Source organism: Pelodiscus sinensis, chromosome 32, assembly GCF_052426305.1.
Source record: "Pelodiscus sinensis isolate ZL-2025 chromosome 32, ASM5242630v1, whole genome shotgun sequence".
NCBI lineage: Eukaryota > Metazoa > Chordata > Testudines > Trionychidae > Pelodiscus > Pelodiscus sinensis.
Genome location: NC_143083.1, coordinates 14,949,243 through 15,220,037, shown reverse-complemented (window position 1 = coordinate 15,220,037; position 270,795 = coordinate 14,949,243). Strand labels below are relative to the sequence as shown.

At 62.4% G+C, this 270,795-nt stretch overlaps 8 protein-coding genes, 1 non-coding gene and 1 pseudogene across 24 annotated transcripts; 6 read left to right on the top strand and 4 right to left on the bottom strand.

Annotated features, from left to right (window-relative positions):
- The first annotated feature begins 7,230 nt into the window (after window positions 1–7,230).
- ARID3A (AT-rich interaction domain 3A) lies at window positions 7,231–83,693 on the top strand. Of its 3 annotated transcripts, none has more exons than XM_089775013.1 (9): window positions 7,231–7,361; window positions 20,562–21,461; window positions 28,197–28,521; window positions 65,598–65,670; window positions 70,584–70,767; window positions 72,391–72,635; window positions 73,590–73,886; window positions 74,603–74,692; window positions 75,521–83,693. In XM_089775013.1, the coding sequence occupies exons 2-9, from the start codon at window positions 21,052–21,054 to the stop codon at window positions 75,688–75,690; spliced, it is 1,794 nt and encodes a 597-aa protein (XP_089631139.1). In that variant the 5' UTR covers window positions 7,231–7,361; window positions 20,562–21,051; the 3' UTR covers window positions 75,691–83,693. The 3 variants fall into 3 exon arrangements, with proteins under 3 accessions (XP_089631139.1, XP_089631140.1, XP_075758755.2); XM_089775014.1 differs by lacking the exon at window positions 7,231–7,361 and adding an exon at window positions 7,393–7,646; XM_075902640.2 differs by lacking the exon at window positions 7,231–7,361 and adding an exon at window positions 7,825–8,215.
- Window positions 83,694–88,299: 4,606 nt separating this feature from the next.
- Window positions 88,300–103,745, top strand: WDR18 (WD repeat domain 18). The gene is made up of 10 exons (XM_075902641.2): window positions 88,300–88,534; window positions 89,953–90,063; window positions 93,603–93,736; window positions 95,613–95,754; window positions 96,579–96,722; window positions 97,535–97,599; window positions 97,705–97,829; window positions 98,718–98,884; window positions 102,165–102,233; window positions 102,633–103,745. Exons 1-10 carry the CDS (start codon window positions 88,328–88,330, stop codon window positions 102,762–102,764), a joined length of 1,296 nt encoding a protein of 431 aa, XP_075758756.2. The 5' UTR covers window positions 88,300–88,327; the 3' UTR covers window positions 102,765–103,745.
- A 2,520-nt stretch (window positions 103,746–106,265) lies between these two features.
- GRIN3B (glutamate ionotropic receptor NMDA type subunit 3B) lies at window positions 106,266–120,085 on the top strand. 2 transcript variants are annotated; one of them, XM_075902632.2, is made up of 7 exons: window positions 106,266–107,038; window positions 110,342–110,940; window positions 112,910–113,960; window positions 114,816–114,943; window positions 118,630–118,745; window positions 119,717–119,868; window positions 119,945–120,085. In XM_075902632.2, exons 1-6 carry the CDS (start codon window positions 106,610–106,612, stop codon window positions 119,824–119,826), a joined length of 2,433 nt encoding a protein of 810 aa, XP_075758747.2. In that variant the 5' UTR covers window positions 106,266–106,609; the 3' UTR covers window positions 119,827–119,868; window positions 119,945–120,085. The 2 variants fall into 2 exon arrangements, with proteins under 2 accessions (XP_075758747.2, XP_075758748.2); XM_075902633.2 differs by having other exon boundaries at window positions 106,267–107,038; window positions 114,798–114,943.
- Window positions 120,086–122,013: 1,928 nt separating this feature from the next.
- TMEM259 (transmembrane protein 259) lies at window positions 122,014–146,568 on the bottom strand. Of its 2 annotated transcripts, none has more exons than XM_075902635.2 (11): window positions 146,211–146,568; window positions 138,499–138,765; window positions 136,192–136,369; window positions 132,085–132,195; window positions 130,667–130,789; window positions 130,305–130,405; window positions 128,309–128,366; window positions 127,284–127,367; window positions 126,612–126,744; window positions 126,216–126,315; window positions 122,014–125,346 (listed from the first exon to the last, which is right to left on the bottom strand). In XM_075902635.2, the coding sequence occupies exons 1-11, from the start codon at window positions 146,445–146,447 to the stop codon at window positions 124,552–124,554; spliced, it is 2,187 nt and encodes a 728-aa protein (XP_075758750.1). In that variant the 5' UTR covers window positions 146,448–146,568; the 3' UTR covers window positions 122,014–124,551. The 2 variants fall into 2 exon arrangements, with proteins under 2 accessions (XP_075758750.1, XP_075758751.1); XM_075902636.2 differs by having other exon boundaries at window positions 136,246–136,369.
- A 986-nt stretch (window positions 146,569–147,554) lies between these two features.
- On the top strand, window positions 147,555–147,661 carry LOC112545286 (U6 spliceosomal RNA). Its single transcript, XR_003088752.1, has one exon. It is a non-coding gene; the product is annotated as a U6 spliceosomal RNA (small nuclear RNA).
- Window positions 147,662–150,290: 2,629 nt separating this feature from the next.
- Window positions 150,291–153,261, top strand: LOC142818988 (uncharacterized; annotated as a pseudogene). The gene is made up of 3 exons (XR_016348221.1): window positions 150,291–150,676; window positions 151,319–152,508; window positions 153,075–153,261. The product of XR_016348221.1 is annotated as an uncharacterized LOC142818988 (transcript).
- An 872-nt stretch (window positions 153,262–154,133) lies between these two features.
- Window positions 154,134–194,988, bottom strand: ABCA7 (ATP binding cassette subfamily A member 7). Of its 6 annotated transcripts, none has more exons than XM_075902642.2 (50): window positions 194,836–194,988; window positions 188,359–188,481; window positions 187,698–187,791; window positions 187,189–187,330; window positions 186,318–186,445; window positions 185,775–185,896; window positions 184,783–184,977; window positions 184,330–184,419; window positions 182,907–183,144; window positions 181,872–182,011; window positions 181,599–181,715; window positions 180,409–180,588; window positions 179,160–179,368; window positions 178,889–179,065; window positions 177,853–178,075; window positions 177,155–177,376; window positions 176,485–176,689; window positions 175,467–175,583; window positions 174,853–175,024; window positions 173,959–174,090; window positions 173,478–173,617; window positions 172,621–172,758; window positions 171,910–172,097; window positions 171,603–171,675; window positions 170,822–171,111; window positions 170,364–170,412; window positions 169,541–169,648; window positions 168,168–168,322; window positions 167,740–167,864; window positions 167,532–167,630; window positions 166,990–167,182; window positions 166,666–166,760; window positions 166,300–166,332; window positions 165,577–165,682; window positions 165,334–165,408; window positions 164,528–164,697; window positions 164,271–164,448; window positions 163,611–163,726; window positions 162,977–163,121; window positions 162,477–162,600; window positions 162,142–162,271; window positions 161,451–161,571; window positions 159,045–159,107; window positions 158,673–158,779; window positions 157,940–158,081; window positions 157,736–157,870; window positions 157,264–157,367; window positions 156,789–156,881; window positions 155,919–156,162; window positions 154,134–155,239 (listed from the first exon to the last, which is right to left on the bottom strand). In XM_075902642.2, exons 2-50 carry the CDS (start codon window positions 188,422–188,424, stop codon window positions 155,096–155,098), a joined length of 6,852 nt encoding a protein of 2,283 aa, XP_075758757.2. In that variant the 5' UTR covers window positions 188,425–188,481; window positions 194,836–194,988; the 3' UTR covers window positions 154,134–155,095. The 6 variants fall into 6 exon arrangements, 5 of the variants coding, with proteins under 5 accessions (XP_075758757.2, XP_075758760.2, XP_075758759.2 ...); XM_075902645.2 differs by having other exon boundaries at window positions 170,822–171,024; XM_075902644.2 differs by lacking the exon at window positions 194,836–194,988 and adding an exon at window positions 191,985–192,243.
- A 2,659-nt stretch (window positions 194,989–197,647) lies between these two features.
- On the bottom strand, window positions 197,648–212,110 carry CNN2 (calponin 2). Its single transcript, XM_075902649.2, has 7 exons — window positions 211,929–212,110; window positions 204,807–204,928; window positions 202,681–202,747; window positions 202,395–202,532; window positions 200,354–200,470; window positions 199,546–199,692; window positions 197,648–199,086 (listed from the first exon to the last, which is right to left on the bottom strand). Exons 1-7 carry the CDS (start codon window positions 211,989–211,991, stop codon window positions 198,823–198,825), a joined length of 918 nt encoding a protein of 305 aa, XP_075758764.1. The 5' UTR covers window positions 211,992–212,110; the 3' UTR covers window positions 197,648–198,822.
- Window positions 212,111–221,046: 8,936 nt separating this feature from the next.
- Window positions 221,047–261,899, top strand: ARHGAP45 (Rho GTPase activating protein 45). Of its 5 annotated transcripts, none has more exons than XM_075902655.2 (23): window positions 221,047–221,460; window positions 226,737–227,067; window positions 234,274–234,420; window positions 239,932–240,016; window positions 240,477–240,549; window positions 241,159–241,237; window positions 242,365–242,502; window positions 243,027–243,091; window positions 243,711–243,821; window positions 244,921–245,001; window positions 246,066–246,245; window positions 247,962–248,099; window positions 248,475–248,665; window positions 249,601–249,746; window positions 249,947–250,024; window positions 250,431–250,532; window positions 252,257–252,420; window positions 253,417–253,605; window positions 254,434–254,571; window positions 256,437–256,678; window positions 256,948–257,206; window positions 257,929–258,022; window positions 258,644–261,899. In XM_075902655.2, the coding sequence occupies exons 1-23, from the start codon at window positions 221,371–221,373 to the stop codon at window positions 259,075–259,077; spliced, it is 3,555 nt and encodes a 1,184-aa protein (XP_075758770.2). In that variant the 5' UTR covers window positions 221,047–221,370; the 3' UTR covers window positions 259,078–261,899. The 5 variants fall into 5 exon arrangements, with proteins under 5 accessions (XP_075758770.2, XP_075758769.2, XP_075758768.2 ...); XM_075902654.2 differs by having other exon boundaries at window positions 221,048–221,460; window positions 249,944–250,024; XM_075902653.2 differs by lacking the exon at window positions 221,047–221,460 and adding an exon at window positions 221,968–222,473 and having other exon boundaries at window positions 248,475–248,629; window positions 249,944–250,024.
- Window positions 261,900–262,722: 823 nt separating this feature from the next.
- POLR2E (RNA polymerase II, I and III subunit E) lies at window positions 262,723–269,027 on the bottom strand. 2 transcript variants are annotated; one of them, XM_075902657.2, is made up of 8 exons: window positions 268,869–269,027; window positions 267,597–267,771; window positions 266,634–266,749; window positions 265,475–265,555; window positions 265,188–265,246; window positions 264,924–265,002; window positions 263,360–263,442; window positions 262,723–262,946 (listed from the first exon to the last, which is right to left on the bottom strand). In XM_075902657.2, exons 1-7 carry the CDS (start codon window positions 268,923–268,925, stop codon window positions 263,377–263,379), a joined length of 633 nt encoding a protein of 210 aa, XP_075758772.1. In that variant the 5' UTR covers window positions 268,926–269,027; the 3' UTR covers window positions 262,723–262,946; window positions 263,360–263,376. The 2 variants fall into 2 exon arrangements, with proteins under 2 accessions (XP_075758772.1, XP_075758771.1); XM_075902656.2 differs by having other exon boundaries at window positions 262,723–263,442.
- Between the last annotated feature and the right edge of the window lie 1,768 nt (window positions 269,028–270,795).

Genomic DNA, 270,795 nt, shown 5'->3' with positions numbered 1-270,795 from the left:
GCTGGGGATGTGACCGTGTCCCCGTGTGGATGGGTGACCGGTCGGCGTGGGTTCACCGGTGGGCGTGCAGGGTTACGCGCAGCCCCCGCCCTGCTGCGGGGCGAGGCTCTGTGTACATCTCAGCAGCCACACGTTTGCCTAAATAAACCCATTTTACATCCCTAGTGTAAACCCCTTCTGCGGGGCAGATGCTTTGGCACAACCTGTATTCTAACACACAGGCGCCCCCACCCCGCTTCCTCCCGCTCCCCTCTGTTTGCCCAGCAGCCCCTTTTCCTAGCCACTCCCTGCATCAGCCTGGCTTGTAATTCTACCCTCCCGGAGAGGCCCTCAGGGCTACCATTCTGCCTAGCAGGCAGGATATAGGTACAGCCACTCTGGTTTGTTTACTACAAGCCTTGATCTGCTTTAGGGAGCGTCCCTAAAGTGAGACAATTTCTTTCCACAGCCTGGGAATACTGGCTGAGGCACGCTGGCTCCTGGGGAACCTTTAAACTGCCCCCGCCTGGGCCTGGTGCCGTTCAGCCCCCCGCCGCGGGACGGCGGCCGAGAGGCAGATTCAGGGAGCAGTGGCCGTTTGGCCTCCCCAAAGGGCCGCTCAAGTCCTAAGTCAACCAGGACCCCAAAACAGCTGGGCACAGGCTGGAGCGACGGGTTCCCGCGTCGCGGCTGCACCCTTGGGGGTGGGTTGCGGTTTGCACTCCCTTTGCTGCCCAAGAGAAGCAGACCCGGGGTGTCTCTGGCATAAGGGAAAGACCTGTGGGGAGGGGGCGGTGTTCCAAACCTCAAGGCACCAATTTAAGGTGGGGGGGACCAACAGGTGGCTTGGCCCACTGCCCCATGGAAAGTGAGCAGGGCTTTTCCCTGATCCGAGTCGAATTGTCCAGCCAGCTGAGATAAGGGGGCTGTAGCGGAGGTTTTAAATACAGGGAGACACTTTCAAGTACAACGGCTAGTACGGAAAACCTCCCACGGTCAAGTCAATTTCATCCCTAGGTCCCACAGCACTTTACCAAGTATCCTTAGCCCCAACTGGGGAAACTGAGGCACAGAGCAGTCCATGCTGACAGCAGAGTGGGGACTGGAAGCCAGGTCTCCTGACTGCCACACCCGGATCAGACCACACTGGAGTATTGACATTTTATTGCAAACCCCCCCTCACACTGCTAAGTAATTTCCAGACACTTTCCCACCCACATCACTCTCCAGGAAGAGACGGCTTCCTGCTTCCCAGCTCTTCAGTGCCTAGCGCCGGCCTCTGCAGTAAAACCGTTTGTCGCCCAGGGCCTAACACAATGGGGACCCGGGGTATGACCGGGGCTGCCGGGCACGCCAGCAATACAAATAGTTGCTGGTCCGCCCCTCCCTCAGTAACCACCTACCAGGTCCTGGTGCCCCTTTTTGTAGCGTAAGGAGTCTGGTTTTGCTGCAGGAAGCCAGGATGTTTCCAAAGGTTTGCTCTCTCTGACCCCTGAACAAAGGTGTGTGTGTGTGTGTGTGTGTGTGTGTGTGTGTGTGTGTGTGTGTGTGTGTGTGTGTGTGTGTGTTAAACTTCACAGTAGCTAATACGTGGCAATGAATCCTTGTGTGGACAAGGGCGTTGCAGCACTGACCGGCATGAACAATTAAACACCAGCTTCGTGGTTGTCTTGAGCTGCAAACGTGCGGAAAACTGCGACTGACTTGACACTGCGACTTCACTGCAAAACCAGCTGGGCTTTCCATCCGGCCAGTTCTCAGTCGGGCCTGGGCTATGCGAACGGGGAAAGTCGACGTAAGAGGCGCAGATCCCATGATGTTAATTACGTAGCTGGAGTCGACGTATCATAGAATCATAGAACCACAGAGCTGGAAGAGACCTCAGAAGGTCGTCAAGTCCAGCCCCCTGCTCTAGGCAGGACCAATCCCAGCTCGATCAACCCAGCCAGGGCTTTGCTAAGCCGAGACTTAAACACCTCTAGGGATGGAGACTCCACTACTTCTCTAGGTAACCCATCCCAGTGCTTCACCACCCTCCTAGTGAAATAGTTTTTCCTAATATCCAACCTGGACCTCTCCCACCGCAACTTGAGACCATTGCTCCTTGATCTGCATCTGTCACTACTGAGAACAGCCTCTCTCCATCCTCTTTGGAACCTCCCTTCAGGAAGTTGAAGGCTGCTATCAAATCCCCCCCCCCCCTTTCTCTTCTGCAGACTAAACAGACCCAACTCCCTCAACCTCTCCTCATAGGTCATATGCTCCATCCCCCTAATTTTGGTCGCCCTCCGCTGGCCCCTCTCCAATGTGTCCACATCCTTTTTGTGGTGGGGGGCCCAGAACTGGACACAATACTGGGCCCAGTATCTTAACTCGCGTGTCGGCGCCGTCCACCCAGCGGGAGGTCCACAGGAGCAAACGCTTCTATCTCAGAACTGGGAGGGATCTTGCAAGATCACAGAGTCCAGTCTCCTGCCTTCACAGCAGGACCAAGCACCAGCCCTGACAGGTTTGCCCCAGATCTCTAAGTGGCCCGCACAAGGGTAGAACTCCCATTAGCTTCCCTTACCCCTCGTGAGGAGCAGCAGAGCCGCGCAGTTCGAATGAGGGAGGCTTCGCTAAACCGGCTAATTTGAACCCTAGAAGATCGACTGTGGCGCACAGAGGCCGCCGTGAGGTCCCAGCGGGCACAAGGCTCGGGCGTTTTTTATCTGTAACGTCGCTAGTCGAAGTCAATCCACTCCACGTTCTGTGTTGCCCTGGGCCAAGTAGATCAAGGTGAAAACAGCAGCGCTCGTCTCTCGTGGGGTCGTGGAGAAGACGCGCCTGGTTTGGGAGTGGAGGGGTGGAACAGGCGCCGGGGTCGCAGAACCCATGGGAGAAAACACCATTTTTCCTAGTCAAGATAAAGCCAAGAACTCCACCTGCGCTCTGCCCCGTGGGGTGTTTCCCAACCGCCCTGCCCCTCCAGGTGCTGGCATTCGGAGGGTGAGAGTTTTATCAGTGAGACTTTTGAATTCTGGGGGCATCTCTTGTCTGAGCTCAGTGCCGAATGGCGCTTTGTTACCCCAGGCCTTTGGGCAGGGCATTCGCCCCAGACATGCTGGGGCCCAGATGTGGAAGTTTAGGAGCCTAAATACTTTGGTGATCTTGGCTAGCGAGATCCATTGACTTGCCCCTTGTCATGGCAATGACAGCAAAACCAGATCACAGTGGGTATGCCAGGAATTAATTTGGCAGTAGACATTCTGACACCCACTCAGCTTTAACCACTAAACCATACTGCCTCCCATATCTGGGGATTGAACCTAGGTGTCCCGATTCCTGGTTGGTTCCTTTAACCAACACTCAATGTCCCCCACCTCATTAGTCCCTTGTATTACCATAGCTCCTAGGAGCCCCAGGCATGGACCCAAGATCCTGTGGCGCTTGGTGCTGCACAAATGCAGAACAAAAAGTCCCTACCCCATGGAGCTTATGTCTAAGTGCGAGCCAAGAGCCAACAGAGAGACACAGACCAGCAGGGGAGAACAACGAAATGAGACCACGCGGACATTTTTTTCTGCCTTGCAAAGTCAATCTCACTTGAAAGTTTTCAATTCCAAAGTCCTCTGTCTAGTCCAGCGGTTCCCAAACTTTTCAGCATCACGCCCTCTTTTTGCTTTTTGAAAAACCCTCACGTCCCCCCCCCCAAACAGCAGCAAAACTTGTTGAGCGAAAAAAAAAAAAGGAACTGACAGGGGCAGCAAAACTTGATGGGGGGGGGGGAAGCTGGGTCACCTCGCACCCCCCCTGGAATTTCTCCCCCCCCCCCAGTTTGGGAACCCATGGTCTAGTCAGTGGCTTCCACTCCTGCATTGCTCTTCACAGCAGTCAACATAAGGAAAGGGGGTGTGATGTTGTGATCCAAAATCACACCTGTAATGAGGCATGCCACGATAAGGGGAACCCTCAAATGCCATGCGTCAGGGCATAAGTAGTTTGCCAGCAGGGGTCAGGAAGGAATTTGCCCTGCCCACATCCAGAATTGCACCATGGTCCAGGTCACTGCCTGCATGTCCCCCTCTAAAGTATTAGAGATACCGGCCGCTGGGAGAGAGAATTCCAGACTTGGGGGACCAATGTTATCTGACGAACAACTTCAGCTTTCAGCCGGTGGAGCTAGACGAAGGCACGCCGCCGCCTTTTTCTGATGCAGCTGGTCACTTGTGCGGCTTACATCTCCGGTGGCAATTCACAGGAGCATTGTGTGTGAGCCAACCTCTGCACCCCAGGAAATGCTCCATCTTTTCACCACGGCCTTTTGGAGGACCTATGGGGACCACAACTCTGACAGCTCCTAAAGACCTGCCAACACAAATGCCCAGCCTCTGACTAGCTGTGTCTGGCTTTTCATGCCCCCAGCCCCTCATTCCTTGCTTAGAGCCTCTGGAACTTGTGGCCTTACCCTCTCTGCGCCTCAATTTGCTCATCTGTAAAATGGGTGTGTGTAAGATATTATGTGGCTGTGTTGCAATGTGTCTGTGAGGCCTGCCTGGGGTTGGGGATGCTAAGTGCTAATTATTGAGACAAGCTGGATTCCTTTCCAGCTTAGTTTATGTGCTTGTCCTTACCTGTGCATGGCAACTTTGTTTTTATTGTAAACCATGAAATAAAATGCAAGGTGAAATAATTATACCTTGATGCATCGTTGTAATTGAGAGACCAGCATTCTCATGGCAGCTGTAATTGGGACGCACGCATACTAAACTCAACGTCACAAGTCATCAGACAATAATCCCTAACTCCTAGGCAGCACTTCCCATTTGCAGAACTCCAAAGGCAGATCAGAATTGACAGATGGGGAAACTGAGGCACAGAGCTGGGGCTGGCAGAGCCTGGACTAGATCACAGCTCTCTTGAGTCCCAGTCTAATGTCCTGAAGAACCCAGGAGTCCTGATTCCCATGCCATGCTTCGGACTCCCGGTCCATTCCGCGCACCACGCTGACTCGCTGGTGTGGGCCACGTGCCGATGAAGCACACTTAACGTGGCACACAAGTGTAAAGTGAAGTGTGCGTGTCAATGTTTGCCAATCAGAGTAGCTACGTACCATCACTCCTCCTCTTGCGTAATTAAAATCGCAACCACCAAGTTGTGTTAACAGAGAGTTGTGTACATAACACGAGCCTCTGTTTGAACCTTTCTGGGTTGGTCTTTGTAGCTTTGCAAATGGAAAGCAGGAAATAACTAGTATTTATACAAATACAATTCAGCTCCCCTGGTATTGACTAGTTCATCTGAAATGCCTTAATTTCCTGCAAAAAATCAAATTGTTACAAGGATAACATCCACAGTGGGATGCTAACAATAATCCAGAGTCTGTGGGTGCCGTGATCGTCTAGTGCTTGAGGTTGCAGCTGGGAAAAAAGTAGGATTAACTAGCTGTTTAGCAGCAACAATGTGTATGGAGCTGTACAAAATGCACCAGCGCAGTTGTGAACATTTCTCTGTAATGAACATACTTAAACCAGTGTTGTCAACTCTCAGGAGCTCCGGGAGGTGGCTACTTTGTGTCTCTGTGTTAGGGGGAAAAGTTCCTGCCCCACAAATGCGTTAAAACTACAACTGCCTGGGCCACACTAGGATTAGATCATGTCTCAGCTAATGTGTTAAAAACACACTTCTCTGGCCAACGCCAGGTGCCCCAGAGGACGTGAACAGAACAGGGAATCATCCAGTGATCCCTCCACCGTTGCCCATTCCCAGCTTCTAACAAACAGAGGCTACAGAGATGGACTTGCCCTCCATGAATTTATCTAGTTCTTCTTTGAACCCTGTTAAAGTCCTGATCTGCACAACATCCTCTGGCAAGGAGTTCCACAGGTTGACTGTGCGTTGCATAAAGAAATACTTCCTTTTGTTTGTTTTAAATCTGCTGCCTATTAATTTCATTTGGTGACCCCCTAGTTCTTATGTTATGGGAACAAGTAAATAACTTTTCCTTGTTCACTTTCTTCACACCTGTCATGATTTTATAGACCTCTATCATACCCCCCTTACTGTCCTCTTTTCTAAACTGAAAAGTCCCAGCCTTTTTAATCTCTCCATTCACATGGGATTCATCTAATGTAATAAGTTCTTAGCACTTCCTAAAACTGGGGGTAATGGAGTCATAGGTTCATGACCAGTCTACTACGTCACAAGTTAGACACTCCAAATTGGTGGGCATGTCTGAGAGCTTTTGGCTGTAACCTGTCTGTGCCTCTGTTTCCCTACCAGTGAAACGAGGACAGAGAGACCGATCTTGGTAAAGTGCTTTGAGATCCACAAATGAAAAGTGCTGTGTGTTATTATTTTCTTATCACAATGAAGCTTTTTTCATGCCCGGCCTGCTGCGTGTTCTAATTGCAGCTGCTGACTTGACTCCCCAAAATACCCTTTACTCCTGTTAGCCGAGCAGAAACGAGAAAGCTGGGCGGGAGGGTCTGTGGGATCACAAACCAGAAATACAGGGTTGTGCTAACAGAAATGACAGACTTGATAGGTTGCAGGTTTAAAACAAACCAAAGAAAGTTTTTCTTCATGCAGCACACAGTCAACCTGTGGAACTCCTCGCCAGAGGAGGTTGTGCAGACTAGAACTTTAACAGGATTCAAGAAAGAACTAGATACATTCATGGAGGTTATTAGCCAGGCTGGGCAGAGAGGGTGTCCCTGGCCTCTGTTTGTTAGAAGCTGGAAACAGGCGACAGGGGAGGGATCGCTGGATGATTCCCTGTTCTGTTCACTCCTCTGGGGCACCTGGCATTGGCTATTGTCACCAGACAGGATATTGGGCTAGATGGACCTTTGGTCTGACTCAGTCTGGCCGTTCTTATGATGAAACAAGGGTGGGGGGCATGTAGTCCAACCTGGCAAACTTTAGCTGGTCAGTTTTTCCCTGACTAACACACCCTTCTGAGTCTCCTCCAGGGAGGTGAACACTTTAAAAGTAAAAAAACAAAACAAAGAGCCCCGTCCAATCCTACTTAGGGAATGACCAGTCCAGAGCTAGATTAAACCAATACAAAGTTAGAGGCTGGGTCATTTGAGTAGCCACCATTGCAGGAAATAGAACTACTCCTGCGAGTAAAGTTCGCCCACTCGCGTTTTGAGTGTTTGCAGGGGCGGGGTTGCAGGCTGGACAAGAGTCCATCAGAAGCAAAGAAAAGACTGGACAGTATCTCTTTAAATTCCACCTTCCGGGCTCTTTTGAGACGCTCCCTACTGTGCAACCCTAACCTAAAGGCAGTTCCGCCTCAGCCCCCCTCCTCCCTTTTTTTTTTTAATTTAAAGGAGCCGCGTCCATTTCTGTTTGTGCCTGTGGACACCTCACCGACCAGCTCAGACTAGAAGAAACAGGTATTTATTTTCTAAGCAACTGCAGAGACAGGAATCTAGGGAATGTATTTCTGATGCTTTGCAGCACAATCTTTACGAGAAACTGCAACGTCTACTAAGACAGACTCTCGACTGCAGATCTCAAAGCACTTTCAAGCTCTCCCCTCCCCCCATTTCCAGGCGGGGAAACTGAGGCACGGAGTCCGGGCCAGGCCAGGCCTGCTTGCAAGTCAGGCGAGCTCCGCATGGGTTCGAATCGCTCTCAACAGCCCCGTTTTAACATGCTGCAAACAATCAGGCCAGGGGGTAAGCGGTATTTCCGGGGAGACAGGAGGGTGTGTGTGTGTGGGGGGGGGGGTTTGCAGGATCGAGCCCTTCACATTAAACAAATTCAGCGCTACAAACGTGCGATTGCAAGTGAGTTACGTGCAGTTCACACACACTGGGGAGGCGAAACAGGCTCTGGGGGGGTTAAGCTCCAGGAATCACGAAGACGAGGAGCCGCCCCCGGACTTTGCGCGTTTTCGGGGGCAGCCGGGGAAGCGGGAGATGGTCCCTAGCCGGGCAGCCCTCTCCAGGGCAGGTTTCTGATTCAGAGGTTAGGAATTTGCATCTGATTGCTATTTGTCACCCAATGATTTGCCGCTCCAGCCATGAGCACGCCTTAGGCAGGAGGGGGAGGGGGGCCAGCGCCTGCCATGAGAAATTTACCAATCAGGCCTGATCGGGGAGCATTAAAACAAACCCAATTAAAAGAGCGGCGCCGGAAAAAGAAAAAGAAGCGAGGCTCGACCCGGGCCCCTGCGGACCCGCTGCTGGGGGGCTGAAGATCTCTAGGGCGGCGATGGGGCTCCCCAGCGTCCAGACGGCCGTGGGTAAGGACCCTCCTTTCTAAGGGCCCGGCCCGTGTGGCTGGCAGCGGGGGCCGAGATCCGCCAGCTTTTTATTTTGCAGGGGGGGGGTTAAAAGCCCCTCTAAATAAAGTTGCTGGGGGGGCACAATTGGCAAGGCAGGCTCTTAGTCTGCCTGTCGATGCAACTTCTATCGACCCCCCCCTTTCGGCGCCTCTAGTGGCATGAGCCCCCCACCCCCTCTTGCATCAGGAGTCACTTCCACAGGGGCCCGTCGAGGCAGGCTGGGAGCCGCCTCTAGAGTCCAAGCTCGGGTCTGCTGGGGGGGGGGGGAGCTCTCCTGGCAGAGGGCAGGACTGCCCCCCCCTTGGGCGAGGGAGTCCGGGGGGGGGTCTCTTCTCCACCTCCCCATGCTAGAAGCTCAGCTAAAAGCCGGGGGGGGGGAGACCTGCAAACAACCCCCCCCCCCCCGCCGGTTCGATGCGGAAAGGGCTTGTGCCTTTGCAAAAGGCTCCATGTTTCTCAGCCGCCCCGGACCGGGCCACTGACCTTTGGGTGCCTGGCAAAGCGACCCCCCCCCCCAGGCCCTTGCAGGTCCCCCTGGATGAGCGACCCCCCCGTGAAACTGACCGCGCCGCGTGTGCGCGTTTCCCCCCCCGGGCGCGTCCCTGCGTGGGGATCCGGGTCTATCGGCTCTGCAGGGCCGGCTGCGAGTGAAACCCGGAGCCGGAGGGGGTGGGGGCTGGACGTGGCTGCGGCCGCCAGACCTGTAAGGAAGCCCCTAGAATCGCCTCCAGCTGGCTCCCCCCCCCCCGATTTTCCAAAACTCGGGGCGGGGGGGGGGTTACACCAGTCCTCTTGTTTGCTCTGTCGCTCTGCCTGACTTTAACCTTTGTTACTTCTGTGTGTGTGTGTGTGTGTGTGTGTGTGTCAGTCACAGTCAGTCAGTGGGGGTGTGTGTGTGTGTGTGTGTGTGTGTGTCAGTCACAGTCAGTCACTGGGCTGATTTCCAGCTGGGTAAATTGTTGCATGTGTCTTGCAAGCTGTGACTCCACTCTGCGTCCCCAATATAAAAGCTTGGGACAGCTTTGCCGGCAAAGGGAGTGTGTGAACCCGGCCACGTAACCCTCTGGTCTCCAGTTGTCTGCCCGAAAACCAGTGTGCTTGCCAGACTCCACATGCCTTGTTGGCTGTTACAGGAGCCCCTACAGACCTGCTGTGCTAGGCTCTCCATGTGCATAGCGAGGGTCCGTCCTGCCCCGAAGTGCGCTATTGAAGTGTCCACGACAGAACTGGAGGGGAAGGGGATGCTTGTCTGAGGTCAGGTTGCGGGTTTGGGACCCCCGTAGCATCCTGGACCTGTCCTGGGGCTGGACTTGTCCTCTGCACCCCTGAAGCCATGGGGCAGGTGAGAGGCTGTGAGAGATGCTTTGTGTGTCCGGGCTATAGACTGGTCTTGGTGCCTAGCAGACAGGTCCCTGGTTCCCAAGTAAGGCCCTGGGGTGTTACCATCATATAACTTACTGGCTTGGAGGCAGTAGCAATTCAAACGTTTTCCTCCTTTTTCTGCCCCCAGTTTGTTGCTTTAGTGTTGCTGTGTGCCGTTAGAACAACTGTTTGTTCCTCCCCAGAGGTGGCTGCACTCCATTGAGGGATGTAATGCTACAGTCTGAATTGTAGTCTGTAAAGTGATTTAGGGCCCTGAGGGATAAAAGTTGCTGTGATTGAGTAGGAATAGTTTTATATTTAAGGTTCTACCTGCATCTTTGTTTCATAGCCTCTAATTTCTGTGGTTTGGCTGTTCTTGCACCCTGTCGCAATGTTTCTTTCACCAAATCTGAGTAGGTGCATTTTTCCGGTGAGCTCGGATGATTTGTACGGCATGCTAATGTTAGTTTGGAATATGTTCTGCTAGATATCCGCCCCTCCCCCTTTGTATTTTCAACCAGAAACCTTGAGAATCTGAGAGGAAACTTGCCAAGGCTTGTAAGCGTGTGTGCGCAAAACGAATCACGGGTCGGTACGTGCCTACGTCAGAACTTGGACCAAAAGGTTCTGAGTGTGGCCTCGTGGCTAGGGCAGGATCAGAGAGTGAACTCCTGGTTACCGCTCCCAGCTTTGCTAGTCGTTCGCTGTGTGAGTAAGGAGTTCGCGTCTCTCTGGGCCTCAATGTCCACATCTGTGAAATGGCCACAAGAGCCCTTCAGTGAGGCGGGGGTACAATTTAAGGGGAGCCTGTGGGCCTGGGATCATCTCTTGTGCATTCGCCATTTGTTGTGTGGCTCTGCTCCATGACCCTGCCTCTCAGGCTCCACAGCAATACCCCTGGATTGTGAGCTTTCATCTTTCAGGGCCCACACTACCTCTTGTGGCTGGTGCCTGGAGCGAGCGGTGGATTTCTGACCCCCTTGGCCGCAAGGCATTCTGACCTGCCGGGAGGGCTGGACGCAAGGCTAACACCACACTCCCTTGCGTGGTGTCGGTGTGTGTGTGCGCGTCGGTGGTGTTTGCTGTTCCTCTTGCGGCTCCCTTCTCGGGGGGGCGGGGGTGCGGCTGGATTTATGTTTTAAACGTAGCTTCTAGTCCTGCCGGCCACACACGTAAAACACGACCTCTAAAGGTTGGGAAAAATCAGGAGGCCCCAACCCTTCTGCGAGTGTAAATCACGTGATTTTTTTTTTTTTGTGGGACCAGACTCACAAGTGTCTGGACACTTCAGGGTGACGGCCCCACGCCGGTGCAGGCAAGACCGAGCCGCTCTGGCACCCTCCCCATGCAATCGATGTGGTTGTCTTATCGCTGCTGTCTGCCTGGCTAGCTCAGCCATGCCATAGCAACCAACCCTCTGGAAGGGAGGAAATGGCTTCTCTTGCTCGAACGCGTGGGAAGATCAGAAGGGGAGGGGAGCGGACACAATGGGCAAAAACCTACAGCAGAAAACAAAAATGCAACGGCGCCCGTCTGTGCTCGGGAAGAACCTGCCACGCTCTGGAAGGAACGTCCCTCGGCCCCGATGCTGCGTGGCTCGCGCCCTGCTTCACAAAGATCAGGGCAAATTTTTCCCCCTGTTCTGATCCCCCCCCCATTGAATTTTTGACCCTGGGCAGTTGTACTTGTGAAACAACCGCCCCCCCTTGCTGACTGATTGTTCCTTAAATGGGTTGGAGGTAAACAGAAGCCGGTTGTCCAGCAGCAGGTCGCTACAGCCCGTGTGTTGTGCCGTGTGGCTAGGCAGCATGTCCATCCTCTTGCAAAACCCAACGGCCGGCTCGGGCTTATTTTTAGCTGCGTTCAACTGACACCGTCTCTCAATTTTTGCCGAGCACCTGCTCACACGGCGAGCCGGGGGGTTAGCAGCTGAGTGCCAGCGTGCTGCCGTCAAGCACAGCAGACTTCTGTGGCTATTTTTAAAAGGAGTAGCAGCCCCTGAGCCCCAGGCCCCAGCGTGCCAGGTGCCGTACAGACACGGCGTAGGAGTCTCTGAAAAGCAGGCAGTCCACATGGGTGGGGGGGAAGGGGTTTACCCAAAATCAGAGTGGATCAGTGGCTGATCGCCCCAGTTCCTGCCCACTAGACAAATTCTGTCCCGCTCTAGTGTTGCCGGTTTTGCTTGGACATATTCCTGGCGGTTCCATCCTATGGCACAATCCTGAATCCCAGGAGACGGCCGAAGGGTTAGCAGACCTAAGACTGGCCTTTAATTCAAGGCCCCTTCTCCCTTGCAGTGTGATGTGGCGTTCAAGATCCATTAAAGGGATCTGTTCTGGCAGGGTTCAGGAGGGAACCCCTTTACCTAGCAGATGTTTGACTCGACATCCATCGTGCGCGCGCGTGTGCGTGTGTATGCGCCTTCTAACTTTTTTCCATCCATGTGCGCATAAATGTATTCTGCACCGAGGCATGCGCACGGCGAATAGAAACGCACAACCTCACTGTGGGCGCTCTGCCAACCAGCTGGGTGGCTCTGGAACCCCCCTCGTGCGCTTGTGAGGCTGTTCAGAGTAGCAGTGTTCCCTGTGAGCTTACGCAAGTTGTCGCTAGTAAACCCCTGGGTGCACCCCACGGGGGGAGAGGATCGGCCGTGTCTCTTCCCGGCTCCCCCAGGCCCTGATTCCCAGTGACTCGCTCCCTGTTTCCCAAGTGGGAGATCAAGGAAAAGTGCCCCTTGTTCTGGCTCTTAAATCGACGTCCCAATCCGGCCCTGCTGGGGTCACGTCTGCCCCCCGCTTTGCGCACAATGGGCACCCTCTTCAAGAACCAAGCATGCGAATTGTATTGAGGGCTGGCGGTTACACATTGTGCCTGGCGGAGCCTCTCTGGAAAGCAATCTCGCCCTGCGTCCGTTCATCCAGCCCACAACAACAAACTTTCGCACCGGCTTCCTGAGCCCTCCTGCTGGCTTTCGGTCGCGCGCTGAGCAACGTGACTTGCACCCGGTCCGTTTGCAGAGGAATATCATGGAAACGGGGGCGAGAGAGCACTTGATGTAGGCACCGCAAAAATACCTCCCCTCTTCCAAAGGGTATTTGGAGCGTGCCGCTGCGTTAGCTTTATTCCACGCCGCTGGATTGCCCCTCACTTTGGTCACTCGCTGTGCAACTTCTTAATACAAGGTCCTGGGTTAAACAAAGCTGATCTCACAAAAGAGCGTTCCAGTTGCTCTGGTTTTTGATCGGTACATTGACCAAGTCGGCAACTCATAGCAAAACTGAGCCAACCACCAAAAAAGTGACTTACAAGCTCTTGGTTACTGGAATGACTCGTGTTCCAGTTGTGATCTGTCTCTCTATGAATGAAGCTCACCTCCCTTTTCTTGTAAACCGAAAGGGTGGGGGAACCAGCAGAGGCTTCTGAGCCTTGTTTACCCCGGGGATATTTTTTTTTCCCCCAAAGATTTCCTGCCCTTGCAATCACCCCTTCCACCTCCATTAGTAACTGTAATGCTTCGAGGTCTGGCCTGAGATTGGGGCCCCACTGGGCTAGGTATTATACAAGCAGATAAGAGACCGTCCCTGCCCAAAGCTCTCATATGAATAGACCGGACAGAGAAAATGCAGGAGTAGTAACAGGCAAGCAATCAAGTGACTTGCCCAAGGTGATCCAGTAGGTCAGTGGCAGAGATGGGAGTAAGAATTCAGCTTTCCTCACTCCTGCTTCTATTGCCCTGTCCTCCAGACCACCGCGGGAGCCAGTGTTGCTGGTGTTCAGGCTGGCATGCCTCCTGTCCCTGCTGTGGCCAGGGTTCAAGAAGGTGGCAGATGGTCCTGGACATGTCTACACCAGAACTCCCCAGGCTACAGTTTTACCAGTCTCTGGGCTTCTCTCTGCTTACGGGGAGACCCACGCTGCAGAGCGCCAGGTTTCAAATGAGCAGCTTTAGTGAAGACCTGCTAAGTCGAGCACTGAGCTTGCCCCTGTGGGCTCCAGGACACCACGAGATTGCGGGCAGTGAAGCCACAGGAAGAGTTGCTCCTGCTGCGGGGTGGGGGGTGCTGCAGAAATTCGACCTAGTGTACGTTGACTCCAGCGACGCTGCTCACGTACCTGGGGCTGCGTCTCCCAGGTCGACTTTCTCCGAAGTGCAGACCTGGCTTTAGCACGGGCAGGCGAGCGACGGAACTAGCGCGCGTGGCTGCGGTCGCGCTTACAGCTGTCCTTTTCTGCAGGGGCCAGCTTCAAAATCGGCGGCACCGGGCATAAACCGATCAGTAAGTAGTTGGGTCCCTGATTTAATAGTACCCCCCAAACCCCATGCACCCCCAAGCCCCGTGCACCCTCGTTAAGGGGGCACCAGCGAGTAGATTTGTGTGTGTCCAAATGCAGCCTTTGGCTTGTGGAAATCAGGCAATTTGCCTTTTTTTAATAAAGTCTGGGGAAAGGGGCCCCCAAATTTTCCTGCTTCAGGTGCCCTGGGGCAAGCCCCACTTCCGCTTGAGCAGCACAATGGCTGTGACGCAGCCTGGATGTGCCCAGACGCTGCTGTGGCTTGTGGGTGCTGTGGCCTTAGCCAGGCATGGGGGGTTGGCGTTCGGACAGTCGAGGCCGTGGGGTAGAAGATTGCAGCCGTCAGTGGATCAGCAGGGGGGTGCAGGGCTAGCTGGCCGCTCGGCTTGTGCGTCTAGCTCTGCCCAGAACTTGGTTTTGACGTGGGGATTGGACCTGGCTTCCCGTCTTCTGTGCCCAGCAGAGTTGTGCAGGGCTCTGCCATTTGCCTTGTGACCCTGGGCAAGTCACTTAACCTGTGGGGTCCTTCCCTGCCCCCTGTCTGTCTGGACTCTTCACGCCTTAGAGCAGGCTCTCTTCCCCTGTGTGTACAGCACCTAGCACAGCAGGGCCCTCAAAGTACCCCAATACCAGGGGGAAGCCAGGCAAGTTAAACAGGATTCCTGTCCAACATACGGGTGTCAGGACCATTGGGTGTCAGCGCCTGGGATGACGAACCATGGCGCTGTGGGTGCATCTCCTAGCCAGACCGGCCATATAGGGCGGAGTGGCGGGGGGTCCTTCCCTAGCTGCTACATGTTCTTGGTGCCAGCTGTAGCGTGTGCGAGAGACCCAGACCCTCCCTTTATCAGGATAGACTCCACCCTGCCCTCGCCTGTCGATGGATCATGTGGATCAGTCGCATGTGAGACCTGGCGGCTGTACAAACCTAAGAGCTGTGTGCGCTGGGGATGCACAACTTCCAGTGCTGGTAGATCTTGCGGCTTAGTGACTTTGCCTCTGTGCTGGGGTGGTGATTCTCAGAGCCCCTGTGCCGGCAAGACCACGGTTCTTGGCTTTTATTTGTGTCTAGGAGCCTGGGCCTACAGCGGGACTACAGTGCGCCGGGCGCTGTACAAACGGAACAAGGCCGGTCCCCTGAAGAGCCAGAGGAGGCAGCGGGTGGCGCGCGCTATATTTAAACGCCCAGACGAGACAGGCCAGGCCAAAACATGGCTTTTGGACTGATGCCACTTTTGGCTCCGAGCATGACGTAGGGTTTAAAACCCAAAACCTAGCGCAGCCCTGAATGTGGGCACTGCTGCCCTGGGAGAAGGCCCCTTGGCCCTGGTATCGCTGCTTCTCCTTCCCCATGAGAAGCCGCTGCAGCAGCATAAACCGGCCTGTTCCAGCATGGCTGAACCGCGCTGGGGTTCCTGCCGCCGTAAGGATCCGGGTTTGGTTAAAGCCACGCAGCTCTCCGGCTGCCATGCTGCCCGCTCCCCTGCCCTTTGAGGGTTGGCGGTGGAGGGAAAGCCGGCCACTGTGCCTTTTCATAGCTGACTGCCAGCCCTTTAGAAACCTGCTTTTGTCTTGTGGCTCTCTGCCGTCTGCAACGTCATCAAACGACCGTCTCCAGCCCGGGGCGGGGGCTCAAAATGCCTTCGCTGCTAAGTGCTTGCTCAGCATTCCCCTCGCACCCTTGCTGCAACCTCTCGGAACTAGTGAGACCTGTTGCCAGGGCTAACCTCTAGCAAGGGCGATTTGGGCTGAGATTGGAAATGGTTCGAGTGCCGGACCAGGCTTGCAAGGGGAGCTTGTGAAATCTCCACCCCATGAATTTTGTTCAAGAACAGGCTGGACAAACGCCTGTCGGGCGCAATGGGGGGGTTGATTTGGTTCTGCCTCCGCGCAGGGCGGCCACGCTGGATGACATCAAGGATCCTCCCAGCCTGACTCGCTTGTTGGTAGCCTCTGGGCTGTGGTGCGGCTGCCTGTGAGGGGCCGGATCTCCAAATCCATTTGCCTTGTCTCCAGCGATGAATGGCCTGGCCCCACGGCGAAAGACGGGGCTCGGGCTGTAGTCCCCACCTTGAAGTTACTGTGACACCATTAGTGCACGGGGGCTCGTGTGACCCTCGGTCCACATGCCGGGAAATTCACACTTGCGCACACACAGTCGTAGGGCACCAGAACGGGAAGGGACCTTGAGAGGTCCTGGAGTCCCATCCCCTGCCCTCCTGGCAGGACCAAGCACCATCTAGAGCAGGGCTACTCCACTCTGGAAGCCCTGGGGGCCACAATGACACTCAGCATGTGCAGAGGGCCACAACTTAGACATGCAAATCTATGCAAATCGCTTCTGTCACACTGAGGGGCATGAATCCAAAGACACAGCCCGCAGGCCCCGTTCCAGTCCGTTCTGCTGGTCCGAATCCAATGCAACATTTACCCGATTGCCACCTGTGACAGCCCTTCGAATGCGCAATGACTGTCCAGGAACGTAGCGACTAAAATGCATCTCAACAGAAGAGCGTTAATTGACTCTTTGTTTTGTTGTGGGTTGCATGTTGAGCCCTGTGGAAACCCAAACCGCACCGCGGGCCGCCGGCCGAGTCGCCCTGACCTAGACCATCCCTGAATGTCTGTCCAACCTGCTCTTAAACATCTCCAGGGATGGAGATTCCACAACCTCCCTGGGCGACTTCTTCCAGTGTTTCGCCACCCGACCAGCAGGAAGCTTTTCCTGATGTCCAACCTAAACCTCCCTGGCTGCAGTTTAAGCCCCTTGCTGCTTGTCCTGTCCTCAGAGGCCAAGGGGAACAATTTTTCTCCCTCCTCTTTGTGACACCTTTTTAGGTACTTGAAAACCGCTATCACGTCCCCTCTGTCTTCTGTTCTAAACTAAACCAGCCCAGTTCTTTCAGCCTTCCCTCCTAGCTCATGTCTTCTAGACCTTTCATCTTTCTTGTTGCTCTTCTCTGGCCCCTCTCCAGCTTCTCCACATCTTTCCTGCAACACGCAATGCTCCAGTGGAGGCCTCCTCCGAGTAGAGCGGAAGAATGACTTCTCGTGTCTTGCTCCTGTGACTAGTGTAAGTCCCACTCATAAACAATGATGTTCCCCTCCCTCGCTGATTTTTTTATCTCTGTGCAGAATAAACGTTGTGCACCAAGGTGTGTGCAAATGTGCACCACCCGGAGAAACACCTACAGCTGGGTGTGGGCGCTTGGCTAATCAGCTGGGCGGCATTTGGGTCTCTCCGGCGAGGTTGCCCCAGCGCTCGGCATCTAGGGAACACTCGAGTCCTCCCCCTGTTCCACCTGATTCCTTCGTATTTAACAGGCCAAGTGGGTCTCCACCCTCCAGCTGTGAACACGGAGGGGGGCCAAGCACGGAACGTGTGTTGTACTGTATCCACGGGGAGGGGGTGGGGCAGTGCCCCTGCCCTCCCCACCCGGAGCCGGCTCTGCCAGTACAAAGGGGCTCGTAAGGTCTCGCTTATTCCTGCCTATTGACAACCCAGACACAGCCTGGCCTTTGTACGGACGTGGCTGGGCCTGTGCCAGGAGGTTCTGCTGCTCTCCGCACGCCGGCTTTCTGCCGAGCCCCCGGCGGAGAGTCTGCAGCCTGCACTTTGCAAAGCGGAATCAGCCGCCCTGGCTTCAACGCACACGTGAGCTTGTCTGGAAAAGTCGCCCTCTGAAACGGATGCAAGTCCAGGGGCCGTCCCTTCCTCTGCGAGCCGTGGGCCCTGCTCCCCTGACCAGCGGCCCTGGTTCCGAACGAGCTGTCCCTGGGTCTCTGAGGTGCTCCGCGCTGTTCACGCCGGGGGGGGGGGGGGGGGGGGAGCGTCCTGCTGGGCTCTGGATTTCTCTGCATCTTTCCGTGTGGCTGGACCTGCTGCTGCTCCTCTCGCCCCGGTGCAAACGGGCAGGGCTAGAAATCGGTGAGGGGCGCCAGTTTCCCTCTGAAAATCCTGAATGGCTGCAAACCAGCTTGTGGCTCAGATGGGTTTTTTAAAACCGGCTCTGTGAGTTCAGCTTTCTCTTGGGGCTGACCTAAGGCAGCGCGGGTACAGGCAAGCACCCAGCGCTGATCTACGGCTAGCGTGACCGTATTTCCCAACGAGGAGGGGGCCCCACCAGCTCCCCCGAGGGGCTTGTGTTGCTGGAATCCTGTGGGGGGACCCCAAGCCCTGCCTCCTCCTGCACCGGGCTGACACCTTGGCTTTGTCCTCTGTCCTGCTTGCTCTTGATCGGGTGGCAAATGGGACAAATGTCGCTTTTGTTGAGAGTGGGGTGCAGGGCAAACACCTGCTTTTGGGGGGAGAGTCAGGACGACCGGGATGGGGCTTAAAGGCCCTGTCCTGGCCAGAACGGGGCATGTGGTCCCCCTGCTCCCAGCTGGTTGAATCCCGCTCAGTTAACCTGGCCCAGGCCTGTGGTCTCGTCCTCTTTTTCCCCCTCACCCCCACCCCACCCCCATGATTTCTACCCCTGTGGACAACTGTTGCCCCCGGTGGCTCCCCCAGACCAGAATCCGGTGCCATCCTCTTGAGCTTTGTTTACCCTTCCCTCCGGAGCTTCCCTCTGCGCCAGCAACTGTCCAGCCTGGGGTCCTAGACCTGAATGAACTCGGGTAGTGGATCAACCAGTTACAGGTTAATGCTATAGACTCCATGCATTTCCCCGCCCCAGGGAATCTTGTAGCCAGCTGGCCGGCTCAGTCCTGGCTTGTGTTGTGTCCAGGACCTACCCCCGCTGCAGCTCTGTATTTAAAGTGTATTAGGAGCCAGGCAGCCCGGCTCGCGTTGGGTCTAGGAGCTCAGACTTTCCTCCTGCCCCTGGACAGGAGCGCGGGGCCCACGGGGGGGGGGGGGGGGGCTGTGTTTTTAAACGTGGACCAGCTCCCGCCTGGGCTCCCCCCGCACCGCTGCCTCTGATACAGGGGCAGCAGCGTAGAGTGGCGGGGGTTCCTCGGGAGCGGGGCTGGCGCGCACTGGCTGCTGGTCCTGCCCCCAGGGACTGTAGAATAGTTGAGTAACCGCTAAGAATTCACGCGGCTACTCGACTGTTCAGTTAACCGATATTGAACATCCTTAGTGCGAACCAGCTTAGACGTTGCAGTCTCCTGATGCGCCTCAGTTTGCTTGCCGGCTGCTAGCTGAGCTGGTGGCAGCATGGCCTAGTGGATAGGGCAGTGGGCTGGGAAGCAGGAGATGTGCCCTCTGCTCCCAGATCTGCGCTACGTGACTCTGCATGTGTCACTTCCCGAGTGTGTTGGGACCGACTCTCTCGCTGTGTCTGTGCAGCCCCCGGGAGCCTGATCGTGGCTGGATATTACTGTGCGAAAAGCCCAGTGTTGGGAAATCTGACCGTCGAGTGTGGGCACGTTTTTAACAGAAGAGGGGAAGTGAAGGGCTCTCGTCTGCACAGCTGCTGAGCTCCACGGAGCTTCTGCTCAAGCAAAGGGCAGCTGGACGTTTCCAGCGTTTTTATTTTCCTTTAAGTGCCTGATTGTGCTGGCAAACGACATGTTGCTCTTTGGCAAAGTGGGGTGCTGTGCCCCCAAGTCAGGGGACCCCCCGGGTCATAGAACGCTGACCGGCAGTTAATGTTTTAAACGCTGTTTTACAGCCCTTGGGCGGGGGCCTGTCGATGGTCTAAGGAGCCGGGTGTAAAGTCCGTGGGAGGTTCAGGACGGGTGCTGGGCTTGCATGGCCCTGCGCCGAGACAAAACGTGTCTTTGCGTCTGAGCCGCAAACATGGCGTGTCGCTCTGTAGGGCAGGGCTGTGCGGGCGTGTGCTGGCCCCGATGTTCCCCACGTCTGGGCGCCGTCCATGCCGGCCGGCCTCAGGCGTTGGTTTTCATTGGTCCAGACTCCAAACAGCTGGCCTAGGAAAATCACTGGCTCCATTCTCTTGCCTTCGGACAAGCCGTGCTCCGCCCTGGCGGTGGTGGAGGCCGGCTGCTAGCCGGGGTCTGAGGTGCCGTGCGAAGGTCGGTTCTGCTGTCCCACCCTGCAGGGAAACTGAGGCGCCCAACGGCCACGCAGCAAACTGGTGTTGGAGGTGGAGGCAGAAGCGTGGCTGCCTGGCTCCCAGGCCAGTGCCTGACTTCCTGCCACCCAGGCAGGAATGGGGCCGCTCCTGGGGATCGACTCCTCCGTGCCGAGTTGCGCTTGTCGCCCAGCCCTGAGCCGCCATGTGGCACGGCCTGGACCCCAGAGGGTGGCCTTGCTCTGCAGGCTGGGCTGTGCCAAGAGGGGCCAGGCACCAGATGCACGAGGCCGGGGGGAGGTGGCTGGAATGCAGGCAGCGAGGAGAGGGGGCTCTGCATGGGGGGGCTCTTACAGGAGCCCCTCTTCTCCCCTCGCCCCAAGCCTGGGAGGAGCATCCAGGGTCTGGGGTGAAGGGTCACATGGGAGGGCGGGGGGGCAATTATTGATGGGTTGGTGACACCGGGGCTGCTCAGAGGTGGGTGTTCTCATGGGTGGCACCAGGCTGGTGCAGAGCAGGCCAAGGGGGAGGGACTGTCCCCCCCCTCCCCCTCCCCCCCCCCCCCCGGTCAAGCCTCCCTCTGGCCTTAATTCTGGGTCTCTGGCCACTGCGTTACCCTTCCTTCCCAGCGGCGGCACTGATGCCACTTTCTCTCCCCGCCCCAGGTCGGCACGGACCCCTGGATGACACCGAAGTGGCCAAGGACTAGAGGGACCTGGCCCCACGGCGGCTGCAGTGGCAGGGGCAGGAAGGAAGCTACAGCCCAGGCCAGGAGCGCCCGTCGCCCGAGGGACGTGGGATGTCCAGGCCCGCGCTGGCTGCCTGCTGAGCCGAGGGGCGCTGGCCCAGCGGGGTTCTGCCGGCAGAGCCTGACGCCCGGAAGAGGGGGGCTGGTGACGAGCTGCCGTTGTCGTCTTTGGGGGGCCCCGTCCCCAGGGAAACGGTCCTGCCGGCTCCTCCATGCCACGCAGCCCGCTCCTGTAACGCCTCGGGTGCACGTACCCCTCCCGGGCACTGTGAACCCGTCCTCTCGGGAGGGGGGTCCCGACACCTCGCCGGGGCACTGCCCCGCCCAGACCTGATACCCTCCTAGGGCCGTGCCGTCCAGCTCCCCCTGGCACTGTCGCCCCCCCTCCCCCGCCCGCCGGCAGAGCCATGAAGCTGCAGGCAGTGATGGAAAACCTGCAGCGGCAGCAGCGCGCGCGGCTGCAGCAGCAGGAGCAGCAAGGCGCCACCCCTCTCCTGCCAGCACCGCCGCCCCCTCCTCCGCCCTCCGCCCAGGGCCCCGCCCTCCCTGCAGGGACCTCCCCGTCGGCCCGGGGCCGCAGCCAGGACCCCGCCCCCACCGAGGAGGGGGCGGAGCTTGAGAGTGCCCGCATCCAGCGTGCCCAGATGGCCGCTTTGGCCGCCATGCGGGCGGCAGCCGCCGGACTGAGTCACTCGCCCAGCTCGGGGATGTCGGATGAGAGCCAGGCCTCGGAGGAGGAGGAAGAGCAGGGGGAAGGGGAAGATGAAGAGGATGGCGGGTACCAGCAGGAGATGGGCTCGGAGGAAGAGGAGGAGCTGTGAGTATGAGTGTCTATTGCACATTGACTCCAATTAATGCACTGGCCTGGTTCTGCCCCCTCCAGGGGCTGTGAGCCGGGTTTGAACCTGGGACCTTCACGGTGGAAAGTGGAACCCCTTTCTACTTGGGCTACGAGAGTAGGTCCCTTAGTGTTTATCAGCAGTGGGCTCTTATCTTCGGGCCCAGCCTCCGCAGGTGGCGGCGATAACACTTGGCCAACATGTTACCTTGGCTTGTCCGTGTGTGGATAACCCAGCATAAACCTCCCTTCCTAGGTAGGTAAAATAGTTTGGCTTTCTGCAGATAACCTAGGAGTGTCCTTAGGTTGCAGTTGGAGATGCTCGTGCATGTAAGAAAAAGTGCCTTAAACTGAAACTGATTTTTGCACAAATGCAAAGGGCTCCACTTAGGCAGGAACAATCAGTTCCACACATACAGAATGGGAAGCGACTGTCTGGGAAGGAGTATGGCAGAAAGGGATCTAGGGGTTATAGTGGACCAGAAGCTGAATATGAGTCAGCAGTGTGATGCTGAAAGCAAACATGATTCTGGGATGCATTAACAGGAGTGTTGTGAGCAAGACACGAGAAGTCATTCTTCCGCTCTGCTCTGTGCTAGTTAAGCCTCAATTAGTCTTGTATCCAGTTCTGGGCACCGCATTTCAAGAAAGATTTGGAGAAATTGGAGAGGGTCCAGAGAAGAGCAATGAGAATGATGAAAGGTCTAGAGAACATGAGCTATGAGGGAAGACTGAAGGAATTGGGTTTGTTTAGTTTAGAAAAGAGAAGATTGAGGGGGGGATATGAGAGCCGTTTTCAGGTATCTAAAAGGGTGTCATAAGGAGAAGGGAGAAAACTTGTTCATCTTGGCCTCTGAGGATAGGACAAGAAGCAATGGGCTTAAACTGCAGCAAGGGAGGTTTAGGTTGGACATTAGGAAAAACTTCCTGCCTGTCAGGGTGGTTAAACACTGGAATAAATTGCCCAGGGAGGTTGTGGAATCTCCATCTCTGGAGATATTTAAGAGCAGGTTAGATAAATGTCTATCAGGGATGGTCTAGACAGTATTTGGTCCTGCCATGGGGGCAGGGGACTGGACTCGATGACTCTCGAGGTCCCTTCCAGTCCTAGTGTTCTATGACTTGCCCTTAACTGAATCACTATGTGGCCGCTAAAGTCTTGTGTGACACTAAAATCACACGAGGGCTCTGCACCAGCGTCTCCCCTCTGCTGTATAAGTGCAGGCGCCGCGCCTCTCCAGCCCGTGTCTGGGGGTGGTGGCATGAGGCATGTGGAGATTAGGGGTGCCAGATGGTTTAATCAAAAATACTGAACACCTCCTCCTCACCCCTCCCCCCAAAAAAGGGGGAAAAATTCTGTGGGGGTTGGGGAGGGGAGACCAAAGTTGTTGAGAAACAAAAAAAGGAGCCAGAAAGTTAAGCAAACTTAAAAACGTGGCCCTTTAAGAGGCTTTTTCGCCCTAGCAGGCTGCCCGCGGCCTCCCTGCACCAGGCCGGACAGCTCCCCTGCGGAACCGGAAAGCACCTGGGATTTTCGCCTTCTGGCCGGGAAGAGTCAGACCGTGCCGGGCACTTGAGGTGTCTTGGTATTTTCTGAATTTCACTGGCCAGGAGGTGACAATTCTGGACAGTCCGGGTCAAGGCCGGGCACCTGGCAACCCTAGTGGCGACTGACCAGAGTGTTGCCCAAACCCGGCTCGGGCGCGTGCTCTTCGGCGCCCTTGTGGGGTCTGGGAGAGGCTCCTGTCCGGGTCGCAACCTCCTAGAATCATAGAACACGGAGCTGGCAGGGCCCTCGAGAGGCAGCGAGTCCCGGCCCGGCCCTCGCGGCGGGACCAGCCCCTAACCCATCCCTGCCTGGCAGGCGTCTGGTCTCAGTCTCTCGGGATGGGGATTCCACAGCCTCCCTGGCCACTCATTCCAGTGTTTAACCACCCGGATTTTCCTAGTGTCCAGCCTGACCCTCTCTTGCTGCGATCTAAGCCCTTTGCCTCTTGGCCTCGAGTCTGCGATCGCAGGATCCACCCTCTGCAGCGGGCGGGAACAGCCATGTTGGGGGGCCCAGCCCGGATTCCTCCCTGGGAATTGCTTTTTGGGAGAGGATCCCGTGGCCTCGGTAGAAGGGAGGCCGCGGTGGGGAGGGGAGCAGACACTTTCCTGGCTGGGTCTCTGCACTCTGCCTAGCGTGGCCGTTCCGGAGTGCGCTGGAGCACGCCGTGCTTAGCTGTGGCTTCCCGGTTGGAATTGCAGGGTGACTTGGTCCCGTCCCCTCCAGCAGCCAGTGCAGGGTCTCTGAAGCAGGCCTGTCCAGGCTTAAATTACTCCGGCAACAGGCTGTTCTGGTGCCAGGCAACCTGTCTGCTGCCACCCCATATAGGACCGGGCACTCGGGCAGCCACGGGAGCTGTCTGTCAGCAGCTGTCTGCCTTTGGAAGTGCTGGCTCGGTGGTTTTCGCCGGGGTAGCTAGAGGGCCCTTCTTCAGTGCAGACGCAGGGGCCGAGTCCAATTGAATCCGAGGAGGCATCCCCTGTGTCACAAATACATTGGAGCATTTAACATTCAAAAGTAAATATATTTAGAAAATCACATCTGAGCCCCTTCTACTGTGAGTCCAAACCCTGGGAAACAATCAGAACAGAATTCTGGGCTCTGCTTCTGCCTATGTCTCTACCTAACTTGCGATGTCGGGAGTAGAGAGGGAACCGCTGTACTGGGATGAACTGGCTACATGTGTCAACCACTGCTCTCCACAGGATGGAATTGGAATGGTTCCGATGTGTGTCACATGCCCTATACTGCAAATGAAGAGTCTCAGTTCAAGTATTCAAGTCTGTGACTTTTTGCAAGGGGGGGGTGGGGATCTACATTTGGTCTGGTGTTGCTGTGAAGTTGCAAGTGGCATACAATATGGTGCCCATCCCCAGTCTTCTGGAAGATCGCTCTTCTGGTGGCTGGGGGAGGGGGAAACAGGACTGGGAACCTGAAGTGTAAATTTGCTTTTTGTTGTGTTCTAGCTGAGGTGGTGACACCTTCCTCTGTGCGCGTCTGTTTGCTTAAGGCGAGTTCACGCCCATGGCACGAGGAGCCACCTTTCAAGTTAAACAGATGCCCAGGACTCGATTCCTTTTGTCTTGCTTTGCCTCTCTTATCTGCAAGCGGCAGTGCTGGGTGTGCTCCGGGGCCTGGCGCCCTGCATGGCCACGCTCTGCCTTTGGTACCTGTGGAACCAGACAGGAGAACGGACAGGTCTAGCTTGATCTCCGCGGGCAGCGAAAGGGGACCCGCTCACCTCCTCCTGGGGGCGCGTGTGCTCCCAAAACTCTCACGCTGGGGAGTGGGTCTCCTGATCTCTGAATCGCTCTCTGCCCAACCCGTGCCCCTTGGGCAGGACGAGAAATCCTCTAGAGGGCACCTGTAACTATGCGGGGGAAGAGCCTACTACTGCTGCTAGCTCGCTGTTCCTGTTCTAGGCCAGTCGCTTGAGCCTTTCGAGCCGACTGGCCGGCTCCGGTCCCCGGTGGCTGTCCGTGCCCGCTCGCTGGCCGGCCCCTCGCTGGTGTGGGCTGACTTGGCTGGACTCTTGACTTCCAACTGACGGCGTCGTGGGCTGCCCCCCGTCTGGCACCAGCCTTCCCGGGGGCCATGCTGCTCAGCACAGGCTTGCAGACCTCTCCGACCCCTCGCTGGCGCAGAGCCAGGCCGGCTCCACTCCCCTTCCCGAGGCTGAGCTGATCAATTGACGCCGTAACAAATGGCTAATCCTTCCCGTTGGTGGCTTAGAACCTCCCCTGCCGGCCGCTTGGACACGCCCGCTCCGGCTGGGCTGAGGGAAGCTGCTGCGAGTTGGTCTGATCCTCTGGGCTGGATCCGGGGTGGTGGAGCCTGGTACCCGGCCAGCGAGGGGCAGGTGGGGGGAGGGGGTCTTGCTTCTGCAGCTCTGTGGTCCTGGCTCTGTCTGCGGACGGGCAGCCCCCGCGACCTGCTGAAATATGCCCTTCCCGGCCCTGGCTCTGAGCGAATCTTTCCCCTCCCGCTCGGGGGGATGGAGCTTAAGCAGGATCGGGAGCTAACCAACCCTCTGCCCTGCCCGCCCCACCAACCCTGTATGTGGGGCGGCCGCAATTCCCACGTTCTCCTTCCTACGGAGACTCTAATCTCCTTTGGGTAGCTGTGTGGGCCCAGCGATGGTTCTAGCTGCCCTGTGTTTCCAGGCCCAGCACAGAGTCCTGGCTCTGGTCTGGCACCCGGAGACTCCCCCCACACGTGTGCAAGCTCACACTCGCTGGACCCCGTCCTGGTCCGCACTCAGGTGAGATGAGATCTGGTGCCAGGGCCGTGGGGATAGAGCACGGGGCCTGCTGCCCTTATTACACAGAGGGGTTCTCGCCAGTATTCCCTATAAGCTGAGCTCTAGGGCAGCCACTCGGGAGGGATTGAGGTGCTGCCCAGCTGATTTGCAGAGCGCCTGCAGCATGGGCTGCTATTGGTGGTGCACATCCACACTAGCCTTGGTGCACTGAGCAAAATTTATTCCGCATGGATAAAGAAACAAAATTAGAACATGGGTCCTCTCCTTAGCGGAGCAGGAAGGATGCCTCCCTGACCAAGCTGAAACTCTGCTCAGGCTCCTCAGGGGATGCTAAACCAGCCCGCTGCTAAAACCAGCCCCCTCGCTCAGGGGTGAGGGGTTGGCATGACCGCGTAGGCAGCACCAGGCCGCTGGAGGGGGTCGCCTGCCAGCTCTGGGGAAGTGGGCTCGCTCCAGGGTCTGGGCAAGCCCCCCCCCCGCTCCTGCCCCTCCCTGCCCTGTCTGTCTGGGCGTTCCCTGGCGTCCCCACCCTGCCAGTGGGTCCCTGGAGAACCAGCCCCGCTGGCTGGCTGGCTGGCTGGCTGGCTTCTCCAGTCCAGGAGAGACGCGCCTCCTAGCCGGCAGCGACCGGTCTTGGAGCCAGACTTGTCAGCACTAAGGGGAAGCTTTCAAACTGGACCTAAAACTGGTTCAGCTAAGCTGGCTGGTGTCCACCTGGAGACCGGTCCCCCCTCCCCCTTCCCTGCCGACCCCCGGAGATGTGGCTGGTGAAAACGGGCGCTTGGCCGCGGCTCGCGGAGGATGCGCCGCTGTCCCAGGGAGGGTGGGTCCCCATGATGCACGCGAAGCAGGATCTGATGCGGTTCCCGTGCAGTTAGTGTGAGGGCAGGTGCTGCTGACGGGTCTGGGAATAGCGCAGCAGCGACTCTGCCTTCCGCGGGGGTCTGGGAATTGCGCCGTGACCCCCTTTCTCTGAGGAGGGCTTGGGCAGCAGCCCTTTGGGAACGTTTTGTGCTAAGGCTGCTCCCCTCCCTTGGGCCGGTCCTGGCTCCTGGGGGAAGTGGGCTCGGAGTCTGGCTAGAACTGCCTCCCCTCCAGTTCATGCAGGGAATCTGGAAAATGTTCCATGCCCCCGCTATGTAGCCTGGGGACTAGATCCCTTGTTCTGGCAGGCAGGCGCGTTCCTGGCGGTTTGCACGGCCGTAGCACAGAGAGGCCTCGGCCGAGGTCCGGGCGCTGTACCAACGCCTAGCGAGAGGCAGCCCGAACCCCTTTCGGAGGCAGCGACTGGGTCGGCGGGCAGCCCTGCTTCGGAGACCCTGCCAGCGGGTGTGGGTGCGCTGTGGCGTTTGGAACAGCTGCTGGGCTTGTGGATCCATGAGATTTAGATTCGCCCGCCCGGAAGTCCCGCTTACCGCCTGTCTCGGGCTCCCCTGTGTCGCGCCAGGGTGGCAAGCGAGCCGGAGATCAACTCCGACTCTTCTCTATGCCCAGCTCTTGTGCAGCCAAAAGTGGGTGCTGGGTGGCGTCTGAATGGAGAGGCAGCGGGCCCCACTGGTTAGAGCACCTGTTGCTGTGTGGCTTGCCACCTAGCCGGGAGGAGTCTGCCCCAGGCTGGGGGTTACAGGCTTGGTCGGAAGCCGTGGGGAAGCGTCTCGTCAGCCTGTGATGGATGGTGGCCAGGCTGCAGTGGGAAGGGGGTGGGAGCTGCCTGTCCAGTGACCTCTTCACCCGGCAGCATGTTGCCGGCCAGATGGAGGGTGCTAATGCTCCAGATGGTGCTGGAGAAAGGGTGATACCCGTGTTCCTAGGAAGCCACACGTGGGATTTAGGCACCCAGCGGCCGTTGAAATCCATGGAGGGTCGGAGGCGAAGTATCTTTGAGGCTCTGGGCCCCAGCGGCGCAGCGAGGAGCAGGGTGTGAGAACCGAGGCAGGGCTGAGCCAGCCTAGGTCAGAGCAAGAGTCCATCTAGGCCTGCAGCAGCAGCTGGAGGGGCCCTGCACTCGGTGGTTCTGGGGCCGCGTCAGGGAAAGGATTCCTGCTGAAACCTGGGAGGAGGAGGGTTAACATGCCCTGGAGTCCTCGGACTGCAGCGTCCAACCCCCGCCCAAACTGCCACCCTCAACTCTTGCTGGGGATCTAGTGGGCATGAGTTCCGCAGGCCAAGGGTGGGTTCTGTGGTCCGAGCCTTTCCTCTCCCTGCTATGAGTTTGCCCCCTTTTTGGTTGTATCGAGTGTCCCTCTCTAATAATCTGGGACTGGACTGAGTCCGGTGGTGCAGGCTGGGCCGTGCAATGGGGCACGGTGACTCAGGTGGCATCTCCGTTGGCATGTGGATTTTTAGCCGCTCCAAATACTACATTGACTGTTCTCTCCCCCCCTTATTTTCTCTAAAACTCCAGGAAGCGCAAATGGGATGAAGAGGACTTTGAGGAGGACATGGAGGAGGAGGAGGAAGAGGAGGAGGAGGAGGAGGAGGAGGATTACGAAGAGGATGAAGAAATGGGGGAGGACGAAGGACTGGGCTCGGCAGAAGCGGTGAGAGCTGGTCCGGGATCTCTGCTGCTCCACAAGCCGCAGGTCCCCCCGCCGTACCGAGGCGACCCGCAGCGGCTGCCTGGCGGCCAGGAGCGGCTGTCGTCCGGCTTGAGCCACCAGGGGCATTTGCAGCTACCGCAGCAGACTCCGGACCACGGCGACTGGACGTACGAGGAGCAGTTCAAGCAGGTAGGTGCCCGGGAGGCGCCCGTCCCTTTAACTGACTTGCTGACCCGGAGTTTATAAGCCAGTTACTTTTAATGCTGCATCTCTAGCACTTAATCCCCGGCGGGACCTTGAGCAGGGTCAAGCGTCCCGCTGCCCTGGCAGGCCGGAGATGCCAAGGTGGCTGCATGCCTGGCTAAGCCCAGGAGCTGTTCCCGCCAAGCGCCTGGGCCGTGTTTGGGATGGCTGGCGTCGTGCGGGAGCTTTGGAAGGGCGGCAGGCGGGTCTGACGCGGCGTGTGAATGAAGGCTCCGGGAGAGAGCCCGGAGCGCCCGGACCCTTCTAGTGGCTTAGATGGATTTTAATATTTTGGGCGCCCGAGCGCTTGGCAGGTTCCTGGCGCTGTCTCTAGTTCCATGCTGCCAGCCTTGGGCTCAGAGCTTGTCCTTGGAGCCACCCAGGCCAGCTGGGTGCCAAGCCCAAGAACTAGGCACCCCGGAGCCATGGGCCTGTCCTTCTCAGCTGGGCTAACGGGCGCGTTTGGTGCGGCTCAGTGCAGGCTGGCCGGGGCAGCTGGGTGCCCGCGTCTTCCCACCAAATGGTTCTTGCGTCACTAACGCTGCAGCTTTTTTGACTTCGTGTGTCTGCTCGGCTGGGGGCCCTATCGCAGCTCTGCCGCGTGTCTGTGTTGGCCTCCGGCCGGGCAGTGCCCTCTCCCTGGCATGCTGCTTTCGCAGGCAGACCGGCTCTGCTGGCGTCGTTTTGCAGAGCTCTGTGAAGGTGGGGATCCCGGCGACTTATCCATTTGGCCTGGATTTAAGCATGTGACTTCACCATGTGCCTAGTGGTAAGGGCAGGCTGTTCAGCCGGGCACTTGGACGGGCACCTTGCAACGCTGCCCAGTTGCGCCCCTCCTAGCTAGGGCAGCCCTCTGGGTTTCTGCTTGGCAGCAGGGATGTGACGGGCAGACGGGGGGGGGGGGGGGGGCGGGGGGGCTGGTCTTGCCTGCTGCCATCTCCCCGGTTAACCGCTCAGCCGGCACTTACAGCCCCACTTCTCCTGGGGGCCAATGCGGCTGGAAACTGAACTCCGAGTCCCAGAGCAGAGCCCGGCGTCCGCTGAGCCGCAGCGCGGTGGATTGGCAGGGCGCTGCGGCAGGGACCGTAGGCACTCGGTGGCCGGAGCCGCACCCTCCCTCCCGCGTCTGCCTGGCGGCTAAATGCGCTTTCTCCTGGCTTTCACGCTGAACAGCCGTCTTGCCCCCTCTTCCTCCTTGGCCGAGCCTGGCTCTGGGGTCGCAAGGCCCCCCCGCCCTAAGCCTTGGGCTACCGGAGGAAATGCTTCCAGCCGGGCTCCCAGGCCCCGGGGAGGTTCCTTTGATCTAGGTGGCGAAGGCCCATCTGAGTTCAGAGCCGGGGGAGGGGATGCGCCAGGAACAGTAGCGGCAGATGGAAGCCAGATGGATGGGGGGGGGGGAGGCTGGTGCTGCTTTTGGGGTGAGTGATTGGCTGTGCCCGGAGCGTGCCGGGGGCGTCTGGCTCCGGCCCGGGAACGCGCGGGCGGGGAGAAAGTGTTGGCTGGCAGGATCCAGGAGCCCCTTGTCTGCTGCCGTGAGGCTGCCTGGCCACTTTCCCACTCAAGCACCTGGCGGCCAGGCCGGTCTCTGTCATCTCCCCCCTCGGCCCGGTCGCCGTCTCCTCCCTGCCTGGCCCAGCGCCTTGGCGCAGCCCGTCTTCTCTCTCCACTACGGTCACTTCTGTGTAGTTAGCGCTTAGGGAAAATCCTCCGAGACTGGCTCGAGCGTCTGCCTTGCTTCCCTCCTCCTGCCCTGGCCGGCCTCTTCCTGCTTAGCTTTGCACCAGCCCCTCACGGCGCCCACGTGAGGCCTGGGCCCCCCTGCGCCGGGTGCTGCACGTGCACAGAAGCTGAGTTTGGCCCCGAAGAGTTTGCAATTCAGAAAGAGGAGAGGCCGGTCCGGTCCGCGGGAGGAAGTGACTTGTCTGAAGGGTCGCACCAGGGGTCAGGGGCCATGCTGGGATCAAAAGCCCTCTGTTCTCCCGAGTCGCCCACCCCGCACGGCCTGGCTGGCCGCGTGGCTACGTGCGGCTGCCGTTCGAAACGCTCGCGCTCCAAAACTCTGCTGATCCTTCCCCATCTCTAACATGCATGTGGCTTGGCTGGTTTTTTTTTTTTTTTTTTTTTTTTTTCTTAAATCTTCCTGTGTTGTCTCAAGCTCTTATTTACACCTTCCTCCGGCTGATCTGTATCTTCTTCATGTGGCTTTTTTTGTACTTCCTGTAAATAGGGAGCGGGGGCGGAATCTTTTTATCTGTGAAAAAGCTTTTAAATCCCGCACTTGTGATCTTCCTGTTTTTGTCAGCCGCTTGCTGTCATCACACAACCCCGCGCACTGCGGGTGCTTGGGACAGCAGGATCGCGAAGCCGGGGCGCCTCTCTCCCCTCTCGGCGTGGGGCAGTAAAGCTCATTTTAAACGGCTGCTGACCGACGTGGCAGGTTGCTACCTGGCGAGGGTGTTGGCAGCGGTTTGTTCACAGCTTGAAAGTTTGTGGTTGTTCGCTTGACACTCGGCGGGGCCGGAGAAATCTGTGTGGCTCTGCTCCCAGCCGGCGCTTGCGAGCCCTGCCAGCGCGTGTGGCTTTGTTTTAACCCAAGTCCTGTAACGTTGGGCCGAGATCCAGCTCCGGGAGTCATGTGATTTGCGGGAGCATCTCGCTTTGGTTTTCAGTAGTGTGTGGTGTCGTGGTGGGTTTTTTTTTTAAAGTGCATTTGTGGCAGTAAACGAACTCTGGCAGATGTGACTGTGAAAGACCTCGCAAGCAGAAGGCCCCTGTCTTGAACCTCACGGCAGGTTGCTGGGGGTTGGTTTTGGGGGGGAGGGGAGAGGGCAGCTGACTCAGCTGGGGCAATGCCACTGCTGGTGTATCAAAGCGGCTTGGGACCGATGTGTAGATGGGCAAGACAGCTGCAAGGGCTGGTCTAGTCAGCAGTGGTGAAAACCAGACCCAGGGAGCTGAGGCAGGGGTCTTTAAGACTCCCCAAGGGAGTTAGGCACTTGATTCCCTTGGGCTCATTTGAGCGTCTCCGCTGGCCCTGCATTCCTCTCCGGGCTGGGCACGAGCGCTCTGTTCCGGGCTGGACGTGCCTGGCAGAAGCCCACAGCCGCGGAGGGGCAGCGCTCCAGCCCTGCCCGGTTTGGGGAAAGCCTTTCCCCCCGGCCGAGCATGTGGGAACGCAAGCGCGTCAGCGCCTGGCCCTCCGCCAGGGGTGTCTCCGCGCGGCGCTTGGCCTGTGGCGCCACTTGGCCGCCCTCCAGCGCAGGCTTTTTGAACCGGCTCCAGCCCCAGCTGCCGGGGAGCAGCGCCGGTCTCTGGGAAGGAGCAGCAGGAATGTAAACACTGGCTGCTGGCAGGGCCTGGAGGGCTGCAGGGGCAGGCCCGGGGGGTCCTAGCAGCGGCTACTCGATGGCTTCCTTGCCCCCGCTCTCCACTCGCCGGGGGGGTCCCCACCGCAGATCTAAGATGCATCGAAACCAATCCTGGCACGACCGCTTCTTTCTGGCGCTCGCGTCCTCGCCGGGAGCCCCGCTGGCGAATCGCAGCCGTGCCGGGGAACCCGCCCGGAACAAAACGCCAGCCCCTGCCCCGGAGAGACCGACGCCCCCGGCTCCGGAGGGGGCGCGGCCCCTTCCCCACGGGGCGGGCGGCTCACGAGACCGATGCCCGCTCTTGGCGGCAGGGAGGCCGGGGCCGCGGCGATTCCTAGAACGTGAGCCGGGCTGGGAGGCAGCCCCCGGCCAGCAGGCACCGCGAGAGCGTCTCTTCCCCGCCGGGCCCGGCCCCTGCGGCGTCTCTGCACGGCCCGAAGGCTGGGAGTGATCCGGCTGGTCCGCCGCGTGCTTCGGCTGGCGCCAGCCCAGGACAGAGAATTCCTCCATCGTCCCCTGGCGCACGCGGGGCCTTTCCCTAGCGCCCGTCCGACTCCCCTCCTGCCCTGTTCTCCGGAGCACGGTGGGGGGGCAGAGGGGCACCGTGGCGGGGGTCCTGGCAGAAGCAGTGGCCCAAGAGGGCTGCATCGGCTTTCCCCTGCCGTGCAAGACTCCAGCACTTCTGCTCTCGGCTCCCGAGGCCTCTGGGGGAGGGGGGAGCTGCGCGCGGTCTGGAGGGGGACCCAGGGAGCCCGGGCTGGCTCATGGCTCAGGACCTGGTGCACCCGAGCTCCCTTTGACAGGCAGGAAGCCAGCAGGGGAGGGGAGGGCTCAAACGCAAGGAGCTGCCTTCTCCCCGCAGGCCCCTCCCCTGCGTCTCTGGGCGGGGACCGGGGGAGCACCCCATGGACGGAGGGTGGTTTTCGGACTCTCCAGGGACTGCGGGGGCGTTCCCTGGGGGGAGGGGGAATCGAGTCCTGCCCTGGAGGAGGGAGGCTGCGTGCGTGGGGCGGCTCACTCTGCCCTAGAGGGCCAGCTGCTGTCTCTGCTGTGGGGCACTGGCTCACTGCCCCCCCGCGTTGCCCAAGGGCCGGCTGAGCCGGGTGTCAGGTTGCCACGAGGGTCGTCTTGCCCGCCTGGGGAGGGAGCGCTGCCCTGCAAGTCCCGTGGCCAGGGAGGGGGAGGCTTGTGGCTCCTCAAACAGCTGGAGGATGGGGGGGGGGGCAGGGTCATCCCTGGCACCCAGTCCTGGCTCTGGGCTCGAGCCAGGGTGACGCCGGGAGCTGGCGCGTGGCGGCTCCCCTCTGCAGAGCCCGCCGAGGGGCGTCCGAAGGTGACCGCCTGGCCGGGGAGGGACGAAAGGGGGCTCTGCTCCCCCGCAGGGTCGGGCGCCCGGCCTTTGTCCCGGCTTGTCAGGGGAAGGTGCAGGGGTGAGTCACGAGGCAGTTGCGGAGGGTGGAGGACACCCTGCAGCAGCCCCGACGGGCTCCCAGGTGTTCTAAGGACGTTCTCCCCCCGATCCGCATGCTGGAGGGGATGGGGCTGGAGGGGGGGCTGGTGAGCAGGGTGAGCTCGCACCCAGCTCCTGGGCCTGTCCAGGGCCCAGCCGCATCGCGCTCTGGGCCCACGGCTGTTCGCGGGAGTGACGCGGGCAGCCAAGGCCTGGTCCGCACCTGGAAGATGCCGCGGTCCCTGCCTTGCACAGGGGGTGAGAAATGCTCGTCCCGGCTGCAGCTGCAGCCGCCTGCTCGGGGAGGTGGATTCGGGCCAGTGATGGGCAGGGGGGTCCTGTTGCTGTCGCTAGTCTGGGCTCTGCCGTGGGACGCCCCGTGGCATCACTGTGCCAAGGTGGTGTCCTGCTGGGCGAGCAGAACCCGCCGCGGGAACCCCCGCTCGTGGGGAGCTGCGTCACGGGGGAGGGGCGCCGGGCCGCTCGCCCGCGGGAAGGGCTTTTCGCACCCCGAGCCACGGAAGCGCTGACGCGTTCAGCTGCAGGGCGACCGTCTCCCCGGCCGTGCGACGGCTCTCGCCCCGCCCCCGCCCCTCTGCTCCTCGGCCAGCTACGGCGGCACAGAGCTGCCTGCAGGCTCAGAGCTTCCTGCGGGGAGCTCCCCATGGGAACCACAGCGGCCGTGTCCAGGTCCTGCCAGGGCTGCGCTGGCCCCAGGCTCAGGAGACCCCCCCCGCCCGCCCCCTCGCCTCCCCCAAACAATGTCAAAATATTGAAGCAAACCCTCCCGCCCTTCCCCTCCTGCTGGTGTCAGGCCCTTGTGCAATTCCCTCGGCCTCGCACCGGTTTCCACCGGGGGTTAAAAAGCACGGAAGGAGGCTCAAGGCCGGCTGGCTGTGCTGCTGCCTCGGCGCACGCGGGCCCAGGACAAAGCGCCTTGGTGCCACGCTGCAGTTCTGCCACGTTGCTGGTGCAATAACTCGCTGCGCTTGGGAGGGGTGTCATTTTTTCACCCTCCCTCCCGTGCGAGAATGTGCTGGGTAGACACCTCTGCCCGTGTCGACTCGTCCTGGTGAAGCCGTGACCTCAGCGGAGGCGGTGGTGGCCTCGCAGGGGTGTTGCTTTCAACGCGCCTCACGGCGAGGCCTCTGCGCCTTCCATGCAGTAAAACCTTTTTCTGTTTCCCCTCGGCCTGTTGCTGATCGGCTGCTGGCAAACCTTGGGAGGTGAATTGCAGGAGCACGTTAAACTCCACTCCGCTTGTTCCACCCTCCTCGGGCCGGGCGCTGTTCAAAGGGCAGGGAGCAGCTGGCTGTGCGCTCCTTGCGGGTGCAGACTTGGACTGGCGTACATTTTTATAGCTGAGCGATGACGTCCCCAGAACGGGGCGGCGAGAGTCCAGGTCGTCTCGCTCCACAACCTGCCGCAGGGTATCGCTCCTGCACGGTGGTAACTGTCCTGCCCTTGCAGGGTCGACAGTGCGTGCCCCGAGACGTGTGGATGTGCCACCAGCGGAAACCGATGCTGTGGGCGCTCTGCCTACACATCTGGGTGGCACATGACTGTCTCCTGAGCACCCGCCCCAGGGTCCAGCTGGCAGGGCACAGGCGGGATCAGACAGTTGCCAAAACCTGGATCTGATCCTGCAGCCAGCGGCCAAATGTGGCTCCTAAGTCTCTGCAGGATGGGGGGCCCTGCTGTGCGGGGCAGAGCCTCTGGCTGCCGGAGTTTGTCCCCTGGCCGAGACCACCCGAGGGCAGGCGGGTGAATGGTGTCACGGGGCAGAGCTGAGCCCTGTCCAAGGTCCTGCCCTGCTGATTGGGGTGGGGTGGCACAAGGGCGTTTGTCCCAGGACCTGCTCCCAGGGCTCTTGGGGGGCCAGTGGGGCGTGCTCCTGGTGGCTCTGAGGGTGGCCCCACCCCTTCTGGGAGCAAGGTATTCCCTGCCCAGCAGCCGGGCTGGTCTGTCGGCCCCTTTGGTTGCTGGCAGTAGAGCTGGGGTAGCTGGCTGCTGCGCTCTGGCTCGCGTCCCCCTGCCTCTGAGCAGGCGAAGTGCTGTTGGACTGTGGCGTGGACACACACACACACACACACACACACACACACACACACACACACACACACACACACACACACACCCCCCCATCCCAGGGTTCCAAGGCATCGCTAACCCGCCAGAGGGGCTGGAGCAGCGTCTCTCGTTTTGCTTTGGGCCGTTCCTCCCGCTCTGCGCCTGGACAAACCAGAGCCGGGTGGGCGAAGTGGGGAAACGTGGGTCTCTGCCTACCTCCGGGGCGTGGGATTTAACGGGCAGTGAGTATCGGGCGTCTGCTTCCTTTGACTTCCAGCGGAAACCCCCTTCCCGCACGCCTGGGAGTCCTGGTTTTGGGATGGACTAACTTAGCAAGCTGCTAGTTTCCAGTGGAAAGCAATGGGCGTTAGGCACCGAAGGGGAACAGAAGCAATGAGGGGTTTGGAACGGGTCCTATATGAAGATTAAAAAGACTTGGACTTTACAGCTTAGAAAAGAGGCTAAGGAGGGATCTGATCAAGGTCTACAAAATCATGAGTGGGGTGGAAAAAGTGAATAAAGAAGAGTTATTTATTTATTCCCACACTATAAGAACTAGGGCTCACCCAATGAAATGAACAGGCAGCAGGTTTACAACAAACCAAAGGCAGTTTTTCTTCACCCAGCACACAGTCAACCTGTGGAACTCCTCGCCAGAGGATGTGAAGACAAGGACTTTAACAGGGTTCAAAAAAGAGCTAGATAGGTTCCTGGAGGTTAGGTCCATCATTGGCTAGTAGCCAGGCTGGGTAGGAACGGTGTCCCTGGCCTCTGTTTGTCTGGAAATGGATGCCAGGGGAGAGCATGTGTTATGTCACTCCCTCTGGGGCACCTGGCCTTGGCCATTGGGCTGGATGGACCTTTGGTCTGAGCCAGGCTGGTCGCTCTGATGTTTTAGGGTCTGGGCATAAATGTCTATTGACCTCACTCCCTTCTGGGTGCTGCCAATCTGCCCCCCAGGTCTGGTTGCCTGTGAATTGTAGGTTTCCTTCCCCCTCAGTTGGGCATTGTGATAGCGGTGGAGCGGGGCTCTCCCTGTGCCTGGCTGGGAGGGGAGGCCGAAGGTTGAAGGCAGCCCTCGCCGTTTTGTTTGTTCACCTCCCGGCCCAGCAGCAAAATGTCTGCACAGCCCGAGCGGGTGGGGGGAGAGCTCTGGTCAAAGGCGGTTCCTTAAGCCAGCAGGAAAAACCAGTCCCATGGAGCCGCCGTGCAGGCTACCCTGAGCACGGGGGTATTCAACAGGCAGGGGCCTTCGCCCTGGGCGCAGCCGGGCGGGCTCTGTCCGTTGGCGTGTTGAAACAAGCGGGCTATCGTGGCGCCCGGGTGTGCAGTGGGTGGGGGTGCTATAGCTTGGGGGGGGGGACCGGGCCGAGGGTTATAAAAGTTCCCCCAGGACCTTAAAATCGACACCCTCCGTGACGCTGGCAGCCAGGCTGGCCCCGTCCTTTCGCTGCTGCAGGCCGCTTGCAGCAGAAGGAAGAAGCCAGCGCCTGGCTGCCGTGTTTCTTGACGGGTTAGTCCGTCTCTGCCGCGGTCCGTCAGAGCCCTAATTAACGATGCCTCACAAACGGGAGTGGTGGCAGGGAAGGCAAAGAACTCCTGGCTGTGCTTTACAGCTGGTGAAACTGAGGCACGGGGGCTGGGGGGGGGGGGGAGTGACTTGCTCACCCAGGGAGTTGCTCTGGGAGAATCCGGAATAGAATCCGGGTCTCTGGTCTCCGCTGTCGCCCCCAACCCGTGGCTGGAGGAGGAGGTTTCGGGATAGTTCCCAAGCTGTCCGTGACCTGAGCCCTGGGTGCCCGAGGGAAGCCAAGTGCAGATCGGGCAAGACCACGCTTGGGGGGCCGGAGGGCAGGGCTGGGATTGAATTCGTGGGACAGGCTCATGCCAGCAGCCCCGGCTTCCTTCCACCCCTTCTTTGCGAGCGGCTGTCCCTCTGGCGTAGGGCGGCGCCTGTGTAACCGGGGAGCGTGGGCGGCTGCTTTCTCCTCCGGGATCCGGCAGGACTTGCTCCCAGCCCTAAGAGCCAGAGGTGAGGTCCAGGGCCTGCCCCACACCCAGAGCAGGAGCGCCTCCGCGCACTCTCCCTTGGGGGCGCAGCACCGCGCTTGCACCCCCCGTCAGTCAGCATCTTAACTGTCCGAGGCCACACCTGCTGGTGAGGGCCCCCGGCGCGGCGCAGCCTGCGGGTTAACACACAGAAATTCCACGGGCTGCTCACGCGCGCTGGAGGGTCGCACCTCTGACCTTTCTGTTCCGGATTCGCGCTCTCACCACAATTCACTAAGATCAGGAGAACTCAACTCAGTGAGTTTGCAGCGTTTCCTGTCGCTGCCCCTTCTGGAGTTTCCTGTGCGCTAATGCGAGAGGCAGCTGCTCTCCGGATTGCTCACGCTGTCCCGTAATTCAGCCGGTGGGAGCCCCGAGTTGATTCATCCTTCAAACGGGAGGCGCAGGCCCAGACCGCCTGCCATAGGGCATTCCCCACCCCCTCGCTTGCCCTCCAGGGAACCAGGCGTAAGACGCGCTGCTGGGGGCATTGCATGGGCACGTTCAGCGCCTGGCTAGGGATCTGGTGCACGTGCCTGCAGATGCCAGGCTGCCTAGTGGTCACAGCCTGGTTCTAACCTTTGGAGAATTGGAGTCTGTTTCGCTGTCGCATAGTCGCCCCTCCCCGTGCAGGCCCCGTCTCTGTACATCAGCCAGGCTAATGCGTCGCGACGGGCGTCGGCTTCACGTGCACGGGAGGAAACCTTTCTGGTGTCGGGGGGGGGCGCGCGCAAGTGAGACGCAAAATAAAATGGAGAAACCCCTCGCTGCTGTGACTCCCTCTGCTCAGGGTGCCGGCATCCCCCCGGCTCCAGGCTCGGCTAGAAATGTGGGGTTCAGTGTGCAGGAGGGGACTGCCGGGGGCAGGCAATGGGGGTGCAGTGTATTTGGGGCACAGGTGGCTCCACCCGGCCATGCATTTGCAGGCACTGCCCCCACTGCTCCTATTGGCTGTGACTCCCAGCCAATGGGAGCGACAGAGGGGGAGCCTGCCCTTCCCCCAGCTGGGCAGAGCTGCTCCCTGCTACCCCCCCCCCAGGCAGGACTGGCCACGCAGGGGCTTTAGCGCCCACGGCGGGGAGCTGGCCTTGCGCTCCCGGCACATGGGGGGAGGCTCCAAGACTCGGAGACTTGCACTGCCAGCGTTGGTTTGCCCCGCTATGGGGGGAAGCTCTGAGCCTCGTGGGCCAAATCAAGGCAAGCAGGGGCCAGATCTGGCCAATCCCCCCCCCCCCCCATTCATGGAGCTCTTTGAAATCGCCCTCTCGAAAGGCCCCGAGCGATTCCTGTCAGACTCGTGGGGCTCCAAGAGACGGGAGGGGGCCGGGCTGCGAGGCGTCGGGGGTCATTCCCTCGGCAGTGTGGCCTTTGCTCTGCCCTGCAAATGTGGGCAACTTTTGCATCCCCCCTTCCCCTCGTCCATTCGCCATTCCCGGTTTGAGGAGAGCAGGCCGGGACGCCTTCCAAGCAGCCTGGGCGCCAGAGCAGTGGGGTGACTTTGGAAAACCAGCCCCCTTTAAGAGGTCCCGAGTCTGTTGGGAAACTTCAACTTTCCCTTTCCCTCGGCAGAGCTTTTCCCCTCCCAGAAATTGTGCTGGTTTTTTAAAATCCGCCCACGGCAATAGGAAAACAAGGCAACTTTGCAGCTTCTCGTGTGCCCTGCAAGGCTCTACCCAGCGGCGTTATTCCGGAATAACGGAGCGCGTCTACACTGCAAGCCGCTATTTGGGAATACTGGCGAGCCGGAGGACTTCACTCCGACTCCTGGAACCCCCGTTTCCCGAGGCGCGTGGGAAGTCGAAGGAAGAGCGTTCCTCCTGCCGTGCGGCGCGTGCCGACAGCCGAGCTGAGCTATTTCCACTTCCGCTACACAACTGCCAGAGCTGAAGTTGTCGCTTAATTCGACTCTTGCGCTGCAGTGTAGACGTGCCCTGTGCGGGGGAGGGGGAGTCGGGGGTTGGAAACCAATTTCTCTACCATCCTGCCCCTGTCTCCAGCTTGGGTGGCTAGCAAGTAGGAAAAACAAGCCATTCCCGTCTGCGCTGTCTCCTCGCCGAGGGCTAATCTCTGCAGAGATGGGGCAAGAGCCGGTCCAGGAAAGTGCAGGTTTTGCAAACGCGGCGACCTCGCAAATCTGGAAAACTGATGTTTTGCTTTGGCTGGGCCGTGCGGCAGGCGAATCGCCTCTGGGGAGCCGGTCGTTTCAGGCAGACCCACACGAGACCCCCGCCTGCAATCAAAACGGGCCCCTCCCTCCTCTTCCCCCTCCCTTTGTGCTTCTTCCGCCCTTGTGCAGGGATCCAGAGTCGCTTGCCCTTAGGGGCAGGTGCTGTAAATAGTTTCATGCTGTTCACATGACTCAGCCGGCAATTAAAGCTGAAAAGGGGGAAATGCAGGAGGGTCTGAGGAGGTGGAGGAAGTGGTGTTTTTCTCCTTCAAAGGGGCCCTGTGAATAGAGCGTTTTCTCTTTTGATTGCTCCTCAGGATATGGCTCTGGGTTGGATGTTGCTTTTGTCAGGGAGGCTTCGCTACTGGTTTATGCTGCGGGAAAATCCCTGAGTGGGGGGAGAAGTAGAGCGGAGGAGACGGGGGGAGCAGGCTTGTGAAAACGCTCTTTGGGGGGAGTCTCGCAGCAGCCCGGTGCTGTCGGGTTCTCCCGCCGTGGTACTTGCCGGTTCGGTTTGGTTTCTACAGCTCCGGCTCCCCGAGTCCCACGCGAAGGTGTAAGAATCACCGTTTGGGGGGGTTTGCTTAAAAAAAGAAAGTTCTGTTTCTACCCATTTTTTACACAGGGCAAAACATAAAACCCAAGTGGCCCCTTCAAGCTCCAAATGCCGAAGGCAGTGAAGGAAAACCTGCGCTGAGACGAGATTTTGAAAAGAACAATTTAAACCCAAAAAAGTCACGAGTGGTTTAAATCCAGGGCTTTGAAGGCGAGAGACGGTCGGTCGGTCGGTCTGTCTCCAGGGTTACGACCCATCTCCTCAGGCTTCCTGTGTGAACGCAGGCGAGTGACTCAGCGCCTTTGGGCCAGGCCTGCCGAGATATTTGGGTGCCTGCACCCTTGGAAAGCGCTCGTAAGGAGTGCGGGGCCTAGCGTGTTCGCAGGGTGTAGGGCATTTCTCAGCCCTTTCCAGGCCTAGCAAGGGTAAAATACGAGGGAGGTTTTGCAGATTCAGACTAACACGGCTACCCCGTCAGACACGATTGTCCTGCATGCGCTGCCCTGTCCTCTGGTCAGGGGTCGGCCTCCAGCTCGGCCTGGCCTCGCTCGGGTCTGCACGCTGCCTGTCAGTGTGTGCTTTCTCCGGGGTTCTCATCAGTGCGAGCTCTTCGATTCCCGGGAATCCTGGAGCCTGATTTCCCACGGCCCCATCCTCCTCGCTTCCTGGGGCCTGAAACCCTTCCTCTATCTAGCCGCCATCTCGTCTCTCCTGCCTCCTGCTGGCGAAGTTGCTTCATGCATCTGCTTCTGGCTAGGCCAGGGAGCACGACTGGTTTGCTACCCTGCCATGCTGGTATGAAACAGAATGATTTCATCGTCCCAGGATTTCATCACTGCGTGACTGACCATGCCGCCTTTCCCCTCACCCCGACTGGAACCATCTGGGCTGATCCGGCTTTCCAGGGCTGTGGGATTTTACCTGTTCTACAACGTCTCTGCTGCTGCATTTCAGCACTTGTCCTCTTGGCACGGATTGTCCATCTCAGTCGATTACGCCGCTTTGTCCACGGTAGCAAAGAGCGTTGGTTGTGTCTGTTCGGCACCATCTGCCATAAGCAAAAGAGCTTAACTCTCTAGATTCCCCGATGTCGCGCCCTCTGGCTCATCGGCCGTTCTTAGCGTCCAGCTTCTGAGCACGCTGAAAGGTGGTGGGGATTCCAGATCCCCCTTCCGACACCAGACTTGTCATTCCAGATCCCCCTTCTGACACCAGACTTGTCATTCCAGATCCCCCTTCTGACACCAGACTTGACTCGAACCAGGTGCTTAATTTCCCAGTAGGAGCCATGAAAGTCAGTCCCGGTATGTTAGCAAGCAAATGCAGAAATCTAAGGAGACGTGCTTCGTGTCATTTACCGCATGCCCACACCTGGGTCGGTGGGACCCGTGTGAGTGAATTCGATGTTTCCAAGGCTGTGGCTTTGTCAACACTACAAAGTTTTGTCCTCAAAACCTGCCTTTTGTACCCGCTGAGGTGGGACTTTTGTCAGGAAAAATGCCCATTTCTGGCGACCAAAAAACTTCCCATTCCATGAGACTTCTTTTTTTCCTTTTCCCCTCCCTTTTATTGCTGGCAAAGAGCCACTGTAGACTCTGCTTTGTCAGAGAACTGGCTTCTGCCAGCATCCCACAAGGCCTGCTCTGCTCAGTGTTTTGTGATCTCTGCTGCCCTGCACCCCTCCCCTTTCATAACTCTGGGAATGTTTGTTTGTTCTCCAAAGAGCAAATCATTGGCGTGCTCCTGTTCTACCCAGCGGCAGGCAGGCGGCTGCTGCGAGAGAGGGCGACAGACGCTGAGTTACTTTGGCACTCCTCAGCACGGAGAGCTGCTCATGAGGCCGCTCCCAGCACTCGGGGAGATGGGGGGGATCCCAAGAAGGGCAGGGATCAGCTGTGCCTTCCCACAACATGGCCCTATAGGATACCTACCCACAATGCACTGCTCAGTGTCGATGATGGTGATGACCTGTCGATGGAGGGCGCAAGTGTGAAACCCTCCGGCAACTTTGGTCGGCTTTAGGGTGTCGACATCCGTGTGGCTGGCACAGCTTGGTCATGTGGACGTACCCCTGGCTTGAGCACACCCCCACCCCACATGGCAAAGCCTGGTTTAAAGTCTCCCACCCAGGCGAATGCCTCCAGACTGCGCCAGACAGACCTTCGGACGCGCGTCCACACTGCAACGTGCCAAGGACTCGGGTTCAGCCCCAGCCCCTTAGGGTCATTGAGTCGGACAGACTCGTGTGTGGTTGGTAGGCAGGGCCGGCGTGAGGGGGATGCTCCGGGAGCCTGGTGAGGGGCAGCAGGAGTCGCCCGGATCCCGCCCATCCATAGAACGGTTGGGGTAGCTGCCGCGGAGCCAAGGGGCAGCCCCCCCAATGGACGGGACAGCCCTGGCATAGGAGGGCGCAGCCTCAAATCTGGTTTACAATGCAGTGTAGACATAGCCTTCCGGATCCCCGTCCTCCCATCCAACCCTTCCTGTTTTCCTTGCTGTCTCTTTCCCATTGAAGCACCAACCAACCCCCTATGTCTGGGTGACTTGCTGCAAAGCCAGCCTCACGGCTCCGGACAGGACCAAGGCAGGTGAGGCCGGATCTCCGGTCGGGCCCCCTTCTGCGGCTGGGAGCTGGGAGCTTTTGAGCGACAGGTGACTCCCGTCAGGTGGGTTTCGGGTCGCGGCGGGGACCGGTCAGCGAGGCCGGTCGCTGACTGAAACGCCTTGTCGCTCTAGAAGCGGCCTCGCTGGGTCCGGGCCCTGCGTTGATTGTCGTGTGTGTGGCTCTTCGGAGACGGCTTATCTGTCTCGCGCAGACTTCAAGCCGCTTCCTAATGCTCGGCCACGCTCCCGCCCCAGGGGAGGGGCGGAGGAGTGCTTTGTCTAACCAGGCCTGGGCACTCCTCCTCTGTCCGGCCCAGGCCAGTAGGCCTAGAGTGGGTTTTTGGCAGGACTTGGTGCGGTCCAGGCTAGGGCCTGCCCATCTTCCCCAGAGCTGGTCCCAAAATGGAGGCTTTTTCTTCTGGACAATTTCTGTTTCCTGCCAGAAAAGTAGGGGCTCGACTTTCCAAAATGTCTCCGGCGTTCCCTCTCTGCGGGGGAAAACGCCCCCCTTCTCCGCCGGGTCCAGACAGATCGGGCAAAAAAACATTTAAAATCAAAAACGGAGTCTGGGTCAGAAAATGGGTTAAGTTGGGAAATTCCCCCCCCCCCCACTCCGGCCCTTCCTGGGGGTTTCTGCAGCAGGGCTCTCTCCACGTGTGCGTGGCTTCGCTGCCGTGGATCCTGGGATGCCAGCCTGGCTCTAAGGCAGTGGCTTGTTCTGCGGGGGGCCGAGAGGTTACCTGGGGGGAGTTGGGGCGCTCTCTCGGCCCTGGGGCAAACGGAGGGCGCTGCCTCCCGGCGTGGCCGCAGCCGGCTGGCTCTTCTCTCTCCGAAATATTGATGGGCGCTTCCCTCCCCCGTGAGCTGACGGGGAGCGGCAGGGGCTGTTGAGAAGAAAGGGGAGCCCAGGCCTGGGCATTGGCGTGAGGGGGGGCTGGGAGGGAGCCCTAGAGCAGTGAGCGGGTTTTCCGCCTCCTTTGTCTCTTTCCTTTCCCCAAAGTACAAGAACTGTTGCTGCTTTGGCTGGAATCCGGCAGCGGCAGCTGGCCTGGGCGAGGGAGGGAGGGGGGGGGGCTGTTCTCCTGCCGCCACGTGCGTTTCGCTCTTGTCAGCATCTTCCCAGGGCAGCTGTCACACAGGGATCATGCCGATAACCCCCCCTCCCCCGCCGCCATCTGCGTCATCTTTGGGGGGGCCCTTTTTGAGCCAGCGCTTTCCGCTGCCGGCAGGAGAGCGATTGCGGCCCCGCGCCGGCCCGGCGGGCGGATAAGAGGGGGTGGAGGGAGATAAGGAGCCTAGATCCTGGGACAGGCTCTGTGCAGGCAGCCCCGACCCCCCCCCCCCAGATTCCCCCATGTCGGGACACGGGGCTCCACGCCCACCGTTTTCGAATGCGGGGGTCGTGGACCATGCGTGTCGGGTCCGTGGCGGCTGCCACGTGGCACTCGGGCTGGGCACCAGGTGGGTGACGTGCAATGAAACCGGGAGCTGGGTCAGTGCTCAGCTGCGTCCGCTTGATACCGCTCCCCGAGCCCAGCCGGGCCCCTGCTGGCACCCCAAGTTCTCCCAGCACTGGCCTCCTGGGACCAGCGGGGGGAGGAGCTGCCCCCCAACTGCAGACAGCATTACCCATAAGCCCTGGGGGGGCCCCGTAGCCCAGCAATTTCAGCTGCCCGTCTTCCCCGTCCTCCACTGAAGCTTGAGACCTGAATTTGGCCTTGGGGTGCCGCTGTCCCTCACCCCTTGCGCCTCCACTGGGCATGTGCAGCCCCTCCCAGCACGGCCCCTCCGAGAGAGCCCCCCCCACCTCTTCTGGCCACAAGCCGTAAGACGCGATGGGCTCCGGAGCTGCGCGGCGACGGCCAGCGCCTCCCCTGGCGCTAGAGGAGCGTGTCCCTGCGGCGTCTCGTTCGGGGCAGTGAGCCCGTTGTAGCCTCGCTCAGGCGTCCCCTCTTCCTCGCTTGCCAATGGCCGGCTGCCTTTCTGCCAAAGAGAATGTAGAGGTTGGCATGCACTACAGTCAAAGGAGGAAGGAAGGCCTGGGGGGGTCTGCCCCAGGCCAGAGACCCAGGTTCGGTTCCCAGCTTTGCCACCAATTCCTTGCGTGTCCTTGGTCAAGTCTCTTTGCCTCGGTTTCCTCCATGTGGAGGTCCCAGTGGAGATCAGGGCTACATTGTGCTAGGTGCTGAGCAGACGCACAGCGAGACGCAGCCCCTGCCCTGACGAGCTTAACATCTTACAAAGAGACAAGACAAAGGATTATTCCCCCCCCACCCTACTGGCCTGTTTCGCAAGGCCACCCTGGGAGCTTGTCGGAGCTGGAAATGGATCCCTTGCGTCTGCGACTCCCCAGTGAGATCGCCCTGCCTGTGGGGCCATAGCAAATCCAGGCCCTTAGCACAGCCTGCGTGTGTCCTACCTGCCCTGTGCCTCTGCCTGGGATCCAGGAGCCAAGTTGCATCATTTCTGGCTTCTGCCCCATTTCCCCTCCCTTAGCCCCCTAAACTCGCCCCTGCCTCAGCCCCCATTCAGGAAGCAGGTGCAACACACGAGTCGTCTCTGGGCCTACAGCGCTGGCGTCACATGCTGAGCCGTGGCCCGTGAAACCTGAAGCATCAGCTCTTTGGCCTGGTGCGGGGGCCGCGGCGGGATCGGCGGGGGGAGGGGTCCCACGCAGCAGTGCTGACGGGAACAAAGGTTGCTCTAAAACCAGAGCCGGCCAACCCGCCTCGGTCAGGAAACAGGAGCGTGAGCCCCGGGGCAGGGCCCTTGCGTAAGACGCCGCGGCTGCATCGTTGCTTTTCTGCCCGGAACAGCCGCTGCCACGCGGCCCTCAGCCAGCCCTGGAGATGGTGCAATTTCCTCGCTGCGCCCGGGGGGAGAGCAGGGCCTGGGCAGCGGAAGGGGGAGGGCACGTGCACGAGGGGGCCTCTGCTGCTCCTCGCGTCCAGGCCCGGTTCCTCCTCCTGCCGCCCCCCCAGGGGCCTGTTCCTCTTGCCACCCCTGCCCTCAGGGCCCATTCCTCCTGCCACCCCCCCCCCAGGGGCCTGTTCCTCTTGCCACCCCCCACCCCCCGGGGCCTGTTCCTCTTGCCACCCCTGCCCTCAGGGCCCATTCCTCCTGCCACCCCCCCCCCAGGGGCCTGTTCCTCTTGCCACCCCTCCCCCCCCGGGGCCTGTTCCTCTTGCCACCCCTGCCCTCAGGGCCCATTCCTCCTGCCACCCCCCCCCGGGGCCTGTTCCTCTTGCCACCCCTGCCCTCAGGGCCCATTCCTCTTGCCACCCCCCACCCCCCGGGGCCTGTTCCTCTTGCCACCCCTCCCCCCCCGGGGCCTGTTCCTCCTGCCACCCCTGCCCTCAGGGCCCATTCCTCCTGCCACCCCCCCCCCCAGGGGCCTGTTCCTCTTGCCACCCCCCCCCCAGGGGCCTGTTCCTCTTGCCACCCCTCCCCCCCCGGGGCCTGTTCCTCCTGCCACCCCTGCCCTCAGGGCCCATTCCTCCTGCCACCCCCCCCCCCAGGGGCCTGTTCCTCTTGCCACCCCTCCCCCCCCGGGGCCTGTTCCTCCTGCCACCCCCCCCCCAGGGGCCTGTTCCTCCTGCCACCCCTGCCCTCAGGGCCCATTCCTCCTGCCACCCCCCCCCCCCAGGGGCCTGTTCCTCTTGCCACCCCCCCCCCCAGGGGCCTGTTCCTCTTGCCACCCCCCCCCCCAGGGGCCTGTTCCTCTTGCCACCCCTCCCCCCCCGGAGCCTGTTCCTCCTGCCACCCCCCCCCCAGGGGCCTGTTCCTCTTGCCACCCCCCCCCCAGGGGCCTGTTCCCCCCCCCGGGGCCTGTTCCTCCTGCCACCCCCCCCCCCAGGGGCCTGTTCCTCTTGCCACCCCTCCCCCCCCGGGGCCTGTTCCTCTTGCCACCCCTCCCCCCCCGGGGCCTGTTCCTCTTGCCACCCCTGCCCTCAGGGCCCATTCCTCCTGCCATCCCCCCCGGACCCCGTTCCCCCAGCCACCAGTGGCACTTGCGGCCTGGAAACGGGGCAAGTGAAAGAGATGGCAGGAGAGCATCTTCCAGGGCCCCTAAAGACTCTTCCCTCTTTCTGGCGAGCGGGGCGAGGCTCCGGACCCGCTGGTGGAGCTGCTGCTGGAGAGGGCTGCGTGCGAGCCGGGAATTCGTGTTGCTGGCGCCCGTCGGGCACCGAGAGGGCCCTGTGAGGCGGAGGGTGAGGGCTGGGCCCGGTCACTGAATCGCTCCGTGCCTTGGCGCCCTGTCCGCAAAGCAGAGCGGAGTCGCCCTCCCGGCTCGCCCCTTGCAGCGGGCTGTCCGAGACCAGGACTCTGCGCACCGTGGCGGGGGCTGTTAGGCGCTACCCTGGGAGTCTGGAGCGGCACACGGTCCTGTTGGGGCCTTGGCTAACCTGCAGCCCAGCGTGGGGGAACTGGGGATGTTAAATGGCGTTTAATCGACTAATCGATTAGCCGAAGGAATTCCGGTTGACTGGTCAATAAGGGGGAAACTGCAGAGCTGCAGGGGGGTGGGCGCCCGGCCCCAGAGCTGACCCCCTGCAGCTCTGCCAGCAGGCTCCCCGTCCGTTGAAAAGGCTGAAGCGCAGCTGGGGGGCCAGGTGTGAGCCAGGCTGCGCCTCTGCCCCCCCACAGAGATAGTGCTGGGGGGGGACTGGCTTTTAAGCTGGCTCCCCCCGCCCACAGGATCCTGCTCCCCCCCCCGTTGTCTCTGCCCCCCTTTGGCCTTCTACCAGTCCCAGGGCTCCTCCCCATCCCAGGGCAGGGCGCGGGGGAAGTGCGGCCCAGGCTGCCTTCGTTTTGGGATGGAGCTGGGGGGAGGGGGGAGTCGCTTGGGAGGAAGGAGGTGCCCTCCGGAGAGCCGTGCTTGCCTCCTGTTCCAGCAGCCGCTGCCTGCGTGTGGGAAAGATCCGCCGGCTGGCGTGTGTGCCGGAGGAGGGTCACCCTGCAGCGGGCAGACCCGCCCCCACCCTTCCGCCTCCTCGCCCTCCGCTGCTAGAAAGCGGCGAGGCGCCGCCAGGCGTCGGAAGAGGCTTGCAGGGATTGTTCGCAGCCGTGACGGGCCACAGCTGGACACGTGTCAAAACCAGCTGTGGCTGCTGGACCCCGTCCAGCTCTGAGCTCTGGCTGAGGGCGCGGCGAGGCCCAGGAGCCACGTGCAAGTCGGTGGGTGGCCCGAGCGGCACGCTGCATTTCACGAACGGGGCTGGCCTGCCAGCTTTGCACATGCACATGGCCCCGGCTGCACCAGCGTGCGAGCACGAGGTGACTCACCCGCGCCAACGATGCACCACCACCGTGCGAGGCTGAGCTCTTAGGCGGGGGGAGTTTGGAACCGAGCTCACCAGGAAAGGGCCGGGCAGTGTCTTGTGCAGGATGCGGGTTGTTCTAGGCAGCCCCCAAAAGCTGTAGCCGCACGACAGGAGCAGCCTGTGAAATTAGGGGACCCCATGCCCAGCGTGGACAAACATGTAACCTCTCTGCCGTTGGTCCCCTCTCCCGTAAGCGTGGCCTCCCTGGCTCCGTGGCTAGCTACAGCCACCGGTGGTGGTGGCACAAGTGAGCTGCAAACAGACCCCCGGAGCAGCCAAGGGGGTACCCGGTGAAGCTTGGGTAGAAGCCATCCTCCGCCCGGAGGGACGCCGCTGAATGACTGTTCAGACGAGGGGCGGGTGGGCTGGGAAGCTCCTGTCCAGGCCATGCCTGCGCCCAGTGCGAGTGGTGGAGAGAACTATTCCACTGTCGCGCTTTGCGGTTAGCAGCGGGTGGGGATTTTTAACCCCCCGTCTATTCAGAGCGCTGGTGGGGGGGCGGGGAAACTCATCGTCGCACCCCTCCTTTGAGGTAGGTTTCAACCTGGATTTGACAGATGGAGAAGACAAGGCAGAAAGGTGGAGTGACTTGGCCAGGGCCAAACAGCAAATGCAGTGGCGGAGCTGGGCTAGCACCCAGTCGCTGACCCTTCCCAAGCTCCTATGCTGAGATTGCACAGCGACCCTGCAGCCTGTGGGGGAGCGGGACTTGTTCTTCCAGGCCCAGCATGCTCTGCTCCAGGCTCCTTTCCAAATCCCCGCCGCCTGCCGGGAAGCGCAGGGAGGGAGTTTACGCCACGGGCCTTCTCCAAAGCGCGTTCGCGGGGTTTCATGCCCAGTTCCTCCTGCAAATCTAGCTCTGGAGGGGTCTCCCCGGCAGCCCCCTCCCCCTCCCCCAGTCCTCACTAGCTGCTTTAGGAAACTTCGGCCTCGCGCAAGAACTACTTGGGAACGGGGCAGAAGCTGGAGAAATTTCCGAGGGAAGGGAAATCCTCGTCGTCGTCCTCGTCGTCGTCGTCTTCTCCCTGCCTCCCGCTGGCTCATGGCGCAGGCGAAACCGGGGCTAATTCATGCGGGGACTGGACGCCTTCGAGCGCCGTTCGCCCGCAGGGAGCCGCAGCCGACTGGGCCCGGTGGGGCTTGTCCCACAAGGCCAGGGGGGCCGGAGGGTGCTCAGCCGCTTGCAGGATCAGCCCCATGTACCCTGTCCCCCCGCCCCAGCCAGACGCTTTTCTCCTCCTCCCCTCTCCTGGAGCGCAGGGGAGGGCAGCGAACAAGCCGAGGACAATGGGGGTCACGGGGGTTAAACGGGAACTAATTCACCCATTGAATTGCCTGCAGGGCTGCGTGACACCCGCATTGTGAGCCAGCGGGGCCGCGCTGTCAGCCGTGGGGCCGGCGCTGGCGGCACCGGGGCAGCTGGGAACGCGCCTTCCCTCTGCGCTTCCGGTGCCTCTCGCGCCGCCCCCGGCCCCCCCAGAAACCTGCCCCCCGAGAAGGGGCTCGGCCCCGCCGGGTCGTTCCCTGCTGCCTCTCCCCCCTCGGAGATTCCCCCTCCCCGGGCGTCCCAGAGCCGCTCCTGCCATGGCCCGGGCTTGGCTGGCAGCTGGCTTGGGAAGGCTGACCGCGTGACTGGCTAGCCGGGGCAGGCTTACTGGGTACGGTTAACTGGAGGGGCTGGAGCAGCCCCCGTCCAATGCAAGCAGGGGCTGCTCTAGCTGGGGGGGGCACAGGCGGGGGGCTCTCCAGCCCGGCCCCCTTCCACCAGTTAACTGGTTATTGTGATTTGACATCCTTAGCTCTGGCCACCTGCAAGGACCCAAGCCGGACAGCAAGGGGCAGCCAGACCAAAGGTCCGTCCAGCCCCGGGTCCTGGCTGCCCACGGCGCCCAATGCCAGGGGCCCCAGAGGGAGGGAACAGAACAGGGAATCCTCAAGCGATTCCCTCCCCTGTCGCCCATTCCCAGCCCCTGGCCCACACAACCTGGGGACACCCTCCCCGCCCAGCCTGGCTCTCAGCCACCCATGGACCTGCCCGCCATGAATGTATCTAGTTCTTTGTTTGAGCCCTGTTAAAGACCTGGCCTTCACAACCTCCTCTGGCAGGGAGTTCCACAGGTTGGCTGTGTGCTGCGTGACGCGTTTCCTTCGGGATGAGGGGTGGAAGTAACTGACATTTCTTATGGGCACTGTGGGATTGCAGCCTCCGGGGGAGGCCCTCAGGGCAGGGGCTTGGAGGGGCAGTTGCGATACCGCAGCACCTGTAAGAAGTGCAAGTGTGGGATGCAGGGTGAGGGGATGGGGACATGCGGGGACAGGAGTCAGAGCAGGCCAGTGGGGGTGGCTGGCAGAATTCAGGCCCCATCCCCAGCTGGCCACGCTCTTACTGGGGCCCCACCGGCTTCCTTTCACGATGGCCTCCGCCGGTTCGGCAGAGAACACGGGCCTGGTGGGGAGAGACTGTGCAGCAGTTCGGACTCTCCTGGGGAGCAAGGGCTAGTGGTTACAGCACAAGGCTGGGAGCCAGGATGCTGGGGCTCTTTTCCCAGCACTTGCATTTCTGTGAACCCGGGTCCAAGTAATTGTCCCTCCGTGACTCAGTTTCCCCAAGTGGACAGCGAGGCGTATAACGGGTATCACGGCAACGTCACTCAAGAGCCCCTGGTGCACGGCGGCCCCTGCCCGCCCTCACGGACAGCTCCCCACGGCAGATGCTGCAGCCCGGAGTCTCTGACGCCCACGGGGATCCTGGGGTGGAAGAGCAGAGCCTCCGCCCACGGAAGGAAGGCACGCCGCACCACGTGGCTCGTTCTGGGATTCAGCGTGGCCTGCGGGATCTCGGACATCTTGTATCACTCTGCCCCTGGCCCGGCCACTGGGGCTGGTGCAGCGTGGCCTGTGGGTGGCCGGGCGCCTTGTGTCGCTCTGCCCCTGGCCCTGCCGCTGGGACTGGTGCAGCGTGGCCTGTGGGTGGCCGGGTGCCTTGTGTCGCTCTGCCCCTGGCCCTGCCGCTGGGGCTGGTGCAGCGTGGCCTGCGGGTCACCGGGCGCCTTGTGTCGCTCTGGCCCTGCCGCTGGGGCTGGCGCAGCGTGGCCTGTGGGTGGCCGGGTGCCTTGTGTCGCTCTGCCCCTGGCCCTGCCGCTGGGGCTGGTGCAGCGTGGCCTGCGGGTGGCCGGGCGCCTTGTGTTGCTTTGCCCCTGGCCCGGCCACTGGGGCTGGTGCAGCGTGGCCTGTGGGTGGCCGGGCGCCTTGTGTCGCTCTGCCCCTGGCCCTGCCGCTGGGACTGGTGCAGCGTGGCCTGTGGGTGGCCGGGTGCCTTGTGTCGCTCTGCCCCTGGCCCTGCCGCTGGGGCTGGTGCAGCGTGGCCTGCGGGTCACCGGGCGCCTTGTGTCGCTCTGGCCCTGCCGCTGGGGCTGGCGCAGCGTGGCCTGTGGGTGGCCGGGTGCCTTGTGTCGCTCTGCCCCTGGCCCTGCCGCTGGGACTGGTGCAGCGTGGCCTGTGGGTGGCCGGGCGCCTTGTGTCGCTCTGCCCCTGGCCCTGCCGCTGGGACTGGTGCAGCGTGGCCTGTGGGTGGCCGGGTGCCTTGTGTCGCTCTGCCCCTGGCCCTGCCGCTGGGGCTGGTGCAGCGTGGCCTGCGGGTGGCCGGGCGCCTTGTGTTGCTTTGCCCCTGGCCCTGCCGCTGGGGCTGGTGCAGCGTGGCCTGTGGGTGGCCGGGTGCCTTGTGTCGCTCTGGCCCTGGCCCTGCCGCTGGGGCTGGTGCAGCGTGGCCTGTGGGTGGCCGGGTGCCTTGTGTCGCTCTGGCCCTGGCCCTGCCGCTGGGGCTGGTGCAGCGTGGCCTGTGGGTGGCCGGGTGCCTTGTGTCGCTCTGCCCCTGGCCCTGCCGCTGGGGCTGGTGCAGCGTGGCCTGCGGGTGGCCGGGTGCCTTGTGTCGCTCTGCCCCTGGCCCTGCCGCTGGGACTGGCGCAGCGTGGCCTGCGGGTGGCCGGGTGCCTTGTGTCGCTCTGCCCCTGGCCCTGCCGCTGGGACTGGTGCAGCGTGGCCTGTGGGTGGCCGGGTGCCTTGTGTCGCTCTGCCCCTGGCCCTGCCGCTGGGACTGGTGCAGCGTGGCCTGTGGGTGGCCGGGTGCCTTGTGTGGCTCTGCCCCTGGCCCTGCCGCTGGGACTGGCACAGCGTGGCCTGTGGGTGGCCGGGCGCCTTGTGTGGCTCTGCCCCTGGCCCTGCCGCTGGGGCTGGTGCAGCGTGGCCTGTGGGTGGCCGGGTGCCTTGTGTCGCTCTGGCCCTGCCGCTGGGGCTGGTGCAGCGTGGCTCGGGAGAGCTGTGTGGAGGGCGCTGAAGCCACACTCCGGACCAGGCTCTCTGCCGCTCTCAGGGGGAGCAGGCCTGTGGCGTCTCCTGTTCGTGTTCCCCTGGGCTCGGGGAAGAGCTGCCGTCCGCCGTGGCCTCATGGGGACGTGGGGTCAAGGATCTTTGTCATGGGGACCTCGTGACAGGCCTGTGGAGGTTTGTGACGTGGCCCCCTTTGCCGTAACAGCAGCCGGTCGGCGGGCCCCAATGCGAGGCTCTGCCGTTCGGACGTGGGAGCGCTCTGCGTGGCAGGGGCCCTGCAGACGGGAACAGCGCCCCACAGCCGTAGCGCAGGTCGCGCCTCTCTAGTCTGGCACCCTGCGGACCTGCCTGGCGCCGCACCAGGGAATCTGCCGAACCGCGAGGCCCGCACGGGAGCGAGTGGGTGTCTCTCTCGGTTTCACCGCGGCGATACGCGGGACACGGCCCGTGGTGCTGCTCAGGAAGGTCTGACCGTGCCGACGCGCCCGCCCCCAGCCTGGGCCGACCGGCTCTTTCTAGCCCAGCGCGCGCGGCCTTGCAGCTTTCCTCGATTGGCCCCGGGAGAGAAGTAGATAAAGCATAAAGCCAGGCTTATGCGTAGCCGCGTTCCCAGCTCTGCCCCGGCTCGCTGGGCTCCGAGAAGACGTTCGGGGTAAATTCGAGCTAAATAGCAGCCCAGGACACTGAGGCTGCGTCTAGACTGCAAAGGAAAGTCGGAAAAAGATTTGCAATCCGCAGTTCGTGTTTCTCTTTCTGCTTTTCTTGCGAAAGAGGCTTCTCCGACGTGTGGCCCGTCTACACTGGGCCAAATGCTGGGGAAAAGCCTCTTTCGGAACATCCCTTCCTCCTCGTAGGACGAGCTTTACAGGGATGCCAAAAAAATGCGTCTGCTTTTCCTAATTGTTTTTCGGAAAAGCCGACGCATTCCATGGACCTCCAGTATCCCGGGAAAACTGCCGTCTGGACGTACCCCGAGAGCCAGGCCTGGGGGCTGTGAACAAACTTGACGGGACCCTGGGGAGCTTGGCCCCGCCCGTGAGAAGTAGGGATGTGAAACCGTTTAACCAACAAGTGGGATCCCGGGTCGGGGACTGCTCCAGCCCCGCCTGGCTCCTGCTCCCAGCCCGCGGACGGGGGGCTGCTCCCGGGGAGCCGGTTAACTATTTGCCAGTACGGGTGATGCTTACCGGTTAACCCGTTAACTAGTTACCTGTTCCTATCCCTAAGGAGGAGCGGAGACCCGGCGCGTGGGTGGGTCGACCTGCCTGAACCACCCCGCTGGACGCTCTGTTCTGCTGCAGTTGGACTGGACTGGACTGGAAGGACCCGTCCTGTGTCCAGCTCGGGGGCCCCGGGCGCTGTCCCAGCACAGAGCAGCCACAGGCGAGTTGAGGTTTTTAGTGCCTGGCCTTGAAGTTCTCGTGGCCGTTGGCAAGCTACTCTCCCTGTTGGCACTGGCCGTGTCGGAGCTTCCCCCGTGACCCCAGGGGGACCCGCCCTGGAGACCAGCCGCTTGCTCCTGTGTCCCCCAGGCCTGCCCAGGATCTGGGGCTGCTCCTGCGCTCACCACGAAGCCACGTTCAGGGCACCCCGCGGAGGGCGTCTTTGGTGGCCTAGTGGCTTGCCTCTCGGGCGTCTAGGCGTGAGGCCCAGGGCTCTGTCTCCTCGCCAGGCAGCGGGGCGCGATCGCTGCTCGTGGCCAGGCGCAGCCTGGAGGTGCCTTGCTAGACGGGCTCGGCCGTTCTCCTGCGGGGAGCCGGGGGTGGGCGGAGGACGTGGTGGGCGTGAGCAGCCCTGGCTTCTTTCTGCCCGCGAAGGGCAAGCAGCGCGTGGCTCCCAGCCGGCTCTTTGCAGCCGTTCCTGTCGTGGGTTATTCGGGCCCCCTCGTGGGAAGGGCCTCGCCTGCAGTCGACCGAGAGCCTTCGCTGCTGACCCTGCTGGGCCCGGAGCCCTCCCGCCAAATATTCCTCCCAGGCCTTCTCTCCCCCTCCCCCCCATTTAATGTCTTTTCCCAACAATGAATGCCCCCTTCCTCTTCCCTCGCCTTGCTTCCTGGGGCTTCCTCTTGGCCGGGCTGCCCGCGCCTGGCCCGTTCGTCCCGCGGCTGAGCCAGCCTCCTTGGCCCCGGCGTCCGCCGACCCGCCCAGCAGGGCTGTGTCTTACACGGCCCTCTAACAATAGGAGACATGGCCTCTTGACACGCGGGGGAGGCGTCCTCCCAGGCAGGTCTCTCGGCTTGCCAGCAAGCTCTACGGAGCCGCCAGCAGGGCCCGGGAGGGGCGCTCGGCTTGGTGCAGTCCGGGGTGTTTTTAGCGCTCCTGGCAGGGGAGCGTTGAACCCAGAGGGGGGAGGCGATTCTGTGGGCCAGCCCCTCGGTGATGGGTCTAGCAGCAGGTCGTGGCAGGAATTTTCCTTTTTGGTGAGGTGCCGAGGTTTTGCCCAGCTTCATCTTCTCTTCTCCGTCCCGAGGGCGAGACAATTGGCAAAGGCAGCTGGTAAGAGGGTCAGCGCCCGATGAGGGCAGCCCTCGGCCCCTCTCTGGAGTCGGGGGATGCTCAAGAGAAACTTGTTATTTCGATGGGCGAGGCCCCTCCGAGGAAGCCTCATCGCGTTTCCGAAGACAATAAGGGCTAGAGGAGAGCGCTCAAACCGACCCCGTCTCTAAGAACGGCACCGTGATTTCAGGATAACAACAGAAGCATCCACACAGCCGTTCCGCTCTTTCGAAATAACGGACGGCTGATTCCGAAATCTGTAAACCTCATTCCGCGAGGAATAGCGCCTCTTCCCGATCGCTATTTCAAAATAAGGCCTGTGTAGACGCTCCACTGCCGCGATTTCGAGCTAGCCTCTCCCCAAGGCCATTCTACGCTATTCCTAACTCGAGAGAGCACGTCTGCATTAGGGAAGCCGGCCTCAAACTCATCTGGAGGCTTCCCTGCAGTGTAGACGTGCTATTTCGAAAGAAGCGATTTCGGGATCACTATTAATAGCTTATTTGGAAATAAGCGAGCAGTGTAGACGTACCCTAAGGTTGCTTCTCTTTTCCAACCTGCGGCATCTGCCCAAACGTAACCGACAAGAGAGCGAAGGGAGAAATGAAACGCTGGTTTTGCCCAAAAAGCTGGGAACTTGCCTTTGTGTGTGTTCAGTTTGCTTTTTTTTCCTTGATTGATCACTTTAAATTGAGGGGACTTTACAAAAACGTAATTTCCTGAAAACCCAGCCTTTGGGTCTGCAAATCAGTCATTTCTTCAGCCAACTTCAGAAAGCTCCAGGGTTTGTTTAGGGTTATGTTCTGGGCGAGGGAGAAGGCCGCATTTGGACCAAAAACTGGTTTTAGTTTGAAAAATATCAGCTAGCTCCGATATATGCCTGAGCCGCGTGTTTGTTCACTGTTAATGAGCATCTTCGCGTGTGCGCGGAACAACAGGCTTTCCCGCATCTTGCAGGGCAGCGCGAAGAGGGAGTCGTGTTCCCAGCGGAAAAGCCTCTTGTAATTTTCAGAAGCAGGGATGGTGAAAGCTGGTCCCTTTGTCTGTTTCTAAAGCACATGCTGCCAAGCCCATTTTTGAAAGGACCCTGGTTTTTCTACTGGACACGTTTTTAAGCCGCTGGCCTCCAACGATCAAAGCATGATTCCATGGTGGTGATTTCGGTGGGACTCCAAGGAGGGGGGGAGGGGAGGGGGGGGGGGAGAGAGAGAGAGAGAGATACAGCTCCCGAAGTCATGTGCCTTGTGGTTCTGGGAAAAGGCTTGGAAACAAGCCCTCTGGAATGGCAGCCCTGTGGCTTTGGGGGTCAGCCTGGCCGTTCCGAAAGGCCTGTGTCTGTCCGAAGGCCCGATGGCAATGTCACGCCTGCGCGTAGCTCCAGCCCCTGGCCAGAGTCCCGGGAGCCGGCCGGCCGGGCGTCAGGGCTCCCGTGTGCGAATCAGCAGCCAAAAGGTTTGATGCAAAGATCTGTTTGGCTCCGGTGTAAAGTCCTGAAGTGGCAGCGGGTCGGCCTCAGGGGCCTGGTTACAGCAGCTTCTCGGGGCTGCTTCTCCCCCCCGCCCCCCCCCGTTTTCATTCCACGTTTTGCTTATTATTGTTGGAGCTGTTTCATTTGAACCGAGGCTCCTTTGAACTCAAACCCGAGGCGCCCCCCCCCCCCCCCCCCCAGCATTATTTGTTTCATGTGCGTTTTATTCTTTCCTCCGCAGACCCAGCTGACAAATCCCCCCCCCCCCCCCCAGAGCCTTGGCCAGGAGGCTGGGAGGGGGCGGGGCAGCTGGGAATGTGGGGGGGGGGGGAGTCTGGCGTGTGTCGGGGGGGGGGGGGCTTTCTCCTGCATTCCTAGCATTGCTCAGATGCTGCAGAATTCTGGCAAGCCCATGTAAAGTCAACGGGCTGGGATTTGGACGTAATCTGACTTGAAACGTTAATCCACTTGCCGGCTAATGGCATAAGAATGCGCACTAAGCGCCCGGGCTGGAAGTCTCCCGGGGAGGGGGAAAGGGCCGGCTGGTTTCCTAGAGGGCGAGTGGCGTTCTGCCGCGAGTTTGTTTCAACATTGCCCCTCCGCTGGCGTGCTGTCCCGTGCGTGCAGCCGCAGCTCACGCCGAGTCGCCGGCCGGTTTTAAGGAGCGTCAAGCCAGGGGGTCGCTACCTGGAGACTTTTTGGGGGGCGGTGGGGAATGGTTTAGACTGAAGCCTGAACCCACAGACTCTTGCAAAGAGAACCAGGTTGTTGCTTTCCAGGGTAGGTGGGACCAGAAACTGTGAGCGTGAGAGTAACATTCTTCTCTCCACCCCCAGTGTGAGCAGGGTTGGAACCTGGGAGTTTTCGCACCATTTCCCCAACCTGCAGGGGTGATTCGGGTAGCAGTAGTAGGCTGTTACCCTCTGGCCCCCTGTGCACTGGCAGCCCTAGAGCACAGCTTTAACAAGGGGGCAGAGCGTGGACAGAAACAGGCCCATCTGGGGAGCAAGCAGCATGCTCCACCTGCCACCAAGGGGTTTAGCTGCAGGTTCCCCTGCGCCATGTTAGTCTCGTTGCTGCTGTGTGGCAGGAGCATCACCTCGTTACGGATGATTAGGCGCCTCTGGCCCCTCTGCTCCCGCTCCACTGCTTCGCCCTTGGGAATTTCTCCATGCGGCCCCCCTGCACCTGCGCTGGGCCCAGCAGCTGTGGGTCTGAGCAGGAGGGGGGTGTCACCATGGAACAGCTCGTTCCTGTGCGGCAACTGGCAGGCCCCTACGAGAGCCCCTCTGCAGCGTGGACCAGCCCCGAGACCTGGGTTCTAATCCCAACTCTGGCCCGGTCTGGCTTTGTGAACCTCAGCAATTCTTCCCCTCCCGCCCGTTTGTCTCTCTAGTCTGGGACTGTAAGCTCCTGGAGTCCAGGTCTGGGTAGCACCTCGAATATCTCCGCTGGGCCCTCGAGGTCACACAGACAGTAGCGATATTTGTGCGTCCTGTTAGCATTAATGGGTAGCAGGTTTAAAACTAATAAAAGAAAGTTCTTCTTCACTCAGCGTGTAGTCAACCTGTGGAACTCCTTGCCAGAGGAGGCTGTGAAGGCTAGGACTATAATAGAGTTTAAAGAGAAGCTAGATAATTTCATGGAGGTTAGGTCCATAAAAGGCTATTAGCCAGGGGATACAATGGTGTCCTTGGCCTCTGTCTGTCAGAGGCTGGAGAGGGATGGCAGGAGACAAATCGCTTGATCATTGTCTTCGGTCCACCCTCTCTGGGGCACCTGGTGCTGGCCACTGTCGGCAGACAGGATACTGGGCTAGATGGACCTTTGGTCTGACCCAGTACGGCCGTTCTTATGTTCATTGCTAATTACAAACCCTACACACAGCAACCCCTCCTCGGCACTGGCTGCCTGCATGTCTAATAGAACGTTTATTATACTTGCCCAATTCCTTGCAATCGTTAATTGAATTTCCCTAACGGCTCGTTGGGTTTTTAATAGTATAAACACACGTCAGAGTTGTTTGCCCTGGAGTGTAATGCATGAACATTGGCACAAACCAAAGTTCTACTCCCGTGCACCTGTTAATTTCAGTCGTGTGGCGTAAGCAGGGCGGTTATCAGACTGAACCCTTGATGGCTAGTTTGTCAGTTTCACATATTGCTTAAACAAAAATGAATTTCGGTTCCTCAATTTTTTTAGAAAAAGGCCTGACTTTTTGTGATCAGTACTTTTAAGTTTCGTTATTCATAATGGGACAAAAAAGCGATGAATTGGGATTTCACATTTATTTTTATCTGTGCTGTTCTCTCTCTCATTTAATTTAGCTGAAAAAAATAAAAAGGTAGAGAGAAATACAGGAAATAAGGCACGAGCTGTAGAACAAGGACAGCGTCAATGCAAAGCAGTTTCTGTGGCGGGTTTTTGGAATTTGCTCTAACTTCTTGGCAGTTCTAAATCGGTCTCTGATGTGCACCTGCTTTCCCGTAATGTTGGATAAATCAGGGAGATGATCCAAAGAATTTTTTTAAGTGCTTTAGTGGGAAAAATGCAAGAACCTGCCGACGGGTGGGCACTGGAAGGTTTGTATGTCGGTCTCCCACCCCTCCCCTCACTGTATCTTCCCATGAAAGCTCTTACGTATTCTTAAGTGTAGACCAAGCCTCGTTCCTTGAAAGGGCCCAGAGCTGAGCAGCTTAGCAACACGGCTCTGCTGAGAGGTGCGTGCTGCCTGGGACGCTCCCCTGGCGTTGTGGTCTCTGGTTTCACGAGGTCGGAGTTCAGCCAGGTGCGACTGCATTAACCCTTCTGGGCGAGAGATTTTGTTCTTCGAAGCTGAAACAGATGGTGCTGCCCTTTAAGGGGCAGAGGTTCTGTGTGGGGACTGGCTGCCGCTTGGACCCTCCGCCAGTGACTTAACCGTGAGCTCTTCCCCTCTTCCCTTTCGCTCAGGAGCCTTCGGAAAGCTCCCCGAGAAGTCCGCTTCCTGCTCCTCATGCCAGCGAGGCCAAGTGGCAGCAGAGGTGCTGGGGCCGTGCCCAGCTGGGCTCCAAGGGGAGCGGCTTTGGGGCAGAGGGGGAGCGACCCCGGCCGTTCTCTCAAAGGGAGGGGTATGGAATTCAGCCTGGGTCCCCCGGACGAGCCCCGTCTTGGTGTGCAAAGGGCAGGGGCCCGTCCAGCCACCCCTCTCCTGGTCGGGAACCAGGGACACCAAGGGGGCTGCGCTTTCCGGAGCAGCCAGCGATTTGGGGCCAGTGACGCGGCCTCCCCGTTGGGCGCACCCAGGCTCGCTTCGGAAGGGCGGGGCCCGGAGCGGGTTTTGTCACGTGGTGGGTTTGGGTTGGTGGTTGCTGTAGAGAGTGGATTCATTTTGTAATGGGCAACTCAACCCCAAGCAGGTATTTTAACAAATGGCCGGTCGGCGGTTAGCGTCCCGCAGGGCACTGGGTTGCTTGTGACCGTCTCTGCCACCGACGGCTCCTGCTCAGAGCATCTGTCCTCTCTCTGGGCAGGCTCCCTCACCCTCTCCTCCCTGCCATGGCCACAGGCCCAGGGTTAACCCTTTGGAAGCCATGTTTAGAGGGTGACCTACACAGCCAGCTCCTTCCTTCACACACTCACACTTGCCAGGCTGCACAGACCCATGACCCAGAGCCATTAAGGGAGTTGACCAAGGTCCTGGAGGGAGTCAGTAGCAGGTCCTCCAAGTGCACCGTTGGTACCATACTATCCCTGTCCTTCCCTCAGGGCTGGGCACAGGGCACTATCTGCCTACATCCGCCTTCTCACGGCCACCCTGAGTGGAGGGGAAACCTGTGCCCCCTGCACTAAGGCGTTCTGCCCCCACCCCCATGTGTTATCAGCCCGGACAGCTCTCTGCCCCCAGCCCCTGCATTGGCCACAAGCTGCCGGGAGGAGCCAGCCCCTCCAGAAAGCACGCGCGTGGGGTGAGGTGCTCTGGGACAGGGGCCGGGGGCAGACGAAGGTGGCCAGCAGCCCGGGAGCCAGCCCTGTATGCTTGTAGCAGGCCCCCCACCAAGCGTGCAGAGTCGAGGGCCCTCCTGGCCCACACGGAAGGGGGCGTGATCCTTTCCCCCAGTGCAAGGAGAGTCCTGCATGGGGCTGGCCCTTTGCGCCGCTCGCAGTGCGGGTGTATCATCCCGGGCCTGCGCCGTGGTATGGGACCTGTAGGCCTGTCGAGTAGGGGGCGATTTTAAAACGTTTGCCTTTTCATCAAGAGATTCCTTCTGGAACAAGCGCCCGGTACGGACACGTCAGCTGGCATCAGAGCGCTTGTGGCCTGGCCTAGCCTCCCCCCTCCTGTGTAGGAAGAGCTGGACTGGGGAAAGTGCCCTTCTAACGGTGTCGCGGTCTTGGGGTGGTACCGCTTGAATTGTGACGGTGTTGTTAACACAGTGTCCGAGCGCCTCCCCATCTTGCATGTCTTCATCCTCATGAAGCACCTCTCTGTGGCAGGGCAGCGCTGTCCTCCCCACGGTACAGGTGGGAAACTGAGGCAGAGAGAGGCTAAGTGACTTGCCCAAGGCTGTGGAGGAATTCTGTGGCAGAGCTGGGATTTGACCCCAACATTCCCAAATCCCAGGCTGGTGCCATGACCCCAGGATCTTCCTTGCCCTTGACTACTGGCTTTTGGGTCTGTGCGGTGAATGGGCCAGGGAACCAAGCAGGAGGTATCTGGGGAGGACTGGGTTGGGTGCAGGGAGCTGGGCCCAGCTGGAAATGCACAGACTGAGAGGCCACAGCACCAGGCTGCTTAATTCAGCTCTGCTGTTCCCGGGAAGGGGGCTTCTGGTCCCCGTCCCCCCACGGCTGCTACAGCTGTTTGGCAGCAGCCCGGCCCAGAGCCGAATTCGGCCGAGGGACGGGACCACAGTGTCCTCCGCTGGCTCTGGCTCAGGGCCCGATTCCCAGCAGCAGAGCAGGGGCCCGCCCTGTCGCCTCCTCCGGCGCGCTCAGCCCTCCGTAGGATCGGGGAGTCTGCCACAGCTGAAGTTTTCTGGGCCCCCCAGTAGCCGGGCCCCAGGGTTCCTCGGCTGGCCCCCCCTTCCCTGCAGAGGAGACAGCAGCTGCTCCGGTGGCTGTAACTGCTACCGGTGGGGCTGGCTCGCTGGGCGGGCGGAGACTCGGAAGTGGCCTGGGCTCGCAGCTGGTGTCGGTGAGAAAAGCAGCTTCTGACCTTTCGCCTGGCTGAGCCTTTATCAGCCTCCCCGGGGAGCTGCGGGTTTAATGGCTCCTGTGTAACACCTAGGCAGTGATGTCTGCTGGCCCCCTGCTCGGGAGTGGGCCGTGTTCCCTGGCCTCGGAAGCCTCATTAGCCGCCAGCCAGGGGTAAATGACACTGGTGGAGGCGGGAGTTTGGCGTTCAAAGGATCAGCGCCTTGGCTGCCAGTCCTTGCTCTGCCACAGACTCCCTTTGGGACTTGGGCAAGTCACTTAGCCTCCCCCGTGCCTCAGTCTGCCCATCTGTACAATGGCAAGAATAGCCACCCGTCCTCGGTGGCTGGGAGGTGTGAACTCTTATTTGTATTATAGTCCTAAGAACAGCCAGGCTGGGTCAGCCCAATAATCCATCTGGCCCCGTGTCCTGTCTGCCCACAGTGGGCAGTGCCAGGTGCAACTGAATCCCCAGTGGGCACCGGCGGGGGGATGTATCCTAGATTCACAGAATCCCAGGGCGGGCAGAGACCTCAGGCAGCATCGAGTCCAGCCCCCTGCCCAAAGCAGGACCAGCCCTATCTTGGGGGGTGGGAATTCTGGGCTCCAAAAATAGTTTTGTTGGCCCTCAGTGGCCTCTGTCGGTGCCTGGTGGAGCTGCTGCTCTTCTCGGATCCTGCTTCCCCACCAGACCTGGGCTCACCCTGCAAAGAGGTAGCGGCTCCGGGCTGGCGCTGGGTGCTGGCATGGGGGAGCAGAGCTCAGCAGCCCGGGGCCCGTGTCTCTGCCGTTGGGTTCAAAGCTGTGTCCCCCACGGCCATGAACTCGCCCCACAGAGCTACCCTGCCCGGATCGGCTGCCCCTGGGCCCACCAGGCTACAGCCCAGCCCCTCGGCCGTGCAGCTGGCTCAGAGCCAGGAGACGTGGCTTGTGCTCTCTGGTGCGCTCCATGGTGTCCAGCGTGTGTCTGTCATGGGAGGCTGTGGGGGCCCTGACGCACAGAGCAGACAGTCCCCGCCCGGAACAGCTAACAGGAGCACCACCAGTCAGGATGCTGGAGGTGAAATGAGGGATAGACACCGGGAGGGATTACCAGGATAAGGCTATTAAGGGTGCAGCATGCTGGTTCCTAGCTAGCGGCAGTAGTAAGCTATTCCCTAAGCGGGTCACAGGATTTTCCCATTAGAACGCTTTTGACAGGAAACTGGGATTTCAGCTATAAATAAAAGCTTTTTTGATGACGAGTGTGTCCGCTTGCCACATGCAGAAATTAAACACCAACGCCCCCAAGCCGGAACATTTCTGTTATTTTCTCGCTTGGCAACACACCCGAGTGTGCCACAGAACAGTTCAGCACGAGCAGGGAGAATTGGGGTTGGCTGGAATTTGCCACGGTACGAAGTTGGGAGCAGCGTGGCTGTTCTCGGCATGTCTCGTTTCTCTTCCGCGCAGTGTCCGGGACCTCCTGGTCGTGCGCTAAGCACAGCGACTCGCGGCGGTCACCAGTGGCTCGTTCTCTCGGCCGCTTCCGGGTTGGCTCGTTTTTGCTCCGCCCGGGTTGTGGGCCGGTCGTTAAGGGAGGGCCTGATGCGTTTGCAGCAAGATGGCGCAGCGGTGGTTTCGCTCGTCAACGTCTCCGTATTTCACGCCTGTCGGGGATGCTCCTGGCCCTCTCCTCTGGCAGGTGTGTGGCAGGAACGGCTGTGAATGGGCTTTGCCTGCACCGTGCAAAAACTCCACCCCGCCTTGCGACAAGCCTCTGCGGCGGGGCTCCGGGGCTCACGAGGCTTTCTCTCTCCCTCCCCGGCCCCGCCCGGCCTGCTCTGGGAATGCGCCCTGCCGTCAGACAAGGGTGTGGTGCCCGGAGCACAGTGGGCGCGAGTAGAGATGGACGCCCACGGCGAGGCTGCATGAGAAGGCGCCCGTAGATCTCCCTGTCACCGCTTACAAGAACATCCCCCAGTTGGGTCCTGCTACGAGCCTTGGCAGCGTGTAATGCCCCGACCTGCGTCATTAACCCCGTCCGGTTAGTGGAGCGCTCACGCCGGGGCTGTGGAAGGTTTGGGGTTGGGGGGGAGGTCGGGCAGCCGAGGGTCCCTTTGCTGAAAGGAGGGGACGGGGCTTCCGTGCCTAGGGTCTCACTGAGGGCGAAATTCGCTAGGGCGGGCGGTGGCGGCTTTACGCCGGATGCTTTGTGAACAAGACTGGGAGCTTGTCCAGACCGGGCTGCAGAGCGTGGGGGTGCTCTTTGCCACACCGCAGGGGCGCAGTACCGGCAAAGCCGGGGGGCTCCCGAAAGCCCTCCCGGCCAAGGCACAGTGAATGCCGAACTCCTCGGAGCCAGGCAGGGTCACTAACGCCCGGCAAGCCAGGCCAGTCGTGTGATGCACGAGGAGGAGAACGGCCCATGGCTAGGGACTAGCCTGGCCCGCAGGACCCGGGTGCCACCCACAGGTTGGCAGCGGGATTCGAACCTGGCACCTGCAGCAATGAAACAGGGCACGTCGCCCGTGTCACTCCAGAGGCAGGGGGCCCGTATCTGCTAGGAGACGAGACGCTCTCAGGGAGCGCGTTCCAGTCGCTGCTGGTCTTGTACCGGGGCTGTGCCTGGGATCCCGGGGTGCTTGGAGCTGTACGCCACAGAACGGAGGGATGGTCCCCGCCCCTTAGATGCGGCGAGCGAGGAAATGGCCTTTATTGGACCAACTTACCCTCACCCAGCTTGTCTCCAATATCCCGGGGTCGCCTGGCTACAGCCTCACTGCTTTACGCGCCCATGGGCACGGGCATGCTGTGGGCCGCTCCTTTACCCGTCTAGGCTGTTGTGGTTCTGCGGGGCGGGCGGAGAGCCCAGATCCTCAATGGGAACGAGGCCTCTGAGGCCCTGTCTGGCCCGTGGGCCCCACAAGCCGGCGAACGGGAGGGCGTCTGGGCGCTTCTCGGGCGATTCGGGGCCGCGGGTTGGCCGGGACGTTTCCCGCGAAGTGTCCAGCGCCCGTGGGACGGAGGCGGCGGCTCGGTGCGATTTCACGTCCCGGACCTTTGGGGCGTGTTTGGAAAGGGTCCGAGGGGCGAAGCTCCCACCCGCTGGCGCCAGCGACTGCCGCTCTTGCTGCCCGGGGAGTTAATGTCGCGGCAGCGTCCCCCTGCCCCGCCGAATCTCTGAGCGCCGCTCCCGGCTCCGCAGGCTTCCCGTCCGGCCCAGAAACTCCTCCCCAGCCGCGCAGGAAAGCGCTTTGCAAGGGGACGAATCTCTGCGCTGTGACCCATCGTGGCAGACGCCGGCCCCCTCGAAGATCCCTGCCCCGGCCTCGTGCCCCTCAGCACCGTCGGCCCCGCGTGTGGCCCCAGGGCCTTTTCCGTGCAGGGAGCTGAGCGACCCCCACTCGGTCAGTAGCTCTCCCCCGTGAGCAGACGGCCCTGCTGCCTGCTCCTGGGAGGAGATGTGGTGGCTCTTCCTCCCAGCCGCGCAGGGCGTGTTCATTGCCGGGAGCCGGGTCCCGCCGGGGTGGGCCAGCTGTCCGTGCACATCAGCTGCTGCCAGGGATGCTGCGGCCGGCCAGGGCTCCCGAGCCAAAGGGCTTTCCCCCTCCCCCCGGGGGGCCTTGGTCATGTGGGGCCGACCGGCTGGGGCTCTGCCCCCCACTCGGGAGGCTACGCTCCGGGGGCCGGGCTCCTGCTGGAATGGGGGGCACGACGGCACCAGGCACCTTCGGAAACTGCCGCCCACTCAGAACCCGGCGTCGCTGGAAGACAGAGGCCTGGCTGCATTTCAGGAGTTTGCTTATTGCAGCCTCCCCCGTTCTCCCTCCGCTCGCCAGCGACCTCAGCAGCCGAGTGCCCTGCCTCCTACCTAGCCAGCCCCCCGACACGTCCCCTGCCCCGGGCTGGGCCGGGCTCTCCGGGAGGGTGCTCGTCCATGGTGCCCCCGGTGCCTGGTGAGTGATCTCTTCTCCTTCTCTCTGTGCAGCTGTACGAGCTGGACGGTGACCCCAAGAGGAAAGAATTCCTGGACGACCTCTTCAGCTTCATGCAGAAGCGAGGTGAGCCGGGCCGCGAGCTCGCGGGCGTGTCCCCTCCTCCCACGCGCCTTTCGGAGCCCCCGCTTTTAGTGGCGCGCTCGGGGATGGGAACGCGTCGCTGCGCTCACAGATAACTGATGGGCCGGGGTTACCCACAGGCTCCCGGGACCTCTGCACACAGGGATCCAGCCGGCTGCCCTGCAGCGGGAGGCGTCTCCATCCCCAGGGCCGTCGGGGGGCAGGGCGGGGCTGCTCGCGCCGGGGGCTTGGCGTGCTGCGGGGCTGGTGGTGTCAAACCCCCGTGACTCTGCATTGCAGGTTGATAAACGCCCCCCACTTCCCAAAAGGGTTTTGCTTCCCCTTGACAGCCTCTGGCCGGCGGCCTGCGGACGCCGCGTCCTTCCCCTGGTACCAGTGCTGCCGCTGTCCCCTCCGCCATGTCTCCCGTTGGGCAGCGGGGAGCTGCCTCTGGGACCCTGCTGCCAGGCTTGAGAAGCGGGTTCCACCCCCCCCCCCCGCGCGGCTCCGCTCGCTGCCCAAACGCCCGCCGCTCCTCCGGCGCCGCCAACGAGCCGCTGGCCGGCAGCTGGTGCGTACGCAGAGGGGCAGCGTCTGCACAGCGGAGCAACCCCCCCAGACACCGCGGAGCCGAAGTCTCCGAACGCGGCCCGTGGGTTCTCGGGGGTGCGGAACAGGGAGCGGCCGGCGCCATGATGCCTCGTTTTGCCACGGAAACGATTGACAGACAGCGTGAGCCGGGGGGTGAAGGGTGACCCGGTCCCCTGGTGCGCACAGCCGTACTGGCGTGAACCTGCGCCCCGCCCGGCTGGAGCAGCCCTGCCAGGCCCACACGGCGCACGGCGGGCCCGTGAACGGGTTAAACATACCGTATAGGGCGGAGGCACCGGGGGCTTGGACGGCTGCTCTCGGAAGCTAACTCCCCGCGGAGAATGAGGGCGCAGCCTTGAGTGCGTGGGGCCGAGGGAAGGGTTTTGGGAGCATGGTAGGTAACGGAGCCATCTGAACAACGGCTTGTTCCTGTGCCCGAGAGGGGGTTAGGAGGACCGGGTCAGATTTAATCCTGCAGAGATTAACCCTCGTGGCCGTCAGAACTTCTCCCAGAGCATCGCTGCTCGCGTTTCCCTAAGGGGCCAGGGGAAACTGAGGCACGGAGCAGCTGCGACTCTCCAGAGAGTCACTCGTGGGCCGCGGCCATGCTAGGAATAGGACTCTGCAGTCCTGCCTTCCAGCCTCATGCCCTCAAGCAGGCCGGTATTCGGAGGAGGCTGCGGAAAGCAGAGCATGGGGGGATACAGGGCCAGTGGGGGAGAACAGAGCCGGGGGATGAACAGCGGGTGGCCAGGTGGAGGTTACGTGGCAGCGGGGACCCTGTAGGGTAGCTGGCCAGGTCTCAGCGTCAGCATGGAGCCTGCAGAGCAAATTAACGCCCCTTGGAGTGGGCTAGCAAGCCGGCGCCTGAGGTGCGGACGAAACACGAGGCCCAGGTGTTGGAAACGCTTGGATCCGCTTGCCCTCGGCCTTGCCCCCCCCAGAAGCTGCACCCGGCTCCCAGGATATAGCCACTGACCCTCGGCCGGCCCGTGGGCTCTACGCTCCCGGGCCAAAGCTGCAGTGGGGCCGACGGCATCGGCCAGGCAGCGCCAGCGCCCTGCCAGCAAGTAACCGTGCTGTTCTAGCGCGCAGGCCCCGCGGGGCCGGGGCAGGTCCGTGGCCGACAGCCCCCGCAAGCTGTTCCCCACAGACTGGTTTCCCCTCCCCCTCCGTGCCAGGGGCCTCTTCTGGGCTCTCCCCGGCCGCTCGGGGCTCAGCGGGGGGAGAGCAGGGAGGGGGTGACACAGACGTCTCGGGCCTCTCCCCTCCCCCTTGTCACTCTGGGGCTGCCCACTGGCCTCTCCCGGCCCTGCTGCGGTGCCTGGCGATGGGCAGGACTGGGCTCACCAGTAGAGACCACCGGCCCCTGGCTGGAACCTCAGGCTCCAAGGCAGACGTGGCCACTGGTCTGACCCCCCCCCCCCGTGCCGCTGGCACCCGCCCACCGCCCCCAGGAGCCTGGGCTGTGCAGGCACCGACGGGCCGTGGCCAAGTGAGACGTGCCCCGATCAGAGTCCGAGAACCCAGGAGCTGGAAGGGGCCTCGAGAGGCCCCCAAGTCCGGCCCACGGCCCTCGCGGCAGCACCGAGCGCCATCTCCATCTCCCGGCCGGGTCGGTCCGACCTGCTCCTCAGTCTCCCCAGGGATGAGATTCCACAACCCCCCCGGGCAATTTAGTCCAGCGCTTCACCACCCGCCAGGCAGGTTTTTCCCAATGTCCAACCTAAACCTCCCTGGCTGCAGTTGAAGCCTGTTGCTTCTCGTCCCGTCCTCAGAGGCCCAGGGAACCATTTTTCTCCTTCCCTCTTGTGGCCCCTTTAGGTCTGGGTAAGCAATCCTGCTAGCGAGCGTCAGAGCCGAACACGGGACCTTTGCGCCTCTGACTCAGGGACGTCTGCCTGAGCCTGCAGGCAGCCTGGGCCACGGGGTGTTCCCGTCAGCCTCCCTCTCAGGCCTGTTGCCTTCCCCACGCCGGGGCAGGGCACTGAGCTGACTTAATTTCCCAGCTCTGCCACCGTCTCCCTGTGTGACCTTGAGCAAGTCACTTAACCTCCCTTCCATGCTGTACAGTGAGGAGGAGCCAGGTCCCTCTGCCGTGTTCGGGGCAGGGAGACCCGTGCTTGTGGCCTGCATGCGGCACCCGACGCCCTGAGCCGTCCCATCCTGTAAACAATCCCAGTGGCTTGGTCGGCAGCACTTCAGTGATGGGTCGGAACCTCCCCCGGCCCCCTCGCCCCAGCCCTGTTTCCCGTCCTGGTGTGTGTGTGTGTGTGGGGGGGGGGTTGCTCTCGGTTTCAAAGGCAGTAAGTCGCTAAGGGCCAAGGCAGGAGGGGGACTCGTCATTGGATTCCCCTCCCCCCCTCGGCACCCTTCCCCTCCCCAATCACCCAGAGGTCACCACGCCCTCCGCTCCCGCACCCCAGCTGGCTTGGCTGGCCATTGACTCTACAGGCAGCTCTTGATGAATGGCTGTATTATAGCCCAGCCCCCGCCCTGGGTACATGTGGTCGCTGCCTCTTTGTATAAACATCCTGCTCCCCCCCCCCCCCCGTCGTCCCCCCCCCTGCGCTCGGCCCCAGCTCTGCCCGAAGACGCTGCTCAGGTTGCTCCCGGCAGGCGCGAGGTTGCAAAGAAGCTGCTCGCTCCGGATCCTTCTCCTGCATTTGGCCCGTCTGTTCTCGGCTGGGGAAATCTGCCCGCAAACGGGGGGGATATTTCCGTGCAGCCGCGGCAGCCGGCTTGATTTCTCTTCCCAATGGCTGTTTCTAATGGCGTGGGGGGTCGTTTTCCCAGCTTCCGATTGACAGGGCCCTGGGTGGATACGAAACGTGTCTCTGTAGCTGCGGAAAGGCGCGGCGGCTGCGGGCGCCCGTGGAACCCCAGGGCTGCCCCGTCCGTTGTGGCTGGGCATCGGGAACTTGCCAGTTCAATCCAGGGACCCCTCGAAGTCCTGTTGCGTTCGTTCCTCAGACTGTGCCCATCACCCTAGTGTCTGGGCGCCTTCCCGTCGGGCATTAAGCAGCACAGCCGACAAACCTCCCGCGGTGGCTGTCCTTTCGCCTGCTCCCCGGGGCTGCCGCAGGGGCAGTGCAGCGGGTCGGATTTTTTAACTCGTCTCTCCGTGTTGTTGGTGGCAGAGGCTGGTCCAAGACACGGGCCCGGCACTCGGCGCTGGTTCTGGGGCACCTTGTTCCGTGGTCCGGGACCAGCCGCCATAAACGTTCTGCCTCCGGCACGGAGGGAACAGCTCCCAGCCCCCGATGAGAGGAGCAGGTCGGTTCCAGGAGGCCTGATGGTTTGTGAATTCCCAGCCCGGCCTGCCCGCTCGATTTTCCCCCGCACCAGGCCAAGCTGTCCCTGCCCCGGGAGACAGGGCTGGGGTGGGCGGGATCCTTGCCTGGCTCCGGGTATCACGGAGCAGCAGCCGAGACGCCGCCCAGCCACGCTGCAGCCTCAGGGTTACAGCCCTGCCTCCCACCCGGTTTTCTAGCGGGCGCATCCCTAAGCATCCTCGGCCTGGCCCCAATCCCGGGATTTTTATCAGGAGGGAAACCGAGGCACGTGCCGTTTTCAGCCTCCCTGGGCAAGTGGGGCCCCTTGGTAACTCCGGGCGCGGGACTCGGAAGGAGCGTTTGGGGCCCAACCCCCCTCGGCTCCTCTTGGCGTGTGAACGGCCCGGCTTCGTCTGCTAGCGCCACCTGCTGGGCGCGACGGAGCGGGTGCCCTCTGCGCGCACTGGACGGGCAGAGCAGCCGGGAGCGAGCGAGGCTCTGGGGAGAGTGACGCGTCTCTGACGCCAGCCGCGAATCGCCTGGGGGGGAGGGGGCTGGGTTTTCTCTTCATCACATCCTCTTCCTCCCCTCCCCTGAGTCCCTCCCTGCCTTCTGGGGCTTCCAGGGGCAGGAAATCAAGTCAACCAGCCCGTCAGCTAGGCCGTGGGGACTCTAGATCAGCCCAGGCCAATACACCAGGCTCCAGCGCGTGTGCATGTCCGGCCCCCGCCCGGCGGGCATAAAAGAGGTGGAAATAGCAACGTGCAAATATGCGACCCCTCCCCCGGGCGCTGCTGGACGTCAGCTGGGCCCTGCTTCCCCTAGCGCGTCTCCCGTTGCAGTCCGTCCCGCAGGCCTCAGCTGTGCTGGGTGCCAGTGACACGTGGGCGGGAAACAGCGAGAGCGGCCCAGAGGGGAAACTGAGGCACGGTGCAGCGATCGTGCAGGAGCTAGGGAAGGGATCCCGGGCGTCTGGATCCCACTTGCTCCCTGCTCCTCCGTCTCCCGGCCCCTGCTCCCTGCAGCATCCTGACCTCCCCCTCTCCACAGGGACCCCCGTCAACCGGATCCCCATCATGGCCAAACAGGTGCTGGACCTGTACATGCTGTACGTGCTGGTGACCGAGAAGGGGGGCCTGGTGGAAGTGATCAACAAGAAGCTGTGGCGGGAGATCACCAAAGGGCTCAACTTGCCCACCTCCATCACCAGCGCGGCCTTCACCCTGCGGACGCAGTGAGTGTCCTGGGCTGGGGGCCTGCCCTTCCGGCCGGCTGGCGGGTGCCCGGCCCTGGCTCTGGGATACAGCCGCGGCGTGAGACACGGCCCTCGGTGGGAGGCTGAGCGCCCTGGTGCAGCAGCGGGGGGGGGCTGCAGCCGGAGGCTGATCTAGCCCAGCCCCTCGGTGGCCGGTTCCCGGCTTGGCCGGTGCAGGGCAGAGTCTCGTGGGGAGGGCTTGGAGCTGCCCAAATCAGCAATGGCCCCGCCCCCTCCAGCCCCTCTCTGGGGCAAAGGGGCGGGGCTGGCGAAGCATTTGGCCGGGCGGGGGGGTTTGGGGGCTGGTGAGGTGCTCAGCCAGGCGGGGGTGTGAGGGCTGCCAAGGCATTCAGCCGGGCAGGGGCTGGCGAGGCGCTTGGCCGGGTTGGGGGGTGCAGGAGCCAGTGAGGCATTCACCTGGGGGTGGGGCGGGGGCAGGGTGGGGGCCTGTGAGGCGCTTGGGGGAGAGATGGAAGGGGCTGGCGAGGCACTCGGGGGGGGTGCAGGGGGCCGGCGAGGTGCTCGGGGGAGTGCAGGGGGCTGGCGCGGCGCTGCAGGGGGAGGGGTAGAAGGGGCCGGTGAGGCGCTTGGGGGGGACGCAGGGGGCCGGCGAGGGACTCCGGGGGGACGCAGGAGGCCGGCAAGGGGCTCCGGGGGAGGTGCAGGGGGCTGGCGTGGCGCTGCAGGGGGAGGGGTAGAAGGGGCCGGTGAGGCGCTTGGGGGGGACGCAGGGGGCCGGCGAGGGACTCCGGGGGGACGCAGGAGGCCGGCAAGGGGCTCCGGGGGGACGCAGGAGGCCGGCGAGGTGCTCGGGGGAGGTGCAGGGGGCTGGTGTGGCGCTGCAGGGGGAGGGGTAGAAGGGGCCGGTGAGGCGCTTGGGGGGGGCGCAGGGGGCCGGCGAGGGACTCCGGGGGGACGCAGGAGGCCGGCAAGGGGCTCCGGGGGGACGCAGGGGGCCAGCGAGGGACTCCGGGGGGGACACAGGGGGCCGGCGAGGTGCTCGGGGGAGGTGCAGGGGGCCGGCGTGGCGCTGCAGGGGGAGGGGTAGAAGGGGCCGGCGAGGGGCTCGGGGGGGCAGGCGGGGGTTCGGGGGGGACGCAGGGGGCCGGCGAGGGGCTCCGGGGGGACGCAGGGGGCCAGCGAGGTGCTCGGGGGGAGTGCAGGGGGCCGGCGCGGCGCTGCAGGGGGAGGGGTAGAAGGGGCCGGCGAGGGGGGGGGGGACACAGGGGGCCGGCAAGGCGCTCGGGGGGGCACAGGGGGCCGGCGAGGTGCTCGGGGGAGTGCAGGGGGCCGGCGCGGCGCTGCAGGGGGAGGGGTAGAAGGGGCCGGCGAGGCGCTCGGGGGGGACACAGGGGGCCGGCGAGGTGCTCGGGGGAGGTGCAGGGGGCCGGCACGGCGCTGCAGGGGGAGGGGTAGAAGGGGCCGGCGAGGGGGGGGGCCGGTGAGGGCTCGGGGGGCCGGCGAGGGGCTCGGGGGGGGACGCAGGGGGCCGGCGAGGGGCTCGGGGGGGACGCAGGGGGCCGGCGAGGGGTTCGGGGGGGCCGGCGAGGCGCTCGGGCGGGGGCAGCAGCGCTGCGGCTCAGCGGGCGTTCCCTGCGGCAGGTACATGAAGTACCTGTACCCCTACGAGTGCGAGAAGCGAGGGCTCAGCAACCCCAACGAGCTGCAGGCCGCCATCGACAGCAACCGGCGGGAGGGCCGCCGGCAGGGCTTCGGGGGCTCCCTCTTCGCCTACTCGCCCAGCGGCACCCCCACCCTGCTGGCCTCCCCCAAGCTGCAAGGGCCGGCCCTGGGGCTGGCCGCCACCAACGGCGGCCCCGGCGCCCCCCTGCCGAAGATAAAGAAAGGTGAGGGGCGGCGGCGCTGGGGGGCGGGGCACTTGGGGGGGGGTCTGGTACCCGGTGCCGGCAGAGCCCTCTGCAGAGGGGAGGCAAGAGCATCCCTGTGTCACTTGTGGGCTACCGATGGCAGGGCCAGATCCCAGGCGTTCTGTGCGTCCGTCTGTCCCCCAGCCGGGGACCTGTACCCCTCCCCCGGCTGTGCCCGCTGCAGCTGCCACGGAGAGGCGCTTCTCACCTGGCCCCCAGCTGCAGTGGTGAGAGAGGGCCGGGGCTGTCCTCTCTCCCCCCGGGGCTGTCCTCTCCCCCCCCCGGGGCTGTCCTCTCCCCCCCCCCCCGGGGCTGTCCTCTCTCCCCCCCCGGGGCTGTCCTCTCCCCCCCCCCCCCGGAGCTGTCCTCTCCCCCCCGGGGCTGTCCGCCCCTGAGCCCCTGGACCCAGCCCCGCCCCAGAGCTGTGAGCGACACACGGAGCATTGCGGGAAGGACCCGAGCGGTGCTGTAACTAGAAAGGGTTTGGGGTCTATTCATCTGAGACCCAGGCCTGGCTGCTGCTGTGCCTGGGGCGGGGCGACCCGTGTGCAGAGCCTCTTGTTCTAGGTCACCCGGGAGTCCTGGCCCCCAGACCTGTGCTCCGTTCTGTCCTGCGCCAGCTCCTTCAGCCACATGGGTGACTCTGCTCACCCCCCATCAAATTATCCCTCGACTACTATTGGGGAAACTGAGGCAGGGCGAGGGGGCAGTAACTTGGCCCAGCTCTCACGGGAAGGCAGCTGAAAATGGGGCCTAGCTCTCTTGCCGTCCAGCTCCCCTGATATAACCACTAAGCACTACTCCCCTCAAGACTAGGCTTGACTCCCAGCGCTGTGCCGTGATGCATAATGCCTGCGCAAGGAGCTGGGGGTGTGTTGAGCCGGTCTGGCCCTCGCGAGCTCCCAGGACTCCCAGCCCCTCTCCCTGTTGCAGAAGAGGACTCCTCCCTCCCCATCCCCCTGCCCAGCCGCCTGCCCGCGTCCCTGGCTGGCCACCCGGTGGTAGCAGCCCAGGCTGCGGCCGTGCAAGCGGCGGCAGCGGCCCAGGCCGCGGCGCTGGAGCAGCTGCGAGAGAAGCTGGAGTCCGGGGAGCCTCCGGAGAAGAAGATGGCTCTGGTGACGGAGGAGCAGCAGCGGCTGATGCAACGGGCCATCCAGCAGAACCTCCTGGCCATGACGGCTCAGCTCCCCATGAGCATCCGCATCAACAGCCAGGGGCCCCGCTCGCCAGGTGGGGAGCTGGGGGGGCCGGAAAGGGGGCCGCCGCCCTGCGCGTCTTCCCCAGAGGTTAGCCTAGGGTGCCCGACCCTGTCCCAGCCGGGTGGAGCAATGCCGCCCCCGGGCGCAGCTCGCCGGCCGTGGGAGTTGAACCCGCGACCTCTGGCTCTTAAATCGGGAGCCGCCTGAGCGGGTAGGTTGGTACCCTGCTTCCTGTCCCGCGTTGGGTGACTCTGCCAGGCCTCGCCCCACGGGGAAGGGCCGTTGGACTAGCCAGCCTTTGGTGGAACGTCTGAGCCAGTGCCGCTCTCCGCTCGGCCCCTCCCCGCCCGCTGGGCTCAGCGTCTCCGGGCCCGACCCTCCTCTGGCAAACCTGCAACCCCACAGCGCGGGCGGAGCTGGGTTCGAGTCCCCGGGCGGGGAGGTCTCTGCTTCTCGTATCAGAGCCCAGCCTGGTCCGCAGGGCTCGCTCTGCGTTCTCCGCCCGCCTCCCACGCCCTCCTCGCGAGGCTGGTGTCCGGGCAGCCCAGCTGCCTCTCCCGGGGGCGTTGGGAGCGTCTCCCGGCAGGCCCAGGTGCTGGGTCCCCAGCTGTCCCTGGAGAGGGGTTTCTGTTCCCTCCCCTGCAACTGTCCCGGAGGACGGGGTGGAGGAGGGGTCTGCAGGGCCCGCTGAGCCTGGAGGGGCCGGCCAGTCTCGGGTGGTTTAGACTCTGATTTCTCTGGTGGCAGAAAACCGTCAGGACTCTGGCCCGAGCCTGGCCCACAACGGCACCAACAGCATCAGCATGTCGGTGGAGATCAACGGCATCGTCTATGCAGGTAAAGGGGGGCGGCCGGGTCGTTCACCCCCGTCGGGCCAGGCAAACGCCGAGCTGCTGGGTCTCCCTGGGGACCCCGTGGATGTGTGACTGGGGGACATGGCCCAGGAGCCCCGCAGGCCTGCAGCCTGCTCCGGAGAGAGAGGGCAGCCCCGGCCCTCTCTGGCTGCTGCCGCTCCAGCGGGCCCAGCTCGGGGTGGGGTGCATGTCCCCCGGCGGGGGAACCGGCTCTGGTCTGGGGGTTCCTTTTCTGCAGTCCCCTCCCGGCCTTTGCTCCCTGCCAGACTCCCCTCTTCCTTTGCAGGCTTTCGGCCGCCACGCTAGTGTAGCCATGTGCACGGTTAACAGTCACGGTTCCCTGCGGGCAGCTGGCTTAAAACCCGGCTCCCTGTGTGCACCAGCTCCCGGTGAGCCGCCTGTCCTCCCCCCTCCGTGTGTAACCCCTGAGATGTTCAGTGGTTACACGTTTACTTTATCAAACACATTTTAACGTCCCTTCTCCCACCCTGTCCCGCAGGGACCGAGGCTCTTGTGGGTTATTTCACGGAGCAGTGTTACTCCGGCCACCGAGAGCCCTGCCCTCGTGCGGGGCGTGGCACGAGACCTAGTGAGGGGCCGTTCCTGTTCCAAAGAGCGCCGTCTAGCGAGACCCAGTTGGGAGGGGAAACTGAGGCACAGAGACTCGCTCAAAGGCAGCACCGGGGGCTCCCAGGCCAGGGCCTAAGCCATCCCTGGGTGGGACCAGGCGGGAGCCCTCTCTCCCCTTCCTCGCTGGTTCCCCGTGGCAGGTAGGATCCCCCCCAAGCCTCTCCCTCTTGTCTGTCCCCAGGTGTGTTGTTCGCGCAGAGCCCCGGCCCCTCGGCCACCTACAGCAAAGGAAGCAGCGGCAGCCGGAGCGGCGGCGGCGGGGCGGGTGGCAGTGGCGGCGGCGTCTCCCAGGCTGCCCCGGCCGGTTTGTCCGCCCCCCCAACCGTTACCTCTAATAACTCTTCGCCTTAAACCCCCCCTCCCCCCACGGCAAGGCCTCATCTCACCAAAAGACACAAAAGCAGATAAACCCGCCCCCCCCCGGCGCACCTACCACAGCTGATGCCAAAAACCAAACTTGGATCTGGCTTTCCCGGGGGCCGAGGGCGGAACCCCCCTCTCCCTCCCCCGAGAGGCCTGGCGAAAGAGTTTTGCAAGGAGAAAAGCTTTAACGCGGGGGGTTTCATTAAAAGCACCCTGGACTGCGAGCCAGTGGTTAGCCGGTGGCTTGGGACCGGCCGCCTCCGGCCAGGACTGCACCTCACCGACACCCGCTTTGCACTGTGTGTTTGGTTTGCAATTGTGCTCTTCTGGATACCTCCCGACAGACACAGTCGCACCCACGCCCACGGGCTGGCGCTTTTAATGAAGCCTCCCAAACTTTTTTTGGTTTATAAACCAAAATTTGCAGCAGCAGGAGGAATGTCCGTCTTTTCCATCCTTTTTTTATTTTTTTTTTTTTTTTTAAGAACTACACTCAAACAATCTGGCATTTTACAAGCTGGTTATTTGGATTTTTTTTTTTTTTTTTTTGTAAATAGCTTCTATTTTATTCTCTAAAAAAATCAAACGTTAACACACACAAATGATATCTATCTATCTATCTATCTATCTATCTATCTATCTATCTATCTATCTATCTATCTATTAGTATTCGTTCAGGGAAACAGGACTCGGAAAACGTGTCACCTCCTTTTCTTTTTCTCGTGTGGTCGTTGGATGTTGGTTTTGGTCGGTTTCGATCCGTGCTACTTTCTTTCAAGCGTTGGCGGCACCCACGGTTCGGGAGAGAGCCAGGGTGACCCCAGCGAATGAGCTCAGGTGTTTGTATGCAGGGCGGAATCGGGGCGAGGGGGGTTAAACAAGCTTTATTTGGAGATTGGGGGGTTGGAATTGTGTAGTTGATCTGCCGTTATTAGGAGGCGGTTTTGTAGAGCTGCCTCACTGGCAAAGTCTGCGTTTCTGGTATCCGTTCCCGTCGGGGAGAGGAGTAACGGGTCGGGGGCTCCCTCCCTCGGCTCTGCGCTCCCCCCACACCCAGCGGATGGAGCCTGGACCTCGATCCAGCCCTGATCCATTGAAATGGAAGGGATTGCACGCCACGCCCGTGCGTAAGAGCGGTGCTCTGGGGCAGGGAAGGCAGGCGGCGTAAGGCAGGGCTGTCTGCACTCCCTTCGGGTGGAGGCCCGTGGGCGAGACGGGGGCGCCAGCCAGCACTTTGCCGTTGAGCTGTGAGCGCGGCGCAGGCGGAGCCGGGTGCGTTAGAGCCTGGGGGGAGGGCGCGGAGCTCGACGGCGGCTGCCCGCTGCAGCGACACACGTCTCCTGCCGGCAGGGTTTCCTGGGTGTGAGCCGCGGGGCAGTAGAGGCCGCGAGTCTGGCCGGCGGCAGAGAGGTTTTGCATTGCAAGACTGAACGGCCAAGCTGCCGGCCCTCTAGCGCGCAGCCTTCCCAGGCACTTAAAAGAAAGAGGGTTCCCAGCTGGAGCCCCTGGGATTTCCATTAGAGCAGCCTCCCATTGGCTTAGGAAGGGGGACGCGGCTCCGTGACAGCACGTGGCATGGGCTGGGCTGGGGGCGTGGCAGTGTGCAGTGGAGGCTGGGGGCGTGGCAGCACATGGCACGGGCTGGGCTGGGGGCGTGGCAGCACGTGGCATGGTCTGGGCTAGGGGTGTGGCAGTGTGCAGTGTGGGCTGGGCTGGGGCGTGGCAGCACGTGGCATGGTCTGGGCTGGGGGTGTGGCAGCGTGCAGTGTGGGCTGGGCTGTGGGCGTGGCAGCACGTGGCATGGGCTGGGGGCGTGGCAGCACGTGGCATGGGCTGGGGGCGTGGCAGCACGTGGCATGGGCTGGGGGCGTGGCAGCACGTGGCATGGTCTGGGCTGGGGGCGTGGCAGCACGTGGCATGGGCTGGGGGCGTGGCAGCATGCAGGGCGTTGGTATGTTCAGAATCAGGCTCTGAGGAACAGCGTTCGAGCCAGGCGCGGGGCAGGGAGACAGCTGGTCCCAGGTGGCCGCTAAGCTCTGGGCAGGGAGCCTGCCAGCCCAGCCAAGCCACGGGGCTCCCTCGCTTTCTGGCCACGACCGGCCAGAGTCCTGGGGCTGGAATCGCTCAGCCGGCTTCGCTGGCTTCGCAGATCGCAGCAGTGGGACCCTCCGCTCCGTTGCCAGGCTGGTGAAGGCTCCCATGGGCTGGACAGGCGGAGGGAGCCGCGTTCGGCATTCTGGGCGGAGGCTTCCGTGTGATCTCAAAGCTCGTGTGCTGGGAAGGGGGCACACGTGTGTCCATGCGTGTCTGTGCTGCCTGCGTGTGCGCCGTCCGCGGGGGAGGGGGCAGCGCACCAGCCTGCCCCCGAGCCTTGGGCAGGGGCATGCGGGGAGACCCGACGCCGCGCTCTGAGCTGTGCGAGCCCCAGAGATGTGGCAGCTCAGACCCAGACTCCGCGGGGCAGAGGGTGTAGGCGAGGGCCTGGAGCTGGGTTCTGGTGCGACGGGGATTCAGATGCGGTGCCTCCAGCGCCGCGGACGCTGGGTTTTTCCTCCCTCCCCCCTTGCCTCTTCTATTCCCTCTGCTCTGGCTCGCCGGGCGAGGGGAATTGGCCTCCAGCTCCCATCGGCTTGCACCTAACACCCGCTGGAGAATCCCCGGGTTCAGCCGGACCTGGGGCCCAAGGGAGGGGGGTCCCGGTGCTGCTCCGTGCCGCCGGGTGGCGTCCCGCAGGGCCGGCCGGCTGCACTTGGTCTGCTGGGGGTTTTCTTGGGGCGTGTGTTTAATTGCTCAGTGGAGAACAAGGCTCTCGCTGAGCCCTCCGCTCTCCAGGGCCTGGCAGCACCAGGCTCTCCGTGCTTAGGCCCAGGGGAGCCACGTAACGAGCTCCGTGCCGAGGTCCTGCCGCGGGAGGAGACTCTGCTCAGCGACACTCGGGGGCTCAGGAGCCTAACGCGTCCCTGCCGGGAACTCGCTTGCCGGGCACCGAGCTCCAGGAAGGCCCCCGGAGCCGTGCGAGCGGAGCGTGCCCGGTGCTTGCCAGGACCAGGCCTCTGCCCGTGCCCTGCTGGCGCCGTGTGGTGCCTGCTCTGCCCACTGCACCTGCCTGTCAGTCACTGCCCTGCCCAGGGCCTGACTCTGGTTCTCAGCTGCTGCCATGTGCACCAGGGCGGGTGACGCGATGGTGAATCCAGTCGTGCACTCACCTTTGCCCTGGTGCGTCAGGATATTTTTATACACGTCTCGTCCTGCTGAGTTTTGTGCTTTTCCAGTTGCTAGACCGGCTCCCAACCTCCCCAGCCTGCTTTTCGGGTCACAAGCTGTGCTGACCCCGCATGCCGCCAGCAGCCACTGGCCTGACACCTCCCTGCTCCGCTGGAACGCGGCAGAGAGAAGCGGCTCTCACGTCAATACTACTGGAGAAGCCAGATTGTGCATGTCCCCCGCCCCGGCTTCTTACACCAGACCTTGTCTGCTCGGGGCTGAACCAGCAACCTCCTGCTGCTGCGGTTCCGCTGGGTTTTTGTTTCCAGATGAAGAAAAGAACCAGACAAATCAGGTGCACTGGATGAGTCAGTGAGGTTCCCGTTTTCCATCTCTGCAGCCTCCACTCCTTTGTGGCTGGCTCCCGGGGCGTGGCTGGCGCAGAGACTAGGGCTGGGTCCTGGCACGGCTCTGTGCAGGCGCCGCGGGAAGCGGGCAGATTGGCGAAGGAATCCGGCACGTCGGGTCGGGAGCGTTGGTCAAGGCTGGTCACAGTGGAAGCCGAGCGCTCCTGCTGTTCTAGCTGTTGAACCTCTGCCCCCCCCCCCTCCCCGATACCACCCCGGGCGTTTGGTGCTCGCGTTGCCGCTGGGCAATGGCCTTGGGGGCTGGCGCACCGCGGTGGAGCGGATCAGTGCGGTGGTGTCTTAGCCGGTGCGCGGAGCTGTGTGTGTGTTTAATCCCCATGGTGAGACCCCGCGTCTCTCTCCGAACACGTGCCCCTGGCTCGGCTGCAGCTGCCCTGCCGGAGATTAGAGGCAGCGCGTGGTCCCCCTGGGTTGCCTTCAGCTTGTTTTCCTTTGTGATCTGACAGCGCGTTGTGTGTGGTCAGGTTCGCTGCAGGGGCCGGAGCCAAAGTCCATTTCAGTTTCCACGGGCTTCTGTGGCCCCCTTGCTGCTCGGCCTCCCTTCCTAGAGGTGGGTCTTCGGGAAACAGCAGAGCCCTGGACAACCCGCCTGCTGCTTCCAGTTCATTGAAACTGACGAGCTCTCCAGCTGCTTGAATGGTCCTTCAACGTGCGTGTGGGGAACCAGCCGTCACTCGCACTGGGCAGAGCTAGCCAGGCCAGGAGACCCACCTCCCGTCTAGGTGGGACTGGGATGGTGAGCCCGGGGTTTTGTCATCTCGGGGTGGGGGTGGGAACATGGGAGCCGTAACCCTTCTCTAGGCCACGTGGGTTGACAGCCGAGCGACTGTAGCCGTGAGGAATGTGGCCACGGCAGCTCCTGAAGCAGGGTCACTTTGCAAACCGACGGGCCTGCGTCCGCACTCACGGGGCGGCTCCGCTTTACCGCCCCCGCCTCTCCGGGGAGGCAGGAGCCACAGAGCGGTTGGAACATGGTGCCCAGGGATGCTGGAACGTGGTGCCGTTAACCCAGTTCCGGGTGAGAAGCTGCCTCCCTCGCTCTCTGGCTCCGCGCCCAGAGAGGTGCTGTCTGCAGTGGAGTGGGGGGGGGGGGTGTCCCCTTTCCCGGCCTTGGCCCTGCGAGCGGGCTTCTCTCTTCCCCTCGACAAGGCCAGGGACCGCCCTGTTGGGCACAGGGCCATGGTGGGGCTTGGTGGATGTGTCAACTTCAGTGCTTGTCTGCTTGTGCCAGGGCTGCCGCTGGTCTCCAGGGCGTCCTGGAGGAGGAAGCCGACCCGGGCTGCGGGTGAAAAGCAGCTTTGTGACGCCGGTTCCGCCAAGTGGGGCGCCGCGCTGGCCAGCCAGGGATCCCCGATCCTGCTGGAACCAGCCCGGCTCTGCTCTGTCCCTCCCCCGCTCGCGGCCTCCTTGCTCGGCTGCACGCCAGCTGTGCGCTCCCGGTGCTCCCTCGCTACCTGTGGGCCGCACACAGGCCGGTACCCCCCAGCACACAGCAGAGCCTGGCTTGGCTGTGCCTTTATTTCCCAGGCTCCTGCGATCAGGAGGCTCTGCCTCCCCTGGGCTTCTCAGGAGGCTGAAGGCATCCAGGCCTCCGGGCGAATCCAGCTAGACGTGCTCCACGTGGCCGCTCGTCGCTCAAGTGCCCCTGTGAGACTCCAGCCTGACTCGAGCCAGGCAGCTGTGCTGCTCACAGAGCACTCGCCGTGGGCTCGGTTAGCCACTCTGTGACTGTGCCTTCCGGAGCACCCGGCTGCGAACCGGGGCCCCGTCCCGGTGACGCCGAGCCAGCCAGACTCATGTGCCTTTGCCCAGCCGGCGGCGCGGTGACAGTCAGCTCGCTGCCCGGCCCCGTCGCCTGCCTGCCCGGAGCCGGGGGGCGGATCTCCAAGGGGCCCCCTTCGGGATGCTCCTCCAGGGTGCATCTCGCTCGGCCGCTGCTTGGGGAGACTGTGGGAGCCAGGGCCTAGGGGAGCAGAGCGAGGCCTAGCAGGCCGCTGGCGATGCGAGCTCCGGCCCGGAGAAAGCTGGGCCTCTTTGCAGAGGACCAGCCCTTGTCTGAGCGGGATACATGGTGCTGTCTCCCTGGATTTCTCCGGGGAGGCTGGAGCATCTAACACCTGGTGGGAGGGGGGCATTGGGTCCAAATCCCCTGAAGTCAGCGGATCGGCTCCTGCTCGTTTCGGGGGGCTCCGGAGGCTCCCAGGCCCCTCGGGCCCCTCCGGCACTCAGCAAGTCACCGGCCTTGGTCCCTTTGCTGCGTTCCTGCCCTGCCAGCCCCCCGTGCCCTCCCTTTCCTCACTGCCTCTGGCACCGGGAGGCTCCTGGGCTGCTGCCCCCAGAACCGCCTTTGCGTGGACTCTGGCCTGCCTGAAAGGGGAAGCGGTGCTCAGCCCAGGGAGAGGGGCTGGCTGGTCCCGGTGGGGCTGCTGCCCTGCACGTCCTGGGCCTCGGAGGTGCGCAGCCGAATCGGGCTGGGTGTGTTCGCTGGCATCCGAAGTCCCAGGGCGACGGCTCCTGGGCGGCTCTGAGCAACTCCAGAGCCAGCTCTGCAGCCCCACGCCCGGCACCAATTCCTAGACTCCCCTCTGCATGGAATTGACCCTGCCTGCCGGGACCAGCCCGTGGCTCCCCTGCCGCCCACGCTCGGTTTGCAACTCCGGCGAGATCAAAGAGCGTGAAACCCTCGCTCGGCAGCGAGATAGACGAAGGGGATTCCCCTCTCCCGCCTCCGCGGTGCCGAAACCTGCCGCGAATGCCTCCTCGGCGCAGGCCGCACCTCTGACGGCTCCGGCACGGCAGGGCCTGTGGCTGCTCTCCACCCGGTGGGATGCAGGGCTGGGGCGCGGCGCTTTGCCGGGCTCGGAAGGAAGACATTGCTCGCCTTGTGCGAGCAGCCTTAGCAAGCAGGGTGGGAGAATGTCGGTATCAGTTGTGTAGCTCGTGTGTGTATCGCGCAAACCCGACCACGCAGCCCGTGGGGTAACGCGTTTCTTCTGCGCTCTCGACGTGAGAGCGGGACTGGCACTCAGGGGAAGACGGCCTGCTGTCTGGTTCCGGTTGCACTGTGGACAGGGCGGGCAGGGCGCGATTTGCTTGCTGTGTCATTTGTTTTTAGTTCCAGTTGTTTGCGGGGGGGCGGGGGGCACGTGAATCCTTCGCCCTGGTTTTTCATCCAGGAGAAACTTGCCTTAAAGTTGCCCGGCGGGGGGTGACCTGGGTTTCTCCCCATGCTGCCTGCAGGAGAGGCAGCTTCGCTAGCGGCGCATCCGGCTTTTCTCTGGCCCCTTCTCGCCGCTTGCACCGTGGCGGCAAAGACACCTGGACCCGAGCGTTACTGAGATCTTGGCTTCAGAAGGGGTGAGGGCGTCTTCCTGGGCCTGCTGCCGTGGGAGATCCAGCCAGGCATCTCCAGATTCCACCCAGCCAGTGTCTGGAAAGGCTCCTAGCCTGCACCCCCTCTCCGGTGGGAAGGCAGCTTTCGGGGAGAGGGCATGCCTCTCTGCTGCACCTCTGGGCTGCCGCAACTCTCCAGCTGGCCGGAGGGATGGACGCAGGAGCTGGAGGTGCCTACAGCAGCCGGCAAGCACAGAGCACCTCCGGGCCGGGAGAGGGGGCTCTCTCCTCCCCAGAGCCGTTCCCCCCCCTTATCTCTTGACACTATCGTGGCCCCCAAACCTCCACTCGCTTCTGAAGCTCTGGCTAAGACGATGCGACCAGGCCTTGCAAGTGCTGCTGTACAGGAGTGTCTGACCACTTCCAAAAGAGAAACCCTGCAGGGCCGTGCAGAGCTCTCGGGGGCTGGGCTTGTGCTGGGGGGGGGGGGGCGTGTTGAGATTTTAGTAGATTTCTGCATTTGTACAGTCCCTGGTTTTACTCCGCCCCCGCTCCACTCATTTTCGGTTGGGTTTTTTATTTTTTTGGCGGGGGGGAGCATATTACATTCAGCTTTTTTCCTTTGTGCATATCGATTTAAAAAAAAATCAGTTTCTCTGGGGGTTTGAAAGGCAGAAGGAATGAACACAGCTGCCGAGGCAATTACACAGCACGCGTATCTTAACTCAGGTAAAAAAAAAAAAAAAAAAAAAACACAAAAAAAGAATAAAAACCACATTCTACCTCTGATAGCAGCGGGCCTCGGACTGCCTGTCCTGGGACTCCCGTGGTGAAATATTTCAGTCTTGCAGACATTCAGGTATTAAAACTTTGTGATTATTAAATAAAATAAATAAAATAAAAACACTGAAAGTTTACATTTTATAATAACATTATTATACAGATTGTATTTAAACTTCAGAATATTTAAGACAATTGTAACCCTGTAAAGTTGATGAAATATTAAAAACAAAAACAAAAATCTGACTTTTAAGATCGGCTTCTGATTTCTTTATTGCGTTGCCGGGTCTCTCTCCACAGGGTCCCTCAGCAACGTTGCCGCTAATCTTTTCCACCTGTGTGCAGAATAATTTTTTAATGTGCACCGAGGCATATGCAGATGTGCACCACCACTCGAAACACAGGCTGCCAGCTGTGGGCGCTCTGCTAATCAGCACCTGAATCTCTCCTGGGGAGCTGTACCAGTGCATAGCTTACAGGGAAATCTGTCTCAATATTTGATGAAACCTTGTAGAGAGCAAGGTTGCCTCTGGGTGATTTAGGTGTATTACGGTAACGCCTAACAGCCCAACTGATCTGTACTGGGCCCCATCGACTATTAGGTGTATTACAGCAGCACCTGATAGCTTCCATCAGGAACGAGGATGCAATAAGGCCCACACAAAGACAGAACAAAGTGCCTGTCCCTGACCCCAAGAGCTTCAGCACAAAGCCAGAGCCAACAGCTGGCTACAGCCAGTGGGTACATTGGAACTGTGCTGGGCAGCGTGGCCTAGCAGTTGGATCTCTTTCCAACAGGCACACCATGGGCTTGATTCAGAAATACATGAGCACAGCTCCATGACCGTCGGCGGCTCACAGCATCTCTGAGCTCTTGCGGTGTTTGGGGGGCTGCAGAGGGTCTCCTAACCCCCCAGCTGCTCTGTGAGAACTTCCACTTCTGATTACACCCCCCTTCCTCCCGGGGTGCCTCGCCCTGCTGGCTGTGTGGCAGGGAGGTTCAGAAACCCTGCCCGCCGGGTAATATTTCAGCTCCTCATGGTCTGGCAGGCGGATTTTGGAACGCCGGGGTCTGACGATGCTGCAGAGGAGACGGGGGGTCAGCAGACTGCAAGTGGCTGCCCTGGGACAGCTCCCCCCTTGGGTGGCTGCTGGGGCCTCAGTCCAGGGAAGAGCTAAGGCACCACAGTGCTTAGGAGCAGATGGGACTCGGACGGATGCTGCTTGGGTTGCTTCCCCTCCCCAGCAGCCCCCCCCCCACTCCTCTGGTCTGTGTCCTTCCCCTCCCGCAGCAGCACCCACCGACGCGGTGCTGGGAAGGCCCCCCGGGAAAGTGGTTCCCTGCAGTTGGGGGGTTGGAAGGAGCTGACATAGGTGGGATTCCAGGAGCCAGGAAGCAAGAGCAAGACCTGCCCCGTGGTGGCCATAGAGCCAGGAAGCCACATGTTGCTGAGCCAATCCGGACCCATCTGCTGGGCTCTGTCTCGCAAGCCTCTCTCCTCTGCCTCCCCCTTTCTCTGGGCACATTAGCGTGGCCCCTTCTCTGGCTTTGCCAGCAGGCATGGAGCAGGGCTGGGGCACGGAGCACACCGAAAGCTGCACCTGTTAGCCGAGGCTCTCAAACAGTGTCCCCCCAACTTTTTCTGCCCACGTGCGGAATACATTTTGTTATATGCACCGAGGCATGTGTGGATGGGCACCACCAGAAGAAACATGCTGCCAGCTGTGGGCGCTCTGCTAATCAGCTGGGCAACATTTGAATCTCTCCTAAGTGGCCACCCACGTGCTCAGCTTGCAGGGAACACCTCAAAGGGCAGCCAAGTCCTGGACTGGTTTCATGTTACACGGGCAGGGAAGGGGCGGAGGCCCAGAGAGGCAAGGAGACCGGAGGCAAAGGCATTTTGCCCGGCAGTCCTGGCTCCCAGTTCCCTGCCATAGCCAGTGGCCTGCGCTCCTAGCTGGGAATAGATCCCCACAGTCCTGGCTCCCAGTTCCCTGCCGTAACCAGTGGCCTGCGCTCTGAGCTGGGAATAGATCCCCGCAGTCCTGGCTCCCAGTTCCCTGCCGTAGCCAGTGGCCTGCGCTCTGAGCTGGGAATAGATCCCCGCAGTCCTGGCTCCCAGTTCCCTGCCGTAGCCAGTGGCCTGCGCTCTGAGCTGGGAATAGATCCCCGCAGTCCTGGCTCCCAGTTCCCTGCCGTAGCCAGTGGCCTGCGCTCTGAGCTGGGAATAGATCCCCGCAGTCCTGGCTCCCAGTTCCCTGCCGTAACCAGTGGCCTGCGCTCTGAGCTGGGAATAGATCCCCGCAGTCCTGGCTCCCAGTTCCCTGCCGTAGCCAGTGGCCTGCGCTCTGAGCTGGGAATAGATCCCCACAGTCCTGGCTCCCAGTTCCCTGCCGTAGCCAGTGGCCTGCGCTCTGAGCTGGGAATAGATCCCCACAGTCCTGGCTCCCAGTTCCCTGCCGTAGCCAGTGGCCTGCGCTCTGAGCTGGGAATAGATCCCCACAGTCCTGGCTCCCAGTTCCCTGCCGTAGCCAGTGGCCTGCGCTCTGAGCTGGGAATAGATCCCCACAGTCCTGGCTCCCAGTTTATTGCTCTAATAGCTGCTCGTGCTGCCTCCTCCGTGCCATAGCCTCACCTTTCCTTTCCCAGCCCTGATCTCAATGGGGACCAGTCCAGCTGGGGAGCTGGGGGTCCCCAGAAATCTCTGACTTAGAGCCTGCCTGCAAGGCCTTGGCAGATGCTGCAGGGGGCAGGACTGACTGAGGAAGGCAAGGAGCTGCATGACGCTACAGAAATGTGCGCGCGCACACACCCGCACGCACACCCGCACGCACACGCACACAACATGCTCCCTGTGTCCGTGCGGGGCAGACAGGGCCTTGCCCTCCGAGTCGCCGCTGAAAGCCTGGTCTGCTGCAAAGATCACCGAGTTGTGCGAGACTTTGACGCTCCCACAGCAGATTCCATTTGGGTTAGTGCCCTTAAGGCCCTGGCCAAAATTTCCCCTGCGCGCTGTGCTGGGAGCCACCGCAGACCGTGCTCCACCCCAGACCTGGCTGCATTTCTGCAGGGGCTGGATAGGTATGGCAGCAAACTCTCTGCTGCTAGGGGCAGGCTGCCTTTACAGGACTTGTAAGATCGCGGTTTGGAAAGTGTTTTGAACAGGACCCTGACCAAGGAGGGGAGCCCTTTGTCTGAATCCGCAAGCGAAACCTGATCCCCATGAGTGCTGGAACCATTAAGGGATGTTCACACTCTTTCCTGTCCAGTAATTTCCACAACCGGCCGCTCTTCATTCCAGGTAAAGGGCACTTGCATCTTCATAGGATTTAGCTACGGGGTCTGCCTGAGCCAGCGACCTTTGACCTGCGAAACAAGGCAATGGGCGGTAGCCAATAAATCCTGGTGCCTGCAGGATAAAAGGGGGAGGAAGATTGATTGGCGGGGAGGGTGGATGCAACATTAGCCTCAGTGCAGGCAAACCGGCATAGGAATTCACGAGATAAACAGGGGTCCCAGGGTCTCCTTTGTCACAGCAGCAAGCGAGTGACCCCCCACGGGGCTGCAGGGCTCAGTGCGGCATCGTCCCAGCCGGACCCTGAACGGCAGCGCCCTGGTAGCCAGAAGTTCCGTTAATCAGCCTGGACTTGGTCTTTGCCAGGCCAAGGGGCATTGAGCAAGTCGAATTCTGTCCCCTGGAGCAAGGCACCCCCAGTGCTGGGCTGTGCACCCCTGGCCCCCCTTCCTGCAGCAGGGGGAGGGGGGCTGCTAGGGCAGAGGATTTCAAACTTCTTTCCTCGCAACCCAGTTGAAGAAAATTGTTGGGGCCGCGACCCACCGTAACGCTCTTTTCACTAGAGCGAGGGCTATGGGGTGCAGAGGAGTGGGCTCCACCTGGGCGCAGGCTCTGGAGTGGGGCAGGATGAGGGGTTAGGCGTATACGCGGGGGTGCCAGGCTGGGGGGAGGAAGCACTGGGCTGGGGGCAGGCCCCCTCTGGGGTGGGGCGGAGGTGAGGGGTTTGCAAGTCTCCCTGGCCTGGCAGCAGATCTGGCTGAAGGCGCCCCCATGGGCCCAGCCCCCAGAGCCGATGCAGCGCCCGGACCCCCAACCAGCCCCGCCAAGGAGCTGGACCAGCCGCTTCCAGGGCGCAGCAGGGCCAGGGACCCCCCTTGCAGCCAGAGACCCCCCTGCAGCCAGGGACCCCCCCTACAGCCAGAAACCCCCCCTGCAGCCAGGGACACCCCCCTTGCAGCCAGGGACCCCCCCTGCAGCCAGGGACACCCCCCCTTGCAGCCAGGGACACCCCCCCTTGCAGCCAGGGACCCCCCCTGCAGCCAGGGACAGCCCCTTGCAGCCAGGGACACCCCCCTGCAGCCAGGGACACCCCCCTTGCAGCCAGGGACACCCCCCTTGCAGCCAGAGACCCCCCACCCCCCCCTGCAGCCAGGGACACCCCCCTTGCAGCCAGGGACACCCCCCCTTGCAGCCAGGAACACCCCCCTTGCAGCCAGAGACCCCCCTTGCAGCCAGGGACACCCCCCTTGCAGCCAGAGACCCCCCTGCAGCCAGGGACCCCCCTTGCAGCCAGGGACACCCCCCTTGCAGCCAGGAACACCCCCCCTTGCAGCCAGGGACACCCCCCTTGCAGCCAGAGACCCCCCCTACAGCCAGGGACGCCCCCTTACACTGCCCCGCCCCCGCCGGGGGTCACGGCGCCAGGCCCTGCTGCGCGCGGTGGGCGAGCAGCGCCCCCTGGCGCCCCACTGGCGCGCTGAGCCCTGGCGCCCGGCAGGCGGCGCCCGCGCGCGGGTCTCCCCTCCGGCCCCGGCCCCGGCCGCGCCTGCTTAGCTTCCGGGGCGGGGCGGCGCGGGGCGCAAGATGGCGGCGCCCGCGGAGGTGGCGCTGGTGGCGGACGCGGCCGGGCCGTGGGGCTGCGCCGTGTGGGAGCTGCGCTCGGGCTGCGCCCTGCCCGGCTACCGCGGCGGCAACAGCGGCGCGCGCGGCCTGGCGCTGCTGGGCGCGGGGCACCTGCTGGGCGCGCAGCTCGGCAAGGCCTACGTCAGCGTGTGGGAGCTGCAGCGCAAGGTGCCCCGCCCCCGGCCCTAGCCCCGCCCCCCGGGGCCCTCGGACCCCGCCCCCCGGGCCCTCGGACCCCGCCCCCGGGCCCCTCAGAGCCCCGCCCCCCCAGGACCCCTCAGAGCCCCGCCCCCCGGGCCCTCGGACCCGGGCCCTCGGAGCCCCGCCCCCGGGCCCTCGGAGCCCCGCCCCCCCCAGGACCCCTCAGAGCCCCACCCCCGGGCCCTCGGACCCCGCCCCCGGGCCCCTCAGAGCCCCGCCCCCAGGCCCCTCAGAGCCCCGCCCCCGGGCCCCTCGGACCCCGCCCCCGGGCCCTTAGCCCCGCCCTCGGGCCCGCCCCCGGGCCCTCGGAGCCCCCCCCCCCCAGGACCCCTCAGAGCCCCACCCCCGGGCCCTCGGACCCCGCCCCCGGGCCCCTCAGAGCCCCGCCCCCAGGCCCCTCAGAGCCCCGCCCCCGGGCCCTCGGACCCCGCCCCCCCCCAGGACCCCCCCCCAGAGCCCCGCCCCCCCGCCCCCGGGCCCTTGGACCCCGCCCCCCAGGACCCCTCAGAGCCCCGCCCCCGGGGCCCTCGGACCCCGCCCCCCAGGACCCCTCAGAGCCCCGGGCCCTCGGACCCCGCCACCAGGCCCTCGGTCCCGCCCCCCCAGGACCCCTCAGAGCCCCACCCTCCAGGAGCCTCCTGACCCCACCCCCCGGCCCCCGCAGCCCCGCCTCCCTTGGCCCCACCCCCCAGGACTCCTCAGCCCCGCCCCCCAGAAGCTCCCAGACCCAGCCCCCCGTGATCCCTCAGAGCCCCGCCCCCCAGGACTCCCCTCAGCCCCACCCCTCCAGGACCCCAGACCCCTTTATCCCCTCCCCCTGGAGCCCCCCAGAGCCCCCCCGGGATTCCCCTCAGCCGAAGCCCTTGGGAACCCCCCATTGCCCCCTGAGGCTTCCATCATCCCCATGCCCGTTACCCCCTCAGAACTCCCCCATCGTCCCCGGGACCTCCCTCAGCCCAGCTCTCATTGCCCCCTGGGTTACTCCTCAGATACCCACCCTCCATTACCTCCCCAGGACCCCCTCAGCCCTTCCCCATTGACCTCCCCCCAACTCAGACCCATCAGGCCCCTCAGAATCCCACCTGGGACCCCATCCCCCCCCCCCCCGAAGCCCCTCTCAGAGTCCCGCCTTCATCTCCTCCCCCCAGGCCTCCTTCTCTGCCCTGCCCCCATTGCCCTCTTGGGACGCTCCCGCCCCCATTGATCCTCACTCCCATCAGGCCCCTCAGAGCCCTGCCCACGTCAGCCCCCCCAATCTACAACTGGGACTGGAATTGAACCTGGGTCCTCATTCCTCTGCCCAGTTCCCTCACGAATCCAGCCCTAAGTGACTTTTTGCCTCCTCACTGAATGCCCCTGTTCCCGTCCATTCTTTGTGCTTCTAGGACCAACTCCAGCAGAAGATCATCTGCCCTGGGGTGGTGACCTGCCTGACCGCGTCCCCCAATGGTCTCTACATCCTGGCAGGCATTGCGGAGAGCATCTATCTGTGGGAGGTGAGATATCCGAGGGCTACATGGAAACCGTTGTGTAGGCGGCTGAGTTAAAAATGAGGCTACATGTCAGGAAAAGGCTGACACCCTTAGGCTACTGGGGAAAATACAGTGTACTTGCTGTGATGAGTGTGACTGCACAGTTTCCATCTTTCACGTCTGTCGTGTGGTTCGATTTATTTTAGATCCAAGGGAAACCAGGACGTTCCAGGGAGACTTAACCACTTTCTTATTTCTTGCAAGCTTTAAGCAGTTACGTTTAAGCAGTTTACGTTTTACAGGCCTTAAAAACAATGACTATAATATTTAAACCTTAAATACTATAAATTCTAAAGCAATTAATACAGCACAAAGCAATGCAAAAGCAATTAATATAAGAGCTACTATAATACACTAATTAAGCCTAGGTCACTTACACTTCACCCGTATGCCACCTACAGTACCAGGCAGGAGGGTCGTGGTCCCGTCGGAACACCATGCACTGGGGTCTCTGGTGTGAAGGGCCTATTTACTTCTAGTTACAATGAGCGGGACCTTTGGGTCTGTTCTGCTCCCTCCCTCCCATCAATTCCTCTTACTAAGCCTATTTTATAGCAAAACGAGACTTGGTCGTTCTAATAATATTTACCAGTTGATCACGTAGTGTGTAAGAGACCTAAAATGCCCAATGCCCTATTTGAGATACATCAGGATGTTCCAAAAACAATGAGCGTAGTTAACAGTTTTATGGCTGCATCTGTAATTTGTGCTGATCAGAAATAGAAGCACCAGTGCAAGGTTGCTTGTTGTGTGTTCTTGACGTGGTCTCTCCTATGATGCTTAATCTGCATTGTTATGCAAAACATTCCTGCCTCTCAAAGCTTCTCCCTCCCAAACCTTGCCTGCGTGCTTATGTGCACCAGACTTGACAGGCCTGGGTTTTTCTTGTTAGAGATCCGCACTGTGTTTATTGCCAAGCCAGGGCCGTGCAGGCCCCCTAACAATGACCCATAGGAGCAAGGACTGTTGATCGAGCGAACGCGGAGCACGGCGGCACTTAACCAAAGAGCCAGCAAAGAGCCCTCTCTTTATTATGTACATGGTGGCTTCTGGTTGCTTCCTGTTCGGGAACTGAACTTTGCTGGGGCAGAGTGAACCCAAGCTGAGCTCTTGTTTGCCTTTCATCCAAAACACTTTATTCCAAAACTCCACAGCGCTCCTTTGTGAGCTAAGAGGTTCTTGCCCAAGGTAATCCCATGACCAGGGTCCTACCCCATTCGTGGCCATGAAAACCACGTCATGGACCGGGAAATCCAGTCTCCACCTGTGAAATCCGGCCTTCTGTGTACTTTGACCCTATACTATACAGATTGCATGGGGAGGCCGGAGTTTCTCAGACTGCAGGGCCCGACCCAAAAGGGGCTTGTAGGGAGGTTGTACCATTATTTCAGGGCGATTGCCGTATTGCCGCCCTTACTTATGCACTGGCGCCGAGCAACCGCAGGGCAGCCGCTGTTGGCCATCTGCAGGCAGTATCCTACCTGTAGCAGTACAGCAGCAGTGAGCACACTATGCTACCTTGCTTCTGCACTACTGTCTGCAGAGCTGGACAGCCCGAGCGTGGTGGCTGCTGGCTGAGGGCCCCGCTCTGCAGGCAGTAGTGGAGAAGGGTGGCCATCCTGTACCATCCCCTCCTGCCTTCTGTGCTGCTGCTGGCAGTGATTCGGCCTCCAGAGCTGGGCTCCTGGCCAGCAGTGGCTTCTCTCCATCTGCCCAGCTCTGCAGGCTGCGCTGTTGCCAGCAGCAGAGCAGAAGTAAGGGTAGCAGAGCCACACCCCTCTCTTCCTGTTAAGTCAGGACCCCTACAGTTACAACACTGACATTTCAGATTTGCATATCTGAAATCACGCAGCTTATGATTTTACAGATCTTGTGACCGTGAAATTTACCAAAATGGGCTGTGAATTTGGAAGGGCCCTACCCATGAAGCAGTGATAGGGTCTTCGGTAAATGCCAGGAAGCCTAGCTCCTGCACTAACCGCTAGGCCGTGCTCTGCCTCCAAAGGCCCCGTTTGCATTAGCTCAGGAAACACTGAACTGACATACCTAGTGCCGAGGGTCTGATTTGAACAACCGAGGCACGTTTGTCCTATGGAACTGGGGCCCAGTCCAAATGCAGGGACGTCCCATTGCTCTGGGCACCCGTAATTACACGGTATCTGTGCTCTCTGATTGGCGGAGGCCTTGTTAGGTCCGTTCCAAATAATATAGGAGAAATTCATCTTTTCTGGCTTGAGCTTAGGAAACCACCTTTGTGCAGCTACAAGAAATTGCCACGAGAGGGCAGGGCTGCCTGTCTGGCAGGCCCTTTGCTTTCGGGCATGTGGTTGCAGCCTGAAGGAGAGGGTGAGAGAAGTCGGCACTTACTGATAGCGGTTGTGTGGGTAGATGCTCCCCCCTCGGTCTCCCCTTGTGTTGAAGGGAGCAAGGGGCCCTGCCCAGCAGCCCGAGGTGAGAGGACGCTGGATCCTATCTCTGGGAAGCGCTTAGTTTCTGCGTAGTGTTTGGAGGAGAGTTTAGGAGTGGGTAGCAGAGGCTCCGACCATCCGCAGTACCTGTGCTTGTCCCCTTGGAGAGGGGCGCCCGTTCCGTCCTCGCGCTCTCACTGGAGGCTACCCAAAGTGGTTGGTAGAAGGCGGTGTGCAGAGCCACAGCCTAAAGGGAAATCGCAGTCCTTGTGATCACGCCGACAAACTGAGCGTTGACAGGATAAGCTGGCCCAAGAGTCCGCACTCCTGGGTTTTATTCCCAGCTCTGCCACTGACTTGCTGGATGACCTTGGCATAGACGGTCTCGTTGTGCCTCTGTTTCCCCACTGGCACAACGAGGGTCGTGCTGCCTGCCTGCCGTAGGAGCTTTGAGAAGTTCTTCGGGGCCTGAAGGGATGAGAGTTGCAGGGCTTGTTAGTGGCACTCAGGCGGGGTAAGAGATGTGCTGAGTATTTCCTGGGGCAAATCAAAAAGCCGTGACTTGGGCCCAGGGCTAAACTGCCAAGTGTCTGCCCATAAAGCTCTCGGTCCCGGGGCATGGTCCTGAGCCTCGCTATTTGAGCAGCTGTGGGTATCGGATTGTCACCAGGGGACAAGAAAAATCCTTCCGAGTGCTGGGTGCACAGAGCTCTGTGAAAGACGCCGGGAGCTGCTCCCTGCCCGGCCGTCTCTGCTACACGCTGCTCTTCTCAAGCAGCACTCCCAAGACGCTTTGCATCCGTTCACTCTGCCTCACGAGCCCCTCCCCCCCCAGTGGATAGGAGACTGTCGATGGAGAAACTGAGGCACGGGGAGTGGGTTGGTTGGTTGGTGGGTTTTTTTGAGGCCACACTGAATCAGAAGCCAGGGTCTGGTGCCTTACCAGTGAGTCCATCTGTTCTCCAGCTCATCCTGGCTTGGCTTGTGTCTATGCCCCGGGGGGCCCTCGCGAGGCCCTTCCACACTGCTGCGAGGCTGGGAAGGGAGAAGTGGCCATCTAGGGGCTTTCACGGGTTCCCTTTCTCTCGTTTCCAGGTCTCCAGCGGGAACCTCCTCGCCATCCTGAACCGCCACTACCAGGACCTCACGTGCCTGTGCTTCACTGACGACAGCAGCCACTTCCTCTCGGGGGCCAAGGACTGCCTGGTCCTGGTGTGGAACCTTTACAGGTAGCGGCATCTTCCACCCCTAGTGGGGAGAGATTCTCCCCGCCCGAGGTGCTGTGTAGCCAGAGCAGTGACTGGGGCGCTCCCATGTCTGGCCGGGGCTGTTCCCCTTCTCCGCGTAGGGCGCCCCCACCTGTTCCAATGGCTAGAGGGCGAGAAGCAGGCAGTGAAACGCCCAGCCCCGTTAGCGGGGGCGGAGCACCTTGGTGGGTGTGTTTCCTGTGCACAAGGCCACTGCTGGGGTCAGTTAAAGGGCCCTTCGCAAGGGGCACGTGCCAGACACGCTCTGTGTGTGTGTGAGAGAGAGAGAGAGAGAGATTAACGTGGAGCTGTGTGCATGTCGGAGCCGGGCAGGGATGTGGGGGATTAACGTGTAGCCGTGTGCATGTCGGAGCCGGGCAGGGACGCTGGGGATTAACGTGTAGCCGTGTGCACGTCGGAGCCGGGCAGGGACGCTGGGGATTAACGTGTAGCCGTGTGCACGTGGGAGCCAGGCAGGGACGCGGGGGATTAACGTGTAGCTGTGTGCATGTCGGAGCCGGGCAGGGACGCTGGGGATTAACGTGTAGCCGTGTGCACGTCGGAGCCGGGCAGGGACGCTGGGGATTAACGTGGAGCTGTGTGCATGTCGGAGCCGGGCAGGGACGCTGGGGATTAACGTGGAGCTGTGTGCATGTCGGAGCCGGGCAGGGACGCTGGGGATTAACGTGTAGCCGTGTGCACGTTGGAGCCGGGCAGGGACGCTGGGGATTAACGTGGAGCTGTGTGCACGTCGGAGCCGGGCAGGGACGCTGGTGATTAACGTGGAGCCGTGTGCACGTCGGAGCCGGGCAGGGATGTGGGGGATTAACGTGGAGCCGTGTGCACGTCGGAGCCGGGCAGGGACGCTGGGGATTAATGTGTAGCCGTGTGCATGTCGGAGCCGGGCAGGGACGCTGGGGATTAATGTGTAGCCGTGTGCACGTCGGAGCCGGGCAGGGACGTGGGGGATTAACGTGGAGCCGTGTGCACGTCGGAGCCGGGCAGGGACGCTGGGGATTAACGTGGAGCCGTGTGCACGTGGGAGCCGGGCAGGGACGCTGGGGATTAACGTGGAGCCGTGTGCACGTCGGAGCCGGGCAGGGACGCTGGGGATTAACGTGGAGCCGTGTGCACGTCGGAGCCGGGCAGGGATGCTGGGGATTAACGTGGAGCCGTGTGCACGTCGGAGCCGGGCAGGGACGCTGGGGATTAACGTGGAGCCGTGTGCACGTGGGAGCCGGGCAGGCACTGGGCTCTCAGCAGCTGTGCCTCCCTTTCCCTTAGTGCTGACCCCAGGGAGGGGAGGGCGGGATTGGACGGGAGGGAGGGAGCAGTTACCTGTGGCTCGTGCTGCGCCGAGATCCAGGAAACCAGACCGGCTGCTGTCCCTGAGTGTCCTCCCCCGACCCCGTCCAGGGCACGTGGCAAACTGCGCCTGGACCCTGCTGCGGCTGCTTTTGTGGGGCCCGGCCCGGAGCGGCTTGGGGCTGGCTGGGCGAGGGGGGAGGGGAAGGAGGTTGCGGTGGAGTGTGCTAGCAGGATGCCAGCCCTGCCGTTGGCTCGGGGCGCCTGCCCGCTGACAGCTCCACGAAGCGGCACAAGCAGGAGGCCGCGGCGGAGACGTTTCAGGCTGCCGGGGCCGGGGCCACTCGCACGCCCTGATCTCGGAGCCCTTGCTCCAGGCTCCTCCCTTCCTTTGGCGGAGTCAAAGAGCATCTCGCCAGGGCCGAGCCCCCACGCCGACACGCTCCCTTCCCAGCTCCCACGCGCAGCCCCCGGGGCCCCGGCAGCCGCGTCTGCTCTCCTCTCGCAGCCCCCCCACTGCATTAACCCCCCTGCTCTGTTCTTCCCCGTGCAGCACGCTGCAGGCGGAGCACCCCCAGATCCCCAAGCCTCGCCACGTGTGGTCCCGACACAGCCTCCCCATAACAGACCTGTGCTGCGGCTTCGGCGGCCCCCTGGCCCGAGCCGCCAGCGCCTCCCTGGACCAGACGGTGAAGGTAAGGGCGGGGGCGGGGAGCGCGGTGGTCCCGGTCACGTGGCTTCTGCGCTGCTGGCCCGGTGAACGGTGCCCTGGAGGGGTCAGGATCCATCCTGTCTCCCGGCGCTGACTGCGGGCAGTTCCTGGCGCGCTCGCCGGTGACTCAGCCCTGCCAGTGCTTAATGGGGCTTCTCCTCCCCACGTTGGCAGCTCTTCTGTCACCTCGAGCCGATGTCCCCGTGTGCTTGGCAGCTTCCCTGCTGTCCGGGGGGGGGCCTGCTTGGAGCCCTCTGCGTCCTACCCGGCTGGCAACCTCCATCCGGCGGAGGCAGGCAGCTGCAGCGGGGGTGCTAAAATATTCCAGGGGTCCCCGGGAGAGGAAGCTGCCGCAGGACATGGTCCCTGTTTTACAGGCGGGGAGGCAGAGCAGTTCAGGGGCTCGGCCAGTCGTGTAGGGAGACCACAGTACAACTGGGGCCTTTTGGTCTCACCACTAGGCAACACTCTCCCTCCTGTAAGGGGAGACTGGAAAGCAGCCAGGAAGGGGAGCTCTGGAGTGTAGGGAAAAGGGGGCTTGGTCTGCTCGGACGACTCCCTTGGCGGAAGAAGGGAGGCGGACGGGCGCAGCGCAGGCGCCTATGTAACCGTCCTGCGGCTGGTTCACATCTGCGCTCTTGGGGCAGCCTCTTGCTTTGTGACCTTGGGCCTCAGTTTCCCCACCTCTAGCCTGGGGCGATGCTGCTGCTCCTTCCCAGGCAGGCGAAGGACTGCGAGGGGGAGGGGAGTCGCTAGGGAAGGACAGCGGGTTCTGCCGTTAACCCCGTCCTCTCTGCCCCCGCCCAGCTCTGGGAAATCTCCTCGGGCGAGCTCCTGCTCTCCGTGCTCTTCGACGTGGGCATCATGGCGGTGACCCTTGACCTGGCCGAGTATCACATGTTCTGCGGCGGCATGGACGGCTCCATCTTCCAGGTCGACCTCTGTGCCTGGGTGAGTGTTCCGGGAGGGGCAGGCGTCCTGTGAGGGGGTGCGAGCCGGACCCCGGCAGCCCTGCGCAGGGGCGGAGCTGACAGGAGCCGGCTGCTTTCCTCGTCTGCTCCCCTGGGGCTGGCCGCCCCCAGTCCCGCCTGGCTCGTAGGGCTGGGAGGAGGGGGCGTCTGGTCGGAGCGTGGGGGGCGGGGCCGCGGGGCCCGGTCTGTGGTCGCCGAGCGCCCGGGCAGGATGCAGCGGTGGAATTGCTGGTTGAGGCCCCCTGGGCTCCTGAGCGGCCAGAGGGACCTCGCTGGCTGCGGACAGGAGGGGGGGGGTCCTGGAATCGTTTGCAAGTCTGAGTCCCCCTCCCCGCTCTAAATATCGAGAGCCGGAGCAGCCGGACGGGGTGTCTCCCGCAAGGGGGTCGCGACGCCTGAGATGCCCCTTCCAGGGTGGCTCTCTGGGGCTGGGATCGTGGCCCGGGCAGGGGCCGTTACATGTCCCCACTGCCCAGAACAGCACGTCCCTTCGCCTCCAGCCTGCGAGGCTGAGAACTCGGATTCAGGGGAGCAGAGGCCTGGGGGCTCAGGCTGCTCCATCTCCCCTGCTCGGCCCCCCGTCCGCACTGGCCCCAGGCCGTGACCCTGGGCCATGCTGCACAGGCACGACGCGACTGCAGCACCCCCGGGCCAGACATGAGTTGGGGCTCAGACCTGGAGGGGCTCGCGTCCAGCTCGGCCGCCCTCTGTAGGACCTGCTCTCCCCTGCTCTCCCCTTGCTGGGGAGGGAGGCAGCTCACCCTCTGAATTCTCCTTCCTTGGCTCCCGCAGCCTGTTCAGAGAGACCGGGCCTTCCAGTCGGAGCGGGAGAACGGGAAGATCTTCAAGGGGCACAGGTCAGTCTCCACCAATCGCTGACCCTTTCCTGACCTCCAGACCAGTCCCCGCATCCCCGCTGCCTCCCCGTAACCCAGCGCCGGCGGCTGTCCCTCTGTCCGCAGGAACCAGGTGACCTGTCTGTCCGTCTCCACGGACGGCAGCCTGCTGCTCTCCGGCTCGCACGACGAGACCGTCCGGCTGTGGGACATCCAGAGCAAGCAGTGCCTGCGGACGATGAATCACAAAGGTGGGGCCGGCTCCGGCGCCCCGCCCAGCCCAGCCCACCCGGCCAGCGAACGGCTCCGGCCAGCCTGCGCCTGGGGCGGGTTCCCCCCGTGTGTGACAGTCTGAGCCGAGCCCTCCCCTTCCCCTCATGCTGGGGGGGGCAGCTTAGCCCCCTCATCCCCAGCGACTTGGCCACTGGACGGGGGGCCCCAGCTGCTCAGTGATGCCGCCGCGCTCCGGGGTGCTGCTCGCCGCTGCTCTGGCGAATGCTCAGAATGCAGCCGGGCAGAACTGGGGGCCCCTGAGCTGGGCTGAACCTGGGGGCACGGATCCAGCCGGCTGAGGCCCACATGCCCAAGTGGGGGTGTAGCGAGCAGTCAGCTACCCCATAAGCCTGGCCTTCTCGGGCAGTCACGTCTACCCCCTGGGTGGCCACCCAAGCGCTCAGCCTACTGCCCCCCATCACTGCACGTCCTGTCGCGCCAGCTGAAGCAGGAGCGTCCCCAGGCACGTTCAGCTTCCTTTCACCGAGCTAAAGCTCCCTGCCCCAGGACTGCTTGGGGCCAGACTGGGGCCCCTCCTCCCCCGCTCTCTGATCTCCCAAAGCAGCCGACCTCAGCACGGTGCGCTGCCCCCAGCGGGCCCTGCTGAGTCCTGCGTCTGGCGCCTTGGCCCCGGGTTTGATCAGCTGCATGGCCGGGAACCCAGGAGCCCCGGCTGCTCCGAGGCTCCGCTCCCTGCCCGAGCCAGGACCAGAACCCAGGGGCCCTGAGCCCTGCTCCTGGTGCCGAACACAGGGTCCCGCTGTGTCCCAGAGCTAGGAATAGGACCCAGGAGTCCTGCTGCTGCCCTGCCCTTCCCAAGCATGTTGGCACCGTGGGAATTTCCCCGGCTCTTGCTTTTCCCCCAGGCCCGGTTACAAACGCCTTCATTGTGATGGCCCCAGCCAGCATGTGTAACCCGGACAGCAAGCCCAGCGTGCCGCTGCCCAAGTTCAGCAAACACCTGCACGGGACGGAGAGCGGCGAGGAGCCAGGATCCGAGGGGGTGACGGTGCGTCTCGGCCTCCACCAGCAGGTAGGGTCCGTCCCGCCCCGGCCTGGGGGCTCTTCCAGCTCCAGCGGAGCAGCTGGCTGATCCCTGCCGAGCTGATTCCTGGCCCAGCCACCCCTTTGGAGAGGAAGCGGGGGGGGACCTGGCGGGCGCTTAGCGTCCTCCTGTAATGGCCTGAGAGCCCAGCCGCACCTGGGCCTGCCCGTTGACAAGTCGACTGAAAGAGCAGCTAGAACGAGAGGGCCTGGGAGTCGACTTCGGGGTCTCTGGCTCTGGGGGGGCAGTGAGCTCTAGTGGTTAGAGCTCAGGCTGCGCCGTGGCGGTTATCTGGCTCATCGTGCAGTCCGGACAATTTGTGTCGCCTACACGCTTAGTCGACAACGGGGCCTCTTGCAGAGCCGCGGCGGCAGCCGGCTGGAGCTGGGACTGAGCAGTCCTGGCTCGCCCGGACTCCGCATTGTAAACGCGGCAGGAGCCGCCGGGCAGCGTCCCGGACTGGCATAAGCGGGATCCAGAAGCGCTTGCCTGTGGCCAGCCAGGGCCAGCGTGAACAAGGGCTTCTTGGCAGCAGCAGCCCGTCCACAGGGGGATCCAGCTTCCCACTGGGACCCCTGCGGACAGAGGCTGCTGCCAGAGCGACTCCCCTATCTCCCCCCGTTGCCTCTGATGGGGGGGGCAGGCGGCACCAGCTCCTGTTTCTCCCCCCTCTTGCTGCCTCTCATACAGAGGCAGCAGGGAGAGGGGGAGAGCAGTAGCTGCTACTCGTTTCTATCCCTTGTTAGAGCAGGGGGTGGCGGACGTGGGGTCTGTGCCCAGAGCTGTTGGGACGTCTTTGCTGCACCTGGCAGCCTGTCCCAGGAAGAAGCTCCGCCGCTCTCGTGGACCTGCCCCCAGCCTGTCCCTTCTGGTGCGGAGCGAGCCCCGGCCGCCCTTCTCCCATGCAGACCGGGCAGTGACCTAGTTAGGCGGGACCCTGTGGAAGCTCTTCACAGGCTGCTTTGGGCTTCGCTGTCTTGAGCAGCCTGTATCTCTGCAGATGTTGGCTCCTCGCTGTTCCCCCCTCTCCAGATCACTGACGGAGGCTGAATAGGGCTGGTCCCAGGCCTGACTCCCGGGGCACACGACGAGTTCTCTCCGCTCGGACAGCTCGCCATTGATTCCTGCCCACGAACGGACCTTCCCGCCTACCCGTGGCAGCTCGCTTTGCTTGGGGGCCTTGGGCGAGGGACCTTGGCAGAGGCTTTCTGGAGATCTAAGCGCACTAGGTCCCTGGCTCCCCCGTGTCCGCATGCTCGTTGGGCCCTCCCCCGTCAAAGAACTCTAGACTAGTGAGCCGTGATTTCCCTTTACAGAGACCACGTGACTCCCCCCAACAAACGGCCTTCGTCCCCGTGGCCGACGACTCTCTTCTTTACTGGAGGTTCAGCCATTGCGCCCGGCCCTGCCCTTAGACTTCCCGGATGTAATTGCCGGGATCCCGCGAGAGAGAAGGGGTGTCAGTCGGCGAGCTGCCCGTCGCCGGGTCCAGACGCCGATTGGAAGGCAGGCGACACGTCCACTCAGGAGTTCCGCACTTTCCCAGTTGAGTTCTTGCCGAACTATTGGGAGCTGCTGCCTGGTCCCGCGACTCGTTCAGTCCATGGGTGTGCTCCAAAACCTCCTCAGTCTGGGACAGGGCCCCCCATGCGTCACCTACAAGGAACGGCTCAGGGTTGGGAATCTCCCTCGCGGCCTCAGCCGGGAAGACAGATGCAGAGAATTCATGTAGTTTCTCTGCAGTGAGCCTATCGTCTGAGTGCTCCTTTGGCACCTCCATCATCCAGGGCCCTGCCAGGCAGGGAGCTGGGCTCCTGCTTCTGAGGCACTTAAAACCATTTTGCTATTACTTTTGGAGGGTTTGGCTAGCTGCTCGTCAAACTCCTTTTGGGCTTTTCTTGTTATACTAGCCAATTAGCCCATAAAATGGGATTTTCGGGTCTCTCCTCCACGTCCTGTTCCCTTTCTATCTCGGTCTTCTCTCCTGAGCCACCCGTCTCTCTCTCTCTCCCCCCCCTCCTCCTACTGCCTCCCCCTTGCTCTCTCTCAGCCCTCCTCTGCCTCCTGCCTCTCGTTCTCTCTTCTCCTCCTCCTCCTGCATGGGGAGCGCGGACCCCAAATGGCCGCTTGCACCACTTGCTTCTGTGCGGCAGCCCAGCCGAGCGCCACAGCGGGAGGGAACAGCGCCCCCCAGAGGGAACAGCGCCCCCCAGAGGGAACAGCGCCCCCCCAGAGGGAACAGTGCCCCCCAGAGGGAACAGTGCCCCCCCAGAGGGAACAGCGCCCCCCAGAGGGAACAGCCAGCATTTCAGCGTTACAGAGTCTCAGACATTGGGCTACTCTAGATCTGATTTTGACACTTCATTTGACAGTTTATGCTCCTTTCAGTTTCCCTCATTAGGTTTTGACTCCCACTCACTGAGCAATGCCTTTTTCTTTCTCTCTGCTTCTTTTCTTTGGCTGTAAAGCCCCAATGGCACTTTTTTGGTTCCCTTACTGTATTTTTTTTTTAAATCTGGGGTATACGTTTAAGTTGAGCCTCTATTATGGTGTCCTTGAAAAGTTTCCATGCAGCTTGCAGGGATGTCAGCTTGTCCCTGTGCCGTTTAATTTCTGTTTCACTAACTTCCTCGTCTGTGTCCGTCCCCTGTCTGAAATGAAATGCCCACGCTGTCGGGCTGCTGAGGGGTTTTTCCCACCACAGGGATGTTACATTTAATTGCACTCTGGTCACTGTTTCCAAGCGGTCCAGCTATAGTCACCTCTTGGACCAGATCCTGTGCTCCACTTAGGAATGAATCAAAAATAGCTTCTCGTGGGCTCCAGAACCAGCTGCTCCAAGGAGCAGTCGTTTAAGGTGTCAAGACACTTTGTGCTTCCCGTCCCGAGGTGACGTGTGCCCAGTCGATACTGGGATAGTTGAAATCCCCCACTGGGATCGCGTTTGTATTTTTACAGCCTCGCTAATCTGCCTGAGCATTTCACAGTCGCTTCCCCATCCAGGTCAGGTGGTCGGTGATAGATCCCAACGGCCATCTCCGCGCTATCAGAGCAGGGAACCGCTCTCCATCGCGATTCTGTTGGTTCATTTAAGGTTTTTCCTTCCTTTGATGCGCTGAGGAAAGCTCTCCCCGTGTTGCTGAGCCGGGGCCGGCACGGTGCTGGGAGGTTCCCGGGGCGTCAGTGTCCTGCAGGGGGCTTTGGGGACGGTAAGACAGTGGGGTCGTGAGATGCGCCTGCCTGACCCCTGCAGCGTGTTTCCTTGCAGGGAGCCGGGGAGAGCTACTTGGAAAAGGCCGAGCGGTTGTACTCGCAGATGTGCTCGACGAGGGAAAAGGTGAGTCCCACGCACGGGCCCCAGCAGGCCTGGGGTGGCTGGGACTGGGGCTTGGCGAGGGCTGGCATCGGAGGGTGAGGTATTAAATGGGGGACCCCTCCTTCCAGCTTCGCCAGGCACATGGGCTTCCTGCGGGGGTCCCCTGGAAGCAGGGTGGTCCCTAAGGTGTTAAACACCCTCCAAACTTAGGAACCCTCTGAGGCCAGGATTTGGGGATGACTAGCGGAATTGGGGGTGTTTGGGGCAGGGAACACGGGATGAGGGGATAGAAAATAAGAGGTTTGGGGAGGGGGCCCTGTCTCGGGAGACCCTGGTTACCCTGTCCTGCTGGTTTCCCCCCCCATCGGGCCTGGTGAGTCGAGACTCCTGCTCCAAGCCCTCTCTGCCCCCCCCCTGCAGAACCTGATGGGAGACCAGGAGCAGCTGAAGATCCAAGTGACGGAGTTGGAGGACGAAGTCAGCACCCTCCGGAAGATCAATAAGAACCTCTTTGACTTCTCTGCCCGCATCATCACCAAGTCGGCCAAGTGAGCCCCCCGGCGCGCCTCCGCCCGGCCCTGTGGTGTGCTCAGCCGTGCGGCAAGCCCAGGGGCTTGGGGCTCATGGACGCAGGAGGCAGGCAGCCCACGTGGCCATGGGATCGCCGGGGAAATGCACCGCACCTGGAGAGCAAAGGGGCAGCAGCATGTCCCTGCCGGCATCCACACGCACGCTCAGACCAGCACGTGGGGGCAGGACGGCACGTGCCACCAGACGTGCGTGGTCCGTGCTGTCACGTGACCGTTTTCACGTCGGCGTGAGCCGGGGGCTCGGCTGAGGGTGAGCAGGAGGTCGGCTTGGACTGCCGAGAATGGAGACCCTAAGGGGAGCTGTGGGGAGAGGGGAGGCAGGAGACAGACACAAGGACACGGCCCTTCTCTTCCCCCCACGCCCCTTCTCCTCGGCCGCGGCGCGAGACAGGCTGGCGAGGAGCCTGAGATGATGCCGCGTCTCTCTCCCTTCCCCTGCCCCGAGAAGACACGCTGCCCCCCTCCCCCCGGATCCTCTGCGCTGAACTGCTTGGCTGAGGGGTGGGCTCAGAATCCCCCATTGGCACCAAATCTGGGAGGGAAAATCAGAGCCCAGGCCAACGGGACGCCCATGCCTGTGACAAGCCCCGATTTCCCCTCCTGCCACCTGTTCCGCTGGCTCGGTTTGTGCGCAGGGGGGCTGGGCGTAGCCACAGCCGCCTCCTCTCTGTTCAGTAAGGGAGGTGCTGGGGGAGGGGTATTTCAGGGGGTGAGGTTAACCCTTTGTGGGAAGGGCGTTGGGTGCCAGATCCCGTTGCCCCCGTCAGCTGCTGAGTCAGGTTGGTTCCCAGCTGGGAGGTTTGTTTCTGATCCTCATTCTGGCTCCAGTTCCTTTGTTCTCAGGCAGTTTTCTCGGGAACTTGCCTCCGGACTCAGTCTCCCTGTGTGTCCCGTACGGTGGCATTCCGCTCGGTTTTTTACATAAAGATGGTTTTTATAGCGAGACGCGCTTTGGCTCTTCGGTCCTGCAGCGCTACCTAGCCGGGGATCTCAGAGCACCCTGTGAATTGAGTGAGCCTCAGAACAACCCACTCCCCAGTGGGTCAGGTGTAGGATGATCCCCGTTTCACACATGGGGAAACTGAGGCACAGCAATAACTTGCCCTCGGTCGCTCCGCCCCTCGGCTCCAGGGCTGCTGGCTGCTCTCCCGTGGGGCTTGGCTGGTGAGCCCGGCGAGGGCTCCTTGCCTTGCTGCAGAGGCTCTGCAGTGCCAGGAGCTGGCTGGCTGCGGCGCGTTGGGGCCAGCAGTGCGGCTCAGGCGAGGCTCAACACCACGGTGAGGGGCACCAGCCAACGCAGCGCCCCCCTCACCTGCCAATGCTCTGCGGGAATCGCTGGCCTGGGCCGAACCTCCCTGGCCAAGTGGGGGGGTGGCCCCTACAGCGAGGTCACTGAGCTAGAGCCAGGAAGCAATGGGAGATGGGGGGCAGGGAGCTCAGCCCCACCCGGCTCCCTGCAGTGGGGCCCGAGCCAGACGCCGGTGCCTTTGATTTAGAGGGTGGTTAAGTGCCCGGGGCTGGGCCAAGCACCCGGCTCGTGCCAGCTCATGCTCTTAGTTTAATAAGGGACTCTCCCCCCCCCCCCCCCCCCCCCCCCCCCCCCCCGTTAACAGGCTGCGACAGCCCAGCCGAGGCTCCAGCCGCCAGCTGCCCTGAGTGCCGGAGGCCTCCCCTGGTCGGAGCCCAGCCAGGCCCAGGAGCCGGCCATCGCGGGCCTGGGGGACCAGTCTCCTCCCTGATCCCCGTGCCCACGGTGCGAACGTGGGGTCACCTGGGGAGCTGGCAGGAACCCTTCCCAGCCCCGCTGTGCTCAGTCCAGGGCCCAAAGCCCGGGGCATATTCCCCATCCCCTCCCCTCTCCCAGCAGAAACCAGCCTCTGCCCTGGCCTCTCCTGCCCAGCGTCCCTTCCCAGGGGGTCGGCTTCAACCCAGAACGCAACAAGAGGCTAAAGTCCATCTCGGCCTGGTCTCCTCCCCACCCTGCTCAGCTCGGTCCTGTGAGGTTGGTTGGCAGGAACCTTGGTGCTTTAGGTTGGTAGCGGGGGGGGGGGGGGGGGGGGGCTGGTGTGCCTGGGACTTAGAGGCTTGTGTGACAGGGGCTCACAGAAGCCCCCTTGGGGTTGTCCCTGGTCATGCCTCTGATGCCCCCTTCCTGCCATTGCCCCGTCCTGCTGGGCAGATCCTCTGCTCTCCTCCAGAGACGCAGCAGCGTCAGGGTAACTGCCCCCTGCACAGCAGCACAGTCGCTGAACCAGCTCAGCTCTGGCGGCTGTGTGGGCACCTGCACACCTGGTGGGATTGTGCAGCTCGGCTGGGTGCTCGGGGTGTTTGCCAGCGCTCACAGCCCAGGGGCTCAGCGTCTCGACGGGAAATCTGCCCTCGGGGGTTCCCGCAGGCCCCTGGGGAAAGCCAAAGAGCAAGGTCAGCGCATGGCTGGGAGCTGTGTCCAGTTATTAGTGTCTAGGTTTTTCCAGCCAACCCTCCCCCCCAGCCCCTCCCCGCGGCCTCTGATCCCTTCTCAGACTCAGAACTTCAGAGACATTTGCTGGCTGCCAGCTGTGCCCGGCAAAGGCTGCTCTGGCTCCTTGGCACACGCCTACCACCCCTTGGCAAAGCCCAGCTCCACCCTGCGTGTGGGGGCATCTCCGGGGGGGCGCCTGGGTGGGGCAAGGGGGCTCCACCCTGCGTGTGGGGGCATCTCCGGGGGAGCACGTGGGTGGGGCAAGGGGGCTCCACCCTGCGTGGGGGGCATCTCCGGGGGGGGCATGTGGGCGGGGTAAGGGGGCTCCACCCAGCGTGTGGGGGCATCCCCGGGGGGGGCACGTGGGCGGGGCAAGGGGGGCTCCACCCTGCGTGTGGGGGGGACATCTCCGGGGGGGCACGTGGGCGGGGCAAGGGGGGCTCCACCCTGCGTGTGGGGGGGACATCTCCGGGGGGGCACGTGGGCGGGGCAAGGGGGGCTCCACCCTGCGTGTGGGGGGGGCATCTCCGGGGGGGCACGTGGGCGGGGCAAGGGGGGCTCCACCCAGCGTGTGGGGGCATCTCCGGGGGGGGGCACGTGGGCGGAGCAAGGGGGCTCCACCCTGCGTGTGGGGGGGACATCTCCGGGGGGGCACGTGGGCGGGGCAAGGGGGGCTCCACCCTGCGTGTGGGGATATCTCCGGGGGGGGCACGTGGGCGGGGCAAGGGGGGCTCCACCCTGCGTGTGGGGGGGACATCTCCGGGGGGCACGTGGGCGGGGCAAGGGGGGCTCCACCCTGCGTGTGGGGGGGACATCTCCGGGGGGGCACGTGGGCGGGGCAAGGGGGGCTCCACCCTGCGTGTGGGGATATCTCCGGGGGGGGGGCACGTGGGCGGGGCAAGGGGGGCTCCACCCTGCGTGTGGGGGGGACATCTCCGGGGGGCACGTGGGCGGGGCAAGGGGGGCTCCACCCTGCGTGTGGGGGGGACATCTCCGGGGGGGCACGTGGGCGGGGCAAGGGGGCTCCACCCTGCGTGTGGGGATATCTCTGGGGGGGGGCACGTGGGCGGGGCAAGGGGGCTCCACCCTGCGTGTGGGGGTATCTCCGGGGGGCGCCTGGGTGGGACACTTTCTGTCCCTCTCCCCTGGCCAGCGGCGTCCCTCCGGCCCCTGCCCCATTTTGCAGCCAGCTCCCCCCATCCCGCGCTCGCTGCCGCAGACGCTCATGGCAGCCCGCAGCCCTGCCAGGGGATCCCGGCAGCCGCTCCGCCGGCCCAGCCTCCCCCCGGGCCCCATGGCTCCGTCCTGCGCGCCGCCCTAGCCCCGCCGGGCGCCCCGGCCGTGCCATGGAGCTGCTGCGGGCGCTCTGGCTGTGCGCGGGGGTGGCGGGCAGCCTCCTGCCGGCCCCCGGCCAGGGGCACCCGCAGCCCTGCCACGTCCTGGCCCGGGCCGGCCACGCGGTGCGCCTGGGCGCGCTGCTGCCCGCGGGGGGCGCGCAGAGCCGGGGGCGCAGCGCCCTGGCCAGGGCCGGCCGGGCCAGCCGCCTCCCCTACAACCTGAGCCTGGAGCTGCTGCCCGGGGCGCCCCGCGAGAGGGACCCGGGCTCGCTGGCTCGCTGGCTCTGCCAGGCGCTGGTGGGGCGCGGGGTGGCGGCCGTGCTGGCCTTCCCGCGGGCCCGGGAGGAGCTGCTGCTGCTGGGCTTCCTCGCCGCCAGCCTGGAGATCCCGGTCCTCAGCCTCTCGGAGCTGCAGCCGCCCGCGCCCGCCGGCACCCAGGTGAGGGGGCCGCGCAACAGGTGGGGGGCAGCAGCCCCTGGGCCGGGCCCTGCCCCCTTGCAAAGCGGAGTGGGGGGGGCAGCCCCCTGCTGGCTGGAAGGGGCTTGGGGGGGGGGAGCTGCAGCCCCTTCGACTCCCAGCCTGGAGTCTGGGACTTTTCGCTCCTCCGCCGCACGGGCCAGGCGGGTCTGCAGCCCCGGGGCGGGGCGGGGCCGGGCGGCAGCTGCGGGGGGAGGGGGGGGGTTGTTGGGACTGTTTGAAGGGGGGGCAAGGAGGGAGCAGCGGAGACCCCTGGCTGCAGATCCCGGCCCTGCCCCCGGAGCGGAAGGGCTGCGCGTGCTGGGGGGCTGGGGATGAAGAGTCGGGGGGGGGGGATTTCTCAGCTCCGTGCCCAGCCCAGCAGCTTGAAGGCGGCGCTCCTGGCTCCCGGGGGTCCCGGCGTCCTGCCCCAGCTCCGGCCTGGCTCCCGCGGGCTGGGAAGCGGCTCAGCCGCCCAAGAGCTCCGGGTGCTTTGCGCTTTACCCCCCGAGCTGCGGATGGGCCGGTGTCTAGTTCTGGGGCAGGGCTGTCGGGTTGGGCGGGAGGCGCCAGGTTCCAGCAGAGAGTCCCAGGGCTGGCTGAGACCTCAGGGGCCAGCGGGCCCAGCCCCCTGCCCGAGGCAGGACCGACCCGACCCTCCCAGTCGGGGCTTCTGGCCACGGGCCGGTTCCCGCAGCGTGAAGGGGGCATGTCCCGTCTGAGGCCCCTGGTTTAGGGTTTCAGGCCTGAAGGCCCCTTGGAATGGCCTGGCCTGACCTCGCATCGCAGGCCCCAGAGCCGCCCCCCGCCCCCCGTCAGACCCCAGAGCCGCCCCCCATCAGACCCCAGAGCCGCCCCCCACCCCCCATCAGACCCCAGAGCCGCCCCCCGCCCCCCATCAGACCCCAGAGCTCTGGCCGAGTTGCTCTCCCTCGTGTCCAGAGCCTCACGCCCCAGAGAACCCAGCGCTGGCACCGGGACCAGCCAGTGGCCCGGGGCGTGTCCTGCAGGGGAAGGCAAAGCCCCCTGGTTTTCTGCCAGCGCCAGTGTCTGGGGGGAAATTCCTTCCAGCCCCCACGTGGCAGCCAGGGGGACGCTGAGCCTGTGGGCGAGCCCCAGGGCCCGAGAGCTGGGAACACTTCCTGCTTCCCCAGTCTGGTCCCTCCCCTGGGGCACCGGCCGTGGCCACTGTCGGCAGCCAGGACGCCGGGCAAGATGGGCCTGTGGGCTGCTCTAGGTTCCTAATGCCTGGCTCCGCAGAGCCCTGGTCCTGAAATAGTTAATGATCCACATTGGCAGCTCTTCAGTAGTGGGCTGCTTGTGTGGCAGGGGGGTCGCTCCAGGGAGCGCGAGAGAGGTGGGGTTTGTGTGTCTGTGTGTCTGTGTCTGTCTGTGTCTATGTGTGTCTCTGTCTGTGTCTGTGTGTCTGTCTGTCTGTGTCTATGTGTGTCTATGTGTGTCTGTGTCTGTGTGTCTGTGTCTGTGTCTCTCTGTGTCTCTGTGTCTCTCTGTCTCTGTCTGTGTGTCTGTGTCTGTCTGTGTCTATGTCTGTCTGTCTGTGTGTCTGTCTGTCTGTCTGTCTGTGTGTGCGGTGCTGCTGCTCTGTGTCCCTGCCACATTTTTAGCCATTTCCATGCTACCCTCCCACCTTCCCTTTGGCAGCCTTCGGCTGGCTGCGGCGTTGCTTTCTGCTGTGACACAGCAGCCCGCTCCCCCCCAGAGGGGCTGCATCTCAGCGCCGGGTGGGCCACTCTGTGGGTGGAGCTCAGGGGTCCCCCTTGCAGAGCTTCCCTTTTGGCAAAGGCTCCCCAATGCCCAGCAAAGCGTGCGAGCCCCCCCCCCTCGTGTGACTGGGAGCAGAGCCAGAGCCCCTGAGGAGCTGTCTCCTCTTTGAGCGCTTGCCCCCCGAGCCCGCTCCTGGCCACTCGCCTCCCTGCCCATTTCCTCCGCCAACTGGCAGGCGTTGGATTTCGGGGGTCAGGGAGGCCAAAGCCCCCTCGTTCACCCAGCAGGGGCTTGGGCAAGGGGGGCTCCAAGAGGGAGCAGCATGGGGGGAGGCGCGGGCAGCTCCTGCCTTCACCCGGCTGTCCAGAGCCTGCTTGCTTGGGGCCCCGGGGGGGGCTTTCACACCCTCCCCCCACGTACGGGCCAGTTCCAAACCGGACACGGGTGACCCAAGCGGCTTGTGCTGTTTAGATTTAAAGGCCCGTAAAGCCAGCTGGCCAGAGCCCCGCAGAGATAAATGCCCCCCTCCCCCACCAAAGAGCCCATCAGCGCACCGGCCTCCTCTCCTCCCCGATTCCCCTGCCCACAGCAGCCCCCCTTCTGCAAACTGGGGCTACGGCTGAGCGGGGGGCAGGAAGGGCAAAGGCTCTCTGGTCAATTCAGCTGGGGAAGGGCGCAGGCAGTAGGGGGCGCTGTGCGGCGGGGGCGCGACTCTGCGGGGTCCCAGTGCAGCACGGGAGGGCGCTGGGCGTGTTCAGCCCCGTCCCCTCGGCCACTGAGCACCGCCGCCCTAACGGTGCCCTGTCACGCCGTCCCTGGGAGCTCGAGGGGAGGAAAGTGCAGCCCAAGGGCAGAGGAGGGGCAACGCCTTGAGGTGGACACTGAGGTTCTAAGCTGGGCCGGGCAATATACGGCCCACGGGCCGGGCAATATACGGCCCACGGGCCGGGCAATATACGGCCCACGGGCCGCATGTGGCCCTCCAAGCCTTTCAGTCTGGCCCGTGCCCGCCAGCCAGGACCCTGAGGCCGGGAGCAGCCCCGGCTGCTCTGAGCTCTGGGCTGCGGCAGGCAGGGAGTTGGGAGAGGGTCCCGTTGGGCTGCTGGCCGGGTACCACCTAGGTAAGTCCCTGCACTTGGCACCTCAGCCCCTCCCCAAGGTCACCACCCAAAGCCTCTCTACACCCCTCCCCCAGGCCAGAACCCTCTCCTCTGCCCATACCCGCCGGGACCCTGCACCCCAGCCCCCTGGCCTGGTCACACCTCCTCCCAAACTCCCTCTCACACCCCGCACCCTCTTCCCCACCCCAAGCTGCCCTCTGCATCCAACCTCCATCCACTACCCGGCAGCCCCTCCCTAGAACAGAGCGGCCCTTGACCACTCACCAAAATCTTGGCATGTCCCCCCCCCATCAAAAATAATTGCCCCCCCCTGTTCCAAGCTCTGCGGGGCTGGGCTGTCCCTACGAGATGTCCAGGTGCAGCACCTAGCGGGGCGCGATTTCAGCTGCCCCCCATAGCCCAGTAAGCGAGCGCCCCGCCCCGCCTCTCTGGGTTGCAGAATCCCTTCCACCTGCACATGGCCCGGGGGAGCCCCCTGGAGACCCTGGTGGACGTGCTGGCCAGTACCCTCCACGCCAGCGACTGGCATGAGGTCACCCTGGTGCTGTGCCACGCCTGGGACGTCTCCGGCTTCCTGGCCTTCTGGACCAGCCGCACCGACCTGGCCCTGAGGACCGTCCTGGACCTGAGCTACCTGGACGAGCCTGGCGCCAGCCGCTACCTCCGCCAGCACTCGGAGCAGCTCAGGGCGCTGGCCAGCCCGGTGCTGCTCTTCGGCTGCGGCGCCCGGCTCTCGCGGCTGGTGGTCAGGGCGGCCTCGGAGGCCGGGCTGGCGCCGCAGGACGTCCACTGGATGCTGGGGCACCCGCTGAGCGTGGACGAGCTGCCCACGGAGGGGCTGCCCGTGGGGCTGCTGGCGTACGGGGAGGTGCAGCGCCCCTCGCTGGAGCACTTCGTCCAGGACGCGGTGGAGCTGGTATCCCGAGCTGTCTCCAGCGCCGTGTACGTCCGGCCCGACCTGGCGCTGCCCCAGAGCCTGGGGAACTGCAACGACCAGCCTGTGGAGGGCTCCGAGTCCTCGGGCCGCTACCTCTCCAGGTAAGCGGGGACCCCACCCCAGGACTCCCGGGCCAGTGTCCCTGTCACCCACCCCCTGCCGGGCTATTGGCGTCTCTCTGAGCAGACGGACGTGCTGTCCGGGGGCTGGCGCTCACCGGGGCAGGAGAACTGGGTTCTGTCTCTGGCCTGAATGCTGACCTGCAGGGTGACCCCCCCGCAGCCCCGCCCTGTGCCTCAGTTTCTCTGGCCTGTGCTACACAGCAGCTTGGCCCCAGAGAGTTGTAATGGGCCATTTTGGCCTTAAAAAGTCTGTGACTCTAGGGCTGTCAGACGGGCTCACGATGAGGCACCTCAGAGCACTGGGCCGGGCCGCAGGAGACTTCCCGTCTATTCCTGGCTCTGCTGCTGACTGGCCGGGTGACCTTGGGCATGTCACCGCCCCGCCATGTGCCTCAGTTTCCCCCTCTGTACGAAGGGGATCGCAGTACTGCCCTCCGCCCTAAAGTGCTTTGTGATCGCTGGGAAAGAAGCAGTTGCTGTCGTAACTGAGAGAGGCTGTTCTCAGTAGTGAGATGGCAGAACAAGGAGCAATGGGCTCAAGTTGCGGTGGGAGAGGTCCAGGTTGGATATTAGGAAAAACTATTTCACTAGGAGGGCGGGGAAGCCCTGGGATGGGTTCCCTGGGGAGGGGGTGGAGTCTCCATCCCTAGAGGTGTTTAAGTCTCGGCTTGACAAAGCCCTGGCTGGGTTGATTTAGTTGGGATTGGTCCTGCCTAGAGCAGGGGCTGGACTTGATGACTTTCTGAGGTCTCTTCCAGTTCTATGGTTCTATGCAAATTCCTTGCCCTCCTCTGCTACGGCACTAATTAACAAAGTGACCCCTCTGTCAGGGGGTGGGGGAAGGGAATTTTATTGTCATACAAATGGGGAAACGGAGGCACCAACAATCACTTGCCCAAGGTCAATACAGCAAAGCAGCAGCAAAGCTGGAATTAGGACCCAGGTCTCCTGACTCGGTCCTGTGCTCTGAGCACTAGGTCATGCTGCCTCTTGGAAGATCAGCCCATCTGGTCAGGCTCTGACCATTTCAGCAAGAGTCTGGGGCCGTGCAGACGCGCTCTGGGAAGAGAGACGATGTCGCTTTAAATCTCTGGGTAACGCCACCAGGAAGCTGCTGTTACCGAGATAAGACTCTGCTAAGAGGAGGCAGCTGGCCAGCTCCGGCCGGGTCCCTTCCTGACCCTCCCAGCACTCGGCCCTGGAGCATGACACTGGATTCCTATTACCAGCCTCACTAATGGGCCAGCTGCTTTAGATGTAGACACGTCCCCCCCGCCACACCCAGCGGTCCTGCCGGGTCGCATGTCCGGTCTGACATGCAAAGTAACGCGTGGGCAGGCGTGCACCAGCACACGCCTCTGCAGCGCTGCTCCCTGTACACGCAGGGCCTGGGTGTCCCCACCTGCCAGCCTGGGAGTCACTGGCCCTTGTATCCAGGTCACAGACACTGCCACAGGGTTCCCAGACCTGCCCTGCACTCTCTAAAACCTTCAGTTCGGGGCCTCCCCAAGCAAACCTCTGCTCCGGGGAACCGGTCGACCGAAGCAAACTCCTCGATTTGGCGAGTGGAACCAGAGCGGGGCAGGCCTCTTTGGGGTTCTGGGAGCTGCCTCTTTGGGGTTCTGGAGAGCAGGGGGCTTTTAGCCTGGGGGTCGTGACCCACCTGCCCACCCCTGGTGGTTCTCTGGGCGGGGGCAGCTCCTGGTGGGAGCCCAGCTGATGGAGATCGGGGCAGAAAAGGGCGAGAAGCCCCGTGTTTCCCTGAGCCCCTCGGGTCTCCGAAATCTCGCCAATTTCACCTCCGTCCAATGCCCCGCCTGTCCTGGCCGCATGGCGGCTCGATCAGCTCCCCTGCTCCTGTCCCGCGCGACTCCCTGTCTCCGTCTCCCTCTGTGCTCGGCTCCCCGCCCCGGGGACGTCCGGGGCTCATGCTTCCTCCCCCCGGCAGGTTCCTGGCCAACACGTCGTTCCAGGGGCGGACGGGGCGGGTGTGGGTGCAGAACACCTCGCTGGTGCACACCGAGCGCCACTACCGGATCTGGAGCCTGCTGCGCGACTCGCTGGGGGAGCCCAGCTGGGTGACGGTGGGCAGCTGGCGGGACGGCCGGCTGGCGGTGGAGGAGGGCTTCTGGCAGAGCAAGCGGCAGCCCAAGAGCCCGGGCGACGGGGGCGGCTTGGCGCGGGCGAAGCTGCGGGTGGTGACGCTGGTGGAGCACCCGTTTGTCTTCACGCGGGAGGCGGACGAGGACGGGAGCTGCCCGGCCGGGCAGCTGTGCCTGGACCCGCACACCAACGACTCGGCCGTGCTGGACGCCCTCTTCGAGGCGCTGGGCGCCGGGAACGGCTCGGTGCCGCGGGCGCACAGGAAGTGCTGCTACGGCTACTGCATCGACCTGCTGGAGAAGCTGGCCGAGGACCTGCCCTTCGACTTCGACCTCTACATCGTCGGCGACGGCAAGTACGGGGCCTGGAAGAACGGGCAGTGGACGGGGCTGGTGGGGGACCTGCTGAGCGGCACGGCACACATGGCCGTCACCTCCTTCAGCATCAACTCGGCCAGGAGCAAAGTCATCGACTTCACCAGCCCCTTCTTCTCCACCAGCCTGGGCATCCTCGTGCGGACCAAGGACACGGCCTCGCCCATCGGCGCCTTCATGTGGCCCCTGCACTGGACCATGTGGGTGGGCATCTTCGTGGCCCTGCACCTGACGGCGCTCTTCCTGACCCTCTACGAGTGGAAGAGCCCCTACGGCATGACCCCGCACGGGCGCAACCGCATGAAGATCTTCTCCTACTCCTCCGCCCTCAACCTGTGCTACGCCATCCTCTTCGGGCGCACCGTCTCCAGCAAGACGCCCAAGTGCTGCACCGGCCGCTTCCTCATGAACCTCTGGGCCATCTTCTGCCTCCTGGTCCTCTCCAGCTACACGGCCAACCTGGCCGCCGTCATGGTGGGGGAGAAGACCTTCGAGGAGCTCTCGGGGATCCACGACCCCAAGGTGGGAGGCCTGTGGCGCTGCCTCGGAGGCGGGAGGGATCCGGGGAGGGGGGGCAGGTGCCGGCCTCTCCTCCCCACGCTGGTCCCCTTGCCCGCTGCATCCCAGTTGCCTGTGGCCCCTACCAGTCACTGCCCGCTCCCGACAGCATCATTAGCGCCAGGCCTTTCGAATCTCCGCCACGTGGGCCCTGTCGAGCCCCCCCCCGCCCGTTTTCCCAGCTGGCTGCTCCTGAGCGCGGAAGGGGGAGGGTGTAAAATGGAGCGGAGTCCTCAAGGGCATCTCTGGGCTCCGGTCCGCTTGCAGTCTGAACCCCCAGGGTCCTTTCCCCGTCAGCCGGGGGGGCCTGGCCAGATTCCAGTCGGGGGGGCGTCTGCCTCTCCCCGGCCGTTCCCCACTGGGGCCTGTCCTGCACTGCCGCCACTGGCTGCGCGCGAGCTCCACCCCAGAGGTGGCTGCATCCCGGCAGTGGTCGTGTGGGCAAGGGGGGGAGGGGCAAACCCCCTTGCACTTGCTCAGCCTTCTGAACTGCGTTGGCCTGGCTGGCTGCTTGGTCCGTCCCCCCCATGTCTGGCCTGGCCGTCCCTCTGTCCAGGCAGCCCGTGGTGCTGCCACATGGCTCCCGGAGCGCCAGGGCAGCCACCGGCCTCTCGCCTTGTGTGCGTGGCGCTAAGGGAGGAGACACGGACACCTGAGCCCTGGTGCCATGGGGGGGGGCTGGTGCTCGCCGGGCGGTGCCGGGGAGGGGCGCTGAATGGCACGTGGGGCTCGCGGCTCTGATCCCCGGGCCCCCCGCCCTGCGGAGGCGTTTGCAAGCCGCACGCTCGGTCCTCTCTGCAGCTGCACCACCCCTCGCAGGGCTTCCGCTTCGGCACGGTGTGGGAGAGCAGCGCCGAGGAGTACATCAAGAAGAGCTTCCCCGAAATGCACGAGTACATGCGGCGTCACAGCGTCCCCACCACGCCCGCCGGGGTCACCATGCTCAAGTAGGTGGGGGGCTGGGGCAGAGGCTGGTGCAGAAGGGAGCTCGGGGGAGGGGACTGAGGTGTGGGGGGCGGGGTCTGTAAGGGGGGGTCGTGAGCTGGGGCAGGGGCCGAGGGGCCCGGGTGCAGGGCCTGGTGTGTGTTGTGACCTAAGGGGGGGGGTGTAGAGGGCTCCGGGGGTGACCTAGGGCAGAGAGACGGGGAGGGGCTGGGGTGCCCGAGGCCTCTGGGCAGGAGGCGCTTACCCAGCCAGAGCCCTGCGGGACCCCGAGGCAGCACCAGGCTGCTCCCTGTGCCTGTCTGGCTGGGAGGTGGGGAGGCTCCCCATGCTGCCCCCCCCAGCCCAATCTCTCCCCCCCCCCCCGGCACCTGGAGCGGGGAGCAAAAGGGGCAGCCAGCTGCTTGCAGCGCCGGGGGGCTGCTCTGTGCCCGAGGGTCCCGGCGGGGCGGCCTGAGGCCGGATCTTGCCCACCCTTGTCCTAGCGCCGCAGAGATGAGCGGCCGCTTCTGTAAAGGCAAAGAGTGAAGTTGTGGGCGACCTGCCCTCAGTGCCTTGCCCCAGGCCCCTCGGCGCCCCCTGCTGGGAGAGACGCACTGCCCCAGGCCCCGCAGCGCCCCCTGCTGGGAGAGACGCACTGCCCCAGGCCCCGCAGCGCCCCCTGCTGGGAGAGGCGCACTGCCCCAGGCCCTGCAGCGCCCCCTGCTGGGAGAGACGCACTGCCCCAGGCCCCACGGCGCCCCCTGCTGGGAGAGACGCACTGCCCCAGGCCCCGCGGCGCCCCCTGCTGGGAGAGACGCACTGCCCCAGGCCCCGCAGCGCCCCCTGCTGGGAGAGACGCACTGCCCCAGGCCCCGCAGCGCCTCCCGCTGGGAGAGGCGCACTGCCCCAGGCCCCGCAGCGCCCCCTGCTGGGAGAGACGCACTGCCCCAGGCCCCGCAGCGCCTCCCGCTGGGAGAGGCGCACTGCCCCAGGCCCCGCGGCGCCCCCTGCTGGGAGAGACGCACTGCCCCAGGCCCCGCGGCGCCCCCTGCTGGGAGAGATGCACTGCCCCAGGCCCCGCGGCGCCCCCTGCTGGGAGAGGCACCTTGCCTCAAGCCCCGCAGCGCCCCCTGCTGGGAGAGACGCACTGCCCCAGGCCCCACGGCGCCCCCTGCTGGGAGAGACGCACTGCCTCAGGCCCCGCGGCGCCCCCTGCTGGGAGAGGCACCTTGCTTCAAGCCCCGCGGCGCCCCCTGCTGGGAGAGACGCACTGCCCCAGGCCCCGTGGCGCCCCCTGCTGGGAGAGATGCACTGCCCCAGGCCCCGCGGCACCCCCTGCTGGGAGAGGCACCTTGCCTCAGGCCCCGCGGCGCCCCCTGCTGGGAGAGATGCACTGCCCCAGGCCCCGCGGCGCCCCCTGCTGGGAGAGGTACCTTGCCTCAGGCCCCTGCAGCGCCCCCTGCTGGGAGAGATGCAGCGCCCCCTGCTGGGCGAGATGCACTGCCCCAGGCCCCGCGGCGCCCCCTGCTGGGAGAGATGCACTGCCCCAGGCCCCGCGGCGCCCCCTGCTGGGAGAGGCACCTTGCCTCAAGCCCCGCAGCGCCCCCTGCTGGGAGAGACGCACTACCCCAGGCCCCACGGCGCCCCCTGCTGGGAGAGACGCACTGCCCCAGGCCCCGCGGCGCCCCCTGCTGGGAGAGGTACCTTGCCTCAGGCCCCTGCAGCGCCCCCTGCTGGGAGAGACGCACTGCCCCAGGCCCCGCGGCGCCCCCTGCTGGGAGAGACGCACTGCCCCAAGCCCCGCAGCGCCCCCTGCTGGGAGAGACGCACTGCCCCAGGCGCCCCCTGCTGGGAGAGACGCACTGCCCCAGGCCCCACAGCGCCCCCTGCTGGGAGAGACGCACTGCCCCAGGCCCCGCGGCGCCCCCTGCTGGGAGAGGCACCTTGCCTCAGGCCCCGCGGCGCCCCCTGCTGGGAGAGACGCACTGCCCCAGGCCCCGCGGCGCCCCCTGCTGGGAGAGGCACCTTGCCTCAGGCCCCGCGGCGCCCCCTGCTGGGAGAGATGCACTGCCCCAGGCCCCGCGGCGCCCCCTGCTGGGAGAGACGCACTGCCCCAGGCCCCACGGCGCCCCCTGCTGGGAGAGATGCACTGCCCCAGGCCCCACGGCGCCCCCTGCTGGGAGAGATGCACTGCCCCACGGCGCCCCCTGCTGGGAGAGGTACCTTGCCTCAGGCCCCGCGGCGCCCCCTGCTGGGAGAGACGCACTGCCCCAGGCCCCACGGCGCCCCCTGCTGGGAGAGATGCACTGCCCCAGGCCCCGCGGCGCCCCCTGCTGGGAGAGGCACCTTGCCTCAAGCCCCGCAGCGCCCCCTGCTGGGAGAGACGCATTGCCCCAGGCCCCACGGCGCCCCCTGCTGGGAGAGACGCACTGCCTCAGGCCCCGCAGCACCCCCTGCTGGGAGAGACGCACTGCCCCAGGCCCCGCGGCGCCCCCTGCTGGGAGAGACGCACTGCCCCAGGCCCCGCGGCGCCCCCTGCTGGGAGAGGCACCTTGCCTCAGGCCCCTGCAGCGCCCCCTGCTGGGAGAGACGCACTGCCTCAGGCCCCGCGGCGCCCCCTGCTGGGAGAGACGCACTGCCCCAGGCCCCGCGGCGCCCCCTGCTGGGAGAGAAGCACTGCCCCAGGCCCCACGGCGCCCCCTGATGAGAGAGACGCACTGCCCCAGGCCCCGCGGCGCCCCCTGCTGGGAGAGACGCACTGCCCCAGGCCCCGCGGCGCCCCCTGCTGGGAGAGACGCACTGCCCCAGGCCCCGTGGCGCCCCCCCTGCTGGGAGAGACGCACTACCCCAGGCCCCGCGGCGCCCCCTGCTAGGAGAGACACACTGCCTCAGGCCCCGTGGCGCCCCCCCTGCTGGGAGAGGTACCTTGCCTCAGGCCCCGCAGCGCCCCCTGCTGAGAGAGACGCACTGCCTCAGGCCCCGCAGCGCCCCCTGCTGGGAGAGGCACCTTGCCTCAGGCCCCGCAGCGCCCCCTGCTGGGAGAGACGCACTGCTCCAGGCCCCGCGGCGCCCCCTGCTGGGAGAGGCACCTTGCCTCAGGCCCCTGCAGCGCCCCCTGCTGGGAGAGGCACCTTGCCTCAGGCCCCTGCAGCGCCCCCTGCTGGGAGAGACGCACTGCCCCAGGCCCCGCGGCGCCCCCTGCTGGGAGAGGCACCTTGCCTCAAGCCCCGCAGCGCCCCCCTGCTGGGAGAGACGCACTGCTCCAGGCCCCGCGGCGCCCCCTGCTGGGAGAGACGCACTGCCTCAGGCCCCGCAGCGCCCCCTGCTGGGAGAGGCACCTTGCCTCAGGCCCCTGCAGCGCCCCCTGCTGGGAGAGACGCACTGCTCCAGGCCCCGCGGCGCCCCCTGCTGGGAGAGGCACCTTGCCTCAGGCCCCTGCAGCGCCCCCTGCTGGGAGAGACGCACTGCCCCAGGCCCCGCAGCGCCCCCTGCTGGGAGAGACGCACTGCCCCAGGCCCCGCGGCGCCCCCTGCTGGGAGAGGTACCTTGCCTCAGGCCCCACAGCGCCCCCTGCTGGGAGAGGCTGTGCTGCAGGAGGCCAGCACGTCCCCAACAGCCTGCCCACCGCCACTAGCCTTGCTTGTAATTGGTGGGTGCCGGGGAAGGCGAATCCAGCCCCTCAGCCTCTCCCCTCTGCTCCCTTGGCCAGGACCGAGCCCCCCAAACTCAACGCCTTTATCATGGACAAATCCCTGCTGGAGTACGAGGTCACCATCGACTCGGACTGCAAGCTGCTCACGGTGGGGAAGCCGTTTGCGATCGAAGGTGAGCCGCAGCCGGGGGCCGGTTCCCGTGGCCTCCTGCCCAAGGTCTGAGCGCACGGGCCCGCCCAAGGCGAAGGGGGCACTGGGCGCGTGGGACGGCAGCTTTAGTGCCCGGTGGCTCCGCGGTCTCCAGGCGCCCGTGGCCCTGCACTAGCTCCCCGCGGGGCAGCCTCCAGAGCAAGAGTCCTTGAGCCATCGCTGCGCAGAGGAACCCCGGGGCGTGGCAGCCCCGCACCGAGCCCAGCGGATGTCGGGCGTCCTTCCTGACCCCCCACGGGCCGCTAGCCAGCGCCCTGGAGCATGAGGGTGCCACGTGCACCGTGGCCTTGGGTTGGCCGAGAGTGAGCAAAGCCTCCCGCTTTCCCTCGTGGCTCCCCCCCCGCCTCCTCCAATCTCCTCCAGCGCAGCCGGGCGACTGGCTCCTCGTGAGCGCGGCTGCCGCGCCGGAGCCAGGGGGAGGCAGACGAAGGCGCCGCGCTCTCGCCTGCCCGGCTGCGGCGGGGCAGGGCCCCGGGGAACAAGGCAGCCCCGTCGGCAGGGGAGGAGCCATGGTCCCTGCCAGGCCAGGCGAGCCGCTGGACGCCACAGGGCTGCCCTGCCTCTGCTGAGGGCCCATGAGGGCTCCTGGGTGCCACGGCCTCTGGCGGAGCCGCTCCTGGGGTGCCCGGGGGGGTAGGTCAATGGGGTGCAAGCTCTTTGAGGAGACCAGCCGGGTTCGGAGCCCGGCTCTTGTGGCCTTGCCTCCGTCTTGGGAGGGGAGACCAGCCCCTCCCGCGGCTCAGCCGTGATGGGGGCTGGAGGGGCAGCACCCCAGGGCTGGTGTTAATTGGGTTCTAGCGCCTGGCGCGAGCTGAGCTTTACCCCTCAAGCGCAATGGGGGGCGGGGCCCCGACCTGCCCACAGTCCCAGGGGCCTGGGAACAGAGCCCGGGTCTACTGGCTCCCCACCCGCCGCTTCTGTCCCCCCCCCCAGGCTACGGCATCGGCCTGCCCCAGAACTCGCCCCTCACCTCCAACCTCTCCGAGTTCATCAGCCGCTACAAGTCCGCCGGCTTCATGGACCTGCTGCATGACAAGTGGTAGAAGATGGTGCCCTGCGGCAAGCGCGTCTTCGCCGTCACCGAGGTGAGGGCGCCGGGCGGGGGGGGGGGGGCTGCCCCAGAGCCTGCCCCACCCCTGGCTAATCCCATCCCCCCTCCAGACGCTGCAGATGGGCATCTACCACTTCTCCGGGCTCTTCGTGCTGCTCTGCATCGGGCTCTGCGGCTCCCTGCTCACCTCCCTGGGGGAGCACGTCTTCTACCACCTGCTCCTGCCCCGCATCCGGCGGAAGAAGAAATTCAACTACTGGCTGCACACCAGCCAGGTGAGAGCAGCCCCCCCCCCCCCGGGCTTTGGATTGATGCTGCCTGGGTAGCGCCTGCCTTCCCCTCCCTCCCCGGGGGCGTAACGGTCAGCGCCAGCCGAGCCCCCTCGCCCGGGGCAGCGGTGCTGGGCTGAGGATTTCTTGCTAGTCATTCTGCCCCCCTGCCCCTTGCTTCTCTCCGGCATCGCCTGCGTGGGACACAGCACAGCCCCCTGCAACGCAGGGCCCAGCCCGTACACCATTACCCCTGCCCCCTCTGCCGCCACCCAGCTCTGGCTTCCACTGACTCCCGTCTGTGGGCGCCCTAGGGACGATGCCCCGCCGAGAAGGCCTGGCCCCGGCCCCGTGTCTGATCCCTCTCCTCCGCTGTGCTCCACAGAAAATCCACCGGGCGCTGAACGTGGGCTGCGAGGAGCAGAAAACCCGCAAGCTGCGACTAGAGAGAAGGTAGCGAGCCCGGCCAAGCCCGCTTCCTCTGCGGCTTCCAGGGGGCCGCTTGCACCCCGGCTCTAGTGCCCCAGGTGGCCGCCGCGGCCCAAGCACCTGGCCCCTCGGGGAGGGCGCAGAGCTGGCCGGGCCGGTGGCCTCTGCCCCGCCGGCTCTCCTCACCCTCCGCCCGCTTCACTCCCAAGGTGCAATATCCAGAGGAGCCAGGAGGCCCCCGGCCCAGACGCCCACCAGCCCGCCTGGAACAACCTCAGGAAAGCCGCCCGGCGCGTGCATTTCAGCACAGAGGCAGCGCCCTGCGCAAACGGCAAGGGGCCCCCCCTAGAGACCCACGAGCACGAGCTCCGGGAGCTGGAGGGCCGGATCCAGGCCATCAGGGACCAGCTGAGAGCAGCCCTGGTGCGCAAGAGTGAGCTGGTGGCAGCCCTGGGCCCCCCCAAGAACAGCCGCCTGCTGCCCCTTAAGCCCGTGGCCGAGAAGAACGAGGGCAGGTAACGGGACGTGGGCGCCTCTGGAAAACCGGCTGCTGTTCCCCTTCGCGTCTCACCTCCACTCAGGGGCTGTCACTGGAGCACGGAGACCGGCCCCAACTCACTCACCACGTCCTTTTAAATTAATTCCTCCATCGAGCAGCTAGGCCCTAAATCGCCCACCCCCAACCTCGCTGGTGCCTTCCTTAGACTTAACGGCAAGCTTAGAGACCCCCAGCTGCTCCCCGTGCCGGAGGGGGCTGTTAGATCCCTCCCACAGGCAGGAAGAGGGGACGGGCGTGGCACAGGGAAGTTCTCGGGTTAGTCCCAGCCTCCGCCCAAAGAATCGGTCCCTAGTTAAAGAGTTGTTTGGGGGGAAGGAGCTAGCGCCTCTTGGCCTCTCAGAAGCGGTGGCTCTAGGGGAGGCGTCTGAGCTGGGTGTAGGATCCCTTGCGGCCCAGGGGGTGTCTATGGGGCAGAGTGGAACCTGCGCAAACCTTCCCCTGTGGCTGAGGGGCCCCCCAAGAGAGGCCGGGCAGCGCGGGGAGCGATGCAGCGTCGTTATTCCAAGTGTCTCTTCGTGCTACCTGCAGCTGTGCCATGGAGCGTAAATAAAATGTACAAAGGCCAAGGTTTTCACCAGACTAAAAAGTAAAACCAAAGCCGGGTCTCCGCCCCCCAATCCTAAGGGGGCTGAAAACAGAGGCTGCTGTTCACTCCCCCCCCCCGTTTCCCTCCTTCCCCCGGGGCCGATTTTGGATGCAGCTGGCCACCCGTGCGTTGGGTTTTTTAGCGAAGTCTGATCGGCCAGCCAGGCGCTTCTCCCCCGGCCCAAGGCGCAGCGGCCGGAGCAATGGGGAATTCGGTCACAACGCTGCACTTAAGTAAAGCTGGGGCCAGGGGCCGCGCTCTCCGTCCCAGCAGCAAAAGGGCTTTCGGCAGAGGGGAGCGTCTCTTGCGGCCCTGCAGGCCCCCTCGGGCGCGAGCCGGAACGCTGGCTGTCTCGTGCAATCCCGGCCCTTCAGGCAGCCAAGCTGGCCTGGCAGCAGCGCTGTAGGCGGGAGAAGGCAGCAGTCCGTGGCCAGGGAGGCTGACCGACCACAAGCCCTGCAGCATCAAAAGGCCCCAGGGCTGCTGCGTGCTGGACGGGTAATTAGAGAAGGTGCTTTTAGAGCGAAGGTCATTGAAACCTGGGGGGGACCCGCGTCCTCACTGGCGCGCTAGCCCTGGAAGTGCAGCGACAGCCGCTGCTCCACATGCCGGGCCGTGTGCCCACGCCGCAGGCAGGTCGCTGCTCCCTCCCCCGGGGCGGCTGAGCTGGGGGGGGCTTCGTCTGGGAGCCCTGGGGCAAGGCCCGGCTCCACCCCAGACCTCCTGGGGTGTCAGCTCCCAATCTAAGCAAAACGAGGAGCAGGCCCACCTCCCGAGGGGGGCCGCTCAGCCTCTGCCAGCAGTGGGAGCCAGGCCCCCGAGAGCGGCGCCGAACCAGGCCCAGCCAGGCAGCCCCGCAGCCCTTCGAATATTTATTCTATATACAAACACGTTTTGTACAGTAATTAAATAGAATGAACTTGTCACTCAGCAACTCTGATCTGGTTCCATCCTCCTGCTTCTCCGCTGCCGGGGGCTTGGAGACCCTTCACCCTGCCCGCGAGGAGCCCTGCGGCCTGGCCAGCCCAGCTGGGTGTAGCGGGGGGACCCACCCACGCGCAGGGCCCCACTGGCAGCCTCATGTCCTGCAGAACCAGGGGAGGGGGGGATGCGCAGAGGCCCAGGGCTGCCGTGGGTCACACCCCAGCCCCCCCGCAGGGCAGGGGCAGAAATCCCTGAGGGCAAGCGCTGTGCAGCTGGGAAGGACAGGCTGGCTGGCTGCTCCGCTCCTGGGCACAGGGATGGAGCTCAAGGGACAATTCCACAGCTTGCTCTGCCCCCCGCTAATCCAGCTGGGCCCATCCCCGCCCCCACAGGAGCCAGCGCAGGCTGGACAGCACGGCCGCACTGCGGGGGAGGGTGGTTTCTAATGCAGCCTAGGGAGCCAGCGGGCAGGCGAATGGCCGGTCGCTCGTCTGGACTCTGCTCTTTCTGCCCGGCCGGAGGGGGAGCCTTGAGCCAAGGTGCCTCCCTCCGTGACTCGGTCTTCTCCCCGCCCCTCGGGGGGAAGGGCCCAGCTCAGGGGGGGAAGGTGTCCCGCCTGGGACAAGGCACTGGACTAAACAAGCTAAGCCCACAAGCAGCAGCGGAGCCGTGGGGCCCCAGGGCTGCACCCGGGGGCCCCGAGTGACCGAGCTGCAGGCCCCCGCCCTGGCGCTAGCACCCAGCTAGCTTACCCACAGCCTGTGCACGACCCATGAAGTCTGGGTTCGGGGAGCCCCTGCTGAGAAGCCAGGGGGCAGGAAGAAAAAGCTCTGAGCAATCTCTTTCCGCGGGCTGGGAACGGAGGGGAGAGGGCAGCTCCAGGAGCCGAGGTGGTCAAACCCGCCCCTGCCAGCTGCAGCGAAATGGGGGGGGGGGGGGGCGGGAGTGGTCTAGTCTATCAGCTCTGACTGGCCCTCATTGACCTGTTAGCACAGGGACGCAGCCTCCCATTTCACCTCTTGCGGGACGGACAGGCTGGCCTCTAGGGAGGGGCGAGGGCAGCAGGAAGCTGCTAACCTCTCCCCCAGCCTTCCACGGTGAGGAAGTCCCCTCGGATCCCTTTCCCTAGCCGAGAGCCAGGCTCCCCGCTGCCGTTAGACTCTCCACCGGAGGCCGTAACGTCCCCCCTCCCCCGGCCCCGACAGATGCTCTGCAGCGACAGCGGGAAACTGGCCCGTGTCATCTCCCCCCTCAGTGCAGCCTGACTCGGGTTCTACCTCGGCAGCATCTCGCTCGCTCGCCTTGGCAACAGCCAGCGTTTCTCCTTCGTGAACAAGGGACTCGGGGCCCGGTGCGGAAGGGCAGCAGAGAGCAGGGAACCCCGGGGCGCACGCACTCAACTGGACCCTGCCAAAGCATCAAGCAGCAGCCACCCAAGCTCCTCCGCTGAAGGAAGCCCTGCCCCAGGCTCGCTGATTTCACTGCTCAGCTCTGCCCTGCCAGGGGCACCCCCGAGTGGACAAAACGCCTCCCGCTAGAGCTGCTGGGGGGGGGGTTAAACAAACCAGAGCCTTTCGTACAAATTGGGTCTAACGACAGGCCCCAGCAGCTGATGCAGAAGGGACCCCTGGGAGCGCCCCCCTTGAGAGCAGCACACCGGGGGGGAAGGGAGGGAGGAGGGACCACAGGACCGTGACCCCGGCAGCCCTGTTGTCTGCACATGGCTTTAGGAAGATGGGGGCCGGCGGCTCGTGTGCGGTGTAGAACGTCTCTGCAGCTCCTTGCAGGGAGACGCTGGGCACGAAGGGTTCCGGTCCGAGGGAGATACGGACCGCCTCTTCCCTGCCCTCCAGCTGCTCTGCCTCCACAACAGACTCCCGGGGCAGGGCCAGGGGAGAAACACGAAATCCAGGTGCCTTCTGGGCTGCAGGGACCAGGGAGAGGCCGGGCTCAGGGCAGGCTCCGGGACTCTGGTTCAGAGCAGGTCGGACTGTCCGCTGCTGCTGGGTGGGGGGCCGGCTCCCCCAGAGCACTATCCGGCCCCGGGTCTTGTGTGGGGGGCTGAGAGGTCTCTGCTAGGTCCCCATCTGCAGCAGTGTCCTTTTCGGCAGGCTCGGCTCGGCTGACCAACTCCCCCGCAGCCTCAGTCTGCTCGGGGAGGGAAGGCCGGGGGCCAGACACGCCATGCCCCAGCCCTGGGGAAAGGGGGGAGGCGGGCGGGTCTCTTGCCGTAACCACGGCTGCCGAGGAGACCTCAATAGTAACGGAGCCCATGGCAGACTCCGCACGCTCGCTGCTGACCCGAATGCGGGCTACCAAGCTCGAAGCAGCAGCGACAGCAACGTCCTGTGGGCTCCCAGGGCCCCCGGCTTCGTGCCCCACATTGGGCTCCAAGAGGGAGCTGCTCAGGTCAGAGAGAAACGAGGCTTCTGTAATGATGGCGGCCGTCTCCGCGACCCAGTTCAGATCCCTCCCTGCGGAAGAGGCTGTCGCCGCAGCTCTAGGATCCTCGCCGGGAGCCAGAGGGCCGGGGCTGCCGCCTTCCGCAGGGGGGCCAGGCGCCGGGTGGGGCCGCCGGCTGCCCGTGTCGGCGGGGGCGGCCGTGGTGTTGTTGTTCAGGTTGTCCTGCAGCGTGGTCTGGGCCCCCTGGCCCACCTGCTGGTTCTGCAGCAGCATCTCCTGGATGCGGATCTGCTGGAGGATGGCCGGCAGCTCGTAATGGTGGAAGAAGTAGATCATGCAATGCTGCGGAGCACAAAGGGGCGGGGTTACTGCTGCGCCCAGGCCGCAGCCCCGGGGGAGCCTGTCGAAAGGTCCCGTGGCAGGGGCGGGGCCGGGCTGCTCTGACCCGCAGCGGGACCGGAAACGCTCCGGATTTAGAGTCACACCTAGCGGCTTTGGGAAGGATTTCTCCCCCTCCCCTGGGGTCCCTGCAGGCCTCTAGCAGCAGCTCCTCACCATGCTGCAGGCATCACCTGCCCGGGGAGTCTGGCATCTGCCCCCCTGGCCATGGCCCTCAGAGCCCCCCCGAGGACACTGGGCCGCTTTCCAGGGGGAGTTGGACCAAGACGCCCTTCGGCCCCAAACTCACTCGAGAACCCCCGGTCATTGTAGGGGCCTGCCCCGGATTTGAGCCCACGCCCTGTGTCCTAGGGGCCTGGCGGTCTCATCCACCGGCTGGCCTCGTGTTTCTGGAAAGCGCATGGAGCTCTGGGGTCCGTGGAGATTTCTTGTGCCCATCTAGCAGCAGCCCCCCAAGCTGTGGGGTGTGGGCAAGAATGGCTTGTGGGGGAGGGAATGTGGCAGTGCCCAGGCCAGCGCCCACGGCGGAAGAAGGGAACCCCACGCCAGTCCCCAGTCTCATCTCTGCTCCTGAAGTGAGCAGGGAGTGACCCTCAAGTTTGGGGCCTGCTGGTCTACACTGGAGCCCAGCGGCTCCGGGGGAATTTCCTTTATTCCGTGTCCACAGTCAGGGCCATGCAAGTGGCGGATCGGTTTCTGACTGGGCCCTGTGTTTCTCTCCAGCTCCCTCCCACAGGCTGAATTAGCACCAAGCCCAAGTCTGGCTCAAGACACGGTTCCACCTACGGAGCGGGGAAGGGGCCACGGCTTACCTGGATGAAAAGCCACGAGGTGACCAGAGCCAGGCTGCTGTACTGCCCGTTAAAGCGATAGTGGTACGCATAGAAGGCAAAGTGGTACAAGTAGAAGAACCTGGAAAGGGGAGGGGCAAGACGACCCTGGACTCAGCTACAGAGAGAACAAAGGTACGGTTCCTCCTCCCCACCCACCCCAGCCGGGGAGGGAGAGGGAATTTCCCCTGCGCAGCGGTGAGATCTCGGGCAATGGCTCCCTTGACTCTGGACGCCCGTGTCCATCTAAACACAGAGCAGCACGAACAGCTGGGCAGGGTTTGAATCAGAGCGTGGGGGCGGGGGGAGAACTGGGGCCCAAAGAAGGGAAACAGAAGCCAACGTGGCCCGGAACGCCAGGGGGACAGACACTCTTACCTGAGCCAATGCCTCTTGCTGGTATTGGTGTGGCAACAGATGGCGTCATACTGGTCAGCCAGCCACACAATGAGGATGATGTAGAACGCAGTGGTGGTGTCATTGAAGAACTCGGACATTATGGCCTCCATGCCTGCCGGGCAAACCACCACCAGCATGTCAACTAGCTGTGGGGCCCGGGGAATCCCCGTGACCCGCTCTCCAAATCCGCCTGGGGCAAAGCCCTTCTAGCAAGGGGCCCGGTGGGGCATTTTCTGCATTGCAAAGCAAATGCCGCCAGGCCCAGAGGAGCTGGTGTCTAACAGGAAGCAGCACAAAGATCTCCTTGCTGGCCTGAGTCTTTCCCGACAGCCCAGGAGGCAGGCCAGGAAAGCTGCTCAGAGCTGGGCCTAACGCACACACAGGACGCAGAAGATCACCCCTCCCCCGGTGCAGAGCTCAGAGACTCATGCTAACCCCGACAGCTCGAACTGGAGTGGGCAGGTTTCCTTTGGAGACCAGGCCTTGGGAATGCCTTAAAACCGGGTCACTTCTCTGCATGGAGCGACTACTCCCAAGAGAGGGATCCGAGGGGAATCGTGTTCCACGGGCCCCAAAGCAACTTGCCGGGGTAGCTTCCTTTGGGGCCTGCTCAGGGTTTCCCTGACGCGAGGCGCAGACCCAGGTTCTTACCTACTAGAGCCAAAATGACAGTGAGCAAGGGAGCAGCAGGGAATGCAATGGTCATGTTCATTTCCAGCATCTGCAGGAGGTCCACTGCAAGGAGGAAAGCAAACCAGGAAGAGCTCGTGAAGCAGAGTAACACACCACAAAGCCTTGGGCCCTGGCGAGGGGCTGCACAGCTCTGAGGTCGGTGCAGGACACAGTGAGTACAGCTGCCGATATACCCAGGACCACGCCCGAGCAGGCTGCTGCTCTGAAACCCTGGCCCTGGCCAATGCCGACTGCTTCAGAGGAAGATGAATTCTCCCAGAAAGCACCAGGGCTGCACAATCGGGACAGGTTTTTTACAACCGGAGGCCTCAGGCCATGCCCTGAAGCCGGGGACTTGCCCGAAGTTGGCTGAATGCAAGAGGGGAAGTGGTCCCACAAGGGAAGTCAAAGAGCCTATCTTTCTGGGGGTTTACGGCTAAATTCAGGAAGAAGTGGCGGCGGAGGCAATGGAGTGGCGTTTATACTAGGACAGATCCTGTCACGAAGCAGCACATGCCACGTGGCCAACGCCGTGCTGGGTCAGTTCCCGCTACGAGTCACTTCTGGGAAACATGATTGTGTTTTCCCTGCTCTGGGACGACGGATGGATACAAAACCCACTGTCTCAAGTAGACTCAACTCCACAAAAGACAGTAAGGCCAGGCAGTGGCAGAAAAACACGATGCAAGCTATGTGGACTCCAGCTACGTAATTCACGCAGGTGTGCCTGCATACCTTGCATCCGTTTTCTGGGGAGGTTGATGGGAGAAACACTCCTGTTGACTTCCCTTAATCCTTGCATGTACTGCAGCTGAGGGGGCATGCTCAGCATTCGATTTAGCGGACTTCCCTAGACCTGCTAAATCCAACCCTGGAAGATCGATTGCCATAGTGGATCCTCCAGCAACTGGAGACAAGGCATAAGACCCTTCCCTGCCCTTCACCAGGGGAGGGCGTCATCCCCAAAGAAATGGCTCGGGGCAGGGAGGTTTAGAAGCACTTACCAATGAAGACAAAGATCTGGTGGTGAGAGTATCGCAACAGCATTGAGACTGACAGAGTCTGCAAACACAAAACAGACCAGGGTTAGAACGAGACTGCTCCAGGACGCTGGTCTTTCCTAGAGGGTCGTCCATGGGAACCTCCTCTGGGGGATTCTGCAGGCAGTGGTTCAGACTGGGCTCCAGAGGCCCCCGAGACACTGGTATAAAGGCTCAGCTGAACTGACTCAAAATCCCTCCTTGTAATCCAGTAACTGACGCGAGATTTTTACCAAGATGGCACAATCCCGCTGGAAGGATCTGAAGGGCTGGAAAACACGCAAGGGTCTGGAAACATCTAGCAAACCTCACATGGGGGTAGATGGAAGATGCTGTTTGGTCACTGGCATTCGCTGTCCTGGCCCTTGAGAAAGCAAGCGGGACTATGGGGGCTGAGCCAAGGTCTGTCTTGCTGGGATCCGCACTCTGAAGGGCAGAAGGAATTGAAGGCTAAGCCTCAGTCTGGAGGCAGGGAGTTCAGAACTTTGCCCACAGAGAGGTGATGGCTAGAGACCTGAGACAGACCATAGCGGGGTACAGAGGTGCACAGTTAACCCCCAAACTGTGACAGTCACGTGGGAGGCCCGTAGGCCTATGATCACATTAAATGACGTTAACATTTACGCTAACTAAGAATTTGCGGGCTTGTGTGGATTTTTCTTAGCACCTTAAAGCCCAAGACTGTGCTGCACATTTCATTGTTTTGAGTGGCAACTCTTTGGCACGTTACAAAGAGGAATGAAGCCGCACGCTGCTCCTGCGGAAGAGATGGCAAGTAGGCTAGCCGTAGGGGCGCAGTTCTGACTAGGGATGTTACATTGAATCAACTAATCGACTAGTCAATGGGTTTTCCATCGACTAGTCCATTAGTGAGTAAGTGAGGGAGCTGAAGCAGGGTTAGCTCCCAGCCCCAGGAGCTAACCCCACTGCGGCTCTGCCTTTCAATGTAGCAAGAGCCAACCAGCTCTTAATACACTGAAAAGGCTGAAGCACGGTGGGGGAACTCAGCGCGTGCCAGGTCAGCTGATTCCTGGCTTGTGCCAGGTTCCCCTGCTGCACTTCAGCCTTACATGTAAAAAGCAGGTGTCACCCCCCTGCTGCTCTTCTGATTTTTAAATGTATTAAGAGCCAGTAGGTACCTGTCTCCGGAGCCAGAGGTTGAGGGTTCAAGCCCTGCCCATAACCAATGTGGACCTGGCACCCTTGGAACAAAGGAGATACAGGGGGGAGCCCAGAATGTAGAGAGGTTGGAGGCTCCTCCAGTGGCGCAGTAGATAAGGTACCTGCCTCCAGAGTCAGAGGTTCAAGCCCCACCCCCAGTAGGCTCCCAATACATCCAAAAGGCCAAAGTGCAGTGGGAGGGGGCTCTTAAGAGCCACTCCCAGTCCCCACCACCTCCCTGGAGACAGCAGAGGGGGACCACCCCTAGCACCAGCCCCTGCTCCCCACCCCCACTGCCTCTGACAGAGGCAGCAAGGGGGGGAAGCAACTAGTCACCTATATCCCTAGTTCTGATAGGTTAAGTGATGACCAAAAATCAAAGCAAAATAATCAGTAGCAGAGTTGAGAACTGAACCCAAAATTCTGGCTCAGGCCTACACTCCTCCAGCCAGGCCATTCTGGTCACACAAGACTGATCTGTCTTCTGCTGAGAGATTTTTAAACACCCCTCTCACCAGCTGTTTGATTATTAATTTACATGGTCTTCCATGGGAAGAAAGAACAGGGCTCTAACTCAGTGCCTAGGGGTTTGGTGTCCAGGGTCCCTCAGCCTCCTTTGCTAACTGGTTTCATCTGGGTCAAGTTTGCATTTGCCAAAGATTTGAGATGCACTTATTCCACACGGTTCACTTGGCTTTAAAAGTAGCTGCGGAGTCTCGTGCGAATGCAGACTGAGTGCAAATACGATCCCAGGACCTGGCAAACCTTAGCCCAGCAACACTGAGCCAGTTCTACTCACAAATATGACCATGATGACAAAGGCTGCCAGATACGAGGTCCTGGCCATCCACATGCTGACAAAGCGATAGTGCTCCCCCGACACCACGTTGCGGAGGAAGCCTGGAAGGAACAGAGCAGCCCCATCTGATTAAACGGTAACGGCAGGCGGAGCGGTCAGCACTGCTGCGTTGGTCGTTCTCATTCGGCATCGGGCCAGAGAGTCTCTGTGGCCGTCACTTCGCTCTTCCTCGTATAATCTCCCCAGGCAGCCGGGGAACCGGTCTCGCTCCTAGTGAGTGCACTGGGGGGCCCCACCCTTCCCGCACCCACAGCGCCTGCTGCGACTCTTCCACCACAGAACGGTGCGCCCGGCCCCTTTACCTTTGTTCTCTTCGTTTTCGGCCAGCGCTTTCACGCTGGACATCAGAATGTCATCGTAACCCAGGAACTCGTCCAGCAGCAGGCGACTAAATCGGTCTCCAAAGCACTGGTCCCTGGTGGGATCTGCACAAAAGGCAACAGAGTCACTTGGTTTAACCAGAGGACAAGCCACAGCAGAAAACTCTCCCTGGGCCTGGATGTGAACAGTAGCACCAGAGGCGCTGCGGTGCAATGGGGGCAAGCAAACAGAGCTCGGTCCCCAGGCTTCGGCCAGCGGAGAGGCGCACGCGCCCCAGCGAGTCAGGTACTCGACTGCCTGCCCCTTTTAGCAGGACGCACGGCAGCACAGACATACTGACGGCTGCAGCGGGGTGCCAATAGCCGACGTGGAGAGAAGTTCTTCACGTGGCGGAAGAAATCAGGAAACGCGAGGACAGTGGGACAGACGGTTCCATTATTTGCAATGAAATCTGGAATGTAAGATCCTTTTATTTAAATACGAATCCAAGTGATTCAGCATTTGTGTAACTCCAGGCATTACTGAAAAAGCGTCACCATCACACCATAGAGGTGGCTGCAGTCATTAAACCTAGTGACATGGAAGTGCTCCCTAAAAGCAAGGGAGTTTGATACACACGTGTCACTGCTCCGAGTGTAGCTGACAGCCAGAGGTGCAATTGTTAGGGGGCACGTGGGGGGGCTTACGTACAGATCTGAAAGATCAGACCAAATAAAACCCCGCCTACCTTGGCACACAGACCCATGTGTTATGTGCCTGGTGAGCACTGCTTACTACTGCAGAACCACGCTGCTGCTTGCATTACTTGCATCTAATCGCCCGCATGCCGCACGTCTTGGCAGCTGCTTAATTAGGATTTTTTTGGCAAGAGCGTGTCAGTGGAAGAGAAGGCTGTCACGGGTACAGAGAGCATTCGCGGGAATGCCAACACTAGGGAAACACGCTCCACGTTCTGACAGGCATCGTTACAATACTGTAGCACAAGCGTAAGTAGCACTGACTGAGGGTGCAGGCTATTCCGTTTCTAGCCTCTCAAGTTCGTTGCTTTTCCTCCTTTACTGTCAAGTCAGATGAATTGGGCAGAGGTTAGATTTGCTTTCTTCCTTCCTGGGAGGGCCACTGCTCGAGACTAGAATGCTAGGGTTCAGATCCTGAAACAGACTGCTTAGATTCGGATACTGTAATGGATGCCTTGGCATCCCATTGTAACGACACTGCCTCTAGAACAGCCCTCTTCTGAACGAGGGCCCCTCTGCTGTTATAAAAGGGTCGTGTGTAACCACAGCTAAGGTCGACCTACGGGGGCATGACAAACGGGGACGTTGGCAAAGAGCATGCTGGCGTTTCGGAAGAGTCTTGTCAGCTAACGCAGGAGCCCTTGCCCACGTCCCTTACATACCTAGTGTCACCACCATGACTGGGATGCTGAGCCGCTGGCGCGTGCTCTGAGACAGGCGTAAGAACCCGTACTCCAAAGAATACTCCACAATGTACTCTTCTTGGGGCCACACTGCAAGAGAGGAAGGGAAAGGAGTCTCAACAGCCGGGTTTGCCAACTGCCCTGGATATGACCCACTTTACCCACATCTGCCAAGGAACAAGCACAAGTAGGGCTGTGAGTCTGCTCTGCTTCTCTGTGAAGGGCTTTAAGAGCAATGAACTGAAAATACTATAGAACGGCACAAGTACTAGTAAAAAATCACGCTATAGTCTGGAACGCCAGTTTCCAAAGCAACCGGCTTGTAACTTCAGCTACAGACAAGGAGCAGACAAACTTTGCAAAAAGATTCCCCAGCAGAGACCTCACTCACTTAAACAGTTAACTGGTTGCCCTAACGTTTAACCGGTTAACCAACTAACTGGGAATTTACATCCTGAGGAGAAAAGCTCTTCCACGTACAAACAAGTCTGCCTACAGAATTGCCTTCTACAGATAAAGCAACAGAGTTTCAAGAACTGACTGGTAAGAGTTGTAAAGGTTTCCTATCACGAATAAGGCTGGGTCCAGGGGATGCCTGGGCCCTGGAACAGAACTGATGCTGGCAGAGAACAATCGGTGTTATTGTGAGCAGCATAATTCACAATGGCAGACATCTGCTGTGACTTACAGGTTGGATTCAGAATGCCTGTGCTCCTGGTACTGTGCCTGCAGGCCCGAAAGCCACCCGCCCAACCAACCGCCAATCTTGCTCTGTCCTCAAGTGACCTCTCTACGCAGGCCCTCTTTAGTGGTTTTCCTAGCAGACTGCTAACATAAAGCCATGATTACAACAGGCCTAAGAGAGCTTCCGGCCAGAAAATACAGATTTGCCTGGCCCTGTGAAGTACCCCTTGGGTTTAAGTGGTGCGTGTCAGGTGCTATACCATTATTTTAACAGAACATCTGTGTCACAAACAGGTCACTCGGATGTTCCCAGCCATCAGAGCAGTCAATAGAAGTGGCTCTAGCAGTATCCTGCATTCTAGAACTAAATGACTCCACTCCAGAGAGCAGATAAATAGATCAATTTGTAAGATGATTTTTTGGCAAAAAAATTAAGCACCCTTGTTAAGACTGTACCCTTTAAAACCAGTTAAATCAATGAATACAAAGAAATTTACACATCTCTGGAAAAGTTTGATCAAATCACCACAATACCAGGGTGTTTTGGTGGGAATCTTCCACTCCTCACCCTCATTACTTGGACATTAGCCAATAATGAGTCCCAGACAAAGCCAGTAGCTGCTGCACATCATATACATGCTGAAACCAGAAGTCATGCTGGTGCAAGTAGCAGAGCAGAAGAGCTGATCTCACGGTGATACGAAAGCAATTAAAATTCTTCCCTTTCCCACTCAGTCCCCGACACCTCCAAACGCAGCAAAACAGGAAATCAGCAGCACGGTTGTGATCAGGCTTTGACATTTCACACGGCAGCGTATGTGTAAAGAATGACAGACACCCGTGCGCAGGCGCCAAGGAACCTGTGGCAGAGATTTTGGCACTTTGTGTTCTGCACACTTTGGGAATGCTACAAGGATAGTCCCATCCCCACTTCACTCTGACTAAGGATGTGGATGGTTAGCAGGTGAGGCTCAACTATTTCGGTTAACCAGAAGGGGCTGGAGCAGTTCTCTGTGGACGGGGAGCTGCTCCAGCCATGCAGGGCGCCCCCATAGGCAGCAGTGCTCCGGCCAGTCAGCCAAAGCAGCGCCTGTATGTGGCAGGCCCAGCCTGGCCCTTCCACCATAGGCAGGGGCTGCTGCGGCCAGCCAGCAAGGACAAGCTGCCACATCTGCTTGCCCCAATGGTTAATTTAGCACATTACGTCTCATGAACTCATGCAAACCCAAAGCAACTCAACAGCATGCGCCAACTTGACCATTTAAGTTCAACATCAGAAATACGTATTATAGAACCAAAAAAGCGTAACTGTTTTGTTCAAAACTGTCGTCTTCGAAGTAGATTTTCCTCCTTTGAAGCTGCCCTCAATCTCACAGCCGCAGCCAGGCCTGCTGTTCTAACCATCGCCAACTAACTTCTCTAGAGTCAGAACATCTCAGAACAGCAGTGGCTGCTGCTGTTTCCACGAGTGCCAAAAGTCAGAAGCAGGAGCAATTAGGGAGTTTTAAAAAGCCTTTTGGCATCATTTGATTATGCCTGTAACGACTGCCTGCTTCAAAGGGCGTCTGAAGTAGACACGGTCTGCTGTGACAGCCTGAAGACAGGAATAATCCTGTACTGAAGAGCAGCCAATCAGTTCAGACAGGGTCACTGCATTCCTTCCTTCCTTCCGGAGCCAGACCAAGAGTCTAGCTCCCCATGATTAAAATATCTTAAATGCAATTTACAGCCAGATGTAAAATGCAACTTCCTTTCCCAAGTTACTGGAAACAATATTTGAGAGAAATGTCAACATATTCGCACCTCCCTGCTCCTTCACTGGTTACATTTCACTCAGAAGGAAGTGATGACAACAGACTGGTCAGTTTCACTTCTTCCTTTTCACTGATAGCACAATTGCTACTGGTTTACGAGCACAGAGAGTTCACATCCCATCACAAGAACGGCTTTCATTTAGATCACGAAAACATCAATAGCAACTTATTTTAATGGATCTTGCACAAAGATTAAACGCTGGGAACTAAACGATGCCCCTTTAATTAGGGGAAATGAAGAGAAAATGACTCCTATTTACATTTCCACAAACTCTTCTGACAAGAAGCACTTGGCTATTACACTAAAAACGTGGACAGCACCACTTATTAATTTCTCTCTCCTCTCATCAGATCATTTTTACTGAAGACTTACAAAAGCAGAAGACCACAGTGTACATTAGAGATAAGGGGGAGTTTTGCACAGGCCTTCAATGATGGCTTTGCACTCAAAATACCCCTCTATAATAGGAATTAAATATATATTATTGTCTAAGTCTTACGCAGTATAATGACCCCCTAATCACCAAATGAAGTTCAGGACTAAATCAGTCCTGGACCAGCATCAAAGAAAATACTCTAAGATCAAGGAAACAGTGAGTATTTTAATGATAGAACTCACAATCCTCCATAGCTAGAAATAATGCTTTAGATTGTAAGAAAGCAAAGAATCCCAGTTTCCCAATTAAATAAAATATCCATTTCAGCAAACGAGACACTAACTAATAAGTCATTCCAGTTATGATCCTACCTCAACTCATACGTGATTTTAACAACTACCTAGGGCAGTCAGGCGCCAAACCATTATACCATACGTATGCCTTGAATCTCAGTTTAATAAAAAGCCATTGACTCTTTCTAAAAGTTGTAGGATATTAGTTGCTAAAAGTCACACTGCCATTGAAGAAAGAAAAAAAAGCACCACAGTATTCTGAATGGCGTGATTCTAATGTCTCCAAATCATACAAGCTGCCGCGTTAAACACCTGTGGATCAATGCAAATGCTTTCAGACCATTTAACTATTCCAAGACCTGGTCCTGGACCACGGATCGGAAAATCCTTCAATCCCTGCTAGATGTATTATAAAGTTGGATTTACTCATCCCCTCCCCTGGAATTTCTTGCATCTCCCCTGGAGGATAAAAAAGACAACACAGTTGGGCAGGTGAATTAGGGGGAAGGGTGAAGGAGGGATTGGTTCACATTCTTTTGGCCCATCTGGCATTGGCCACTGTCAGACACGATACCAGGCCATATCGCCTATATTGTCTGTTAAAGCACCACAAGAATGGTTCTACTCGATCAGCATGGCCTGCTACGGCCACGCATTACGGACCACAAGAGGCTTCTGCAGACTTCACTGCTCAAGCCCTGCTCCCTCCCGCGCCTCCCCACCCAAAACAGAAGTTCTGCAGCACTGGAGTGATTATTTGTCCATTTCACCTCATTGGAAAGCCAGAGGGACATCTATTAAACAGGGACGGTTGTTATGCAAGTGCCTGGAGAAGCCAAGAGGAGTGAAAGATGTGCAGGGAGGAGATACAGGTGAAAGGGGAGAGGGAACATGGATACCAGTGTAAGTTGTCTTTACCTGCTCTGGCTAGCATCTCAAACTCGGACACAGTCTCGCTCAGAGGCTGCATACCTTTAGTGGTCGCCTCGCTAAACGAGAACTCCTGGCTTTCGTTCTGGGTCACCTGCGTCAGCGCCTCAACGCTGCTTCCCCGGGACGGCTTGAGAAACACCTTGGGCTCAATGTCCAGCTGAAACTGTTGGGAAAGCAATGGAACGAATGAGTCGCCTTAGTGCTTGTTTCCATTCTGGGCTTCCAGGCCCCTCCCAGTCCAGCTCACGAATGCAACGTGGAAACAGGAGACGGCAAGACCGACACGAGCCCCAACCTTTGCAAATGTTCAGTCACGTCTGAAAGCAATCCGGGCTTTGGGCTGACAGGGACTGGTGGAAGCATGGGGGGAAAATACGTTGTCTGAAGCTGGCCGCAGGACTCTTGGGGGACTATGCCAGCCTGGCACGTTCAGGGCAATTACTTTCTTACGTACCACTGAGTCCCTGTAGGCAGCAAGGACAGAACGAGCTGGATGATGTTGACATCCTGCTCTTACAGACAAACAAGCTGCTGCGGTGTTATTAGGGCAGCACAAATCATTGCTTATCAGGTTTCTGAGCCCAAGGTGGCCGCACCAATAAACTAGAAAGCAGACGAGAAAAATTCCACGGCGACGGGCCCTCCAGATTACAGATTTGAATAGCTAGGAGGGCACGGGGGGTGAGGTTACACAGACTGTGTTTAGTTACTAGCACTCAGGTACGTGGGCCAGCTATGTGGTGCGAGAGCCAAACGCTAAACTGGAGAAATGCCATGAACTGCACAGGCCTGGAAGCAATACGTGTATCAATACAACTATGGCGGCAGCACCATCATCCACCACTCCAGGTTTATTTTAACACTCCAAGTCCCTTCAAAGGGGTTTCCTATTTTTAATCTGTATCCACCAGAGGAAATATTTCTCACCTCCCTTTAAAGCTATTTTTCTCCCACAAAGCTAGCCCTAGCCTGGAAAGGCCAAAATTTAGTCCTGGGCTAACACCAGCTTGCCTGTGCCTAAAAACGTCAGATTTCCAGCATGGTGTGTTGTAGCACAGCAGACAGAACGCCAGAGCTTTCTACTTCTGGGAAGGGGACATGCAAGCTGGCGAGCTGACCCCTCAGCCGGAGAAGGGGAAGTCGCGTTGCATGCGATGGCACAGCTCCAGCTCTCACCACCTCCCAAACCTGTCTCACTGCCCTACAGCCTCTTCTCCCAGGCCTTTCACAAACCTCCCCTGAGGCTTCCTCACAGCCCACTCCTGTAGGTGTCACCCGCTCAGGGCTTCTGGAACAAAGCTGCCTAGTGCCAGTTCCCTGACGTAGAGTATCTCCTCTCTGGTCCCGCTCCCCGGTCACATGACTAGGAATGGGCATGTGACCTATATACATCTCCCCAATTTCGGGCCCAAGACCCATTCCCCTGTTAGAAGATTTCCCATACCCCTCTTTAGCTCTAAAAGAGACGGAGGGTTCGGACTTGAAAGCAGAGGCATTTAGGGACAGAAAGGCGGTTTTGGATGTGGCATTTTCCATGTATTGGTTTTAATTTCTTTTTCCTTCTGGGCCCTACACTCGTGGCATGTGGCATCACCCAGCTTCCCAGGCAGGGAGACAAGAAAGAGTCCCAATGGCAAGACTTAAAGGAATTAAAGCATCCTAAGAATAGCATCTCTACACAGGACACGGGGGAATACGGGATGGCACGGTGTGAGGGCTTAGATCACATTACCCCGGCACACGACTGCCAATGGTGTGCTGGAAGGGGGTGGCACTTACTCCAAACAAGTGTGCACATCACTCCACAGTAAGGGAGGACCCAAGGAGCGGCAAGTGCTATTGCAAATGCTCAGGAAAACTTAGAACACCCGTGTCTGAGTCACGCTGCCCAACAGCCCAGCCCCAGGAAAGACGAAGAGCACTGCCCGCATGGTCGGTGTCTAAACAACCTCCCCCGGCCTACCAGGTGCAACGCACGCTTTAGTGCAATTTCAGAAGTCCTGCAACAGAGGGGCTGTTTGGGAGGGGCCGTCAGGTCTGGGAAAGCACAACCCCCCTGCTGGGTCACAGATGGATTTACTGGCCTCGGCGTGTGTCGCAAGGCCACACTATTTACACAAGTTTCTGCTTGAGGTAGCATCGGGAGAGGCCAGATGTTTTGTAAATGAAGTGATGAGGAGGGACACGACAGGGCAGGGCACAGGAATATTTCACTGGCACCAAGCCAACTGAAAGTTGTTCCCACACTCCCGGCGAGACGACATCCCCAGGGAGCGCCTGGCTAAGCTTTACCTTGACAGAGCTGTTCTCAAACATCTCCACGGTCATCTCCTCCTCCTCTTCCTCCTCCTCCTCGCGCAGGGGCTCAATTACCATGCCCGGGAATTTCTCCGCCTCACAGAACTGCAGGAAGATGGGGGCTCGGCTGGAGTTGCGTTGTATTTCCACCCGCAAGATGCCCTCGCGTGGCCACTTGTCCCGCACGTGCTCCAGGCAGTTAATGGGTGAGCGGGAGAAGGCGATGTGAATGTAAGCGAGGATGAACAGCACGAAGAGAGCCTGAAACAGCAGAAAACAAGGGAGAGGCCATGAGTATGGGCTGGTTCTTTTTAAATCTGCTCTTTTCACAGACTCACACGCTTTACAGAGATTCCTTGCTAACCAGTGAGATTCCTGGATGGGCCAACAGACACAGAAAGAGCCAAGATCTTTACAGTCTATTCACAACTAAGCTTGTTGGCACCAGTTCATCTCTTCAGCCAGAGAAGGCAGCTCAAGGGAGTATTTTGCCATTAACCTGCACAAGTATTTCTCATCACACAACTATTCACCACACCTTATAAAGCTGAAGCCTATCTGTTGAGAGTGGCCATTCAGAGGCTTCATTATACCTCTCACAGGAGTAGAAGTTTGCCCTGGTGTCCTGGACCAAAGCTTCCCTATTCACACACCTGCCAAGCCCGGTGCTATACGCCCTGGGATTGCCACCGCAGAAGCAGCTATATTTCACGAGCCTTGTGTGTATACTGTTTGGGCATGCTGACATGCTACCGAGATCTAAAATGTTACAAAACCAAGCCAGATTCCGACCCCAAAGAGCAGCATTTTACGTTTGTTTTGCACAGGTGTAAATGCCTGTGCAAGGCAGCAGGGACATGGAGAACGAGGTGCGCATCTCTCCTGACTAGGAAGCAGCTACTACGAGCTACTGAGTTGGCATGAATGGCTCCCAGAGAGTGGGCTGTAAGAGCCATCCGAGATGGCAGCAGAGACCAGCTTCAGATAAATAATTTGCCCTAGATACCTCTAGGAAGCACAACGTCTAACAGCTAGGACAGCCCAATTCTACGTCTACCAAATAATTCACGGACAAGTGTAAATTCCAGGTTTCCCCCAGAGTAACCCATCTTTCCAAAACAGACACTGCCTTTTGACCTTTGGGTCTCCTCACCCCCAGTGCTCTTTTCATATGCTTGTTTGTTGGCAAACAGGGCATCCCATTTTCCTAGGTTTCCACTCTGACCCAGAAACTCGTTTCCAGGGGAGGGGGAATACATGGTACGAATCCACTTGGCCAGACTCTTCCTGGAAGTGTAACTTGAGTAATGGAGTCACATGTATTTACTCCCAGGCCTTTAGAATTCAGCTGAACATTGACAAGGTCCTTGCTTAAGTTGGTGCCAACACACAACCTTTGCTCAGCAGATACCACGAGTCAGGAGAAAGCCACGGGAAATGTTTTAAAGGAACAGAGTCAGACAGTTTTAGGTCTGACTTTGAACACTTTCACTAAACTTTTCTCTTAGTTCTTAAAAATGTCCAAGGACAGAGTTTGACAAGGGCAGATAGGGACAGGTGTATTTTTTTTTACTTAAATCTTTAATCTACTAATGATCCATTCACAGAAAAGTCCCCAAATTTACCAGAGTCAACACACTGCACTAATGGTGTATGTTTCACTATGAAACTCTCTTTTGTGAGTGCTAAAGCCTGCACGCTTTCATTACTCCACACAAGGCAATGAAGAATGGGGTGGTATCCCGAAATCGATCAAACCCTGGCAAATGCGACAGCAAGCCAAGTACAGCTCCCAGAATATGCAAACCTTCCCAGTTACAACCAGCCTGTCTCTTGGGAGAACTCCCCTGCTGTCTCTTGCATTTATAGGATGAGCTGAAGGTTTGTATTCAGGCTTCCTGACAGATTATCTTTAGTGCTTGACTGTGGTGCCAGTGCTTAGCTTGCTGTTCAGTTGTGTAAGGGAGCTAAAGGAGCTTCAATAGTAGAAGGCACTACATTTTTTGATATCTAGATCAGACAGTAATCAGCACTGCAAGGCCAAAAAGCGTTCCAAAAAAAATGAGCCAGACCTGCCTAAAACCATAAGATTTGTTAAAAGAATGCGTTGACTCTTGTTTATCTCCTGGGCTTTGAGCCTATCAGGTGCAACTCCGGATCTATTTCCAAGCTTTTTCTCTGCAACAGAGAGAGCTAATATCTGATCCAGCATTAAAAACAGTGTCTGTAAATGCATCCACACCCAGCCCCGAAGCTGTTCCTTATGTCTGTCCATGACTTGTAGTTTACTATTGGGACCATCTTAAACAATGAAGGCAGAAGGCAAACAATGGAGTCCATTCTTCAGGCACTTCTTCTGTCCTACCCCATTAGATTGTAGTTTGGAGCCACCAGGACATTCAAGAGGGAGTGGGGTTCAAATTAAAGCAGGCAACACAAAACAGCTACTATACTGAAAACCCGTGTTCCCATTGGGAACAGTCCTGGGACTTGAAAGGTGTGGGAGGTGTACTCATTTCGGGAAAACTGCCAGCTTAATGAGTGTTTCATTTTCATCTGGCTCCCTGCAGCTAGCTGCTCCAGTTCCAATCACTACAACTTTGTTGTTTCCTTTTGAAGGTTCCTACAGATCCAAACACAGGCCAACTGAGAAGCTGACAGACAGATTCACTCTGATGATGTTTGTACAACTGATGCAAAACCAGGGAGACGAGATATCCAGAAGAGGCACTAAACATACCACCCCCTTCAGGAAAGTTCCCCCACTATTCTAATTGCAGTTCAAAGTATCTGGAGGAAACTAGCTGTGATTTTGGGCTAGGTATGATACACTCTGACAAGCCAGTAACAAGGTGGACCTGGAGATTCCCTTCTAGGACCTTGGATCATCATTGGAGAGCTAAGGGGAGAGGGCAGAAATGCAGGATTTAAACAACTTTCTAAGAAAATTTTCAAGATCTTGAGGCGAAACACAGTGAGACCTTCCCCTCCAAAACAGATAGTTGTGTGGATAAGAAACATTAGCTGCAGTTACACTAGTTAGTCTGAAGTGTCATATTTCAGATCTTTGTACAATTGCCTTGAGGTTTTTTGTGAACTTGAATATTGTGTCTTGTTCTTTTCTTTTTAAATCTCACATTTGCCATTAAGTAGGAAAGTATATTTCACAACCCCCCCCCCTTTTTTTACACTGTTGGCCATATCAAACAAATATAGGTGTATCAGTGCTCTGGTTTATATAAAAAACTTGAAATTGTAACGTTAATTTTAATAACTGACTTTAATGGGACCAGGATTTGGCCCAAAATGCTGGCTGTATATTTCTTATTTCCCGGACCTATGACACCAGCGAGAGCATTGCAGACATAGGATCTCATTTCAGCCTTCGAAAACCTCTGGTGTCATGAGGACTGCATGTTGGATTTTCATGCAGGGTTTTTTAACCCCATATAAGATCTACATGAAAAGGCAGGATTGCTTCAGACCTCAGCTTCTATAACAAACTGGATGCTTCCTGTTAGGCTACAAGCTACGGGTAATGATACAGTCTCACTAATCCAACATGTCCAACTCAAGATTAAGAGGAAAGGGAGGGGCCACTTTTGCTTTGTCCACACACAGAGATTTTAAAATTTTATACAAGGCCTGCTAATTAAGTGACAGCTTAAACTTTAGACAGTATTTCCAGATCGGCCATTCTCTTTTCAGGGAATTCTCTCTCTTTAGAAAGCCAATAGATTGTCTTTAGTAAGTTGAGGCCAAGGCTGGCAAAGTTCACTTAAAACAAGCATTCCGCTGATTTGTTAGAAGATTAACTGAACAAACAGGAAAGGCAACTTGAGCTCAGGTAGGAAATGTTAGAAATAGCCAAGAGGCCTACATACAGGCAATGTCTGTGCTATGGGAACCATACCAGCCTCGCCTCAAAGCCAGCACTACACTGGTTATGTTGAGGAGTTTCCAGTTTAGTTTAGAAACCCACTTCCCTGAGTGACAGGAGATCAACAGAAGCATCTTGCACTGAACTAGCTGCATCTACTCTAGCGTGGAGTCACCATAACTATGTCATGCAGGGGTGTGCCAACCTAAATTTTAAGTACAGACCAGGCTCTGCTCGGGTGGAAAGTAACATCAGACAGGAAAGAGACAGTACTAACTGAAGAATAAAACTGTAAACTTTCTAGAGCACAGCTTCTCTCTTTTCTAAATTGGTTCAACACCATGCATGAATGATGGGAACCCAATCCCAATGAGGCCTTTGGGCACAAACATAACTAGTAGCAAGAGGGAAAAAAAAACAGTAAAGAAAGCACACAACAACAACAACAACAACAACATCATCATCTAGCCACAAGATTTGCTCAGACCTTTCAGTTTACGCCCAAAGCTCTGACACCAACACTGGCGGGAAGCACACAGTGTGTCTACTGATGGAAAGCGTAAATCAAATACAGGCAGTCTCCAGGTTACGTACAAGATAGGGACTGTAGGTTTGTTCTTAAGTTGAATTTGTATGTAAGTCGGAACAGGCGTCCAGATTCAGCCGCTGCTGAAACTGACCAGCGGCTGACTACAGGAAGCCCGAGGCAGAGTTGCTCTGCCCCCAGCTTCCTGGAATCAGCCGCTGATCAGTTTCAACAGCGGCTGAATTGGGGACGCCTGGGACAGAGCAGCTGGGGTGCTGCTGGGTTGGTCCAGTAGCGCCGAGGAGCAGCGCTGCAGGAGCAACCCGGCAGCGCCCCAGCTGCTCTACCCCAGGCGTCGGCAGCGAGAAAAGCCTGGTCTGCTCTGCACTAGCTGCGCTCCCCCCCCCCCCCGAGCAGACCAGGGAGACACGGGTGGCAGGACCACCGAGACACGCCATGGTCCCGCCCGCATCCTCCACGCCTTTGCTCCGCGTCTCCCTGGTCTGCTGGGGGGAGCTCCGCGGCTTTGCTCCGCGTCTCCCTGGTCTGCTGGGGGGGGGGTTTCCCCCCCCAGCAGACCAGGGAGACACGGAGCAGCTTTTCTCACCCTGGAGGACGCGGGCGGCGGGACCGCAGCGCATCTGGGCGTCCCGCCGCTCGCATCCTCCGGGGTGAGAAAAGCCCCATTCGTAACTGCGGATCCGACATAAGTCGGATCCGCGTAACTCGGGGACTGCCTGTACACAAGTCCCTACTAACACTACAGATCAAATTCCCAAAACACAGATAAACTCTTCCCAAATCCAGTAGTCAGCCATCAGACTGGAAGATTGAAGCCATGCTGAAAACCCCAAAAGACCAAACTCAATCATTTTGACAGAGAAACTGAAAGACACAATTCTCTCTTAACTACACAAAATACTTCCTCAAACAATTAGGAATAATGAATGCTTCCCATGAAAGCACAAGAAAGACTGCACAATTTTCTGAGTAGTAAGAGGCCCAAATAGCTTCAAGATGGGCATATCAGAACAGGGGGGCAATAGCACTGAACTCTGTTACTCTCATACCACCAATCCTGCAGTTAGATCCTCAGTTAGATTTTGCATGAGCTAAAATCATGTGGAAACAAAGTGATTCAAAAGGAGTCAAAGCAGCCTTCTTTGGGCCACCTCCCTAGATAGTCTACTCTACAGCCTTCTGTAATCAGTTCCAACTTAATAGAAAACATGGCCCCTGCTCTCCCCCAAACCCCTTAGACAGCCAGCATCAGACAGGAACTCAGACCTTGATGAGAGACAGGAACCCCAGCTGGATCCTAAAATGATCCATGGTCCCCATATGAACACCATGGACTTTGAACACCCTATCAATGGAGTCCAGACACCAGGGCTATGTCTACACTGTGGACACTCTCTTGCGCAAGAAAGCGCCGATGGCCATTTTAGCCAAACTGTCTTTTCCGAAACCACGTTGAAAACACCAAATCATTTTCTATTGGCCACACAGCCATCAGATGGTGGTGTGCACTCGCCTATCAGTCTAGGTTGGACTAGAACCTGTGACTTTAGATAGGAAAATTTCGGAAATGCTATTACAGCTAATGTGTAAAATAAAAATTCACGTGGTACACAAGTTAAGAGGAAAGGATCTGTACATCTGGGTGTCATGCTTGGATTATCTAAGGTTAAACGTTTTGTTTAAGGCACATGGAACATACCATACGTAATCAGCATTAACTCAAAGGTAGGTACAAAGAGTTGTCCTGTGGCACCAGAGACTAACAAAAATATACATACAGGTTGGACCTCCCTGGTCCAGCACCCTCAGGATCTGACCAGTCCTGGATGAGGGAATTTGCCGGACAACGGGAGGTTACCTGACACCAGCCCCTCAGCCCACTGTCCCTCCCTGCTGCTGGCAACTTTGGCCCAGCCGGGCTGCCTTCTGGCCAGTCCCAGCTCCGCTGCCAGCTGGGCAGCACGATGTCTAACTGGGATGCTGCAGGCCCAATCCCCCGCTGGGTGGCACGTGGCTCCAGCCACGCTGCCTCTGCCAGGCTGTGCCAAGGCCCCAGCCTAGATTCCCCTCCCGTGTTGCTGCAGCCCCAGCCTTGCTGTCGGGCAGTAGGCAGCCCTGATTGTGCTCTGCTGTTGCTGCTCAGGCTGCTGCGGCATAGCTGCTGCTAGACTCACCAGGCTGCACCACTTTCCCAGCTGCTGGCCCTCCTGCTCTGGGGCTCTCTCATGCTGAATCACAGATGTTGCCAGACCAGAGAGACCCGAATTTGGGAGGTTCAACCTGTAGGATCATGAGCTTTCATGGGCAAAACCCATCTCTTCAGATGGGCTGGAAATGTAGGTGTGTAGGTTTAGCAGTACAGTTCTAAGGTAGCAGTGAATAAGTCTTTGGATACATCTCCCAAGGGAAGTTTCACATACTTAGTCATGGAAAACAGATCTATTAATGGTTGGAGATTGTTCCTACACCACTGCCAAGCCCAGAGACTATCTACCTACCCCAACCTGGAGCCATGCACCCAGTTACAGTATATAATGGTTCAACAGAAAAATACACCAGCCTGATGGGAAAGTCTCTCTGGCCAGTGTAGGTGGGGTGAGGTGACTGATCCTAGGGTAGCAGCCAATCTCTCCTGTGGGTTAACAGCTGTTTGGAAGCAACTCAGGCTTGACTGAGCTGTACAAGGGGGTGAAGACTGATGTAGAAAGTAGAGATGTAATAGTATAGTTGATTAACCCATAAGCAAACGCTCACAGGTTAATGCTACAGACTACATGCATTTCCCTCCCCTCCCTGCCAGTAATTTTTGTTAGTAGCCCGGCCAGCAGCCTGGCTCAGTCCTGGCTTGTGCTGGGTCCAGGATCTCCCCCACTGTGGCTCTTGACTTAAAGTATATTAGGAGCCAGGTGGGCAGGCAGCTCCGCTCAATTCCAGCTTGTGCTGACCCCATTCCCGAGAAGCCTCCTGCAACCCTGAGCGGCTGCATCTCCAGAGGCAACAGAGTGGGGTGAGAGGAAGCCGGTCCACAGGAGGAGCTGGTTTTTAAGTTGGCTCCTCTGGCAGACCAGCTCCCATCTGGCACCCTGCGCTGCTGCCTCTGATAGAGAGACAGCAGCGCAGGGTGACAGGGGACTCCCCGGGAGTGGGGCCAGAGCACATGGGCTGCCACTCTCAGGGACTATAGAATAGTCGACTAACTGATAAACTGTGAGGTTAATCGACTATTCATCCTTAGTGGAACGTGCCCCCAGTTCACACACACGTGGCCCTGCCCCTCACCTTGAGGAGGACAAAGAACTCGAAGATGCGGCGGAAGGAGGGTGGGAAGAGGCGGGCGTAGGTGACAGCCATCTTGAAGAAGAGGGCATGGAAGAGGCGGTCGCGCACGTTGATCAGGGGGTTCTGGTTGAGGTTGGGGTTCCGCACCCCCCGGTTGTTCCCCGCGGCAGCCCCACCGGCCCCGTTGTTGTTCACCGGGTGCTGGTGCTGGTTTGCATTGGGCTGGTTCTCCGACATCCTGGCCCTGTGGGGCGGGGGCACCCGGCCGTTTCGGGAGCGCGGGGATCACAGGCCTGTCACCAAGGTGAGGGGGAGGCTCGGACTCCTTTTGGGGGGGGGGGGGGAAGCAGCTGGGGGAGGGGTGCTGTTCCAGACCAAATCTGACAGAACCAGCCCGGGGGGGGAGGGGGGAGTAGTTCAGCCCCCCCTTCACACAGGACAGAGGGAACCGCTGCGAGGGGAGCCCGCGGGTGGGGGGGTCACACGGGGGGAGCTCAGGGGTGACCCTGGGGGCAGAGGGACACGGGGGGGGAAGAGTAATGCGGGGGGGGGGGGCCCCGGGTGTGATACTCGGGGGGGCCTCTGGGGGCGGGGGGGGTCACGCTGGGGGGGGTTGGGGGGTCACGCGGGGGGGCCCTGGGGGGGTCACGCGGGGGGGGCGCGGGGGGGCCCTGGGGGGTCACGCGGGGGGGCCCTGGGGGCGGGGGGGTCACGCGGGGGAGCCCGGGGGGTCACGCGGGGGGTCACGCGGGGGGGGGGCACTCGGGGGGGTCACGCGGGGGGGGGCCACGCGGGGGGGCCCTGAGGGCGGGGGGGTCACGCGGGGGGGTCACGCGCGGCGGCGGGGCCGCGGCAGGCCCGGGCGGGGACGCGGCTCCTGGGCCGGCCCCGCGGCCATGGGGGCCCCGCTCCGCCTCCCTCCGCCGCGTCTCACGACCCGGCCCGCGCCGCCGCCATCTTCCGCCTCCTGCTGCCCCGGCCCGGAGGCTGCACCGCGCCAACGAGCGCGCGCCGGCCCGAGAGCGGCAGCTGCGCAGGGGACGCCGGGACGGTGGCGGGCCAGAGGGGCCGGGCCTACGTTTTAGCCTTATTTGCATATTCGACTAAGGCGCGCCCTCTGGTTCCCGGCATGCGCCGCGAAAGAAGCCTGGTCAGAAAATAAAAAGGAAATTAAAAGCGTTAAAACGGAGGAACAGTGAAAAAAATCCACCGAGAGGATCAGGATCCGCGTGTTTCGTTCACTAGTGACTGAGGCACCCCAGCGCGGACACGAGGCAAATCACCCTAACGGAGAAATATTTCACTTCTGGAGGTTTAAATAGCTCCGGGGTTTCACTTAGATTCGTGCTCGCTTCGGCAGCACATATACTAAAATTGGAACGATACAGAGAAGATTAGCATGGCCCCTGCGCAAGGATGACACGCAAATTCGTGAAGCGTTCCATATTTTTGGGGCCTGGCTGCCTTCCGCCTGGTCCCCCCCCACCGCCCAGCTACTGAATCCACTGGGGCAGCTGCTCCCCAGGAACCTTTTACAGCCCAAAGCTCAGCGCAGGGCACCACAGCTCAGAACAGGGCAATTATCCACCCTGTGCCAATCTCCCAGCCTCTGAAAGGACACCTGGAGCATTGGGCTATGTCCCAGGCAACCTTCCTACTCATTTTTTTCCATCCACGTGCGGAATAATTTGATGTTCACTGGGGCATGTGCGATGTGCACCACCAATAGAACCACATCACCTGGCTGTTTGTCACTCTGCTAATCAGCAGGGCAGCATTTGAATTTCTCTTGAGCAGCTGCTCAAGGAACACTGGGCCCAGGCCATCGTGGCTAATAGCTAGTGACGGACCGGGCATGTCGAATTCTTCTTTGAACCCAGTTATACGTTGACCCTCCACAACAGCCCCTGGCAAGGAGGGTTGTGTGTCTGGGTTGTCTGATGGGCCATGGAGGCGGGGGATGGCTTGACTGCGAATGTGTTTTCAAGCTGCTCTGTAACTAGCGGGAAGCAAGTAACACTTTACCCAGTAGGTCTTCTGTGTTTGGTTCAAAAAATCTCCTTGGGTCCTAGACAGCAGGCGGCTCTGTGCAGCCTAGAACTGCAAGGGCAGGTAAGAGAAGTGCAGGGTTTTCCCAAGCGCTGTCTGGACAGCGGGGTAAAGAGCTGGAGTAACCCATAGGAGGAAATTCCCAAGTGCATCTTGGGGGGGCGCAAGGGGTGTTTGCCTTGGCTGGTGGCAGCAACACCAAGGCCAGGGAATCTGTGACCATGGGGAGTTTTTTAAACAGATTCCTTTAGTGGCCTGGTATTTTAGAGTCGCTTGCCGGCCCCACCCTCTGGGGCGCAGCCTTGAGACGGGGAGAGGCCAGAGACTCAGTCACAGCCAGGCTGCTCCCAGGCCACGCCCTGGGCTAGGGCTCCAGGCTGAGTTGGAGCCTGGGCTCACAACCCCGCACACCCCCCAGACAGCCCCGCGGGACAGCAGCAGCCCCCGCTCAGGCAAAGCCACCAGGCCCCTTCGGCCACAGCTGGGCCCTGCCGCCTGCACGTTGCCGGGGCCGAGCAAGGCGCGGGCGAGCGGCACCTGCCTGGCTAATTTCTAAGGGGCCGGGCAGGTGGGAGGCCCTGCACGGATGAATTCACACAAGGCCCCTGCTGCGTGGGCGGGGTGACTCCGTGGGGCACCAGGGTTGCAAGAGGAGAGAGGGACCCCTGGAGCCTCCCCATGAGCCTGCGGTGAGGCCAGCCTGCCGGGGAATTCTGGCCCCCCTGCCTGGCTGGTAGGAAGGACGCTGGCGCCAGGGCTCTCTGTTGATCCGGGCTGTTTGTGTTGCTACTGGTGCAGTGGCCTTTGTGCCACCATGGGGTGTGTGTGTGCGTGTGTGTGTGTTCAGCTAAGGTGGCGCCAGCAGGCGGGAGGGCTGAGCCGCCCGAGAAGGGCTGGCGGGGAGCCCCAGTGGGGGCGTTCCCGAGGGATCCCATCCCCAAGGCAGCACCGGAGGCCTGGGCTGCACGGTCACACGCTGCACCAGGCCTTGGCAATTCGCCAGCGCACCTGGAGAGCCGGCTTGGTGTTCCGGCACATCCCTGCCTCAGTCACGCACTGCCCCACGAGCCCCTCTGCCTGCGAGCCCATGGGCCACAAGCCCCATGCTGGCAGCAAGAGAGAAACTGGCTGCAGCCACATCTCTGGCCAACCTTACAGAGGAGGCTCTGAGACCAGGCTTCCCTCTCATTTTTTCCATCCATGGGGGAATAAATTTTGTTCCGTGCACCGAGGCATGTGCGGATGTGCACCACCAGTTGAAACAGGCTGCCGGCTGCAGGCGCTCTGAGAATCAGCTGGGTGGCATTTGAATCTCTCCTGCGGGGGCTGCCCAAGTGCCCAGCTTACAGGGAACACTGCCCGAGACCTGCCCCTGCCGGGCACCAATACATCCCAGAGGCTGCACCGCCTCGTGGCCACCCCCTGCCCCCACCTGTGTGACCCAAGCCGGCCGTGGGCTCACAGCAGCCAGTAAGCGCCGCAGGGAGGGGCAGGGTTCCCTGCTCGGCATACGTCCTGCGCTGAGCACAGTGGGGCCCCGGCCTCCAGAAACTGCTCTGAATTGAACCCTGATCCGTACCCGTCTGAGCGTATGAGGCCATCACTAGTGCGGGGCAGGGCGTCTATCCAAGTAAGGGCTAGGTCCTGGGAAGTTTGGGGTGGTGGCAGTGCTAGCTAATGGTTAGAGCACAGGCTTGGGCAATCTGGATTCTATTCTTGCGTCTCCCACAGGCCTGCCAGTGGTACGTCACAACCCTTTCCTGGTGCCTCAGTTTCCCCATGGGGATGATGCTACTGCGCTCCTCTGTAAAGCCCCTGCTGAGCAGTGAGAGCTAATAACCATCCCGCGCGTGTCTCTAGCAAGGCTGGCAGGGAACAGGGTCACAGGCAGGGATCGGGGACGGCGCCCAGTGCAGGGGGCACAGGGATCCGGGGGTCGTTGGGGCTGCAGGCAGGGGAAGGAGCCGGGAGTCGGAAGTTGCAACCTGTGAATGAGCCAAACCCTCTGCACCGGCCCATGTGAGCAATTCCACCTTAAGAGACACCGGCCCTGCCCCCCGGCAGCGGCCCCCTGCTTGGTTACTGTCCCAGGCACCGCAGAGCAGGGGCCACCCCACGGCGCAGCCCAGCACTGGGCAGGTGGATGGATCTGCCCAGAGGGGAGACACCAGGGCACGGCCCATGCTGGGAACCTCCGACCTGCCTCCGTGCACGGCCAGCCCCCCGCCTCCTCCAGCGTCTCCCTCCGGCTTCCCCCCCCCGCACCCCACCGGTACCCGAGCGCCCACGGCTGCCCGCCCCCCGCCGGAGGATGGGCTTGGGGCACCGGACGGAGGCGAGAGCGCAGCCGAGGCTGCCCCACTTCTCGTGGACGGACTTGGTGTTCCGCCCCCCACCGGGCCAGCCTCCGCGGGAAGGTACGGCCCACGTTAGGTCCCCGTCCCCGACAAGCCGGGACAGCTAGACCAGTGTGTGTGTGTGTGTGGGGGGGGTGTCTGCATGTGTGTGCGCATGTGTGTGGGGGGTGTGTGTGTGTGCGCGCGTGGTGTCTGCATGTGTGTGGGGTGTGTGTGTGGGGGTGTCTGCATGTGTGTGTGTGTGCGTGTGTGTGTGTGGGGTGTGTGTGTGTGCGCGCGTGGTGTCTGCATGTGTGTGGGGTGTGTGTGTGGGGGTGTCTGCATGTGTGTGTGTGTGCGTGTGTGTGTGTGGGGTGTGTGTGTGTGCGCGCGTGGTGTCTGCATGTGTGTGTGCGCATGTGTGTGGGGTGTGTGGGGGTGTGTGTGGGGGGGTGTCTGCCTGTGTGTGTGTAGTGTCTGCATGTGTGTGCGTGTGTGTGCGTGTGTGCACGACGGGTACTGACATGCAGCCTCCTCTGGGGTGGGCCGGCGAGCGGGAGGACAGCTCACAGCTGGTGTTTCATGCCGGCGCAGAGGGGGGCAGCACCTTCCTTTGCCAGAGGCCTTGGCACCTCTGCGGGGAGGGATTTAAACACCCTCCACTGGCCTAGTGCCTTGGGGCCCAGCCCCCCCTCTGGACCCAGCGCTCCCCTCCCCTTCCAGGCCTCCCCGCGTCGGACCCCTGCGGCGGGGGGCGCAGGGCGGGTGGGCGGAAGCAGAGCCAGCAGCCAGCTCCCCTGGCCGTGGCCCCCGGCCCGGAACGCGGCACAGGAACGGGGGCGTCTCCAGCCAGCGGCTGCCCCGCCAGGCCCCGGCTGCTCCCCCGGCGCCCCGGGATGCGGCCAGAGAGAGGCCCACGCGCCGGACGATCCTGGTGGATCTGCGCCCCGTGCTGGAGACGGTGGCGGAGCCCTGGGAGGGCCGTGCGGAGCCGCGGAGCCGCCCCAGCGAGGGAGGCTGCGCCGGTGCCGTAGAGGCAGCCAGGGACGGTCCTGCTTCCGGGGCCATCTCGCTGCCTCCCAGTGCGGCCCAGCCCCGAGGCAGCATCCCGGGGCCGGCAGCGCACAAGCCGCCCGGTGGCCAGGCTCCAAGAGACGGCGCGCCCGCCCGCCGGGCTGCGGCCCTGCTGCCCTTCCCACAAAGGCTCCCCCCGCCGGGACCCGCGCTGCAGCCGCCAGCCCCCCCCAGGGGCCGCTCAGCAGAGATGGTGAGTGGCACCTCCCCTCGGCACCGGGCCCTTGGCTTCCACCCGGCCTGCGGCAGGTTTCCTGCTGCCAGCGCCGCCGGCCGGCTGAGCCCAGCCCTCTCCAAGAGGAGCCACCCAGCCAGGCGGTTCCCTGCCACGGGCCTGAGCGCGAGGGGCGTGGCCTGGCCGGGGAGAGGAGACCACGGGCCTTACAGGCTGTGTAGTGACCGGCTCCGTGGCTGGTCCCCTCTGCTCGCCCCTGGGGGGAGATATCCCGCGGCCATTTGCACCGAGCCCAGGGGCGGGTTCCCGCAAGGAAGGCAGAACCAGGGGCTGGGGGGGAGCCCCCAACCCTCAGGGGCTGCCCTGGACCCACGGCTCAGGGCTGGGGGAACGTGGCCCCCACGAGACCTGAGGCTGCAGGGGCGGGAGGCGGCACATCAGACACCTGCAGCCCTGCACCTCCCTCTCGCTCTCTCTCTGCCACGCAGGGGGCAGCCGGCAGCCTCCTGCAGCCAGCGTGCGGCCCTGCCCCCCAGCTCCCCATGCGCCTGCTCCTGCAGCGACTCCAGGAGACGACCAGCAGCCAGCACCACCAGCTGCTCGCTCAGGCGCTGCAGGCCCTGCGCAGGGAGCTGCAGGGGGAGGCGCCTGCCTCGCCCAGCCAGTAAGTGCCCCCCGGCGCCGGCTGCTCGGAGACCCCTGCAGCTTCCTCGCCCTCCAGGGTTCTGGCAGGGACCAGGGACAAGCCAGGCCCCGCCCCCTTCTGCCCGAGACCACGCCCCTTCTGCCCGAGGCTCCGCCCCTTCTGCCCGTGGCTCCGCCCCTTCTGCCCGAGGCTCCGCCCCTTCTGCAGCCTCTCTCCCCATGGAACCCCGCCACCTCCACCCCCAGCCCTGCAGCCTGACCCCTCCTGGCCAGCCTGAGGCGCACCGTGGCCCCCGCCCCTCTGGCCAGCGCAGTTTTGGGACGGCAACGCCTCCCCTGGCCTCCATCCCCACCACCCTGCCTCCCGCTTGCCTGGGCCGGGGGTAGGGGGGCAGAGAGCACAGGGCTGGGCCCAGGGAAGACTCACGCAGGCAGCGGCAGAAACCAGCCCGGCACGGGGCTCCCGCATGGCCCCAGACTGCCCCGGGGGCTGGAGGCTCTGTGCCCGGACACGTGCACACTAGGACTTGGCCTAAGGCCGCCAGCTCCCTCCGTCTCCTGCCCTCCTCCCCTGTTCTCTTCCAGCCCCATTGCCGGACTCTGCAGGAGGCAGCCTGGCCCCCAAGTCCGCCGCTGAGAGCCCCCCGGGGCGCCGAGCCCAGCCAGAGCAGCGGGTCCGAGCCACACAGCCCCGCCTGTCCCGTCGGAGCTGTGCGGTGGGCGCAGAGCTGGGGAGGCCCAGGGCAGGGAGACAGGACGGCCGAGGCTGCGGGATCAGCTGGGCCGAGAGAGACGCCGCTCACCCCGCAAGGCTCCTCCAGGGTTTGGCTCCGACGCCTCTGCCCGTGGAGAGAGAGAGGCTCCAGGACCCACAGGGCCGGACGGCCCCAGCTCTCTCCACGGACCCTCTGCCGCCTGGACAGCTGGAATCCTAACAGCCCGGCACCCGCGGGACAGCTCAGCCAGGACTCACCCCTGGCTTGGCCCCATGGGGGGCCGTTCCCGTGCCCCCCCCCCCAGAGAGGGACAACGGGACTGACCCCAAAGGCCCCCTCTCTGCCCAGGGAGAAGGAGCTGATGGGCCCCCCAGGGGGGAACTTGCTGCAGAGTCGAGTGGTGGGGGAGGGGGAGCAGTCGGCTCCCGTGGGGTCCGCCCCAGGCCCACTGGCACATCGCTTCTCGGGCCCCAGGCTGCCCTGCTGCACCGTAAGGGGCTTTCGCTCCAGGCCCCACGGCTCCGGAGCGGCAGGGGGGCTGGGAACACTCCGCAGGCGGCTAGGAGCCAAGTCTCCCAGGCCCGGTTCCTGCTCTGCCTGCGACCTTGGACAAGCGTCGGAGGGCGCGATGGGCATCCAGGGTCCCCTCTGTGCTGGGATGCGCAGCCCCACCCTGCCTCGCAGGCGTGCGGGAGGCTGGGAAATGCCCCCGGATGCAGGAATTTGGGGGGGGTGTTGTAACGGCACTGGGCCTCGTCGTGCAAGGAGCGTGCGTTGGAGGTGGCCGGAGCGCGGTCGGGGGGGGGGGGTACGTTCGCTCCCCCTGCGCACGGGCCTGGGGCTTGTCAGCTGTGGAAACGGGGCTGGTCACGAGGCCGAGCGCCGCCGAGGGGGGAGGAGAGACACGGACGAGGCCCAGACACAATCGTTCCACCCACAGGCTGGGGCGTGCGACGCACGTCTGTTTAATCCACTAGTGCTTTCGCCAGACGTGCGCGGGAATCCTGGGGAACAGACGAGCTGCACCAGCCAGCCAGGGGGGACCGGGCCTGCGGGCAGGACCCCGGCTCTTTGGGCCCAGGGCCAGCGTCGTGCAGGGAGGTAGCTCGGGGGTTGGCAGCGACGCCCGGCCCAGCGCACAACACCCCAACCCACGGGGCCGCTTCGGCCACTTCTTGCGCCCTGGGGAGAAGGCGCCGGCTGCTGCCACGGCACCGTGGCCACTGGCGTCCTCGCCATTTTCAAAGGGGCTACTACAATTCCCCCGGGGTGGGCGGAGCCGGAGATGAGATGGGCGGAGTCTACCCCAAGCCAGCATCTGGCAATAGGGGCACACGGTGCATCGTTAGGGAGGGGACATTAGTGCATCGTTAGGGAGCTCAGTGCATCATTAGAAACGGGGCACATGGACAGAAAAGCAGGCGGCCGCGGAGAAGAGGCCGGCATCAGCTGTTCTCTCCTCCAACTGGAGGGGAGCAGACGGGATCCCTGAGGCCAGGGCCTTGCGCTCCCTGGGGGGGGCAGCCCTGTCTTGGGGGGAGATGCACACAGCTGGGTGGGGGAAGGAGTGAATCCCCCCCCCAACAGGGGCAGGGCCCTGTAGCTCGGAGTGCCCGGCCCAGGATTCGAACCCAGGGCAGAGGTGGGCGCTGGAGCCCTGAGAGTCAGAGCCCCCCTCTCAGTGCCAGTTAAGGCAGGCGGCTCCTGGGTGGGGGGTCAATGGCAGGAGAGGTCCCTGCCCCTGGGGGTGAGCCCAGCCTCCGCCAGGGGCCCGCTGCCCCTAAGGACAATGGGAGTTTTATTGGGTCAGGTTTGGGGCGTGCGGGTTTCCCCTCCACCGAGGAGCCAGGTGCTCTGAGGGACGCCCCCCCATTTGGCTGGCGGGGGGTCTCAGACGGCGCTCTCCCGGCAGCTGTCATCCTCCAGGAAGTGGGAGATCCTCTTCCAGAGGCCCGGGGGCTCGGGGCCAGATGGGGGGGCCGAGTCCAGCAGGGGCTCGTCCTCGCTTTGGTCCTTGGCGAAATGGACAAACACCTGGTGGGAAGGGACAAAAGGAAGTCAGGCGGGGCGAGAGGCTGGCCGGCCTAGTGGTCACAGCCCCGGACTGGTGAACGGCGCGGTGTGTGGCTCCCTGGCACCCCCTCTCTCCGGGCAGAGCTGGGTGCTAAGGGAGGGCTGAGAACCCACCCTGAGAAAAGTAACAGCAGCCGGGGGGCGGGGGACGCAGCCGAGGTGCCATGGAGGGGCCCCGGTACCCTTCACCAAGGAGGTTAATACGCGGGGAGTTGGCAGCGTGGGCGGGGCCTCAAGCAGGCCTGACCTCTGGGTGACAGACGCTCCCTCAGAGCCGAGGGCCCGGTCGGTTCAGGGCGGCTCTAGGACGCGGCGTCCGACCCTTTAGCCTAGAACCCTGCACCCCCCGGCTCCAGGCGCTGCGCTGGACGGGGCCGGGCTGTCCCTGCAGGGCCGGGGGGCAGTGCTGAGAGCGCTCGGGGGCAGACGCTGAGCCGTGCGCAGCGAGCGAGGCCGATGGAGCCGGCAGCGGGTGGGTTCAGGGCACTGGCCCACGGCAGGCACAGACAAGAGGCCTCGTGCCAAGAGAACTCCTGGGGCGTGTCCCAGCTGGCCCCCGCGGTGTGAGGGGACAGTCCCTTAGGGGGCGCCCCCAGTCCCCCGGCTGGAGGGGAGGGGCTGACCCCGGGCCCGGCCTCGCCTGGTCCAGCGTGGTTTGGGACACCGAGTAGTCCTCGATGCGGTAGGCGTCCCGGTGAGCAGACAGGAGGCTGAAGATCTTGGCCAGGGAGCAGCCCCGCGAGGGCAGCTGGTACTGCAGCGTGCAGTGGTGCCTCTCCTTGAGGGCGATGCCGGGGAAGGAGTGCTGGATGAAGGTCTCCACGGGCCGCAGGTCCGGGCTGGGGCCGGACACCCGCAGGGTGATGGAGTAGCCGTCGCCGAACCTGCGGCAGAGCCGGGTGGGTTTGCTCCTGCGGCTCGAAGCCAGGGCGCCGGAGAGCTCCCGGGGGGTCTCAGCTCCGGCCAGGGGAGGGACCTGGAGCTTTTGGCAAGGGGAGGCAGCCGCAGCGGCCCCTGCCGGACTCCTCTGGTTCAGTCGCAGATCGGGAGCCACAGGGAACCCCCTGCCCACACGCCCCAACCAGGGGAGCCAACAGAACCATTGGGCCGCTAGGCAATGGGGGGCAGCTCCGTGCTCCCCAAAAGGGCGGGGCCTCGGGTGGAAGGGGCGGGGCTGGGACAGACAGCCCAGTGCCCCCCCCGGTCCTCAGAGCCCGCCGGACCGCCCTGGTCGGGATTTGAACCGGTGCCATAGAGCGGAGACCCCCCCAGCCCAGTGCCCCCCCGCCGGTCCTTAGAGCCCGCCGGACCGCCCTGGTCGGGATTTGAACCGGTGCCATAGAGCGGAGACCCCCCAGCCCATGCCCGCCCAAGGCCTGCCACACGGCCCAGGTCTCAGCAGCGTCCCTGGGCAGCCGCCCACTCCGAGCAGGGGCAGAGCCCTGCCCCCTCGTGAGTCTGGGAGGGGCGGTGCCGCGGGGAAGCCACCGGCCCCCCCCCCCCGGGTTACCTGTTCTTCAGGTGCTGCGGGCTGCCCAGGCAGCGGAACCGGCCGTTCACCATGATGGCCATGCGGGTGCACAGGGCTTCACACTCCTCCATGCTGCCCCCAGAGGAGACGGTGTGAGCGCCCTGCCCTTCCCCGCCCAACAGCCCCCAGACTGGCGGGGCTCCCCGGGGACCTGCACGGGCTACAAGGGCCGGGTACTGCTGGCTGCGGGGCGGGGTCAGCCCTGCCTGGGAGTGGGGGAGCAGCAGCGCCCCCAGCGCCAAACCCCGCAGACCAAGGGCCGCGCTGGCTTCCCAGCCCCTCCCCCAAGCCTCAGGCCTGTCCCCAGCGGCAGGCCGGGCCCCAAGGGCATCGCGGCAAAGGGGTAGATTCCCAGCGCCCTGCTGGCTGGGGGGCTAGTCATGGATGCCCGGGGCTCTGCGGGGTGGGGCAGGGCAGGGCTGATAGCTGGGGAGGGAGGGGCTGGTTCCCTTACCTGTGGGAGGTGAGCACCACGGACCTGCCCTCCTTGACCACGCTGAGGATACAGTTCCACAGGAAGCGCCGGGCCCGCGGGTCCATCCCCGTGGTCGGCTCATCCTGCAACGAGCCCCCAACGCGGCTGGGGTCAGCCCAGGCCCAGGGTGCATGGGGAGGGGGAGGGCAGCTGGCTTGGCACAAAGGCCCCCGCTCAGGCTGTGCAGAGGGACGGCACAAATACCCGGGGTGCCCATGGTGCAGGCAGTGGTCGCCTGCTCGTGTCCTTACGTTAAATAACCGTGCCAATTAGCAGGGCGTGGCGTTTGCATATGCAGATCACTCTGCCAATTAGCAGGGCGTGGCGTTTGCATATGCAGATCACTCTGCCAATTAGCAGGGCGTGGCGTTTGCATATGCAGATCACCATACAAATTAACTGCCTCCCCCTCCCGCCAGCAGCACCGCGCCAGGCAGCCGGTGGCACTGACCAGGAAGACGACGGGCGGGGCCGCGAGCAGGGCGATGGCGGTGGAGAGCTTGCGTTTGTTGCCCCCGCTGTAGCCGCCGGCGGGCCGGTCTGCGTCCTGTGCCAGGCCCAGCTTGGTGACCGCCCACTGCGCCACCTGCCGGGAGACACAGGGGTCAGGCCCCGCGGCCGCTCGCCTGTGCCGGGCGCCGGGGGGGGCTCTTACCCGGGGCGTCTCCTCGGCGGGGACCCCGCGCAGGCGGCAGTAGAACTCCAGGTGTTCCCGGCCCGTCAGCAGGTCGCTGATGGCGTCGAACTGGGGGCAGTAGCCCATGTCCTGATGGACCCGCTGCAGGTCACTGAGCACGCTGCGAGGAGGGGAGCCCGTCAGCCCAGCCCGGGGGGAGCCCCTCAGCCAGAGGGGGCGTCCCACAGCCAGCCCGGGGGAGCCGCCCCACAGGGAGGGGGCCAGCGTTCCCTCTAAACAGAGCGCTTGGGCGGACCCCCAGCGGAGATTCAGGTGCCACCCAGCTGATCAGCAGTGCGCCCACAGCCGGCAGCCTGTGTTACTGCGGGTGCACATCGGCCCATGCCTCGGTGCACAGAACAAAACTGATTCCGCACGTGGATGGAAACAATCAGAGGGAACGCTGGAGGAGGGGTCTGGCGGCGGAGCTCACTGTGCTCCACGAGGGGCAGGAGAACGGCCCCTGTGGCCCCCCCAGGGCTGCCCGAGCTCAGCAGAGCAGCCTGAGGGCAGGGCGAAGGGAGGGAGGGGGCCTGCAATCTGCTTCCAGCGCCCCGCATCTCCCCCACAGACAGAGACTCCCCCTCCTGTGCACAGCCCTGCCCCCTGCTCCCCACAGCTCCCCTCTATGCCGCTCCTCACCCAGCCCGGAGCCCCCATTTCTCCCTGTACCACTCACCTGCCCCCCTCCCACGGCCGCCCCCCCACTCACCTGTGCCCGTTCAGGCAGGCGTCTCCTAGGCTCACCGCGGTGTCCCCCGTCAGCATTTTGAAGGTGGACGTCTTCCCAGCGCCGTTCACCCCCAGGAGACCGAAACACTGTGCCGGGACCCAGCAAGGGTTAAAGCAACCCCCCCCCCCCCGCCACCCCCCTGCCCTGCCCGCCAGGGGGCCCCAGCTCCCCCAGGAGAACGGCACACACGGTGCCAGGTGTCCCTGGAGGCCCCCGGCTCCATCCGCCCATCCCCTCGTCCTCCCTGGGACACGCCCTGGCCTGCCTGTTCCACCCCAGCCCCGTGACGTGGACTGAGCCACGGACCAGGACTGCCTGCCCTGCTGATACCAACCCAGCCCGCTGCCTTACCTCCCCCGGCGGGATTCCCACGCACAGTCGGTCCACCGCCGGCTTCTTCCCCAGCCTGTACACCTGGGAGAGGAGCAGGGCGAGAACCTCAGAGCAGCGCCCCCGTCCTGGGCAGGTGGGGCGCGGGCGGGTGCTGGAGGCCAAGCACCTGCTGCAGCCAGCGTGTGCCCCCCACAGCGGAGACGGCACGGAGCCCCGCCACCTCCTGGGGCTCTGGGCCCTCAGCCCCGGGGCTGCTGGGCTGGGGGCAGCTGGGGGCAGCTGGGCTTCATGGCCCCTGCAGAGACCAGCCCAGAGCCTGGGCGAGGGGGGACCGAAAACGTGTCACCAGAACAATTGTCTGAGAGGGCGGCAGGCGTGGGAGCAACCGGCCCTACTGGCAGGGAGGGTCTGTGTCCACGAGGGGGGGACGCAGGCCGCCGTGCCGGAGAAAAGGGGACGCCCCCGAACCAAAATATTTCAACATGGCAACCGCTGCCACAGAGCCTTGTGGGACTTGGTGTTGAGAGCAGACGGGGTCAGGCCAAAGGTCCGTCCAGCCCAGCGTCCTGCCTGCCCACTGTGGCCCATGCCAGGTGCCCCAGAGGGAGCGGACAGAACAGGGAATCATCAAGCGATCCCTCTCCTCCGGCCCATTCCCAGCTTCCGACCAGCGGAGAGCACACACACCATCCCTGCCCCGCCTGGCTAACAGCCACAGACAGACCCGTCCTCCGTGAATTTAGCTAGCTCTTGTGTGAACCCTGTTACAGTCCTGGCCTTCACCACATCCTCTGGCGAGGAGTTCCACAGGTTGACCTTGCACCGTGTGAAGAAAAACTTCCTTTGGTTTGTTTGAAACCAGCTGCCCGTTCATTTCATTGGGGCGACCCCAAGTTCTACGCTATGAGAAGGAGTAAATAGCACTTCCTTATCTGCTTTATCCAGACTGGTCATGACTTTATAGTCTCCCCATCCTACCCCCCTTCAGTCGTCTCTTTTCCAAGATGGACAGTCCCAGTCTTACTAAGCTCACACACAGACGCCGTTCCAAGCCCCTCCTCATTTTGGTTGCCCTTTCCGGTACCTCTTCCAATTCCAAGGTCTCTTTTTCGAGACCAAGTGACCACATCCTGGATTTATACAGAGGCAATAATCATAGAACCACAGAGCTGGCAGAGACCTCAGAAGGTCAAGTCCAGCCCCCTGCTCTAGGCAGGACCAATCCCAACTAAATCAACCCGGCCAGGGCTTTGTCAAGCCGAGACTTGACAAATGTGTAACTGAATGTGTAACTGCGGGGTAATAATACATTATTATCAGGGATGGTCTAGACAATACTGGGTCCTGCCCTGAGGGCAGGGGACTGGACTCGATGGCCTCTCGAGGTCCCTTCCAGTCCTAGTATTCTACGATTATAAAACAAGCCCAGAAGAAGCATCAATTTCAGTTTAACAGTGAAGAGGGAAAGGACTGGAGTTAAGCCTCATCTGAGTTAGGGATATAAAAAGTTAACTGGTTAACCGGTGAGCATTAGTCTTACTGGTGAACTCACATTAACCCATTAACCATAACCGGTCCCAGCCTCACTGACTACTGGGATGACCCCTAGCAGTTTTATCAGTTAACGGTGTAAATGATACATTTTAATTGCTTAAAAAATCATAGAATCATAGAACTGGAAGAGATCTCAGAAGGTCAAGTCCAGCCCCTGCTCTAGGCAGGACCAGTTCCAACAAAATCAACCCGGCCAGGGCTTTGTCAAGCCGAGACTTAAACACCTCTAGGGATGGAGACTCCACTATGTCCCTAGGGAACCCATCCCAGGGCTTCCCCACCCTCCTAGGGAAATAGTTTTTCCTAATATCCAACCTGGACCTCTCCCGCCACAATAAGATACGCTCTGTTTTACTCTCTCGCCCTTGCGTAACGATCCCCAACAGACGGTTTGCTGGTTTCCCTGCCGCTGCCCGTGGAGTGGAAGTTTCCAGAGAACTATCCACCATGATGCCAAGATCACTCTCACTCCCGTGGGAAGAGCTAAACGTGATTACCCCCCTCTGTGGGGTGCGGGCCCCAGCTGGACTGCAACTCCCATGATGCACCATGGCCAGGGACTTTCCAAGACGAGGAGAGATCATGGTGCCTCATGGGAGATGTAGTCCCTGGGGGGGCCCTGAGCCAACATTTCCAAACTGAGGTTTGTCAGCATCTGAACAGCTGCCAAAAAGAGAGAAATTGGCCAGGGAAAGTGTTTTCACCCTCATCAGAGATCCCCAGAGAACGGCAGGAAGTGGCGCCAGGCAGAACCGCATCCCACGCCGGGGGGGGGGGAATGGCAGATGCACAGTCACAGACCCCCCCGGTCGAGGAGCAGGCTGCCCCAAGAGGGGGGTCGCTGCCCCGCGCCACCCACCCCCTCCGCACCTTGGTCAGGTCACGCAGCACCAGGACGTCTCCCCGCCGGGCCCCGCTGGCGACCTTCTGCCGCTCCCTGGCCACGTCCTCGTCCTCCTCCCCCAGCGGGGGGAGCGTCAGGGCAAAGGGCCTGAAGGGAACCGGGGGGGGACGGTTCAGAGCAGGGCGCGGGCCCTAGGGCCAGCACGGGGAATGCTGCCTTGGCCGCATGGTTGCCATGACACTCAGGCCTAGCACAGGGCAGAGGGGGCTCAGTGGAGCCATAAACTGTGCTGGAATCTGGGGGAGGGGTCTTGCCGTGTCGGGGTCCCCGTTTGCCGAATGGGAGGGGTCCCAGCTAGACCCCAGCAGGAGGGGGCAGGGTCCTGCCATGGGGAGAGCTGAGAACCGCGGCTCTAGTTGGGTCCCGAATGTGGAGACAGGCCTGTGTGAGCGGGCTCAGAAATTACACCGGCCACATAGGTGCATGGGAGAGAGTCAGGGGAGGGAGGCTCCTAAATCCCTTAGGCGCGCCTCCACGGCAGCTGGGGGGAGCGAGTGGCAGCCCATGCCGACGTAGCCGCACCAGCTGCCCTCGGTCACGTCACTGAGCTGCCCTCATGATGGGTGGGGGGCTGGGAGCGGGGGGTGGGGGCTTTGGCAGGGAGGGGCAGAGCGGCTCGGGGAGCGGGGTGGATTTCTGCCCCCGCCGGCCCCTCACCGGAGCGTGACGAAGAACCTGTACTGTAACAGGACGGTGAAGAGGAAGAAGACGACGCCCTGGAGAGCCATGGCGACCATGTTCTTCCCGGCCAGGTCCCAGCAAAGCGGCGACACGAAACGCTGGTCTCCTGCGGGGGTGGGGGGCAGACAGCGGGGCTTTCAGAGAGGAAGGGGGCGGCGCCGGGGAGGCAGGGGGCAGGACAGAGCCAGGGCGCCACGAGGGCCAGAGACCACGGGGACGGGCGCGGGCGAAGAGCCTGGCCAGACAGGCTGCTGAGGAGCGCGCCAGGGAACGCAGACGCCCGCGGGACGCTCTGGGCTCAGGCGACTCACCGAACCTCTCGAACGCGTCGGCCATGGCTTGGTTCTTCACCATGTCGATGAGGCCCCGGCCCAGGCAGAAGTGCGGGAAGACGAGGAAAACCTTCTTCAGGATGCGGTTGATGTCGTTCAGCTTCTGCCCGGGGGGAGCAAAAGGCTCCGGCTCGGGTGACAGCCCCCACTGGCACCCCCAACACCAGCCGGGCGGGGCGCCCCCGGGGTTCCCTTCTGCCCCCCCGCCCCCAGGGAGCTGACCTCCCCTCATCGTGGCCAGCCCCGGCTGAGGGTTGGGGTCTGGGCCGTTGCTAGCTCAGGGCATCCTGAGAGCAAGGCGGTGGGCCGGGTTCTGGCATGGCCTAGGGGATAGGGCATTCGCCTGGGGTGGGGTGGTGGGTTCGTAGTCCCGGGTCTCCCACCCCACCCCAGGGGCAGGCGGGACAAAAGGCATCCTGAGCGCCCCATCCCTCCGCTGCAGCCTGGCCCGAGGGGGCTGGGCAGGGTGCAGGGCTCACCTGGTCGGTGAACAGCTCCAGCACGAAGGTGGCCACGCTGCCGTTGATGCCGATGAAGAGGTTGACGCAGGTCAGCACCACGTAGGCCGTGCTGGGGATGCTGAAGAGGAAGGAGGCCGGGTACATCAGCGGGGTGATGGACCAGCTGGTGGGGGGAAGAGGAACGGAGCTGAAGCAAAGCCAAAAGCCCCCCCGAAGAGGGACGAAGCGCCACCGACACCAGCCCACTGGGCCAACGAGGGGACACGTCCTACAACCGCTCTGCTCCGGGGGGGGGCCGAGCTGCAGCCCGAGGGTTTGTCCCGTGAGGCCGGGCTGCAGCCGCCCGCGAGAGGCACCGACCAGGCCAACGCCCTGAGCCAGGGCAGGGCTCGCAGATTTCAGCCTCGCTCAGACGGAATCCAGCCCCGTGGAATAGACATGGAAGGACTGGGCCGGCTCCCTTCTCCCTCTGGGCTGACGTGTGTCCCCCCCCCCCCCGACTTGCCCGAACCCCTTTGCCCCACCAGACGCAGCAGGCTCAGATTCCGGCCGCTCTGCCCGACTGCACAGGGAATTGGCTCCCCCGGCGTCAGGGCCAGATGGGCCCCGGGCCCCCCACGGCTCCGGGCCCCCCACGGCTCCGGGCTCTCACCCGTAGAGGAAGAGCAGCAGCGCCAGGGCGGGCAGGTTGGCCGCAGACACGTAGGCCTTCTGCTGGAAGCAGAGGAAGATGAGGATGACCAGCCCGGCGGGGACCAGGTAGTTGCACTGCGGGGAGAGGCGGAGGAGTCAGTGGGTACCCACGTGCCCCTCGAGTTGCTGCAGGGAGAGGGGATTCCAATGGGGACTGGCCGGAGGCATCATGAGCCACCTCCCCAAGGCCCCTGCAGACCGGGAGCAGGACCCTCTCAGCCCTGGCCAATGGCCTTCGCTCGACACAGCCCCCCCCCCCCCCAAGGCAGCATCCCCGCCCCTCCCAGCTCGGGGCCCCTCTCCCACCCAGCCCCACGCAGGGCCACAGGCCTCCCTGGGTCGCCCGCTGGCCTCACCTGGCGGATGAGCCTGCCATGGCCTCGGCAAACCACCTGCAAACCACCCCCCCTTTTCGCACAGGCAGCCGGGCTCCGGCCTTTCAATCCAGAAGTCCCAGTTCAATCCCTGCCGCTGACAACCTGCCCCAGCCTGCACCTGCCCATAGGGGAGACCCGCCTGGCAGCCCCCACCAATGTGCACCGCACCCTGTGCTGGGGAGCTCTACCCTCCGGCTCCCTCTGCCCTCAGATCTGTGGGATCCCTCCCGCCGGCCCCGCACCATGTCCCAGGCGAAGTTGCCCAGCCAGTACACGCCGGGCCTCATGCCGCTGACGATCTGCAGGTGCTTGGCCTTGCTGGCCCGCTCCTCGACGAGGAAGAGGACGAAGCTGGCGGGGACGAAGGACATGGCGAATATCACGCAGATGGAGACCAGCACGTCCACCGAGGTGGCCATCCTGCCGCAGGGAGGGGAGAGCGGGATGAGCCAGCCGCCCCCAGGCTCCCCCCACCCGCCCCAGGCTGGCCCGTACGCACAGCGCGGCTTCGGAGAGCTGCTCCTTGGTGAGGTTCAGGGGGTGGTTGATGGCCGTGATGCCGTAGCGCCAGGGCTCCGCGCCCGCCGGCAGGCTGGCTCTCAGCAGCCCGTTGTGCGCCACGTTGACGAAGGACGCCAGGGCGTGCCAGCCCTTGTTGTTGAACCAGACCTGCCCGGCAGCAGAACGGCCACACTCAGCCCCGAGCTCCGTCCTCCAGCCAGCCGCCTCCGGGGCACAGCTCGGACTGGGGCCCCGGCTCCCGCAGACCCCTCCCCGGGCCAGGAACGGAACCCCAGACTCCTGGGGCCCCGGCTCCCGCGGACCCCTCCCCCTCTCCGGGCCAGGAACGGAACCCCGGACTCCTGGGGCCCCGGCTCCCGCAGACCCCTCCCCGTCCCCGGGCCAGGAACAGAACCCCGGACTCCTGGGGCCCCGGCTCCCGCGGACCCCTCCCCCTCCCCGGGCCAGGAACGGAACCCCGGACTCCTGGGGCCCCGGCTCCCGCGGACGCCTCCCCCTCCCCGGGCCAGGAACGGAACCCCGGACTCCTGGGGCCCCGGCTCCCGCGGACCCCTCCCCCTCCCCGGGCCAGGAACAGAACCCCGGACTCCTGGAGCCCCGGCTCCCGCGGACCCCTCCCCGGGCCAGGAACGGAACCCCGGACTCCTGGGGCCCCGGCTCCCGCGGACCCCTCCCCCTCCCCGGGCCAGGAACGGAACCCCGGAGTCCTGGGGATGGGAAGCTGCTGCCCATGAGGGTGACAGGCCCCCGAGCTCCCCCCCGGGCTTCCCTCCCCAAACTGACCTTGACGTTCCTGCGGGTGTCCAGGCCCTCGATGAAGCTGCTCAGGTTTCCCAGCAGCCTGTCCAAGGGGCTCCCCTTGGGGGGGAAGGGAGGTCAGGCCTGGACGCAGATTGACAGGCCCTTCCCGTGAGCCCCCCCCCAGCCACGGAGCTCTGCTTCGCAGGCACCTCCCCCTGCCCCCCCCAGGCCACCCCGCCCCCCCTCTCCAGCCCTCAGACTGACTCCGGCCCCTCCCCCCGGCACCTTGCTGATGTTCAGGGTGGCCTGGATCCCCCGCACGGCGTCGTCCACCTCCGCCGCCGACGGCAGGGCCTGCGAGCTACGGGCGCCCAGCGAGATGCCGCCGTATCTGGGGCGGGGGCAGGGAGGGAGGGTCAGGAGCCCGGGTGCACTGCTCATGTTCCTCCCCCCAGAGGATTCAGGGCAGGGAGACCCCCCCCAGGCTGTGACAGTGGGAGATCGGGTGCACTGGCACATGGCAGGGAGACCAGGCGCTATGCTGATGGGCAGGCTGCATGCATGGGCATATAGGCAGAGATGCTGGGGGGCAGGGTACCTCGGAGCTGGGGGTGCCAGCCCAGCCCCCTTTCATGCAGTAGATCCTGCTAAGCCTCAATCGGAGCCTCTCACCCACGGCCCCCTCCCAGCGCGGGGCACAGAACCCAGGCGCCCTGGCTCCTACGCCCACCCCGCTCTAACCACTCACCCGCAGCCCCCTCCCGGAGCAGGGCACAGAACCCAGGCGCCCTGGCTCCTACCCCCACCCCGCTCTAACCACTCACCCGCAGCCCCCTCCCGGAGCAGGACACAGAACCCAGGCGCCCTGGCTCCTACCCCACCCCGCTCTAACCACTCACCCGCAGCCCCCTCCCGGAGCAGGGCACAGAACCCAGGCGCCCTGGCGCCCAGGCCCGTAACTACAGCACTCAAGCAATTCCCATCCCGGTGCCCCTGCACCCTTCTCACCTCTGCTCGTTGAGCCATTTCTTGGTTCTCAGCCTGCAGGGACACAAGGGACAAGGCCGGGCAGCCGTGAGCAGAGCCCCGCGGGCCCGTCCCTGCGTCTCAGCTGCCCAATTCGTCCCCAAGCAGGAACAGCTGGGGGGGGCAGGGCGAGTGATGCCCCCCCGGCCCTAGCAGCGCCCCAGCCCTGGGGAGGGGCCCAGTCAGCCCTCGGCCTGCCCCCGCCACGGCTCTGTGCTGCCAGCTCAGCCCCAGCAGAGAGCCGGGCCTCGGTGGGGGAGGAGGGGGAACTGCAGTGCCTGGGGGCTGTTGCATCTTCTCCCAGGTGGGAGGCGGAGGTGGGAGCCAGCCCCCCTCCCCGGTGCTCACCCCTGGCGGATGATCTTGGGGTAGGTTTTCACCAGGTAGTCGGAGAGGTTCCTGCCCGTGAGGTTCTGGAGGGTGTCGCCCGTGCCCCTTTGCACCTGGCGAGAGGACAGACGGCGGCAGACAGACAGACAGGACTGGGATCAGCACCAGCCCGGGCAGGGGCCCCAGGGACGCGCTGAGCCAAGGGCTGGCCCCTGCCCTGACCCAGCCTGACACGAACCACCTCCCTCCACCCAGCCCCGAACGGCCCCAGCCCCATGCTGTCCTTGGCCCGGCAGCTTCCTGCCCCTGGGCTGAACCCCCCCCCCGACCGGGACCAGCTACCTGTGGGGGGGGAGGGCCCCCCGCGGCTTCGGGGCAGTCGGGCAGCATCTTCCGTGCCCCCCGGGAGCTGCACTTGCAGGCGGGGGAGGGGTTGTCTGGCGTCCAGTGCGGGCTCTGGAAGATCTCGGCCAGGGCCGGGGGCACTTCGGGGGTCCAGAAGCCCCGGGGGTGGGACGCCGGGGGGCAGGGCGCTCTGTGAACAGGGCCGGGTGGGGGGAGGCTGCTGGTTAGCGCCCCCTGCTGAGACGCTCCCCACCTGCCCCAGCCCCAGAGCTGCCTATTCCGGGGGGGGGGGGGGACCCAGGCCCCCTGGGGACACATATGGGCTGGCTCAGGGCAGCAGGTGGGCAGAGGAATGTCCAGCCAGACAGGTGCGGGGGCGCCCCCTTGTGGCGAGCGTGGGGAACTGCAGCCACTTTGGGCTCCCCTCCAGGCTCCTGGCAGGTAGGCAGGTGGGACGCCTCACCTGGTCCCTTCCCCGTGGCAGTAACTGCCCCCCCCCACGCGCTGCTGGAGGGCGGGCCCCGGCTGGGGGTGCTTACTCCTCCGGGGCATCCCTCATGCACTTGGTCCCGAAGCCCGGCTCAGCCAGCAGGGCTCCCAGGAGCCGCCCGGCGTCGGGGTCCCCCGGCGAGTCGTCACTGAAACACACGGTGCGGACGGGCCGCTGGCGTGAACGCTCCCGGCCGGCGCAGCCCTGGGGGGGCCAGCGCCAGCCCCCGCCCCCCCCCTCGGGCCGGGCCGCCGCACCTGAGAAAGGTGAACTGCTGCCCGTACATCCAGGGCTCCAGGGCCAGGGGCGGGTACGTCCCGAAGGGCGGCACGACCAGGCTGAAGAGGAGGGCGACGCACACGAAGGCGGCTGGCAGGACGATCTGCGAACAGGGCTGAGTCAGGACGGGGGGGGAGGGAGGAGAGGGGACCACTGCCGCCCTGGGGCCCGGCGCGGAGTCCGGACCCCCCGGGGCTGGGTAGGGCCCCAGGGACAAGCCCTGACCCACTGGTAGGAGGATATTCCCACAGGAGCGTTGTCCCCCCCGTTCCAGCCACACCCCTCGTGCCCCCTCCCGCTGCCCCACTTCCCTGCAGCCGCTGCTCTCAGCGGGCCTCCCCTCCCCCGCCAGACCCCCACCCCGACACCTGCCCCGCAGTGCCCAGGCTGGGGGGCCCCGCGGTACCTGCGCCAGGAAGCCCCGGGTGCTGCGCCGGGCGTAGAGCAGTCTCTTGGTGAAGAGGGCCCGGAGCTGCTGGCGGGTGAGGGCCCAGCCCAGCACCTGCCGGGAGCCCCTGCCGTCCAGGCCGTGCAGGAAATCGGTCTCCTGGGGCTCCTCGGCTGCGGGGGAGAGACCCCGTCAGCCTGGCCAGCGCCCCCCCCCCCAGTCCTGCCTGTGGCTCCGGCCCCTCTGCCTCCAGGGAGCCGTGTCGGGGCAGCCAGGTGACTCGGGGGCAGGGGTCTTGGGCAGGGAAGGGGGGGAGGGAACGTGCCATTCTGCTGGGGGGGGCAGTGCATGGTGGAGGGGGAGGGAACGTGCCATTCTGCCGTGGGGGGCAGTGCATGGCGGAGGGGGAGGGAACGTGCCATTCTGTTGGGGGGGGGCAGTGCATGGCGGAGGGGAGGGAACGTGCCATTCTGCCGTGGGGGGCAGTGCATGGCGGAGGGGGAGGGAACGTGCCATTCTGCCGTGGGGGGCAGTGCATGGCGGAGGGGGAGGGAACGTGCCATTCTGCCGTGGGGGGCAGTGCATGGCGGAGGGGGAGGGAACGTGCCATTCTGCTGGGGGGGGGAGGGCGGACACGGGCTCTTTCCATACGCGTCCCTCTTTCTGGCACAGACAAGGCTTTGGGGGCCAGGGCCGGACCCCACCTAGGCTGCCACCCCTCTCACGGGGAGGACGGCCGCTCCGGATCCTTCCCTCCCTGCTGCTGGGGCCACCTACCTTTCCTGGATCCTCGGACTCAATGCAAAGAAAAAGAGAGGGCAGGTCTCACGCCTGTGCAGGGAAAGTCTGAGGGGAGGGGAGGGGAGGTACTGGATTCCCTGGGGCGGGAGGGGGGGGAAGGGGGAAGGGGGAAGGCGCTGGATCCCCTGGGGCCAGGGGAGGGAATGGGAGGGGAGGGGCTGGATTCCCCGGGGCCAGGGGAGGGGATGGGAGGGGAGGGGCTGGATTCCCCGGGGCCAGGGGAGGGGGGAAGGGAGGAGGGGAGGGGGGGCTGGGAGGGGAGGGGAGGGATTCCCCAGGGCACAGCTGCTCTGGGACCCAGCGCCTGGGGGTGGCGATGCTCCTCCTGCGACTGGCAGGCCCCCCGGCCAGCGTCAGACAGAAACCAGCTGGTCGCTGGCGCCTGGGTCGGGCCTTTTGGTCTCGATCAGCCACATCCGCGACAATTTCACCCCCCCCCCCCCAATTCCATCCGGCACGGCCCTGGCAATACCCAGCCACTGGTGCCAGCAAGGGCAGAGAAGCACCTGGGGGCAGGTGGGAGGCTGGTCAGGATGGGCTTAGCCCCCCGCACAGTCCAGCCCCAGCCGGAGCCTGGCCGTGCCCCTTACCCGGCTCGGTGTTGGCTGCCTCCGGGTCCCCGTTCTCGCTCAGCATCCGGAGGGCGTCGGAGGAGGCTGGGGCTGCCGTTCCCACTCGCTGCAGGGCCCCCCCCAAACCTGCCAGACGAGGCCAGAGCATCAGCCACGGGCAGGTCAGACAAAGCACGTGGCATCCAGGCCCGTGCAGAGGTTTGGGGGGTGCCCGGGGCAAAATCTGCACTGAGGTTCCCCCCATCCTTCCAGACACTTACCCTTTACGCAGCCCCCCACTCGCCCCCAGCCATGGGGTGGGTCTAGCTCCCTGCTCCAGGCGCCGCCACCGGGCACAAGGGGAGCAACACAGCTCCCGCTTGTCCTGCGGCCTCTCCCTCGTAAGGGCCAATTTCAGGTTTGGGGGCCCAGGGCAAACTGCCCCTTTTGTCCCCCCTGCTGCCTCGAGCCCCAGGTGGCCTGTGTTGTCTCACCCGGCCAAGCCCCCCGCACCAGCCACCCGACTGAGTGCCCGGTGAGCCCGGTGGTGGGAGACCTGGCTGCACCCCCAGCCTTTGGGGGGAACGACTCAGTCCAGCTCCCGATGCGGAGCCTTGTTTTCTGTTGCAGGGGGATCCCCATCCCCAGGGCAGCAGAGAACAGCCGCCTCCAGTCCAGGAGGTGGTGCAGCTGGCCCAGACCTCTCACCCTTTAATGACATGCTTCTATCTCCTGAGCTAAAGGAGCGCTCCCTCAGGGAGCACTAGTAGTAGGGCTGTTATCCCCTCGGCTGTCCGGGCACTGGCATCCACCTTCAACTCGCCTGTTAACTTAGGACCCAAGAGGGGGCCAATCCGCTTACCTGCGGGGTCTGCACCCACTCTTGTGTCCTCAGCCACTCTCAGGAAGATCTGCAAAGGGAGAACCAGCGGAAAGGGGTTTTACGGAACACGACGGCCGTGGGCCCGCAGCAAGCCCCCGTCGCAGGGCAGGGAGCGGCCCAGAGCCCACGGGCCTGGCTGAGAGTCCCGCAGGCTCCGCTGCCACCAAAGCAGACACGGCTGCATTTCTCCAGCCCCTTCCCACGTCCCAGCTGGGAAAACCCATCCCGATCCAGCCCAGCTGGCTTTTCCCGCAGCCCTGCACTCGCTGTCTCTCCCGCCCCCCACCCGGTGAGCTGCGGGGGGGACCCGTTCTCTGACGCATGGAGCAGTGGGACATGCCACGAGCAGTGGGACCACGCCCAGGCTGCCCCGTGCGACACTGGGGTAGGGTGCCCGGTGCGGACGGGGCACGGCCGGTGGGCGGGGGCTGGCGTACCTCCTCCAAGGTGGTGTCCGAGATCCCGTAGCTGGAAAATCCCAGCTCGCCCAGGCGGGCATCCAGCTCCCGGAAGAGCTCCCCGAAGGCCCCGTCCTTGGCGCCGCCGTAGGGCAAGACGTACAGCACCTCCTGGCCGATGTCCTCCACCAGCCGGGCGCCGGGGACCAGCTTCTGGACCAGGGCCGACAGCTGCGGCACGTCTGCACAGACAGCGGGGCAGGGATGGCCGGGTGAAGGGGGCTCAGCTCCCATCGGGACACACGGGACGTGGGGGAGGCTCTGTGGGGCTGGAGGACCTAGGGTGAGGGCTGAGCCGGGCAGAGGGTGGATCCCCGCCTAGGGAGACGGCTGGAGCTGGACGGGGCCGTGTGGTTCACAAGGAAGCGCAGGCCCCCCGGCGCATGGTGGGTCAGGGCAAGGGGGGAGCCAGGGACTGCAGGATGAGACAGGGCGTGGGAGGTGCCCCTTGAAAGCTGCCCTGGGGCGGAGAAGGGGGAGGGGAGAAGGCTGCCTGGAGGTTCAGGAGCCTGGAGAAAGATACCCGGGGCGGGGGAGTCACCGTGGAGACGGCGGCGCTGGGGAGCCCCTGAGGAAACCTCGCCTGCTCGGCCATCGGGGGTCCCCCCAGGCTGGGAACCGGGGAGAAGCTTGGACTGGCCGTGCCCCAGGGTGACCACAAGGGGGCGCTCTCTGCCCGTGCCAGCTGGGGCGCAGGGTAGCCATGGAGCTGGGGGGATCGAAACGCCTTCCCCACGGCCCCCCCCCCGGCGCTGCTCACCCCCGGCGCTGGCCTCGCTGCCCGGCTCGCTGCCCAGCCCGGTGTCGCAGCTGCGCTCCGAATCGCTGTCGTCCTGCAGGGACGGGGAGGGTCAGAGACGTGGGCCCCAGGCCCGCCCCCTAAGGGCCCCATGCGAGTCCTTCCGGCTCCCAACTCCAGGGACCCCCCAGCTGGACTCCCTAGGACCCCCCAGTACACACGCACGGCCCCACCTGCCTAGCTCTAGGGACTCCCCGGCCCCCGCGGGGGTGCCCCCCCCGGCAAGGGCAGGCAGGTGGGCCCAGGGGATCCCCTCCCCCAGCCTCACCTTTCTGCTGGCGCTGAGCCCCGGGGCCGCCCGCTTGACCAGGCTCAGGTAGTAGCCGGTGCCCAGCTGGGCCTTGAGGAAGAGGGGGGAGCCGCAGCAGCGCAGCCGGCCCTGGGCGAGGATGGCCACACGGTCGCCCAGCAGGTCGGCCTCGTCCATGTAGTGGGTGGAGAGGATCACGGTGCGGCCTGGGGGCAGAGAAGGGAGCTGTGGGGGCACGGGGGGCGGGGGGGCCTCCATAGCCCCCCCCCCCAGGGCTCGGGCAGCGCCTCCTGCAGGGCAGCGCCACCCGGGCCCCCAAGGCAGCTCGCTCACAGTACGGGGGGGTCGGAGCCAGAGACCCCCCCCCGGGCTGCAGGCCCCTCCGGACCCCCTGCGCAGCTACACCCTGCAAACTGCTTCATTGCGCCGCATGCTCCCTCCACCCTCGGCCCACGCTGGGGTAGGGCCCCGGGGCCAGATCTGCCAGAACTGTGGAGCCCCCCCCAAGCCTGATGGACCCCCCCACCTCCTCCCCCACCTCCACCCCCTCTGCTCCAAACAGCCCTCTTCATCGCCTCCCTCCCGGCCACGTGGGGCCCAGAGCCCTGCCTCAGTTCCCCGGAAAGCCCAGAGCGCCCAACCCCACAGGCCCCACAGGAGGGGCTGGGGGAGAAGGGTCCATTTTGGAGACCCCACCCCCGCTGTTCCCTTCCCCCGCCTCGCTCAGACCTCGGCGATACTTCAGCAGCAGGTCCCAGATGCCCCGGCGGGAGTAGGGGTCGACGCCAGCCGTGGGCTCATCCAGAATGACCACCTGGGAGCCTCCCACGAAGGCGATGGCCACGGAGAGCTTCCGCTGCATCCCGCCTGCCCGGGGAGCAACGGGGGGAGTGTTACAGGGATCTTGGGACAGCCCCAGGCCACGCAGCTCCCATGGCCACGCAGCCCTCCAGCCATGCAGTGCCACTGTCCGTGCAGCGCCACACAGCCTCCTGGCCACGCACCTCCCCCGGCCACGCAGCCTCCTGGCCACGCACCTCCCCCGGCCACGCAGCCCCCTGGCCACGCACCTCCCCCGGCCCCGCAGTCCCCTGGCCACACACCTCCCCCGGCCACGCACCTCCCCCGGCCACGCACCTCCCCCGGCCACGCAGCCCCCTGGCCACGCACCTCCCCCGGCCACGCAGCCCCCTGGCCACACACCTCCCCCGGCCACGCACCTCCCCCGGCCACGCAGCCCCCTGGCCACGCACCTCCCCCGGCCACACAGCCCCATCACCCATGCAGTCCCCCCGGCCGCGGGCGAGGCTGGGACCGTGTCTGTGCAGCGCCGGGCACAGGGCCAGGCCTGGGCTGCCGAGGAGCCAGCGTGTCAGACGCAGCGAAGGGTGATGGGAGAGAGCAGGGCCGTGTCCGGAGCCCACAGACCCTCCGTGGGGCCCTGATGTTACTGGACGGGGCTTCTCATTCCCTTTGAAAGGCAGCTCTGCCCCTGGCGTGCCAGGATCGGGTCCTGACCCCACTGACCCCAGGCTCCCACGAGCCCAGCCCATGTCCCGCCCCCCCCGCCAGCCTGGGGCACTCACCCGACAGGTTCTTGGTCTGCTCCCGCCGCTTGTGGGGCAGCCCCACGTCCTGGATGATTTGCTTCGCCTCCTCCTGCACCTGCGCCCCGGACAGCCCCTTCAGGCGCCCGTAGAACCAGATGTGCTCCTCCACCGTCAGGCTGCGGGGCAGGGAGGGGGGTGACACCCGGCAGGGCAAGAAGCACCCCCCCTGCAGTCCCATCCAGATGCCCCGCCCCCCCCTGCGCTAACCACTAGAGAACGCTCCTCACTGACTCCCAGCTCCTGTCCAGTGCGCTAACCATTAGGCCCCTCTCCCCGCCCAGCACCGGGAACAGGACTCAACAGGCAAGAGGCTGCCCGAGCTGAGGCTGCTGCGGAGGGACTGGTGGCGTCTCCAGTGCGCTCTGCTCTGGGGGGGAGCAGCATCCGGCCTTGGCCAGGCTCCAACCACTGGGGCCCTGGGAATTCTGCCCTCCCCCCCGCCCCGCCCCCGGCCTACATGTCGAAGAGGACGTTGTGCTGGGGGCACATGCCCATGCTCCGGCGGATGGCGTCCATCTCCCAGCGGATGTCCCGGCCCAGGACGTAGGCCGTGCCGGAGCTGGGGGGCAGCAGGCCGCTCAGGATGGACCTGGGGGTGGGAGAGCAGGACACCAGGAGTTCAGAGGGGGGCACCGCCCCAGGGGCACTCCGAGCGCCCGGCCCCAGCTGCCAGCACCGGGCGGACGCCTGCCAGGCTGGGGCGGGAGGCTGTTTCTTCACTCTGCTCCCCACGGCGGCCCCCGGCATCCCCTGTCCGGGCCCCAGCTCCCAGGCCTGGACCCCCCTCTCCCGGCGGGTGTCGGCCCTGGCGGCAGGGGGCTACTCCAGAGCTGGTGAGGGTCCAGCCCCCAGGGGCGCACGGGCCCCCCCGACGGTTTGAGACGTGCACCCAGCTCCCCCTGCGGCACCTCCCCTGGTTGTTCATCCACACGCCCGGCGCCGGCCCCCGACCAACGTGCCGGCGGCAGAAAGAGGGGCTCACGTCCGCTCCTACCGGGCCCGACTCTCCCTCCCTCCCGCCACGGCTGGTCGGAGTCTGGCCCACCAAGGCCAAACTGGGCCCGATCCCCGCTGTCATGTGCGTCTGTCCCCTAGCTGTGCCCTGGGCCCCCCCCCCGCTAGGTCCCGGCCGCACAGACCCCCGCCCATCCCACATGTGAGAACAGCCCTCCACAGGGCTGCACAAAGCCAGCTCACAATCACTCTCTCCATTGGGGAAACTGAGGCACGCCACGACCACTTCCCCCAGCTCCAGGGGCCGCGCTGGGCCCAACGCCACGAGAAACGCGCCCCCGTGACAGGTGCCGGCGCCCTGCGCAGGCTGCCCCTGGGGCCTGCCCCCCCGGCTCACATGGTGGTGGTCTTGCCGGCCCCGTTGTGGCCCAGGAGGGCGGTGATCTGCCCCTCGTAGAAGCTGAGGCTCAGCCCGTCGACGGCCACTTTGCGGCTGCTGCCGTAGAGCTTCACCAGGCGGTGGAGGGAGACCCCCGGGCGCAGCTGCGGGGACGGCGCCTCCAGCAGCTCTGGAAGGCCAGGAGGCAGGTCAGCAGGGGCCCGGCCCAGCCACCCGCAGGGGCAGCAGGAACGCGGGGGAAGGGGGTTAGGGTTCCAGCCACCCCCCTGCCCCGCACAGCCCCTGGACTGGGGCTGAATTAACCAGCGAGCCCCAAAACGGGCCCAGCCAGGGGCCAAAGGGATCCATTGCCCCCCAGTGGCAGGGCTCCCCGTGTGTCCCCCCAGTTGGCCAGGCCACCAGCAGATTCTGCTCAGTGTTGGGGGGGACAATCGGCGCCTCGGGGCTGCCACTGCCCCCCTGCCTCACGTCTCCCCCTTCCGCCCCGTCAGCCCCGCGGCAGAACCCAGGGATCCAGACTCCGGCTCCCCCACTCGAAGCAGCTGGCCCCTCCTCCCTTCCCAGAGCCCAGCCCCTAGCCCACGCTGCCTCTGCCGCGGATGGGCCTCTACCTTGCGCAGCACTCGGGGAGCTGGCTGGAAGGAGGGGGCAGTCATCGGGGGGCGACTCCCCACACCAGTAGCTCCTCAGGAAGGGAAAGTTCCAGGGCTTGGGAATCCCGAACTGGCCTGGGCACAGACAGGGGAGGGCACCGATCAGCGGGGTGGGGGCGGAGGCAGGGGCTCCAGCTTTCTCCTCTCTCCCCCGGGGGCCGAGGGTCCTTTCCACGTGGGGCTTTGCCCCGACTCCGGCCACGGCCACACGTCTGCCTACGACGGGCCGCTGCTTGGCTCATCCCGGTCCCCCTGCCCCAGCAGGATGCCCCAAGAGGCTGGGGTCCCAGAGGTCTGAGAGCCCGGGGCTGGTGAAAGCAGCCGACGGATCGGTAGCACGAGGGGGCTCGGCTCGGGATCCCCCAGGGGTGACCAATGGCCACAGCCCACTCCTCGTGGCACTCCGCCCCCCACCCCGGGGCACGGAGCTCCCATAATCCTGCCACAGGGGAGCAGAGTCTGTCTGGCATACAGGGGACCCCGTTTCAAGTCCTCCTGCCACCCAAGCAGGCGTGGGGCAGGCCCGTGGGTGTAAGCCCCGCCGCTGCCAGAGGGAGGCGCTCACACTTTTGTTTCCAATTTGGAGGGTGGGTAGAACTGGGCTGCCTGGGGTCTAGGAATTGCGCTCCAGGATCTCAGCTCTCGGCTAAGAAAACAACCGTAGGTCTCTAGCCCTGACAGGTACGAAAGAATCTGGGTTTGGCTGGCCCGGAGCCATCTGTCCGAGTCTGCAGGCAGTAAAGAGCTCAGAAAAAATACAAGTGGCCCTTCCTCATTTCCACTGGAGTGTTAACTCTGGAACCTAATGATGACACACAACAGCTAAGCTCTTTCCCTGGCGATCTGCCTCTGTGAGAATGGAGCCAGGGGGCCCTATTATGGAGGCCTACGCAGTTCACAGAGTGGCAGCTCATAGGGGGTGAAGCTTGTGTCGGGGGCACGGCCCGGGGGAGCATTCCTGGCCCCTCGGGCTGACCTGGGAAGACAGCCTCGATGTACCACGTGGCCAGGCCGTAGAGACACGCGTCCAGCAGCAGCAGCGTCAGAGAGGTGGCGAAGGTGTAAGCGTCGTCCGGCACGGGGCTGGAGTTCAGGTTCTGCCACTGGATCCCCGTGCCCTGCTCCTCGTACAGCGAGAAGGACTCGCAGCCAAACCCAAAGGCCACGGGGGACAGGAGGCTCTGGGGGGGAAAGGCAGGGGAAGCAAGAGCCAGCAACCCCCAGCCCCAGCCTCGGGTGCAGCTCCCCAGGGGACCCAGCTACCCGCCTCCCGTGGCTGGGGGTTGCCCATTCAGTGGCCGGCCTGGGGGGTGCTAAGGACTGGGTTTCAGAATTGAGACCCCTGGGCACCCGCGCAGGGAGAGCCCACGGGAGCCAGGCCGAAAGGGGCACCTGGAGCAGGACCGAGACCGCCCAGGACGTGCAACCGCGTCCGCCCGAGCGACGGGGACCGTCAGGCGTTTGCCTGCTCCCGAGTGGAGCCGGGGGAGGACGACGGGCGCTCACGGCCCCAGCCCCCTCGCGCTCAGAGCTGGCCCAGCGCGGGAGCTTTCGGGAGTCGCCCGCGGAGCGGCGGAGGTGAGAGGGCGCCAGCGAGGGGGCGCGGCCCCTGAGCCGAGGCTCCGGGGCGGGGCGGGCGCCCTTACCACGCAGAGGCGCAGCGGGAAGGTGAGCTGGTCGCGCCAGGCCACGCACAGCACGTAGGGCAGGTAGCAGGAGAAGTAGATGATGCCGCCGCAGGCGGAGGCCAGGTTGGCGCGGGAGAAGAAGGTGCTGATGAGGAAGCACTGGGCGATGGTGGCCACCGCGAAGGCGGCCAAGAAGAGGAAGACCACGGCGGGGTCGCTGTAGGGCAGGATGTCCCCCAGCTGCGTGGAGGGGCACGGGTCAGAGCTGGGGCCGGCACTCCCAGCCCCCTCTTGCTGTGCCAGCCCCCACAGCTGTGCTGCTGCCCCTCAGTCCTCACCGACAGCCCCCCCACAGCTCCCCACACCTGGATTGGACGGTGCTCCTCACCCCCGACCTGCAGCTCCACCCCGCGCCCCCAGCCCGGGGCTCCCCCACGCCCAGATCGGACGCTGCTCCCCACTCCTGCCCCTCAGCCCCACCCCGCGCCCCCAGCCCGGGGCTCCCCCATGCCCAGATCGGACGCTGCTCCCCCCTCCTGCCCCTCAGCCCCACCCCGCGGCTCCCCCACGCCCAGATCAGACGCTGCTCCCCACTCCTGCCCCTCAGCCCCACCCCGCGCCCCCACCCCGCGGCTCCCCCACGCCCAGATCGGACTCTGCTCCCCCTCCTGCCCCTCAGCCCCACCCTGCGGCTCCCCCACACCCTGCCACGGGACCTTGAGGATGAGGACGAGGAAGGAGGAGCTGATGAGGAAGGGGATGAAGCTGCTAATGAACCAGCTGAGCCAGAGGATGCTGCTGCTGAGCCCCATGATCTTCATGGTCTCCTTGAGGCGGGCCTCCTTCTCGTGCACCACCCCTTTGATGATCATGGCCACCGAGTAGATCCAGGCCAGCGTCATGAAGAGCGGCAGCGAGCGGTTCAAGACCCGCAGGAAGCTGGGGGGGACGAGGGGAGCAGATGTGTTAACCCTTCAACGCCCATGACAGAGCGACGGGGCAACGCCCCATGAGCCAGACCGTGCGCAGGACGCCGCTGCAACCCAGGGTGACAGCAAAGGGCAGGGGAAGCTTCCGCACAAGGCTGCTTTGGAGCAGAGAGCAGCTTTGGCCAGCAGGGGGCGCTGCAGGGAATAGTGATAGGGCAGAGGGGTAGACACAGAGGAAAACAGACCAATTCCTATGCCAGCCAGCAGGGGGCGCTGCAGGGAATGGGATGGAGGAGCAGGCGGATACACAGGGATATGGACCGATTCCTGCCCCAGCCAGCAGGGGGCGCTGCAGGGAATAGTGATAGGGCAGAGGGGTAGACACAGAGGAAAACAGACCAATTCCTATGCCAGCCAGCAGGGGGCGCTGCAGGGAATGGGGTGGAGGAGCAGGCGGATACACAGGGATATGGACTGATTCCTGCCCCAGCCAGCAGGGGGCGCTGCAGGGAATGGGGTGGAGGAGCAGGCGGATACACAGGGATATGGACCGATTCCTGCCCCAGCCAGCAGGGGGCGCTGCAGGGAATGGGGTGGAGGAGCAGGCGGATACACAGGGATATGGACCGATTCCTGCCCCAGCCAGCAGGGGGCGCTGCAGGGAATGGGGTGGAGGAGCAGGCGGATACACAGGGATATGGACCGATTCCTGCCCCAGCCAGCAGGGGGCGCTGCAGTGTGCGAACAGAAGGGGCACCCGATTTCCTGTTGCTCCTGTCTGGCCGGGGGAGAAGGGGGGGCAGAGCGGGTCCTGGCCACTCACACGTCATCCACGTAGCAGGGGTAGGGCATCTGCTGCAGGTAGATGCCGGTGCGGCGGGCGGTGCCGCTCAGGACCCGCGTGACGGCCTGTTCCACCAGGTCCTGCACGTAGACGAAGCCGCCCCAGACGTAGCGTAGGTCACTGAAGGGGTCAGCAGCCGGGCCGGGGTCCCACAACCTGCGGGAGGGGAGAGCGTGAGCCGAGCCCCCCAGACAGCGGCCCCCCATGAGGGGGGCCCAGAATTTCTGCTGCCTTCCCCCCGGCCCTGCACCTGTCCTTGATTTTGTTGGTGCGGGTGACGTCGTCGATGTCCATGCGGATCTTGTAGCGGACGTGGGGCGGCAGCTCCCCGGGGGTCGCGTTGTCGGGGGGCAGGAAAACGACGCCGGCCCAGAACTGGCGCCCCTCCAGCAGCTGCAGGGCCCGTGCCACCAGCTGCTCCTCCGAGGCCACGGCCTCCACCTTGTCCAGGGAGACGCACTGCGGGTGGGGCGGGAGAGAGAGGGGCCCTCAGTGCTGGGGGGCAGAGGCAGGTACCCGGGGATGGGGGTTACGGGAGGGCGGCAGAGGCAGGTAGCCGGGAGGCAGAGGTTACGCGATGGGAGGGGCAGATAGGTGTAGCTGAGGGACAGGAGTTACGGGAGGGGGGCAGAGGCAGGTAGCCGGGGGACAAGAGTTACAGGGTGGGGAGGGCAGAGGCGGGAGCGGAGGGCAGAGGCGGGAGCGGATGGGGGGGGGGCAGACCGGGGGGGGCGGGGGTAGCGCAGGGGGGGCGCATTACGGGAGGGGGGGCAGAGGCGGGTAGCCGGGGGGGGCGGGGGGGGCGTGGGTATGGGCGGGGGGGGGCAGAGGCGGGTAGCCGGGGGGGCGCGCGTTACGGGAGGGGGGCAGAGGCGGGTAGCCGGGGGGGCGTGCGTTACGGGAGGGGGGGCAGAGGCGGGTAGCCGGGGGGGCGGGCGTTACGGGAGGGGGGCAGAGGCGGGTAGCCGGGGGGGCGGGCGTTACGGGAGGGGGGCAGAGGCGGGTAGCCGGGGGGGCGGGCCGGGAGGGGGGAGGCGGGTGCGTTACGGGAGGGGGGCAGAGGCGGGTAGCCGGGGGGGCGGGCGCGGGCAGGCGGGTTAGGGGGGCGGGAGGGGGGCAGAGGCGGGTAGCCGGGGGGGCGGGCGTTACGGGAGGGGGGCAGAGGCGGGTAGCCGGGGGGGCGGGCGTTACGGGAGGGGGGCAGAGGCGGGTAGCCGGGGGGGCGGGCGTTACGGGAGGGGGGGGCAGAGGCGGGTAGCCGGGGGGGCGGGCGTTACAGGAGGGGGGGCAGAGGCGGGTAGCCGGGGGGGCGGGCGTTACAGGAGGGGGGGCAGAGGCGGGTAGCCGGGGGGGCGGGCGTTACGGGAGGGGGGCAGAGGCGGGTAGCCGGGGGGGCGCGCGTTACGGGAGGGGGGGGGGCAGAGGCGGGTAGCCGGGGGGGCGGGCGTTACAGGAGGGGGGGCAGAGGCGGGTAGCCGGGGGTTAGCCGGGGGCCGCACCTCAATGAACTGCGACAGGGTGCCCACGACCTGGTCCACCTCCGCGTAGGCCTGGCGCCAGGTGTAGGCCTGGCCCCCCGGCGCCCCCGCGAGGAAGGCGCCCACGGCCGGCAGGTCCCACGAGCTGCCGTTCAGTCGCTGCTCCACCAGGCGGGAGGTGGCAGGCGCCTGCAGCAGGCTCTGCCAGGGCACAGGGACAGGGCAGCTTTGGGGGGTGGCACCGTCCTCCGGTCACACACAGCCCCGCCGGGAGCCAGAGTGGGGCTGACCTCCCCCTCCCTCCCCCTTCCCTGCACCCCTTCCCCCGACCACCCCTCCCCCTTCCCTGCACCCCTTCCCCCTCGACTATCCCCCCTTCCCTACACCCCTTCCCCCAGACCATCCCTCCCCCTTCCCTGCACCCCTTCCCCCAGACCATCCCTCCCCCTTCCCTGCACCCCTTCCCCCTCGACTATCCCCCCTTCCCTGCACCCCTTCCCCGACCACCCCTCCCCCTTCCCTACACCCCTTCCCCCTCGACTATCCCCCCTTCCCTGCACCCCTTCCCCCGACCATCCCTCCCCCTTCCCTGCACCCCTTCCCCCTCGACTATCCCCCCTTCCCTGCACCCCTTCCCCCGACCACCCCTCCCCCTTCCCTACACCCCTTCCCCCTCGACTATCCCCCCTTCCCTGCACCCCTTCCCCCGACCATCCCTCCCCCTTCCCTGCACCCCTTCCCCCTCGACTATCCCCCCTTCCCTGCACCCCTTCCCCCAGACCATCCCTCCCCCTTCCCTGCACCCCTTCCCCCGACCACCCCTCCCCCTTCCCTACACCCCTTCCCCCAGACCACCCCTCCCCCCCCCCCCCCCTTCCCTACACCCCTTCCCCCAGACCATCCCTCCCCCTTCCCTGCACCCCTTCCCCCCCCTCGACTCCCCCCCCCCTTCCCTACACCCCTTCCCCCAGACCACCCCTTCCCCCCCTCCCTATCCCCCCTTCCCTGCACCCCTTCCCCCGACCACCCCTCCCCCCCTTTCCTGCACCCCTTCCCCAGCCCCACCCTTCCTCCTTTCTGCCAGCCTCCCACCCTTCCCCCCCATACCCTATTCCCACCCACCCACACCCCTCCCTCTAGAGTCTCCCATTTTGCCCTCTCTTCCTGGACCCCCTCCACTGCCCCCCACTGCCCAGGGGGGGGTGTCAGACCTGAAGGACCTGGATCTCCAGGCTGCTGTTGAGGAAGGCGTAGAGCCGCGGCCCCAGCTCCTGCCAGGCGCCCTGCACCTCCCGCAGCACGGCCAGCTCCTGGAACGTCCGGTTCACCTGGCCCAGAGGAGACACAGCAGAGACAGGCCGCTGGCCCCACCCCTTCCCCGGCCCCCTCACCGCCTGCCCCGGCAGAGCCCGCCGGCCGGGGGTCCCCAGGAACGGAGGGGCCCCCGGGGCTGACTGCCGGGTCGGGGTTCGTCCGCCCCTCACCTCAGCCATGACCCTCCGGGCGCTGGGGCTGGGCGGGGTGTAGAGGATTTTGCCGACGAAGAGGGGTTTGATCCCCCGCCACAGGATCCGCGACAGCGGGTCCGACTCCAGGCTCCGGATCAGCTCCCTGCAGTAGGGACCTGGGGGGGGGGCAGAGAGACAGGGTCACGCTGCCCCCCCCAAACGTACCTGCAGGGAGCCCCTCTAGAGATCTGTCCCTCCAGCCCCCCACAAACCCACATGCTGCCCCCTCACACTCCATCAACCTGCTGGTTGGGGACTGACCCTCCAGACCCCCCCCCCATCATCCCTCACCTGCTGGGGGGCAGAATACACCTCTCAGGGTATGTCTACACTACCCCGCTAGTTCGAACTAGCGGGGTAATGTATGCATACCGCACTTGCTAATGAAGCCCGGGATTTGAATTTCCCGGGCTTCATTAGCATAAGCGGGGAGCCGCCATTTTTAAATCCCCGCTGCTTCGAACCCCGTGCAGCGCGGCTACACGGGGCTTGAACTAGGTAGTTCGGACTAGGGTCCTATTCCGAACTACTGGTACACCTCGTTTCACGAGGAGTAACGGTAGTTCGGAATAGGACCCTAGTCCGAACTACCTAGTTCAAGCCCCGTGTAGCCGCGCTGCACGGGGTTCGAAGCAGCGGGGATTTAAAAATGGCGGCTCCCCGCTTATGCTAATGAAGCCCGGGAAATTCAAATCCCGGGCTTCATTAGCAAGTGCGGTATGCATACATTACCCCGCTAGTTCGAACTAGCGGGGTAGTGTAGACATACCCTCAGTCAAGCCAGCTCTCTCCCCTCCCCCACACTCCTGCCCTGCCCCCATGCGGGGCTGCCCAAGCCCAGCCTACCCCCCACATAGGGGTCGGGGCTGGGGCGCTAGAGCCCCGTGCTCCCAGCTCGGCACCGCCTGGGTCCCAGTCCTGCCTTCGCCCCAAGCAGGGCCAGGTCCACCCACGTGGGATCCTGCTGCCCCCCAACTCCCCCCGAGGGGCGCGGCGGCTCCGCACACTCACTGGTGCCGTTGTCCGGGGGGGCGGCTCCCTGCTCCGAGCGGTTGCGCTTCAGGAAGGCCGGGAGGTCGCTGTCCTCGTACCAGTTGAGGGAGGGGATCCGGAGGCCGCCCCCCTCGGGGTGCCCGCAGGCCAGGCGGGACACGGCCTCGAAGGCGCCCTGCCCGGGGGAGGAGGCGTCCTGCCCCGCCAGGCCCTGCAGCTCCCGCCGGAGCTCCCCAAAGCTGGTCATGGCGCCGACCTGGGGCAGGAGTCACCATGGACACCAGGCCGGGGTGCCCCACCCCCGGGACACGCGGGGCCCCCAGAGCCGCCTGCCGGCAGGAGGGGAACCCAGGCAAGCCCCTCCCGGATCCCCCACGGCTGGGCCCTTAGCCCCTGTGCCTGCTCCTTCCCACGGGGGGCGCTTAGGGAGGCGTTTCCCTTCCCACCCTAGCGGGTTCCCCAAGCAGCGGGATCAGCAGGTGACGGGCTCTGGCCCCTGCCCATGGACGGGGAGACCTGCCACGGTCACAAGCCCCACACGTGGCGGAAGAGCCTGCCTCTGACACGCTGGCTGGGAAGTCGCCCCCCAAATCTCAGGCCCCATGGTCAGTGGGGTTGTGGGGCAGGGAGGTGGGTGCAGCCCAGGGTCAGCGGGGCCCCAAGGTGGGGAGGAGCCGGGAGAGGCACAGCTCCAGAGCCATGGGGCAGGGAGGAGACAGGAGAGGGGCAGCTCCAGAGCCGTGGGGCAGGGAGGAGCCGGGAGAGGTGCAGCCTCAGGGCCATGGAGCAGGGAGGAGACGGGAGAGGCGCAGCTCCAGGGCCGTGGGGCGGGGAGGAGCCGGGAGAGGCGCAGCTCCAGGGCCGTGGGGCGGGGAGGAGCCGGGAGAGGCGCAGCTCCAGGGCCGTGGGGCGGGGAGGAGCCGGGAGAGGCGCAGCCCCTGGGCCGTGGGGCGGGGAGGAGCCGGGAGAGGCGCAGCCCCTGGGCCGTGGGGCGGGGAGGAGCCGGGAGAGGCGCAGCCCCTGGGCCGTGGGGCGGGGAGGAGCCGGGAGAGGCGCAGCCCCTGGGCCGTGGGGCGGGGAGGAGCCGGGAGAGGCGCAGCCCCTGGGCCGTGGGGCGGGGAGGAGCCGGGAGAGGCGCAGCCCCTGGGCCGTGGGGCGGGGAGGAGCCGGGAGAGGCGCAGCCCCTGGGCCGTGGGGCGGGGAGGAGCCGGGAGAGGCGCAGCCCCTGGGCCGTGGGGCGGGGAGGAGCCGGGAGAGGCGCAGCCCCTGGGCCGTGGGGCGGGGAGGAGCCGGGAGAGGCGCAGCCCCTGGGCCGTGGGGCGGGGAGGAGCCGGGAGAGGCGCAGCCCCTGGGCCGTGGGGCGGGGAGGAGCCGGGAGAGGCGCAGCTCCAGGGCCGTGGGGCAGGGAGGTGCAGGCCGGGGCCAGCGGGGATTCTGTTACCTCCTTTGCCAGCGTCTCTGTGCCCTGCAGGAAGGCTGCCAGGGCCTCCACGGCGCTCGCCGCCTCGTCTGATTCCGAGCTCAGCCGCTCCTGCGGGACGGGACGGGAGGGTCAGCCCCAGAGGGGCTCCCTGCGGCTCTGGGGCACATGGGCCGGGGGGGCCCTTCTCCGACACAATCCCCCAAGCCCAGCCTAGCCGGGGCAGCTCGGTCTGCGTGGCCGGGACTGCTCCGAATGGGGAGAACCAGGCAGCGGCCCGGGGACCGAGCCCCCCTCACGCACCCCAAGCCCCGACCCAGGCGAGAACTTCCGGCGCTGCCTGCTTCCCCAGCGCCCAACGTCCCCAGAGCCCAGCCACCGCCCAAGACCCCCTGGCTCCCAGGGCCGACAGTGGGGTCCCCTCCCCAGGCTGGAACCACGTCGGTAGGTGCCCCAGTCCCCACCCTGCCCTACCGCCAGGACGCGGGAGAAATCCACTTGGGAGAGGAAGCTGCGCTCCATGGCCCGGAGGGTGGGCGCGGGCAGGGCACAGAGCCGGCGCTGGAGACCCTCCTCAGCGCTCGCCTCGGGCACCACCAGGAACTCGGCCAGCCGGGGGGCGTTGCAGACGATGTCCTTCAGCGACAGGCCGGTGGCGGCCAGAGAGAGCTGCGGGGGGACGAGAGAGCCCCGGTGGCCCGGTCAGACGCCCCAGCAGCGCAGCTTGGCCCGCGCCCATCCTAGCCTCCAGCCGGCTGCACACGCCCCGGCGGGCCCCTGCCACAGGCCGCCCCCTGGCTGCAGCCTCCAGCCCCCCCCACAGCAGAGAGAGGCTGGTCTGGTGGCCCCCACTCCGGCCTGGGGGAGCTGGGCTCGCTCTCGGGCACGGCCACTGTGTGACTCAACTTGCCTGTTCCCCATCTGTAAAATGGGGACAACAATCCCTCCTTTCTCCACTCACACTGCGGCCAGTCAGCCCCCGCTGCCGCGATGCACACCCCAGAGGGGCTGCCACGCAGTAACTGGCCGCGGTGCCACGACAGATGGAGGGGAAGCCCCCAGGGACGTTCCAGGTCGGTGCCCGACAAATGCACTTTGCATGCCTGCTCAGAGCCAGGAACAGGCCTCCGTGACTGTGTCTCCCGTGTCAGTTACACCGGAGGGACTGCACACAGAGAAGGGTGGGTTTGGCATGGGGGGTAACCTGTACGCTCGATGGGGGGGTGCCGCTTGCAGCGGGCGGGGGTAAAAAGCTGGTAACAGAGAGAACAAGCTGCCTCTCCCTGCATCCTCCTCTCAGCCCCCCATTCCTGGCCTCCGCAAAGCGCTGGCAGCCGGGGCCCTGTGTCCCCTGCAGCTGCCTGGCTCTCAAGACGGCGCGGGAGGGGCGGGGGGGTCGGCCCGGCAATAAACCCACCGGCGGGAGGGCAGGGCCTTGCCACAGACCCGGGATCCGTTCCACTCACCACGCGCAGGTCCAGCCGGGCTCCCAGCAGCTGCTCTGCCACGGCCGGGGGCAGGGAGGCGTTGGCCCGGAGGAAGTGGGAAAAGGTCTCCCCCTCTCTCAGGTAGCCCTGGACGGGCCTGGCTGGGGGCACATGGAGAGAAGGGGCTGAGGCCGAGCTCCGAGACTTGGGAAATTCACGGGCAAGGACCCTGGGAAAGGACCTAGCCACACACCCACGGGGGCAGCCCAGTGTGGACGCTGCTAACGCCCCCATGGCCAATTGCCCAAGCACATGGGCGGGGCCTGCGGGGCCTGATTCTGGAGGGGCCCGATCCCGAGTGCTGTGAGAAGAGCCAGTTGGTGTAAACCCAAAGGGGGGGGCTCATTCAGACTTTGGGGGGCTCTGGATGGGGGGCGGAGTCTCATAATCCAAGAGCCCACCCACTGAGCCACTTCAATTCTGCAGCACAGACCCCCGCCGGGCCTGGGTCAAAGCTGGCATGCCCGGGGGTCACACGAGGCTACCGGCTGGACCCCTCCTTGCCGGGCCGGCGGCCCTCACCCGTCCATGGCGCTCCGCTCTCCCGGAGCCGGCGCAAGGCAGGCAGGAGCTGGCCCCAGCGGCTCAGGGTCTGCTTGCTGGTGGCCTGGAGCAGCACCTTCCGGGCATCAGCGAACAGGCGGGAGATGCTGCGGGGACAGGGAGATGCGCAGCTGAGAGCTCGTCACCGCAGAACGCCTGCTCCCGGCGCCCCCCTCTGAGCAGCGACTGCTCCCTTCACGCCGCTGGGAAATGCTCTGGGCCCGGGGAGGGAACCTGTGCAGGCTGCAACCGCATGGGAGTGGGGCAGGGCGCTAGCTCCCCTGGCCCCACAGTGGGCGCCCTTTGGAGCCACTGGCCCTGCCCAAAAAGACTACATGTCCCAGCATGCCTCCTCCCAGCCAAAGCCCACACTCCTCCAGGAGCACTGCATGCTGGGAGTTCTACCCACCTTGGGCGGCCCCTCCATGCCCTTCAAAGCAGCAGCTGCATTGCATGGTGGGAATTAGAGCGGTCCTAGGCCACACTTGCATGCCTTTGAAACAATACGGAGCATTGCATGCTGGGAGCTGTAGTTTCCACAGACTCCACCTGCGCTTGGATCAAGGTGGCGCCCTCCGTGGTGGCCACCTGGCCAGGCATTTGGGGACAGATCCCTGGGGCCAGCAACTAGTTACCAGCCGGGGGCGGCAGGGGAGGAGACGTCTCGGCTGAGCAAAGCCCCAACCCACCCATCCTGGGTGTGACTGGGGACCAGCTCCCATCTTGTGGTGAGCCGTGGCAGCGCCGCCTGTGACAACAGATCTTCCAGCAACACACAGAAGCAGCCGCCCATCCTCCCGCCGGCCCACGGTCAGAAGCCAGGGAGGGAGCAGGCCAGGCTGCGACTCACATGGACCGGTTGAAGTTGCCCACCACGCCGGGCGTCTCGCCGGCCGTGGGGTACCGGAAGCAGGGATTGTGCATGTTACAGATGATGCCCTGAATCCACGACAGGGTCCCGGCCGAGGGCAAGGCCTTGTTGGGGAAGTGGCCTGCAGGGAACCGACAAGGAGATGGAGGGCAGCAGAGGAAGGTCGGATCCAGCCTAGCGGGAGCGGAACCTCCGGCAGCCGGGCAGAGACCTGGCTGTCCCCTCTCCCCACTGCTCCGGGCTGACGTTGGCACTCACAAAAGCAAAAAGGCAGCAGCACTGGACCTGGCTAAGGCGGGAGCCGCGTCCGGCACCTCCAGGCTGCTCTGCAAACCCAGCTCGCCCCAGCCTGAGAAGCCTCTTTAGAGAGGCCCTGCCCACTGTGCCAATCCCTGCCGGGGGGCAGAGCCCCTAGCTCCCAACGCGGAGCGCGTTTCGTTTGCGGGTGCCCCGAGAAGCCCCTCCCCTCGCGCCGGGGCGGCACTTACACTCATGCTGCTCGAAGGGGGGGTGCGACTGCCGCACCGAGATCAGGATGAAGAAGAGGAAGAGGGGCCACAGCAGCTCAATGGCGAGTTGCACCTGGCGAGAGACACAGACAAGCCCGGAGGGGTCGGGGGATTCACACGGAACCGCAGGGCAGGGATGGGAGCAGACGCGGGGGGGCCAGCCTGCTCCGCCGGGGGCCACGCAGATGTGGAGCGCCCAGTCTGAGCACACGGGGGATAGGCTCTAGTCTCTCCTCTCCAGGGCCTCGCCCGGATGGGTGGCTCTTTAGGAGGCCTGTGCTGGGACCGGGTTACCCAGGCACCAGTGCCCTCCCGCCAGACTCCTGGTCTCCTGCTCACGTGGGCAAGTTCAGGAGCTGCGGCGATCGCCCTTTCTCCTCCAGCTCCGGGGAAGCTCAGGAGACGGGGGATGTAGGACGGGGGGCAGGGAGAGGAGGGAGGCTGATGGCAGGCGGAGAGGGATCCCCTTGGAAATGAAGGGGGGACCCAGCTGTTTTCTATCCAAGCTCACGCCGGGCAGCGGCTCATTCCCACCAATCTCCACCAAGGGCGGCCGCTGAGCGGAAGAGTTTCCCCCTTGCTCAGATCCCGCCCGGGGGCTGGAGGGCTCTGAGCTGCCAGCTCTCCCCAGCCAACTCACGGTCTGCCTGCGCCGATAGGTGAAGTTCTTCCACAGCAGCAGCCCCAGCTGGGTCCCAAAGCCCATGGTGCAGAAGGAAGCAGGGCCGCCACCATGCTAAGGCCTCCGGCTCTCTCGTCAATGCTGGGGGAAACCATGGGTGGAGGATCAGCTGCAGTGCGAGTCCCCTGATACTCAAGGGGCTTCTCAGCCAGCAAGATTCACTGAGGCACTTGTAGTTCCCCCATCCCATCCTCTCCCTGTAGGAGGTGCTGTGGGGAACAGTATGATCTCTGGACAGCTACTCCAGTCCCAGCCATGCCCAGCGGGGGGCGCTGTAGGGCACGGGGCAGGAGTGTGGGCAGTGGAGGGAGCTCCTGGGTAACCCAGTCCCAGGCTCGCCCAGCAGGGGGCGCTGTAGGGCACAAGGCGGGTGTGTGGGCAGTGGAGGGAGCTCCTGGGTAACTCAGTCCCAGGCTCGCCCAGCAGGGGGCGCTGTAGGGCACAAGGCGGGTGTGCGGGCAGTGGAGGGAGCTCCTGGGTAACTCAGTCCCAGGCTCGCCCAGCAGGGGGCGCTGTAGGGCACAAGGCGGGTGTGTGAGCAGTGGAGGGAGCTCCTGGGTAACTCAGTCCCAGGCTCGCCCAGCAGGGGGCGCTGTAGGGCACAAGGCGGGTGTGTGAGCAGTGGAGGGAGCTCCTGGGTAACCCAGTCCCAGGCTCGCCCAGCAGGGGGCGCTGTAGGGCACAAGGCGGGTGTGCGGGCAGTGGAGGGAGCTCCTGGGTAACTCAGTCCCAGGCTCGCCCAGCAGGGGGCGCTGTAGGGCACAAGGCGGGTGTGCGGGCAGTGGAGGGAGCTCCTGGGTAACCCAGTCCCAGGCTCGCCCAGCAGGGGGCGCTGTAGGGCAGGGGGCAGGAGTGCAGGCGGTGGAGGGAGCTCCTGGGTAACCCAGTCCCAGGCTCGCCCAGCAGGGGGCGCTGTAGGGCACAAGGCGGGTGTGCGGGCAGTGGAGGGAGCTCCTGGGTAACTCAGTCCCAGGCTCGCCCAGCAGGGGGCGCTGTAGGGCACAAGGCGGGTGTGCGGGCAGTGGAGGGAGCTCCTGGGTAACTCAGTCCCAGGCTCGCCCAGCAGGGGGCGCTGTAGGGCACAAGGCGGGAGTGCGGGCAGTGGAGGGAGCTCCTGGGTAACAGTATCCCAAGCTCGCCCAGCGGGGGGCGCTAGCCCTGGGGATAAGTGCCCATATCAGTGCCAGCAGGGGGCGCTGCCGAGAAGGGTGCAGGGGCGCTGGCTGGGGGGCAATTGCTCAGAGGTCCCTGGGTCTAACCTGCCTGTCTCTCCCTGCCCCCCCACCCCACCCCCAGGGCACAGCCCCTGGGAGGGAGCTCTGGGAACAAAGGGGGCATCCTTTGCAGAGGGAGGCTCAGGGACGGCCAAGCCAGGTTTAAGTCACAAAGAGGCCTGGGAGCTAAGTGGTAACATGAGGCTCCCGCCTGGGAACGGGCCCAGCTCCCTCGCAGGGCTGCTCCCTCGGGGCCTTTCAGACGCCTGGCTGGGCACCAGCCCTGATCCCCCCAGTTCCTGACCCCTTCCCCCCACTGTCCCCTGGGGACCAGGGCAGCTGGGAGCTCGCCCGCCCAGCCAGGGGCGGGACGGCTCTGCCAGCTCAAGGCTGCAGGCTTTTATCAGGGGCCCAGGTGGCCCAGCCAGGGGAGTCAGAGCCGGAATCGGAGCTTAGAGCCTCCCTATCTTGGCTGGGACATCACTGCCGGCCAACACAAGGCTCCACGCTTATGGGGGGCGGGAGTCAGGCCTCCCACACCCCCTTTCGCCCTCTGCCCCCAGCTGCTCCCCAGGCTCCCACCAGGGGCTGCAGCCCCCGTCAGGCCCCATGCACAGGGCGCCGGAGTCCGGCCCAGCCCAGCGCACTCACAGCAGGAACTGCAGGGCCGGGGAAGGGAGAACAGGGGCCCCACGTGCCATGAGCAGCCGCTCAGCAGCTCTCTGGCCCGGCAGCTTCTTAAAGAGAGACCCTGGAGTCCGGCCGGCCCCAGGCAGGGGGCTCAGTGCTTGGATCCCAGCGAGCTCAGGAGGCCTCGGCCACAAGGCTGAGCCAGGCCAGGAACCCCCCTTCCCTGCTCACAAACAGCCCTGCAGTTTATCCAGGCCACGCAATGACCTCCAGCCGCCAGAGAGAGCGCACAGAGCGAGTCCTCCCCCGGCCTATGGCCAGTCCCATCTCACAGCCCCGGGCTCCTCTGGGCTGGGAAGCCCCCTGCTAAACCAACTGCACAACCCCCAGCCGCTGGGTCAGGACCACGCTGCGTGCGGCTCTAGCCAGGCAGGGCGTTACTGTCCTAGGGACAGACCCTGCCCGGATGGCGGCTGGAAATCCCAGCGCTGGTGAGCGCCAATCTCGGGGAGCGTGGCACTAACCCAGGCTGCTTTCACCTATCCCAGCCGTCCGGATAAAAGGGGGGGACTAACCCAGGGGTCCCACTCCAGAGGGACCTTGGAGTCACGGTGGGAAAACAGCCCCTCCACGTGCGGCAGTCAGAAAAGCAAACCGAATGCTGGGAATCGTTAAACAAGGGATAGAGCCCATCTAATTGCCTCTCTGTGAATCCAGGGCACATCCATATCTTGAATACTGAGTGCAAACGTGGTTGCCTCATCTCAAAAACGATCTCTTGGCATTGGAAAGAGCTTCACGAAAGGGCCTCGGCATCTCAACCCCGCCCCGGGGAACCAGAGCTGCCGGCGAAGCGGGCGGCCTGGCCCGTGCTCTGTCTCTCCTGAATGCTCCCCAGCCGGCTCTTTCAAAACCCTGGCCCAACCAGAAACCGTGGCGGCGGCTCCTGCCTCCCTGATGCACCAAGCTCCTACGCCCCCGGCCCGGGCTGGCACACTCAGTCCATTGCGAGTATTTCCTGGGCGATCGTTGCAGCCCACGCAGCTAAGTCAGCGGGAAAGCGTATTTGGTTCGCAACTCACCCGACTCTGCCCCCTCCCCCACCCGGCTTCAGGCACCGGGGGGGGGGGGGGGGGGGCAGACAAAATGCACTGATGACATTCCACCGACTGACTCCAAGAAACCCCGACAACCGCACATTTCACGGCACACTGTGCAACCGAACAGACACACCCTCCACGAGCTACAGCCGCCGGCCTCCAGAAAGTCTCTTTCATACCAGGCTGCAGGTCCGGCGCCAGGCACCTCGCCAAGCAGCACTTTGTGCACAGAGAGAATTTCACCCACCTTGAAAAGGCAGCTCCCCGCCCCCACCCCGCCAGCAGAAGCCAGCAACCCACAGCAACAGTTAAGCTCAGGGAGCCAAGTGCAGCATTCCAGTAACCTTGCCAGGGGGCTTGCTTGGAGCTTGGGGAGGGGGGCAGAAGAGATGAATTCGGAGCTGGATTTGGCCAGGACGTACGTACATGCATGCGCACCAGGGACAGACAGACAGACAGAGCCATACAAGAAAGCCAGCTCCTCTCTGAATAGTTAAAGGATTCCCACCCACGGGTTAAAACAACAGAAGGAGGGTCAAATGAGATGGTCCCCTGTGATTCTACGTACCCAGGAGCTGGATCATTTCACGCCAGGGCCAGCCTAGGGCAATGTAACCAAGGCTGCTGCAAACGCACCTACCTTCCCCCTCTCCTCCCCTCCTGGCAAAACGTCCACTGAAGAGCTACCAGGAGCTGGAGCTTGGGCCGTTGCTACATTCCAGTGGCCACTGGCTTCACAGGCAAGTTTTCTCCCCCACCTCTCAGCTCTGAGCTGCTCCCCGTGGCTAGCTCAGAATCTGCTCCAGGACGGGGTCAGGCCGGCGCGCACCCAGCGCTCCCCCACGCTGAGCCACGGAGCGAGCAACCTGCGGCACCCTGCTGCTGGGGCTTAGCCGGCTGCTGCCCTTGCCCACGGGGATCAGCAGGCCTTGCAGCAAGGCAGGATTATGCGGTTGCCAGGAAATCCTTCTAATCACATCGCAGAGCCTGACAACTAAGGCCAGGCCTGGCTGAAGCATTTCCCTGCTCAGGGCCCCAGGCATTCCTATCAGGCTTTGCGCTCGCCCCTGCCCCACCCCTATTTTACAGATGGGGAAACTGAGGCCCAAAGAGGGAACTGATTTGGCCAAGGGGCACAGTGAAGCAACAGCAGAGCGGACAATGGAGGCTAGGAGACCAGACTCCCATTCCAGCTCCCTGTCTGCTGCCTAGGATGCCACGCCCCATGCAGCCCTAGGCGGCGGGCCTGGAGGGAAAGAACCCTGACACACACACACGCCCGGCCCCCACCCCTGCACTAGGAATCAGCCAGTTCCTGGCCTGATCTGTCCACCAGGGCAGGGGTCTGCCACCTATGGCCCTCGAGCCAAATCTGGCTCAGGAAGGAACCAAACCTGGCTCTCTGTCATCCCGAAAATGCATGCAACTTTTAAAATTAAAAAGAGAGATCATTCAAAATCTGTAAAATGCCTAATGACTCAAGCAGCCTGAGTGCGCGCGCGTGGACCTGAACGTGACCCGGTCTGATGTAAACGTCAAAGAAAGGTGCGAAAAGACGCAGCAGCAGAAGTGCCATTCAATGAAGTCGGCCAGTTCAGTGTGTCACTGATGCAATTAATCATCCTGCCAATTATACTAAGTCAGGGCTACTCAACACACGGCCCGGGGTCCACGTGTGGCCTGCGGCCCGCGGGGCGGTTTGCGTTTACACTGGGCTCAACATGCGGCCCTTTGAACAGGACCTCCATTGGGAACGCGCTCAAGGACACCGAGGCCTCTCCCAGACGGGGTGAGCACTGAAAGACGCAAGCGGACGGGCGGGCTGGAACAGGGTGTCGGCGTTTCTAGTCCCCAGGGAGAAGGTGCTGGGAGTGCTGTGTGAAAGAAGCTATTTGCATATCTATTTGCATGTCTATGCAACCACATTTAAGCTGCGGCCCTCAGCATGTGCTGTGAGTATCACTGTGGCTCCCGGGGCTTCGGAAGTTGCTATAGCCCAGGGCTAAGTTGTGTATTTTCAGTCATGCCAAAGGGCGTTCTTACAGGGCTCTTGCCAGGGAGGAGGTTATGGACCCGTCAGCCCCAGGGGAAAGCTGACGAATAAAGGAAGAGAAACCCCAAACCGTGAGAGCGTTTGAACCAATCAAAAGGGGAAACCAGAAGTGAATGTGTGTTGGGATGGGCTGTGGCTGAGGCGTGAATCCTTCCACCCCAACCACCAAAGGGCTGTAACATCACTGCCATCCCCCTGCAACGATGTGCAAGCTGTAGGTTGGAGGAAAAACTCTCTTCCCCAGGCAATCCCCCAAGGAAAAGCCCAAACGAGCAGGATGCTTCAGGGAAGATTTTCATCCAGATGGGTTTTATCCGGAAGAAAGAACCAAGCCAAGAAAGCTCTGGCCAAGTCTGCTCATGCAGCTCCCGGGAAGGGCCGATTACACAGCAAAGCACGGGGTCCCGGCTGCTCTGATGGAATCAGAGCTCCACAGCAGGGTCCGATCCGCCCCCCCGAGCCCAGGGCAAACCCAGGACCATTCAGAGGCCGTCATGTCAGCACCCGCTTTGCACCGGCGCAAACAATTGCACAGAGGAGTCTTCCCCAGCGTGTGGGTGGCAGCTTTCCATAGAACAGTGACAAGGGAGTTTCTCTCTGGGAGGGACGCCCGGCCTTTTATAGCCCTGGGGTGCACAGAGCTGCTTCCCCGAGAGTTTGGGGAGAAGGGGCTTTAATTCCACCACCGCTGCGTGTCAAGTGCAGGTGAGTCCCGGGGGCCGGGTTGCACATCATGCTTTCAAACGCCCCAGGAAGGCCTTGGATACAGTCCAAACCCTGGCACTGCAGAGGCTTTGAAGGGGGTGCAGGCTCTGTGCTTCCCCTGAAGGGAGAAGGAGACGCTGCCTTTTGCGGTGGCCTCAAGGCCAGGATGGATAGAGCCCTGCACCGCCGATACAAAGTCTGTAGCCGTATCCGCAAAACTGAGCCACAGAAAACTACATCCACAGCTGCAGGTGCAGGTACCCAGGGCTATAAAGCGGGTACCCACGAATCCCCACGCCAGGGATATAGTAAAGCATGTACCTGGGGATCCCTACCCCGGGGCTATAGTAAAGGGGATCCCCAGGGATCCCCACGCCAGAGCTACAGTAAAGCAGATCCCCACACTGGGGCTATAGTAGAGGGGGTACCCATGGATCCCCACGCTGGGGCTATAGTAAAGAGGGTACCCCTGTGGTTCCCCACCCCAGGGCTATAGTAAAGAGGGTACCCCTGTGGTTCCCCACCCCAGGGCTATAGTAAAGGGGGTACCCCCAGCTTTGCAGGGCTAAGGGTGGAGAGGCCCTGCCCGGATGCAGAAGTTGCTGCTCCAGAGCCAGCCCCTGCACACACCTTCCTCCAGCGGGGCTGCAACTTCCTCTGTGACCCCGAGAGCAGCCCTGTTGCACGGGGGCCGCCAGCCCCCCCCCCTTCCCCACTCGAGCCCGGCCCGTACCTGCTCACTCCGTAGCCAGCGCGGCCCCTTTAAGGGAAGCCCCCAGCCTCTCTCTCTCCCGGCCGGCCGGCAGCTGGGGAAGTCTCAGCGTTCCGCACGCCCCGCCCCCAAGCCGGCAGCGTTCTGCAAGCCCCGCCCCCGAGCCGGCAGCGTTCCGCACGCCCTGCCCTCGGCTCAGACTCCCGGCTGCAAAGCCGCCGCGTGCGGTCAGAGCGGGGAGGAGGAGGAGGAGAGGTCCGGCGGGTGACGTCACAGAGCTTCTTAAAGGGCCCGTCGCTGCGCAGAAGGACGGTGGAGCGAGGTCTCGCCGGCTCAACCGTGTCCCCTTCCCACCCCTGCACCTGCAGAGCGGAGCTCTGGCCCCTCCCCCTGGCAGAGCGCCAGGTTGGGGGCCACCCTAAGCAGGAACAGTGGGGGGTTCCCCCCCCCAAACACACATCAGCAATTGCTTCGTGTGCTCCGCCAGGCCCAGCCCCCCCAGGACACAGGCTGGAGCGCAGCCGCCTCCCCCCCCAAACACACATCAGCAATTGCTTCGTGTGCTCCGCCAGGCCCAGCCCCCCCAGGACACAGGCCGGAGCGCAGCCGCCTCCCCCGCCCCCAGTTTTCAAAAGTTCAGGAGTAAAACCGCAGCCCAGCCTGAGGCATTGGGCACATGGAGAGCCGGTTCCAGCAGCCTTGGGAGCCCCGCCAAGGCCGCCCTGCCGCAGGAAGCGCTGAAGGGGGGAGCGGTGCAGGGACTTCTGAAAAGTCTCCCCTCACGTTAAAACAAGCTGCCGTTCAGCTCGAGAAGTGAGGTGCGAGAACGGGCTGAGCCTCCAGAGCTGCAGCCAGCCTCTTGCGCCGGCCCTATTCCTGCCTTGGGCTACGCTCAGCTAGGAGAAGCCCGATCCTCTGATGTAACCAGTCTCCTGAGTGAGACTGATGGGAACTGTTCTGACCTGGCAGCATTTCACATCTGCTCTGCCCAGGGGCTGTGCAAAGTGCAGAGCAGAATCAGGCCTGCAGGCTGCTGATCACAGGCCCCTGGGTTACCTCCGACACCAAAACCACGCAGCCTAGCGCCACTTCCTGCAGAAAAGAATCCGCTGATTACTTGAAATGAATTGTGTATTAGAGGGACAGTAGGGTGCCCCTACACTGCACTTGTAGCTCGAAACAAGCGATGCAATTTGATAAACAACCAATGATCGGGGGCAGCACTTTATAGACTCACAAACCATGTTGATGGGATCGTGAGCGTTCGTGGGCACAGCCCGCTTCTGCAGATGGCGTAGCGCGTTTCGAATCAGTTTCTACACGGCACTTACTTCGAAATAAAGCGCTATTCCGCAACGATCCTGACTCCTCGCGGGATGAGGCTCACAGGGACGTCGGCATAGCGAGCCCGTTCTGTTTCGAAATAACGGGCCCGCTCAAAAGACGCAGACTAGCTATTTCCGGATAATAGCTCCGCAGCGTAGACGTAGCCTATAGCTGCAGGATAGCGGCAAAGCAAGCAGGGCTGGGGTTTTCGCCATGCCTGTTAGACAAACGCACCACGTGGATCGGTTCACCTAACCTCCACCCACGAGCTGCAGAACCACTAGTGTTTAACTGAGGCATTATCAGACTCCACCACCGTTCCAGAAGGAACGTCAAAGTAATTACTGGGACACTCAAGAATCAGACTTTTCTTGCCAATCTTGCAAGATTTTAAGTTTCTAAAGCTCCAGAGAGGCAGGCAGCTCTGTGTGGCAAGAGCACGTTTCCTTTTCAGGAAAGTTTCCAACCTCCAGCCGTGAGATTAGAACCAACAAAACGTTAACTCCCTACAAGCTCAGGCCACCAAAGCAAATAAAAGGAACAGGCACAATTCAGTCCAGGCCTGTTGCTGAGGCCGAGTCCTCGTTCGGGGACTTGGCTGTACTGATTCTTTGAGCATTGTTCGTGCTGGTTGTTCCTGGCACATCAGCTTGGGCCTGGAGCGCTCACTTTGCTTTGCTTCACAGGGCTCAAGAAACTGGTTTCCTGGTTAGGCAGAAGGTGTTGTATTTCCAGACACCTTCAGCACCATGGGAACAGCACCACCTGCCGTGACAACCACAGAGAAAGGAAGTGCTGGATGAGACACAAGGTCTGACGCAGCCTAGGCTAAGAGGAGCCCCATCTGAAACAGCATCGAGTTAAGGAATTCCCAGGAGTTCACGTATATCACTGAGCTGCGGGTGCTGGGAATCAAACCTGTTCTCTTCCAGCATCGGGGTTAGTTGACCATGAGAAATGAAATGCAAAAGGGACCCGAAGGGGGGGTTGCAATTCAGAAGTGCCCTGAAAGCAGGGTGGAGAACCGCCAGCCCGATCCAGCTTACTTTGATCTGCTCTGCGGATAGCTTCCGATCCGCGCCAGGACTCTCAGCGCCACCTACAGGCTGGACCCCTGACGCTGGAGTGGAGTGTGTCTTTTGCATTGTTTTGGCTTCTTCCTTGGGTGGCCCCTGGCTGATTTCCGTGGGTCAGCGGCCCCCGGCCAAAACAAGGTTCCTCACCCCTTCCTCAAGGCAGGACCCTCCAATTTGGAATGACAAGAATAGAGCAGATCAAGTCTCCAACAGGAGAAAAACGGAAAATATTTGCGTCTGGGGGAAGCTGTTGAGAGCAGCTAGTGACCAGACTGACTCGTCAGGCCCCCCGCCCGCCCCGAATACACGGCCTTAGGAATCCAAAGCCCATCCCAGCCCCCGCACGGTGGGAGACACACGGAATTCCGTATTTCTCCAGGGAAGCCAAACCTATTCGTTACGTACTTTAGAAAACGTCACAACACCGCCAGGCCTTGCCAAAGAGCTTTTATTGCCTATATTCAAATATTACAGTTTCACATTTGATTCAAAAAAAGTTCTACGCTACCTCTCTAAGGACAGTAGCACCTGGCGAGAACTGTGCAGTACTTGGGTTGCCCGTCGGCACAAGGAAGCCTCCGATCCCTCCGACAGCCGCGGGCGAGACCCCATCCAGTTCTTAAGGACTTGTCATTTACCAGCTGTGCAGCGTTGCTGTCTCCCCCCACAAGGAACACCGAATGGCAGAGGAATGTCCAGGCAGACACGCCGATCAGGAAGCCACAAACAATTAAAAAAAAGTTTCCTGGTGGTTTACATTTAAAAACAACAAGTAAGGGGGAGCCAAGCATCATACATGAGATGCGTTTGTGCGGGTGGCCAAGCCCGCAAGCACCCGGCAGCTGGTACTGCCTAGGCAGGCTGCTGCATCTGCACCATCAGACCCTTCCTCCCCTGTCCTCCGACGGGGGGGGGCAAAGGGAAGGAGGGAGAGAAGGAGCCGCAACAGGAGGGTATTTTAGATTCACGTCTCCAAGGCACTGGCCTCGCCTCGCTTGAGTTAGCGGAGCGCGAGCTTCACTTTTGGCATCACCAAAAAAAGGCACAAAAATAAGCCCTGGCCCTCGGCGCAAGAGCCGCAGAAGCAGGAAGAGCTGGTGGCAAAGGCCCGAATGGAGCCAAGGGGCAGATGCCGCCTCTGGTCCCTTGGGGATGTGACCTCGCCAGCAGGAGCGGGGCGGGTTGGGAGGGCAGGTGGCGTGTGTGGCCCTAGAGCTGCAGCATCCCACAGGACTCTCCGAGTTCGAAGAACAAGCCGCGCGCTCGCCACACCGAGGGCTGCAGGGCTCAACGGCTGCATCTTGTCTGCGTGCGAGTGCTCCACTCTGCCCCCCCCCAACACATGTAGCCCCCCCCGTGTTTTCCTGGAGGGACCACTTCTCGGGAGACTCCTAGCAGCCTTGCTCGCCTCCCGCAAGCGACAGGCTGCTCCCCAAAAGATAAGAGAGGCCCCAGGGTTTTAAGAAGCCACCAACTATCCCCTCCAGGGTCCCGGGATTTGGTCTTTGCTCAGAAAGATTCATTTAGGAAAGTTACAGAGAGGCTATAGGTAGTGGAGCGCCGCCGGCCACAGGGATCTGTACACAAGCCGGCCTCGGGGCCAGGCTCAGTAGCCCTCCTCTTCCTGGTAGTAGTGGTAGGGGGGCAGGTCCGTGCTCGGGTCGAACACCGCGTTGGCCGCGTCGCCAGCGTTGCCCTGCGGACAGTACTTGGGGTCGTAGATCTGCCGGCCCAGCCCGAAGATCTGCCCGCTCTGGTTGGCTCCCTGGTTGGAGCCCATCTGGAGGGACATGGAGGTGTTGTCGCACTTCTCGGTGCCCATTTTGGTGTCGTAGATGTGCCGCCGCGTGCCCGGAGCCGTCATGCCCACCTGAGAGACCAGATTCCTGGTGGTAACAGTGGCAGCGGGATCCCCTCGCTGGGGATTGGGCCCCACAGAACGCAGCCTGACCCTGCCCAAACAGCTGATCTTTCTAGACCATGTGATGATGGGAGGGGCAGGTGGAAGGGAGCCTACAGCTTTTGTTTTACAGGTGGCAAAACAGGACAGAGATTAAGGAACTTGGATAAGGTCACATAGGGAATCTGTGGCAGAGCCAGCGCTCTAAATCCACATCCCGGTCCAGTGCCCTAACCACAAGACCCTCTCTCCAGCAGAGTGCGAGGCAGCACAGATTTCATCATCTAGGTGCCTCTGGGGTTTTCCTGGACTCAACTTTGTGCCTGGCCAGGAGCCTTCCTTCGAATGCCGCCCTTAAACCCGATGCCAAGAGGCGCCAGCCACTCCCCTCCCCACAGATGGTTCACCAGGCCCGGACTCCCTGCTCACCTGGCTCGCACACTTGTTGGTGCCCATCTGCAGGCTGATGGTGGAATGGTCCATGGGGGCCAGGATCTGGTTTTTGGGGTCGTAGAGGTGTCTCCGGGTGCCGTAGGCCGTCATGCCAGACTGGCTGGCACACTTGTTGGTGCCCATCTGCGGGCAGAGAGTGACACCGAGAGCTTCACTTGCAGCCCCCCCACCCCGCCATAATAACACAGCGTGACCTGGCTCTCTCGGAGCTCCCCCCCGCCCCCCGGGCCCATGACTCACAGCTCAAAGGCAGCCCCCTCCTCCTTACTCAGGGGGAAGGTCCCAGGGGAGGGGACTCCAGCCCTGCCTCCCAGTTTTCTTGCTTTCAGGGTTCACACCTGCAGCGCTTTGCTCAGAGCCCCAGCTGGCCTTGGGCAGACCTCGCCCAGCCCCGACTCCCAGCACCAGCTCCATTCACCCCCAGCCCCCGTGCAGAAACCGGGCAGGCCGGGGCGGCAGGGACAACCCGGGCAGCCAGGAGACGAAGGGTGCAGGGCAGTTCTACCTGGTGCAAGAGCAGAGGGGGACCGCCAAGCAGCCTCCTTCATCGCAGCCGCCCAGGGCTCCCCCGACGCGCCTTGTGCACTGGGGCGCCAGAGCCCCACACGTCCTCCCCCCTCCCTCCCGGAGCCGGCGCGCAGCTGACAGCCCATCTGTGGTTCCGGCTCCGGGAGGGAGGGGGAGGCGGGGCAGCCAGGAAGCTGCAGACCCCAGTAGCCACCACGGGGCTAGGCGCCCGAATCCGGGGCCTAGAGGGCTAACAGACCCCCCAGCCCCCGGTCACCTGGAGCCCAATGACGCACTGCCCGGCCTTCATTTTCACATCGTCGAAGTTCCGCTCCTGCTTCTCCGAGTACTTCACCCCGATGTCCACGCCGCTCTGGATCCCCTTGGTCTTGGCCTGCAGCAGCGGAGAGAAAGGGGGGCAGGGCGGTTAGCACCCCCGAGTCCGGTCCTGCAGAGCGAACGGCCCCGCCCCGGGGGTTGCTCCCGGGCCATGCAGGGTCGTCAGTCACTGCCCAGAACGAACCCAGGAACTGCCCGGCTGGGTCGGCCCCTCGTCCTTCTGCCTCCGCCCCCCACGCAGCCAGCAGGGGAGACCTCAAGGTGCACAAAATGCCCCCTCCCCTCAAGCCTCCTTCTAACCCTACTGCCTAGAGCGGGGGGGAGGAGCCACTTCAAAAATGGGGCGGGGCTTCAGGCAGAAGGGGCGGGGCCAGGGCACTTCTGACCTTGATTGGGCTGGGGGAGCCTGTGAAGTTTTGCTCCCCCCTGGCCAGAGAACCAGCTGTTCTGAACAGCTGGTGGTTCGCTCTAGGTGCCTGCACCCCTGGCGGTGGGAGGAGACTTCGCGTGCTCCCCCCCCATCCCCAGGCCAATCGGGGCTGTGGAGCAGGGGCTGGGCAGAAGGAGACTTTGCGCAACCCCCCCCCACCCCCGCGTCCCCCTGTCTCTAGGCTCGGATTGGCCTGGAGGCAGGGAAGCGGCGGGCTGGATCAATCCGCTTGGTGGGACAGATCTGGCCAGCTGAAGCCCTTTTCCCAGCCCCCGGGCTAGAGACTGGCTGAAGCCCTAATGCACGAGCGGTTCTACCCATCTGGGGATGACTCTGAGCTGGCCCAGCCGGACTGGGCACTGCCCCCCCGGCCCCAGCACCTTTGACAAGGCCTGAGGGATTGTGCAGTTCTACTAGCTCTAGTCACATGTCGATCCTTCACCCGCCACAGATGCGGCTGGCTCTGGGCTGGAACGCAGCGGATTTGGAAGTAGCAAAGAGCTAGCTTGGGAGGTGGAGTAAGAACGCCGGCAGCCACGTTGGCCTGCGTCACTTGCCGGTGTGACCAAGAGCAAAGGGAGGAGCCTCTAAGCCGCTGTCTAAATCCGGACGTGCGTTCGCCAGCCACGCAGCCAGCGGCTGTGGACCTGTTCTGGGCCCTGCACCATGCTGGAGGTCGGAGGAGACACGCAACGTGCAGGAGGCAGACGGGGACCTCCGCAGGCCACACACGGTGGCTTCCAGGGCCTGTCCCTACGGGCTACATCAGGAGCCTCCAGGTGATTTACGGTGGCCAAATATCATTCCCCAAAGGAGAACGTGGCCACGACCCCCAGGCCTTGTCAGAGGGGCTGCGAGGCCACGTCCACGGTGTTTTCATCCTACGGCAGCCACCGATCGACTTCCCACGAGCTTTATCCTTCATCCACGAAGCCAGTCGCCCCGAGGCAACGCCTCCCCTGAGCCAGCCCAGCCCAGCTGGGCCCCAGGCAAAGCAACGGGCTCACCCCTCGGAGACCAGGCACCTCCCTTGCCAAGGGCCTGGGGCCACAGCCAACAGTGCCACCGCCCCAAGGGCCCCTCGCCAGCCAGCCCACGCTCCTCCCCGGAGCTGCCGCCTCCCCCCGCGCTGGCTGGAACGGCCGATGGCTGGAGCGCGACCGGCCCTGCCCCCAGGGGGAGGTTTGAGCCTCGAAGCCGGGGTCACTGTCGGGGGCTCCGGATCCAACCCCATTTCCTTTGGCACCTTCGGGGGCTTGTGGCCCGGCCCCGCCAGCCACCCTCGCCCCAAATCCACGGGAACAGGCGGGGCTAGAGGAACGACCACGCCGGCCCACACGTCTGACTGGATCGGGCCCAGGCCAGGGCCGTCCCGGCACCCCCGCCAGTGCCGGTCAGAGGGAGAGCGGCTGGTGCAGGCTGGGGTAGCCCCACGAAGGCACCTGCCTCGTGTCCCCGCTGCCACGGCCCCCGCAGTGGCCTCTGGCTCTCCCTGCCTGTGCCAGGCCATCACCCCGGGCGCAGGCGCGAGAGGCCGCGCAGCACTCACCATGCCAGCCAGAGCCAGCAGGGACACCTGCACCTGCGTCAGGTTGCCGGTCTCGAAGAAGTCGTTGGCTTCAAACAGGTCGACGGGGTTCATGCCGTAGCTGACCATGGCCTTGATGAAGTTGGACAGGTTCTCCAGCTGGCGGGAAGAGAGCGGGGTAAAGCCACTGCCACACGGGGCCAGGGAGGGGGCCCGCGGGCCAGAAGCGGCCCCCAGGGTTGTCACCGTCCCCTGCCGGCCACCATCCCCCGCCGGCCCCCGGCCCCGGGAGCAGCCTGGCACTTACTTGATGCCAGGGATGAGACGAGCGGTTGATCTTCTTCACCGAGCCCGGCTGCAGCTTGTTCATGAGCCTGGAGCGAGAAGGAGGCGTAAGGCCGGAGCCGTGAGCACGCCCCAGCCCCAGCCGCGCGGCGCAGGCCTCCCGGGGGCTCCCGTTCGCACCCGCCAGCGCGCAAAGCGGAGCCGCTAGAAGGAATCCAAGTCCCTGGGCTGTAGGACGGGCTCTAGGGTCGCTCACGCGGCGCTTTGCGGGGGGCGGCACAGTCATTTCCCCACCCCCACCCCGGGAAAACGGGGAGCTGGAGCGTCAGCTCGCCCAGGGTCCCCCCGCCGGTCAGTGGGGGACCAGGAATGAATCCAGGTCTCCTTGGCCCAGCCTTGTGCTCCAGCCCCAAGTCACTGCCTCAGGTCTGGGGGGGCCACACAACCCCCCGCCCAGCCGCCTCGGTGCAGAGTGAGGAGAGACCCCCCCCCCGCCGCCCAGCCGCCTTGGTGCAGAGTGAGGAGAGACCCCCCCCGCCACCCAGCCTCCTCGGTTCAGAGTGAGGAGAGACCCCCCCCCAGCCACCTCAGTGCAGAGAGTGAGGAGAGCCCCCCCCAGCCACCTCAGTGCAGAGAGTGAGGAGAGCCCCCCCCAGCCACCTCAGTGCAGAGTGAGGAGAGCCCCCCCCCCCAAGCTATAGCTTGGGGGGCAAAACTCCAGTGTAGGCTGCAGCAGAGACAAACACCGTTCTGGGCGGCAACGCGCCCGGCCCAGCCAAACGCGCCTCGCAGGCTCCACCGGCGCAGCCGGGCTGACGGGGCCAGGCCTGCCAGAGCCACGCCCCAGCCAACATCAAACCCCCAGTGTCGCCCAGAGCTGGGCCAGTCCCTCTCCTTCGCCGGGGGGGGCCGCGGTCCTGTGCACGGCCCCCCCGCCAAACCCACGCCCCATTAGCGCAGCCTGAAACTCAGCGCTGTGGCCCCAGAGAGCTCCCCCCCGCGGGGCCCCGGCGTGGGAAAGCCTGGGCACCCCGTCAGCATGATAATGGGCCCTGGAAAGGCAATTTCCACCTAGCAGGGCCAGCAGCCGCCCAGGGAGAGGTCAGCCCCACACGGCCCCACACGGCCCCGCTCTCCCCGGCCTCCGCGCTTGGAGCCTAACGCGACGTCCCCGGACACGTTTGCTCCCCGGCGCTAGAACCGCGGCCGCCTCAAGCAGCCAGCCCGGCTCGCCGACCCCCCCAGCCCAGCCCCAGCGGGGGCCGTCAGCAGCGAAGGGACAATGAGCCGCTCTCCCGGCTGCTGCCCAACAAAGCCCGTCTCAGGAGAAGCCTGGCGCGGAGGCCGGGCGCTGCTGCGGCTTTGCAGAGGCGGATTGAACCCTGGAACGTCCCCGGCTTTCAGAAGCTTTCCGGGAATCGGAGCCTGGTTTCCTGCTGCCTGCAGCTGCCAGGACCATTCTGAACACAGGAGCCCTGCTCTGCGCGAGCCGTGGCGGCGCCAGAAGAAGGCGAAGCATTCACTGCTCCCGGCCCTCGTGCCAGCCCGGGCTCCAGGCTCCTCCAGCTGCGACCCTGCGCCGCGGGGCAGCTCCCTTTTCATTCACCGCGGGAGCCCCGCCGGGTCCCAGCCCTGCCCCTCGGCCAGCTCGGGAAATCAGCAGAGACAATGGGCTGGACTGGCGCCGTCAGCGCTGGCCTCGCTTGCTCTGGGGCGAGGGGGGCAGAGACCCCACCCTACCCCGTGTGCTCCCGGGCACCCCCCACGCAGCGCCAGGACCTGCCTGCAGCGATGGAGGGAGGGTGTCAGCAAGCAGGGAGGAAACGGGGCCCCCCTGCACACAGGGAAGAGCTCAGCACTCACGGCCTGCAGCCCCGCCAGCCACCCCAGGGTCCCCCCGAGCGTAGGCACCGTGGGGGGGAGTTACTGGGTGCTGAGCACCTGCTGACCGGCTTCCCCCCACCCCCGAAGCCCTGCGAACAGTTCAGGGAGCTCCGGGAGGGTGGGGGAGGAGCGGGCAGACGGGAGTAGGGCAGGATGGGGTGGGGGTATCCAGCAGGCCCCCCCCACACACACACACAGCTTGGGAGGGGGAGGGGAAAATCGGTGCCAGAGCCCTCCCACCAGCCCGGCCCCCGCCAGACTCACTCGCAGAGGATCATGCCGTCCTTCAGCCCCATCTGGAAGTCGGGGCCGATCTCCCGCCCGGTGATGCTCTCGATCCAGACCCGCAGCTCGGCCTCCTTCTGGAGATCGTACTTCTGGGCGAGCTGGGAGGAGAGCGGAGAACGAGTCAGCCCCCAGCCCCACGGCCTGGTCAGCTCGCCGCAAGGGACGCCGGGGGGGGGGGGGGGGGGACAGAAGTCAGACTCCAGGGCCAGGGCTCCCTGGGAAGGCTGGAGGGGGCAGGCCAATTCCGGGGGGGGGGGGGGGGGAGACAGGCCAGGGATCGCATGCCAAGTGATGCAGCTCCGAGTTGCACCCCTGCTTAAGGGACCCTCTAATCCACTCTCTAAAATCAGGGGCCGCTTCTGCCCCAGCTGTGCCCCCTCCCCCCCGCCCATATCCTGCCCCCTCCCCCTTGTGCCCAGGGCAGGGCAGGACTAGAGATGCTAAACTGCGTTAAATCGACAAGCGGGGGGACTGCGGCGCCGCAGCCGGGTTGGCGCCAGCCCGGGACCCCCTGTCCACGGGGTCACAGCCACACGGCTCTTAATACACTTCAGAGGCTGACGCGCAGTGGGGGGGTGGGGGGGGGGCACAAGCCAGGAATCAGCTGATTCTCAGCACGCCCGGTCCCCGCTGCACCTCTGCCCCCCCGGTCTCCCTGCAGAGCGGGTGCTGGGTGGGGGGAAACAGTTTTTAAGCTGCCCCCCCAGTACCAGCTCCCGCTCCCCCCCAATTGCTACCTCTCTCTAACAGTCAATTCTTGACTACCCGATAAGCTTCCATTGACACCCCTAGTCCGCACAGGACCGAGGCCGGGTGCATGCAGGGGGGGGGGAGCTGGGTGCAGATCCGGACCAGCGCCCCGCCCCCTGCTGGCTGGGGCTGGCGACAAGTCTGGGGTTACCGCCGCCCGCCAGCTGCCCAGCTCTGAAGGCAGCGCCCCGCCAGCAGCTGTGCGGAAGGGAGCAGATCGGCAACCTCACTCCCACGGCCCCCTCGCACCCCCCCACGCCTGTGGGCCAGGGCCCTGCAGCGGCAACACCAGGACATCGCACGCGTGAAACCTGCAATCGGGAAATTTACCATTCGTCCAATCTCGTGACTGGGAAATGGACCGAAGCGGGCTGGGAACTTGGAGGGGCCCGGCATGGAGCCAGGGGTCTCCGGCGGTCACGCAACGCTCATCCGCTTCTGCCCCCACCACGGAAAAAAGAGCCCCCGTCACTGAAACCCGAGTGTCATGTTATGGGGCAATGGGGCAGCTGCCCCCCCAAGATCTTAGTTTGCCCCCTTGTTAGGGCTGGATCTGCCAAGCCCCCGGTGCCCCCCAAAGTCTGCTGAAGTGCTGCCCCAAAAGGCGACCCGGGATCTCGGTGCACCCGCATGACGGCCAACGGGGAGCTGGGCAGGAGCACGGGCCCAGGAAGAGAGTCGCTCAGGACAAGCTGCACAAGAGGAAGCGGCGGGACCGAATCAGGCCCCACCCAGCTTGGTTCGGGGCCCCCGGGCTCTCAGGCCAGCCCTGGGAAGGGACAGCGTTGAGGGGCTAGGGACGGGGCCAGGCTGGGGCTGGACAGAGCGAGCGCTGGGAGACGAGGCTGCGCTGCAGCCCACACGCCGCCCGTGGGTTCAGGACCAGATCCTCCCCCGGCAGCCCTGGGCCGCGGCTCAGCAGATTCCTCGGACACCGCGAAGATGCCAAGAATGCAAAGTGCCTCCTTGAAATCCAGAGCAGCTGGCCAGGCCGCGGCCCTTCGCTGCGCTTCCCAGGCTGCCGGAGAGAGGAGACGCCCTCTCCCAGCTGCTACCGAGCAGCCTCTGCCAGGGGCCGTGCCCAAGAGCACTTGGCGGCAGCAGGTGCTGGCTGCTTCAGGAGCAGCATTTCAGCCTCTCTCAGGCAGGAAGGAGGCTGCTCGTTAGAGGGGTCAGTGTAACGACCCATTTACACCGACAATGTTCGGAACAGAGGCCTCCACCTCTTCGGCTAAAGGCACCGCTCTAGTCGCCGGCAGCGGTAGGAGGCTCTTATCTTTGAGTGCGAGCCGGCCCCCGGCAGCAGGTGACCTTAGCTCCCGAGTTACATTAGATACCAACAACGCCAGCCAGCTCCCTGAGGCTACGGGGCCAGATCCCGCCAGGACTCGCCGATGCAGCTCATGGCTGGGAAGGTCCCTGGGGACTTGGCAGTCTCCTTGGGGGAACGTTCCCCTCCTCTGGCTTTGGGGGCTGCTTGTGGCCTGCACCCTGGAGCCGACTGGGGTGCACACAGCGGGAACGTCGCTTTTCACCCCGGCTCGACCAACGCAAATGCCTTCCGTGCGCCTGGCACAGCCCGTGCCCCGCCGAGGCAGCGCGAGGAGGGGGGATCCGCCTCAGCTCCGCCTGGGCAGGGACGCCTCCCTCCCGAGCAGCTCTCCTCTTCCTGCGGGCACGTAGCCCTCCAGCAGGACCCCAGCGCCGCCCCCGCTCCACGCCCCGGACGGGGTCAGCCTGGCACAGCCGAGAGATCGCTCTGGGCTCCGAGGGGCCGGGCGCTCAGCCGCTGGCGTGTGGTTTCCAGGACAGGGGGCCACCCGGCCCCACTCATCTGTACCGGCCCTAAGAACAGGGCAGGGTCGGCCTTGGAGATGCAGGAGCCAGGAGAGGGAAGATTAGCCAGAGCGAGAGCAGCACCCACAGCAGGGCCGGACGCCCAAGAGAACTTGGCTCTGTCCGCACCAGGGGCCACGAGCATCGTGCTGAGAGCGGAGCTGGGGATTTGGCTCCAAGCCAGCACCAGCTCCTGCTGCCACCCGTGGGCAAGTCACTGCAGCCCTGCCTCAGTTTCCCTGCTTCTAGGGTGGGGGAAATTCCACACTCGGCCTGCGGTCGGAAGGGCACATGGGGGGTCCTCAGCACAGCCCGCAAAGCGGAACTCGCGCCGAGGAGGCAGAATTTGGGTTCTGGAGGGGCCCCCGGAAGAACCCACCCCTCCCCCCTGCCCCAGATTCCGAGGGCGGCCCTGGGGCGAGGTCGCTAGCGACAACACCCGGCTATGAAACTCTCCGCTCCGGTTTCACAAGGGCTTTCCTCACTCCCTGTCGCAACAGGGGAGCAAGGGGGAGGAGGCAGCTGGCGGCAGCAGTGCCATGGGAGGCAGCTTGCTCACCTCACACAAGAGCGGGGTCGGTCCTGGGGGTCCTGGCCCCAGCGGCAAGGGAGAGCCCCTCCCTCACCCACACCCAGGCCCCTCAGGATCCCGAGCCCCACGCTGGCCTCCGAGGGAGGAATCGGAGCAAGTCTGTTTGGTCTCACGGGGCCTGGGGCAGGTCAGAACACAGACCCGCCTACAGCACCAGGCTGGGACCTGCCTCGCCCAGCACCTGAGGGGAAGCCCCCGGGGAAGGACGTCCTTCGGGGGGAGGCAGAGCAGCACACCCGGGACACCCTCGCTTCAGTCCTGCGGCCGCGCCGCGTGTAGAATCACAGAGCGCGAGACCTGGCAGGGCCCTCGAGAGTCATCGCGTCCCGTCCCCTCCCCCACGACAGGACCCCGCTCCGTGTAGATCCCCCCGCCAGGCATCTGCCCGCCCTGCTCTTCGATCTCTCCAGCGATGGAGATTCCACAGCCCCCCTGGGCCATTTATCCCAGCGCTTCACCACACAGGGCCCGTGATGCTATCGCACACGATCCCTGCAGCCGGCCACTTTGAGCAGCGTGTCAGGGCATCCAGCTGATTAGCAGGGTGCCCATGGCCACCCGCATGTGTTTCTATGTGTGGTGCACATCCACAGGTGTCCCAGGGCACATAAAATTTATTCCACACATGACAAGAAACATTTAGAGAGAACACAAGTCCCAACCCCCTCCTAGACACTGCACCCCAATCCCTTACCCTGAGCTCCCTTGTGCACCCCCCCTCCATCCCCGACCCTGCACCTCCCCCTCCCAGACACTGCACCCCAATCCCTTACCCTGAGCTCCCTTGTGCACCCCCCCTCCATCCCCGACCCCGCACCTCCCCCTCCCAGACACTGCACCCCAATCCCTTACCCTGAGCTCCCTTGTGCACCCCCCTCCATCCCCAACCCCTGCACCTCCTCCATTAATATCATGGGAGAGCAAAGCCCCTTCACCACGTACCCAGTTCCTGCAGCCCCCCCCCCCATCAGAAGTTACTGCCCATCTCTGAGCCAGACCAGCACGTCCCATCGCTCGCGTTCTCCAGGAAGTTGCACACACAAAACCACCGGACGGATTTAACTAGCCCAAAAGCAAAGGTGCAAATCCTCGTTGCACTGCCCCCGTGCCCGCCAGGGCCTGGCGCGTGTCGCTCACTGTGCCAGGCCCGGGTGAAAGTCCCAGGGGCGTCTCGCAGCGAGGCTGCACCACCGACGTGAAACCAGGGCAAACCCGCAGCTTCGGCGAGGCCTCGACACCACAGCAGGGGCTGGGGGAAAACGCACCGAGGCTGCAGGAGTGAGTCCCAACCCACCCCTCCCGGCTACACATCCCTGGGGTCTCCCTCCCCCGCCCCACAGAGTAACAGCTGACGGCGAGCAGGATGGCTTTGCTTGGCTGCTCTTTACCAGGGTCACTGCTGCCATGGTAGAGTCCAGGTGGCAGCTGCAGTGGGAGCTAGGGATGTAGACGGGTAACTGTTTACCTCGTAAGCAGCACCCTTAACTGGGGAGCTTACCAGGTAATGGTTAACCAGCACCCAGGATCAGCCCCCTAACTGCTTCCCCTGCTGAGCCCCCATGCAGGGCCAGGGGCCCACAGCAGGGGGCCTGTTCCAGCCAGGGTACTAGTTAACCGGTTAACTGATTAACTGGGGTTTTACATGCCTGGTGGGAGCAGCAGACCAAGGAGGGGAAGATGCCGACTCCTTCCCGGCCTGCGACACAGGAGCCCGTCCGGGCGCAGGGAGGCAGGGCTGGGGACAGTCTTTGCTGTGTCCGGGGGTGGCCGTGGACCCCTGAAGGGGCGGGACCTCACGTGGAAGGGACGTGGCCGGGGACTAGCCTTCCCCAGTCTGCCCTTCAGCACCACCTGGCACAAGCTGCCCGGGCTCCGGCAGCGACTTCAAGAGCCCAGGGCTTTTAAATCACCCGGCCCCGGGGCAGCTGGCAGGGGCAATGGAGCCGCGATCCATGGCTGCTGCATCCCGCCTGCCTGCGAGAGCCGTGGCCACGCGCCACAAGCGTTTCGTTCGGTCTCCGAGGGGCGGCCCAACGCCACCCCCATTCCACCCAAGAGAGGCCTGGGGGGGAGGCCAGCCCAGCCTCGGGTCAGCGTCACCAGGGGGAGCCGACCCCAGGAGGCCCCACTCCCAGCCCTGGGGTGAGGAACATTTTGTGGGTCAGGGGCTGCTGACCCACAGAAACGTCAGTCGGGGGCCGCACCCAGGAGAAACAAACGACCCCCCAGGGACGCGGCCCCCGACTGAGAAGCAGAAAGACCCTCCCCATGTTCCCCTCCCACACCAGGGCCTGTGGGAGCCTGGCCTATTAGACTGTGTGGGCTTCAGCCCCACGGCGGGGGCCTGGAGCACCAGCGCAGGCTGCCCAATGCTGGGGGGCCCTGAGCCTTAGGGGGCCGGATCCAGGCAAGCCGGGGGCTGCATCCAAGCCCTGGTCCTGAGGTTCCCCACCCCTGCTCTAACCACTACCCCAGCCTCCCTTCCTCAGCTGTTTCAGGCAGGGAGGGGGAGGACCCTTTGTGGGTAAGGCCGGAGCACGGGGGGCCCCAGAGAGATTGTTTACGACGTTGTTACTGAGGCCTGGTGCGTCTCTCCGGGATTACAGCAACACGCCGCCCATGGCGCAGCGAGCTAGGGCACGCCAGGTGTGAGCCGATCTGCTGGAACCAACAGGAAGGGGCACTAATTGAAAACCCGTCCCTGGAACACGCCTCGTACTTTGTCTTCTGATGACGCTCGGAGACCAGGCGCCTGCTCTGTGGGCTACGGGCGAGAGTTGCAGGAGTTGGGTAACAGGAGCAGCTAGGAAGCTGCACCCGACCTGAGCAACTTTCTCCCACCCCCCTCCCGGAGAGGCGCCTGCTGGCACAGAGCCTCACACCCGTCTAGCCGGCTGCAGAGTCATCGCGTGGGCCCCTTCGCAGCGGGTTTCATGCTCTGGGACCCGGCTCCCAGCAGGAGGCAGGAAAACTGGAGTTAACCCTGGTTCTGCAGAGCCACCAGCCAGCTCCAGAGCCAGCTGAGACCGTCCTGGGTGGGGAGGGAGGCTGGCTCAGGCGCAGGGCAGCTTCGGGAAAGGAGCAGAGCAGGGCTCCCCAGTGGGCTCAACAGCCCTGGGGAAATGGCAGAGAAGCAGGGCGGGGAAACTCATGAGAAACAAAAGTGAAAGCCTCGCGTTGCCCTGGGTCTGAGCGAGCCAGGCGCCAGGCAGGCTGATCGCAGAGGTCCCAGGCCAGCAGCCACAAGGGGCCAGGGAGGCGTTTGCGAGAGTTCAAACGTGCTTCAGCAGCCGGCCAGGACGGGGACATGCAACTGCGGTTCCACGGCTCCTGGGGCAGGGCTGCAGCAGCAGACGGATGCCCGCCGACGGTTGGGGCAAGAAGGGCTGGGCGCCGAGGCCCGCAGCCTACACAGCTGCATTGCCAGAGGAGCAGGCTGCGCCCAGCTGCTTCCTCCCACATCCCCAACCACCTGCCCTGGGATGCCCCACAGCCTCAGGGAAGCAGAGCTACCCTGGACTCGCCCTCAGCCACGCCCCTCAGAGCCGCCTTACAGCCCCCACTGGCAGCCAAGGAGGTGGCAGGGCAGCCCAGGGAGGCCCGGGGGGGCCAAGCCTGCACGAGCTGCACCAGGACAGAATCTGTCCCTGCACCAAACACTGGGAAGGGCCCACGGGGCAGGGGCTGCCCAGGAGAAGCTGCAGCCAGAGGGAGCCGGGCACATGGGTCAGGGGCAGGGAGACTGTCTGCTGCGCCGGGGCTGAGGGAGACTGTCTGCTGCGCCGGGGCTGAGGCAGGGAGGGCGGGACCGGAGGCTGGAGACCGGCCAGGGCGCGCTGGCTGCGCGCAAGGCGCTGGACGGGCTCGGTCCCTGCCCAGGGCGCACCCCGGGGTGCCCCGCTCCCAGCCCCAGGCCTCACCTTGCTCTTGACCTCGGCGGACAGGCCGTAGGACGGGCCCCGGTTGAACTGGGAGCTGCTCATGCTGCGCGCGGGGCGGCGGGTCCGGGCCGGGCGCTTGCGGGAGGCTCCGTCTCCGCCCCGGCCGGTTCCTCTGGAGGTTCGGGCCGAGCCGGCGCCGCCTCCCGCCGCTGATTGGCGGGGCTGCCAAATGGCCTTATAAGGGCAGGAACGTGCCGAATTCCTGCAGGATGCGGCTTCCGCCGCCTGGCCCCCAGCGACCCGGGGCAGCGCCCCCCCCCCCCGTGCGCCCCTCCCCGGCTGCGCCCTCCTCCCCAGTGCGCCCCTTTCCCGTGCGCCCCTCCCCGCGCGCCCTCCCTCGTGCGCCCCCCCGGCTGCGCCCTCCCCCCCCGTGCGCCCCCCCGGCTGCGCTCCCTCCAGGTCCAGCGCGGCCTCGGGCCCCAGACTCCGTCCTGGATGGATGCGCTGGGCGAGGGAGCCCGGAGCCCGGCGGCGGGATGGTTCCCCTAGGTTTGGGGGTGATTTGCGCCCCACAGGGACTCACTTCGCCTACCGGACACCCAGCCCGGACACACACACCCTGCTTCACACGTCACAGACACGCTCACTCACACCCTGTTTTGTGCCAGACACACACACAGACACTCGCACCCTGCTTCGCCTGCCAGACACCCAGCCCGCGCGCACACACACACACACACACACACACACACACACACACACTGACTCAGACCGCTTCACATACCACACACACTAACACCCTGCTCTGCGTGCCACAGGCGCACACACACACACGGACACCACCGGCCCACGCCCACCCCCACCCCCACGCGCGTTCCCAATCCCCAGCCAGTGCTTCGCTTGTAAGAAAAGCCTTGCGGTGCCGGGCTCTGAACTGACGCCCCCCAGCTCTCCCCTGGAGCACAGGCCCCTGCACACACTATAGGGCTGGGCATGGGCGGCTGCTCCCCCCCCACCCCATGGGCCCTGAGTTCATCCTGGAGCCACGCTGAGGCCCGGCTGTGCCCAGGGATGCTGGTTCCCTTCCCAGCCTCCTGCATACCAAGGCAGTGAGATCACGGGGTTGGATGCTCAGGGAGGCAGGGCTGGGCAGGCAGGGGAAGGGGAGCCTGCCCCTAAGTTGGGGGCTGCAGGTGTCAGCTGCGTCCCTTCTAACCCACCCGTATTGTCCCATCTCTACCCACCTGCCCCCCCAGCCCCAGCAGCTCCCAGCGTCACTCTGGTCCCGAACACGCCCGGCCCATTTCTGTCGCTTTCCTGGGTGACGGAACCCGCCCCCCTGGGCTGCTGACGCGGCTTTCCCCAGGGGACACCGGGTGTCCCTGGGTGTAACGGAGTGTAGCACAATGGGAGCACGGCGGGGCGGGGCTGCCGGCAGAGCCGGTGGGGACGTGGCAAGTGCCACTTCACAACAGACCTGATCTTACCACTGAGTGCTCACCCAGCCCTTACTCTGCTCACCCATCCATCCGCCCACCCATCCATCCAATCCACCCACTCATCCATCCGCCCACCCATCCATCCAATCCACCCACTCATCCATCCATCCAATCCACAGACTCATGCATCCATCCATCCACCTGTCCATCTAATCTACCCATCCATCCCTACTTCCATCCCTCTGTCCCTCGTCAATCCATCCATATATCCATCGATCCTTCTATCCACCCATCCAGCCAGCCATCCCTCTGACCCTCCATCTATCCCTATATCCATCCATCCTTCCATCCATATAGTCATCCATCCCTACATCGATCCCTCCATCCCTCTGTCCCTCCATCTATCCATCCATCCATCTATATATTCATCTATATCCATCCACCCATCCATATCCATTTGTCTATCTTTATCTATCCATCCCCATATACTCTATCTATAAGAACGGCCACACTGGGTCAGACCAAGGGTCCATCCTGTCTGCCAACAGTGTCCAATACCAGATGCCCCTGAGGGAGGGGACACCACAGGTATCCTTATGTGATTCCTCCCCTGTCGCTCACTTCCAGAGAAACAAGAGACTAGGAACACCGTTCCTGCCTCTCCTGGCTAATTGCCATTAATGGACCTAACCTCCAGGAATCTATCTAGCTCTTTTTTGAACTGTTAGGGTCTGTCTACACTAGCCACCCTAGTTCAAACTAGTCATTCGAACTTGCAAATGAAGCCGGGATTTAAATATCCCAGGCTTTATTTGCATGTTCCCAGGCGCCGCCATTTTTAAATGCCCGGTAGTTTGAACTCTGTGCCCGCGGCTACACGTGGCACGGGCTAGGTAGTTCAAACTAAAGCCCCTAATTCGGACTACTGTTACTCCTCATTGCAGGAGAAGGAACGGTAGTCTGAATTAGGGGCTTTAGTTTGAACTACCTAGCCCGTGCCGCGTGTAGCCGCGGGCACAGAGTTAGAACTACCGGGCATTTAACAGTGGTGGTGCCCGGGAACATGCAAATAAAGCCTGGGATATTTTAATCCTGGGCTTCATTTGCAAGTTCGAATGACTACATTAGCCACCCTAGTTCGAACTAGCGTGGCTAGTGTAGACAGACCCTTAAAGTCCTAGCCTTCTTCACCACATCCTCTGGCAAGGAGTTCCACAGATTGACTGTGCGCTGAGTGAAGAAAAACTTCCTTCTGTTTGTTTTAAACCTACTGACTATTAATTTCATTTGGTGACCCCTAGTTCTTATATTGTGGGAACAAGTAAATAACTTTTCCTTATTCACTTTTTCCACACCACTCATGATTTTATAGACCTCTAGCATCTCCCCCCCTTAGTCTCCCCTTTTCTAAGCTGAAAAGTCCCCGTCTTTTTAATCTCTCTTCATATGGGACCCGTTCTAGACCCCTCATCGTATTTGCTGCCCTTTTCCAAACCTTTTCCAATGCCAAGAGATCTTTTTGGAGATGAGGCAACCACATTATTATGGTGCCAGGGGCCAAAGCAGCCAGGCCCAGCTGCTCACCTGGGAACTGAGAGAAGCCACGTTACCTGACTGGCGGCGGGTGTAGCAGCCTGGCTCCCAGGTCAGATCTGCAGCTGCTCAGGGCCTATCACGCTGTAGCTGTTTGCTCGGCTCCCAGTCCCTGCTGCAGCCTTGTTCCCAGACCTGCGCTGGCTCCGGCCTCCGTTCCATTCCAGCGTTTGGTGCTGGATTCAGCCCTCAGCTCCACCTCTGATTTACCTTTCAGTTCTGCCATTCAGCTCCTGTCCCCGTGGTGCTGACCCTCGTGCCTGGACACGGCCCACCCAGGACCCAGCTCTAACTGCTAGGCCGAGCTCTCATTTCAGCCACTAAGCCCGACGGGCTTCCGATACGGAGCGGGGAGCTGTGACTGAACGAGGACTAAGGAACCCAGTTCAGCCTGAGTGGGAACACGTGCCCTCTGCTTCCCGGGGAGGCCGGTTTTGTTCAACGTCTTTATGAGTGGCCTGGAGGAGGGGATGGGCCACACCCTCAGCCAGTTCATGGAAGACACTAAGCTGCAGGGAGAGGTGGATGCGCTGGAGGGCAGGGACCCCGGAGTGACCTAAACAAATTGGAGGATTGGACCAAAAGAAACCTGCTGAGGTTCAACAAGGACAAGTGCAGAGTCCTGCCCTCGGGACGGAAGAATCCCCAGCACCGTTAGGGCGCGTCTACACTGCAGCGCTAAAGCTGAAATAAGCGACGCAACCTGCGCTACGTCAGTGGCGGAGCTTAAGTCGAAATAGTTTATTTCGGCTTTCGGCGCTGTCGACGCAGCAGGGAGCCCGAGGGAGAGCGCCCTTCCCCCGACTTCCCTTCTTCCTCGGACAACGAGGGTTGCAGGAGTCGGAGTGAAAAGTCCTCCAGCTCGACAGTATTTCGACATTATCTCGAAATAACGGCTTGCTGAGTAGACGCGGCCTGTTCCTCCGAAATAACACTGCTGTGTAGACATAGCCTCACAGGCTGGGGGCCGACGGGCTAAGTGGCAGTTCGGCAGAAAAGGACCTGGGGGTCACAGTGGAAGAGAAGCTGGAGATGAGGCAACAGGGGCCCTGGTAGCCAAGGAGGCTGACGGCACATTGGGGGGCATTAGGAGGAGCATTGCCAGCAGATCCAGAGAAGTGGTTATTCCCCTTTATTTGGCGCTGGTGAGGCCACATCTGGAGTGTCGTGTCCAGTCCTGGGCCCCCGTTACAGAAAGGACGTGGGCACGTTGGAGAAAGTCCAGCGGAGGGCGACCCCAAGGATTCGGGGCTGGAGCACGTGATTTATAAGAAGAGGCTGAGGGATTTGGATTTATTTAGTCTACAGAAGAGCAGAGCAAGGGGGGGGTTGAGAGCAGCCTGCAACGTTCTGAAGGGGGGTTCAAAGAGGCTGGCGAGAGGCTGTTCCCAGTGGGGGCAGAACAAGGAGCAACGGGCTCAAGTCGCAGTGGGGGAGGCCTAGGTTTGATTTTGGGAAAAGCTATTCCCCTGGGCGGGTGGGAAGCGCTGGGCTGGGTTCCCTAGGGAGGGGGGTGGAATCTCCGTCCCTAGAGGTGTTTAAGTCCTGGCTTGACCAGCCCTGGCTGGGCTGATGGAGCTGAGGCTGGTCCTGCTTTGGGCAGGGGGCTGGACTCGCTGCCTCCTGAGGGCTCTTCCCGCCCTGGGATCCTCTGACTACGTCTACACGGCGGCACCCTCCCGAAATAGCTTTTCTGGTCTGACGAGCCAGCCCGTTACAGGGGAATAAAATGGGCTCCTTAGTCTGAGGACCCTGCAAAGCTCGTTGCCCGAGGGGCAGGGGACGGGTCGGGCTAGCGCCTGGTTTCCAAACGTGGGGAGCCAGCCCCGGGGGTGAAATAGCCTATTTCAAAAGCACGTCGAACTACGCGACGCACGTCGCAGCGCAAATGGCGCGGCCGAGTTCCAGGGGAGGGTGCTGGGTGGGCACCCCCCTGTGAGCCCCCCCTTGACTCGCCAGCTGTGAAACGGGGAGAGGGCGGCTAGTGAGGGATCTCCATGCCCTGTGAGGGGGGCCCTGAGGACAGAGGGCGACAGGAGGGGAGGGGCACAGAGAGCAGCTCCACACGGGGGCCAGGTGGGGAGGGCGCTGGCAGGGAATCGCCTCCGGCCCTTTGCAGGAGCCAAAACTGCTCCAACAGCGACCCCTGGTGAAGGGATTTCAGGGAGCCCAAGGGCTGGGGAGGGCCCCCCGCCCCCTCCCCCTCCCCCGGTCGGACACGCGCTGTTTGCTGGGCTCCTGGCCCACGTCCAGGCGTTGTCGCTCAGGCCACAGCATGCGGACACGTCCACCCCCCGGTGGTGTCGCCCAAACCCTGCCAAGCAGCCTCGCCCGGCCCGGACAGCCAGGGGCACGCGGGGTCCTGGTCTCCACTACAGACCTCCCTGGAGTAACTGCATGGCCCAGGGCTGGTGTCCAGACCCCGAGCAACATCGTTCTGCAGCCCCCCGGGCAGACAGTGCCGCGTGACGCCGGAAGTTCGCCGGGAGAGCACCGAGTGCCGCCCACGCAGCGCGTGAAGAGCCAGCGCGCCCCAAATCCAAAACGATCCCACTCCGCTGCGGGCTCCGGCGGCGTTTGCAATGGGGCTTCTGTGGCGGCGGCCCCGGGGGCCCCGTATAAATGGGCATCACGCCGCCCTCGGAGGCAAAGGGCCGGGGCGGGCGGATCATTTCACAAGGCAGAAAGTGGGGAAGGGGTGTCTGATCATAGTGCGCAGCAGGGGGGAGAAACGCTTTCCTGGGCGGCTCCCCTGTGAACACCCAGAGACCCGAAAGGGCTGAGAGAGCAGGAGACGGGGCGAGGGCAGTCACGGATTTCCAGCCTGGCCACTGACCTGCCGGCAAAGCCACGTCCCTTCTCTGCCCATTTCCTCTCCTGGCTGTTTGTCCAGTGAGTCAGCAAGCCCCTGGGGGCTGAGGCTACGTCTAGAAGAGATTGTCTGAAAAAACGTCTTCCGACAGAGAGCGTCCACACTGCCAAAGTGCATCGAAAAACCCATCTGCTTTTTCGACAGAGAGCGGCCGCACTGAACGGCATGTCGGCTGAGCTTGCTACGGGCCGATGGCCACCAGGGCACCTGTGGTTTTTCCTCTTTCCTCTTCTTCCCAAAGAACTCCCTCCTCCCCGGCCACACACGCCTGTTTGTGAAAGCTCTTCGGAAAAGGCGTCGTCCTCGTGGAATGAGGGTTCCCAATGCTGGGAAAACCCCCCTGTTCTCTCGCTTTTCTTGCGGAAGAACGCGCTTGCAGTGTGGACGTTCGGCAAGTACAGACGTGCCCTTACGCAGCGCCTGGCGGGGAGGGGGTCCAGAGAGCAAGTGTGAAAAATCAGGAGGGAGGGGGCAGTAGGCAACCTGTGTAAGACAAAGCCCCAAATATCTGGACAGTCCCTAAAAATCCGGGCCCCTGGCCAGCTTCCCATCGGGGCCTCTAGCTGCTCTCACCGTACCAATACCGAGAGCCAAGAAACGTTTTCTTCCTGGTCAGAAGTTGAACCTGCGACGCGTGAACGCCGAGGCATCGATTCGGGGGAGAGTCACCGTCTTCTCCAGCGCTCGCAGGGGAACCCCACGGCCTGACGCGGATGGAATTCACCCATTTCCCAGTCCCGGCTGCCTTGCCCCTTCCTGCAGACGGGCGGCAGCAGAGTTCCTCTCCAGCAGCGGCGCTCACGGTGCTGTGTCCCGGGTATCTGTCCGTAGGCCGCGCTCACTACAGGCCACAGCCCCACGGCGCGCTGCCGGAGGCTCACGATTGTGTGCGGGCCAGCGGATCAGCGAGCGCGGTCGGCAGCGCCGCCGGCCAAGCCGGATGGAAATCCACCCAAGGGCAGAGCCAGCTACCGCCAAGCGCCTCCTGAGACCCGTGAGGCGGGGGGGCCGGTCATTGGCAGGGGTGACCCCCCTCCCCAGAATACATCCGGTGTCCCCTAGCGTGATCACCGGCACCTAAAGAGACCGCCCCCCCCAGCCCGGCCGCCTGCGGGTTAGTGATGCCACAGGCCCCAGACGTGGCCGTGGGCTCCCATGAGACCACCTTGACCTGCAGCAGATACCCAGCCTCGCATCACTGCCCCGCGAGTCCCCCAGCCGCGGGCCGTTTTCCCGGTAACCGCAGGGTCAAGCCCCTAAACTGCCCTGACCGGGACCAGTGCTCAGTCGCACGGGGGCAGGGGCTGGGGGGAAGGGCCCTGGGAATGCTCCTTGTGCCGGGGGCTGGCGGGAGCAGGTCCGAGGGGCGTCGGAGCCCTGGGGCGGAAGCTCAACGGCCCCGCGGCTGCTCTAACACACGCCGGGGGTCGAGAAGGGCCTTGCCGAGCCCCAGGACGCAGGGAGCGGGGGGGTGACAAAGCCTCCTTCATGGCCCGCCCCCGAGAATAGAGGAATTGAGACTCGAACCCACAACCCACCACACCTGACGGGGGGCCGGGGCGGCGCCAGGAACGTGACGCCTGCCTGCATGGGGTGGACCCCCCCGGGTAGTCACACTACAGATGCCCTCCCCAGAGCGCCTCCTTGTGGCGCGACTTGGCGCTGCAGCCCTGCCTGCTCTGTGCCGTGCCTGGGCACTTAGCCCCCTGCCCCCTGGGACGCCAGCAGCTCAGCTCCAACGCTTCCCACGCCCTCCCCTGCAGGCTCTTCATCCCTCCCAAAGGGTCGGCTGAGGCGGCCTCCTCTGGTACCGAACACTGCCTGCCTCGGTGGCCCTAAGCCATGGACCCTCCACGCGTCTCCCCTCCCCGGCCTGCGCCTCAGCCGGACTCACCCATCAGGGCCGTCCCAAGGCCCCTCTGTGGTCCCTTTCCCAGGGAGCAGAAACCCCCAACCCCCACTCTCCTGCCCTGCAGTTTGGCTCTAACCCGGAGTTACCTGCCTCCCCTCCAGGGGCCACCGAATGGGCTTGCGGGGCTGCATCACTGCCAACGCGGGGCTCAGACACCCCATCACGCGCCTTGGGAGCCCACCACGAGGGGCCGATCTCGCAAGGCACCACTGGCCTCCCCTCGCCCGCCGGCAAAGGGTCCGGCCTCGGCTGCGCCCCGCAAATCCGCGGCGACCCACATTATCCCCGCGGGCGCGGACGTGCACATCCGAGGCTCCGTTGGTGGCTAGAGCTGCCGATACAAAGCAGTGTATCCGCGCAGGGCTCTGCTCATGACTAGGCTGGCTCTGCCACCGCTCGCGGAGAGCGACACGTGCCAAGTGCTTCCTGCCGAGGCAGGAAATCTTCCCTGCAGCACGGAGCTTACCCCCGTCAGAGCCTCCTTAGGCCACAGAACACGAGGGGTTAGGTCCCTCTCTGGCTTATTTCCAGGTAGCCCTGGATTTCCCATCCCCACGGCTCCCATCCCTCTTGGAATATCCCCGAGCTCGTGGGGCTAGTGGCAAGGAGAATCCCAGGCGAGCGGCGGCCAGGCTGGGCCTCTTGGGATGGGCTCGCGACCTCACAGAGCCGGGCTCTCGTTCAGCAGTTGCAGTTCGACCAAGAGATTTTGCAGGAGAATCCAGCATGTTTGGTGGCGAAGACACGTTGCTTCTAAGAAATCAGAGAGGGGATTAGTATCGATTTGTAGCACCAGGGGCCTGGTCATGGACCAGACCTGCTCCTGTCCGAGGCACCGCACAAGCCGAGAACAAAAAGACAGTCCTTGCCCCATAGTTGGATTCCCTCCTCTGCCACTGATGCTATCTGTCACCTTGGGCAAGTCACTTCACCGCTCTGGGCCTGGGTTCCCATCTGTAAAATGGGGGACAGGGGCTGTGTGGAGAAGCACGTTATACAGATAAAGACAGTGAGATGCTCTTGGATTATGGCAGTCGAGAGCCAGGTCAATATAATACATCGGGGCGTGTTGAAAAGAGAACAGGCGGTTTGGTGCCTGACTCCTGCTGCAAGTGACCAGGAATGGGGGGGGGGGGCGCGTTCTCCTTTGGGTCTTTGAAAATGTCCCCTCTACTCTCTCCTGGTTTCAGTTCCCCTCTGTGAAACCAGGCTAAAAAAAACCCAGGGAAGAGCCAGCGAGAGAAATCCAGCCCCCACCCAAGGGAAGATCTCCAGCGGGCGAGCAGCGATCTCCAGCTCCGCGCATATTAACAAGTCAGCCCCTCAGAACAAAACAAGAAAAGAGGAATCGAGCGAGCGGCTCTTTTCTGGTTTGTTGCACATTTGCCTTTTCCTGTGAAGTGCTTGCAGGTTGGCCTGACCCGCCAATCAGGAAATAAGGCTGCATCACATGCCCCAGCGCTGACAGTTAGGCAGCCAGCGAATGTAGCTGAACTGTGAAGGGAGTCGCTCCGGAGCTGTATCTACACTGGGCATCTTTGCTCGGGCCCCAGCCCCGGTGGATGGAAATCGCGCGCAAGAGGAAGCGAAGCCCGGCCTGGCGCGAGGAGGCTGGGGTCCTCTGAGGTGGGCTGCTGGGACGCGCTCGCTCCACCTTTGGGAAAGATGTTTTCGAGAAAGAAACGCGAGTTGATGAAAACTCCCTCGATATCTAAGAAGAGCAGGGCAGGAAGCCCCGTACCGCAAACCCCGTCGGTAAGTAACGCTGCGTCCCATTTCCTCCGACCAATGCAAATGTGAAAGGCTCGCTGCACTGGGAAGGCGGGTGGCTCTGAACGTTGCCAGCCTGCCGGGCAGCGGGGGCGGGAAGAGAGCCGGGGGGCTAGCTGATCTGCATGGAAGTCTGCTCTTAAAGCGGGAGAAGCTAGAGGGGAGGGGGTGAAACACACGCAGGGACGGAGGAGACGAAGACAGCGCGGTGAAGGGAGAGGAAGGATGCGTTATTGGGCAGGTTCTGTGGAAGGCAACTTGGCACCGGCAAAGCGGCGGAGCCAGACGGGGCAGAAGGGATGAGAGCAAAGCCGGAGGGGAGGTCACCGTAGCGAGAACAGAGAGCGGAGTTTGGGGGAGGCAGGTGGAGGGTCTCCAGCGAGCTAGAGGGGGCGGGCAGGGGCCGAGTCTCTGGTGAGCTGGGGGGGCGGGTGGGGGCCGAGTCTCCAGTGAGCTGGGGGGGCGGGTGGGGGCCGAGTCTCCGGTGAGCTGGGGGGGCAGGTGGGGGCCAAGTCTCCGGCGAGCTAGGCCCAGCTCCGGGAGGAGGGAGCAGAGGGGCAGGCGTGTGCGGAGGGTTTTTAACCCAACTACCCAGGGTTCTAACACAGGCAAAAAGGGAAGCTCCCAGGTTCAGCCTCCTGCTGCTTTGGAAACAATTGTGGTTGACAGACGCAGCGCCAGCCCCTCCTTAGAAAGATCCTCCCAGGAGGCGATGGGATGGGGCCCAAAGCCATCGACAGGCGCCCAGTAGCTTCTTAGAGAGCCGTGGCTCTTCACCCCCCTTCCCTGCCCTTTCGGGGCCAGCTCTTGGGGGCTGGTGGATGGGCCCCGCCCGCAGGCCCCTGCTCTGTAAGATCAGAAGGATGCTGAGCAAACGCACAGCTGGCAAGAGCAGCTACAGCCCGTACTCTGTAGGGCTCAGGAGGATGGTGGCAAAGCCCGGCTCCCGGGCCCGGGCCCTGGACTCCATCTCCAGCAGACCCCAGGTGTGGCTGAAGGTAGGTGGAGGCCAGGGAAAGGGGGGGCCTCAGCCCCCGGATTTCAGTTAGAACCCAGGCCGCCTTCTAGCCAAGCTGCCCCCAGCTGGGGACGGAGCCCGTCACTTGCAAGGTCAGAGGGCGCAGCGTGGTGTGAGCGCACCTCCCAGCCGGGGGTCTGGGATTCCTCGGGGCTCCGTGGGCCTGTGGTTTCTGCTTCCGGGATCTTGGAACTCACCGTCCCTGCCAGCTGCCTGGGGTCCCCTCTCAATGGCGGGTCTCTTCTTGCGCTTCGTGCGAGGGCTGGGGCCAGGTTTGGAGCGCGACGGGCCGTTTACCCGCCCAAGGGGGACGCGTCTGCTGAGCCCGACACTGGCGCCACGTGGCCCAGGTGCTGCCGGCTGGGGTGGGCTCGGTCACGCGCGCCGAGACCTGGGCGGAGACCCCCCCACTCACTTCCCGGGTGGGCTGCTGCACGGCCGGCTGAGCAGAGCCGCTGAGCGCGCCGTGGGTCGGAACCGCTGGCCCGGCGCTGGACGGCGCCGCCGACTCCCAGCACCGTGGCGTCCCTTGAGCAGACAGTCCAGGCGACTCCGGCTTCTTTCTGCACCACAACGGGCCTCTGCCTAGCCACGCGTGGCTGCTTCGCGAGGCTGGCCGGTCCTTTCCTCTCTGCAACTGAAACCGTTACCAGCCATGGCTTCTGACGCGCCCCTCGGCCCCTCCGGCTTCTGACGCGCCCCTCGGCCCCTCTGGCTTCTGACGCGCCCCTCGGCCCCTCCGGCTTCCCACGCGCCCCTCGGCCCCTCCGGCTTCTGACGCGCCCTCGGCCCCTCCGGCTTCTGACACACCCCTCCATCCCCGGCTTCTGACGTGCCCCTCGGCTTCTCTGGCTTCTGATGAACCCTCCTGGCTTCTGATTCAGCCCCCGACTCCCAAGCCAGGCCTGGGTGGTGGGGAACGGCTCCAGGGTCTCCTTCTATAGCCCACCCCCCAATGGCTCGTTGTTTATTGCAGCCGTCTCCTGTCACTGGCTTTGAAAGACCAGGTGGCTTTCAGGACAAACCTGCTGGCAGGGGCATTTCATGTGAAAACCTGAAATGCCCCTGGGGACACCAGCTGGGAGGTGGAAGGGGGCAGTGTCAAGCCGGGCTCTGCTGGAGTCCCTGGATGCCCACGGGCCGCGTGGGGAGAACTCAAGACCTGTCACTGGTCCATCCCTGATTCACAACAGGCCTGACAAGTCCTGAATCCCACCTGAAATCCTCCCTCCTCCCCCCGCCCCAGGCGGCCAACAAATCTGGGCCTGGAAAAGCTCCGGAAGGGAGCAGGATCGTGACCCCTCATGGGGTGACCCGCTGTCGTGTCCCGGGGGCGCCTTCCTCGCAGACAGGGAGACCACGGCCCGTGGCCCCGGGGCTGGCCTGGAGGTGAGATCTGGCCCCCTGGCCCCCGTTTGCCTGGGCCTGGGGACACGGGTTGGTCTCTCTGCTTGGCCATGAGCCCCAGTCCCAGTCTGAACAGCCGTCGTGCACGACTGTGATACAGTGTCACCTGCTCAGGATCCTAGTCCAGACCCAGGGCCCCGAGGCACGGGGGGGGGGGGGGGGCGCAGGCTAGTGCTCCAAACACACAAACCCGTGAGAGCCGGGGGGGGGGGGGTTCAGACTTTTTTTCTCATGGCCTAGTTGAAGAAAATGGTTGATGCTCTTGACCCAACGTCCTACGACTGGCGTGTGAACCCTGGGGTGGGGCTGAGGATGGGAGCTCTGGGGGGCAGGAGGAGGCTCCGGCTTTGGGGAGCAGGAGAGGCTGAGCTCCACAGCGGTGCAGCGGGGGGAGGGGGCTAAGGCAGCTTCCTGCCTCTCCTGGCAACGCAGACCAGGCTGCGCCCAGATGCAGCTGGCAGCGGGTTCCCAGCCCGTGGGCGTGCGGGGCTAGTGCTGGGGGCAGGGGCAGTGCGTAGAGCCCTGTGCACTTCCCCCCTGCCCAGGAGCTGGGCCTGCTGCGGCCTCCTCTGGGGCGTAGCGCAGTCTGCGGTGCCAGGACAGGCAGGGAGCTGCCTTAGTCCCCCCCGCTGCTCACCTGCCCCCCGGCAGCCACGAGCCCCAGGGCCCGACCCTCCACAGCTTGGGCTTTGAGCGCCGCTGCGCTAGAAGTCAGGATTGGCACTGGGCACCCAGCGGAGCCCGTGGGGCACACGCCGGCCTGGGTCCCGCTACGGGCGGGGGACACCCCGAGGCCGCCTAACGCGGGATGGGGGGGTAACACTGTCCTGCCAGCCGGCAAAGGGGCCCCGGTGCGGCGAGACCCTTGGAGAAAGGAGCAGCCGGTGCGCACGTGGAAGGAAGGGGCCAGCGGCGCTGGGAGCCGCGCCTGTGGTCTCGGGCTTGTGCAAGCGCCAGGCTCCAGGGCAGTTGGCGTGTTGAAAGCCCGATGGGGGGGGGGAAGGTCCTTGTGCAACTGAGACGGTTACGGCCGCGGGCGATTTTCTGGCGTCCTCCGTGAGCCCCGCTGGGCATTGCTGGGGGGCAGGGGCCATGGCGGCCGCCACGCGGTGCAGAGCAGGGGGCTGGCCTGGGGGTGGCCTGTCAATCCAGGACCCTTGGGAACCTCACCCCAGCCTGGGCAGCCCCTCCCAAAGGCCTCCGCCGCCACTCTGTTTCCTACAGCGCCTCTTGCTGGGTCAGGAGCAGCCGGGAGCTGCGCTCTAGCCCGGCCTTTGCAGCAGGGGAAGCCAGCGGCTCTCAGTGTGCGGCTCGTGGGCCGCCCATGGCTCCCGCACGCGCTCTCCAGACACTGCGCGATCGCGCTGTTCGCCCGCCCGGATCATTAGCCGGTCAGGCTGCTTGTGCCGTGCGAGTCACCAAGCGATCAGCTCGCACCACGTTAGTCACTCGCTCGCCGTGAGGACTAGGGACGGGAATGGGTGAGCGGTTAACCAGTTAACTGGGAAGTTGCACTCTTATCGGGTGATGCTTTTACCGGTTATGGTTAGCTGGCGGGGGCTGGAGCTCCTCCGCCCACTCCTGGTTCAACGGCGAATGGGTTAAACAGACCCAATGGGTTAACCGGTTAACTTCCCTAGCGAGCGTAACACACGTTTTCTATCTGTACACTGAGCCTCTCCCGGCACGCTGCGTCCGGAGAGTGCTCTGGAATAGTGTTTCTCAAACTGTGCTCCGCGGCGAGGTTGACAAACTGGAAAGCCTAATTGTACACCACGTGCAATCCGTGGACCGCTGGATCCATTTTTACGCATGTAAAGGGCTCCGGAGGCCAAAACGTTTGAGAGCCACTGCTCTAGAAAATGAACCAATCCACTCGCACGGCTGCCGCTCTTCGGGGTAATTCTGCTGGCTGGCTCGGCTCCTGGCTCTCTGGGGGCTGAGCTGCCCTGTGACGCGGGCTGAGCTGTTCTGAGAACGCTGGTATCGTTTTGCAGCACTGAGATCAGCTCTGAGTTTCATTTTGTGATTCACGTGGGGGGGGCTACCCCCAAGAGCCGACCTGGTCTCTAGTTGATGCGAGCGGGAGTGCGGCTCACAAGGCAGGGAACGCGGCTCTCACGGCGCCGAGCGGCGAAGCGTTGAAACCTGCCAGCTTTGATCACAATTCATTTTCCTCTTGGCAGCTGGGTCACTCGCCGTCTTCACCTTCGGACACTGTCCCCAGCTGCCAGGGAAATGTCCCCGCGATTCCTTACACCTTGTCTTGCTGTGAAACGCCAACGTTACCGCCCCCTTCCCCAGAGGGTCTCAGACCAGTTAGCCAGCACTGGGCTGAATTCTGATGGCTTTTCCCCTGGTGGAAAGGCAGGGACCCCGCCCATTTCAGGGAAGGAGTTGTTCCAAGGTTGCTGGAATCCGAATGGGGCCTGTTCACTCGTTACATCTCATAGCCTCCCTGTAAAAGGGTCCGGAATGGGGAAACCGAGGCACGTTAAGTGACTTGCTCAGGCCACAAAGAGAGTCACCTAGGAGGCCTGGAGCCCCAGTGCCCTGCTGTAACAGCTAGCTACAGTCCAACCTCAGGGCTACAGGCAGAACCCAAGAGTCCTGTCCCCCAGCCCTCGCTCTTGCTTTAACCACTAGACCCCACTCCTCTTTTAGAGGTGGAGCCAGAAACCGAAAGTCCAGACTCCCTGTCCCCTGCTAATGAAGGTGAAGGGTCGGTGATGCAGGGTCAGCCTGGTAACTCCTGTGGGGCTGGCTCCTCCCCTCTGGCTCCACCTGGGCTGGCAGCCCCCTTCCCTCGGGCCCTGACGTACGTTCTCACCCTCAGGAGCTGCCACGGAAGGAGTGCCTGGAGGCGCCGAGTTCCAGCCTGGCGGAGCTGTCCGTGTCCAGTCCCAAGCTGAGCAGCAGCCCCAGCGCCGTGGGCACCCTCAAGCGCCCCACCAGCCTGAGCCGGCACGCCAGCGCGGCGGGTTTCCCTCTGGCCCCTGCGGGCCCCCGGGGCCTGGCCAAGGGGCAGAAGACCCCCATCTCCTACAGCCCCGTCGACAGCGGCGAGGGGACCTTCATGGACGTGGAGGACATCTCGCAGCTCCTGAGCGACGTGGCCCGCTTCGCCGAGGGGCTGGAGAAGCTGAGGGACACGGTCCTCCGTGACGGTGAGTGGCCACGAGGCCCCAGGGCCGTGCGGGACGGAGAGGCCAGAGTCGGGGCTGCCAGCTGCTCTGGCAAAGAGCGAGGCAGGGTGAGGGGGGACCGCCCTGAAGGGGACCCCCCCAGGTCACCCCTCTGGCCAGCCGGCCAGCACAAGGAAGCCCAGGGCAAAGAACAGGCTGCGGCTGCCGATTCGCAGCTGCCACCGGTGACATCGGGCTGCGCCCGTTTTGGGGGCCCTGATCTATTTCCCAGGGGTGCTGGGCCCGGGGACCTCAACTGGCGCGATGCCCCAGGATGGAGACAGTGCCCCGTAAAACCGGCCCTCGCGATCCGAGCGTGCTGTGCAAGACGGGGGCGGGCGCTGGCAGCGGGGACCCCCGCAACCGGCCCTCGCCCGCCCACAGATGCAGGTCCCCGGCGGCCCGGTGCCCGCCTTGCAGATGATCCAGGCCACTCTGGGCTCCGGCGTCAGCCCGGGTCTTGCCCTGCGCCCGTCACGCAGCTGTGAATCACCCGCATGGGGCCGGCGGCTTGTGGCTGGCACCGCCCGGCCCCTCCCAGAGGCTTGAGCGCAACTCGCTCCTGAGCACGGGGCCAGATGAGGAAGAAGAGTCGGCAGGGCGGGAGGAGCGTGCCCCAGAATGATCCCCTGCAGAGCTCCCTCCTTCGGGGCCAGGCAGCCTGCCAGTGCTGCCCCCTCGAGGCTGGGCGAGAAAGGACTAGGAGCCACGCCTGGGAGCTCTGGCAGTCGGATCCTGGCTCTGACTCTGAGCCGGAACCACCCCTCTCCTGCCCCGTGCCTCAGTTTCCCCAGTGATATTGCTTCCTTCCCTCCCTCCTGGGCGTGTGGGGAGGGGAAGGGCCTTACTTTGCAAATGGGGAGAGTGCTACACACGCTCCAGAATCATCATATTGTCCCGGGTACAGCCTGGGAGAGCCCACAGCACTTGGCAAATCGTTACCGTCTGATCCCACAGTGCAGGGGACAAAATATTTGGCCCCGCCGCGCCGGGAGAGGCGGCGATCTAGCCGAGCGGGCTGGGAGCTGGCAGTTGCTGGGTTCCAGTTTCCAAGGCTTCTCTGCCTCGGTTTCCCTCGGTCTGCTCTTCACCGCACTTTGGGCCATTGTGCAGCCCCGTGCGAAGGGGGCGTGAAATGTTGGAGCAGAACCCGCTGCTCCCTTGCACTGGTGGGACTGTGAAACAGCCCCATGGGGACGGAGGGCAGCCTACACCAGGGGCAATTTCACAGAGCGGAGTGGAGTGAGCCAGGCAGAAAGCTGGCGGGGGAGGAGACTTAGAATCACTTGAACTGAAGGGGGGGGGGCTGACCTGGCTCGTTGGGCTCACGGTTGGCTCGGGAAGCAAAACTCGGATGGTTTCCTGGCGTCCTGGCAGTGGGGTGAGCGTCTCAGCAGGTGTCAGTGAGCCCAGCTGAAATCGTGGGCGTCTCATCCCTACCTGGGGCGAAGGGCCCCCACGCCAGGGCCCCGTGATCCCCCCGCTGCGGGGGGACTGGCCTGGGCACAGCCAGGGCGGGGGAATTTCTTCGCCTGGGAAGCCCCCTCAGCCACTCTCCCTGGGTGTGCCAGCAACTGTGCTGCAGCATGTCACGGCCATCGTTTGGGGGGCGGGGGCAGCCCCCCGCCAGCTGGGCCCTGGAGGGATGTGAGGGGGGCACTGGAGAACGGGGCCTTCATCCCTACGGCTGCAGAAACATGCACCCCTCTCTCCTGGCGCTAGGCCCCCAAGGGCCTGCTCCCGGGGCTGGGGGGATGCGAGGGGGGCAGGAAGGGCGCATCCCTCCCCCACTGGCCAGTCCATGGCACTGACTGGGCACCTGGCTCGAGCTGCCTGGCTGGTGGGGAGAAAGGGGAAGCTGGGTGCGTGGGGGGTCCGGAGAGGAAGGGGGACGCACACCCGGAGCAGGAGAGGAGAGAGCCAGGGCTGAGTGGCCCGGGGGCGCTCTGCTTGGGATCTGGGCCGGGCGCCCCACGGGGGCCATGCAGCCGCTGTGCTCCGGCCTTTCCCCCGGGCTTGGGCGCAGGGAGCGGCCCCGGGAGGCGGAGAAGAGGGGCACGGCCCAGCCGGGGAGGGGGATCTGGGACAGGATAACACGACTTCCTGCCTGCAAGCTATTTTCATCCGCTGCCTTTCCTGTTTATGCGGCTGCAGCGCCAGCCATGGCTGGGGGCACCCAGATAAAGTCCTTGGCAGCAGGCACGTTCCTCGCCTGGCCCCGAGCCCCGGGAAGGAGCCGAGGTTCCCAGCGGCCGGGGAAAGCGGGTCGCTGATTTACTGGCCGCCAGGCCGCGGGTGGGAAGTGCCCCAAGCCCTCAGCCCTGCCCCTGTAAGTGGCTTCTCTCTGTAGGAGACAAAGGAAACTATCGATTTCCTGCACCCCTCGCTAGGGTGGGGCCCAGCTGGGGGTCACATGACGACTTGTTTTTCGCTGCCAGCCATGCAAACATGTTGACACGCTCCCCGTTCCAGTGGAAAACAGCAACGCGAGGGCCTGGGGGGTGATGTGCGGCCGGAGTCCCCACAGGGAGGGGGCAAGGGGGCAGGAAGGAACCAGGGCCCAGTCGCGCTCACCAAGATTTGAGTTTGGACCCAGTTTCCTGATGAAAATTTACCCTGAGTGGGGCTCCCCTTGCGTCCCCTGCTCCGCCAGCCCTGTGAGGTTTTAGGGGCTCTGAGTGGGGCCCAGTTTTCCATGGGCTCAGGGGCAACGTTCCTGCTAATCTTTTCCATCCAGGTGCAAATTTTTCCATCCATGTGTGGAATAATGTTATGTGCACCATGGCATGTGCCAATGCGCACCACCAGTAGATACAACACGTAGCGGTGGGCGCTCTGCTAATCAGCAGGCTGGCATTTGACTCTCTCTCCTGAGCGGCTGCACATCTCACAGGGAACACTTGTCAGTGTGTGTGTGTGTCGGGGGACACCCATGACCAAATCCCATGGTGCGGCATCTGTTTACACCAGCCACGAATCTGACCAATTAGGCTATCGGTCCATGGAGGGGACAGAAAGAGAAAGTCAAGTAGCCTCTGTAGAGGGCGTCAGAAACAGGGTGTGACGGGATTGTTTGGAAATGGAATGAAATTTCGAAATTTCCAGCAAAGCAAAATCTCTCCAGTCCTGTCCCTGCCCCCACCCCACAGCCCTTCCCAGCCCCTCTGGCCTCTGCCTTCCATTCCAGACACGGGCTGGGAATGGGCAAGGAGAGCGAATCCCCAGGAAACCCCTCTGCCCCACGACACTGAGAGGGGGCTGGGATGTGTGTGTGGGGTGGGGGTTGTCCAGTCTCAGCCATTTTTCCACCAGGCTCTCTCCCCATTTCTCGCCAGTCCGTCCCAGAGGCACAGACACTGGGCTAGGTTGCCAGTGGCGAGGTCCCCGTCTCTGCTGGCACCGCTCTGGGCTAAAGGGATCTGCCCGCCTGGGCCTCCCTCCCCTTCCTTTCCCCCAGCCATCCCCCTTTATGTCAGGCCGGTTTCCCTGCCTCCTCGCAGGGCCGCTGGCTAGGGGAAAACGCAGCCATCCCAAGCCAAGGCAGCTGCCAGAGCGCCCCACCTCCTCCCATCTTCCCCCCGGGGCCAAAGTCTGTCTCCGCTGCACTAGTGGGAACCGGAGTGACTCCCCCTGGGGTCGGCAGAGCTGCACTGGATTTACACTGCTGTCGCAGAGCAACATCTGTGCAGCCGGTATCAGGGACAGTACGACTCCCAGGGCAGCTGTCATCCAGGGAACTTAGCGCATGGCCGCCGCAGGAATAGCTCCGTGCGACAGATGGGGAAACTGAGGCACGGAGCAGGGAAAGTGACTTGCTCGAGGTCTTGCAGTGTCTGGGGAAGGAACCCAGGAACCCTGACTCCCAGTGCCCACGGCTCTCACCACTCAAACCCCGTTCCAAAGCAGTGAAATCCAGGATTTCTGACTCTGGGTCTGCTGCTCTAGCCACTAGACCTGCTCCCATCCTCCTGCCAGAGCTGGGAAGAGAACCCCCGAGTCCTGGCTTTGTGTCACTCGCTCTACACCACTGGGCCTGGCATGGGGGGTGAGGGGGAGAATGCGCCTGCACCTCGTGATCGCTCGTGGGGCCGATGGGGCCGAAACGAGGCGCTGGTGGGTGGCTTTATCTGGAGAGTAGCAGCAGGGGCTGGTTTCCTGGGGAAGCTCCCACTCTCCAACTTCCCTTCCTGCCAGTAAACAAACTTCCCGCGGACCCTGGAGCCAGCTCCCCCGAAGAGCAAACCGGGCCGGGCCGAGGCAGCGCTGCCTGCTTACTTGCTGCACCTCCAGTGGGGCGCTGAGCAAACCCACCCGGCAATCCCCCCCCATTCCAGCACGGAGGGGGTCTTGGCTGAGCAGGGAGGAGGTGACGGGCTGCCCCCGGGTCCCTCCAGGCCGCGTGGCAGGGAGCCCACATTCCGGCAGGGAGCGAAGGGAAAGGAAATGAGGAGGAAATTCTCAAACTGCTTTCAAGGGAAACCATCACCGAGGAAAACTCACAGGGGTCAGCCACCTCCCAGCGCCCTCCCACTGGCCCATTCCCCCCCCCCCCGCTCCACTGTCCTGCACATGGGGGTAAAAAGCCCAGCGAAGCGGCGGTTGATACTTCCAGTGCCAGACTGGGAGGATTAACACCCGCTTTGCACAGGTGTAAGTGCCTGCACGGGGGGCGGATCCGCAGACACTGGCTGTGTCAGCCGGGCACTGCCTCCTGACAGGGATCTGTGCTCGGCTGTCTTGAGATACAGTGAACCACGGTCAGAGACAGACAAGACAAGCCCCCTCTCCATCTACCACTGCAGGGCTGCTCCCTCTGGATAAGCTGCAGGGCTCCAAAGCACCCCAGGGAGGGGAGATTCCCACCTCTTCCCTTTGGAAGAGGTGGAGAGGCTGCCATTAGCTGGCAGTGCATTTGAAGCCATATAAGTAATAATTGCACCTCTACAGGGATCTTGAACCCATTTTACAGATGGGGAAAATGAGACCTAAAAAGGAGATACCACTTACCCAGTGTCATTCAGCCAGCCAGGAGGAAGAGCTGGGGGTCAAATGGAAGTTTCCTGTACCCCATGCCAGTGCTCTAACCACTAGGCCACAATGCTGCCACCAAACATTTACTCCTAGAGCATTGGGACACACCTGAGTGCTCTAAACCCCAGCAGGGCCAGTCCTGGGAACAATGCTTTCTGCTCCCTTCCTGCTTTTCCTCCAGAAGCCCTACAGAATTGCCCCCAAGCAAGTATTACTTCCATTTGTCAGGATTGGGAAACTGAGGCGAGGATAAGTTAAGTGACGTGCTCAAGGTTACCCAGAGAATCAGAGCTGGAGTTTAGGGGCCAAATTGTCAGCGGGTGCAAATCGGAACAGCCTCCTTGAAGTCAGTAAGGCCGTGCCGATTTCTTGTGGGTCCCCTCACCATCTGGGCCCTACCCGATTTCCGTGGGCCAGCCGCTAATCCACAGGCTCATTGTGCCTGGGATGTTAAATATCGGTGAATTGAAGAGTCAATTAACCTCAGGAACTCTTATGGGTTAGTCGACTAGTCTACAGTCCCCGGGAGTGAGGCTGGCAGCCAGTGTGCTCTGGCCCCACTCCTGCGGCGCAGCGCAGGGTGCCAGGCAGGAGCTGGTCCACGAGGGGAGCCAATTTCAAAAACCAGCTTCCCTTGTGGACCGGCCTGTTACCTCATGCTGCTGCCTCTGATAAAGAGGCAGCAGCGCAGGGTGGCAGCAGCCCCTGTCTAGAGAGGTGTCATAGAATCATAGAGCTGGCAGAGACCTCAGAAGGTCATGAAGTCCAGCCCCCTGCCCAAGGCAGGACCAATCCCGACTCAATCAACCCAGCCAGGGCTGTGTCAAGCCGAGACTTAAACACCTCTAGGGATGGAGACTCCACCCCCTCCCCAGGGAACCCAGCCCAGCGCTTCCCCACCCGCCTAGGGAAATAGTTTTTCCTAATATCCAACCTAGACCTCCCCCACGGCAACTTGAGACCAGTGCTCCTCGTTCTGCATCCGTCCAAGCTCCTGGACCCAGCGCGAGCGGGAATGGAGCCGGGCTGCCTGCCCACCAGGCTCCTAATACACTTTAAATGCAGAGCCACAATCCCGGACCCGTCACAAGCCAGGACTGAGCCAGCCTGCTAAATACTTGACTAGCAGGGGAGAGGGGGACGCGTGCAGTCTGTAGCATTCACCTGTAAGCTTCTGTTTATCGGTGAATTGACGACACTATCGCATCCCAACATTGTGCAAAAGGCTAGAGGGTTCAGACCCCATGGAATTCGCGCCGTTGGGTCTTGGTTCACCTCATCTCAGCACCCCCGACACACACGCTGCTCCCCGCCAACAGCCAGCCACTGGGCCAAGGACAAGACTAATTCAACAGGCAGGGCACTCCCTGCTGCCCTGGCCCCAGGCAGGGCTGGACGGCGGAGGGTCTGGCTTGGGAAGAATTGTTTCCATGGAGGAGGGAAGGTTGGTGATCCCGACCCAAAAGGCTGGATTCCCAGCAGCCCAGAGAAGGAGATGGAAACAGAGTCAGAAACAGGAAGTTGATGGGGTAGGGTTGGAGATCAGTCAGCAGGGGTGGGATGGGGACTTGGTATAGGGAGACTCACAATCCCACCCACATGTTAGTTGCTGCTGGCTGGTCACCTGGAAGCATCTGTGGCACACGAATGCACCCGCTCCACCGGGGAGAAACCCGCCCGCGTACCCGCTCCAACCAGGGAGGGAAGACAACCCGCCCGCTCCAACCGGGGAGAAACCCGCCCGCGTGCCCGCTCCAACCGGGGAGAAACCCGCCCGCGTGCCCGCTCCAACCGGGGAGAAACCCGCCCGCGTGCCCGCTCCAACCGGGGAGAAACCCGCCCGCGTGCCCGCTCCAACCGGGGAGAAACCCGCCCGCGTACCCGCTCCAACCGGGGAGAAACCCGCCCGCGTGCCCGCTCCAACCGGGGAGAAACCCGCCCGCGTGCCCGCTCCAACCGGGGAGAAACCCGCCCGCGTACCCGCTCCAACCGGGGAGAAACCCGCCCGCGTACCCGCTCCAACTGGGGAGGGAAGACAACCCGCCCGCTCCACTGGGGAGAAACCCGCCCACGTACCCGCTCCACCGGGCAGGGAGGTGCGTGGGGGTGTTGGTACTGAAGGACAGTGATCACTGCTTTGACCCCTCTCTATTGCAGATCTTGTGGAGTCCCAGCAGCGGCCACTGGCCCACGAGTGCCTCGGGGAAGCCCTGCGTGTCCTCCGGCAGCTCATCATCAAGTACCCGCTGCTCAACACCTTGGAGACCTTGACCGCCGCAGGAACCCTAATCAGCAGGGTCAAAGGTCAGTCCACAGCACCCGTCTCCTGCTGGCTCACAAGCTCGGAGCTGGCACCACCTCCAGGGCTCAGCAATTCTGCTATCTCCGCCCTGCTCCATGCCCCCCCACCGGGGCGGGAGACAGGCCGAAGCTGACCCTATGGAAGGCTCTTTGGGGGTGGGATCAGGGCTAGGGATGTTACATTTAACTGGTTAACCGGGATCCCACAGGCAGGCAGCTGCTCTGCTCACCCTGTTCCCCAGGGCTTGGTCCAGTCTGCTTGAAACTGATCAAACTCCCGCCACTCCACACTGGGGAAGGGACCCCACAGACTGGTTGTGTCCCCACTCCCCCGGCCACCGGGAATAGTGCTGGGACATTCGGCCCACGTTCCCCTTCACGGGCTCAGGCCTGCTGGTGCAAGAACAGACGCAAACACCCGCGCTGGCCACTAATGTGACCCGCTCAACGGGCCACGCTCAGCCCTGGCCCCAATGGCATCCGTGGAATCACACCCGGGACCAGCCTGGCCCTTCACGTGCCACGGAGCGCCTGCCCCAGGCAGGAGCCAGCTGTCTCAGATCCACAGGAAGGACGAGGCCCGTCTGCCACGATCTAGCCTTTATATCCTGGGATTAGAGCACACCCGGCCTGGAACCTTCACACCGAAGCTTCCGCAAAGGAGCCTCACCCTGCCGGGACCACATCGCCCAAAGAAGCAGACTCCTAACAGGCCAGCCCGGGTGCCCCTGGGCGACAGGGACCTAGGGCCACACCCAGGCTCCACTGAAATTGGGGGGAACTTGGCCCTGTATCCCCCTTGCACAGACATGGCAAGAGAGGCGCAGGAGTCAGGCCAAGTTTCACAGTGATGTTGGACTGAGAAAGGCAGAAAACACGCCAGGGCTGGATGGGACAGGGGAGAAACGCTTGTGGGGAATCCGCCCCAGGCTTCCCTGCCCGACCGACAGGCAGCCGGGCCCCCACCCGACGAAATCGCTGCAGGCTGGCCATGCGAGGGTGGCGGGGGAACGTCCTTGAGGCTGCTGCAGGAGAGCCACAGTAGCTGGAGATCACAGAGTCACATTAGAACTGGAAGGGACCTCGCGAGTCATTGAGCCCAGCCCCCTGCCCTCACGGCTGGACCCAGCATCGTCTCTAGATCATCCCTGGCAGGCGTCTGTCCAACTGGCTCTTCAGTCTCTCCAGTGACGGGGATTCCACAGTCCCCCAGGCAATTTATTCCCGTGTTTCACCACCCTGGAAGGAAGTTTTTCTGAATGTCCAACCTGAACCTCCCTTGCTTCTCGTCCTGTCCTCAGAGACCAAGGAGAACAATGTGTCTCCCTCCTCCCCGTGACACCCTTTTAGGTGCTTGAAAACCGCTCTCCTGTCCCCTCTCAGTCTTCTCCTTTTCAAATTAAAGAAGCCCAATTCCTTCAGCCTTTCCTCATAGCTCCTGTTCTCTAGACCTTTCATCATCCTTGCTGCTTTTCTCTGGACCTTCTTCAATTTCTCCACATCTTTCTTGAAATGCAGTGCCCAGAACTGGACCCAATACTCCAGTTGAGGCCTAATCGGTGCCGAGTAGAGCGGAAGAACGACTCCTCGTGTCTTGTTTACAACACTCCTGTTAATGCCTCCCAGAATCATGTTGGGGTTTTTTGGCAACAGTGTCACACTGTTGACTCATATTTAGCTGGTGGTCCACTATAACCCCTAGATCCCTTTCTGCAGGACTCCTTCCTAGACAGCCGCTTCCCATTCTGTGAGAGACACAGATTGTTCCTCCCTAATTGGAGCACTTTGCAGGTGTCCTTATTGGACTTCATCCTATTGACCTCAGCCCATTTCTCCAGATCATTTTGAATGATGACTCTGTTCTCCAAAGCGCTTGCAACCCTCCCAGCTTGGGATCATCTGCAAACTTAATAAGTGTCCTCTCTACGCCGATATCGAAATCGCTGAGGAAGACATTGAACAGAACCGGCCCCAACACAGACCCCACTTGCTATGCCCTTCCAGCAGGCCTGTGAACCGTTAATAACCACTCTCTGACAACGGTTATCCAGCCAGTTACGTACCCACCTTAGAGTAGCCCGTCTAGGTTGTATTGCCCTAGTTTGCTGGTAAGGTCACGTGAGACCGTGTCTAATGCTTTACTGGATGGACAAAACCCACTAGGTCATCAAGTCCATCTCCCTGCAAAGGCAAGAGCCGGGCTCGGATTCTCCCCGCCCCTTCCAGCGCGCTCAGCTTGGTGTAGTCCCATTGACTGAAACGTGCTCACTCCTGATTTACACCGGGGTGGCCAAAGGAGGGTGACAGGGCTCGATTCCCCGCTGCCCTGTGCCATGTGTGTCCACTTCCGCGGAGGCAAAACGGGTCAGAATCCCCCTCACACGTGGGCCTCTTGCTGGACGCCAGTGCACAATGTCCAAAGGCAGGGCTGGGTGTTTGCCCTTAAAGGGCCAGGGCCGGCCAGACGCCCTCTCACTGGGCCGGGTCTTTGGTCTGCGTTTGTCCCGTGACCAGCACAATGGGGTCCCGGTCCGTGACTCGGGGTGCAAGGTGCTACAGAAATGGAAACGAAGCCGTAACAGACGAGCTCAGAACCAGGCCTCCCTAGCCACAGTGTGCTAAGGGGGGGCGAGCCAAGGCATGAACAGCCCCCGGAGCTCTGCACCAGCCTCTGGTTGTTTTGTTACGAAGCGCCCCGGGACATTCTTGGGGCTTTGGTGCCCAGCTCCTCTGGGTGCCTTTCGAAATCTGATGTGTATTGTGCAAGCAGCTAACGCAACGAACGAGTCAGCTGTTAACCCTTCTTGCACACGGATCTGAGCCCAAGCGAGAGGAGACCAGCCGGCCCCGTCCTCAGCGGCACTCCGAAAAGCGTGCCGTTGACTCGAGTGGCCATGCCTGCTGGGTGTCCCCGAGAATGCCGTTCCCAATGGTGCCGGAAAGGCTGCGCTGTTATTCTTGTGAACGTGGCTTGAGGGGCCTAATACTCACACAGGTGTGTGGGCACAGTTGGGCGTCCTCAGCTGATGGCTGGTATTCGGGTGCATGTCTGGGCAATGGAGGATCCAGGAAGATTTCTAAAGATGGAACATCAGTACTTGCTTCTCACTGACGCTGCAAACTTCAGTCTGCACTAGGGATGTGAAGGGCTAGTCGACTATCTGATATGAGCAAAAGCTTATTGGTCGGAGGGTAGTCGACTAATTGCTTCCCCCTTTGCTGCCTCTATCAGAAAGAGGCAGTAAGGGGGGGAAAGAGTGGAGGGGGCACTTCAAAGCAGCAGTGCCAGGTGGAGCCTGAGTCCAGACCCTGGGCTCCATACGGTGCTGCTGCTTTTTAACACCGTGTACAGTCGGGGGCCAGCTGGGGTGTCTCCAGGCTGCCTGTGACGTTTCAAAGCGGCAGCGCCGCATGGAGCCCAGGATCCGCTGGGGACTCCGCATGGCGCTGCCGCTTTGAAACGCCGCGAGGAGCCTGATGCCGGGCCCCCTGTGACGTTTCAAAGCGGCAGCGCCGCATGGAGCCCAGGATCCGCTGGGGACTCCGCATGGCGCTGCCGCTTTGAAACGCCGCGAGGAGCCTGACGCCGGGCCCCCTGTGACGTTTCAAAGCAGCAGTGCCACACGGAGCCCAGGATTAGTGGGGGAGTCCCCAGCTGACCCCGGGCTCCACGCCGCACTTTCACCTCTGAAGTGTAGCAACAGGCCTGGGGCTGTTGCTACACTTCAGAGGGGAGGCGCCCTATCGACTATCCGACTAGTCGATATTTAACACCCTTACCATGGGGCAGAGGCAGTCCGCTAATTCCAGGATGGTCCGTGCCTCTCACAAGGGAGCTCAGATTTGTGCCTGGGCTTCCTAGGTGCTACCGCAATGCAAACCCCAGCCCCTAATCGGACACCATCGCCCAGGGGCCTGGCAGCGCGGTGTACTAACGAGACGTGATTCTGCTGAGCGGCCAGTGCAAACCCTTTGGAGATTGCAGTTACAGCAGCCGTGGGGGAGGGGACGGCCTCCTTAACCGCACACAGAGCACAACATTTTGCGTCACTCCGCTCGTTTCCTGGACACCGAATGGCAGCCACAAGGGCCGGAAGTTCCTCCATGGCAGGGTGGAACGAGATCGGCTGATTGGCTTAGTCAGAGATCGCCTCGGCTGGCTCTGGGGCCCGCGACACACGGCCTGTTGAAACGAGGGGTTCCTCTGAGCCATGCGGGTGGGGGGGCTTTGATGAGCGACAAGGCTGCGAGGCAGGTTCTGTGACCCAGGGCAAGGGGGCCTGTTCTCTTCTCCCCATTCCACGCTGGAGCGGAGCCGGGCGGAGCCTGCGCCCGACGTGGAACCCTTCCACCTGCATCAGATGGGAACAGAAATCAACTCGGCTTTAGGCTCTGGAGGGTTCCCAGCCGGGAGGGACACTCCCTGGCCAGCCTGGCCCCTCGGCGGGGCAGCTCCACAGCCGGCCAAATAGCCCTTCCTCAGGCAGGCTGGCCGTTCCCCCCTCGGAGCGGAGGGCTCTGGAGCCGGCGGGCAGGAAATGCACAGTCGTCCCCCAGATTCCTCGCTCTCGGGGGCGGGGGGAGTGACCTTAGGAGCAGGCAGAAAGCTTTGCTGGTGCGGCACGGGGAGGTGGGAGAAGCCCCATCACTGGGGAAACTGAAAACCGGACTGGACAGAGCTCTGGGGAGCATGCCAAGGAACAGCCCAGAGCTGCCCTCCCCAGGGTGGGGCCAGATGAAACCTAGGCAGGCTGTTTGGGGAGCTGCCCTGCTAAGGGCAGGGGCGGGGAACCTAAGGCCGGGGGGCCGGAACCAGCCCCTGAGACTCAGGGCTGCCCCCCAGCATTGGGGAGCCCGTGTGGATGCTCCAGCCCCCCCCACCCTTCCGTGGGGCTGGAGCACACAAAGCCCACCACACTGGCCTTCCCTAGGCGCTGGCGTGGGAGGGTTTTTCTGCTTCTCAGACGGGGGCCACGTCCGTGAGGGGTTGGGGTTTGGGTTTGTTTTGCTCCTCGCTCGTGTGGCCCCCGACTGACTTTTCTGTGGGTCCGCGGCCCCCAGCCCACAAACGGCTCCTCCCCCGGTTTGGACACTTTCGGTTGCGCAGTGAAGACTGGTTTGCCGGGGGCACGCCGGGGATGTCCACACGGCAGACAACGTGGTGGCCACTCTCCGAGCCCGGGCCAATTGTCTTGGGCGGGCGGGACTCGTGCTGTGGGGCAAGAGTCTCCGAGTCCAGGCTCTGGCCGGAGTGGGGCCCGCAGCCTCCCAGCTGGAGCCTGTGCCCCCCGAAGTAGGGTCGGGGCCCTGCCGCTGCCGGGGATTTTCCCTCATTACCAAGGGCAGAGGCGCAGGCGGACTGGCTCAGAGGGGCAGCCGAGCCGGAGAGCGGAGACTCCCTGGGTGGGCTGCGAGGCTGCCCCCTCTCGCAGGCCCAGGACCGTCGCTGGGCTCCCGGCCTGCACCGCGGTGGGCGTCCTTCACAAAGGCCTTGGGCTTCTCGCTCCTTTCCAGGTTTCCACTATGAGTCCAACAACGAGATGGACAAGCGGGAGTTCGAGAAGGCGCTGGAGATCATCGCCGTCTCTTTCAGCAGCACGTAAGCGACCTCAGCCGCTGGCAGCCTGCACAGCGCCCCCGCCCCGCCCGACTGCCCCGGCTCCAGCCAAAACCGGCCGCATGCACCCACCCTGACTAGGGCACCGTCCTGCGGGCAACGGTGAAAACCCAATGTCTGGTGCGCAACCCCTCCCCCTCCCGCCAGAGTCACAAGCGCCCGGGCAGCCCCTGCCGGGACGGCCTGGTCTGTTCCTCCCACCCCGGTGTCGCATGCACTAAAGCCGCGACGGAGCCCGACCTCCTCCTGCCCTCGCTTCGCCAGCGTCTAAACCGCAGGGGCTGGCCACGTGGGGCTGATCCGCTCCCCACTGACGCCACCAGGGAGCTGGATCCGGCCCGGCTCAGGCACCAGCACTCCGACGTGGTAGGGGCAGTCCCAGGGCGGTGTTCGGAACCCCTGTCACCGCGCTGACCGTCCGCGTCCTCTCCCCTCCTTCCAGCGTCTCCGAGTTCCTCATGGGAGAGGTGGACAGCAGCACCCTGCTCTCGATACCTCCCAGCGAGCAGAACCAGGTGAGCGACGCCAGCTTCCCTCGCGCCCGCTGCTCAGTGGGGCGGGGGCGGGATGTCGCTGGGGTTTGCTTTCACCTCTGGCGCCCCTCCCTGCCCCGCCCCGAGCGGCGCCTTCACCCAGTCCCTGCTCGGAACAAGCAGGCACAGCTGAGCCCGGGCTGGGCTCTCCCAATGGCGAGGGCTCCGGCAGCTGCGCCAGGACAGCGCACGGGCTGTGTCTGTGCGATCCTGAGCCCACGGCTGAGCGAGACCCCAGCAGCTCTCCGGCTGGGTCCCAGGATGAGCCTGTGGACAGGAGGGGAAGACGGAGAGTCGGGGCTCTTGGTTTTGCCTCTGGGCTCTGCGGCTCATTAGCTCTGTGTCCTTGAGCCGGGCCCTTCCCCGCAGATCCTCCCGTGTCCCCCGCTGGCCTTCACGGGGTCCCGGGGCTGCACCTGGCAGAGTAAGAGTCTGGCTCCTTACTCTTGGCCTCGGTGAACGCAGACAACTGCCAGCGGCCCCCGGTTTCTGGATCCATCTCCTGGCTTCTGAGGAAGCCTCGTGTCCGTCTCTCTGCTGCGGTGCCCGTTACCACGGCTCGCTCACTAACGACTTCTCTCTCCCCCCCAGTCTATGGAGAACCTCTACGGGGGGATGCCCGGGCAGGGCGCAGACAGCCTGCCCCCAGGCATGGGTAGCTGTGATTCAGGTGAGTGAGGTGTCGCCGTGGCCAGTGGGCGCAGGGAAGCGCAGGCGCTGGAGGTGGCGTAACTGGGGGTCAGCGCGACTCCCCGGCTCACGGCGGTGCCACAGGCAGCAGGTCACTGCCGCGCGGGACACGAGGGACAAGCCGGAGGCGTCACTGCCGGTGCATTCTTGCCCCCGGCGCCTTAGGCAGCTTGTTAAATCCACATCCCGCCTGCCCGCTGTGCAGCGGGGGGCACAAGGGGGCTGGTTACAAGCGCCACCAGGAAACGTGCCGCTTGTGGCATTTTGCTGCGCCTCGCCACCAGTCGGGGGTAGGCACGGCCAGGCAGGCACCGGGCCCGCCCACCGGCCAGAGGGCACCGGGCCCGCCCACCGGCCAGAGGGCACCGGGCCCGCCCACCGGCCAGAGGGCACCGGGCCCGCCCACCGGCCAGAGGGCACCGCGCCCGCCCAGCCACCATCTCAGAGCAGAGCCGAGGGATCGTCACCATTTCCCATGGCAGCCCGCGGCCCCAACCTGAGCTTGTTTCAAGAGACGCTCCCTGCCCCAAAGAGCTTACAGGCTCAGACCCCCCGCCGCGCTGGTGTGACGGAGCAGGGCAGGACTAACTTTTCCGGCGGCTGACAAAGTGAACAGTCCGCAGGGACCAGGCCCACTTGCTAATGGAGGCTACAGACGTCTCGTAGCCCGTGTCGCGCCAGCTCCAGCCTGTCCTGACAGCGCACGGGGGCCTTGCCACTGGGCCCAAAGGACGGCGGAGAAACAGCTGGGCAGCTCCGTTTGGGGAGCGCGCTCCAGGGGGTGGCGCCGGAAGCTGGTGCTGCTGTCGAACAGCAGGCACCATGAGGGAGAATTACCAGGGCGGGACAAGGTCACCAAGGGCTCAAAAAGCTCAAGAAATCTGCATCGGACAGATGGAAGGACGGCCATGCCTCCTAGCAGCGCGGGAGCCAGCAGTGGCTCAGTTCTGCTCCTGAGCTCCAGCCTGGGGTGGAACCTGCCTCTCTGGTCCCTGCAGGGCTCCTGGAAGCCCCAGGACCATGTGGGGGGTCTAAGGCAGTGGATGACAGGGCTGGGCGGTCGCTTACTTGCCTGGCTGACTGTGTATCCTCCGTCGCCCGCCACAGTCCGCCAGTCGGCAGAGGAGGTGGACATCATGCTGCAGCGGTGTGAGGGCGGGGTGGAAGCTGCCCTCCACTACGCCAAAAACATCTCCAAGTACATGAAGGACCTCTTCGGCTACCTGGAGAAGAGAACCTTTCTGGGTGAGTGGCCAGGAGCTGCTTCCCGAGATGCTGAATTCCCGAAGGCGCCATTTTAAGGGGCCATAGGGCCAGTCCAGCTCATATTGTCGTGGGTTTTATTATGTGCTGGAGGTTGCAGGGATCCCTGGATCCAGAAACAGTTTGGGGACCGAGTCTCCTAGGGCCTAAAGGCCAGAGTATGGGCCTGGAAGTCAGGATGTGGAATCCATCCGAGGCTTTGCCACCGACTCTGCATGACCTTGGGCAAGTCTCTTTGCCTCCGTTTGATCCCCTAGGCGATTAAACCGGATTTCCTATGTGAGGCACTTTAAGATCTATGGATGAAGCAGACCTATATGCATGCAAGGAATTACTGCCGTGATTGATAGAAAACAGCCTGTGTAGGTTTGGGTAGGACCTACACTATCAGTATCACTGGCATTCTTTAATCACGTTCAGTGCTGAAATGACTGAGTTTCCCCACCCAAACGAAACCCAGAGTGAGCAGGGCAAAGTCCATCCTCGCGTCTCCCTTCCTCTTGCAGAGATGGAATATGCCAAAGGGCTGCAGAAGATGGTGAACAGCTGTAAGCAGACGATCACTCAGGAGGTAGGTCCAGGTTCCTGGACAAGCCCTGTGGGTCTGGGTACGTCTGGGCCCTCTCTTACGCCCGGCCCAAGCAGCGCTGGAAGCTGCCCCCAGCGGTGAGGGAAATGGTGCCGTTCCGCAGCCTCGCGCTAAGCACCGGGGGGTCGATTTTCAGGAGCACGAGGCACAGCCCAATGCTGCTGCAGCGACACTGAACTGAGTTCAAAGGGCAGCGCTAAGCACTTTGGGAAATCTCACCCCTAAGCGTCGAGGTGTGGCCCTCCGCTCCCCTGTAAAACCCAGGGGCCCTATTCCCCCACCCTGGGCCCGAGTGGGGGGAGCCTGAACCCACGCCCCGGCCTGCGTGAGGGGGAGCGCTCTGCCAGCCGGGCGAGGAGGAAACGGCCGCTGTGCACGGCTCTATTGCACGCCCTCCCAGCGCTATGGCGTGAGCGGCCGGGGGTGAGGTGACGCACTTCGCTCGCCGTGTGTGATGCATCTCTCGGTGAAAGCCAGCGCTGGCCGCACACAGCCCGTCCGGGCCTCGCACTCCGCTCCCCGCCCACGGCCACGTGTGTCATGTGCTCCCTTTGGGTTCTCGCTGTGGCAGTGACTCTCGGGGTGGGGGGTAATTTTCCAGCCCCACATGCCGTTCCTGTCGATCTACTCGCTGGCTCTGGAGCAGGATGTGGACTATGGAATTACAATCCTGCAAACCGCGGCCGCCTTGCAGAATCATACCTTCCTGCAGGTAAGACAGTGCCCCTCCCCGCCCGGCTGCATGGTGCAAAGGGCTGGGGACGTCCGGCCTTTGCTGTTGGACCTCTGAGAACACCCGGTGCCCCTGAGCTCCTGCGTGGAACAGGAAGTGCCCTCTCCCGGAAATGGCACCTGGGAATGGCTGTCTTGCCGTTGCCTTTCTGCCCTGTTCCTCCTTCGGGCACAGAGACTCAGAGCTCCCGTTGGCTCAGCTAACGCAGGGGCTGGGTTTGAGATTCACCGGCCTCGCCCGTTACTGCTCCAAAGTGGGGCCGGGCCAGCACCAGAACCGCTTACATGCTGCTGGGCTTTGGGCCTCAGCACCATCCCTACAGTCAGCAATACCCATTCATTTTTGCTACTCTCCACAAAGGCCTCTCAGGGTCTGTGGATTTTTCCCGGCATGGGCCAAATAACCCACTAGCGGAAAGCTGCCACGTCCAATCTGCATGCCAGGGCCAGCAGGACACGCAGGCAGGTCTGTTCCCCTTCCGAGCGCTCAGCTGGCTTAGCCGGCCCTGACCGAAAACCAACGCGACAGCATCTGCCGACTCTCTGCTAGCTTGTCCCCCGCACAGAACTGCTCCGCGGTCAGCACAGTCGGCGATAACACACTGAACCACCCTCTGCACGTCTCAGTTGTAGCTCACAAAGGCCCGCACAAAGGGAAGTAGGTAGGGGCACCCCCACGTGAAAGATGGGGAAACTGAGGCACCAGGGAACATGACTCCCCGGTGGCGCTCGGCATGTCAAAGGCTGATTCAGGACTAAACCCACATCTCCTGATACCCAACCCAGGGACTTAGCCTTCAGGTGACTCTGCAGGTGCCTCTTACTAGAAGTCCCAGTCAGGAAGAGTGGGGAGGGACAGGAGGCAGGAAGGAGTCAAGTGGCCTGGCAGAGCTGTGTGGACCTGTGCCGGCTGGCTGGCTCCGCCTGGTGCTGGCAAGGCTCTGGGTTCATAAGCATTAAGAAACGCCGGGCAGAGCCCATGGAGGCACATAGCGCAGCACAGATCATAACAGCTCCTGACTCTGCCCCCCGCTGCCTTCCTCTATGACCCACTCTGGTTTCTCACCCTCCTGTTCCAGCCGCTGGCGATGAGACGCCTTGAACACGAAAAGCGAAGGAAGGAGATTAAGGAGCAGTGGCACCGGGCACAGAGGAAGCTGGTAGGTAACGCACGGCCGCAGCGGGCCCGGAGGGTGTGTCGTCACTGTACCCCAGGCTGTGACAGCCCCTCCCAACGCACCTTGTGCATCCTAGCGTCAGATTCCTGGCCACGCTCAGTGCCACATTAGAAACAAGCTCCGTTGGATTCTCAGCCACGCTCAGTGCCACGTTACAAACACGCCCAGTCGGATTTCTGGCAACGCTCAGTGCCACGTTACAAACACGCCCAGTCGGATTCCTGGCCACGCTCAGTGCCACGTTACAAACACGCCCAGTCGGATTTCCGGCAACGCTCAGTGCCACGTTACAAACACGCCCAGTCGGATTCCCGGCCACGCTCAGTGCCACGTTACAAACAAGCCCAGTCGGATTCCCGGCCACGCTCAGTGCCACGTTACAAACAAGCCCAGTCGGATTCCCGGCCACGCTCAGTGCCACGTTACACACAAGCCCAGTTGGATTCCTGGCCACGCTCCGGGCCACGTTAGAAATAAGTCCAGATTCCCAGCCATGCTCAATGCCACATTAGAAACAAGCCCACACCACACTGGTCTGCAGTTGCCTTTGCAATTAACCTGATGGACAAGCAAGGTGGGAAATGCCCAAAGAAATGTGCATCCAAGCGACTATAACCCTAACCCACTCCAGCGCTCCGGGCGGCAGGACAGCAGCTCTCCCATCGCAAGGGGATCTGCTCTTCCAACTCCTACGTCAGTTTCATGGCAAGAGTGCAGAACTGTTTCCTTATTATTAGCCTTGGGGTAGACCACGGGACCCCAGTTCTAGAGCTGCTCCCTCGTGCGCTGGGAGGGGCACACATGCATAACAAAGAGGCAGCCTCTGCCCCAAAGAGCTTACAGTCAAAGTTTCCTCCCCTCCATGCTCACTCCTAGCCCGTGTGCAGAGTTTGTTAGTGCTCAGCCTCATTCCACACTCCCGCCACGCAGAATCTCTGAGCCCAGCGAGGCGCGAATCCGGGGGGGGGGGGGGGGAGAACATTCCCGCGAGAGACTTTCCCCTAAATCAGTCCCCTTGGATCATGCTCCCGTTGTCTGTCTGGCAGCAAGAGGCGGAGACCAACCTGCGCAAGGCCAAGCAGCTGTACATGCAGCGCTGTGAAGAGCACGAGAAGGCCAAGTATGTCACCGTGAAGGCGGAAGAGGAACAGCAGAGCACCAGCAGCACCACCACCACCAAGACCCTGGACAAGAAGAGGCGGCTGGAGGAGGAGGCCAGGAATAAGGTGAGGCACAGGGAGGTACCAGGACACCGCTGGCTGGGTGCCCACTCCACCGTCGGAGCCTTTTGTGTCCAAACTGTTCTGCATCCCACATAGGGGCAACTGGAGAAGGGTGAGACAGGGACCCATCGATCACCTTCCCCCCCCCCCAGCCAGGGAAAGAGCCAGGAAACCCCCCCCCCCATCCCAGGCCCCACCTCTCCCTGCCCTTGCCCTTGCCCCGCCATTGTCCTGCCTCTTCCCCAGCAGCAGCGGGGGAAGCAGAATAATGCAGCTCCATCTCGCTCTGCCCTCCCCTCCCCGAGCGACATGCCCGGAGGGTAGAACGAGCTGGAGCCGCATTGCTTCATCTTCCCTGCCACTGCCAGTGAGTGTGGGGGTGTGGACGCTGGCTGAGAGAGACACCTCCCCACCAGCTAATCCCCGGGCCACCCAGAGGCTCTGGCCATACTGGCTGCTGGCCGGCCCCTTGCTCTCCTGCCCATGGCGTTCAGGGGCATGCGCCCCTTCTTGCTCCCCACACATCACCCCTGGTATCATCCTCTTTCTGTAATGAGGGGTTTTGTTCCTTGGCTCCAGTTGTGTTGGGCATTCGCTGCTCCTGACAACCACTGAAATGAGCTTGGGGGGGGCTTGACACCAGGGCCGCGTACCCCGCTCTGGTGCCCACGCTCCCCGAAGGAGGCTGATAAATGGCAGAGGGAGCAGAGAAGAGCCACAAGATTGATTATAGGGTTAGAAAACCTGCCTGACAGTGACAGACTCAAGGAGCGCGAGCTATTTTCCTTAGCACAGAGAAGGTGAAGGGGTGATTTGGTTACAGCCGATACGTACCTCCCCGGGAACAAACACCTGGCATGGGACTCTTCCGTCTGGCAGAAGGGACATCACCCAATGGCCGCAAACTCAGTCTAGACACATTCCGACTGCAAACAAGGGGGACGTGTTTAACAAGGAGGATAGTTAACCATTGGCTCGGCTTACCAAAGGTCGTGGGCACTGTTCCGTCAAACTGTTCCATCCATGTGTGGAATACATTTTGTTCTTGGCACCAAAGGATGTGCACCACCAGTAGAAACACACGCAAGCGGTGGTGGGCGCTCTGCTAATGAGCTGGGCGGCATTTGAATCACTCCTGGGTGGCCACCCCAGCGCTCAGCTTACAGGGAACGCCGGTCGTGGGGACGTCTCCGTTGCTGAGAATTTTTTACATCCAGATTGACTGTTTTTCTAAACGTTCTGCTCTGGAGGGATCTTAGGGGAAATGCTCTGCCCCGTTGTATCTCAAAGTCAGCCGGGAGGATCACAACGGTCCGTTGGCCTTGTAACCCATGTACTCTAACAGACAGGCGTCTGCATTGCAAGACACGCCCCAGCTGGTCTTGCTGTCCCAGGGCAGAAGTCCAGGATGAAATGGATTGGACGGGAGACCCCTCTGGGGTCCAGGTGTGGTCCCCTGCGAGTGCAGGGCTGCATGGGGACAGGTAGGGGGCACTTGCCCCAGCAGTGCCCTGGCTGCTGTGCTTGTTGGGTGACTTGAGGACTTCATTCTGCAAGGCCGGGAATGCCAGACGCTCGTGAGAACTGCCGGGGCGGAAGGGATGGCAGGGCCCACCCATGGGGCACAGGAGGTTGGAGCCAGACCCGGCGGGGGTTTGCTTTCCTTCTTGGCCCTCCCGCCGAGCAGCCACCATCTCCCGCTCTCTCGGACGCTTGCAGGCAGATGAGTCGATGGCCACGTACCGCACCTGCATCGCGGACGCCAACACCCAGAAGCAGGAGCTGGAGGACACCAAGGTCAACGTCCTGCGGCAGATCCACGAGGTGATCAGGCAGAGCGACCAGACCCTCAAGTCGGTGAGTTGGGCTCAGAGAGACAGGGCCCTGCTCGGCCTCCCTGGCACACACGGCTCTGGAAAGCCCGAATCTCGCTGGGTTCGGCCAAGAGCAGCTGCACCCGCGCGCGGGCTGGCTGGCTGCTGCCCTCCCCAATGAGGGTCACGGAGCGGGAGGAGGAGTGGGCCTGGGATACCGTTCTTCCCAGCGCCGCTGGCAGGCCAAAGCTAGATGGAACACGGGGAGTGCTCACGCAGCGGCCCACGCTCGGGGCCACGTGTCTGACACGGGGCTCGGACTCTCAGGCACTAGCGTGCAGGGTCCCAAAGGCCCTTGCGAACACCCCTCACAGGCCCCTGCCCCCGTCCCTGAGTCTCTCTCTCTCTCTCCCCTCAGGCCACAATCTCCTTCTACCAGATCATGTACACCCAGACGGCCCCCCTGCCGGTGCACTTCCAGACGCTGTGCGAGAGCAGCAAGCTGTACGACCCCGGGCAGCAGTACGCCTCCCACGTCAGGCAGCTGCAGCGGGGGGACGAACCCGAGACCCAGTACGACTTTGAACCCTACGTGTCGCAGAACCCCTGGTAGGGGGGCGCCCTTTGAAACACTCCTCTCCTCTCGGAGCCCCGCCCCACGCACCTGCCTGCTGGGGATAGCGGGGTCCCCTTCGCAGCCAGAGCTGCCCTGCCTCATGGAACCCCAGAATCCCAGGGCGGGCAGGGCCCTTGGGAGGCATCGCGTCCAGCCCCTGGCCCAAGGCAGGACCAACCCAACTCAATCAGCCCAGCCGGGGCTTGGTCACGCTGGGACTTAAACACCTCTAGGGACGGAGACTCCACCCCCTCCCTAGGGACCCCAGCCCAGCGCTTCCCCACCCGCCTAGGGAAAGAGTTTTTCCTAATATCCAACCTAGACCTTCCCCTACTGCAACTTGAGCCCATCGCTCCTTGTTCTGCCATTTGTCACCACTGAGAACAGCCTCTAACCAGCCTCTTTGGAACCCCCTTCAGGAAGTTGCAGGCTGCTCTCAAATCCCGCCTCATTCTCTTCTGCAGACTGAAGAAGCCCCAATCCCTCAGTCTCTCCTCGTAGGTCATGTGCTCCAGCCCCCGAATCATTCTGGTCACCCTCCTCTAGACCCTCTCCAATGCGTCCACGTCCTTTCTGTAGTGGGGGCCCCAGAACTGGACACAACACTCCAGATGTGGCCTCCTCAGAGCCGAATAAAGGGGAATAATCACGTCTCTAGATTTCCTTCCGCATCTCCTGCGGGAACGGGCTAGAGTGGGAGGATCTGAGAGCTCCAAGCGCCAGCATGTCCCTGCTCCCCCCAGCGTCATGTCCCAGCCCCGCGCCAATGGTGCAGCGCAGGCTGCAAGGAAGGTGCCGACGGGGGAGCCAGGTTCTTCGCAATGCAGGACGCAGCGTGGCGCGGTTGGTCCCACCGTGGGTGACGGCAGTGGCGGGTGAGCCATGGCTGGACGTCCCCTTCAAACGACCCCTTCCTCGTGCCCATCAGGTCCCCCTTCACCCGGCCCCGGAAAGGCAGCTTCAACGCCAACGAGTTCAGTAGCTCCGACGGGGCCACGCCCCCCAAAGACGGAGGCGGCTCCGAGGGAGGGGCAGCGGCACGGGAGGCGCAAAGTGGGAACGTGGAGCGGAGAGGTGAGCTCCAGGAGGGCAGTCCCTGCGCGCCCCCTTGCCCTCTGCAATACTCAGCCCCGGTCCTAACCTGCCCCGCGCAGGAGACTGGGCACCAGCCCCTGGGTCTGCAGCCGGTGGGCCCCACCGTGTCCATGTTACACGGTGTTGCTCACGCGCACCCAGCAAGCGGCCGTTGATGTGTCAACTGATTCTTTCAGCAGGCGGGAGGGGGCACCAGACCCATAAGTCTTGGCCGACATCCATGATCGAAACAGAGGGCAGCCTGGATCCCGCCTCAGGTAGAGTATCCTGGGCCCTGGGAAGCCGTGCAATGCTTCTTGCTCCCGTGCTAATCCCATCCCCATCTCCCATAGGGCCCCCTGGGAGCACAGCCCAAGAGCTAACATGGGAGCTGACTCAACGTTTCTAGTTTGAAATAATCCCATAGGCCACAGATTGCTGGTCCCAGGCTCCGACAGCAGGTGGCTCAGTAGAATGACAAAGGACAACTGGGCAGTCCCAGCTACACCCGTCCCTCCAAGTAGGGGTCAGACCGGGAGTGCTGGCTCTAGGGAAAGTTCCCAGCTGCTCTAGAGCCACCCTCCCCTCCTCGGTGCAGGACGCAGCAGAGAGACGTGCGCACCCATTGGTAAGAGAATCGGTGTCACCACTGATCTTCAGCTGCATGGTGGGTTGTTTTGGTAGGTACGTTTAGCCAGAAGTTCCAGCGGCTTTCCTCCAACGGCACGGTGTCCTCGAATGAAGAGCTAAGTGAGAAGGACGCCAACGCGGCCTCGTTTGAACAAAGTGAGTGATGGGGAGGGGTCCCCCCATGCCCCCGGCTCGGTACCCAGGCGCCTTGACAGCATTAAGCAGACAGGGACTGAGGACGAGGTTACGATGGTGTTTGCTTCGAGGGCACCAACATGGAGTCATCGGGCCCAATTCATCCCTGGGGGACGCCGCTGAATTCAGCAGTTACCTGGGAATGAATTGGTTCAGACGTTGGCACTGCCCTGCGCGGAACACTTCCAGCCCAAATACTGACCATGATGAAGAGTAGGGGCCAGGTTCTAATCTAAGGGACACAAGTAATTCTGGAATAACTCTGTGGAGAGACGTTAACGTAACCAACAGCAGATGGGGCGGACACTAGACCACTGAGAAACTGGCTTTTTACTAAGAAACTGTAAATCTTGATATTCCTCAAAAGACGAGATTAAGGGCTATATTTTATCACATGTTCCAAATGCATGGAACTCTCTCCACCCCGCCATTGCTTGGCACTTAAAGGCTTTAAAGGTGACTTAAAGAATTCCATGTGGAGGGGAAAAATCAACTATTACTGATTCTTGAGCCAATGAGGTCACTGAGGATGCATCTACACAGCAGGGCTTAACTCGCAATAAGCTACGCAAACTGAGCTACGTCAATTGTGAAGCTTATTTCAAATAGCTTATTTCGAAATTGGGAGCATCTACACAGCACTTATTTCGAAACAGAGCCCTCTTCTTCCGACTTCCCTTCCTCGTACGAGGGTTACAGGAATCGGAGTAAGAAGTCCTCCAGCTTGACAGTATTTCGATATTATTTCAAAATAACTGCCTGCTGTGTCAATGCGGACTAAGTTATTTTGAAATAAGGCCAGATTTTTTCTGAATAATGTTGCTGTGTAGACGTACCCTGAGATTTGCATATGCAATTTGATTGGTTAACTTAACAGTAGAACTGTACATACTGTTGACCTCGGAAGGAAACAACAGAAACACATTGACTGGTCACGTGATTCCTATCAGCCAATCGGTATGCTTAGATCTCCTGGTAACCATCGAAGGTACTTGGAATCATGGTATATTTGCTAGAGCCACGGTGACCTGCCAGTTCTGCAGCAGTAGCCACGATAGGGAACTAGCCACACTCAACCGGCCCAATAGCCACGTGGCTAGTGTGTTGGACACCATGGCGCTAGAGTCTTAGGGAAACTGGAAACGCTTGCTGCATTATCCATGTTGGGCCCTGGCGCGCTGCTTTCAGCACCGTGGGCTGGGCTGCTGCACCACTTCTAGGCTCCCTAACCCGCAGTCCCTTGGGGTGAGGAGCTCTGGCTCTTGCTTAGGCGCGTCACACACAGAAGTAGGAAAGGGAAGAAAGTTTCCCAAAACATTTCAGCTCCAAACAAACAACCTGAGGGTTGATTTCAGCCTGGCAAAGGGAGGGGCTACTGGAGAACGCTTCCCAGGAACCCTGCCCGATGTGTGTTCATGTCTCCTCCTGGAGACTGTGGCCAACCTGCCCTGGAATTAGCCTGCAGGCTGTGCAGCTGGGCATTAAGCCGGGGGCAGCTAGACAACAGGCTGGTGCTGTTTCCTGCTCCTCTCCTGACCTAGGGGGAGAACACAAAGAGATGGCTGAGAGCTGCCCAGGTGGGGGGTGAAATCCCCAGGGAGGATCCTGGTCCCAGGCTCCTAATCTGCACCAGTTCTTCGGAGTCACATGACGTTTGCCTGGATTTATTCTGGGTTTGCTTGCAGGCATCAATGGGATAGCCCCAGAAATGACGGCTCAGACGGGCCCGTTCCGGAACGTGGGTTTATCCAAGGCCGCCCAGACCCATCGGCTGAGAAAGCTTCGCACCCCTTCGAAATGCCGGGAATGCAACAGCTACGTTTACTTCCAGGGAGCGGAGTGCGAGGAGGTAGGCAGAGTCGGGAAGCAGGCGCGGGGGGACGGAGGGGTAGAAGGAGAAGCCAGGACATGCACCCAGCTGAACTGGGATCCCACAGACCTCAGCTGGACCTGCACGCATCTTGGGTGACAGCACCTAACAGCTCACATCCCTCTGTTGCACCAGTCGCTGCTGCTGGGCTGTTTCTGCAGCTTCATGGAACGGTGGGAGCCAAGGGGCACCTACAACGTAAAGCCCATTACGCTGAGACACGGGTGGGTGCCAGGCCTCAGACGGGGTGTGAACACACCTTTCAATTAACATAACCGCCAGGAAGAGTCAATCAGCCGCCATTGTCCCCCCCCACAGACCAAAGGGGGCTGTGAACCCCACTGGGTGTCGAGCGAGCAGAGAGGTTTTGCTAAGCGTTGTCTGTGTTCGGCCTGGGGGCAGGAGGGCAGGACACACAGACCAGAGAGAGGGGCAGAGGCAAAAAGCAAGGAAGCCGAGGAGCACAAAGCGAGCAGGGGAAAAGCTAGGCAGTGCCTCTGAGTCTGGTGTGAGGCCCTGGGCTGGGAGCTAAGGATCTGTCCCTCTGTGCATGTTTCCACCTGCACTCGGAGGTGCAGGACTTTGACCCCCCCTTGCAAAAATGGAGCCCCAGGAAAACCTCTCCCTTCGCATATTCCACAGGGCAGCCTTGAGCCCGGCTCCCCTCTGGGTTGGCTGGGGGAGCCCCTGCCTCCCTCCTCTCCCTTTGCCTTTGGAATAGCGGGTTTCCTTTACGCTTGGGGACACGCTCAGGCTACGGAAAGGCTTTGGGTCCATCTCCAGCCCATCCTGCTGCTGCTCCTCTCCACACCGCTGTGAAGCACTTCCCTGAGACTGGATGCATCTGCTTGGAGCGGAGACGCTGGTGTCTGCCAGGCAGGGGCTTCTAATCCGTCTGGCTGTCCCTGAGTTGAAGCTTTATTCACTGGAGGGTTGTTTCTCTCCCCCCACCACTCCTCTTCCTGTCTGTCCCAGTGCCATTTAGCCTGCCACAGAAAATGTCTGGAGACCTTGGCTATCCAATGTGGCCACAAGAAACTCCAAGGGAAGCTGCAGCTCTTTGGCCGGGATTTCTCCCAGATGTCCCAGAACAGCTCGGACGGCATTCCCTTCCTTATCAAGAAGTGCATCTGTGAGATTGAGAAGCGGGCTCTGAAAACCAAGGTGAGGCGCCCTCTCTCTGCTCTCCCGCCCGGTCACGCTGGGGTATCTCAGGTGTCCTTGTGGTGCAGAAAACAAAGGGCGCTTTGCTCGTGAGCTCCAGCTCCTGTCCCAGTGCAGTGCTGTGTCCTGCAGGGATGTCGTCAGGTTGCTTCTAGACAGGGCTAGTGAGCTGGGAGCCAGGAGCTCCCGAGTCATAGTTAGTATCAGAGCGAGATTATCTGTAACGGATAAGACACCTCCTGGCTCGCCAACAGGGAAACAGGCATCAAACAGCAGCACCAGGGCTTAGAGCTGTTGTCTAACCAACTCTTAATGATTAAGAACAGCCAGCCTGGGCCAGACCAATGCTCCACCTAGCTCAGGATCCTGCCTGCTGGCAGGGGCCAAAGCCAGGTGCGTTCGAGGGAAAGAGCAACAGGGCATCACCAAATCTTCGGGCTGTTTTCTGGCAGTCAGAGGTACGAGGGGTCGCGCCTTGATCGTCCCGGCTCATTGCCATCGATAGACCTACCCTCCATGAACTTACCTCATTCCCTTTTGAACCCCATGATACTTCCAGCCCTCACCAGATCCCCTGGCAAGGAGTTCCACAGGTGGCCCATACACTGGGGGACGAAGTTCTTCCTTGTGTTCGTTTTAAGCTCAGTTTGTTGGGTGATCCCTAACTTGCGCGCGCCGGGGTAAACAACACGCCCTTATTCACCTCCTCCACGCCAGGCACGATTCTACAGCCCTCGCCTAACCCCTCAGCCAAACCCCTTTGAATTGCCTTGTGCTGGGTGAGCTGCTGGGGAAACATGCCTCCCGGTCTCCCTTCCCCCTCTGCAGGGCATCTACCGGGTTAACGGCGTGAAGACGCGTGTGGAGAAACTCTGCCAGGCGTTTGAGAACGGGAAGGAGCTGGTGGAGCTGTCTCAGGCCTCCCCTCACGATATCAGCAACGTCTTGAAGCTCTACCTGCGCCAGGTGAGACGTTCCCGACCCCCCGGGATTCTCTCTGCACGGCTAGAGGGGAAGAATCACCAAGAAAGTTTCCCACTGGGTCACCGCTGGGGGGAGAAGTTGGGCCACAAACTTGGGATAAACTCTGTATGCCCGATGCTCGTGCTAAGGGTGGAGCTAAGGTATCGAACTCCCGGCTCCAAATCGGGAGCAGGCCAAGGAATTTCATCCCGCACTTTGCTGTGTCTAAGTCCCAACTCCGGAGAGAAAGGGGGTCCCCCCACAGCTCAACTTTTATCCTCAGCAAAGCAAGGCTGGAGCCCTCCACGAACTCAAGGGCACTGAAACCAGAAGGAGCCCGCCAAGACCTCCCTAAAAATCTATTAGTTCAGTAAATTAACAAACAGCTCCTGTCCGGGGCAGCGAGGGAGAGGACTCCTACTTTCAGATGGCATGGCCCTGCTGCTGAAACCTTCCCATCCAGGGGCTCTTCGGCAGCCTGTGGGCATGGGGATAGTGGACAGGAACCCTCGTGGGAGCTGCCACCAATTCACCCCTTCAGGGGCACGCCCCAGGGACAGAATTCGCCCAGCCCTCCAGTTCAAAGAAGGCCTGTGGTCGGGGCTACGGGCAGGAGAGACAGGCTGGGGGATTCTTGTCCAGCCATTGCTCAGGCTAGGCCTGGTCGAGGGGTCATTTACAAGCTCGAACCCACCATTAGACACGCTGCCTACGTGGAGCAGGCCTTCCGTGGCATACCCACCCCCTTCCCCCCCCCCCAGTCTTTGCCGAGTCTTTCCAAAGCAGCTAGCCTCCCCCGCCCGGCAAGAGAGGAAGTGATATGGTCGGGCTCAGACAGGGAGCGCGTGGCAGGCCTGGCCGCTGAGCCCAGCGAGGAACCTGCCAGGCCGATTCGTGCCTTGGTGTTCAAGGTGCTTGGTACCGAGGGCTCTCCCCGGGCCAGGGCCCCAGCTGTGAAAATGGGCCTTCAAAACGGGCCACCCACATCCTCCAAGGAGGCACCGCAAGGCAGAAGAGGAAGCAGCGTGTTACTCACACCTGTTAACCCCTTGGGGGCTGGGTTTTGAGCTGCTAGAAGGGGTCGGACACCAAGGCCAGGCCCTTTCCTCGTCTCCAAGGGCCTCTTTGAGGGCGGTGGAACTAGGCTAAACTACAGCAGCCAAGGCCACGGCCTGTGGGGCAAGGCAGGACAGCCCCCCAGGAAAGAGCGCGCAGACCAACACCCGGCTCTGCTTTCGAGTCCCGCATCAGAGCAGGCAAACCCCAGCCAGGGCGACGGGAAGTCGTGATTCATGAGACGGGAAGTCGTCTCGCTCAGACACGCCAGAGGGAGTGGCTCCGTGGTTGAGGTTTGCTCGGAAAGGCGATTGCAACGCCAACAGTGCGAGCGCCGCCCTGCGGCCGCCGAGGGGCTCAACGGCGTCCCATGCCGCCCACAGCCCTTGGCCGAACTCTCCTGCGGCGCTGTGCAGGGGGCTTGCCTGCTCCCCGTGCTGGCTGTGGGGCTCCGGCTCTGCAGGGCCTCGGGAGGGAAGGGGACACAAATCCAAAGTTCTGCGATAAGCAAGCGTCTGATTTACAGGAAGAAGTGGCAAGGGGGGCCTGGGATCGACGCGGGACTCCGAGGGGGCGGCCGAGAGCCGTCCCTCCCGTCCCTCGCCCCATTGCGGGGTGCCCAGGGCTGTGGGAGGTTTCTTTGCCATAGAAGAGAACCTGCCCGCCCTGCAGAAGAGCTCTCTCGGCTCAGCGAGCCCGCAGGCAGCAGATGCAGGAGGGAGGGGCCCCTCCCCCAGGCTATGGGCATCTCGCGTCATCCTGCGGAGCCTCTGCCTTCACGGAGCCCTTCCCCCTGCGGGTCTCTCTTGCAGCTGCCAGAACCCATCATGCCCTTCCGGCTGTACAACGCACTCATGGGCCTGGCCAAGGAAAGCCTGCAAGGCGCGGGCGACAGCAAGCCCAAGTCCGGGAAGGGAGGCCCCGAGCTGGTGGACAAGGGAGCCGAGACGGACAAGACGGTGGTGACGCTGGTGACCAAGCTGAGGGAGCTGCTGAAGGAGCTTCCGCCGGAGAACCTGGCCACGCTGCAGTACATCGTGCAGCATCTGAGACGGTGAGGGGAGCGACAAGGGGGGTACTGGGGATGCTGCAGCACTTGCTGCCTCTTCTTGAAATGGGAGGGGGGGTTCAGGCCCGGCTGCCCCCCACAGTGGAAGCTGAGTCCTCTCCAGCCCTAGCCAGGTGGGGTGGTGCTCTCCTCTCCCCGTCGAAGGGGGAACGCCTCCTCACATCCCTGGTGCTGCATGAGTTCTGTCTGTCTGGGCCCCTTCCCCATCCCCTCCTCCCATGACCCCGTCTCTTCCCGCTCCCTGGCGCCTTCAGGATCGTGGAGGTAGAACAGGACAACAAAATGACCTCGAGCAACCTGGGCATCGTCTTCGGGCCAACGCTGATGCGCCCCCGGCCCACCGAGGCCACCATCTCCCTGTCCTCGCTGGTCGACTACCCGCACCAGGCCCGCATCACCGAGGCGCTCATCATCTTCTACGCCACCATCTTCGAGAACAAGGCAGCCACGCTGCTGGCGGGCCTGACCGAAGACGCGGAGGATGCCGAGGAGAAGGCCAGAAGCTCTAGCCAGGTGGGAGTCTGAGCCCCGAGCCCTGCAATTGGGGTGGGGGTGGTGAAGCGCTTATCTAAGCAGCCCTTCTATTTCTGCTTCCCCCATCGGGGCGCCTGGGGCGAGAGGAGGAGGGTGTGGCATGAGCAAGCTGTAAAAAGGAAGGAAGAAGTAGCCAGTGCCCCCCAAGGAAGCAGAGTCTTCTCTTACCTCGGGCAATCCACCAGCGGTAGAAGGGCAAAGAGGCCACGGAGTTGACCAGGCCCTGAAGGTGCAGGGGAAGGAAGCTTCCCACCTACTTGGCGTGAAACAACTTTTTGAAGCATTCGTGCCAAGTCAGAAAGCAGAATCTAAGCCAGGGTTCAGCCAGCTGCCTCCTTGGGGGGCAGATTCTCAGGCAGCCCTCTTGCCCTGGGCTGTGTTTAAACCCACACGTACCAGACGCCCGCTAGCAGTTATTGTGTAGGACGGTGCTGTTTGGAGGAGGCCCCCTCAAGGCCCAAGGCCCACAGCTGTGCAAACACGCACACGCAGCCGCCAAGACAGAAAGGGCGAGGGAGGAAGGCTGGATTCCCTCCCCCGCTGCGCCTCTGTTCCTGTGAATGGCGTTTCACGAGCCAGACCCCTCAGAGCCAAGGGAACCTTGCGAATTAGCGTGAGAAGAGCTGAGTGGGGCAATGGCTCCTTCCTGCCCCTTCTCCCACCCCGTGTTCACCGTGCTGCTCTTCTACCTCTCCTCGCAGGACAGCGAGCCCACGGCTCCACACTGCAACATCCCGCACCTCGAGGTGTCCTTGGAGCAGGGGGAGCTGGACAGCAACACTGACCCATACACAGGTGAGTCACCGCCGAAGACAGGCCCTGCCCTCCCCTGCTGGCCTTTCCAAGGGTACGGAAGGATGCCAAGGTAGCGCCGCAGCCTGCTCCAAACCGGCCAAAGGCGGAGAATAACCCAAAGTTATCACCATGGGCTGAGCGGGCAGGAGTCCACGTTGCCATCAGCACCGGTTGGCCATGGGTCACTCTCAGCAGAGAGGCCAAGGGGACACAGAGAAGGGCCTCTGGCTACGAGGCGAGGCTGGCAGGGCTGAGGAGGTTCTCATGCTGCTGCCGCCTAGGTTGCATCTGCGAGGTGGGAACGGATCAGCAGCTCTCCCAGGCAGGGCTACACGTGGGAGCTGGCAGGGGTAGACGTACGAGTCACCGTTCTCCCGCCCGAGCAACCGCGGCTCTGCGGCCCTTTCCCTCACAGCTGAACGGATGCAGGGGTTTGCTGCTGTACAGAAAAGCACCAGAGGGACCCCGTAACCAACAGGGGACAGATTCAGGGGAGGCATACTTCTCTGGGAAGGAAAACCGGCCTGTTTGGCAGTGCCCATGCGGCCCAGAGGGCGCAGCCGGCAGAGCCGTTGGGGACAGCGAAGAAAGTCAGTTAAGAGAGTCCCTTGTATCCCACAGGCTCTGGCGATCACTCTTTAGATTCTGACTCGGAGCTGGAGGAGGGGCCGGAGCTGCCGGCTATCCACGAGGAAGCCTCAAGGCAGCAGCTGGCAAAGCAGGAGAGCGAGACGAGCACGGACGAGGCTCAGTTCTGCGACGACGCGAGCGAGGGGCAGCTGAGCAGGACTTGCAGCGTGGGCCAGTCGGATGCAGAGGCCTCCCTCCAGCACAGCCCGGCAGGGGAGGAGGAGCAGAGCGACCCGGAGGAGGAGCCCGTCTCGGAGAGGGACGGACAGGCGAGCCGGCCCCTTTCTGACTGTAACACGAACCAGTCCAACAACGCGCTGCTGGCCGAGCGCTGTCGGGAGCACCGGCTGCTGCCCACCACGCGGCTACGGGACGGCACAATACTGGTGAGGTCAGCCAGCGAGCGGCAGCCCAGGTTCGTCTAGGCTGCCTCCCAGAGGCTATGCAATGGACAGGGGGCAGGGCGGCTGACCTAAGAGGCTGGTCACAGGCAGCTAAGCACAGAGCGACGCTGGGCATGTTCGGGGACGGTTCTAGCGCAATGAAGAAGGGTTTCGTATGCTGGCTGCAGACAGTAGAGTCACCTTTACCTAGTGCCTGGAGCTCCCATACCAACCCCTCGGCCAGGACACTCCCATCAGTCTGACAAGCTGCCTTTCCAGCTCCAGTGCCTCGGCTCGGTCGCAGCTCGAGCCACCAAGCGTACCCCTTCGAAAGGTGGCTGTCCCCTTATCCTGCTGGACTGGGAAGGGATCCAGGCCCTGCTGCCAGAGGGTTTACGTTCGCCTTCACCGAAACAGCTCGCCAGGAGCAGAGATGCAGACAGCGAGGAGTCCAGTGCGCTGCTGTGATGACCGAAAACTCCAGCTGCTGGGGCTAGGAGGGACACCACACAGATGTGCTTCCACATGTTTTAAGAAAGCTCCATCTTCTTCCCCCTCCAGCCTCAGCATCCCAGGAGGCAGAGGGAATCTCTTACCCTGGCGCAGAGCGTGGGGCCCCACGCCGCTTGTGCCGTGGAGAGGCACAGGCTCGGGGGTGGCAGAGGACAGACGGGATGCCCCAGCAGTGGGCCGTCTCCTCCCACAAGCTCCCAGCGCGGGCGCCCAGCACCGCCAGCCCGTCGGCAGGGAAGGGATAACGCTTCTGGAAAGGAGGTGGATGCTGCTGCGTATCGAGGCTGCGCATGCCTGCGTGATGCCCACACACACGGCATCAAACATGCCAACCGCAGCGACAGGTCACTTAACTAGTGGCCTGCCCTTCCAAGCCCCATGGGGAAGTTTGTAGAACTGTTCTTGCAGATGGTCGTTTTCCGCTTGGCAAGATCGTAAACGATGCTGCATGAGAGCTGCCAGCTGTGGACTTGCTGCTGTGAATGAACGTGGAGGGCGGCAGGCCTGCTCTCTCGTGCCTTGCGTCCGGCTCCTACAGGCAGCCAGTTCCCTCGCGTGGGTGCGGAGCACTCGCAGGAGCCTCAGCCTCTCTGAACGTGCCTGCCTTGTGGGCAGTGACATGCCCTCTGCCCCGGTTCACAGGCCAGGACTTGTCTGAAGTGGTAGCTAGCTCTTTAGGTGACCGGTCAGCACGCGCCCGACACTTGCTGGGCAAAGGAGCTCAAGGGTTAAACGGAACCAGATGCGATGGTCTTTAGGGAACGCAGGCGCCCACATCGCTGCGGTAGGAGACTGAACGTGCAAACAGAGTTTATAACCAACTGCCTGAAAATCACTTCCTCTTATTCCCACGCCAGCCTGTCCTCAGGCTTCCATGTTCCTCTTGCGACGGTTGCTAAGCCCTGGAAGTGAGCAGGGAGCCAGCTGAGTAAACACCAGCTCCCCAGCTGCGTCAACTCCCCTGTGCTGGGGGCTCACCTGAACCAGGCGGGGCAACTCCCACCCGCTGTGTGCGTGGGACTCCCAGATTCAGAGACCTGCAGGCAGCTGTGCTCAGTCCCTGCTTTGCCAGCCCACCTGTCACGTTACGCGTACAGCCTGAGCCGGGTGCTGGGGCTCTGTGTGTAACACTGCCCCACCCCAGAGTAAGCCCCTCATCCCCCTGCAGAGCAGGTGGACCCGGGAGCTACGTCCCAGGCCTGCTGCGAGGGCTACTCGATTCAGCCGAATACCAAGTCAGGATTCAGCTTTCTGCATTTTGTCCTCAAAGCGGCTCGCCCCCCAGGGTGCCCGCCGATCTCCCACTGTCACTTGTGCACACGTGGGCAGGTGCACAAAGCCAAAGGGCAAGTTCTAGCTTCCCTGGACTCACGCTCCCGTGGAACATTGCTCCCCAGTGGCAGGCTGCATTCCCTAAGCCAGCCGATCCCCTGAGAACAGGCGGCATCCAAGGCGATTCAAAACCACAGCTAGGGCCTGAGCTGTTCCTGGCAGTCCCACTTCCTCAGCAACTTACCAAGTTCCGTGGCAGGGACAAAACCATGTGCCCCGTTCATGGCTTCTCCACTAGAGGTCACTACACGCAGCTCGTGGACTCCGCAGACAGCCTGGAGCAAGAGAACTTGACACACTCAACCCATTCGGGCTCCACCAGCGTTCCAGGCCAAGATCCCTCCACTGACGGCCCTGGGAGGTGTCTAAACAGTCTGCAGCTCAGTCCCTGCTCGGGAGAGGCCACCAAACCAAGCCACCCTCGGGCCTAGCCACTGTGGTACTGAATGGACGGCCACCGCACAGGTTTGGGTTGGTAATTACAGGCTCTTGCCTGATGAAGAAGCAAAGACTGTGTTGTTAGACCAAACGTTACCAACTCCAAAGAGGATCAGTAACCGCTGAAGCAAGAGGAAAGAACCAGGAACGGGCCATCTCTCCACCTCACAAGCACCTTTATTTTTTCACCACCAAAAAGCTGTTCTGGGATTACTGTAACCAGGCGAATGCCACACAGAACAACGGTCCAGAGCAGACTGCAGACTGAGCTGGAAGATTGCAAGAGGCCTCACTGCACGGTCCTTCAACCCAAGGGTTACATTTTACAGCTGCTTGTTTCCATCGTAGGAGAACTGCCTCACTACGTTCCTGTCCTGTCCCTGGCCAGCGCGGCGAAGGCTGGGCGGGTGGAGATTCGGTATGAGCAGTGTTGTGTGTGCTTAGCATGTGCCACGTGTTCTGTATTCGTGCAGCGTGTTTAGCTGACCATGAGTCACAGCCTTGCTGTAAACAGCAGTATTACCTCGTTTGTGTTCCGTACAAAGCCACACGCTTCAAAGAAATAAAAGTAGTGAGACGAGTGTTGCCAAGCTAAGCAGCAGCTAAGAACCCCCCGTCCACCCCACTGAGCCACAGAGCTGAGAGGAGACTCAGCTGCCACCTTCGTAACCAGCCTCAGCTGCACGGTGGCATCTCAGCTCCTGTGCAGCAAGTTTCTGATCTCAACCCTAGGGTGACTATTTACCCACAGGGGCAGCAACATGAGGCAGTGCACTCCAGTGCCTGGCATAGCCCAGGAGTCAGGATTCACAGGTTCTATGCCAAATGCTACCACCACCTTGCTATGTGATCTTGTCCCAGTCACTTCGTGCCTCAGTTTCCCTGTCTGCAAATGGAACAGTGCAGGGAAAAGTCCAGCTAGCTAAGCAATGCAAGCGTGGGAGCTATTAGGAAGGTGAACAGGTAACCGGTTAACCAGTTACCCAGTAAGTATCACCCTTTCCAGGAAACTGGTTAACTAGTACCCGGGAGCAGCCGCCCACCCGCAACCCAGCGCAGGCAGAGGGTTGCTCTAGCCTCGCAGAGGTCAGGAGCTGGCCCCCCCACAACCTGCCCGAGTGGGAAAGAGGATTCGTATGCAGAAACCAGCTCCCCCGTGCTTGGGACTGCCAGTAGATCCAGCTGAGTCAGTTAACCAGTTTAACCTTAGTTTTAACGGGTTCACCGATTAACTGTGATTGTACAGCCCTAGGATCTATGGCTGAGGACACCGGGAGCAGATTTCGTTAGAACGCTTACAGGTTCAAGATGTTACCAGAAGGGAAGGGGAGGAATCTGGAATAGCAGAGGCAGGAGGTTCTGCTGCAGGGGCAGCTGGAGAAACGCTGCACCAGTGCGAGACACTTGCAGCACAAGCCTTTATTAAAACACAATTCCACTCAAAATTCAGCAGCTCGTGACACTGAGCGTAAGTCCAGTCAGCAGGCTTGTGGGGAAAGAGACAGAGGGAAGAGCTAATCCCCGGCACCACTGCTCTGGGTGAAAGCACACCAGGGTCAGGGCAATCCAGAGAGCCTGTCAAGCGGAGCTGGACAGGGCACGGCTCAGACAGCACAGGATTCCGCCTCCTGGAAGAAAGAGAATCTGGAATTTCTCTCCGAAATTTCAGACAATCTGTCGCTTGCACTGCCGCCGAGCAGCCGAATTGCGCCCGGCACCAACCGCCTCGTGTCTAACCCCACCTCCAACTCAGCCCTCCCGTTCCAGACGAGCAAATTCCCTTGCCCCAAGCAGAGCGGAACACGTGTTCCATGCAAGGAGAGGGTTACAGTGTGCACGGCAGGAGGCCCCATTTAGTTCTCCTTTGGGCACAGGGGAAGTTCCCTGCCATGCACTGTCTGGGGCTTTGTCCAGGTCGGTTTAAAACATCCCACTGCAGAGATGGATCCTGCTAACACGAAGTTACAGCATCAATTTCTGACGTCGTACAACAGCTTCCCAGCCAGGCAACCCCGTCAGCAGGGGGGTGGATCCACGTTACCTGCTGCACAGCATAGGCTATTGAACCAGGCGGTAGGTGATGTATCGCCCTGCAGTCTCACTGGGTCTTATGATCTTGACCACCTACAAGGGCAACAAAAGCAGCTTATAAGCAATGAAAAGCAGCTCCGAATTTCACCTGGAAGGGTTCCCAGCTGCTGGGATTAGCTCAGGTGCCCAACGAAGAGGCAGAAGCATTCAGCCTCGGGAGAGGAGAACACAACACCGCGGGAGGAAACCAGTCCCTGAGACAGCTGCCTGTCGCTAGGGGACAAACAACGTGCTTCTGTGGCATGGTGTGCAGGGGACAGATTACAGACAGGCCTGTGAAGCAGGAACGTGTGAGTTTAACACACCATGCCGTTGCGTGGGGTGCAAGGCCAGGTAGAGGGTCCATCAAGTGAACCTTGACCCCTGGCTATGCTCCGTGCCTTACACACATCCCAGTGGATGGGGGGAGGCCTGGTGAGAGCTCAGTCAGATTAGGGTAGAAATGCAGATGCCTTTAAAGAAGCTTTTTAAGTATCAAAGCACACATTGGTTTATCCTGAATCAGAACCTTGCCACAGCTCTCTAGTGGAGAGATTTCCTACGGGGCCCATCAGCACCGCACCCTGCGTAGAGAAAGGGGGGACAGCTGAGCAACAGCAGCTTAGCTCCCATCCCAAAAGCAATGAAGATTCCTCATTCAGATGCCCCCCTCCTGGGGAGGAATTTTTTTCTGAATGAAGAACCTGCAGAGCCAGCTGAAGACCCAACCCTGGGTATGTAACACACAAGGCACTTGGTAAGATCTGTGCCCCAAACTAGAGATGCAGCAGTGCAGCTGCTTAACCGATGAGCAAAAGCTTACAGGTTAATGCTACAGACTCCACGCATTTCTCCCCCACCGTCAGTAAGGGTACGTCTACACTTGCTCCCTAGTTCGAGCTAGGGATGCAAATGCAGGCGACCGAAAATGCTAATGAAGTGGGGATTTAAATATCCTGCACTTCATTAGCATGATCTCGCTGGCGCGTCACTCCGCTCAACAGCTGATTCGAAAGTGAAAGTGCGCACCATTTTCATTTTGAGGAGTAACGTTCGTTCGAACCGAGGGGTTTGGTTCAAACCAACGCGTCCCGGTGCGCACTTTCACTTTTGAATCAGAGCAGTGCAAGGCAACAGGCAGCCAGTCCACGACGGGCTGGTTTTTAAACTGGCTCCCCTCGTGGACCAGCTCCCACCTGGGCTCCTCGGGAGTGGGGCCGAAGCGCGCTGGCTGCTGGCCCCACCCCCGGCGACTATAGACTAGTAACTGGTAAGAACTCATGAGGTTCCTCGATTATTCAATTAACCGATATTGAACATCCCTCCCCCACACTCATAACATAACAGGATCCTGCAGTCACCCTGCGCAGCTTCCACTAGCCATACTAGAGGTTACACACGAAGAGGCAGGGACCCCATACTCGGCACTAGATAGGAGGTACCTGCTGGGTTTATTTACAGGCCTTACAAAACAGAGCCTGTCTTGCTGCTTTCCCCCAGAGGCTGCCTCAGAGCCACCATGCTCTGCTCCTTACCTGCCCTCGCTTTATTCCAAAGTATCTGGCCACAGGATCTCCAGCCTGTATCCTGGGGAGTTGGTTCTCTCTCAGCTTACTGAGACGCACAGTGAAGGAAAAGCCCCCACCAGAAGGTTGATTATTCGCCCCGGCTTTCTCCCAGCAAGAAACAGAACCTACAGGTCATGCAACGGCCTCTTCAATGTAGCAGAAGCCTAGCTATTTCCAGCACTTCCATGCTGGGAGGGGCGGGAGGGGCATTTGGAGCAAACAGAAGGATACTATCTGGCGAGTAATTCAGTAACTTCTTCCTTTGTCATGACCACGTGCTCTGGAACCAGCTGTAAACACAAAAGCAGAGTCAGATCAGAGGGGAGAACGGTCACTTCCTGTGGTGTCCAAGACTAGTAAACAGGGACGAGGAAGACTACAATGGCTCTATGGCCCCACACCCAGCGACCCAAAATACACAGTAAAAAAACGTCAAGGGGCTGACTTACAAGCAGACTGGCCAGAGTAAAGGCTGGCTGCCCTGAACTCGCTCCATGTTGCCCAAGCGTCCAACTCACCTCGTGTTCTGTGATGTTGATCAGTAGCTCCTGCTGCAGGAATTGTTCCAGGATGTATTTGGGAGCCATGTCTACCAATGACTGAAAGAAAGACCAAAAGGTTTTAAACTTCAGCCTAGGAAGGGTCCCACACAGCAATCCAAGGTGATCCTGTCTAGTCAGAGCTGAACGTCAATGAGCACCAGACACTACAGCTAAAGCATTACCCACAGCAACATCAACTGTATCTGCAGACAGACCAAGGGGAGACTATCTTAGCCAAGATGCTAAACACACAAGCACCTCTTCTCTGCCAACCTCCCCTTTGCTCACTGCCCTAGTCTCTTCTCCCATCGCCTAAGCGCACTGCTCCCTTCCTTCATCAAGCTTCAGGTCTTATTTCTCTCCATTTCCTCTTACTCCCGATACTTATCTCTATCACTCCAGCCTTCTTTTCTTCACCACAATCTCTCCCCCTTTTGTAAACATCTCTCAGGCTTGTCCACCCCAGACTATAAAACTTCTGAGCGAGGAAGGTTTTACCCTCTCAATTGGTAGGATCTATGTACTAGCAATTCAACAAAAATCTTTGACAGAGTTTAAGGTTGCCTGAGGGTCCCTCATACCTAGCAAACCCAATTTAGCTAAACTCAGTCCCCTGAAAGCCTGGTAAGAGTTCCAGTCGCGTTGCACAGCTGTGCGGGTGTGTAATAGGGATGTGGAAGATTAACCGGTTAACCAGTAAGCATCACCTGTTAACCGGAACCAATAAGCATCACTCTTAACCGGTGGGGACTAGAGCAGCTCCATCCCCCCACCTCCCAATCTCCCATTTAAGCAGTTAACCACTACATTTAGCTGGTTAACCAATTTAACGGGATTTTACATCCCTAGCATGTAGGTAGCTCCCTTCAAGTGCACGACTAAACCTTAGCAAATGGGTGTTAAGCCTCTGTCCTCCAATGCTCGCCTGCCCGGTTACCTGAGGGTTCTGCACTACCTGCAAGCAGCACGACGACATCTTTTTTTAAAGAGGACAATGTTAGGCAAAAAAGTTAATCTCCAGGGCACTGACCACTGGGCATTTGGTACCAACTCTCCCCCCTCCCGCCCAAGGCTGTGTATCTCCTGTCCCATCCTAGCCACTCCCACCCAGCCCTTACGTAGGATCATTGCCTACCTGCTTTGCTGAGGGGGTCATGCCCTGCTGCACCACAATCAGAGCCCTGGTGATGTTCTCCTCCTGCATCCTCTGGCAGTACATCTTGATGGTCTTTATCCCGACCTTGGGCTCCTCTGAGGAATAAAGAAGTCACAACACCATTACTCCTGACTGTCATAAGACTGCATTTTAAGCACCTTTGTTCTGCACCTGGTCTCAGAACAACAGTGCTAGCACATCTCTATTCTTCTCCTGGGTTTCTAAGAGCCTCCCCTTTGTCATGACATGCTGCTGCTCTTCAGAGTGCAGGTATCATCTTGCACTTCCAGAAACCGCAAGTGCAAAGTGACTCACCACAGCGGGGCAGCTGGGACTCCAGAAAACAGAACTGTTTTCATTACAAGCTAGCTGGTTCAGAGGCCCTATTGGGCATTTGCCACTTATCCAAATGTGATAGACTGTACTACGCAGCACCAAGAAAAAGAATGAACGACAGAGAGCGGCTACATAGCCAAGCGGCCAAACAACCCTGCTATAAATTGCTCAGGATTGTAGCCTGGCTGTTCAGCCTAGTCAGTCCGTACTTAGCCAAAATGTTCATTGGCTTCAAGGGACGTTTTGCCTCCATAATGCCAGCAAAGTTAGGCCTCTAAAGCAGATAGCCAAGCTGGCTGGAGTCAAGAGCTCCCAGGAATTTTCTAGGAACAGGCAGGCCTTCTGACAGACCCACACGATAAGTGGCATGTTGAATGGTGCTGAACTGATCTAACTTGGGCCACCCAACCTGGGATTAGTTCCCAGAAACCCAGCACTTCAGAACCGATGCTCAGAAAGTTAAGCCACCCCCTCCATGCAGTTTTTGCAGCTAGTTAAAAGAATCGGTTCTAGGCTGGCACTGCATCCAGTGAGAGCTGCTGACACCCATGGAGAATAAGGTTCATGTTTACACCTATCCTCAGTCTCTCACAGCACCATACGCACCAGGAAAGAAGACAAACATCTGATCTGTAGGATCATCATTATGGGCCACCAGCACCGTCAGGTCAGTCCGCCGTGGTCTCCCTTCACTGGGCTTGTCACCAAATTGGGCTTTAAACTCTTCCAAGGTCTGATCCAACTCATCCTGGGTCACCAGATAGCCCCGATCGTGACACAACTGAGGACAACAATCCTGTTTACTCGTGATGCATATAAGACACAGATGCAGCTTTACAGTCTCCCTCCGCCCCACCCAGCAAATCCTCCCTCGTTCATGTCTCCCCACTCCCAGAGGCTATACCAAGGTTGTCTGGCAGCTTCCACTGATCCGCCAGTTTTTGGCTGTTTGGGGTTAGGCTATTGTGTCTGCACAGCACCAAGCACAACAGGGCCCAGCCGGCTTGTGCTGTGGAGGCAGGACAGCAAGATACATGCTGAATGTTATTAACCGTCATCACCGCTCACCTGCCCTACCTGTTTGAGAAAACACCTTCTAGGAGCTCACGGGTCCCGCAACAGGGACCAGAGTGCAGCCAACAGCTGGCTACTGCTAAGCCCTCGTGTAACCCACCACGGGCCGGGCGTGGCTCTGCCCCCTGCAGTGCCACCCAGACCACGGACAGCCAGGACCCCGGCTGGAACCCGCCCGGTGGTGGGTGCACTTGGATAGCGCCTGGTGCCTCGGCCCTGCTTTCCCCGCAGTCAGCCCCCAGCAGTGCGGGCCTGCACCCTGCCCAGGACCAGCCCCTCCCTCCGCAGGGAATCCACTAAGGCCTCCAGCCCCAAGGGGGGGTTTGGCTACGCTCACCCACGGAGAGTGGAGCAGAGCAGGACAGAACCCGGCCCCCGCCCTCGCCCCCCGCGCGGGCTCGGAACCCCCCCCCCACACACACACACCCCCCCCCGCGCGGGCTCGGAACCCCCCCCCCACACACACACCCCCCCCCACCCCCCCCCCCCACACACACACTCCCCCCCGCGCGGGCTCGGAACCCCCCCCCCACACACACACGCGCCCCCCCCGCGCGGGCTCGGAACCCCCCCCACACACACACACTCCCCCCCCGCGCGGGCTCGGAACCCCCCCCCCCCCACACCCCCCACACACACACTCCCCCCCGCGCGGGCTCGGAACCCCCCCCACACACACACACTCCCCCCCCGCGCGGGCTCGGAACCCCCCCCACACACACACACCCCCCCCCGCGCGGGCTCGGAACCCCCCCCCCACACACACACACTCCCCCCCGCGCGGGCTCGGAACCCCCCCCCCACCTGCATGATGGTTTTGCGGATCTTCCAGAGCCGGTAGGTCTCCTCCTCGTCGTCCATGGCGCCCGCCGCGCGCCGAACGAGCCACTGCGCAAGCGCCGACGCAGGCCCCCGCGCAGGCGCAGACCTGCCCAGTAGAGGTGTCCTACACACACGCCTGATACGGACGGACACACACACACACACCCCCCCTTCGCTGCTTCCCAGGGCTGTGTCCGTACAAAGTCACGGTGACACCAGGTGTAATTATGTTGCCGCAAATAACAGGCACAGAGTAGTCACGCACTCAGGCGGCAGGGGTCTTTGCGAACAAGGGATGCTGGGAGTTGTAGTTTCCTAGCCTACTGCTGTAGGGGACTTGCAGCCTTGCAAGTGCATCACTTGGGACCAGGACGCTAGAGCTCAGGGCAATTGCACCTGTATTCCCCTCCATGCTCCTGCAAGGCCATGAGCAGTAGCTAAGAGGGGCCTGTGCCACACCCCTGGGAAACTGGGATTCGTCACTCTGGGGCTTATGTCCCTGTGAAATGCGTGTTCACACTGCACCAGATCACACAATCGATTGCGTTGATGGCCTCAGGGATCATGTTTTGAGGTTGGGAATTGAAGAGAGCAGATGCATAACTGCAAATGCATCAGGGCTGGCCGGTGACAGGGGCGCGGCACTGTATCTACTTGGGAAACAGAGCCATCAAGCACTCCCCAGAGAGCTGGGGGCAGCATGACCACAAGGCCACAAAGTATTTGCTTGTCTACACGGCCTGTCAGCAGCCAGAGACAAGGGAGCCTTATTCACATGAGAGACAAACAAAGGCAGGAGGGAAGCAGTGTGTGGAGAGATGACCTAACCTCCATGGGGGATGGAGGCTGGCATCCCAAGAAGGGTTCCTGCCTCTTGAAGCAAAGTCAAAGTACGTAGAGAGAGGCTTTTCAAAGGTTTATTGGGCTATAAAGGGAGGGCAGAGAACGAGAGGGACTCAGGAGGCCTGAGCCAAGGGGTTGAAGTCTCAGGAAATCGTAGCAGGCAAAGATTGCAACTGGCTGATGCCGAGTATTAGTCTGAGACGCATGTTCCTGTTTGTATTTGCTTGTAGCCATTTCTAACTCCATCCTTCACACCTGAACTCACTTAAAATCCTGCCTCCTTTTGTTAATAAACCTCTTTGCCTTTTAATCTAAACCAGGCCAGGGCTGTGTTTGAACTGAAGCAATCGGGTAGAGTAATAAGCTATGCAATCTGTCTCTTTAGAGGAGCAAATTAACCTTATTATTCCTTTGAATGATCCAGGAAAGGTCTGGACACCTTGGGGAAATTCAGGCCTGGGACGGTGCTAGGGGTCACCTTGGCATAAGGTAACTGCGTGATAGAAAGCAGAGCGGCGCAGGTGTGTTGCAGGCCAGCTGCTGGAATCGGGGTGCTGAACCAGAGTTAAAAAGCACAGACCCTCAAGGGATCGCTCGCTTGTCAGCTGGCTGTTGGTGTCTGGGCTGTGAGCCACAGTAGCAGACCATCTGAAGGCACCCAGAGTAACTGGGAAGGTGACACAACCCCACACTGGTCTGGATTGTACACCGCAGCATGACCCATGTTTTCCTGCTGCAGTGTGATTTGTTGCATCAAATTACACCGTGGGGAGGGACGAGCCTGTCCGTGCAGGCGCCAGAGCTCTCAGGAACTGCTCTGAAACTGTGGGGTGAACCCCCGGGGAACACAGGATCATCCCAAACCTCCTTCTGCTCTGCCTTTTCTAACACAAACACAGAGCCGCACAGACATTTGCAAGTGACAAAACCAAACCCCTACATTCTATTGCCCATGCAATTCTCCCCAGGGAGAGGACAGAGAGAGAATTAACATTAATTGCATCATTAAACCATGCCTGGAAAGTGCTCAGATAGCACGGTGATGTGGGGTGGGAATGAGAACCTG

Bases quoted from the DNA above. Each gene is read 5' to 3' on its own strand.
- WDR18 (XM_075902641.2), top strand. From the start codon at position 88,328: ATGGCGGCGCCCGCGGAGGTGGCGCTGGTGGCGGACGCGGCCGGGCCG. The intron at 96,723-97,534 runs GTGAGTGTTCCG...TGGCTCCCGCAG, and splicing joins AGGTCGACCTCTGTGCCTGG to CCTGTTCAGAGAGACCGGGC. The intron at 102,234-102,632 runs GTGAGTCCCACG...CCCCCCCTGCAG, and splicing joins TGTGCTCGACGAGGGAAAAG to AACCTGATGGGAGACCAGGA.
- ARID3A (XM_089775013.1), top strand. From the start codon at position 21,052: ATGAAGCTGCAGGCAGTGATGGAAAACCTGCAGCGGCAGCAGCGCGCG. The intron at 28,522-65,597 runs GTAGGTGCCCGG...CTCTCTGTGCAG, and splicing joins ACGAGGAGCAGTTCAAGCAG to CTGTACGAGCTGGACGGTGA. The intron at 73,887-74,602 runs GTGGGGAGCTGG...CTCTGGTGGCAG, and splicing joins CCAGGGGCCCCGCTCGCCAG to AAAACCGTCAGGACTCTGGC.
- TMEM259 (XM_075902635.2), bottom strand. From the start codon at position 146,447: ATGTCGGAGAACCAGCCCAATGCAAACCAGCACCAGCACCCGGTGAAC. The intron at 132,196-136,191 runs GTAAAGACAACT...CCTCTCTTGCAG, and splicing joins TGAGATGCTAGCCAGAGCAG to TGTGGCCCCAAGAAGAGTAC. The intron at 126,316-126,611 runs GTAAGAGTGTCT...TCCCCTTTCCAG, and splicing joins AGCAAGAGGCATTGGCTCAG to GTTCTTCTACTTGTACCACT.
- ARHGAP45 (XM_075902650.2), top strand. From the start codon at position 222,297: ATGGGCCCCGCCCGCAGGCCCCTGCTCTGTAAGATCAGAAGGATGCTG. The intron at 227,068-234,273 runs GTGAGTGGCCAC...TCTCTATTGCAG, and splicing joins GGACACGGTCCTCCGTGACG to ATCTTGTGGAGTCCCAGCAG. The intron at 240,017-240,476 runs GTAAGCGACCTC...CCCTCCTTCCAG, and splicing joins GCCGTCTCTTTCAGCAGCAC to CGTCTCCGAGTTCCTCATGG.
- CNN2 (XM_075902649.2), bottom strand. From the start codon at position 211,991: ATGAGCAGCTCCCAGTTCAACCGGGGCCCGTCCTACGGCCTGTCCGCC. The intron at 202,533-202,680 runs GTAAGTGCCAGG...TCTTCCCGCCAG, and splicing joins CGTCTCATCCCTGGCATCAA to CTGGAGAACCTGTCCAACTT. The intron at 199,693-200,353 runs GTGACCGGGGGC...CTCTGCCCGCAG, and splicing joins AGTGCGTCATTGGGCTCCAG to ATGGGCACCAACAAGTGTGC.
- ABCA7 (XM_075902642.2), bottom strand. From the start codon at position 188,424: ATGGGCTTTGGGACCCAGCTGGGGCTGCTGCTGTGGAAGAACTTCACC. The intron at 159,108-161,450 runs GTGCGGAGGGGG...CTCCTCTCCCAG, and splicing joins TGCTGCGTGACCTGACCAAG to GTGTACAGGCTGGGGAAGAA. The intron at 156,882-157,263 runs GTAAGGGAACCA...CTCTGGGGGCAG, and splicing joins GTGGTGCTCACCTCCCACAG to CATGGAGGAGTGTGAAGCCC.
- GRIN3B (XM_075902633.2), top strand. From the start codon at position 106,610: ATGGAGCTGCTGCGGGCGCTCTGGCTGTGCGCGGGGGTGGCGGGCAGC. The intron at 110,941-112,909 runs GTAAGCGGGGAC...TCCCCCCGGCAG, and splicing joins TCGGGCCGCTACCTCTCCAG to GTTCCTGGCCAACACGTCGT. The intron at 114,944-118,629 runs GTAGGTGGGGGG...TCCCTTGGCCAG, and splicing joins GCCGGGGTCACCATGCTCAA to GACCGAGCCCCCCAAACTCA.
- POLR2E (XM_075902656.2), bottom strand. From the start codon at position 268,925: ATGGACGACGAGGAGGAGACCTACCGGCTCTGGAAGATCCGCAAAACC. The intron at 266,750-267,596 runs GTGCGTATGGTG...TTTATTCCTCAG, and splicing joins GATGTTTGTCTTCTTTCCTG to AGGAGCCCAAGGTCGGGATA. The intron at 263,443-264,923 runs GTAAGGAGCAGA...TTGCCCTTGTAG, and splicing joins TTGGAATAAAGCGAGGGCAG to GTGGTCAAGATCATAAGACC.